This window comes from Melanostigma gelatinosum (assembly GCF_949748355.1).
Source record: "Melanostigma gelatinosum genome assembly, chromosome: 1".
NCBI lineage: Eukaryota > Metazoa > Chordata > Actinopteri > Perciformes > Zoarcidae > Melanostigma > Melanostigma gelatinosum.
Genome location: NC_136634.1, coordinates 17,059,014 through 17,347,371, shown reverse-complemented (window position 1 = coordinate 17,347,371; position 288,358 = coordinate 17,059,014). Strand labels below are relative to the sequence as shown.

Here is a 288,358-nt window from a genome sequence, read left to right as displayed (position 1 = left end):
CCTCAGTCAGGTTTAAACTATGTGAAACCTGATGAAGTCCGTGTCAGTGATTCAAGATGTAGCGCTGGTGAGAAACGTTTTAGATGCTCTGAGTGTGAGAAAACATTTGGCAAGAGACAAAATCTGAAGAGACACATGATAACCCACACAGGAGAAAAACCTTTCAGCTGCTCAGTCTGTAAGAAATCATTTAACAATCGTTCACATTTACAGAGCCACATGAGAACCCACACAGGAGAAAAACCTTTCAGCTGCTCAGTCTGTAAGAAATCTTTTAACATTCGTTCAACTTTACAGATACACATGAGAACCCACACAGGAGAAAAACCTTTCAGCTGCTCAGTCTGTCAGAAATCTTTTAACAATTGTTCAACTTTACAGATACACATGAGAACCCACACAGGAGAAAAACCTTTCAGCTGCTCAGTCTGTAAGAAATCTTTTAACGTTCGTTCAAATTCACAGAAACACATGAGAACCCACACAGGAGAAAAACCTTTCAGCTGCTCAGTCTGTAAGAAATCTTTTAACAATCGTTCACATTTACAGAGACACATGAGAACCCACACAGGAGAAAAACCTTTCAGCTGCTCAGTCTGATGTAATAGATTTGTACGCAACAGATATCTAAAGGTCCACAAGAAAACCCACACAGGAAACGATCCCCTTTAGCTGTTCTGGTTGCAGTAAAGTTTCCGTTTGTGATAAAAGCTTTCAGCACGAGTCACCTCTGAAGTTACACATGATTAACCGCGGTTCAACGCCACTGATTTCAATTCAAAAAGTTATTCACTGAATGAGCGCCAACTGTACAGTTTGAAATAGTTTTGATGATTATATTGATGATTGATTTGATGGTAATGTAAGTTTAAGACGATGGTTTTACCTGCATCTGTGCACAGTATATTGTATTTAAATGATTTCATCAATAAAAAGAAAAAGGTTTGTGTATTTCACTGGTTCATAGTTGTACATAGCACACTTTGTTCGTCAGGATTAAATCCATCAGTGACTGGAGTGTGACTCAATAGTTCTTTAACTTACTTGGCAGTTTGCACTCTTTGCTGCTGCCATTACTGGTATACAATTGTCATCTTGTCTGACACAAACTCATAAAAAGGTCCTTATAAAAAGCAATCTACACATTCTTTGGAGTCACAAACCAACAACATCCTGATCTCGATCTATAGTTCCTTCCAGTTGATTAACAGGCCGACACATTCCTGAATGTGTTCACAACTTGTCGATACTTTTTTAGATTCCCGGTGGCTTTTCTTGATCGTACCGTCATCTTATCCTAATCATTGTGCTCCCCAGGCCTCTTGTTCATGTGTATGAGCACTTTTACCAGCTCAACTTTAGGTAACCATGAAACAGGCCCCACCTTTGACTTCATCACACAGCTCCAACACAATATATCAGGATTGGTGCGGCAGCAAAGGGATTGGACCTGATCACACCCGGCCCTCATACATTGTGTTACATAATGCTGTTTGGAAAATACTAAATGCTAAAAATAGTGCGGAATGAAAGAAATCCATCGAGATTAAAACAATAAATAAAATGTCAGTGAATCAAAAGACATCAAGCTAAGTGATGCAGATCAATCAAAGAAAAACTCACTTTGTTACGAGGGAAAAGACAATAGCTCAATCATAGTTTTATTTTATGTCACTCTCACACGGCGCCATCTAAAAAATACATATTACAGGGAGGAACTGAGACAGACATTTAGAAAATGCAAAAGACTACATTCAGGAAAATATAACACTCTCAGCTGGTCTGGCTGTGGGATCCACTGTCATTCCTTAATGACACACCACGACCCAAAGAGATTATCATTGGATTTTACTTTCACAACGTGAACGCTGAATGTACTGCTCTGCAATGTCTTTCCTCGGCTCAGCACTCTATCATGGTGCAGCTCACTCAGTCAGAATGCATTTTGATTGGCTGAGCTGCATCACATGATGTGATTCACTACCCATCAGCCTCTGCTGGTGGGTAGTCACGATAGTCACATGCTCGCCCACTGACCAATCACAGCACACTCTGCACCTCGCGGGAAAGCTACAGATGAACACTGAGAGGCATGTAACGCTGACGTCATTATAGGCCGGCTAGCAGGCGCTGGCACGTCAAAGAATACGCCCAACATGTCAAACTAAAGATCTGATTGGTTGAACACGATGACAATCAACAATATCGTCCCCATTCACTTTAATCTGCACTGGCTGCAGGTGAGAGTCTGCAGGCCTCTGCCTCTGTTCTTACCTAGAGACACAGAGGTGAGATCTGATTGGATAAAAGCTCTACTTAAAACGAAAGTTACGAATGTAACTACGGTTCTATGAATCCTGGATGACCGCCAGAGGCAGTGCTTCACACTGGATATCTTCCGTCTCGCGCATGCGCAGGTCGAATATTTATATCAACAAAGTCACGCGTGACCTCGGATGACCCCCGTCGTCTATAAGTTCCGGTGTCATCCTGAGCTCAGTCCTATGGAATCTTCTCGCGAGTTCACGGGATTCCGAGTGACCAAGAACTCTGGCGGTCATCCAGGATTCATAGAACCGTAGTTACATTCGTAACTTTCGTTCTATTTCATCCTTACTGACCGCCAGAGGCAGTGCTTCACACTGGATGACTTATACCAAAAGAGTCACGAGGAAGCACAGTAACTACCTCTTATAGCTCCGGCAGAGAAAATTGGCCAAAGACCCCTCCCCAGTGGGTGAGGGTTGGCAACGTTAACTCTGTAGTGTTTGGTGAATGTGCTCGGTGATGCCCATGAGGCCGCCGCACATATATCCCCCACAGGCACACCACTCAGGCTTGCCCTCGGTGTGGAGACACTCTTGGTAGTGACCCTTCACCCCAGATGGCCGAGCGCAGCCGCTCGCCTTATATGTATAGGCAATGGCCTCCACTATCCAGTGGGACAGGTGCTGTTTTTTTTTCTTCTTTTTTTAAAAAGGAGCACAGCCCTTCTTAGGCTCACCATAACTGACTATGCAGGCGGTGGCTTCCACATAAGCTCTGAGGGCCCACACTGGGCACAGCAGCCTTGACCTCTCCTCTCCCGATGGGGGAGGGAGGGGGGGGGGGTCAACTTTGCCAGCTGGATAGGCCGGTTTATATGTGAACGTATCCACCCCCTTGGGAGAAACACTGCATTAGGCCAGTGTTTCCCATAGTTGAAGGCGGCAGGGATTAGAATGCCAAATCCGACCCTCTAGTTGCAACAGGAGATCCATCCTGTCGGGGAAGAACTCTTGACAAGCTTATAGCAAAATCAGAGGGAATGGTGGAAAGGCATAAAGAAGATCCTCTGGCCACGTGTGAGCCAGGGCATCTTAACCCAGAGGGCTGGTCCTCTCCGTCAGGGAGACCCAGTGGAGGCAGTGGGTCGACACGTCTGGATGCAGCCGCCACTCTCACGGTGGAGGCTTGTGACGGAACAGGAAAACCACAACCTGGTTCCGTTCTCCTGGTGGGTACATTGCCCACAGGCTGGTCAGGCGAGGGGCCTCCCAAGTCAGAAGGCCACGGTGATCCCCGTAGCAACTTCTGCAGATCCGGTGCCCCATTGATAGTTCATGGGAAATCATAACAGAGGTGCTGTCCACCGGACAAGCACATGCTTTCCCTTCAAACATGGAAGGAAGTGCTCGAGCGCTAGCTCTAGAACCTGGACCTGCGGTCTTTCAGCAGACAACTGCCCCCAGGCTGTCCTGTTCTGTCACACTGCACCCCGCCTTGAGAGGCAGGTATCTGTTGTGACAATCTCCTGGTGGAATGGAACAGAGCCCCTGGGGCTCGGTTCCTGGGACACTGTTCGCCAGATATGCACTCCCTCCATGGGGATAGTGAATAGGCACTGTTTCGATAATATTATTGCCCTGTATCTGTGCCACTTGGCATCCAAGTGAAGGCTGTTCAGCCATCCGCAAACCCAAGGGAACGACAGTTGAGGCAGCTGTCAGTTTACCCAATAGTCGGAGAAAAGGATGTAGGGCAACCGTCTGCCCCCTCGGAAGAGGGAGAGGTTGTGGGGGCTGTTGGCCACATGCTGGGGCGACAGACAGGCCCTCATAGGGCCACACTAATGAAGGTTATGCTCTGAGAAGGGCTCAGGTAGCTCCTCTCCATGTTCACCTTGAGGCCCACCGGGCCACGTGAGAGAAGGCGAGCAGTGTCCTGTGGCGCCTGAAGCCGGGATGGCGCCTAGGTCAGCCAGTCGTCTAAGTACGGCAGTATGTTCACGCCCTGCGATTGCAGGGGGAAAGGACAGCAGTAACACACTGTGAACACCCATGGGGAGATGGGAGAGTCTGAATGGAAGCACCCAGGACTGAAAGTTGTGGTGATGCACCATGGGAACAGGCGTCGATAGACGTGAACCACTCTCCCTTGGAAATCCGCTGATGGGAGAAGAACCCCGACAGCCGGCCTGGAGACATCTCCTGGCACCCCTGCCGGGGGGACGGGGACGTAAGTAGGGTTGTATAGGTCGCGGTCCGGCCTCTCAGCAGGACGCCGAGGCCTGTTGCGGCTACTAAGGTAAGCTGGAGGCTGAGAAAACGGCCTTTTGGGGCCAAAGTGGGACCCCTAGGTCTGGGGGTGCAGGCATGTCCCTGCAAAGACCAGAGAACTGCTGCCTGGTCTGGCTAGCTCTAACAGACCGCTGAAGCGCCTGTATAGCAGCTGACTCGAACAGCTCACCAGGTTCCACTGTAACAGTACGGAGGGTCCTCCTACATGTCTCAGATAGGGGTGACTGCGCCAGCCAAACCTGCCGGCGAGTCTGAACCAGGGTGGACATCATACATCCACGTTCCCTCGATATGAGCGCAAACGCCTGCAATGAAGCATCACTGAGCGGAAGCGTCGAAGTAGCCCGCTACAGAGAATCTGCGAGGGAAAGCATGAGGTGGGAGAGGGAGTTGTCGATACGGTGCACAGTGCTGCTGTGTCATAAGCCCTGGATAGCAGGTCATCTTTGACCCGACATTGGGTCGAGGGCACCTGGCATCGGGCCTCAGAGTCTCCTCAGGGAAAACTGATGGACGCAATAGTCGTCTAACTGGCTGGCATACGTGCAAGGCCAGATTTGCCACCTCCTGCATGGTCTGATTTAAGGCAGGAGAGAGCCCTGGTGTCTCCACCATGCACGCAACTCCCTCAGATATTCCTCGGAAGGAGGAACAGAAAAGGTGGTGAGGGCGGGAAGGCGCCAGAAGAAGGCACTCACAGGTGGATGTTCCAACTTCTGTGTATGCCAGGCGTGCAAGCGCCATACAAATGACCAGGGTAGGTTGGGCTGGATTCAGCTGCCCTGACAGGGGGAGGTAGACCTCACGCATCAGGTGTTCCACTTCGGCCAGCCTAGCAGACCTTACTGCTCAAGGCGTGATGCCGCAGGTCCTGCCTGGGTTCTCCGAGAGGCCCTGCCTCAGAAGCTCGAGGCTAGGGCAAGAGGTCAGGGCCGTCCTCAGGCTGAAGAGGAGCTATACAGGTCCTACAGCCGGGAGAGTTTAACATGGCCGCGATTCTGGTGGAACCCTTGTCCCACTAGTTGATGCGGAATTCCAAATCAGTCTGAGCGGGAGCGCTCTGCTGAATGTTGAGAGAACAGGCAGGGGGCAGTCAGTGGCGAGTGATCCTTCGGACACTCTTCACTTGGCCAGCCGCTGCGGATATTGGTGACCCACCAGTTAGCCTGAGCGAGAGCACTCTGCTACTGTGGAAACAGACCCAAAGAAAACAGTCCTTACAGTGAGAGGGGAGCGAGGACAATCGCTTCACTAAGATAGTTGCTGCAGATATTGGTGTCCCACCAGTTAGCCTGAGCGAGAGCACTCTGCCACTGTGGAAACAGGTCAGGCAAAGTCCCTATAGTGAGAGGGGAGCGAGGACACTCTTCACTAAGCTAGTTGCTGCAGATATTGGTGTCCCCCCAGTTAGCTTGAGCGAGAGCACTCTGCTACCGTAAAAAACGGACAAAAAAGAACACAGTCCGTACAGTGAGAGGGGAGCGTGGACACTCTCTTCACTAAGATAGTTGCTGCCGATATTGGTGTCCCACCAGTTAGCTTGAGCGAGATCACTCTGCCACTGTGGAAACAGGCCAGGCAAAGTCCTTATAGTGAGAGGGGCGAGGACACTCTTCACTAAACTAGTTGCTGCAGATATTGGTGTCCCACCAGTTAGCTAGAGCGAGTGCACTCTGCTACTGTGAAAAACGGACAAAAAAGAACACATTCCGTACAGTGAGAGGGGAGCGAGGACACTCTCTTCACTAAGATAGCTGCTGCAGATATTGGTGTCCCACCAGTTAGCTTGAGCGAGAGCACTCTGCCACTGTGGAAACAGGTCAGGAAAACAGTCCTCATAGTGAGAGGGGAGCGAGGACACTCTCTTCACTCGGATAGTTGCTGCAGATATTAGTGCCCCACCAGTTAGCTTGAACGAGAGCACTCTGCTACTGTGAAAACGGACAAAAAAGAACACAGTCCTTACCAATGTTCCCTCTAATTTTTCATGTGTCTGGGCATACACACAAGCTCCCTGAGCACACTGAGGACCACTGTGAGCAACATCAGATGTGCACGCTGTGGCCACACACCAGTATCACACCTGTTCAAAACCTTGGATCATAGCAAGTTACATGGCTTATTAAAATAATCAAATTACAGCAGCAATTTTCACTAGTTTACTTTTAATATAAGTGATTTGACAAACTTTAAAGGAAAAAGACAAAAATCTTGTTGTTCATGAGATGTGTAGTATGTTTTATGTGAGAGTCCTGCTTGGCCATGGGAAGAGTCTTGCTTTGGCCTGTGTGAGGTCCTGTTGTGGCCTGTGTGAGGGTCCTGTTCTGGAAGAAATGATACATATACACCTTTCAGACATAACATTTTGTTCACATTAAAACATTCACATTTTGCACAATGACGTGTGCTGTAGCTTGTGTGATACAGTGTAAATTCCTGTAACTCTGTCTGTAAAATATGTAATTACTCAGTTTTTTATTATCATTTCTACTCCCCATAAATTATCTAGTAGTAACATAATTTAATGATTAATATCCAGTGGTGTATAAAGTACTCAAAAGCTATACTTGAGTAAAAGTAAAGATACCTTACTGGAAAACTACTCAAGTAAAAGTAAAAAGTCACCTCTTAGAATACTACTTGAGTAAAAGTCTTAAAGTATCTGATATTTATTGTACTTAAGTACAAAAGTACTTAAGTATCAAAAGTAATTTTCTGATATTAAATGTACATCATAACCTGAACATTAAATGAACATCATAACCTGTTCATTGAAAGTAAAAGTACAAGTAAATGCTGTTAATAAAAAAGCAAAGGGTTAGAATTGTGAGAATTATGAAGTTTATTCTTTTAAGTGCTGTGGCACCATGACCAAGGACATGGAGCTGTGTTGAACATAATTGAGTTGGCTGTGATCCATCCAGGAGCAACAATGTTAAACATAATATATTGTACATAAGTATACTTTTGCATCTACTATGAACTTATCATCATAATTCTCCGTAAAGCAATATGACACTATGAAGGAGTTGTAACAGTGCGTTTATAAGTCTGCTCATTAGACTAGAGGATATAGAGGACAAATGCATAATATTATGTTCAGCAAAACATATCCACTTGATGCATCAGGTCAGTGGTTTGAGAAAGGACGCCTGCCTTGTAAACTCCTATGGGCCTGATTTGAATACAAAGGTTTTGCTCAAGCTGAATCTGCAATTGGGCGACTGCTACCATCATAACTCCATCTGATCATCCACAACATGACTCAAATATCAAAACATGATCAATACTAAAGTAACAACACAGTCATTACTTGAAACTGAAACATGTCCTGTTCATCTTCAAAAGAAGTTGGTTTTCAAAATTGCGAGAATTCCGTCTCGCTCTTCTTGGGCTGAAGACTAGTCCTGCGATGCTAAATATCCTTTCACAGGCCGCTGAGGCAGGTAGAGGTGTGTTCAGCGTCACAGACAGCTTGCACACAGCTGCGAAGAATTCCCCGAATGCTGCGCTCTCGCGGCTCCTGTCAATCCGTGTATATAGCTACAGCTAACGTTAGGCAACTAGTGCTGCACAACTGTCAACACTTCCTCAGCTCACTAACTCGCTAGCGATCCACTGGTGTTGGTCTTCGTCACCACCGTCGTTTGTTGCGGGAGTAGCAGGTGCTTCCATTTCTGCTTCCATCATGAAATCAGTCATCGTAGAGTGGAATTATACTCAGGTAGTCGCCCGCTAGCTATAGCATGTAGCATCCTGGGAATCACTGGGAATCAAACACCGCGGCTTTGAGAGCACTTGTTTGCAATTGTGCATTAACGTGACTGACCAATGATTTAACTTGCTGCTAGGACCACTGATTCAACAAACCTGCTTGCTTGCAGTCTGTGTTCCACCACAGTCCCCGACGCTGCTCTCATGATTCATTTTGTTTCTAAAGATAGATTTGATTTTGTAGCGAGTAACGAAGGTTTCAGGGGAAATGTATCGGAGTAAAAGTATCAGTTTTCTTTGCAAAATGTAGTGAAGTAAAAGTAAAAGTAAACATAAATATAAGTAGTAAAGTAAAGTACAGATACCCAAAAAAACTACTTAAGTACAGTAACGAAGTATTTCTACTTCGTTACTATACACCACTGTTAATATCCATAAGTAAAAAATCTTAATAAATGTCACTAGAATATGCACAAATCTGACTTAAATTTTACCTTATTTTTCACGTCTGTCCTTCTCACTTCTCCAATGGTTGTACACTTTGTCCAGGTTGATGGCTTCGTCTGCTTCTTGCTTTGACTTTATGTCGCTGCCCGTTCGTTTCGCCATGATAAGGGTTAGCATTTGCGTCTCGTAACTCCGCCGCCCTGTTGTTAGCTAGCTAACCTGCACGGCGCGAATGGGCAGGGCAATAGTGTCAATGCTATGATTGGCTGCGTAGCGTAAGTGAACCGAATCGTATCATTGGCTGGACACCTGTCACTCACTGAGTTACGTTGCAAAATAGTACAGAAAACAAAATTATTATTATTATTATTATTGGTTTAATTGATTAGATAAGATTAGGACTAATATTAGATATTAATTAATACGTTTATGTTGAATTTTATTTTATGCGCTGCATAGATTTTCTTGTGCGCTGAGAATGTGCGAGCAGTGCGCGATTGCTCAAGCGCGCAGCTTAGAGGGAACATTGGTCCTTACAGTGAGAGGGGAGCGAGGACACTCTCTTCACTTGGACAGTTGCTGTAACTCTTTGTGTGCTACCAGTTAGCCTGAGCGAGGGCACTCTGCTAACTGATATCCGCTACTGATATGGCCATAATGTTTACAACAATCAATGGACACAATCAGAGTATTAGCTTAGTCTAGTTAGCCGGAGCGAAACGCTCTGCTAACTGATATGGCGTAATGTTTACAGCAATCAATGGACACAATCCAGCATTAACTTAGTCTCGACAGCCGTAATGCGTAAAAACATCAATGGGCACAACCTCAATGTTGATTTAGTATAACTAGCATTCACAGAGTTAGCCTGAGCGAGCACACTCTGCTAACTGTGATAGTTGTAATGCTACAAAGTTGATGGCCACAGCCCCAGTATCAGCTCTGTTTAGCTAGCTTCCCACTGAGTTAACCTGAGCGGGGACGCATCTCACCAAGTTAGCCTGAGTGAAGACACTGCTAACTGCGAATTACGTCAGATGTAAAGATTAAATCTCAATGGACACAACGCCAATGCCGATCTAGTGTCTCACCAAGTTTGCCTGAGCAGGAACACTCTGCTAACTGTGATAGCCGTAACACTGTGAAGGGCGGGCCGACAGCGTAATTCTACGCTCTCGTTAGCGCGCCACTCGATTAACTAGAGTGGCAGCGCTCTGCCAACCGTGGAACAAACAACTGTTATAGAAAACAATGTTAATCGATCTTACCGATTGCTGTCATCACGACTTAGCTGGCCCTTATCAGACTGGTGACGACCGATGATAGGGCCGTCCACCAGTCCGGGGCTCGATGTCCGAACGGCGAACACACCGTTCCCTCCGAAGAGGGACAGCTCGTCGCAGCCTTTGGAGGGCGAGAGAACCGCAACTCCGACCGGTGGTCACAAGGCTGCAGCGACGAGCTCTTGATCGTCTTGATCGTAGACACATCCTTGTTTATGCTACCATGGTAGCTAACCTGCGTCGCGAGAAGATGAAAAAGGACTGAGCTCAGGATGACACCGGAACTTATAGACGACGGGGGTCATCCGAGGTCACACGTGACTTTGTTGATATAAATATTCGACCTGCGCATGCGCGAGACGGAAGATATCCAGTGTGAAGCACTGCCTCTGGCGGTCAGTAAGGATGAAATAGAATAAGCTGCACTGGAAGCAGAGCAACTCAGGAAGACAGTAGCTGTGCAGTGAGAAAATAAGATAATGGGAAAAATATTTTTATAAATTGTAATACATGTAGTGTATTTCAGAATTTTTTTTAAATTATAAAATCGATTTGTTTTATTTTTTTAAATATAGCTTTGTGATTCTGTTTAGGCCAGCAGAGAAGGCCTTGCAGGCCCTGACGGCCCGCCACTGGTTGACAGCGACCTTGACCATCATGAACTTGTTTTCTCACACTGTTCCCATGAAGATTGAAACAAACACACGGCTGCAGGTGTTGCTGGACGAGGTGACGGGATAAGAAAGCATCGGTCTTTCAGCACTTGGTGGAAAACTTGGGTTGCTTGGACTCGGTGTCACCATCCTCCTCCAGAAACTTCAGAGCACTCGACCATTATCTCCCACAATGCATTACAAGGGTCTCTCAGAGGAGTGTGCATGCTTTCTCTATCTGCAAGACGGAATGCCAGACGTTCTGGTTGTCTTGGCCTGATGTTGGGCAGACCGTAAGCAAATTCCTCCGGCCTGGTTACAACTCTGCTACGTCACCGTGTTGTTTAAGGAAGAGACGGGTCGGTGCCTGCGCTCTAAGCCCAGCATGTTGAGGCTGTGACTGCATGTTGAGGCTGTGACTGTATGCTGTTCTAAACTCCTGCTAATAATTTGCAAGCCCTCAACTGACGCCTAGTAGCGAAGTCACTGAGTGTGGCTATTCAGTGCCCAGTCACATTATGCTATGAGCAGCATGTGCATTGACCCGGGAAAACTTACCTGAGCACACAATCTATGAGCAAGAGAGCTGCAGTGAGCTGGCCAGTGAGGCTGTGACGACGGGTTGCAAGGGGTCAAAAGAAGTTTGGGAACTGCTATACACTACTGCTAAAGCAACAAATGGTACACGTACACACACACACACACACACACAACAATTCATTTTCATGTCGCACAACTTTAATAGAATATTTTAACCAACTCTGTACAAATTGAAAAGAAATATTGCGCAAGTAACAAATTGTGAATAAGAACCAGTTAAGGCCATTGCTGGCACACGGTCCAATGTGGTAGATTTGAAGATGTCAACCGTGGCTCTGAAAGATCTGTTCAACAAGATCTACAATCGTTCTTTTTTTTTAAAAGAGAGAAGGGGTGGGTAGTATTTTCACTGAAACTGCTTTCGCTGACCAGGCAAAGGTGTCCCAATCAAACTGCCAAAATCCAAGTGCAGTATATAAAATACATTGGCAAACCTCTTCCATTTGTTTTCCACAGACATTCTACTGACTCATTAGACAATAACGGAAATATTTATATATTCTTAAACAACTTTAAATGCTGAATTAGATTACACTTTGTTAATGACAATGGGCAAACAATTGAATAAGAGAGGACGGTGTGTTTTGTCTTTCATTTTGGCTTCTTGGCAACGGAAATTACATTTGATTCCAACATCCTGCACCATCACTGACTGTCAGTTACATTTGTTAAGACCTAGATACATACCAGGAGTGATGACAACCAAAAAAAGGTTTCAGGTCAACCGATGCGTCTGCTTAAATGCGTCATATTTTAAGGAGATATTCACCAGAATGAATGTAATGCATACTTTTCAAATGTCTTGTTTTCTTAAAATGTTCTTATTATCCTTGATGACAAACTCAAAAGAGCATCCAGGGGTGATGACGCAACCAGGGAAGAGCTATACATGACAGTTTTGAGGTAAACCACATGCTTGCCACATGTTAATTAATGTTGGTCTACTCAAGTGCTCAGTTTTAAATGCTTGTTAAGCCAAACAACAAAAAATAACTTGGCAGTATTCAAGTTGTTGACCTGCTATCCCCAAATACAATTTGAGCCAATGAGAATGAGCCTCAAGAGCTCCCGAAATGCACCACTGACACCAGAATAAATAGTCCAATGACAATAGTTTTCACTGTCACATCCTTCCCCTTGTGCCAGTCTATCTGACAGCTAAAAAGAGAGAGAAAGAGAGATGTACAAAACAGTGAGAGGCGGCAGAAAACAAAGACCCAAAAAAGGTAAAAGTTGGTAGAAGTGCCAAGAGGAGGCTGATATGTGGGATGCCACATATGCAGCTTGAGGCAAGTTAGATTTAAGACTTTTTAAAGCCACTTGGAATGAAACTTGAGACCAACTCTCCAGCCCAAATTAAAAGGGAAAACAGTTTTGTGTTTCTTAGGATTAGTGTCCATATACCAATTTGCACTGTGTACACTCAGCCTCACTTGCATGTGTGATTCCCCTGCATTCATTCTCAGTACGAGTTTGAAACACGTACTGCAGAAAATACAACGTGCCGCTTATTCATTGACTGGTACCAGTTGCAGCCATGCTGCGCAACCGTGGTTGAATGGCCGATTGTCATTGAATTTGAACTTCCCCATGTCGTCGCGAGCTTGCAGACAGTGTATCTGCTCTGAGCATCCCGGCCTCGAACAAAATACCAGAGTTGTTGTTTCCGCTATCCTGATCTGATCTCTAATGAAAGAGACATTCGTCAATTATCTAAAAGAATTGTCGCAATTATTTTTGAAATTTTCAATTGCAATGTGAGAAAAAAACTCCATCTTCCTATGTCTGAGCATTTTAAAGATTGTTTTCACCGATTAAGGCCACTTTTTAGATGAATGAATTCAACAGCTTTTAGGACTTTTTAAGGATCAGCAGACACGCTGATAGAAGTCTCATTGAGACCAAAGTCTTTCACTATTCAGCCATCACAGTTTGTTAGCCCGAGTGATTCTCATTAAAACCACATTTCCCACAATCCTGTTTCCTGTTGGACAATTTCAGGAGACTTTTGGTGACATTGATGAGATTAAGTGACCTGTGTGTGATTGTAAGGAAACCATTTTCCTTTAGTGGGAAACTGTGTGGAAAACCAGAAGAAGTAGGATTGGTCAAAGTGATCAGGCTTTTAAGAGAAACAAAATCAAATCTGTACTTACAGCTAGCTCCTCCTCTTCCTCTCTGTCACTGTGCCACACACACTCTTCATCTGTGGGTTCCACTGTTCCTGTGACAAAATCTCTTCTCTGTGACACACATTCATCACAGCAAAGTTAATCATTTTAGAGAGGCATTTGGGAATATTAGCATGAAATGCATATATACACACGCATTCATTCGATAAGGCTGAATTATTCATACATACATGCATACACACACAGATCGACACACACGTGCGCGCGCAGACAGGTGCAGCAGCATTACAGCTGACAGTCTTCAGTGCAACTAGGAATGGCTGAGTTCTTGTCACTAGCTCTGGAAATAGCCTTGACTGACAAAAGTACAGACGACTACTCGTTATAGCAGTTTTCAATTTAGCACCAAGGATGCATCCTCACTGACATATCAGACCAGAGAGACACACTTAACCACCCACTAGTGCAGGGAATTCAAGTGATTATTAGATATTTGGTCTCTTAACAAATAACAGACATTGTAAGTTGTCTTTTTTCCACTAGCTTTTACTCTGTTTTCATGAACATTAAATTAGCAAAGGAAATGTGAGACATCTGGTGTTAGTCAAATGAAGTAAAGATAAAAAGTGAGTGTACCTTGTCAAACAGTGGCTGATAGAGGGCCGCGTACTGTCGCTCTCACTCGTGGACCGCCTCGTAGAATTTGGCCTCTATGTTGGCACACTGCACCTGTAGCCTTTTCAAGGCATGCACTCGCCTCTTCACTACTTTGGGAAGCATGCTACGAGAGAAGAGAAACATGAGAATGATTTTAGAAATTATTCTATCATCAATGATTGAAATTGACAATCATTAATCCGGTAAAGTGGCGAGTCCTCCACCGAGGTGGTTGGGAACCACCAGATGATCTCAAGATGTTTCAGATCTATCCTGCTCTAAATGAAGCAGTGATGTCATGAATCAGTTCATTTACTATTTCACACATGCAGTCTGAGATTTATTGCCAGCTGTCTTTTTTTTGCATTTGTGTTTAAACTGTGTGATTATGTAATATTCATTAACGGTCCACGTACCGAGCTCTGATTGGTCAGTGTGTATTTGAAGAAAAGGAATTAAATCACACGTTGCTGAGGGAGCAGAGGGGCAGAAAACGATCAGAAGGCATTTCATTGGTGATATTTTGTCTTCAACAAATAAATGTTGGAAAACAATCACTTGAGTCGTCTCGTTCCATGACCCACAACTGTTCCATATGGACCAGATGGAAGGTAACTGAAGATGGAGTAATGATACACTATTTTATTAGTTTAAGGGCTTTTGTTACCCACCAAGTTGCAGCGAAACCGGATGTTCCTCGTAGAACCTGTCTGAATGGACTTTTATCTGTTCACCTTTTTTTCTGGATGGTTCTCCTCTGACTCATCTCCCGAGTCAAAACCACACCCACTAATGCATTGCTGGTGAAATCCAGGGAACTGCCATTACATGTGAGGAGAACTGAGTTAACACTATCACACTGGATTAGTATTCAGGGTGGACTTAACGGAAATATAGCATCGACTGTCCTGTGCAATGGTTGGGAGTACTCGACATTCTCTGGTAAAAGCTTTGGATGGGACATCTTGGCAGGAAATTTGGAATAATGACAATGAGGGTAGAAATTACAACAAAATTCAGACATCAGTCAGAGTGAGAAGTGATGGAAGTAAAAGTAGAAAAGAAGATGTTACTTTCAGATTAAGGTTCGGACATACAGGACTCAATGACACGTTATACACATCATGAAAAAGACAGAGTGGGATAAATGTGAGATATGCAACTGTAAAGAAACTGTTGAACATGTGCTGATGGAATGGAAGAAGTTCAGGGTGGAAAGAGAAAGACTGAAGAACAGAGTGGTAGATACAGGAAGGGAGTGGAGCATCAAAGGACTGTTAGAGACAGGGGACAAACAAGTTCAGTTTAAAAGGGCTTTATTTAATATGTGAATGGAACGGGTTTAATATCCAGAATATAACTTCAATATGAAGTTTATTTCTAATTTTTTCATTTTATTTATAAATAACATTGTGTTTAAATGATAACTATCATAAAGTCATGATGTTACACACTCCGGTCCAGTAGGTGGCGCCTTAAACATTGGTTTGTAGTCCGCCATTAAACTGAAAGAAGAAGAAGGAGACGGAAGAAGAAGGACGAAGAAGAAGAAGAAAGAGGAGAGGAAGAAGAAGAGGACTCATCTCCTGGCAGCCTATAAAGCTATTGAAGTTAGCTTAGCATGCTACCTGGAAACAGACGGACGGGGACGGAAGTGACCAACACAGCGCTAGTCAGAGCTTAATGAGAGTAAACCGTGTTTTTAACGGAGTTCGTCTGGAGGAAAGCTTTCTGTGTTTTAGTGAAAATGTCTAAACTAGAAATGCTGAGATCTTTACTCAACCAGCGACTAACTGCGGCTGGTGAAGAGATAGTTAGTCTGTTTGAAAGAACGATAGCAGAGTACGAGGAGGAACTCGCTCGTTCAAAAGAGGAGAATAAGCGACAACGGGAACTTCTGGACGCTGTTTTCAACCCGGAAGTCCGGATACAAAGAGCACGTGGGTTCACTTTATTTCTTCTCAGTTCTCAAACACTGTTCATGCTCCGGCTGATAACTTCTAATGTAGTTTGGAGTGAGACTCTGTTGCAATTCGTCGTTTTCGTCTTCTCCTGATTTAATACCTGCAAACGTGTCGCTTTTCTGCGAAATAAGCCGTTTTGAATCAAAATATATCATCCACGTGAGTCGTCTAGATCCGTAGAGTTTTTATTTTTTTGGGGGGGGGGGGTCTACTGGCCAGCCAGCGTTTCTCAGATTGGAGTGAGACGAGGAGAAAATGTGATGTCGTGATCTTCGCAATAAAACATATTTGATGCGACGTGTCGCGTCTTGGCCAATCAGCGTTAAAATGTCTACACAGTCTTCATTTCCCTCCGTTGAAGTTCCGTTACCGTTCAGACTTGCTGTGTTACGTTAACGTCCACTGCATGCGGAACTTTGTCAACGGATAACGCTCATCATTATCAAGATTTAGGAGGAAAAAGCGTAACGTGACGAAACATGAAGCCCCCTCCGTGTTCTGGTTCAGTCCACGCGGTCACTCATTAACATTCAATTTAATTAACTTTTTTTAAACTCAAAGTAGAATGAGGCGATTTCGTGGAGATAATAACTTGAAACATGAGGCCCAGATACTGATGAGATGATGTCAAAGAGCTTCGTGTGTGCGTGTGCGTGCGTGTGTGTGTGTGTGTAGCGCAGCTTGACGCTGGGATGTGAGTGGAGCTGGGCCTGGATTAAGGTGGAGGTCTAAACAGACTTGAAGAGAGAGCAGTACAGCTTCCTAAATTAGGAAATTAAATTCCTTTTGATTTAAACTTCAACCAGCTGATTCACCCTGCTTAATGATGGAAGAAAGAGAGCAGGGCCTCTTCTCCTCTGCATGCTTCTTCTCCTCTGGAACAAGGAGGGGGGCTTTTTCCTTTACCTTTTGTTTAAGAAATTTTGAACATAACAGTATTATGTGTGTGTGCTCTTATAACTTATAACTAGTTGAATCGGGTTAGTCGTGGGATGTTGTGTAGCAACCTGCAGGAACAGCACCTTCCCCATCCCTGAGACTCCAGGACTCCCACACACAATGTGGCCCAACCCTGGCTTGTGTGTGGGAGAAGATGATGCGTCCTTGTGCTGGACAAGTTCAAATAAAGTGTAAAGATACAGGGCTCACAAAACACTGAGAGGAGAGATGCATATACGGAGCCCTGACTTTGTCTGTTGCTCGGGATACTTAATCAATTCTTGTGTTTTGTGAAACCATAGATCTTTCACCTCTTATGAGTTTGCATGTATGCTGATTTGTTCTCTCAGGTTCTAGATGACAGGAAATATTTCAACTTAAAGTACAAGTGTGTTTTCTTTGATAACACCACATGGATTTGGCAGCTTAAAATGGTTCATATGTTCATGTGCACATAAGTTGATTACATTATTGTATTATCTGGTTCTAGTGATACTCTGGAAGTGTATGTCTCCTCAATTCTAGAATGTCTTTGTAACACCTCTGTGTGTGTGTGTGTGTGTTTACTGTTTTCCTGCAGACGTCCAGCAGCTGTTGTTGGTTAAAGAAGAGGTTCCCTCTGAGCAGCAGGAGTGGAGCTCCAGTCTGGACCAGGAGGACCCAGAGCCCTCACATATTAAAGAAGAACAGGAGGACCCAGAGCCCCCACACATTAAAGAAGAACAGGAGGACCCAGAGCCCCCACATATTAAAGAAGAACAGGAGGACCCAGAGCCCCCACACATTAAAGAAGAACAGGAGGACCCAGCGCCCTCACACATTAAAGAAGAACAGGAGGAACTCTGCATCAGTCAGGAAGGAGAGCAGCTTCAAGGTCTGGAGGAGGCTGATGTCAAGTTCTCATTCACTCCTGTGAAGAGTGAAGATGAAGAAGAGGAAGCTCAGTCCTCACAGCTTCATCAAAGACAAACTGAACAGATGGAAACAGAAGCTGATGGAGAGGACTGTGGAGGACCAGAACCAGACAGGAACTTGGATCCAGATAGATATCCAGAACCAGATACTGATGAGAAGACTGGAGAATCTTCTGACACTGATGAGGGTGGTGAATGCAAGAAGACCAGAGAACCTCAGTCAGGTTTAAACTATGTGAGACCTGATGAAGTCCGTGTCAGTGATTCAAGATGTAGCGCTGGTGAGAAACGTTTTAGATGCTCTGAGTGTGAGAAAACATTTGGCAAGAGACAACATCTGAAGATACACATGAGAATCCACACAGGAGAAAAACCTTTCAGCTGCTCAGTCTGTAAGAAATCATTTAACATTCGTTCAACTTTACAGATACACATGAGAACCCACACAGGAGAAAAACCTTTCAGCTGCTCAGTCTGTAAGAAATCATTTAACCAGCGTTCACATTTACAGATACACATGAGAACCCACACAGGAGAAAAACCTTTCAGCTGCTCAGTCTGTAAGAAATCTTTTAACGTTCGTTCAAATTTACAGATACACATGATAACCCACACAGGAGAAAAACCTTTCAGCTGCTCAGTCTGTAAGAAATCATTTAACCGACATTCAAATTTACAGATACACATGATAACCCACACAGGAGAAAAACCTTTCAGCTGCTCAGTCTGTAAGAAATCTTTTAACCAGCGTTCACAATTACAGATGCACATGAGAACCCACACAGGAGAAAAACCTTTCAGCTGCTCAGTCTGTAAGAAATCTTTTAACGTTCGTTCAACTTTACAGATACACATGAGAACCCACACAGGAGAAAAACCTTTCAGCTGCTCAGTCTGTAAGAAATCTTTTAACGTTCGTTCAACTTTACAGATACACATGAGAACCCACACAGGAGAAAAACCTTTCAGCTGCTCAGTCTGTAAGAAATCTTTTAACCAGCGTTCACATTTACAGACACACATGAGAACCCACACAGGAGAAAAACCTTTCAGCTGCTCAGTCTGTAAGACATCTTTTAACGTTCGTTCAACTTTACAGAGCCACATGAGAACCCACACAGGAGAAAAACCTTTCAGCTGCTCAGTCTGTAAGAAATCTTTTAACCAGCGTTCAACTTTACAGACACACATGAGAACCCACACAGGAGAAAACCCTTTCAGCTGCTCAGTCTGATGTAATAGATTTGTGCGCAACAGATATCTAAAGGTCCACATGAAAACACACACAGGAAACGATCCCCTTTAGCTGTTCTGGTTGCAGTAAAGTTTCCGTTTGTGATAAAAGCTTTCAGCACGAGTCACCTCTGAAGTTACACATGATTAACCGCGGTTCAACGCCACTGATTTCAATTCAAAAAGTTATTCACTGAATGAGCGCCAACTGTACAGTTTGAAATAGTTTTGATGATTATATTGATGATTGATTTGATGGTAATGTAAGTTTAAGACGATGGTTTTACCTGCATCTGTGCACAGTATATTGTATTCAAATGATTTCATCAATAAAAAGAAAAAGGTTTGTGTATTTCACTGGTTCATAGTTGTACATAGCACACTTTGTTCCTCAGGATTAAATCCATCAGTGACTGGAGTGTGACTCAATAGTTCTTTATCTTACTTGGCAGTTTGCACTCTTTGCTGCTGCCATTACTGGTATACAATTGTCATCTTGTCTGACACAAACTCATAAAAAGGTCCTTAGAAAAAGCAATCTACACATTCTTTGGAGTCACAAACCAACAACATCCTGATCTCGATCTATAGTTCCTTCCAGTTGATTAACAGGCCGACACATTCCTGAATGTGTTCACAACTTGTCGATACTTTTTTAGATTGCCGGTGGCTTTTCTTGATTGTACCGTCATCTTATCCTCATCATTGTGCTCCCCAGGCCTCTTGTTCATGTGTATGAGCACTTTTACCAGCTCAACTTTAGGTAACCATGAAACAGGCCCCACCTTTGACTTCATCACACAGCTCCAACACAATATATCAGGATTGGTGCGGCAGCAAAGGGGTTGGACCTGATCACACCCGGCCCTCATACATTGTGTTACATAATTCTGTTTGGAAAATACTAAAAATAGTGCGGAATGAAAAATCCATAGAGATTAAAACAATAAATAAAATGTCAGTGAATCAAAAGACATCAAGCTAAGTGATGCAGATCAATCAAAGAAAAACACACTTTGTTACGAGGGAAAAGTCAATAGCTCAATCATAGTTTTATTTTATGTCACTCTCACACGGAGCCATCTAAAAGATACATGTTACAGGGAGGAACGGAGACAGAGCTCCAGTATTTATCCCACTATGACTACGTCCTCAGTGAACTCATATAAGGGAACCTCCAGGTTTAGAGGAGCAGGTCCCTTTCTTATCCTTCCTGAAGCATCGTAGTGGGAGCCATGGCACGGACAGTAGTAGCCTCCGAAGTCTCCGGCGTTGGCGATGGGCACACAACCCAGGTGGGTGCACACACCGAGGACGATGACCCAGCGGGGGTTAATCACTGTCCTTGTCATGCTGGGGGTCACGGAGCTCCGCCAGATTCACACCCTCCTCTGCTGCGATTTCCTTCTCTGTGCGGTGACGGACAAACGGGCTTTCCTCTCCACTTGAAGGTCATGTTTTTGCCTTCAGGGATGTCAGCGAGCTTGATCTCAATCTGCGATAAGGCCAGGACATCTGCTGATGCGCTCATTGAGGAGACAAACTGGGTGACCACCGTCTTGGCGGCATACACACCAACCACAGCGGTCGCTCCAGTGACGAGGTAAGAGAAGGACCTTCTCGCCTCGCTGCTCTCCTGGGAGGACTTGTTGGGGTCCGTAACCTCGGGGCGACGGTTGTCTGTAAAGTCAGGAATCTTGATATCTGTGTGGGCAAGGCGGATCCCCCCAGGAGCTGGAGAAGAAACACAAGATACAGTTTTTAAAAGGCACGAGCAGTTAATGGGCAAACTAAAATATTTGGTATCTTACAAAAACAACATTTAAAGTAATGCTTCCCTGTCAGTGTCCTCCTACTTTAGGCTCAATTACTAGTAGATATAATAATGACTAGATGAATTGATCATGATTTGAATGGTAAGGACATTTATAAAGAAACATTTGGGATTAAATGTACACTGATTAATATCGTGTGTCCCTAAGCATTAGTCGTTATAGAAATGAAACCAGAGTGACTTTTTTTTTTTTAATTGTCTCATCAATCGTGATTGCTTCCCCCAAGTACAATACAGCACATCAGATCTGATCAGGTCTAGATCTACAAATCATGATACTGTCAGTATAGCTGATACTAACAATTGCTTATTTCAGTCCAACCTGGAGATATTCAGGTTGCCATCACTGAAAACCAGCACATATTCACATCTGATGAGCTGGAACAGTGACATTTTTCTTTCTTTCTGTCGATCACGTGACAATGTTTCTATCAGTCGGTTAACCGACTAATAGAAAAAAATGTTAAATTGGAGGCAATAAAACCCGAACTGAATAATAATAACTATCTGTAGATGAGTTTTTTTCTTCTGCACAATAACCAGTAATATACGTATTATGTAACACAAGAAGACCTCTCACCTGTATTGGCGTGTGAAAGCTCAACACAAGTACAGTACAGGGTCACATGTCAAGATCGATGTCATCGCTGTAACTGGTGTAAAGTAACGTTCGTGTTTCTGAGCTGTTAAGTCTCCTTGGTCTATATTTATACACTTAAGACTTTTTAACCATATTGACCTTCTGTCAGGTTACAGATGTCAGTTACAACACAGCTATTTACAGCTGGTCAGAGCAAGTTATTAGTACTAGCGTTAGTCTGGAGACATAAACGGTAATAAAATAGAGAAGCATAAAATGTACACGCTGTTAAAATGAACATGTTAATTCATCAGTATGAAGTCAGTCTATTACGTTGCATCGTCACATCAGTACCACCGCAAACTCCGCCCGCAACGTTATAAAGCCACAAGTCGGCCTTACCAGCAGAAGGCACCAAGTCCTTGGCAGCAGAGGACCGCAGGCTTTTAAATGTCTGTTTTGTTGCCTGCAGGCAGTGGTGTATAAAGTACCCAAAAGCCATACTTGAGTAAAAGTAAAGATACCTTACTGGAAAATGACTCCAGTAAAACTAAAAGTCACCGATTAGAACACTACTTGAGTAAAAGTCTTAAAGTATCTGATATTTATTGTACTTAAGTATCAAAAGTAATTTTCTGACATTAAATGTACTTAAGTATTGAAAGTAAAAGTACAAGTAAATGCTGTTAATAAAAAAGCAAAGGGTCAGAATTTTGGTCAGTGGGCGAGCACGTGACTATCATCGTGACTATCATAACATTTAAATATATAACGGACAGAAATACCGTCGGTTTGTGTTCTCTCCGTCTCCTCGCCGTTGGCTTTAAAATGGATTTTTCGGGGGCGTGGCTATATTGATCCCTCACAAAACGCTGTATCGTTGGCCTTTCCCTCTGCTACTTTTCAAACGTTTACTCCAGAGACGAAGGACATGGTGTCACTTCCTGTCATTGATCATGTGATCTACCCTAACCCCCACAAGCCTTCTCTGACCGCATACTTGCTGCCCAGCAGTGCGGTGTTCTCAGGGGGGTTTAGGATAAACACTCAGCTCAAGGAGCTACATGATTAGCACCACTATCACTGACACAAAAGTAATAACAAGAGTAACAAAAACACTTTTATTAAAAAAGTAAATTATCCATACTGACCTTGGTGTCAAAGTCTCCCTCATCATCATCATCATCATCTTGCTCCTGAGACACAAAGACAAGATTTAAAGGAACCCCTGGTTAACAAAAAATATAGCAGGACTGCTGCTATTATTATTATTATTATGATTATTATATACTGTGTAAACAGTGATGCCCAGCTGTCTGGCACAGCCGATCAAACTCAGTGTCTTTACTAACCTCTTCGTCTCCCTCCTCCAGCTCCTCTTCAAACTGCATGAAGAACACAGACGAGGTTAAACAGTGATGACCAGTTTAGCTTATATGTCCTCAAAACATCCCATGTTGTGGCTTTTTCAGTGCTCAAGAGCAACGTCGGCGTGTTAGAGGAAAAACACTCACGCTCTCGTCATCTTCCAGGGCCTCTCCGGTGAAATACAGCACTGCTCTGGGAACTATTCTCTCACGGAAGAAATGCCCAATCTCAAAGTCTGTGGCTAGGGTGAACTCAGAGTCCTCGTCCTATAACATGAACACATAAAGACCTGTTCAACACCGCTACAAATCCCATGGATTTATGGGAACAGAAGAAGACATAAAATGGGGTGCTAAAAGCGCTATATAAATAAAATGTATAATTATTATTATTATTATTGTGCTAGCAGCAACTGGCCAAGCCAGTTAGCCGTGAATGCTATTCAGAGCTATGAGCAGAGAAGATCAGCTTTTTCTGAAGTCTGCCAGTGGATCCGAACAGCGCAGAACAGTGTGAAAGAATCCATCATCACCAACTGGTTCTGAAAGGCTGGGATACTATGAGATTAAGGGGACAGCGCAATGAGGAGGACAACGCAAACTCATGGGCGGATTTGCCCCGGTTCATGATGTGGTGTGTCCAAGGACCCAAATGCAGACTCGTTTTTCCCAGTTTTTTTCCCAGTTTTTTCCCCAGTTTTTTTCCCCAGTTCTACAAAACTTGTTCTACAAAACTTGTTCAAGAGTTTTTTTGTGTGCGTGTTTTTGAGTGACAGAAATAAATGTTTTGTAGAACAAGTTTTGTAGAACTGTAAAAAAAACAACAAAGAAAAACGAGTCTGCATTTGGGTCCTTGAGCACACCACATATATGATGTAAAACGTTCCAGTGAGTGCAACTTCCTGGACACAACCCAACATCTGCCAGCATACTGGCTGCCTACACGCAGCAGAGGAACTGCTGAATCTGACACAGTTTTGGAGTCTGCCGCCACCTGCTGTTGAATTCAATGACCGTTGGTAAAACCACATGACATGCACGCCAACTTGTTGCCACAGCGCCTGCAGATGAACTCAGCCATGTTGACTGTCAAGCAATTATCTCTGTGTGTGTTTCAGTGATTCGGGGTTTGCTTAAGGAGTTTATTTAGAGAGTTACCGCTATGAGAGACGAGTTTAAGTTTGACTAAAAGCTTTGAATGTTAAATTTAGAGCCCAAAGAAATTCAGTACATTTTGTGTGCATCTATTTCTGTGTGTTCTCACCTTTGACCGGGTTAAAGAAGTTGAAGAAAGAGTCGTTGGGGACCTGTTTGGTAACCGTGCGGACAGTGCCACGGCCTTTATCCTTCTGCTTCTTCTTAATAGTTTTCACTGTCACATCCTTCCCCTTGTGCCAGTCTATCTGACAGCTAGAAAGAGAGAGAAAGAGAGATGTACAAAACAGTGAGAGGCGGCAGAAAGCAAAGACCCAAAAAAGGTAAAAGTTGGTAGAAGTGCCAAGAGGAGGCTGATATGTGGGATGCCAAGTCAAGAGATGAATATAGAAAGAGTGAAAATAAATGTCTTACGCAGCACACCATCTCTACTTTATCCTAAACCTCAACATCATTTGCGTAGAAGCCAGTTCAACCATCATGACCGTGTTTCTCTCACCCTTCACAGTCAATGATCTCTGGCCCCTCGAATGAGAACGGCTCCGCGTCATCGGGTTCTGACTTCATCCTGTAGACTTTAGTGAGGACTGCATTGTTGAAGTAACCATTGGACTCAAAGTGGAACTCTAATGTGAAACTCTGAGGGGGAGACCAAGATAGACAATTTTAACTCTCTCGAGTTTATCAACTTGGAATGATATCAAGTCGTTGTTATAACATTATGAAACTGACCATTGGGTGTCCTGGCTCAGAAAACTTGACTTGAATATCTTTCAGGTGCTTTAGGATGGGCTCGTTGTGTTCCTGGTGGAAGATAAACAATCAGATCAGAGACGCATGAAACGCATTCAGAACAGTGACATGTGTATCAATCATTTAAACCACATCAATTACTTTGTGTGTTGTTTGACTCGACAGTTTTGTGTTTCTTAGGATTAGTGTCCATATACCAATTTGCACTGTGTACACTCAGCCTCACTTGCATGTGTGATTCCCCTGCATTCATTCTCAGTACGAGTTTGAAACACGTACTGCACAAAATACAACGTGCCGCTTATTCATTGACTGGTACCAGTTGCAGCCATGCTGCGCAACCGTGGTTGAATGGCCGATTGTCATTGAATTTGAACTTCCCCATGTCGTCGCGAGCTTGCAGACAGTGTATCTGCTCTGAGCATCCCGGCCTCGAACAAAATACCAGAGTTGTTGTTTCCGCTATCCTGAACTGATCTCTAATGAAAGAGACATTCGTCAATTATCTAAAAGAATTGTCTCAATTATTTCTGAAATTTTCAATTGCAATGTGAGAAAAAACTCCATCTTCCTATGTCTGAGCATTTTAAAGATTGTTTTCACTGATTAAGGCCACTTTTTAGATGAATGAATTCAACAGCTTTTAGGACTTTTTAAGGATCAGCAGACACGCTGATAGAAGTCTCATTGAGACCAAAGTCTTTCACAATTCAGCCATCACAGTTTGTTAGCCCGAGTGATTCTCATTAAAACCACATTTCCCACAATCCTGTTTCCTGTTGGACAATTTCAGGAGACTTTTGGTGACATTGATTAGATTAAGTGACCTGTGTGTGATTGTAAGGAAACCATTTTCCTTTAGTGGGAAACTGTGTGGAAAACCAGAAGAAGTAGGATTGGTCAAAGTGATCAGGCTTTTAAGAGAAACAAAATCAAATCTGTACTTACAGCTAGCTCCTCCTCTTCCTCTCTGTCACTGTGCCACACACACTCTTCATCTGTGGGTTCCACTGTTCCTGTGACAAAATCTCTTCTCTGTGACACACATTCATCACAGCAAAGTTAATCATTTTAGAGAGGCATTTGGGAATATTAGCATGAAATGCATATATACACACGCATTCATTCGATAAGGCTGAATTATTCATACATACATGCATACACACACAGATCGACACACACGTGCGCGCGCAGACAGGTGCAGCAGCATTACAGCTGACAGTCTTCAGTGCAACTAGGAATGGCTGAGTTCTTGTCACTAGCTCTGGAAATAGCCTTGACTGACAAAAGTACAGACGACTACTCGTTATAGCAGTTTTCAATTTAGCACCAAGGATGCATCCTCACTGACATATCAGACCAGAGAGACACACTTAACCACCCACTAGTGCAGGGAATTCAAGTGATTATTAGATATTTGGTCTCTTAACAAATAACAGACATTGTAAGTTGTCTTTTTTCCACTAGCTTTTACTCTGTTTTCATGAACATAAAATTAGCAAAGGAAATTTTTTTGTTCAGAACTTAAAAGCAAAATGAATACAACAGTCTCAAGTGAACTTATAGAAAGGAAAAAGTATATGGTCCTGGCCAAGGGGACAGCAGAACGTAATATAAATCAAAAACAGCTGATAAATGCATTTTACAGGACAGGTGGCAACATTAAGGCCCATCATGATGATTTAGTCTGAATCTACTGCATGTTGATCATATGGCCGACATAACCTCACTGATAATTATATCATTGTTTATAGTAACTGAGGTTAGCTTTAGTTTAGAGCAGTGGTCCCCAACCACCGGTACCGGGCCGCACAGGAAGAATAAATATTATATTATTTCCGTTTTATTGATTATCAGAGTCTGAAGGAAGTTTTATTTTGAAAAATGACCGGATTCTCTCGCAATTTCATCCGCCTGTGCCTCTTGACATGTCAAGACGCTTTGTCTCGGTCACAACTCTGCTGGTGTTTTGGATTCAAATCGAGGCTGAATATCCTGAGATCGCCACTAAAGCACTGAAAACCCTGCTTCCATTTCCAACATCCTCTTTGTGAAGCGGGATGTTCTGCAGTGACAGCAATCAAAACAAAATGGCGGAGTAGAGTGGACATCAAGAACAGACTTCGGGTGTCATTGTCTCCCATTACCCCCAGATGGGGTAATGGGAGACTAATGGGAGGGCTGCCACCGATTCAGCAATGTTAAAAGGATAATTTGTGGAGTTACTTGCAACAGCTTAAACTTTTGTTGTGACTTGTTGCATGTATGATTTTAAATATCTGCAAAGCAACAGACAAAATAATTTTTTTTAATATACAGTGTTGTATCATTACTGCTAATGGGTCATAATGTGTGGAGTTTTGTGAAAACTGCCATGGAAAACATGCTGAACACTGGACTAGCAAATAGTGAATTCATAGAATAGAACAGAATAGAATAGAATGCTGGATGGAACTGGAACACAGCTGAGTTCTGGGATTAGAATGTTGAGGTGTCATCTTGTGGATGAAGCCCAGTGCTCCACAGAGGACAGCTGGACAGCTCTGAGGGAAGCCACAGGCAAAACCACTCCTCAAAATTTCTTGTAAAGTATTTTATTTTATTTTATATGACTGGTCAGACTCCCTGTTGAGGTGAAGGTCTGTCATCTGGCAAATTGGCAGATGAACTTGCAAGCTTTTCAACCTCACTTCAGGCTTCCGGTGTGTCCGATGTCGGCTGCTGGGGTCAGATACCCTCACCAAACTCCTGTCGTGTAAACCAGGAGCATATCTGACCTGTAACTTTGGATTCAGAATAGACTTTGACTGCTACCACTTTTCATAATTTGGCTCACGATGTTTGGTGCCACTATTATAATTGAAGGATTACCAAATCCCTCCTTGAATATCAAATTGTTAGCATTGATTATTTACTGAGAGTAAAGTACAGTAAAACTTAGAGAGCTTTGCTTAGAGGAGGGATATTTTGAAATATAGTATTTATAATCATACAGTTGTAAAATAATGAACTAACTGTGTAAAATGTTGGCATTTACTCTAACCTCCTACATTAGGACAGTGTTTTCATGCTGTCATTCACTCACTCTCTGTGCTTTCTCTCCTCACAAGTTTCTATGGATCATTGTTATATCTGGACACTGGTCTTGCCTCTAACGTAGTTGTGACACATGCAAGAGTAACTTCCCTGGTTGCCCTGATCGTGACAGTGAGCGTGTACTGTCGGGGAGAGGCAGTCACGTATCTCCTGAGTGAGAGTCCTGAACGGTGACATGTCGCCGTGTTGGGCTGCTGTTTCAGTAGTATCAAACAAGGGGATGGCCAGTCTTCAAATCATGTGCCAACATGCGTTTGGGTACTTCCGGTGTCCGATGTACAATGATGGGGTAATATACTCTCACCAAACTCCTGTCGTGTGAACCAGCAGCATATCTGACCTGTAGCATTGGATTCAGAATAGACTTTGTCCGTCAGCACTTTTCGTAATTTGGCTTAGTATGTTTGGTGCCACTATAATAATTTAAGGATTACCAAATCCCTCCTTGAATATCAAATTGTTAGCATTGATTATTTACTGAGGGTCAAGTACAGTAAAACGTATAGAGCTTTGCTCAGAGGAGTGATATTTTGAAATAATTAATTTACAACTGTATGACTATAAATACTATAACTACCGGTATGTAAAGTTTGAGGATTTACTCTGACTTCCTACATTAGGACAGTCTTTGTATGCTCTTATTCACTCCCTCATCTCTCTGACTCTCGCTCTCTGGCTCCTACTCTATCAGCTGACAGTGGGCGATTTCGCCACGGCCTCCCTCAGCCAATCATATATTTCCTGTCAAACTTTAAAGACCTGTTCTCTTCTGTGCAGTCAGCTGTCATTTCAGTACGAACCGATGTGACCCTCCTCCCCATTCATCATTACATCTGGTGTTCAAGGTTTCTTCCACTGAGGGCAGTCCCACTCCACATGCCATCATCTATCTTCAACCTGCCCCTACTGTCTTCAACAACTCTACCAGTGTCGACTCTCCAAAATTTTAACTTTACTTTGCACAATTTAATAAATGTATTTGTTCACTGTAAATTAAGTTTCTCCTGATTTAACAAGCTGTGTCTCCCTGTATAAGTGTGTCAATGATCTCCCGGTGGCTTCAGTTCTATTTGTTTTGTTTTTTGTGATGTATGTTATTTTATTTCAAACTAATTTGCAATCATAAGAAGCGTGGTCTTTGTTGGTGAAATGTTTCTCACATACAAACAATTACTTATCGTAAAAAATCTTCAAATATATAGTAGAGTAAAATGTTTTCGGTGCGTTTTCTAGAAACTACAGGTCTGATGAGGAAAGTGGGAACAGGTGTGTAGGTGGGAGGGGCTGTCATGTGACCAGGACTGGCAGGTCTGGGGAGTGAGCAGGGGCTGGAGAGAAGGACAGAGAGCCAGGACGGGCAAAACCACCAACCCACTAGAAAGTCTCTGACCTCCCTCGAACTTCTCAGACAGTTTAAGTCAGGGGTGCCGCCACGTCATTTTATGTGGCCCACGAATCCGCCAGAATTTATTTTCTTTTGATTTAAAAAAAATAAAATAAAAAGTTAGATTTGATAATAAAAATATCCCCATCGTCGAAATCATGAGATCGAAAGTCGAAGTTATGAGATAGAAAGGCATAATGATGAGCTACTTAAACACACAGTCACAGAAGCAGCTCTTTGGCTGCTTACTGCAAATATTATTGTGAGTATATTGATGACTACTTTAAACGTGGCTTTACAACACATGAAACACTTCACGTGGGATTGTGCAAACGCACCCTTGAAAGGATTTTAAGCTTTGAACAAAGTTATTATAATTACTTGTGTTTGCTATTTTCTTTAATAGTTTGATCTTTGATAGAGTAATCTGGGTTTCTTAACCCTAAATTAAAAGGATTTAAGTTATAATAACAGAAATGTGCTGAAATATAGTTTTACATTTATATAACTGCATGTACAATATTTTAACATTTGAATAAACAATCAAATGCAGAGACAGTTATTTACCAATCTGTTGGGAGTAGTTACATTTACACCGTCTTACATTTACAACCGGCCCTTTGAGGCCGACCGTGATGCTGATGTGGCCCGGAGTGAAGATGAGCTTGACACCCCTGCTCTAAGTGCATGTTTAATTTTTTCAAGACTTAAAAAAAACATCACATCCTTAAGCCAGGCATATATGGCTCTTTTCTTATTAAATGGCTCACTTCTCCCTTTGGTCGTATCTTGAATGCCCAAACTATTAGGCGTAGTTATCACTTATATTAACATAATCACAACCAAAAGAAAAATAATAATCACAAAACAGTTGATGTGCTTTACTGTAACGTCCAGTCGTAATAAATACTTCTCAGTCTCAACTATTATCCAAATAACTATGATAAAGCCACATTTTTTGCTGACAGTATAGCTTTCCCATCATGATCTGCTTCACTGAATATCTAACAACATACAGAGATATATATTCTAGATCATGTATCAACTGCTGACAAACCCCTTGAATGAATAAGAGCGGATGTTTACTTTTGCAGTGGTGGAATCTAACTAATTAATTAACTATATTTCAAAGCTTTAGTTATAGTTACTTTGCAAAGTTAGATTGTTGATAACAACATAAGGTAGGTTAGAATATATTATTACAGATAGTAAATATAGTAGCGGTGTATTAGATCTGGATTATTCTTCCACCCCTGGACTTCAGTAAGTTAAGTAACACAATGTCACACTTTTAATGGAATATCTAACGTGTGACTTATTATCTCCAACTAATGGCCTATAGTGCCAGTAAGCTGTTGTGCTGAAACATGTTGGTTAAACCACATCAATTACTTTGTGTGTTGTTTGACTCGACAGTTTTGTGTTTCTTAGGATTAGTGTCCATATACCAATTTGCACTGTGTACACTCAGCCTCACTTGCATGTGTGATTCCCCTGCATTCATTCTCAGTACCAGTTTGAAACACGTACTGCAGAAAATACAACGTGCCGCTTATTCATTGACTGGTACCAGTTGCAGCCATGCTGCGCAACCGTGGTTGAATGGCCGATTGTCATTGAATTTGAACTTCCCCATGTCGTCGCGAGCTTGCAGACAGTGTATCTGCTCTGAGCATCCCGGCCCCTAACAAAATACCAGAGTTGTTGTTTCCGCTATCCTGATCTGATCTCTAATGAAAGAGACATTCGTCAATTATCTAAAAGAATTGTCGCAATTATTTCTGAAATTTTCAATTGCAATGTGAGAAAAAAACTCCATCTTCCTATGTCTGAGCATTTTAAAGATTGTTTTCACTGATTAAGGCCACATTTTAGATGAATGAATTCAACAGCTTTTAGGACTTTTTAAGGATCAGCAGACACGCTGATAGAAGTCTCATTGAGACCAAAGTCTTTCACAATTCAGCCATCACAGTTTGTTAGCCCGAGTGATTCTCATTAAAACCACATTTCCCACAATCCTGTTTCCTGTTGGACAATTTCAGGAGACTTTTGGTGACATTGATGAGATTAAGTGACCTGTGTGTGATTGTAAGGAAACCATTTTCCTTTAGTGGGAAACTGTATGGAAAACCAGAAGAAGTAGGATTGGTCAAAGTGATCAGGCTTTTAAGAGAAACAAAATCAAATCTGTACTTACAGCTAGCTCCTCCTCTTCCTCTCTGTCACTGTGCCACACACACTCTTCATCTGTGGGTTCCACTGTTCCTGTGACAAAATCTCTTCTCTGTGACACACATTCATCACAGCAAAGTTAATCATTTTAGAGAGGCATTTGGGAATATTAGCATGAAATGCATATACACACACGCATTCATTCGATAAGGCTGAATTATTCATACATACATGCATACACACACAGATCGACACACACGTGCGTGTGCAGACAGGTGCAGCAGCATTATAGCTGACAGTCTTCAGTGCAACTAGGAATGGCTGAGTTCTTGTCACTAGCTCTGGAAATAGCCTTGACTGACAAAAGTACAGACGACTACTCGTTACAGCAGTTTTCAATTTAGCACCACGGATGCATCCTCACTGACATATCAGACCAGAGAGACACACTTAACCACCCACTAGTGCAGGGAATTCAAGTGATTATTAGATATTTGGTCTCTTAACAAATAACAGACATTGTAAGTTGTCTTTTTTCCACTAGCTTTTACTCTGTTTTCATGAACATTAAATTAGCAAAGGAAATGTGAGACATCTGGTGTTAGTCAAATGAAGTAAAGATAAAAAGTGAGTGTACCTTGTCAAACAGTGGCTGATAGAGGGCCGCGTACTGTCGCTCTCACTCGTGGACCGCCTCGTAGAATTTGGCCTCTGTTGGCACACTGCACCTGTAGCCTTTTCAAGGCATGCACTCGCCTCTTCACTACTTTGGGAAGCATGCTACGAGAGAAGAGAAACATGAGAATGATTTTAGAAATTATTCTATCATCAATGATTGAAATTGACAATCATTAATCCGGTAAAGTGGCGAGTCCTCCACCGAGGTGGTTGGGAACCACCAGATGATCTCAAGATGTTTCAGATCTATCCTGCTCTAAATGAAGCAGTGATGTCATGAATCAGTTAATTTACTATTTCACACATGCAGTCTGAGATTTATTGCCAGCTGTCTTTTTTTTGCATTTGTGTTTAAACTGTGTGATTATGTAATATTCATTGACGGTCCACGTACCGAGCTCTGATTGGTCAGTGTGTATTTGAAGAAAAGGAATTAAATCACACGTTGCTGAGGGAGCAGAGGGGCAGAAAACGATCAGAAGGCATTTCATTGGTGATATTTTGTCTTCAACAAATAAATGTTGGAAAACAATCGCTTGAGTCGTCTCGTTCCATGACCCACAACTGTTCCATATGGACCAGATGGAAGGTAACTGAAGATGGAGTAATGATACACTATTTTATTAGTTTAAGGGCTTTTGTTACCCACCAAGTTGCAGCAAAACCGGATGTTCCTCGTAGAACCTGTCTGAATGGACTTTTATCTGTTCACCTCTTTTTCTGGATGGTTCTCCTCTGACTCATCTCCCGAGTCAAAACCACACCCACTAATGCATTGCTGGTGAAATCCAGGGAACTGCCATTACATGTGAGGAGAACTGAGTTAACACTATCACACTGGATTAGTATTCAGGGTGGACTTAACGGAAATATAGCATCGACTGTCCTGTGCAATGGTTGGGAGTACTCGACATTCTCTGGTAAAAGCTTTGGATGGGACATCTTGGCAGGAAATTTGGAATAATGACAATAAGGGTAGAAATTACAACAAAATTCAGACATCAGTCAGAGTGAGAAGTGATGGAAGTAAAAGTAGAAAAGAAGATGTTACTTTCAGATTAAGGTTCGGACATACAGGACTCAATGACACGTTATACACATCATGAAAAAGACAGAGTGGGATAAATGTGAGATATGCAACTATAAAGAAACTGTTGAACATGTGCTGATAGAGTGGAAGAAGTTCAGGGTGGAAAGAGAGACTGAAGAACAGAGTGGTAGATACAGGAAGGGAGTGGAGCATCAAAGGACTGTTAGAGACAGGGGTGTATTGACTGGGAAAGGACTGTATATTGTTACTGTGGTTCATTAAACGTTGTGGCCACCAGGGGGCATCGATCAGAATGCACTCCAGACAAGATGTTCCTTTTGAGAGGTTTACTGACAATAGTCAAACAAGCAATTGTGTGTGGTTCTGAAACAGACGTACATGAAATAATAATTAGTAAATACCTCTATACAACATTGGTTTCTAATTAGGACATACAAGGACAGAATACAGGCAGTGATAAACAGGTCCGGGACTCCTACAGCCACCAATTAGCAAACAAGGAACGAGCTACTAACTATCAGAATAGCTTGCCGTGCAAATTACACAATATAACACTTATAACTACATTAGCCTAACACCAAACTTTACCTCTACTTACTGGTTGTTTGCACGCACACAGTCTTGAGAGTCAAACTCCGAACAGCAACTTAAACTAATCTATTTACAGACACGGCCGTCATTTCGCGCCGCCTAGCTCGTTCAAGCCTTTTCACTTCCTTCACGCCGTTAATATTAGTCCGCGAGCAGCTGACTGCCGTCCTCTTCCGCAACGGGCGTAGTGCGGTTCCTGCTCCGCTGCTTCTCCGAAACCCGTCTGAGGTCGTCCTTCGTCACAGCCGCCCCCAAATTTGTCTCAACTAATTTGCAACTCAAAGAAGGACTAACCGGATCAGTGTCTGGGATGGTAGGCAGGGTGACAAGGCGAGCGACTGGTCTGGTATAGGTCTTGCCCTTGATCTGAACAACTGCCGTCCGGACTCTCCCGTCTGTTCCTGGGATGACTTCAGTTACGTGACCTAATGGCCAGTGAGCTCTTGGCAACTGGTGATCCACCACCATGACTATGGTTCCCAGTTGCAGCTGTACAGGGTCCTTATGCCACTTAGACCGGGTCTGAAGAGTCGGAAGGTAGCGTCGGATGAAATGTGTCCAAAACTGATCAGCTAACACCTGAGTGTGTCTCCAATGTCGGCGACTGAGGAGCTCTGACTCAGCATACACAGCCTGTGGTAGTGAGGGGTCAAGCCGCCCCATGACAAGCAAATTGGGGGTGACTGGGTCAACATCCGCCACATCTGTTGACACGTAACCTAGTGGTTTGGAGTTTAAAATCCCCTCTACTTCAATCAGTACTGTCCGTAGGACCTCTTCTGGGACAGTTTGGGTCTGAATGGTGGCGTAGAGCGCAGCTTTCACTGATCTCACTTCTCTCTCCCAGACACCTCCAAAGTGTGGTGCACCTGGGGGGGGTTGAACTGAAACTTGATCTGGTGTTTAGCCAGATGAGCTTGGAGTGTGGGGTGCATGGTTTTGAATGCCTCATCTAGTTCTCTCTCTCCTCCTTTGAAATTAGTGCCCTCGTCAGAGCGAAGCTCTGCTGGTTTGCCTCTTCGTGCAATAAAGCGGCGGCGAGCCATCAAAAAGGAGTCAGTGTCCATGCTAGACAAAACATCTAGGTGCACAGCCCGTGTTGTCAGGCACTTAAACAGTATGCCCCATCTCTTCTCGTGGCGACGGCCAACCTTCACTGTGAAGGGCCCAAAACAGTCTGTGCCTGTGGAGTAAAATGGGGGCTTCAGTAGCCTCAGTCTAGACTGAGGGAGGTCTGCCATCTTGGGCACCACTGGAGTGGCTCTCCACCTCTGGCAATCCGGGCAGGAGTACTGATGGCGTCTCACAGCTTCACGGCCATGCAGAATCCAGTATTTGCGGCGCAGCTCTGCAAAGAGGCGCTCTGATCCAGGATGATGGAGGTCCTTGTCTAAGTCCTGAATGATGAGCTGGGTCACTTTATGCCGAGAGTCCAGTACCACTGGGTGGATGGCATCTGGCTCTAACTGGTCGCTGCGGCGGAGCCGTCCTCCAACGCGGATGAGACCCACAGTCTCATCATACTCCGGGGCTAGGGAGAGCAGCCTACTGTTGGCAGATACTGGCTTACCGGCACACAAGAGGTTGAACTCCTCAGGAAAACTGTCCTGCTGGGCTTGTCTCAAAACTTCTCTTTCTGCTTTCTGGTAATCTTCTGCAGGAAGACTGTCTTGGTCTACTGCCGCCCCAGGGCAGGACTGTGCAAATGCCTCCGTCAGTGCTCTGAAGGAGGTGAACTGGTTGGCATCTGGTAGCAGAGGATTATGAGCAGTCATGGTGAAGCAGCTGATGGTAGGTTTTCGCAGTTCAACAGAATTCACTGTCTCTCCTGAGGCTGGCTGTGTGGGCCAGAATTCAGGTGACTGCTGCAAGAAATCAGGGCCCTGGCTCCACCTACTTTTACCGGCCAGTTCCAACAGTATCTTCCCTCGCGTGAGGTCATCAGCTGGGTTGTGGACAGAGTCCACGTACCTCCAGGCCCGGACATCCGTCAGCTCCTGGATCTCAGCCACTCTTGTTCCTACGAACACTTTGTATCTGCAGGAGTCTGACTGGAGCCAAGTGAGGACTGTTGTGGAATCTGTCCAGAAGACGACATCGCGGATGTTCACAGTCAGCTCTCTTTGCAGTAGTGTGGCCAATTGGGCACCTGTCAGTGCAGCACAGAGCTCTAATCTCGGCACTGATTGCTGTTTCTTTGGAGACACCCTGGATCTGGCAGTTAGGAAAGACACTTCTACACGGCCATGTGCGTTCTCTGCACGCATGAGCCATAAGCTCTCTCTGAAGCATCAGCAAAGATGTGCAGGTCTCGCTGGAGGTTTGGAGTGTCCATCTCAGGGCCCAGATAGCAGCGAGACAGTGAAATCTGAGACAGATGCTGCAACTCCTCCTCCCATGTCAGCCATGGCTTCAGCACATCATCAGGCAGTGACGGGTCGTCCCAATCTCTTTGCTTTCCCCATAGTTGCTGCACAAGGATCTTAGCCCGCGTCGTGAAGGGGACAATAAAGCCCAGTGGGTCGTACAGGCGTGCCAGAACCCGGTACATATTTCTCATGGTGGGTTTGGGTCTATCCAGCATCCGATATTTATATCTCAAGGTGTCTGAATTGCAGAGCCAGCGGAGTCCCAGGGCGAGCTCTTGTGGGTCCGTGCCTGACTCGTTGAGCCACAACTCACTGTTTTCGGATCTGGCTTCTCTGGGCAGGTGGCTAATGACCTCAGGGGTGTTACTGGCCCACTGGCGTAGTTCAAATCCACCTGTAGCCAGCAATGATGTCAGTTTGTCAACTAGGCGTCGGGCTTCTTCAACAGAGGAGAGACTCTGCAGGAGGTTGTCTACATAGAAGGACCTTTCTATGGAGATACGGACATCCTCCCCTGGCTGACTGTGGTCAAATACATGTTTCTGCAATGCGAAAGTGGCACAGCAGGGACTGCAGGTGGTGCCAAACGGAAGGACTTGCCATGTGTAGATGCTTGGTGGTTCCTCTGTCTTCAGGTCGCGCCACAAGAAGCATAGCAAATGCTTGTCCTCAGGGAGCAGCCTCACCTGGTGAAACATGCCTTTGATATCACTACTGACGGCAATGGTGTGCTCTCTGAATCGCAGCAGTACCCCTAGCAGACTGGAACTTAAAGTGGGGCCAGGCAGCAGCAGCTCATTGAGGTTGTCTCCCTTATACGCAAAAGAGCAATTGAAAACAATCCTGTTTTTTTCGTTGTGGCTTACCATGTGATGTGGTATGAACCAGGACTCGTCTGCTTCGCTAAGCTCCTTCTCTGGCACTTTCACTGCATAGCCTGCTTTTTCCAGCTTTCTGATCTCTGTGCAGTAAGCGGCTGCTCTTTGCGGGTCTCGTAACAAGCGTCTCTCCGTGCTGCGGAGGTTGGCTAACACAGCCCCCTTACATACCTGGAGCTGTGGCATGTTCTTCACCCTGAGGAGGGGAGTGGCGTAGCGCTGGATCCCATCGACGTCTACTCGTATGGTCTTTGCCTCCAACAGTTGGACTGCTTCCTGATCCTGCCTGGATCTTGTGGAAAGCTTCTCACTCCTGTAGGGAAGGACATCTAGCTGCCACAATCTCTCTACACTCTGCAGAAGCTCAGACTCAGGTGAGAGGGTGGATATGTTTAGACATTGTTGTGCTGTTGACTGCTGCTTGATGTGCTTGGTTGGTCCCTGAAGCGTCCAGCCCAACCTTGTCTTCACTGCCGCTGGCCCGCCTGGAGGTCCTAGACGCACCGGCTCTACTGGAGTGATGAGGTGGGGGTAGTCTGACCCTATTAACAACAGAGGTTGCACTCTGTCTAGTGCCTGGAGAGGAAGGCCTCTCAGGTGTTTGTGTTTCTTCAAAAGCGCATTTATTGGGTATGTGTGCTCAGCCAGACCCAGTTGATCAGCAGTAAATGCTCTGTGTATCTTGAAGGACTTCTGTGGCTGGTCGGCTGGGGAGATGGAGAAAGACACAGCAGCACCCTGCAGAAGCCTGACATCCTGCCGAACAGTTCTGAGAACCAAATCCTCTGGCTCACCAGATAGCTTAAGTCTCTGCGCGGCTGCTGGAAGGAGAATGGTCCGCTCCGACCCATCATCCAGGATGGCATGTGTCTCTAAGGTGTGCTCACCATTGCGCAGCAACACCTTACTTACTTTGAGTAGGACTTGGCTGCACCCGGACCGTCTGTCCAAGTACAGTACGTCATTGGTTGTGCTGACAAGGCAGGACGTATTCTCAGCTGCAGGTTTTATATTCACATCGTGCAGAACTTGCAGATGCTTCCCCTTACACTTCTGACACGTAAATTTCAGGCGGCACTGTGCAGCCTGGTGCGAGCGGCCGCATCTCCAGCATCTTTTGTTGATCTTGATCCAGGCTGTTTTTTGTTCCACTGTCAGCTGTGCAAAGCTTACACACTGGTCGAGAAAGTGCTGCGTGTTTAAGCAGTAGTGGCAGTATGGCGTCCTATCTGGCTGCTTGGCACTTAGGGGTGGCTTCACTGCTGCTGGTGAGCTCTCAGGCTGGTCTGTAGTGTGCAGGATGCTGGTGCTCCTGCCACTCTTGCTCCTGTCGCAGTAATTCTCTGGCCGTGGTCCTGATTTGCTCTTATCCTCTCTGTACAGTGAATCGTACACAGTCTCTTGAATCTTCAGCTCATAGTCGAGCCAGTCTGAAAAGTGGAAGAGGTTGGGGATGGTAACACGCATCGGGTACAGGAACCTCTTGAACTCAGCACGCATATCCTGAGGCAGCTTGGACAACAGCCGTGTCACATGTGACCCACAGTGAAGCTCAGTATGTCCACTGTCCCCAAGCTGATCTAACATACCAACTAGTGCTCTCAATCGCAGTGCAAACTGCTTGAACCCACAGGTGTCTCCACGTGCGATGTTCGGGGCATCCATCAGGTCAGCGATTTTTCTGAGAGCTAACTAGTGCGGCTGGCCATAGTTTTCAATGAGGCTAGCCATCGTGTCAGTGTAGGGCTGCAACGAGTTGGTGTAGGAGTCCGCTATGAGCAGTGCCTCCTCATACTTCCTATTTCAAACATGCCACTATCCAGCCCATATTAAAGAAACCTAACTTAGATCCAGCTTTGCCCATGAACTACAGGCCCATATCAAAACTGCCTTTCCTGTCCAAACTTTTAGAGAAAGTGGTGGCCAAACAACTTACTGCTGCACTGGAGAGGCACAACATGTACGACAAGTTCCAGTCTGGGTTTCGTAAGCAACACTCTACTGAAACCGCTCTCCTGAGGGTTTCAAATGACATTCTCATGTGTGCTGATGCAGGTGACTGCTCTGTGTTAGTTCTTCTGGACCTAAGTTCTGCATTTGACACTGTAGACCATGACATCCTGATTAAGAGGCTACGTGATTGGGTGGGCATAACTGGCATAGCGTTAGACTGGTTTACATCTTACCTCAGTGACAGAAGTTTCAATGTCTCTGTGGGTGCTTTTGTGTCTGTTACCTCTCCACTGTCTTGTGGTGTACCGCAGGGCTCGGTTCTGGGGCCTCTGTTATTTTCCCTTTATCTGTTACCTTTGGGACCGATCATAAAAAGCTATAATGTGTCCTATCACTTATATGCAGACGACATCCAACTTAATCTGTCATTCAAACCCAGCGAGGCATTCACATTAACTAGGCTCCTGGACTGTGTCAATGCCATCAGAGACTGGACGGCAGAAAACTGCCTGCAACTCAACGACTCTAAGACGGAGGTCCTAGTTATTGCTCCAGAGGAGTTTGTCCCCATGATCAGGCAGATTATTAGTCCTCTCTCCTCTGCTTCCCATTGCAACCTGCGCAATCTTGGGATTTTCTTTGATCGCTCCATGTCATTTGACCCTCATGTTAAGCAGCTGTCCAGGTCATGTTTCTTCCATCTAAGAAATATCAGTAAACTGAGATCTGTATTATCAACGCCTGAATTAGAAATGATCATACACACATTTATCTCCTCTCGCATTGACTACTGCAACTCACTTTTCACATCACTCAGTGTATCTGCTCTTAACCGTCTGCAGGTCATCCAAAATGCTGCCGCCAGATTACTCACCAGGACAAACCGACGGTCTCACATCACCCCCGTACTCCGATCTCTCCACTGGCTTCCTGTAGCATCTCGGATACACTTCAAAATTCTCACCATCACTTACAGAGCACTTCACGGTCAGGCTCCGACTTATGTAGCTGATCTACTTCGCCCCTATTCACCCGCCCGCACTCTCAGGTCAAATGCTCTAGGTCTTCTGTCAGTCCCACGCACACGATTTAAGACCCGTGGTGACCGAGCCTTTGAGGCAGTGGCCCCGAGGCTCTGGAATGCTCTGCCTGCAACTCTACGCCTCGCAGATACTGTGGATACTTTTAAAAGCCAGCTAAAAACCCACCTGTTTAGGCTGGCGTTTGTGTAAAAGTAAACCCATGTCCTAGACCTGCTCTTAACATTTGTTTTACATTTTTATTTTATTTTTATTTTATTCTTTAACATTTTTTATTCACTCTGTATGTAATTTATTGACCCTAGGGTCACATTGTGTTTTTTATGCTTTTAAATGTCTGCTCTGTTAAGCACTTTGTGATAGTACTGTCTGTGAAAAGCGCTATATAAATAAAATTCATTCATTCATTCATTCATTCATTCATACTTCAGGTGGTCCACCAGGATCTGATATTTAAAGTGCTCTGTAGCATCCTCAGGCAGCAGGTTCTCCAGGGCAACCTTAAGCCGAGCAAACTCCCTAGGATCTCCTTTAGTGAATACAGGGATTTTGGGCGTAGGACCACGGTACACAGTCTCCTTGTGGTGGGAGGGTAACGGCTTGCTGGGCAGTGACTCCCTCCTTGGTGGGGTATAAGGTTCACAATACTCTGGTGTATGCATCCGTGAAACAGGATAAACTGGCTCTGGGCCACAGAAAGACTGCACCTGACGTCTCGTCCACATGTCTCTCAGCGGCATTGTGAGCTCTGACACAAGGTCCTGTGGTGGTGGTTGTGGCTGGTAAACAACATCTTCTGTTACAGGGGGTGGTGGCAGTGGCCAGTCATCATTATCCACTGGAGGCAGAGTGTGACTGCTAGCTTGCACAGGTGAGGAGAATGAGAGAGGGCGGTACGTGTTATCAGCCTGCACGACGTGCTGCTGAGGGGGCTCAGACGTCTGTGAAAGAGAGGGGGCTCTCTGTGGCGGCAGTGGTGGGTCAGGGAGTCGCCTGTGTATGTCCGACATCTGTTGCTGCAACCTGTGATTGTCTTCCATCAGCCTGTGGAGGGCTTCAAGGATCTCTGGCGCCGTTTCTACTGCAGTCCTCCGTCGATGAGAGGCAGGCGTACTCTGGAAACGTGTGTCTGTATGCTAAAGCTGGAAGGGATATTGAGCCGCCGCTCCCTGCGCAGCACTCCAGTCCTCATCTAGCCGGGGAGATGTGAGAGGCGTCATCCTGGCGTTTCTCTCCGGAAGATTCTCCTCGCTGTAGTAAGGCCGCTGCTGTGCTGGCATGGAGACAGCGTAATCTTCCATCCAGGCTGGTGGCCGTGTCTCTCGGCGGGGACGGGCGTCTGTAGGACGTGAAGTCCTCTGCTGATATGGAAACATCTTTAATCAATCCCACGGTGACCACTCTGATCCGGCTCGAAGGACCATTTATTGTATTGACTGGGAAAGGACTGTATATTGTTACTGTGATTCATTAAACATTGTGGCCACCAGGGGGCATCGATCAGAATGCACTCCAGACAAGATGTTCCTTTTGAGAGGTTTACTGACAATAGTCAAACAAGCAATTGTGTGTGGTTCTGAAACAGACGTACATGAAATAATAATTAGTAAATACCTCTATACAACATTGGTTTCTAATTAGGACATACAAGGACAGAATACAGGCAGTGATAAACAGGTCCGGGACTCCTACAGCCACCAATTAGCAAACAAGGAACGAGCTACTAACTATCAGAATAGCTTGCCGTGCAAATTACACAATATAACACTTATAACTACATTAGCCTAACACCAAACTTTACCTCTACTTACTGGTTGTTTGCACGCACACAGTCTTGAGAGTCAAACTCCGAACAGCAACTTAAACTAATCTATTTACAGACACGGACGTCATTTCGCGCCGCCTAGCTCGTTCAAGCCTTTTCACTTCCTTCACGCCGTTAATATTAGTCCGCGAGCAGCTGACTGCCGTCCTCTTCCGCAACGGGCGTAGTGCGGTTCCTGCTCCGCTGCTTCTCCGAAACCCGTCTGAGGTCGTCCTTCGTCACAAGGGGACAAACAAGTTCAGTTTAAAAGGGCTTTATTTAATATATGAATGGAACGGATTCAAAATCCAGAATATAACTTCTATATGAAGTTTATTTCTCATTTTTTCATTTTATTTATAAATAACATTGTGTTTAAATGATAACTGTCATCAAGTCATGCTGTTACACACTCCGGTCCAGTAGGTGGCGCCTTAAACATTGGTTTGTAGTCCGCCATTTAACTGAAAGAAGAAGAAGAAGAAGAAGAAGGAGACGGAAGAAGAAGAAGAAAGAGGAGAGGAAGAAGAAGAGGACTCATCTCCTGGCAGCCTATAAAGCTATTGAAGTTAGCTTAGCATGCTACCTGGAAACAGACGGACGGGGACGGAAGTGACCAACACAGCGCTAGTCAGAGCTTAATGAGAGTAAACGGTGTTTTTAACGGAGTTCGTCTGGAGGAAAGCTTTCTGTGTTTTAGTGAAAATGTCTAAACTAGAAATGCTGAGATCTTTACTCAACCAGCGACTAACTGCGGCTGATGAAGAGATATTTCGTCTGTTTGAAAGAACGATAGCAGAGTACGAGGAGGAACTCGCTCGTTCAAAAGAGGAGAATAAGCGACAACGGGAACTTCTGGACGCTGTTCTCAACCCGGAAGTCCGGATACAAAGAGCACGTGAGTTCACTTTATTTCTTCTCGGTTCTCAAACACTGTTCATGCTCCGGCCGATAACTTCTAATGTAGTTTGGAGTGAGACTCTGTTGCAATTCGTCGTTTTCGTCTTCTCCTGATTTAATACCTGCAAACGTGTCGCTTTTCTGCGAAATAAGCCGTTTTGAATCAAAATATATCATCCACGTGAGTCGTCTAGATCCGTACAGTTTTTATTTTTTCGGGGGGGGGGGGGTGTCTACTGGCCAGCCAGCCAGCGTTTCTCAGATTGGAGTGAGACGAGGAGAAAATGTGATGTCGTGATCTTCGCAATAAAACATATTTGATGCGACGTGTCGAGTCTTGGCCAATCAGCGTTAAGATGTCTACACAGTCTTCATTTCCCTCCGTTGAAGTTCCGTTACCGTTCAGACTTGCTGTGTTACGTTAACGTCCACTGCATGCGGAACTTTGTCAACGGATAACGCTCATCATTATCAAGATTTAGGAGGAAAAAGCGTAACGTGACGAAACATGAAGCCCCCTCCGTGTTCTGGTTCAGCCCACGCGGTCACTCATTAACATTAAATTTAATTCACTTTTTTTTTTTAACTCAAAGTAGAATGAGGCGATTGCGTGGTGATAATAACTTGAAACATGAGGCCCAGATACTGATGAGATGATGAGGTCAAAGAGCTTCAGGAAGAGGATGTTGTGTGTAGCGCAGCTTGATGCAGGGCTGAGATGTGAGTGGAGCTGGGCCTGGATAAAGGTGGAGGTCTAAACAGACGTGAAGAGAGAGCAGTACAGCTTCCTGCTGTCACAGTATTTTAAATACATTGATAAGGCAGGGTATGCTAACTGCAGCCTCTGCTCCAATGAGATGACGTACAGCAACAAGGGCTCACATGCTCTCATCACACTGCCAGACTCTGTTCACTGTAATGACCACAGCAAGTGAACTTCCGGTCCCAACAGTCCCACGTGCAGTTGCTCCCAAAGGCCCTGAAGTAATGAGAGAGCGTTAAGGAGCCTGAACCTTCATGATTTCAATAATTGAACCGGATTGAATGCATATTAATTGTAAATAGAAGATAGGCCACAATTCTAACTGCTTTACAGTAACAGTGGAAGTTAATATTGAGCCATACAGTAACTGGGTTAAATGAAAATTAATCACTTTATTTTGCATAGGCGATGGTTCTCGCTACTGTAGAAATATGCTAACGGTATTTACATGCATTAAACGTGTAAGTATTGTGAGGAATTTAAGTTTTAAAGCGCTCCTAGCGATGGATATTATGTGTCACAATATGTTTACTTGTAGAAAGTTTAAACTAAAGGGAGAGTTACTGAATTTGTTGTGCACTGTGAGAGACACCAGAGAATTTATGACGCCACCATAAAGTCAGAGAGAGGGATGTTGCTGGAGTTTCTGAGCACAGCCTTCAAGAAGGGGGTTGAATTGGTCAAGGAAGTGGCCGACTGAAGTCCGACGGGTTCAGCCAATCACTGAGCTGATCGATGGGCTAAGGAATGTGTAATATGAGACATTTCAGAGACTTTGGAGAGACAAAGAAACTGAATCCCCGGAGAAAATCAGACCTCATCTGGACCATGAGGCGGAAACACCAGTCTGTCATGTGGTTCGGATGGGGCCTCTATTTCATGAAATATTACTATTGATGGTGTAATTCAGTTTGTAACTGCATTTGCATTTGTTCGTATATTAAATTCCTTTTGATTTAAACTTCAACCAGCTGATTCGCCCTGCTTAATGATGGAAGAAAGAGAGCAGGGGGGGGGGGGTCTGCCTCTACTCCTCTGCATGCTTCTTCTCCTCTGGAACAAGGAGGGGGGCTGTTTCCTTTACCTTTTGTTTGGGACATTTTGAACATAACAGTATTGTGTGTGTGTGCTCATTTAGTGTTGCGTGTGTCATAGAGCAAAGGTTTGAATCTCCGGGTGAGGCGCTCCCCGTACAAAGAGGGAGCTCTGACACACAGGTGGTAGCTTAAAACTTATAACTAGTTGAATCGGGTTAGTCTGTGGGATGTTGCGTAGCAACCTGCAGGAACAGCACCTTCCCCATCCCTGAGACTCCAGGACTCCCACACACAATGTGGCCCAACCCTGGCTTGTGTGTGGGAGAAGATGATGCGTCCTTGTGCTGGACAAGTTCAAATAAAGTGTAAAGATACAGGGCTCACAAAACACTGAGAGGAGAGATGCGTATACGGAGCCCTGACTTTGTCTGTTGCTCGGGATACTTGATCAATTCTTGTGTTTTGTGAAACCATAGATCTTTCACCTCTTATGAGTTTGCATGTATGCTGATTTGTTCTCTCAGGTTCTAGATGACAGGAAATATTTCAACTTAAAGTACAAGTGTGTTCTCTTTGATAACACCACATGGATTTGGCAGCTTAAAATGGTTCATATGTTCATGTGCACATAAGTTGATTACATTATTGTATTATCTGGTTCTATTGATACTATTTGCTCAATTCTAGAATGTCTTTGTAACACCTCTGTGTCTGTTTACTGTTTTCCTGCAGACGGTTAAAGAAGAGGTTCCCTCCCTCTGAGCAGCAGGAGTGGAGCTCCAGTCTGGACCAGGAGGACCCAGAGCCCCCACATATTAAAGAAGAACAGGAGGAACTCTGCATCAGTCAGGAAGGAGAGCAGCTTCAATTTCTGGAGGAGGCTGATGTCAAGTTCTCATTCACTCCTGTAAACTAAAATCAGGCCAAATTATTCTAAAATGTAACAATACACAGGCTCTTTTTTTTAGCCAAACCTTGGTATTCCATCCGCTGCTGTAAATGCATTTACAAAACTGATTTGTTGACATTTATTTATTAGTTTGAAGCTCTTTGAGATGCCAACTCTTGAGCTTGCACGATATATAAACTCAACACGTACAGATGTTCTTAATCGCTCATCAGATATTTTAAGAACATATTTAGGTAGTTAGACTGTTGTCTTATTCGTGCTCTTGCCATTTTGCCTCAAAGTTTGAGTCAGTCTGACTGTTTAACAACAAAAGCTCCTCAACTCTCCAAGCTAGAGAAAATAATTATCTAAAAGAATTGTCGCAATTATTTTAGAAATTTTCAATTGCAATGTGAGAAAAAACTCCATCTTCCTATGTCTGAGCATTTTAAAGATTGTTTTCACCGATTAAGGCCACTTTTTAGATGAATGAATTCAACAGCTTTTAGGACTTTTTAAGGATCAGCAGACACGCTGATAGAAGTCTCATTGAGACCAAAGTCTTTCACAATTCAGCCATCACAGTTTGTTAGCCCGAGTGATTCTCATTAAAACCACATTTCCCACAATCCTGTTTCCTGTTGGACAATTTCAGGAGACTTTTGGTGACATTGATGAGATTAAGTGACCTGTGTGTGATTGTAAGGAAACCATTTTCCTTTAGTGGGAAACTGTGTGGAAAACCAGAAGAAGTAGGATTGGTCAATGTGATCAGGCTTTTAAGAGAAACAAAATCAAATCTGTACTTACAGCTAGCTCATCCTCTTCCTCTCTGTCACTGTGCCACACACACTCTTCATCTGTGGGTTCCACTGTTCCTGTGACAAAATCTCTTCTCTGTGACACACATTCATCACAGCAAAGTTAATCATTTTAGAGAGGCATTTGGGAATATTAGCATGAAATGCATATACACACACGCATTCATTCGATAAGGCTGAATTATTCATACATGCATGCATACACACACAGATCGACACACACGTGCGCGCGCAGACAGGTGCAGCAGCATTACAGCTGACAGTCTTCAGTGCAACTAGGAATGGCTGAGTTCTTGTCACTAGCTCTGGAAATAGCCTTGACTGACAAAAGTACAGACGACTACTCGTTACAGCAGTTTTCAATTTAGCACCAAGGATGCATCCTCACTGACATATCAGACCAGAGAGACACACTTAACCACCCACTAGTGCAGGGAATTCAAGTGATTATTAGATATTTGGTCTCTTAACAAATAACAGACATTGTAAGTTGTCTTTTTTCCACTAGCTTTTACTCTGTTTTCATGAACATAAAATTAGCAAAGGAAATGTGAGACATCTGGTGTTAGTCAAATGAAGTAAAGATAAAAAGTGAGTGTACCTTGTCAAACAGTGGCTGATAGAGGGCAGCGTACTGTCGCTCTCACTCGTGGACCGCCTCGTAGAATTTGGCCTCTATGTTGGCACACTGCACCTGTAGCCTTTTCAAGGCATGCACTCGCCTCTTCACTACTTTGGGAAGCATGCTACGAGAGAAGAGAAACATGAGAATGATTTTAGAAATTATTCTATCATCAATGATTGAAATTGACAATCATTAATCCGGTAAAGTGGCGAGTCCTCCACCGAGGTGGTTGGGAACCACCAGATGATCTCAAGATGTTTCAGATCTATCCTGCTCTAAATGAAGCAGTGATGTCATGAATCAGTTCATTTACTATTTCACACATGCAGTCTGAGATTTATTGCCAGCTGTCTCTTTTTTGCATTTGTGTTTAAACTGTGTGATTATGTAATATTCATTAACGGTCCACGTACCGAGCTCTGATTGGTCAGTGTGTATTTGAAGAAAAGGAATTAAATCACACGTTGCTGAGGGAGCAGAGGGGCAGAAAACGATCAGAAGGCATTTCATTGGTGATATTTTGTCTTCAACAAATAAATGTTGGAAAACAATCACTTGAGTCGTCTCGTTCCATGACCCACAACTGTTCCATATGGACCAGATGGAAGGTAACTGAAGATGGAGTAATGATACACTATTTTATTAGTTTAAGGGCTTTTGTTACCCACCAAGTTGCAGCAAAACCGGATGTTCCTCGTAGAACCTGTCTGAATGGACTTTTATCTGTTCACCTTTTTTTCTGGATGGTTCTCCTCTGACTCATCTCCCGAGTCAAAACCACACCCACTAATGCATTGCTGGTGAAATCCAGGGAACTGCCATTACATGTGAGGAGAACTGAGTTAACACTATCACACTGGATTAGTATTCAGGGTGGACTTAACGGAAATATAGCATCGACTGTCCTGTGCAATGGTTGGGAGTACTCGACATTCTCTGGTAAAAGCTTTGGATGGGACATCTTGGCAGGAAATTTGGAATAATGACAATAAGGGTAGAAATTACAACAAAATTCAGACATCAGTCAGAGTGAGAAGTGATGGAAGTAAAAGTAGAAAAGAAGATGTTACTTTCAGATTAAGGTTCGGACATACAGGACTCAATGACACGTTATACACATCATGAAAAAGACAGAGTGGGATAAATGTGAGATATGCAACTGTAAAGAAACTGTTGAACATGTGCTGATAGAGTGGAGGAAGTTCAGGGTGGAAAGAGAGACTGAAGAACAGAGTGGTAGATACAGGAAGGGAGTGGAGCATCAAAGGACTGTTAGAGACAGGGGACAAACAAGTTCAGTTTAAAAGGGCTTTATTTAATATGTGAATGGAACGGGTTTAATATCCAGAATATAACTTCAATATGAAGTTTATTTCTAATTTTTTCATTTTATTTATAAATAACATTGTGTTTAAATGATAACTATCATAAAGTCATGATGTTACACACTCCGGTCCAGTAGGTGGCGCCTTAAACATTGGTTTGTAGTCCGCCATTAAACTGAAAGAAGAAGAAGGAGACGGAAGAAGAAGGACGAAGAAGAAGAAGAACGAGGAGAGGAAGAAGAAGAGGACTCATCTCCTGGCAGCCTATAATGCTATTGAAGTTAGCTTAGCATGCTACCTGGAAACAGACGGACGGGGACGGAAGTGACCAACACAGCGCTAGTCAGAGCTTAATGAGAGTAAACCGTGTTTTTAACGGAGTTCGTCTGGAGGAAAGCTTTCTGTGTTTTAGTGAAAATGTCTAAACTAGAAATGCTGAGATCTTTACTCAACCAGCGACGAACTGCGGCTGGTGAAGAGATAGTTAGTCTGTTTGAAAGAACGATAGCAGAGTACGAGGAGGAACTCGCTCGTTCAAAAGAGGAGAATAAGCGACAACGGGAACTTCTGGATGCTGTTTTCAACCCGGAAGTCCGGATACAAAGAGCACGTGGGTTCACTTTATTTCTTCTCAGTTCTCAAACACTGTTCATGCTCCGGCTGATAACTTCTAATGTAGTTTGGAGTGAGACTCTGTTGCAATTCGTCGTTTTCGTCTTCTCTTGATTTAATACCTGCAAACGTGTCGCTTTTCTGCGAAATAAGCCGTTTTGAATCAAAATATATCATCCACGTGAGTCGTCTAGATCCGTACAGTTTTGTTTTTTTCGGGGGGGGGGGGGGTCTACTGGCCAGCCAGCGTTTCTCAGATTGGAGTGAGACGAGGAGAAAATGTGATGTCGTGATCTTCGCAATAAAACATATTTGATGTGACGTGTCGAGTCTTGGCCAATCAGCGTTAAGATGTCTACACCGTCTTCATTTCCCTCCGTTGAAGTTCCGTTACCGTTCAGACTTGCTGTGTTACGTTAACGTCCACTGCATGCGGAACTTTGTCAACGGATAACGCTCATCATTATCAAGATTTAGGAGGAAAAAGCGTAACGTGACGAAACATGAAGCCCCCTCCGTGTTCTGTTCAGTCCACGCGGTCACTCATTAACATTCAATTTAATTCACTTTTTTTAAACTCAAAGTAGAATGAGGCGATTTCGTGGAGATAATAACTTGAAACATGAGGCCCAGATACTGATGAGATGATGTCAAAGAGCTTCGTGTGTGCGTGTGCGTGCGTGTGTGTGTGTGTGTAGCGCAGCTTGACGCTGGGATGTGAGTGGAGCTGGGCCTGGATTAAGGTGGAGGTCTAAACAGACTTGAAGAGAGAGCAGTACAGCTTCCTAAATTAGGAAATTAAATTCCTTTTGATTTAAACTTCAACCAGCTGATTCACCCTGCTTAATGATGGAAGAAAGAGAGCAGGGCCTCTTCTCCTCTGCATGCTTCTTCTCCTCTGGAACAAGGAGGGGGGCTTTTTCCTTTACCTTTTGTTTGAGAAATTTTGAACATAACAGTATTATGTGTGTGTGCTCTTATAACTTATAACTAGTTGAATCGGGTTAGTCGTGGGATGTTGTGTAGCAACCTGCAGGAACAGCACCTTCCCCATCCCTGAGACTCCAGGACTCCCACACACAATGTGGCCCAACCCTGGCTTGTGTGTGGGAGAAGATGATGCGTCCTTGTGCTGGACAAGTTCAAATAAAGTGTAAAGATACAGGGCTCACAAAACACTGAGAGGAGAGATGCATATACGGAGCCCTGACTTTGTCTGTTGCTCGGGATACTTAATCAATTCTTGTGTTTTGTGAAACCATAGATCTTTCACCTCTTATGAGTTTGCATGTATGCTGATTTGTTCTCTCAGGTTCTAGATGACAGGAAATATTTCAACTTAAAGTACAAGTGTGTTTTCTTTGATAACACCACATGGATTTGGCAGCTTAAAATGGTTCATATGTTCATGTGCACATAAGTTGATTACATTATTGTATTATCTGGTTCTAGTGATACTCTGGAAGTGTTTGTCTCCTCAATTCTAGAATGTCTTTGTAACACCTCTGTGTGTGTGTGTTTACTGTTTTCCTGCAGACGTCCAGCAGCTGTTGTTGGTTAAAGAAGAGGTTCCCTCTGAGCAGCAGGAGTGGAGCTCCAGTCTGGACCAGGAGGACCCAGAGCCCTCACATATTAAAGAAGAACAGGAGGACCCAGTGCCCTCACACATTAAAGAAGAACAGGAGGACCCAGAGCCCCCACATATTAAAGAAGAACAGGAGGACCCAGTGCCCTCACACATTAAAGAAGAACAGGAGGACCCAGAGCCCTCACATATTAAAGAAGAACAGGAGGACCCAGAGCCCTCACACATTAAAGAAGAACAGGAGGAACTCTGCATCAGTCAGGAAGGAGAGCAGCTTCAAAGTCTGGAGGAGGCTGATGTCAAGTTCTCATTCACTCCTGTGAAGAGTGAAGAGGAAGCTCAGTCCTCACAGCTTCATCAAAGACAAACTGAACAGATGGAAACAGAAGCTGATGGAGAGGACTGTGGAGGACCAGAACCAGACAGGAACTTGGATCCAGATAGATATCCAGAACCAGATACTGATGAGAAGACTGGAGACTCTTCTGGCACTGATGAGGGTGGTGATGGGAAGAAGACCAGAGAACCTCAGTCAGGTTTAAACTATGTGAAACCTGATGAAGTCCGTGTCAGTGATTCAAGATGTAGCGCTGGTGAGAAACGTTTTAGATGCTCTGAGTGTGAGAAAACATTTGGCAGGAGACAACATCTGAAGATACACATGAGAACCCACACAGGAGAAAAACCTTTCAGCTGCTCAGTCTGTAAGAAATCATTTAACGTTCGTTCAAATTTACAGAGCCACATGAGAACCCACACAGGAGAAAAACCTTTCAGGTGCTCAGTCTGTAAGAAATCTTGTAACCAGCGTTCACATTTACAGAGACACATGAGAACCCACACAGGAGAAAAACCTTTCAGCTGCTCAGTCTGTAAGAAATCTTTTAACGTTCGTTTAACTTTACAGACACACATGAGAACCCACACAGGAGAAAAACCTTTCATCTGCTCAGTCTGTAAGAAATCTTTTAACCAGCGTTCACATTTACAGATACACATGAGAACCCACACAGGAGAAAAACCTTTCAGCTGCTCAGTCTGTAAGAAATCTTTTAACAATCGTTCACATTTACAGAGACACATGAGAACCCACACAGGAGAAAAACCTTTCAGCTGCTCAGTCTGTAAGAAATCTTTTAACCAGCGTTCAACTTTACAGATACACATGAGAACCCACACAGGAGAAAAACCTTTCAGCTGCTCAGTCTGTAAGAAATCTTTTAACATTCGTTCAAATTTACAGAGCCACATGAGAACCCACACAGGAGAAAAACCTTTCAGCTGCTCAGTCTGTAAGAAATCTTTTAACGTTCGTTCAAATTTACAGAGCCACATGAGAACCCACACAGGAGAAAAACCTTTCAGCTGCTCAGTCTGATGTAATAGATTTGTGCGCAACAGATATCTAAAGGTCCACATGAAAACCCACATAGGAAACGATCCCCTTTAGCTGTTCTGGTTGCAGTAAAGTTTCCGTTTGTGATAAAAGCTTTCAGCACGAGTCACCTCTGAAGTTACACATGATTAACCGCGGTTCAACGCCACTGATTTCAATTCAAAAAGTTATTCACTGAATGAGCGCCAACTGTACAGTTTGAAATAGTTTTGATGATTATATTGATGATTGATTTGATGGTAATGTAAGTTTAAGACGATGGTTTTACCTGCATCTGTGCACAGTATATTGTATTTAAATGATTTCATCAATAAAAAGAAAAAGGTTTGTGTATTTCACTGGTTCATAGTTGTACATAGCACACTTTGTTCCTCAGGATTAAATCCATCAGTGACTGGAGTGTGACTCAATAGTTCTTTATCTTACTTGGCAGTTTGCACTCTTTGCTGCTGCCATTACTGGTATACAATTGTCTTCTTGTCTGACACAAACTCATAAAAAGGTCCTTAGAAAAAGCAATCTACACATTCTTTGGAGTCACAAACCAACAACATCCTGATCTCGATCTATAGTTCCTTCCAGTTGATTAACAGGCCGACACATTCCTGAATGTGTTCACAACTTGTCGATACTTTTTTAGATTGCCGGTGGCTTTTCTTGATTGTACCGTCATCTTATCCTCATCATTGTGCTCCCCAGGCCTCTTGTTCATGTGTATGAGCACTTTTACCAGCTCAACTTTAGGTAACCATGAAACAGGCCCCACCTTTGACTTCATCACACAGCTCCAACACAATATATCAGGATTGGTGCGGCAGCAAAGGGGTTGGACCTGATCACACCCGGCCCTCATACATTGTGTTACATAATGCTGTTTGGAAAATACTAAAAATAGTGCGGAATGAAAAATCCATAGAGATTAAAACAATAAATAAAATGTCAGTGAATCAAAAGACATCAAGCTAAGTGATGCAGATCAATCAAAGAAAAACACACTTTTTACGAGGGAAAAGTCAATAGCTCAATCATAGTTTTATTTTATGTCACTCTCACACGGAGCCATCTAAAAGATACATGTTACAGGGAGGAACGGAGACAGAGCTCCAGTATTTATCCCACTATGACTACGTCCTCAGTGAACTCATAGAAGGGAACCTCCAGCTTTAGAGGAGCAGGTCCCTTTCTTATCCTTCCTGAAGCATCGTAGTGGGAGCCATGGCACGGACAGTCGTAGCCTCCGAAGTCTCCGGCGTTGGCGATGGGCACACAACCCAGATGGGTGCACACACCGAGGACGATGACCCAGCAGGGGTTAATCACTGTCCTTGTCATGCTGGGGGTCACGGAGCTCCGCCAGATTCACACCCTCCTCTGCTGCGATTTCCTTCTCTGTGCGGTGACGGACAAACGGGCTTTCCTCTCCACTTGAAGGTCATGTTTTTGCCTTCAGGGATGTCAGCGAGCTTGATCTCAATCTGCGATAAGGCCAGGACATCTGCTGATGCGCTCATTGAGGAGACAAACTGGGTAACCACCGTCTTGGCGGCATACACACCAACCACAGCGGTCGCTCCAGTGACGAGGTAAGAGAAGGACCTTCTCGCCTCGCTGCTCTCCTGGGAGGACTTGTTGGGGTCCGTAACCTCGGGGCGACGGTTGTCTGTAAAGTCAGGAATCTTGATATCTGTGTGGGCAAGGCGGATCCCCCCAGGAGCTGGAGAAGAAACACAAGATACAGTTTTTAAAAGGCACGAGCAGTTAATGGGCAAACTAAAATATTTGGTATCTTACAAAAACAACATTTAAAGTCATGCTTCCCTGTCAGTGTCCTCCTACTTTAGGCTCAATTACTAGTAGATATAATAATGACTAGATGAATTGATCATGATTTGAATAATAAGGACATTTATAAAGAAACATTTGGGATTAAATGTACACTGATTAATATCTTGTATCCCTAAGCATTAGTCGTTATAGAAATGAAACCAGAGTGACTTTTTTTTTTTTAATTGTCTCATCAATCGTGATTGCTTCCCCCAAGTACAATACAGCACATCAGATCTGATCAGGTCTAGATCTACAAATCATGATACTGTCAGTATAGCTGATACTAACAATTGCTTATTTCAGTCCAACCTGGAGATATTCAGGTTGCCATCACTGAAAACCAGCACATATTCACATCTGATGAGCTGGAACAGTGACATTTTTCTTTCTTTCTGTCGATCATGTGACAATGTTTCTATCAGTCGGTTAACCGACTAATAGAAAAAAATGTTAAATTGGAGGCAATAAAACCCGAACTGAATAATAATAACTATCTGTAGATGAGTTTTTTTCTTCTGCACAATAACCAGTAATATACGTATTATGTAACACAAGAAAACCTCTCACCTGTATTGGCGTGTGAAAGCTCAACACAAGTACAGTACAGGGTCACATGTCAAGATCGATGTCATCGCTGTAACTGGTGTAAAGTAACGTTCGTGTTTCTGAGCTGTTAAGTCTCCTTGGTCTATATTTATACACTTAAGACTTTTGAACCATATTGACCTTCTGTCAGGTTACAGATGTCAGTTACAACACAGCTATTTACAGCTGGTCAGAGCAAGTTATTAGTACTAGCGTTAGTCTGGAGACATAAACGGTAATAAAATAGAGAAGCATAAAATGTACACGCTGTTAAAATGAACATGTTAATTCATCAGTATGAAGTCAGTCTATTACATTGCATCGTCACATCAGTACCACCGCAAACTCCGCCCGCAACGTTATAAAGCCACAAGTCGGCCTTACCAGCAGAAGGCACCAAGTCCTTGGCAGCAGAGGACCGCAGGCTTTTAAATGTCTGTTTTGTTGCCTGCAGGCAGTGGTGTATAAAGTACCCAAAAGCCATACTTGAGTAAAAGTAAAGATACCTTACTGGAAAATGACTCCAGTAAAACTAAAAGTCACCGATTAGAACACTACTTGAGTAAAAGTCTTAAAGTATCTGATATTTATTGTACTTAAGTATCAAAAGTAATTTTCTGACATTAAATGTACTTAAGTATTGAAAGTAAAAGTACAAGTAAATGCTGTTAAAAAAAAAGCAAAGGGTCAGAATTTTGGTCAGTGGGAGAGCACGTGACTATCATCGTGACTATCATAACATTTAAATATATAACGGACAGAAATACCGTCGGTTTGTGTTCTCTCCGTCTCCTCGCCGTTGGCTTTAAAATGGATTGTTCGGGGGCGTGGCTATATTGATCCCTCACAAAACGCTGTATCGTTGGCCTCTCCCTCTGCTACTTTTCAAACGTTTACTCCAGAGACGAAGGACATGGTGTCACTTCCTGTCATTGATCATGTGATCTACCCTAACCCCCACAAGCCTTCTCTGACCGCATACTTGCTGCCCAGCAGTGCGGTGTTCTCAGGGGGGTTTAGGATAAACACTCAGCTCAAGGAGCTAACAAAGTAAGAGGAACAAAAACACTTGTATTAAAAAAGTAAATTATCCATACTGACCTTGGTGTCAAAGTCTCCCTCATCATCATCATCATCATCTTGCTCCTGAGACACAAAGACAAGATTTAAAGGAACCCCTGGTTAACAAAAAATATACCAGGACTGCTGCTATTATTATTATTATTATGATTATTATATACTGTGTAAACAGTGATGCCCAGCTGTCTGGCACAGCCGATCAAACTCAGTGTCTTTACTAACCTCTTCATCTCCCTCCTCCAGCTCCTCTTCAAACTGCATGAAGAACACAGACGAGGTTAAACAGTGATGACCAGTTTAGCTTATATGTCCTCAAAACATCCCATGTTGTGGCTTTTTCAGTGCTCAAGAGCAACGTCGGCGTGTTAGAGGAAAAACACTCACGCTCTCGTCATCTTCCAGGGCCTCTCCGGTGAAATACAGCACTGCTCTGGGAACTATTCTCTCACGGAAGAAATGCCCAATCTCAAAGTCTGTGGCTAGGGTGAACTCAGAGTCCTCGTCCTATAACATGAACACATAAAGACCTGTTCAACACCGCTACAAATCCCATGGATTTATGGTAACAGAAGAAGACATAAAATGGGGTGCTAAAAGCGCTATATAAATAAAATGTATAATTATTATTATTATTATTGTGCTAGCAGCAACTGGCCAAGCCAGTTAGCCGTGAATGCTATTCAGAGCTATGAGCAGAGAAGATCAGCTTTTTCTGAAGTCTGCCAGTGGATCCGAACAGCGCAGAACAGTGTGAAAGAATCCATCATCACCAATGGGTTCTGAAAGGCTGGGATACTATGAGATTAAGGGGACAGCGCAATGAGGAGGACAACGCAAACTCAAGGGCGGATTTGCCCCGGTTCATGATGTGGTGTGTTCAAGGACCCAAATGCAGACTCGTTTTTTCCAATTTTTTTCCCAGTTTTTTTCCCCAGTTCTACAAAACTTGTTCTACAAAACTTGTTCAAGAGTTTTTTTGTGTGCGTGTTTTTGAGTGACAGAAATAAATGTTTTGTAGAACAAGTTTTGTAGAACTGTAAAAAAAACAACAAAGAAAAACGAGTCTGCATTTGGGTCCTTGAACACACCACATATATGATGTAAAACGTTCCAGTGAGTGCAACTTCCTGGACACAACCCAACATCTGCCAGCATACTGGCTGCCTACACGCAGCAGAGGAACTGCTGAATCTGACACAGTTTTGGAGTCTGCCGCCACCTGCTGTTGAATTCAGTGACCGTTGGTAAAACCACATGACATGCACGCCAACTTGTTGCCACAGCGTCTGCAGATGAACTCAGCCATGTTGACTGTCAAGCAATTATCTCTGTGTGTGTTTCAGTGATTCGGGGTTTGCTTAAGGAGTTTATTTAGAGAGTTACCGCTATGAGAGACGAGTTTAAGTTTGACTAAAAGCTTTGAATATTAAATTTAGAGCCCAAAGAAATTCTGTACATTTTGTGTGCATCTATTTCTGTGTGTTCTCACCTTTGACCGGGTTAAAGAAGTTGAAGAAAGAGTCGTTGGGGACCTGTTTGGTAACCGTGCGGACAGTGCCACGACCTTTATGCTTCTGCTTCTTCTTAATAGTTTTCACTGTCACATCCTTCCCCTTGTGCCAGTCTATCTGACAGCTAATAAGAGAGAGAAAGAGAGATGTACAAAACAGTGAGAGGCGGCAGAAAGCAAAGACCCAAAAAAGGTAAAAGTTGGTAGAAGTGCCAAGAGGAGGCTGATATGTGGGATGCCAAGTCAAGAGATGAATATAGAAAGAGTGAAAATAAATGTCTTACGCAGCACACCATCTCTACTTTATCCTAAACCTCAACATCATTTGCGTAGAAGCCAGTTCAACCATCATGACCGTGTTTCTCTCACCCTTCACAGTCAATGATCTCTGGCCCCTCGAATGAGAACGGCTCCGCGTCATCGGGTTCTGACTTCATCCTGTAGACTTTAGTGAGGACTGCATTGTTGAAGTAACCATTGGACTCAAAGTGGAACTCTAATGTGAAACTCTGAGGGGGAGACCAAGATAGACAATTTTAACTCTCTCGAGTTTATCAACTTGGAATGATATCAAGTCGTTGTTATAACATTATGAAACTGACCATTGGTTGTCCTGGCTCAGAAAACTTGACTTGAATATCTTTCAGGTGCTTTAGGATGGGCTCGTCGTGTTCCTGGTGGAAGATAAACAATCAGATCAGAGACGCATGAAACGCATTCAGAACAGTGACATGTGTATCAATCATTTAAACCACATCAATTACTTTGTGTGTTGTTTGACTCGACAGTTTTGTGTTTCTTAGGATTAGTGTCCATATACCAATTTGCACTGTGTACACTCAGCCTCACTTGCATGTGTGATTCCCCTGCATTCATTCTCAGTACGAGTTTGAAACACGTACTGCACAAAATACAACGTGCCTCTTATTCATTGACTGGTACCAGTTGCAGCCATGCTGCGCAACCGTGGTTGAATGGCCGATTGTCATTGAATTTGAACTTCCCCATGTCGTCGCCAGCTTGCAGACAGTGTATCTGCTCTGAGCATCCCGGCCTCGAACAAAATACCAGAGTTGTTGTTTCCGCTATCCTGATCTGATCTCTAATGAAAGAGACATTCGTCAATTATCTAAAAGAATTGTCGCAATTATTTCTGAAATTTTCAATTGCAATGTGAGAAAAAACTCCATCTTCCTATGTCTGAGCATTTTAAAGATTGTTTTCACAGATTAAGGCCACTTTTTAGATGAATGAATTCAACAGCTTTTAGGACTTTTTAAGGATCAGCAGACACGCTGATAGAAGTCTCATTGAGACCAAAGTCTTTCACAATTCAGCCATCACAGTTTGTTAGCCCGAGTGATTCTCATTAAAACCACATTTCCCACAATCCTGTTTCCTGTTGGACAATTTCAGGAGACTTTTGGTGACATTGATGAGATTAAGTGACCTGTGTGTGATTGTAAGGAAACCATTTTCCTTTAGTGGGAAACTGTGTGGAAAACCAGAAGAAGTAGGATTGGTCAAAGTGATCAGGCTTTTAAGAGAAACAAAATCAAATCTGTACTTACAGCTAGCTCCTCCTCTTCCTCTCTGTCACTGTGCCACACACACTCTTCATCTGTGGGTTCCACTGTTCCTGTGACAAAATCTCTTCTCTGTGACACACATTCATCACAGCAAAGTTAATCATTTTAGAGAGGCATTTGGGAATATTAGCATGAAATGCATATATACACACGCATTCATTCGATAAGGCTGAATTATTCATACATACATGCATACACACACAGATCGACACACACGTGCGCGCGCAGACAGGTGCAGCAGCATTACAGCTGACAGTCTTCAGTGCAACTAGGAATGGCTGAGCTCTTGTCACTAGCTCTGGAAATAGCCTTGACTGACAAAAGTACAGACGACTACTCGTTATAGCAGTTTTCAATTTAGCACCAAGGATGCATCCTCACTGACATATCAGACCAGAGAGAGACACTTAACCACCCACTAGTGCAGGGAATTCAAGTGATTATTAGATATTTGGTCTCTTAACAAATAACAGATATTGTAAGTTGTCTTTTTTCCACTAGCTTTTACTCTGTTTTCATGAACATAAAATGAGCAAAGGAAATTTTTTTGTTCAGAACTTAAAAGCAAAATGAATACAACAGTCTCAAGTGAACTTATAGAAAGGAAAAAGTATATGGTCCTGGCCAAGGGGACAGCAGAACGTAATATAAATCAAAAACAGCTGATAAATGCATTTTACAGGACAGGTGGCAACATTAAGGCCCATCATGATGATTTAGTCTGAATCTACTGCATGTTGATCATATGGCCGACATAACCTCACTGATAATTATATCATTGTTTATAGTAACTGAGGTTAGCTTTAGTTTAGAGCAGTGGTCCCCAACCACCGGTACCGGGCCGCACAGGAAGAATAAATATTATATTATTTCCGTTTTATTGATTATCAGAGTCTGAAGGAAGTTTTATTTTGAAAAATGACCGGATTCTCTCGCAATTTCATCCGCCTGTGCCTCTTGACATGTCAAGACGCTTTGTCTCGGTCACAACTCTGCTGGTGTTTTGGATTCAAATCGAGGCTGAATATCCTGAGATCGCCACTAAAGCACTGAAAACCCTGCTTCCATTTCCAACATCCTCTTTGTGAAGCGGGATGTTCTGCAGTGACAGCAATCAAAACAAAATGGCGGAGTAGAGTGGACATCAAGAACAGACTTCGGGTGTCATTGTCTCCCATTACCCCCAGATGGGGTAATGGGAGACTAATGGGAGGGCTGCCACCGATTCAGCAATGTTAAAAGGATCATTTGTGGAGTTACTTGCAACAGCTTAAACTTTTGTTGTGACTTGTTGCATGTATGATTTTAAATATCTGCAAAGCAACAGACAAAATAATTTTTTTTAATATACAGTGTTGTATCATTACTGCTAATGGGTCATAATGTGTGGAGTTTTGTGAAAACTGCCATGGAAAACATGCTGAACACTGGACTAGCAAATAGTGAATTCATAGAATAGAACAGAATAGAATAGAATGCTGGATGGAACTGGAACACAGCTGAGTTCTGGGATTAGAATGTTGAGGTGTCATCTTGTGGATGAAGCCCAGTGCTCCACAGAGGACAGCTGGACAGCTCTGAGGGAAGCCACAGGCAAAACCACTCCTCAAAATTTCTTGTAAAGTATTTTATTTTATTTTATATGACTGGTCAGACTCCCTGTTGAGGTGAAGGTCTGTCATCTGGCAAATTGGCAGATGAACTTGCAAGCTTTTCAACCTCACTTCAGGCTTCCGGTGTGTCCGATGTCGGCTGCTGGGGTCAGATACCCTCACCAAACTCCTGTCGTGTAAACCAGGAGCATATCTGACCTGTAACTTTGGATTCAGAATAGACTTTGACTGCTACCACTTTTCATAATTTGGCTCACGATGTTTGGTGCCACTATTATAATTGAAGGATTACCAAATCCCTCCTTGAATATCAAATTGTTAGCATTGATTATTTACTGAGAGTAAAGTACAGTAAAACTTAGAGAGCTTTGCTTAGAGGAGGGATATTTTGAAATATAGTATGTATAATCATACAGTTGTAAAATAATGAACTAACTGTGTAAAATGTTGGCATTTACTCTAACCTCCTACATTAGGACAGTGTTTTCATGCTGTCATTCACTCACTCTCTGTGCTTTCTCTCCTCACAAGTTTCTATGGATCATTGTTATATCTGGACACTGGTCTTGCCTCTAACGTAGTTGTGACACATGCAAGAGTAACTTCCCTGGTTGCCCTGATCGTGACAGTGAGCGTGTACTGTCGGGGAGAGGCAGTCACGTATCTCCTGAGTGAGAGTCCTGAACGGTGACATGTCGCCGTGTTGGGCTGCTGTTTCAGTAGTATCAAACAAGGGGATGGCCAGTCTTCAAATCATGTGCCAACATGCGTTTGGGTACTTCCGGTGTCCGATGTACAATGATGGGGTAATATACTCTCACCAAACTCCTGTCGTGTGAACCAGCAGCATATCTGACCTGTAGCATTGGATTCAGAATAGACTTTGTCCGTCAGCACTTTTCGTAATTTGGCTTAGTATGTTTGGTGCCACTATAATAATTTAAGGATTACCAAATCCCTCCTTGAATATCAAATTGTTAGCATTGATTATTTACTGAGGGTCAAGTACAGTAAAACGTATAGAGCTTTGCTCAGAGGAGTGATATTTTGAAATAATTAATTTACAACTGTATGACTATAAATACTATAACTACCGGTATGTAAAGTTTGAGGATTTACTCTGACTTCCTACATTAGGACAGTCTTTGTATGCTCTCATTCACTCCCTCATCTCTCTGACTCTCGCTCTCTGGCTCCTACTCTATCAGCTGACAGTGGGCGATTTCGCCACGGCCTCCCTCAGCCAATCATATATTTCCTGTCAAACTTTAAAGACCTGTTCTCTTCTGTGCAGTCAGCTGTCATTTCAGTACGAACCGATGTGACCCTCCTCCCCATTCATCATTACATCTGGTGTTCAAGGTTTCTTCCACTGAGGGCAGTCCCACTCCACATGCCATCATCTATCTTCAACCTGCCCCTACTGTCTTCAACAACTCTACCAGTGTCGACTCTCCAAAATTTTAACTTTACTTTGCACAATTTAATAAATGTATTTGTTCACTGTAAATTAAGTTTCTCCTGATTTAACAAGCTGTGTCTCCCTGTATAAGTGTGTCAATGATCTCCCGGTGGCTTCAGTTCTATTTGTTTTGTTTTTTGTGATGTATGTTATTTTATTTCAAACTAATTTGCAATCATAAGAAGCGTGGTCTTTGTTGGTGAAATGTTTCTCACATACAAACAATTACTTATCGTAAAAAATCTTCAAATATATAGTAGAGTAAAATGTTTTCGGTGCGTTTTCTAGAAACTACAGGTCTGATGAGGAAAGTGGGAACAGGTGTGTAGGTGGGAGGGGCTGTCATGTGACCAGGACTGGCAGGTCTGGGGAGTGAGCAGGGGCTGGAGAGAAGGACAGAGAGCCAGGACGGGCAAAACCACCAACCCACTAGAAAGTCTCTGACCTCCCTCGAACTTCTCAGACAGTTTAAGTCAGGGGTGCCGCCACGTCATTTTATGTGGCCCACGAATCCGCCAGAATTTATTTTCTTTTGATTTAAAAAAAATAAAATAAAAAGTTAGATTTGATAATAAAAATATCCCCATCGTCGAAATTATGAGATCGAAAGTCGAAGTTATGAGATAGAAAGGCATAATGATGAGCTACTTAAACACACAGTCACAGAAGCAGCTCTTTGGCTGCTTACTGTACACTTGCAAATATTATTGTGAGTATATTGATGACTACTTTAAACGTGGCTTTACAACACATGAAACACTTCACGTGGGATTGTGCAAACGCACCCTTGAAAGGATTTTAAGCTTTGAACAAAGTTATTATAATTACTTGTGTTTGCTATTTTCTTTAATAGTTTGATCTTTGATAGAGTAATCTGGGTTTCTTAACCCTAAATTAAAAGGATTTAAGTTATAATAACAGAAATGTGCTGAAATATAGTTTTACATTTATATAACTGCATGTACAATATTTTAACATTTGAATAAACAATCAAATGCAGAGACAGTTATTTACCAATCTGTTGGGAGTAGTTACATTTACACCGTCTTACATTTACAACCGGCCCTTTGAGGCCGACCGTGATGCTGATGTGGCCCGGAGTGAAGATGAGCTTGACACCCCTGCTCTAAGTGCATGTTTAATTTTTTCAAGACTTAAAAAAAACATCACATCCTTAAGCCAGGCATATATGGCTCTTTTCTTATTAAATGGCTCACTTCTCCCTTTGGTCGTATCTTGAATGCCCAAACTATTAGGCGTAGTTATCACTTATATTAACATAATCACAACCAAAAGAAAAATAATAATCACAAAACAGTTGATGTGCTTTACTGTAACGTCCAGTCGTAATAAATACTTCTCAGTCTCAACTATTATCCAAATAACTATGATAAAGCCACATTTTTCGCTGACAGTATAGCTTTCCCATCATGATCTGCTTCACTGAATATCTAACAACATACAGAGATATATATTCTAGATCATGTATCAACTGCTGACAAACCCCTTGAATGAATAAGAGCGGATGTTTACTTTTGCAGTGGTGGAATCTAACTAATTAATTAACTATATTTCAAAGCTTTAGTTATAGTTACTTTGCAAAGTTAGATTGTTGATAACAACATAAGGTAGGTTAGAATATATTATTACAGATAGTAAATATAGTAGCGGTGTATTAGATCTGGATTATTCTTCCACCCCTGGACTTCAGTAAGTTAAGTGACACAATGTCACACTTTTAATGGAATATCTAACGTGTGACTTATTATCTCCAACTAATGGCCTATAGTGCCAGTAAGCTGTTGTGCTGAAACATGTTGGTTAAACCACATCAATTACTTTGTGTGTTGTTTGACTCGACAGTTTTGTGTTTCTTAGGATTAGTGTCCATATACCAATTTGCACTGTGTACACTCAGCCTCACTTGCATGTGTGATTCCCCTGCATTCATTCTCAGTACGAGTGTGTGAAACACGTACTGCACAAAATACAACGTGCCTCTTATTCATTGACTGGTACCAGTTGCAGCCATGCTGCGCAACCGTGGTTGAATGGCCGATTGTCATTGAATTTGAACTTCCCCATGTCGTCGCGAGCTTGCAGACAGTGTATCTGCTCTGAGCATCCCGGCCTCGAACAAAATACCAGAGTTGTTGTTTCCGCTATCCTGATCTGATCTCTAATGAAAGAGACATTCGTCAATTATCTAAAAGAATTGTCTCAATTATTTCTGAAATTTTCAATTGCAATGTGAGAAAAAACTCCATCTTCCTATGTCTGAGCATTTTAAAGATTGTTTTCACCGATTAAGGCCACTTTTTAGATGAATGAATTCAACAGCTTTTAGGACTTTTTAAGGATCAGCAGACATGCTGATAGAAGTCTCATTGAGACCAAAGTCTTTCACAATTCAGCCATCACAGTTTGTTAGCCCGAGTGATTCTCATTAAAACCACATTTCCCACAATCCTGTTTCCTGTTGGACAATTTCAGGAGACTTTTGGTGACATTGATGAGATTAAGTGACCTGTGTGTGATTGTAAGGAAACCATTTTCCTTTAGTGGGAAACTGTGTGGAAAACCAGAAGAAGTAGGATTGGTCAAAGTGATCAGGCTTTTAAGAGAAACAAAATCAAATCTGTACTTACAGCTAGCTCCTCCTCTTCCTCTCTGTCACTGTGCCACACACACTCTTCATCTGTGGGTTCCACTGTTCCTGTGACAAAATCTCTTCTCTGTGACACACATTCATCACAGCAAAGTTAATCATTTTAGAGAGGCATTTGGGAATATTAGCATGAAATGCATATATACACACGCATTCATTCGATAAGGCTGAATTATTCATACATACATGCATACACACACAGATCGACACACACGTGCGCGCGCAGACAGGTGCAGCAGCATTACAGCTGACAGTCTTCAGTGCAACTAGGAATGGCTGAGTTCTTGTCACTAGCTCTGGAAATAGCCTTGACTGACAAAAGTACAGACGACTACTCGTTATAGCAGTTTTCAATTTAGCACCAAGGATGCATCCTCACTGACATATCAGACCAGAGAGACACACTTAACCACCCACTAGTGCAGGGAATTCAAGTGATTATTAGATATTTGGTCTCTTAACAAATAACAGACATTGTAAGTTGTCTTTTTTCCACTAGCTTTTACTCTGTTTTCATGAACATAAAATTAGCAAAGGAAATGTGAGACATCTGGTGTTAGTCAAATGAAGTAAAGATAAAAAGTGAGTGTACCTTGTCAAACAGTGGCTGATAGAGGGCCGCGTACTGTCGCTCTCACTCGTGGACCGCCTCGTAGAATTTGGCCTCTATGTTGGCACACTGCACCTGTAGCCTTTTCAAGGCATGCACTCGCCTCTTCACTACTTTGGGAAGCATGCTACGAGAGAAGAGAAACATGAGAATGATTTTAGAAATTATTATATCATCAATGATTGAAATTGACAATCATTAATCCGGTAAAGTGGCGAGTCCTCCACCGAGGTGGTTGGGAACCACCAGATGATCTCAAGATGTTTCAGATCTATCCTGCTCTAAATGAAGCAGTGATGTCATGAATCAGTTAATTTACTATTTCACACATGCAGTCTGAGATTTATTGCCAGCTGTCTTTTTTTTGCATTTGTGTTTAAACTGTGTGATTATGTAATATTCATTGACGGTACACGTACCGAGCTCTGATTGGTCAGTGTGTATTTGAAGAAAAGGAATTAAATCACACGTTGCTGAGGGAGCAGAGGGGCAGAAAACGACCAGAAGGCATTTCATTGGTGATATTTTGTCTTCAATAAATAAATGTTGGAAAACAATCACTTGAGTCGTCTCGTTCCATGACCCACAACTGTTCCATATGGACCAGATGGAAGGTAACTGAAGATGGAGTAATGATATACTATTTTATTAGTTTAAGGGCTTTTGTTACCCACCAAGTTGCAGCGAAACCGGATGTTCCTCGTAGAACCTGTCTGAATGGACTTTTATCTGTTCACCTTTTTTTCTGGATGGTTCTCCTCTGACTCATCTCCCGAGTCAAAACCACACCCACTAATGCATTGCTGGTGAAATCCAGGGAACTGCCATTACATGTGAGGAGAACTGAGTTAACACTATCACACTGGATTAGTATTCAGGGTGGACTTAACAGAAATATAGCATCGACTGTCCTGTGCAATGGTTGGGAGTACTCGACATTCTCTGGTAAAAGCTTTGGATGGGACATCTTGGCAGGAAATTTGGAATAATGACAATGAGGGTAGAAATTACAACAAAATTCAGACATCAGTCAGAGTGAGAAGTGATGGAAGTAAAAGTAGAAAAGAAGATGTTACTTTCAGATTAAGGTTCGGACATACAGGACTCAATGACACGTTATACACATCATGAAAAAGACAGAGTGGGATAAATGTGAGATATGCAACTGTAAAGAAACTGTTGAACATGTGCTGATAGAGTGGAGGAAGTTCAGGGTGGAAAGAGAAAGACTGAAGAACAGAGTGGTAGATACAGGAAGGGAGTGGAGCATCAAAGGACTGTTAGAGACAGGGGACAAACAAGTTCAGTTTAAAAGGGCTTTATTTAATATGTGAATGGAACGGGTTTAATATCCAGAATATAACTTCAATATGAAGTTTATTTCTAATTTTTTCATTTTATTTATAAATAGCATTGTGTTTAAATGATAACTATCATAAAGTCATGATGTTACACACTCCGGTCCAGTAGGTGGCGCCTTAAACATTGGTTTGTAGTCCGCCATTAAACTGAAAGAAGAAGAAGGAGACGGAAGAAGAAGGACGAAGAAGAAGAAGAAAGAGGAGAGGAAGAAGAAGAGGACTCATCTCCTGGTAGTCTATAAAGCTATTGAAGTTAGCTTAGCATGCTACCTGGAAACAGACGGACGGGGACGGAAGTGACCAACACAGCGCTAGTCAGAGCTTAATGAGAGTAAACCGTGTTTTTAACGGAGTTCGTCTGGAGGAAAGCTTTCTGTGTTTTAGTGAAAATGTCTAAACTAGAAATGCTGAGATCTTTACTCAACCAGCGACTAACTGCGGCTGGTGAAGAGATATTTGGTCTGTTTGAAAGAACGATAGCAGAGTACGAGGAGGAACTCGCTCGTTCAAAAGAGGAGAATAAGCGACAACGGGAACTTCTGGACGCTGTTTTCAACCCGGAAGTCCGGATACAAAGAGCACGTGGGTTCACTTTATTTCTTCTCAGTTCTCAAACACTGTTCATGCTCCGGCTGATAACTTCTAATGTAGTTTGGAGTGAGACTCTGTTGCAATTCGTCGTTTTCGTCTTCTCCTGATTTAATACCTGCAAACGTGTCGCTTTTCTGCGAAATAAGCCGTTTTGAATCAAAATATATCATCCACGTGAGTCGTCTAGATCCGTAGAGTTTTTATTTTTTTTGGGGGGGGGGGGTCTACTGGCCAGCCAGCGTTTCTCAGATTGGAGTGAGACGAGGAGAAAATGTGATGTCGTGATCTTCGCAATAAAACATATTTGATGCGACGTGTCGCGTCTTGGCCAATCAGCGTTAAAATGTCTACACAGTCTTCATTTCCCTCCGTTGAAGTTCCGTTACCGTTCAGACTTGCTGTGTTACGTTAACGTCCACTGCATGCGGAACTTTGTCAACGGATAACGCTCATCATTATCAAGATTTAGGAGGAAAAAGCGTAACGTGACGAAACATGAAGCCTCCTCCGTGTTCTGGTTCAGTCCACGCGGTCACTCATTAACATTCAAGTTAATTCACTTTTTTTAAACTCAAAGTAGAATGAGGCGATTTCGTGGAGATAATAACTTGAAACATGAGGCCCAGATACTGATGAGATGATGTCAAAGAGCTTCGTGTGTGCGTGTGCGTGCGTGTGTGTGTGTGTGTGTGTAGCGCAGCTTGACGCTGGGATGTGAGTGGAGCTGGGCCTGGATTAAGGTGGAGGTCTAAACAGACTTGAAGAGAGAGCAGTACAGCTTCCTAAATTAGGAAATTAAATTCCTTTTGATTTAAACTTCAACCAGCTGATTCACCCTGCTTAATGATGGAAGAAAGAGAGCAGGGCCTCTTCTCCTCTGCATGCTTCTTCTCCTCTGGAACAAGGAGGGGGGCTTTTTCCTTTACCTTTTGTTTGAGAAATTTTGAACATAACAGTATTATGTGTGTGTGCTCTTATAACTTATAACTAGTTGAATCGGGTTAGTCGGTGGGATGTTGTGTAGCAACCTGCAGGAACAGCACCTTCCCCATCCCTGAGACTCCAGGACTCCCACACACAATGTGGCCCAACCCTGGCTTGTGTGTGGGAGAAGATGATGCGTCCTTGTGCTGGACAAGTTCAAATAAAGTGTAAAGATACAGGGCTCACAAAACACTGAGAGGAGAGATGCATATACGGAGCCCTGACTTTGTCTGTTGCTCGGGATACTTAATCAATTCTTGTGTTTTGTGAAACCATAGATCTTTCACCTCTTATGAGTTTGCATGTATGCTGATTTGTTCTCTCAGGTTCTAGATGACAGGAAATATTTCAACTTAAAGTACAAGTGTGTTTTCTTTGATAACACCACATGGATTTGGCAGCTTAAAATGGTTCATATGTTCATGTGCACATAAGTTGATTACATTATTGTATTATCTGGTTCTAGTGATACTCTGGAAGTGTATGTCTCCTCAATTCTAGAATGTCTTTGTAACACCTCTGTGTGTGTGTGTGTTTACTGTTTTCCTGCAGACGTCCAGCAGCTGTTGTTGGTTAAAGAAGAGGTTCCCTCTGAGCAGCAGGAGTGGAGCTCCAGTCTGGACCAGGAGGACCCAGAGCCCTCACACATTAAAGAAGAACAGGAGGACCCAGAGCCCCCACACATTAAAGAAGAACAGGAGGAACTCTGCATCAGTCAGGAAGGAGAGCAGCTTCAAGGTCTGGAGGAGGCTGATGTCAAGTTCTCATTCACTCCTGTGAAGAGTGAAGATGAAGAAGAGGAAGCTCAGTCCTCACAGCTTCATCAAAGACAAACTGAACAGATGGGAACAGAAGCTGATGGAGAGGACTGTGGAGGACCAGAACCAGACAGGAACTTGGATCCAGATAGATATCCAGAACCAGATACTGATGAGAAGACTGGAGACTCTTCTGACACTGATGAGGGTGGTGAATGCAAGAAGACCAGAGAACCTCAGTCAGGTTTAAACTATGTGAGACCTGATGAAGTCCGTGTCAGTGATTCAAGATGTAGCGCTGGTGAGAAACGTTTTAGATGCTCTGAGTGTGAGAAAACATTTGGCAAGAGACAACATCTGAAGATACACATGATAACCCACACAGGAGAAAAACCTTTCAGCTGCTCAGTCTGTAAGAAATCATTTAACCAGCGTTCACATTTACAGAGCCACATGAGAACCCACACAGGAGAAAAACCTTTCAGCTGCTCAGTCTGTAAGAAATCTTTTAACGTTCGTTCAAATTTACAGAGCCACATGAGAACCCACACAGGAGAAAAACCTTTTAGCTGCTCAGTCTGTAAGAAATCTTTTAACGTTCGTTCAACTTTACAGAGCCACATGAGAACCCACACAGGAGAAAAACCTTTCAGCTGCTCAGTCTGTAAGAAATCTTTTAACGTTCGTTCAACTTTACAGAGCCACATGAGAACCCACACAGGAGAAAAACCTTTCAGCTGCTCAGTCTGTAAGAAATCTTTTAACAATCGTTCACATTTACAGAGACACATGAGAACCCACACAGGAGAAAAACCTTTCAGCTGCTCAGTTTGCTGTAATAGATTTGTGCGCAACAGATATCTAAAGGTCCACATGAAAACACACACAGGAAACAATCCCCTTTAGCTGTTCTGGTTGCAGTAAAGTTTCCGTTTGTGATAAAAGCTTTCAGCACGAGTCACCTCTGAATTTACACATGATTAACCGCGGTTCAACTCCACTGATTTCAATTCAAAAAGTTATTCACTGAATGAGCGCCAACTGTACAGTTTGAAATAGTTTTGATGATTATATTGATGATTGATTTGATGGTAATGTAAGTTTAAGACGATGGTTTTACCTGCATCTGTGCACAGTATATTGTATTCAAATGATTTCATCAATAAAAAGAAAAAGGTTTGTGTATTTCACTGGTTCATAGTTGTACATAGCACACTTTGTTCCTCAGGATTAAATCCATCAGTGACTGGAGTGTGACTCAATAGTTCTTTATCTTACTTGGCAGTTTTCACTCTTTGCTGCTGCCATTACTGGTATACAATTGTCATCTTGTCTGACACAAACTCATAAAAAGGTCCTTAGAAAAAGCAATCTACACATTCTTTGGAGTCACAAACCAACAACATCCTGATCTCGATCTATAGCTCCTTCCAGTTGATTAACAGGCCGACACATTCCTGAATGTGTTCACAACTTGTCGATACTTTTTTAGATTGCCGGTGGCTTTTCTTGATTGTACCGTCATCTTATCCTCATCATTGTGCTCCCCAGGCCTCTTGTTCATGTGTATGAGCACTTTTACCAGCTCAACTTTAGGTAACCATGAAACAGGCCCCACCTTTGACTTCATCACACAGCTCCAACACAATATATCAGGATTGGTGCGGCAGCAAAGGGGTTGGACCTGATCACACCCGGCCCTCATACATTGTGTTACATAATTCTGTTTGGAAAATACTAAAAATAGTGCGGAATGAAAAATCCATAGAGATTAAAACAATAAATAAAATGTCAGTGAATCAAAAGACATCAAGCTAAGTGATGCAGATCAATCAAAGAAAAACACACTTTGTTACGAGGGAAAAGTCAATAGCTCAATCATAGTTTTATTTTATGTCACTCTCACACGGAGCCATCTAAAAGATACATGTTACAGGGAGGAACGGAGACAGAGCTCCAGTATTTATCCCACTATGACTACGTCCTCAGTGAACTCATATAAGGGAACCTCCAGGTTTAGAGGAGCAGGTCCCTTTCTTATCCTTCCTGAAGCATCGTAGTGGGAGCCATGGCACGGACAGTCGTAGCCTCCGAAGTCTCCGGCGTTGGCGATGGGCACACAACCCAGATGGGTGCACACACCGAGGACGATGACCCAGCGGGGGTTAATCACTGTCCTTGTCATGCTGGGGGTCACGGAGCTCCGCCAGATTCACACCCTCCTCTGCTGCGATTTCCTTCTCTGTGCGGTGACGGACAAACGGGCTTTCCTCTCCACTTGAAGGTCATGTTTTTGCCTTCAGGGATGTCAGCGAGCTTGATCTCAATCTGCGATAAGGCCAGGACATCTGCTGATGCGCTCATTGAGGAGACAAACTGGGTGACCACCGTCTTGGCGGCATACACACCAACCACAGCGGTCGCTCCAGTGACGAGGTAAGAGAAGGACCTTCTCGCCTCGCTGCTCTCCTGGGAGGACTTGTTGGGGTCCGTAACCTCGGGGCGACGGTTGTCTGTAAAGTCAGGAATCTTGATATCTGTGTGGGCAAGGCGGATCCCCCCAGGAGCTGGAGAAGAAACACAAGATACAGTTTTTAAAAGGCACGAGCAGTTAATGGGCAAACTAAAATATTTGGTATCTTACAAAAACAACATTTAAAGTAATGCTTCCCTGTCAGTGTCCTCCTACTTTAGGCTCAATTACTAGTAGATATAATAATGACTAGATGAATTGATCATGATTTGAATGATAAGGACATTTATAAAGAAACATTTGGGATTAAATGTACACTGATTAATATATTGTATCCCTAAGCATTAGTCGTTATAGAAATGAAACCAGAGTGACTTTTTTTTTTTTTATTGTCTCATCAATCGTGATTGCTTCCCCCAAGTACAATACAGCACATCAGATCTGATCAGGTCTAGATCTACAAATCATGATACTGTCAGTATAGCTGATACTAACAATTGCTTATTTCAGTCCAACCTGGAGATATTCAGGTTGCCATCACTGAAAACCAGCACATATTCACATCTGATGAGCTGGAACAGTGACATTTTTCTTTCTTTCTGTCGATCACGTGACAATGTTTCTATCAGTCGGTTAACCGACTAATAGAAAAAAATGTTAAATTGGAGGCAATAAAACCCGAACTGAATAATAATAACTATCTGTAGATGAGTTTTTTTTTACTTCTGCACAATAACCAGTAATATACGTATTATGTAACACAAGAAGACCTCTCACCTGTATTGGCGTGTGAAAGCTCAACACAAGTACAGTACAGGGTCACATGTCAAGATCGATGTCATCGCTGTAACTGGTGTAAAGTAACGTTTGTGTTTCTGAGCTGTTAAGTCTCCTTGGTCTATATTTATACACTTAAGACTTTTGAACCATATTGACCTTCTGTCAGGTTACAGATGTCAGTTACAACACAGCTATTTACAGCTGGTCAGAGCAAGTTATTAGTACTAGCGTTAGTCTGGAGACATGAACGGCAATAAAATAGAGAAGCATAAAATGTACACGCTGTTAAAATGAACATGTTAATTCATCAGTATGAAGTCAGTCTATTACGTTGCATCGTCACATCAGTACCACCGCAAACTCCGCCCGCAACGTTATAAAGCCACAAGTCGGCCTTACCAGCAGAAGGCACCAAGTCCTTGGCAGCAGAGGACCGCAGGCTTTTAAATGTCTGTTTTGTTGCCTGCAGGCAGTGGTGTATAAAGTACCCAAAAGCCATACTTGAGTAAAAGTAAAGATACCTTACTGGAAAATTACTCCAGTAAAACTAAAAGTCACCGATTAGAACACTACTTGAGTAAAAGTCTTAAAGTATCTGATATTTATTGTACTTAAGTATCAAAAGTAATTTTCTGACATTAAATGTACTTAAGTATTGAAAGTAAAAGTACAAGTAAATGCTGTTAATAAAAAAGCAAAGGGTCAGAATTTTGGTCAGTGGGCGAGCACGTGACTATCATCGTGACTATCATAACATTTAAATATATAACGGACAGAAATACCGTCGGTTTGTGTTCTCTCCGTCTCCTCGCCGTTGGCTTTAAAATGGATTTTTCGGGGGCGTGGCTATATTGATCCCTCACAAAACGCTGTATCGTTGGCCTCTCCCTCTGCTACTTTTCAAACGTTTACTCCAGAGACAAAGGACATGGTGTCACTTCCTGTCATTGATCATGTGATCTACCCTAACCCCCACAAGCCTTCTCTGACCGCATACTTGCTGCCCAGCAGTGCGGTGTTCTCAGGGGGGTTTAGGATAAACACTCAGCTCAAGGAGCTAACAAAGTAAGAGGAACAAAAACACTTGTATTAAAAAAGTAAATTATCCATACTGACCTTGGTGTCAAAGTCTCCCTCATCATCATCTTGCTCCTGAGACACAAAGACAAGATTTAAAGGAACCCCTGGTTAACAAAAAATATAGCAGGACTGCTGCTATTATTATTATTATTATGATTATTATATACTGTGTAAACAGTGATGCCCAGCTGTCTGGCACAGCCGATCAAACTCAGTGTCTTTACTAACCTCTTCGTCTCCCTCCTCCAGCTCCTCTTCAAACTGCATGAAGAACACAGACGAGGTTAAACAGTGATGACCAGTTTAGCTTATATGTCCTCAAAACATCCCATGTTGTGGCTTTTTCAGTGCTCAAGAGCAACGTCGGCGTGTTAGAGGAAAAACACTCACGCTCTCGTCATCTTCCAGGGCCTCTCCGGTGAAATACAGCACTGCTCTGGGAACTATTCTCTCACGGAATAAATGCCCAATCTCAAAGTCTGTGGCTAGGGTGAACTCAGAGTCCTCGTCCTATAACATGAACACATAAAGACCTGTTCAACACTGCTACAAATCCCATGGATTTATGGGAACAGAAGAAGACATAAAATGGGGTGCTAAAAGCGCTATATAAATAAAATGTATAATTATTATTATTATTATTGTGCTAGCAGCAACTGGCCAAGCCAGTTAGCCGTGAATGCTATTCAGAGCTATGAGCAGAGAAGATCAGCTTTTTCTGAAGTCTGCCAGTGGATCCGAACAGCGCAGAACAGTGTGAAAGAATCCATCATCACCAACTGGTTCTGAAAGGCTGGGATACTATGAGATTAAGGGGACAGCGCAAGGAGGAGGACAACGCAAACTCAAGGGCGGATTTGCCCCGGTTCATGATGTGGTGTGTTCAACGACCCAAATGCAGACTCGTTTTTTATTCCTCTCACTCAAAAACACGCACACAAAAAAACTCTTGAACAAGTTTTGTAGAACAAGTTTTGTAGAACTGTAAAAAAAACAACAAATAAAAACGAGTCTGCATTTGGGTCCTTGAACACACCACATATATGATGTAAAACGTTCCAGTGAGTGCAACTTCCTGGACACAACCCAACATCTGCCAGCATACTGGCTGCCTACACGCAGCAGAGGAACTGCTGAATCTGACACAGTTTTGGAGTCTGCCGCCACCTGCTGTTGAATTCAGTGACCGTTGGTAAAACCACATGACATGCACGCCAACTTGTTGCCACAGCGTCTGCAGATGAACTCAGCCATGTTGACTGTCAAGCAATTATCTCTGTGTGTGTTTCAGTGATTCGGGGTTTGCTTAAGGAGTTTATTTAGAGAGTTACCGCTATGAGAGACGAGTTTAAGTTTGACTAAAAGCTTTGAATATTAAATTTAGAGCCCAAAGAAATTCTGTACATTTTGTGTGCATCTATTTCTGTGTGTTCTCACCTTTGACCGGGTTAAAGAAGTTGAAGAAAGAGTCGTTGGGGACCTGTTTGGTAACCGTGCGGACAGTGCCACGACCTTTATGCTTCTGCTTCTTCTTAATAGTTTTCACTGTCACATCCTTCCCCTTGTGCCAGTCTATCTGACAGCTAGAAAGAGAGAGAAAGAGAGATGTACAAAACAGTGAGAGGCGGCAGAAAGCAAAGACCCAAAAAAGGTAAAAGTTGGTAGAAGTGCCAAGAGGAGGCTGATATGTGGGATGCCAAGTCAAGAGATGAATATAGAAAGAGTGAAAATAAATGTCTTACGCAGCACACCATCTCTACTTTATCCTAAACCTCAACATCATTTGCGTAGCCAGTTCAACCATCATGACCGTGTTTCTCTCACCCTTCACAGTCAATGATCTCTGGCCCCTCGAATGAGAACGGCTCCGCGTCATCGGGTTCTGACTTCATCCTGTAGACTTTAGTGAGGACTGCATTGTTGAAGTAACCATTGGACTCAAAGTGGAACTCTAATGTGAAACTCTGAGGGGGAGACCAAGATAGACAATTTTAACTCTCTCGAGTTTATCAACTTGGAATGATATCAAGTTGTTGTTATAACATTATGAAACTGACCATTGGGTGTCCTGGCTCAGAAAACTTGACTTGAATATCTTTCAGGTGCTTTAGGATGGGCTCGTCGTGTTCCTGGTGGAAGATAAACAATCAGATCAGAGACGAATGAAACGCATTCAGAACAGTGACATGTGTATCAATCATTTAAACCAGTGATTCTTAACCATAGGGTTAATGATTGGGCCGCGAGCGCCACCTAGAGGGCCGCGAAAAACGTTCAGTTTTGCACCTGTGGGCCGCGAGGGCCGCGGGACTGCATAGGTTATCAATTGAAGACACCAGAGATATCACTGTTATCCATGAGACACTCAGTTACGATACAGCTTCCCACCACCAGGTGGCGGTAATGCGTCAGTCAGTTGTTTAACAAGCTGCACTAAGCAGAAGAAGACACTCAGCTAGCCGCTAGCCTGTAGCGAAAGTTATGGATAAGTTATTAAAAAGAAAAAATGAAGACGACAGTAGTGCCATACCCCCCAAAAGTCTAAATGTGTGCGCAAGTACAACCCTGACTTTCTTAAGTTTCTTAAGCTTTGTGAACGGAGGCAACGAGGCAGAGCCGAGTGCTCAGTGTGTGGAATGTGGGCTAATGCTATCAAACGAAGCACTGGAGCCTTCAAAAATAAAGCGACACGTAGCGACGAAACATCCAACGCTCGTGGGAAAGTCTGTTGGGCTTCTTGTTGTGTATGCAGGTTTACATACACATGATAATAAATGTCTTTGTGATCATCACATTGTATCATCTCATTTATTTAACAAGGGTTTTGCCTGTTCAACACCGGCGTCCTCCATCCCCTCCCCTTCCGTTCCTACGGCTTGTTTGCGCAAATACGTCACAAAACATGTCCGTGTTTGGTATCCCAGCATGCCCAAAATCCTCATCTTTGCAAAGAAATCATCGATTTTCTTTCATTTCTTATGGTTTCTCCACAAAAGGAGCCCACACACACTGTCCAAAGTCGCCATAACCGCTGCAAGTCGTATCTTGCAGCATTTCGACGGAAAAAGACACATTACAGACCCGACAACGTGCTAGCGGATGTTACCATGGAGCTACTGCCTTCAGAAAACGCTAGTACTTATAGTACAAACTTTATCCTCCTCTTCCATAAGCCGTCAACCAACGTTTGCGTAACTGAGCTATTCTCATTCTCGTTCGTGCGCTCGGTCGCAGCCATTAAGCACAGCAAGTCCGCTACTCACACACCATGTCTTCGACCATATATACATCGTTTTTGCAATTTGTAAAGGCTAAAAATAAAAGGAAAATAATATAATATCACAATATAAAGGGAGAAACACCTTTAGTGTGTCAGAATATCATGTGGTTACCATGTGTCCATTTGGGTCTCCAAATGTCCTTTTAGAGCTCCGCCTGGATCTCTTCATGGAAGAAACTCTGTAGAATGGTCATACTTTGTCCAATCTTCTTCAAATTTGAGGCAGTTGTTCACTGATAGTGTAGTTGCAGCCCTATACTGTCCTTTACCTGTACAGATACAGCCACCGGCAGTTATTTATACTGAAAGATACTTTTTTATTTTATGCGGACAAAAATCTTAAATTTGTACTGACTCCAAAGGCCCACTGCTCTGTTTCTGTATGACCTACAGGTTGTCTGACACTTTTGATGCATATAGTCAGAGTGGGCCCCGGGACACTTTGTACTTGAAAAGTTGGGCCCGAGGTCAAAAAGGTTAAGAACCCCTGCTCTAAGACACTGACCGCTCCACTTTCTGTCCGTTATTTGGTGCCGAGCAGGCAGCGCTCAGTGGATTTGTATTGGTGTGTCAGCTCAAAACAGCTGCTTGTTGACGAGAGTGGGGACACCGAACCAAACCCTAAATGTGTCCTAAACCAAAACAATGAGCTTAAAGAGGCTTAAACGTTCTGCAGAGCTGCAAAGTAAAGTGATGAATCTTTGTATCCGCCTCTCTGGAGGATTAATTCTCACAATGAGGAACAAACATCTGTAGTCCTCTCATTCAATATAAATATAAAAGAAACATTCCTACACTACAATTTCTCTGTCAAATAACAGTAAAGTGCTGGCAGCAGAGACGCCAGCAATGTACTGTAATTCTACAGTATTCATACCGTGAAATGACTTAACAGCATATTACTGTAAAATTATAATGCAGTGTATTTCTGTATTTTTTTCAATTTCTGTATTTTTTTCTGTATTTTTTACGTCATTTTGAGACATAAATAACCTTATTATGAAATGACCACATGGTCAAGTATATTTTTGTATACTGCTGTGACTTCAATAAATGAAAAGTACTGAGTGTTTTCTCTTTTTTTGTTCAGAACTTAAAAGCAAAATGAATACAACAGTCTCAAGTGAACTTATAGAAAGGAAAAAGTATATGGTCCTGGCCAAGGGGACAGCAGAACGTAATATAAATCAAAAACAGCTGATAAATGCATTTTACAGGACAGGTGGCAACATTAAGGCCCATCATGATGATTTAGTCTGAATCTACTGCATGTTGATCATATGGCCGACATAACCTCACTGATAATTATATCATTGTTTATAGTAACTGAGGTTAGCTTTAGTTTAGAGCAGTGGTCCCCAACCACCGGTACCGGGCCGCACAGGAAGAATAAATATTATATTATTTCCGTTTTATTGATTATCAGAGTCTGAAGGAAGTTTTATTTTGAAAAATGACCGGATTCTCTCGCAATTTCATCCGCCTGTGCCTCTTGACATGTCAAGACGCTTTGTCTCGGTCACAACTCTGCTGGTGTTTTGGATTAAAATCGAGGCTGAATATCCTGAGATCGCCACTAAAGCACTGAAAACCCAGCTTCCATTTCCAACATCCTCTTTGTGAAGCGGGATGTTCTGCAGTGACAGCAATCAAAACAAAATGGCGGAGTAGAGTGGACATCAAGAACAGACTTCGGGTGTCATTGTCTCCCATTACCCCCAGATGGGGTAATGGGAGACTAATGGGAGGGCTGCCACCGATTCAGCAATGTTAAAAGGATCATTTGTGGAGTTACTTGCAACAGCTTAAACTTTTGTTGTGACTTGTTGCATGTATGATTTTAAATATCTGCAAAGCAACAGACAAAATAATTTTTTTTAATATACAGTGTTGTATCATTACTGCTAATGGGTCATAATGTGTGGAGTTTTGTGAAAACTGCCATGGAAAACATGCTGAACACTGGACTAGCAAATAGTGAATTCATAGAATAGAACAGAATAGAATAGAATGCTGGATGGAACTGGAACACAGCTGAGTTCTGGGATTAGAATGTTGAGGTGTCATCTTGTGGATGAAGCCCAGTGCTCCACAGAGGACAGCTGGACAGCTCTGAGGGAAGCCACAGGCAAAACCACTCCTCAAAATTTCTTGTAAAGTATTTTATTTTATTTTATATGACTGGTCAGACTCCCTGTTGAGGTGAAGGTCTGTCATCTGGCAAATTGGCAGATGAACTTGCAAGCTTTTCAACCTCACTTCAGGCTTCCGGTGTGTCCGATGTCGGCTGCTGGGGTCAGATACCCTCACCAAACTCCTGTCGTGTAAACCAGGAGCATATCTGACCTGTAACTTTGGATTCAGAATAGACTTTGACTGCTACCACTTTTCATAATTTGGCTCACGATGTTTGGTGCCACTATTATAATTGAAGGATTACCAAATCCCTCCTTGAATATCAAATTGTTAGCATTGATTATTTACTGAGAGTAAAGTACAGTAAAACTTAGAGAGCTTTGCTTAGAGGAGGGATATTTTGAAATATAGTATGTATAATCATACAGTTGTAAAATAATGAACTAACTGTGTAAAATGTTGGCATTTACTCTAACCTCCTACATTAGGACAGTGTTTTCATGCTGTCATTCACTCACTCTCTGTGCTTTCTCTCCTCACAAGTTTCTATGGATCATTGTTATATCTGGACACTGGTCTTGCCTCTAACGTAGTTGTGACACATGCAAGAGTAACTTCCCTGGTTGCCCTGATCGTGACAGTGAGCGTGTACTGTCGGGGAGAGGCAGTCACGTATCTCCTGAGTGAGAGTCCTGAACGGTGACATGTCGCTGTGTTGGGCTGCTGTTTCAGTAGTATCAAACAAGGGGATGGCCAGTCTTCAAATCATGTGCCAACATGCGTTTGGGTACTTCCGGTGTCCGATGTACAATGATGGGGTAATATACTCTCACCAAACTCCTGTCGTGTGAACCAGCAGCATATCTGACCTGTAGCATTGGATTCAGAATAGACTTTGTCCGTCAGCACTTTTCGTAATTTGGCTTAGTATGTTTGGTGCCACTATAATAATTTAAGGATTACCAAATCCCTCCTTGAATATCAAATTGTTAGCATTGATTATTTACTGAGGGTCAAGTACAGTAAAACGTATAGAGCTTTGCTCAGAGGAGTGATATTTTGAAATAATTAATTTACAACTGTATGACTATAAATACTATAACTACCGGTATGTAAAGTTTGAGGATTTACTCTGACTTCCTACATTAGGACAGTCTTTGTATGCTCTTATTCACTCCCTCATCTCTCTGACTCTCGCTCTCTGGCTCCTACTCTATCAGCTGACAGTGGGCGATTTCGCCACGGCCTCCCTCAGCCAATCATATATTTCCTGTCAAACTTTAAAGACCTGTTCTCTTCTGTGCAGTCAGCTGTCATTTCAGTACGAACCGATGTGACCCTCCTCCCCATTCATCATTACATCTGGTGTTCAAGGTTTCTTCCACTGAGGGCAGTCCCACTCCACATGCCATCATCTATCTTCAACCTGCCCCTACTGTCTTCAACAACTCTACCAGTGTCGACTCTCCAAAATTTTAACTTTACTTTGCACAATTTAATAAATGTATTTGTTCACTGTAAATTAAGTTTCTCCTGATTTAACAAGCTGTGTCTCCCTGTATAAGTGTGTCAATGATCTCCCGGTGGCTTCAGTTCTATTTGTTTTGTTTTTTGTGATGTATGTTATTTTATTTCAAACTAATTTGCAATCATAAGAAGCGTGGTCTTTGTTGGTGAAATGTTTCTCACATACAAACAATTACTTATCGTAAAAAATCTTCAAATATATAGTAGAGTAAAATGTTTTCGGTGGGTTTTCTAGAAACTACAGGTCTGATGAGGAAAGTGGGAACAGGTGTGTAGGTGGGAGGGGCTGTCATGTGACCAGGACTGGCAGGTCTGGGGAGTGAGCAGGGGCTGGAGAGAAGGACAGAGAGCCAGGACGGGCAAAACCACCAACCCACTAGAAAGTCTCTGACCTCCCTCGAACTTCTCAGACAGTTTAAGTCAGGGGTGCCGCCACGTCATTTTATGTGGCCCACGAATCCGCCAGAATTTATTTTCTTTTGATTTAAAAAAAATAAAATAAAAAGTTAGATTTGATAATAAAAATATCCCCATCGTCGAAATCATGAGATCGAAAGTCGAAGTTATGAGATAGAAAGGCATAATGATGAGCTACTTAAACACACAGTCACAGAAGCAGCTCTTTGGCTGCTTACTGTACACTTGCAAATATTATTGTGAGTATATTGATGACTACTTTAAACGTGGCTTTACAACACATGAAACACTTCACGTGGGATTGTGCAAACGCACCCTTGAAAGGATTTTAAGCTTTGAACAAAGTTATTATAATTACTTGTGTTTGCTATTTTCTTTAATAGTTTGATCTTTGATAGAGTAATCTGGGTTTCTTAACCCTAAATTAAAAGGATTTAAGTTATAATAACAGAAATGTGCTGAAATATAGTTTTACATTTATATAACTGCATGTACAATATTTTAACATTTGAATAAACAATCAAATGCAGAGACAGTTATTTACCAATCTGTTGGGAGTAGTTACATTTACACCGTCTTACATTTACAACCGGCCCTTTGAGGCCGACCGTGATGCTGATGTGGCCCGGAGTGAAGATGAGCTTGACACCCCTGCTCTAAGTGCATGTTTAATTTTTTCAAGACTTAAAAAAAACATCACATCCTTAAGCCAGGCATATATGGCTCTTTTCTTATTAAATGGCTCACTTCTCCCTTTGGTCGTATCTTGAATGCCCAAACTATTAGGCGTAGTTATCACTTATATTAACATAATCACAACCAAAAGAAAAATAATAATCACAAAACAGTTGATGTGCTTTACTGTAACGTCCAGTCGTAATAAATACTTCTCAGTCTCAACTATTATCCAAATAACTATGATAAAGCCACATTTTTTGCTGACAGTATAGCTTTCCCATCATGATCTGCTTCACTGAATATCTAACAACATACAGAGATATATATTCTAGATCATGTATCAACTGCTGACAAACCCCTTGAATGAATAAGAGCGGATGTTTACTTTTGCAGTGGTGGAATCTAACTAATTAATTAACTATATTTCAAAGCTTTAGTTATAGTTACTTTGCAAAGTTAGATTGTTGATAACAACATAAGGTAGGTTAGAATATATTATTACAGATAGTAAATATAGTAGCGGTGTATTAGATCTGGATTATTCTTCCACCCCTGGACTTCAGTAAGTTAAGTGACACAATGTCACACTTTTAATGGAATATCTAACGTGTGACTTATTATCTCCAACTAATGGCCTATAGTGCCAGTAAGCTGTTGTGCTGAAACATGTTGGGTAGGAGACTCTAGGTTCAGTGGGTTATGGAAGTCTGTAATTATTTTCTTCCTGATTTCAGTAGTTTCCCTCTTAGTATGTGGAATTAACCACAGACAGGAACCAGATCACATGCATGACTACATCAGGATTCGACATTTAGCCTCAGTAGCTAATCAAACCGATCTCAGACCACGTAGAGAGGCTTCTCTGACGACACTCACCTATGAAAATGTAACTCTCACTCTTATGTTCAAAGAAGGTACAACATCAACGGTCCAGTTCGACTTCTGTGAAGTAGTTTCCTGTCCCAAGTATGAACACACCTACGGGTGGATGACCAAAACCTTGTGCATCATAACTGACCAGTGTGGGCCCGCCACACATAAGTATGGGAAGCTGTTATCGTATTATAACTGTGATTGTGAAGATTGGGGATGGGCAACGATGAACACAGGGGGCGAGGGTTTAGGAAAAGACCCCAACCCAGGTCTTAAAGACCGACTGAAGATGTTAAATGCCCCAGCTTCTTATCTGATGTGTACAAAGGGGGTGGGTAGATGTAATCCTCTAAGACTTACCTTAACAGACCCAAAATAGACTGACTGAGGACTTTACGTAGTACAGGGAAAGGCAACTACTGATAGTCCTGCCCCACAAGGGCTCATTAGGATTATTGTTAAGCCTGTAAAAAAGACCAGGTTCGACATACGACTGACGCAGAGAATGAGGTAAGGGGTGGAAACTGGAATGGCAGATGGGAATTTATGGTGGGTACAATATACGGCTTCAAGTCAGTAGTACAGATTGTATTGTGTGTTTAGGATCTAGACCCCTAGCAACACCAGTTCCTTCAAGATTCAGACTCCTAAGTCCTGAATTTAGTTGTATTTTAACTCTGTTTACTGATGACACTTTGCCCCTCCATCACACTTGTCAGAGGCTACACTGGGATTACCCACCTGTAGAATATAATACCCCACCTCTGTTCAAGGTTACAGAGGGTCCATTTGATTGTATAGTCTCAGATACAGCTAAGGGGCCCAATGTAGGTAGTATTATTGCAAATTGTAGCCACAGTCACAATGCTAGCGACTATCTATATAACAGTGTGTTAAGACAGACAGCACCTAGAGCTGATTTATGGTGGTGGTGTGGAGGAAGAACCATATATCCAATCCTGCCTAAAGATTGGACAGGTAGATGTGCGTTGGTGCAACTTATATTGTCATTCTATATCTTGCCTGTCACTGATGCAACTTATAGAGAACTCATCTCTCCACGCCCACATGCTAACAGAAGATCCAAAAGAGATGCCGGTGGCCCGAAGGGAGCCTTTGATGACCAAGTGTACATAAGATGTCATAAGACTGCCAAGGGGGGTGTCTAATGACTTTCAAGCCAGAAATCAAATAGCAGCAGATTTAGAATCTGTTTTCTCTCAGAGGGTGATGATTAATAAAAATGTCGATTGGATCAACTACATTTACTATAACCAACAGCGTTTTGTAAACTTCACCAGTGACGCCATATCAGGACTGCATGCACAGCTGGCGAAGACTAGTTTTATGACCTTGCAGAACAGAATGGCATTAGATATGATTTAGCAGAGAAAAGTGGCGTGTGCCAGATGTTTGGGTCTGCGTGCTGTACTTTCATTCCAAATAACACAGCTCCTGATGGATCGGTGACCAGGGCTCTGGAGGGACTGACAGCACTCAGCCAAGAGCTAGCGGACAACTCTGGTGTCACGAATCCATTCACCGACTGGTTGGGAAGTATGTTTGGCCAGTGGAAACATACATTTTTGGCAATCGTAATTACTCTGTGTGCTGTCGTCGTAGGCCTCCTAGTTGTCTGTGGATGGGGGTTCCCTTGCATCCGTGGACTTCTACAGGGTTTTATTGCTTCACCGATGAGCCAGACACCAGTCCAGGCAACCAGTTATGTGACGAGGATGAGGACGAATTGGAGCTTCTGATGGCCACAGTCTAGATGAGGCCACCAGCGGTGCCATAGCAGAACTTCACAAGCGGTTCCTGACCATCCTCTCGGAGATCCTGAAGGACCTGATAAGGCCCAGATGGACTTCTAAAACATCTGTATCATGATCCTGCCAGCCCCAAGTCATGGAAGGCAGTGATTTTCAACGCACTCGATTTTGAAACGAACTGAACAGGAATACTTGAAATGATATCTGTATGCATGAATTGTTTGCCTCTGTTTAAATAGATAGGGAGCCTCTCCCTGGATTGAGTAGGGGGGAGGTCTCCAGGGACATTGAGTAACTAACTACATTTGAGTAACTAACTACATTTGAATAACTAACTACATTTGAGTAGCTAACTCACAGTGAACTGTGAGTTAGGGGGGAATTGTAAGAAATTTGAGCAAAAAACTGTAGTTAGTAGATATAATAAAAGTGTTTAATAATTCATAATTAATAATTCATAATTAGTCATAATCATAAGGGTTTTGGGAATGCATAATTAAGATAAACATAAAGTGATATAGGATTAAGTAGCTAAAAGTGCATAGGGGAATTTGGCCAATAGAAATTGAGATAGACGGAAGGGGAGGAGTCGTGAATTAATATGTGGGCGGGTTAGAAGTGTTTTTCTGCCTCTTTTAGCGTGTGGATCTGCAGGACGGCTGTGTCCTGGGACCAGAGGTAGTTTTTTCCAAAGTGGGTTAATATTGTAATATTTCATAGGAGTATGTACTCCAATGTGTAACTGTGATCGTGCTTGCATCAGTGGAATTAAATTCCTTATAACTGTAAATCAGTTTCGGTAACGTTTTTAGCGCCGTGTGTCTGAAAAGCTATCATTCCACGTGTGCTGGCCTCAACAGTTTCTTAGGATTAGTGTCCATATACCAATTTGCACTGTGTACACTCAGCCTCACTTGCATGTGTGATTCCCCTGCATTCATTCTCAGTACGAGTTTGAAACACGTACTGCACAAAATACAACGTGCCTCTTATTCATTGACTGGTACCAGTTGCAGCCATGCTGCGCAACCGTGGTTGAATGGCCGATTGTCATTGAATTTGAACTTCCCCATGTCGTCGCGAGCTTGCAGACAGTGTATCTGCTCTGAGCATCCCGGCCCCTAACAAAATACCAGAGTTGTTGTTTCCGCTATCCTGATCTGATCTCTAATGAAAGAGACATTCGTCAATTATCTAAAAGAATTGTCTCAATTATTTCTGAAATTTTCAATTGCAATGTGAGAAAAAACTCCATCTTCCTATGTCTGAGCATTTTAAAGATTGTTTTCACCGATTAAGGCCACTTTTTAGATGAATGAATTCAACAGCTTTTAGGACTTTTTAAGGATCAGCAGACACGCTGATAGAAGTCTCATTGAGACCAAAGTCTTTCACAATTCAGCCATCACAGTTTGTTAGCCCGAGTGATTCTCATTAAAACCACATTTCCCACAATCCTGTTTCCTGTTGGACAATTTCAGGAGACTTTTGGTGACATTGATGAGATTAAGTGACCTGTGTGTGATTGTAAGGAAACCATTTTCCTTTAGTGGGAAACTGTGTGGAAAACTAGAAGAAGTAGGATTGGTCAAAGTGATCAGGCTTTTAAGAGAAACAAAATCAAATCTGTACTTACAGCTAGCTCCTCCTCTTCCTCTCTGTCACTGTGCCACACACACTCTTCATCTGTGGGTTCCACTGTTCCTGTGACAAAATCTCTTCTCTGTGACACACATTCATCACAGCAAAGTTAATCATTTTAGAGAGGCATTTGGGAATATTAGCATGAAATGCATATATACACACGCATTCATTCGATAAGGCTGAATTATTCATACATACATGCATACACACACAGATCGACACACACGTGCGCGCGCAGACAGGTGCAGCAGCATTACAGCTGACAGTCTTCAGTGCAACTAGGAATGGCTGAGTTCTTGTCACTAGCTCTGGAAATAGCCTTGACTGACAAAAGTACAGACGACTACTCGTTATAGCAGTTTTCAATTTAGCACCACGGATGCATCCTCACTGACATATCAGACCAGAGAGACACACTTAACCACCCACTAGTGCAGGGAATTCAAGTGATTATTAGATATTTGGTCTCTTAACAAATAACAGACATTGTAAGTTGTCTTTTTTCCACTAGCTTTTACTCTGTTTTCATGAACATTAAATTAGCAAAGGAAATGTGAGACATCTGGTGTTAGTCAAATGAAGTAAAGATAAAAAGTGAGTGTACCTTGTCAAACAGTGGCTGATAGAGGGCAGCGTACTGTCGCTCTCACTCGTGGACCGCCTCGTAGAATTTGGCCTCTATGTTGGCACACTGCACCTGTAGCCTTTTCAAGGCATGCACTCGCCTCTTCACTACTTTGGGAAGCATGCTACGAGAGAAGAGAAACATGAGAATGATTTTAGAAATTATTCTATCATCAATGATTGAAATTGACAATCATTAATCCGGTAAAGTGGCGAGTCCTCCACCGAGGTGGTTGGGAACCACCAGATGATCTCAAGATGTTTCAGATCTATCCTGCTCTAAATGAAGCAGTGATGTCATGAATCAGTTAATTTACTATTTCACACATGCAGTCTGAGATTTATTGCCAGCTGTCTTTTTTTTGCATTTGTGTTTAAACTGTGTGATTATGTAATATTCATTGACGGTCCACGTACCGAGCTCTGATTGGTCAGTGTGTATTTGAAGAAAAGGAATTAAATCACACGTTGCTGAGGGAGCAGAGGGGCAGAAAACGATCAGAAGGCATTTCATTGGTGATATTTTGTCTTAAACAAATAAATGTTGGAAAACAATCACTTGAGTCGTCTCGTTCCATGACCCACAACTGTTCCATATGGACCAGATGGAAGGTAACTGAAGATGGAGTAATGATATACTATTTTATTAGTTTAAGGGCTTTTGTTACCCACCAAGTTGCAGCGAAACCGGATGTTCCTCGTAGAACCTGTCTGAATGGACTTTTATCTGTTCACCTCTTTTTCTGGATGGTTCTCCTCTGACTCATCTCCCGAGTCAAAACCACACCCACTAATGCATTGCTGGTGAAATCCAGGGAACTGCCATTACATGTGAGGAGAACTGAGTTAACACTATCACACTGGATTAGTATTCAGGGTGGACTTAACGGAAGCGTCGACTGTCCTGTGCAATGGTTGGGAGTACTCGACATTCTCTGGTAAAAGCTTTGGATGGGACATCTTGGCAGGAAATTTGGAATAATGACAATAAGGGTAGAAATTACAACAAAATTCATACATTAGTCAGAGTGAGAAGTGATGGAAGTAAAAGTAGAAAAGAAGATGTTACTTTCAGATTAAGGTTCGGACATACAGGACTCAATGACACGTTATACACATCATGAAAAAGACAGAGTGGGATAAATGTGAGATATGCAACTGTAAAGAAACTGTTGAACATGTGCTGATAGAGTGGAAGAAGTTCAGGGTGGAAAGAGAGACTGAAGAACAGAGTGGTAGATACAGGAAGGGAGTGGAGCATCAAATGACTGTTAGAGACAGGGGACAAACAAGTTCAGTTTAAAAGGGCTTTATTTAATATGTGAATGGAACGGATTTAATATCCAGAATATAACTTCAATATGAAGTTTATTTCTAATTTTTTCATTTTATTTATAAATAACGTGTTTAAATGATAACTATCATAAAGTCATGATGTTACACACTCCGGTCCAGTAGGTGGCGCCTTAAACATTGGTTTGTAGTCCGCCATTTAACTGAAAGAAGAAGAAGAAGGAGACGGAAGAAGAAGGACGAAGAAGAAGAAGAAAGAGGAGAGGAAGAAGAAGAGGACTCATCTCCTGGCAGCCTATAAAGCTATTGAAGTTAGCTTAGCATGCTACCTGGAAACAGACGGACGGGGACAGAAGTGACCAACACAGCGCTAGTCAGAGCTTAATGAGAGTAAACGGTGTTTTTAACGGAGTTCGTCTGGAGGAAAGCTTTCTGTGTTTTAGTGAAAATGTCTAAACTAGAAATGCTGAGATCTTTACTCAACCAGCGACTAACTGCGGTTGATGAAGAGATATTTGGTCTGTTTGAAAGAACGATAGCAGAGTACGAGGAGGAACTCGCTCGTTCAAAAGAGGAGAATAAGCGACAACGGGAACTTCTGGACGCTGTTCTCAACCCGGAAGTCCGGATACAAAGAGCACGTGAGTTCACTTTATTTCTTCTCTCAGTTCTCAAACACTGTTCATGCTCCGGCTGATAACTTCTAATGTAGTTTGGAGTGAGACTCTGTTGCAATTCGTCGTTTTCGTCTTCTCCTGATTTAATACCTGCAAACGTGTCGCTTTTCTGCGAAATAAGCCGTTTTGAATCAAAATATATCATCCACGTGAGTCGTCTAGATCCGTACAGTTTTTATTTTTTCGGGGGGGGGGGGGTCTACTGGCCAGCCAGCGTTTCTCTGTTGTGAACACTCTATGTCTCCTCAATTCTAGAATGTCTTTGTAACACCTCTGTGTGTGTGTGTGTTTACTGTTTTCCTGCAGACGTCCAGCAGCTGTTGTTGGTTAAAGAAGAGGTTCCCTCTGAGCAGCAGGAGTGGAGCTCCAGTCTGGACCAGGAGGACCCAGAGCCCTCACACATTAAAGAAGAACAGGAGGACCCAGAGCCCTCACACATTAAAGAAGAACAGGAGGACCCAGAGCCCCCACATATTAAAGAAGAACAGGAGGACCCAGAGCCCTCACACATTAAAGAAGAACAGGAGGACCCAGAGCCCCCACATGTTAAAGAAGAACAGGAGGACCCAGAGCCCTCACACATTAAAGAAGAACAGGAGGACCCAGAGCCCCCACATATTAAAGAAGAACAGGAGGACCCAGAGCCCTCACACATTAAAGAAGAACAGGAGGACCCAGCGCCCCCACATATTAAAGAAGAACAGGAGGACCCAGAGCCCTCACATATTAAAGAAGAACAGGAGGACCCAGAGCCCTCACACATTAAAGAAGAACAGGAGGAACTCTGCATCAGTCAGGAAGGAGAGCAGCTTCAAGGTCTGGAGGAGGCTGATGTCAAGTTCTCATTCACTCCTGTGAAGAGTGAAGATGAAGAAGAGGAAGCTCAGTCCTCACAGCTTCATCAAAGACAAACTGAACAGATGGGAACAGAAGCTGATGGAGAGGACTGTGGAGGACCAGAACCAGACAGGAACTTGGATCCAGATAGATATCCAGAACCAGATACTGATGAGAAGACTGGAGACTCTTCTGACACTGATGAGGGTGGTGAATGCAAGAAGACCAGAGAACCTCAGTCAGGTTTAAACTATGTGAGACCTGATGAAGTCCGTGTCAGTGATTCAAGATGTAGCGCTGGTGAGAAACGTTTTAGATGCTCTGAGTGTGAGAAAACATTTGGCAAGAGACAGACTCTGAAGATACACATGATAACCCACACAGGAGAAAAACCTTTCAGCTGCTCAGTCTGTAAGAAATCTTTTAACGATCGTTCAAATTTACAGAGCCACATGAGAACCCACACAGGAGAAAAACCTTTCATCTGCTCAGTCTGTAAGAAATCTTTTAACAATCGTTCACATTTACAGAGACACATGAGAACCCACACAGGAGAAAAACCTTTCAGCTGCTCAGTCTGTAAGAAATCTTTTAACGATCGTTCACAATTACAGATACACATGAGAACCCACACAGGAGAAAAACCTTTCAGCTGCTCAGTCTGTAAGAAATCTTTTAACGATCGTTCAAATTCACAGAAACACATGAGAACCCACACAGGAGAAAAACCTTTCATCTGCTCAGTCTGTAAGAAATCTTTTAACAATCGTTCACATTTACAGAGACACATGAGAACCCACACAGGAGAAAAACCTTTCAGCTGCTCAGTCTGATGTAATAGATTTGTGCGCAACAAATATCTAAAGGTCCACATGAAAACCCACACAGGAAACGATCCCCTTTAGCTGTTCTGGTTGCAGTAAAGATTCCGTTTGTGATAAAAGCTTTCAGCACGAGTCACCTCTGAAGTTACACATGATTAACCGCGGTTCAACGCCACTGATTTCAATTCAAAAGTTATTCACTGAATGAGCGCCAACTGTACAGTTTAAAATAGTTTTGATGATTATATTGATGATTGATTTGATGGTAATGTAAGTTTAAGACAATGGTTTTACCTGCATCTGTGCACAGTATATTGTATTCAAATGATTTCATCAATAAAAAGGTTTGTGTATTTCACTGGTTCATAGTTGTACATAGCACACTTTGTTCCTCAGGATTAAATCCATCAGTGACTGGAGTGTGACTCAATAGTTCTTTATCTTACTTGGCAGTTTTCACTCTTTGCTGCTGCCATTACTGGTATACAATTGTCATCTTGTCTGACACAAACTCATAAAAAGGTCCTTAGAAAAAGCAATCTACACATTCTTTGGAGTCACAAACCAACAACATCCTGATCTCGATCTATAGTTCCTTCCAGTTGATTAACAGGCCGACACATTCCTGAATGTGTTCACAACTTGTCGATACTTTTTTAGATTGCCGGTGGCTTTTCTTGATCGTACCGTCATCTTATCCTCATCATTGTGCTCCCCAGGCCTCTTGTTCATGTGTATGAGCACTTTTACCAGCTCAACTTTAGGTAACCATGAAACAGGCCCCACCTTTGACTTCATCACACAGCTCCAACACAATATATCAGGATTGGTGCGGCAGCAAAGGGGTTGGACCTGATCACACCCGGCCCTCATACATTGTGTTACATAATTCTGTTTGGAAAATACTAAAAATAGTGCGGAATGAAAAATCCATAGAGATTAAAACAATAAATAAAATGTCAGTGAATCAAAAGACATCAAGCTAAGTGATGCAGATCAATCAAAGAAAAACACACTTTGTTACGAGGGAAAAGTCAATAGCTCAATCATAGTTTTATTTTATGTCACTCTCACACGGAGCCATCTAAAAGATACATGTTACAGGGAGGAACGGAGACAGAGCTCCAGTATTTATCCCACTATGACTACGTCCTCAGTGAACTCATAGAAGGGAACCTCCAGCTTTAGAGGAGCAGGTCCCTTTCTTATCCTTCCTGAAGCATCGTAGTGGGAGCCATGGCACGGACAGTAGTAGCCTCCGAAGTCTCCGGCGTTGGCGATGGGCACACAACCCAGATGGGTGCACACACCGAGGACGATGACCCAGCGGGGGTTAATCACTGTCCTTGTCATGCTGGGGGTCACGGAGCTCCGCCAGATTCACACCCTCCTCTGCTGCGATTTCCTTCTCTGTGCGGTGACGGACAAACGGGCTTTCCTCTCCACTTGAAGGTCATGTTTTTGCCTTCAGGGATGTCAGCGAGCTTGATCTCAATCTGCGATAAGGCCAGGACATCTGCTGATGCGCTCATTGAGGAGACAAACTGGGTGACCACCGTCTTGGCGGCATACACACCAACCACAGCGGTCGCTCCAGTGACGAGGTAAGAGAAGGACCTTCTCGCCTCGCTGCTCTCCTGGGAGGACTTGTTGGGGTCCGTAACCTCGGGGCGACGGTTGTCTGTAAAGTCAGGAATCTTGATATCTGTGTGGGCAAGGCGGATCCCCCCAGGAGCTGGAGAAGAAACACAAGATACAGTTTTTAAAAGGCACGAGCAGTTAATGGGCAAACTGTAAAATATTTGGTATCTTACAAAAAACATTTAAAGTAATGCTTCCCTGTCAGTGTCCTCCTACTTTAGGCTCAATTACTAGTAGATATAATAATGACTAGATGAATTGATCATGATTTGAAAGATAAGGACATTTATAAAGAAACATTTGGGATTAAATGTACACTGATTAATATATTGTATCCCTAAGCATTAGTCGTTATAGAAATGAAACCAGAGTGACTTTTTTTTTTTTAATTGTCTCATCAATCGTGATTGCTTCCCCCAAGTACAATACAGCACATCAGATCTGATCAGGTCTAGATCTACAAATCATGATACTGTCAGTATAGCTGATACTAACAATTGCTTATTTCAGTCCAACCTGGAGATATTCAGGTTGCCATCACTGAAAACCAGCACATATTCACATCTGATGAGCTGGAACAGTGACATTTTTCTTTCTTTCTGTCGATCACGTGACAAAGATGAGTTTTTTTCTTCTGCACAATAACCAGTAATATACGTATTATGTAACACAAGAAGACCTCTCACCTGTATTGGCGTGTGAAAGCTCAACATAAGTACAGGGTCACATGTCAAGATCGATGTCATCGCTGTAACTGGTGTAAAGTAACGTTCGTGTTTCTGAGCTGTTAAGTCTCCTTGGTCTATATTTATACACTTAAGACTTTTTAACCATATTGACCTTCTGTCAGGTTACAGATGTCAGTTACAACACAGCTATTTACAGCTGGTCAGAGCAAGTTATTAGTACTAGCGTTAGTCTGGAGACATAAACGGTAATAAAATAGAGAAGCATAAAATGTACACGCTGTTAAAATGAACATGTTAATTCATCAGTATGAAGTCAGTCTATTACGTTGCATCGTCACATCAGTACCACCGCAAACTCCGCCCGCAACGTTATAAAGCCACAAGTCGGCCTTACCAGCAGAAGGCACCAAGTCCTTGGCAGCAGAGGACCGCAGGCTTTTAAATGTCTGTTTTGTTGCCTGCAGGCAGTGGTGTATAAAGTACCCAAAAGCCATACTTGAGTAAAAGTAAAGATACCTTACTGGAAAATGACTCCAGTAAAACTAAAAGTCACCGATTAGAACACTACTTGAGTAAAAGTCTTAAAGTATCTGATATTTATTGTACTTAAGTATCAAAAGTAATTTTCTGACATTAAATGTACTTAAGTATTGAAAGTAAAAGTACAAGTAAATGCTGTTAATAAAAAAGCAAAGGGTCAGAATTTTGGTCAGTGGGAGAGCACGTGACTATCATCGTGACTATCATAACATTTAAATATATAACGGACAGAAATACCGTCGGTTTGTGTTCTCTCCGTCTCCTCGCCGTTGGCTTTAAAATTGATTTTTCGGGGGCGTGGCTATATTGATCCCTCACAAAACGCTGTATCGTTGGCCTCTCCCTCTGCTACTTTTCAAACGTTTACTCCAGAGACGAAGGACATGGTGTCACTTCCTGTCATTGATCATGTGATCTACCCTAACCCCCACAAGCCTTCTCTGACCGCATACTTGCTGCCCAGCAGTGCGGTGTTCTCAGGGGGGTTTAGGATAAACACTCAGCTCAAGGAGCTAACAAAGTAAGAGGAACAAAAACACTTGTATTAAAAAAGTAAATTATCCATACTGACCTTGGTGTCAAAGTCTCCCTCATCATCATCATCATCATCTTGCTCCTGAGACACAAAGACAAGATTTAAAGGAACCCCTGGTTAACAAAAAATATAGCAGGACTGCTGCTATTATTATTATTATTATTATGATTATTATATACTGTGTAAACAGTGATGCCCAGCTGTCTGGCACAGCCGATCAAACTCAGTGTCTTTACTAACCTCTTCGTCTCCCTCCTCCAGCTCCTCTTCAAACTGCATGAAGAACACAGACGAGGTTAAACAGTGATGACCAGTTTAGCTTATATGTCCTCAAAACATCCCATGTTGTGGCTTTTTCAGTGCTCAAGAGCAACGTCGGCGTGTTAGAGGAAAAACACTCACGCTCTCGTCATCTTCCAGGGCCTCTCCGGTGAAATACAGCACTGCTCTGGGAACTATTCTCTCACGGAAGAAATGCCCAATCTCAAAGTCTGTGGCTAGGGTGAACTCAGAGTCCTCGTCCTATAACATGAACACATAAAGACCTGTTCAACACCGCTACAAATCCCATGGATTTATGGTAACAGAAGAAGACATAAAATGGGGTGCTAAAAGCGCTATATAAATAAAATGTATAATTATTATTATTATTATTGTGCTAGCAGCAACTGGCCAAGCCAGTTAGCCGTGAATGCTATTCAGAGCTATGAGCAGAGAAGATCAGCTTTTTCTGAAGTCTGCCAGTGGATCCGAACAGCGCAGAACAGTGTGAAAGAATCCACCTTCACCAACTGGTTCTGAAAGGCTGGGATACTATGAGATTAAGGGGACAGCGCAATGAGGAGGACAACGCAAGCTCAAGGGCGGATTTGCCCCGGTTCATGATGTGGTGTGTCAAGGACCCAAATGCAGACTCGTTTTTTCCAGTTTTTTCCCAGTTTTTTTCCCCAGTTCTACAAAACTTGTTCTACAAAACTTGTTCTACAAAACTTGTTCTACAAAACTTGTTCAAGAGTTTTTTTGTGTGCGTGTTTTTGAGTGAGAGAAATAAATGTTTTGTAGAACAAGTTTTGTAGAACTGTAAAAAAAACAACAAAGAAAAACGAGTCTGCATTTGGGTCCTTGAACACACCACATATATGATGTAAAACGTTCCAGTGAGTGCAACTTCCTGGACACAACCCAACATCTGCCAGCATACTGGCTGCCTACATGCAGCAGAGGAACTGCTGAATCTGACACAGTTTTGGAGTCTGCCGCCACCTGCTGTTGAATTCAGTGACCGTTGGTAAAACCACATGACATGCACGCCAACTTGTTGCCACAGCGTCTGCAGATGAACTCAGCCATGTTGACTGTCAAGCAATTATCTCTGTGTGTGTTTCAGTGATTCTGGGTTTGCTTAAGGAGTTTATTTAGAGAGTTACCGCTATGAGAGACGAGTTTAAGTTTGACTAAAAGCTTTGAATGTTAAATTTAGAGCCCAAAGAAATTCTGTACATTTTGTGTGCATCTATTTCTGTGTGTTCTCACCTTTGACCGGGTTAAAGAAATTGAAGAAAGAGTCGTTGGGGACCTGTTTGGTAACCGTGCGGACAGTGCCACAACCTTTATGCTTCTGCTTCTTCTTAATCAGGGGTCTCAAACTCAACTTACCTGGGGGCCGCTGGAGGTAGAGTCTGGGTGAGGCTGGGCCGCATCAAGTATTCCAAAAAGAAGTACAACTGATCCAATCTTCATTAACAACAGTTCAGAACATGAACGGGTTCTTCAGAGTGTGAACGTGTTCTTCAGAGCATGAACGTGTTCTTCAGAGCGTGAACGGGTTCTTCAGAACATGAACGGGTTCTTCAGAGGACCTGTACTTTGGACCTGTACTTTGACTTATTAAAGTGCATGGTTGAGAAGAGCTTTTCACACAGATATGTGCTCCCAAAAAGGCACATGGTCCGCTTGAACATCCTGGAAAGCTCAGGGAAGGTGGGGGGCAATTCTCTCAAAAGTTGTCCAAGTTTGTCTGCTATTCCACTCACCTCCCTGAACTTGGCTTTGAGTTCAGAATTGCACTGCAGGTCAATGAGCTCCATTTGAAGCACAGGAGGGGCATCTTGCACATCAAAGGAGAAGGGGTCAGCAGAGATTTGAAAAGTGGCTCTGTGTGTCTTGAAGTCTGTGCTCTCATCAAGAGCAACTGAGAATGCACAGAATGTTTGGCTTTCTCCCGCAGTTGATCATATCTGTCACCTGACAGGTCAGAATGCGCTCTGCCCCTGTGTTGGCTGAAAGGCTGATGTTGCTAAACTGACTGTTTTTCAGACTGTACTTGCAGCCTGTAACATGCACATTTTTATGAACTCGCCTTCTTTGAATGACTTTCCCGCCTTGGCGATCCTCTCACTCACCACGTAGCTCGCTTCGACTGCCGCGTCACTCGCTTTGCTCGCTTTCTTAAAAAAATCGTGTCGCCTCAGTAAACATGTTTTAAGATCGCCGGCCCGGGCCTCGCGCTCATTTCCTGGTATTTTGTAGACTCCTCGGCATGTCTCTTTGAGTAATGCCGTTTGAGGTTGTACTCCTTATGTACCGCGACTTTCTCTGTGCATATAAGACACGTCGGAGTGCCCCGGTGCTCAACAAAAAAATATTCCGTCTCCCACTTTTCCTGGAATTGTCTGTGCTCTTCGCCAACTTTTCTCTTCACGGCAGGTTTTGAGAAAGACATGACTGGGGCTGGGTGAGATATATTATATTTCCCTTCCACTTGGTGTCACTCCTGAATCACGTTTCAAGTGACAGTTTCGTTAATTCACGTTGTAAATATAAAACGCCCACAATGACTCGCGCAACAACTCGGCAAAAAGGTGCGCGTGAGAAAAAGGTGCGCGTGAGAAAAACGCGGGGGCCGCATTAACGTTACACTTTTATGTTAGGTAGGGGGCCGCAGAATATCGGCTCGTGGGCCGCAATTGGCCCGCGGGCCGCGAGTCTGAGACCCCTGCTCTTAATAGTTTTCACTGTCACATCCTTCCCCTTGTGCCAGTCTATCTGACAGCTAATAAGAGAGAGAAAGAGAGATGTACAAAACAGTGAGAGGCGGCAGAAAGCAAAGACCCAAAAAAGGTAAAAGTTGGTAGAAGTGCCAAGAGGAGGCTGATATGTGGGATGCCAAGTCAAGAGATGAATATAGAAAGAGTGAAAATAAATGTCTTACGCAGCACACCATCTCTACTTTATCCTAAACCTCAACATCATTTGCGTAGAAGCCAGTTCAACCATCATGACCGTGTTTCTCTCACCCTTCACAGTCAATGATCTCTGGCCCCTCGAATGAGAACGGCTCCGCGTCATCGGGTTCTGACTTCATCCTGTAGACTTTAGTGAGGACTGCATTGTTGAAGTAACCATTGGACTCAAAGTGGAACTCTAATGTGAAACTCTGAGGGGGAGACCAAGATAGACAATTTTAACTCTCTCGAGTTTATCAACTTGGAATGATATCAAGTCGTTGTTATAACATTATGAAACTGACCATTGGGTGTCCTGGCTCAGAAAACTTGACTTGAATATCTTTCAGGTGCTTTAGGATGGGCTCGTTGTGTTCCTGGTGGAAGATAAACAATCAGATCAGAGACGCATGAAACGCATTCAGAACAGTGACATGTGTATCAATCATTTAAACCACATCAATTACTTTGTGTGTTGTTTGACTCGACAGTTTTGTGTTTCTTAGGATTAGTGTCCATATACCAATTTGCACTGTGTACACTCAGCCTCACTTGCATGTGTGATTCCCCTGCATTCATTCTCAGTACGAGTTTGAAACACGTACTGCACAAAATACAACGTGCCTCTTATTCATTGACTGGTACCAGTTGCAGCCATGCTGCGCAACCGTGGTTGAATGGCCGATTGTCATTGAATTTGAACTTCCCCATGTCGTCGCGAGCTTGCAGACAGTGTATCTGCTCTGAGCATCGAGCCTCGAACAAAATACCAGAGTTGTTGTTTCCGCTATCCTGAACTGATCTCTAATGAAAGAGACATTCGTCAATTATCTAAAAGAATTGTCTCAATTATTTCTGAAATTTTCAATTGCAATGTGAGAAAAAACTCCATCTTCCTATGTCTGAGCATTTTAAAGATTGTTTTCACCGATTAAGGCCACTTTTTAGATGAATGAATTCAACAGCTTTTAGGACTTTTTAAGGATCAGCAGACACGCTGATAGAAGTCTCATTGAGACCAAAGTCTTTCACAATTCAGCCATCACAGTTTGTTAGCCCGAGTGATTCTCATTAAAACCACATTTCCCACAATCCTGTTTCCTGTTGGACAATTTCAGGAGACTTTTGGTGACATTGATGAGATTAAGTGACCTGTGTGTGATTGTAAGGAAACCATTTTCCTTTAGTGGGAAACTGTGTGGAAAACCAGAAGAAGTAGGATTGGTCAAAGTGATCAGGCTTTTAAGAGAAACAAAATCAAATCTGTACTTACAGCTAGCTCCTCCTCTTCCTCTCTGTCACTGTGCCACACACACTCTTCATCTGTGGGTTCCACTGTTCCTGTGACAAAATCTCTTCTCTGTGACACACATTCATTACAGCAAAGTTAATCATTTTAGAGAGGCATTTGGGAATATTAGCATGAAATGCATATATACACACGCATTCATTCGATAAGGCTGAATTATTCATACATACATGCATACACACACAGATCGACACACACGTGCGCGCGCAGACAGGTGCAGCAGCATTACAGCTGACAGTCTTCAGTGCAACTAGGAATGGCTGAGTTCTTGTCACTAGCTCTGGAAATAGCCTTGACTGACAAAAGTACAGACGACTACTCGTTATAGCAGTTTTCAATTTAGCACCAAGGATGCATCCTCACTGACATATCAGACCAGAGAGACACACTTAACCACCCACTAGTGCAGGGAATTCAAGTGATTATTAGATATTTGGTCTCTTAACAAATAACAGACATTGTAAGTTGTCTTTTTTCCACTAGCTTTTACTCTGTTTTCATGAACATAAAATGAGCAAAGGAAATGTGAGACATCTGGTGTTAGTCAAATGAAGTAAAGATAAAAAGTGAGTGTCCCTTGTCAAACAGTGGCTGATAGAGGGCAGCGTACTGTCGCTCTCACTCGTGGACCTCCTCGTAGAATTTGGCCTCTATGTTGGCACACTGCACCTGTAGCCTTTTCAAGGCATGCACTCGCCTCTTCACTACTTTGGGAAGCATGCTACGAGAGAAGAGAAACATGAGAATGATTTTAGAAATTATTATATCATCAATGATTGAAATTGACAATCATTAATCCGGTAAAGTGGCGAGTCCTCCACCGAGGTGGTTGGGAACCACCAGATGATCTCAAGATGTTTCAGATCTATCGTGCTCTAAATGAAGCAGTGATGTCATGAATCAGTTCATTTACTATTTCACACATGCAGTCTGAGATTTATTGCCAGCTGTCTTTTTTTTGCATTTGTGTTTAAACTGTGTGATTATGTAACATTCATTAACGGTCCACGTACCGAGCTCTGATTGGTCAGTGTGTATTTGAAGAAAAGGAATTAAATCACACGTTGCTGAGGGAGCAGAGGGGCAGAAAACGACCAGAAGGCATTTCATTGGTGATATTTTGTCTTCAATAAATAAATGTTGGAAAACAATCACTTGAGTTGTCTCGTTCCATGACCCACAACTGTTCCATATGGACCAGATGGAAGGTAACTGAAGATGGAGTAATGATACACTATTTTATTAGTTTAAGGGCTTTTGTTACCCACCAAGTTGCAGCGAAACCGGATGTTCCTCGTAGAACCTGTCTGAATGGACTTTTATCTGTTCACCTCTTTTTCTGGATGGTTCTCCTCTGACTCATCTCCCGAGTCAAAACCACACCCACTAATGCATTGCTGGTGAAATCCAGGGAACTGCCATTACATGTGAGGAGAACTGAGTTAACACTATCACACTGGATTAGTATTCAGGGTGGACTTAACGGAAGCGTCGACTGTCCTGTGCAATGGTTGGGAGTACTCGACATTCTCTGGTAAAAGCTTTGGATGGGACATCTTGGCAGGAAATTTGGAATAATGACAATAAGGGTAGAAATTACAACAAAATTCATACATTAGTCAGAGTGAGAAGTGATGGAAGTAAAAGTAGAAAAGAAGATGTTACTTTCAGATTAAGGTTCGGACATACAGGACTCAATGACACGTTATACACATCATGAAAAAGACAGAGTGGGATAAATGTGAGATATGCAACTGTAAAGAAACTGTTGAACATGTGCTGATAGAGTGGAAGAAGTTCAGGGTGGAAAGAGAGACTGAAGAACAGAGTGGTAGATACAGGAAGGGAGTGGAGCATCAAATGACTGTTAGAGACAGGGGACAAACAAGTTCAGTTTAAAAGGGCTTTATTTAATATGTGAATGGAACGGATTTAATATCCAGAATATAACTTCAATATGAAGTTTATTTCTAATTTTTTCATTTTATTTATAAATAACGTGTTTAAATGATAACTATCATAAAGTCATGATGTTACACACTCCGGTCCAGTAGGTGGCGCCTTAAACATTGGTTTGTAGTCCGCCATTTAACTGAAAGAAGAAGAAGAAGGAGACGGAAGAAGAAGGACGAAGAAGAAGAAGAAAGAGGAGAGGAAGAAGAAGAGGACTCATCTCCTGGCAGCCTATAAAGCTATTGAAGTTAGCTTAGCATGCTACCTGGAAACAGACGGACGGGGACAGAAGTGACCAACACAGCGCTAGTCAGAGCTTAATGAGAGTAAACGGTGTTTTTAACGGAGTTCGTCTGGAGGAAAGCTTTCTGTGTTTTAGTGAAAATGTCTAAACTAGAAATGCTGAGATCTTTACTCAACCAGCGACTAACTGCGGTTGATGAAGAGATATTTGGTCTGTTTGAAAGAACGATAGCAGAGTACGAGGAGGAACTCGCTCGTTCAAAAGAGGAGAATAAGCGACAACGGGAACTTCTGGACGCTGTTCTCAACCCGGAAGTCCGGATACAAAGAGCACGTGAGTTCACTTTATTTCTTCTCTCAGTTCTCAAACACTGTTCATGCTCCGGCTGATAACTTCTAATGTAGTTTGGAGTGAGACTCTGTTGCAATTCGTCGTTTTCGTCTTCTCCTGATTTAATACCTGCAAACGTGTCGCTTTTCTGCGAAATAAGCCGTTTTGAATCAAAATATATCATCCACGTGAGTCGTCTAGATCCGTACAGTTTTTATTTTTTCGGGGGGGGGGGGGGTCTACTGGCCAGCCAGCGTTTCTCTGTTGTGAACACTCTATGTCTCCTCAATTCTAGAATGTCTTTGTAACACCTCTGTGTGTGTGTGTGTTTACTGTTTTCCTGCAGACGTCCAGCAGCTGTTGTTGGTTAAAGAAGAGGTTCCCTCTGAGCAGCAGGAGTGGAGCTCCAGTCTGGACCAGGAGGACCCAGAGCCCTCACACATTAAAGAAGAACAGGAGGACCCAGAGCCCTCACACATTAAAGAAGAACAGGAGGACCCAGAGCCCCCACATATTAAAGAAGAACAGGAGGACCCAGAGCCCTCACACATTAAAGAAGAACAGGAGGACCCAGAGCCCCCACATGTTAAAGAAGAACAGGAGGACCCAGAGCCCTCACACATTAAAGAAGAACAGGAGGACCCAGAGCCCCCACATATTAAAGAAGAACAGGAGGACCCAGAGCCCTCACACATTAAAGAAGAACAGGAGGACCCAGCGCCCCCACATATTAAAGAAGAACAGGAGGACCCAGAGCCCTCACATATTAAAGAAGAACAGGAGGACCCAGAGCCCTCACACATTAAAGAAGAACAGGAGGAACTCTGCATCAGTCAGGAAGGAGAGCAGCTTCAAGGTCTGGAGGAGGCTGATGTCAAGTTCTCATTCACTCCTGTGAAGAGTGAAGATGAAGAAGAGGAAGCTCAGTCCTCACAGCTTCATCAAAGACAAACTGAACAGATGGGAACAGAAGCTGATGGAGAGGACTGTGGAGGACCAGAACCAGACAGGAACTTGGATCCAGATAGATATCCAGAACCAGATACTGATGAGAAGACTGGAGACTCTTCTGACACTGATGAGGGTGGTGAATGCAAGAAGACCAGAGAACCTCAGTCAGGTTTAAACTATGTGAGACCTGATGAAGTCCGTGTCAGTGATTCAAGATGTAGCGCTGGTGAGAAACGTTTTAGATGCTCTGAGTGTGAGAAAACATTTGGCAAGAGACAGACTCTGAAGATACACATGATAACCCACACAGGAGAAAAACCTTTCAGCTGCTCAGTCTGTAAGAAATCATTTAACCGGCATTCAACTTTACAGAGACACATGATAACCCACACAGGAGAAAAACCTTTCAGCTGCTCAGTCTGTAAGAAATCTTTTAACGATCGTTCAAATTTACAGAGCCACATGAGAACCCACACAGGAGAAAAACCTTTTAGCTGCTCAGTCTGTAAGAAATCTTTTAACGATCGTTCACAATTACAGATACACATGAGAACCCACACAGGAGAAAAACCTTTCAGCTGCTCAGTCTGTAAGAAATCTTTTAACGATCGTTCAAATTCACAGAAACACATGAGAACCCACACAGGAGAAAAACCTTTCATCTGCTCAGTCTGTAAGAAATCTTTTAACAATCGTTCACATTTACAGAGACACATGAGAACCCACACAGGAGAAAAACCTTTCAGCTGCTCAGTCTGATGTAATAGATTTGTGCGCAACAAATATCTAAAGGTCCACATGAAAACCCACACAGGAAACGATCCCCTTTAGCTGTTCTGGTTGCAGTAAAGATTCCGTTTGTGATAAAAGCTTTCAGCACGAGTCACCTCTGAAGTTACACATGATTAACCGCGGTTCAACGCCACTGATTTCAATTCAAAAGTTATTCACTGAATGAGCGCCAACTGTACAGTTTAAAATAGTTTTGATGATTATATTGATGATTGATTTGATGGTAATGTAAGTTTAAGACAATGGTTTTACCTGCATCTGTGCACAGTATATTGTATTCAAATGATTTCATCAATAAAAAGGTTTGTGTATTTCACTGGTTCATAGTTGTACATAGCACACTTTGTTCCTCAGGATTAAATCCATCAGTGACTGGAGTGTGACTCAATAGTTCTTTATCTTACTTGGCAGTTTGCACTCTTTGCTGCTGCCATTACTGGTATACAATTGTCATCTTGTCTGACACAAACTCATAAAAAGGTCCTTAGAAAAAGCAATCTACACATTCTTTGGAGTCACAAACCAACAACATCCTGATCTCGATCTATAGTTCCTTCCAGTTGATTAACAGGCCGACACATTCCTGAATGTGTTCACAACTTGTCGATACTTTTTTAGATTGCCGGTGGCTTTTCTTGATCGTACCGTCATCTTATCCTCATCATTGTGCTCCCCAGGCCTCTTGTTCATGTGTATGAGCACTTTTACCAGCTCAACTTTAGGTAACCATGAAACAGGCCCCACCTTTGACTTCATCACACAGCTCCAACACAATATGTCAGGATTGGTGCGGCAGCAAAGGGGTTGGACCTGATCACACCCGGCCCTCATACATTGTGTTACATAATTCTGTTTGGAAAATACTAAAAATAGTGCGGAATGAAAAATCCATAGAGATTAAAACAATAAATAAAATGTCAGTGAATCAAAAGACATCAAGCTAAGTGATGCAGATCAATCAAAGAAAAACACACTTTGTTACGAGGGAAAAGTCAATAGCTCAATCATAGTTTTATTTTATGTCACTCTCACACGGAGCCATCTAAAAGATACATGTTACAGGGAGGAACGGAGACAGAGCTCCAGTATTTATCCCACTATGACTACGTCCTCAGTGAACTCATAGAAGGGAACCTCCAGGTTTAGAGGAGCAGGTCCCTTTCTTATCCTTCCTGAAGCATCGTAGTGGGAGCCATGGCACGGACAGTCGTAGCCTCCGAAGTCTCCGGCGTTGGCGATGGGCACACAACCCAGATGGGTGCACACACCGAGGACGATGACCCAGCGGGGGTTAATCACTGTCCTTGTCATGCTGGGGGTCACGGAGCTCCGCCAGATTCACACCCTCCTCTGCTGCGATTTCCTTCTCTGTGCGGTGACGGACAAACGGGCTTTCCTCTCCACTTGAAGGTCATGTTTTTGCCTTCAGGGATGTCAGCGAGCTTGATCTCAATCTGCGATAAGGCCAGGACATCTGCTGATGCGCTCATTGAGGAGACAAACTGGGTGACCACCGTCTTGGCGGCATACACACCAACCACAGCGGTCGCTCCAGTGACGAGGTAAGAGAAGGACCTTCTCGCCTCGCTGCTCTCCTGGGAGGACTTGTTGGGGTCCGTAACCTCGGGGCGACGGTTGTCTGTAAAGTCAGGAATCTTGATATCTGTGTGGGCAAGGCGGATCCCCCCAGGAGCTGGAGAAGAAACACAAGATACAGTTTTTAAAAGGCACGAGCAGTTAATGGGCAAACTGTAAAATATTTGGTATCTTACAAAAAACATTTAAAGTAATGCTTCCCTGTCAGTGTCCTCCTACTTTAGGCTCAATTACTAGTAGATATAATAATGACTAGATGAATTGATCATGATTTGAAAGATAAGGACATTTATAAAGAAACATTTGGGATTAAATGTACACTGATTAATATATTGTATCCCTAAGCATTAGTCGTTATAGAAATGAAACCAGAGTGACTTTTTTTTTTTTAATTGTCTCATCAATCGTGATTGCTTCCCCCAAGTACAATACAGCACATCAGATCTGATCAGGTCTAGATCTACAAATCATGATACTGTCAGTATAGCTGATACTAACAATTGCTTATTTCAGTCCAACCTGGAGATATTCAGGTTGCCATCACTGAAAACCAGCACATATTCACATCTGATGAGCTGGAACAGTGACATTTTTCTTTCTTTCTGTCGATCACGTGACAAAGATGAGTTTTTTTCTTCTGCACAATAACCAGTAATATACGTATTATGTAACACAAGAAGACCTCTCACCTGTATTGGCGTGTGAAAGCTCAACATAAGTACAGGGTCACATGTCAAGATCGATGTCATCGCTGTAACTGGTGTAAAGTAACGTTCGTGTTTCTGAGCTGTTAAGTCTCCTTGGTCTATATTTATACACTTAAGACTTTTTAACCATATTGACCTTCTGTCAGGTTACAGATGTCAGTTACAACACAGCTATTTACAGCTGGTCAGAGCAAGTTATTAGTACTAGCGTTAGTCTGGAGACATAAACGGTAATAAAATAGAGAAGCATAAAATGTACACGCTGTTAAAATGAACATGTTAATTCATCAGTATGAAGTCAGTCTATTACGTTGCATCGTCACATCAGTACCACCGCAAACTCCGCCCGCAACGTTATAAAGCCACAAGTCGGCCTTACCAGCAGAAGGCACCAAGTCCTTGGCAGCAGAGGACCGCAGGCTTTTAAATGTCTGTTTTGTTGCCTGCAGGCAGTGGTGTATAAAGTACCCAAAAGCCATACTTGAGTAAAAGTAAAGATACCTTACTGGAAAATGACTCCAGTAAAACTAAAAGTCACCGATTAGAACACTACTTGAGTAAAAGTCTTAAAGTATCTGATATTTATTGTACTTAAGTATCAAAAGTAATTTTCTGACATTAAATGTACTTAAGTATTGAAAGTAAAAGTACAAGTAAATGCTGTTAATAAAAAAGCAAAGGGTCAGAATTTTGGTCAGTGGGAGAGCACGTGACTATCATCGTGACTATCATAACATTTAAATATATAACGGACAGAAATACCGTCGGTTTGTGTTCTCTCCGTCTCCTCGCCGTTGGCTTTAAAATTGATTTTTCGGGGGCGTGGCTATATTGATCCCTCACAAAACGCTGTATCGTTGGCCTCTCCCTCTGCTACTTTTCAAACGTTTACTCCAGAGACGAAGGACATGGTGTCACTTCCTGTCATTGATCATGTGATCTACCCTAACCCCCACAAGCCTTCTCTGACCGCATACTTGCTGCCCAGCAGTGCGGTGTTCTCAGGGGGGTTTAGGATAAACACTCAGCTCAAGGAGCTAACAAAGTAAGAGGAACAAAAACACTTGTATTAAAAAAGTAAATTATCCATACTGACCTTGGTGTCAAAGTCTCCCTCATCATCATCATCATCATCTTGCTCCTGAGACACAAAGACAAGATTTAAAGGAACCCCTGGTTAACAAAAAATATAGCAGGACTGCTGCTATTATTATTATTATTATTATGATTATTATATACTGTGTAAACAGTGATGCCCAGCTGTCTGGCACAGCCGATCAAACTCAGTGTCTTTACTAACCTCTTCGTCTCCCTCCTCCAGCTCCTCTTCAAACTGCATGAAGAACACAGACGAGGTTAAACAGTGATGACCAGTTTAGCTTATATGTCCTCAAAACATCCCATGTTGTGGCTTTTTCAGTGCTCAAGAGCAACGTCGGCGTGTTAGAGGAAAAACACTCACGCTCTCGTCATCTTCCAGGGCCTCTCCGGTGAAATACAGCACTGCTCTGGGAACTATTCTCTCACGGAAGAAATGCCCAATCTCAAAGTCTGTGGCTAGGGTGAACTCAGAGTCCTCGTCCTATAACATGAACACATAAAGACCTGTTCAACACCGCTACAAATCCCATGGATTTATGGTAACAGAAGAAGACATAAAATGGGGTGCTAAAAGCGCTATATAAATAAAATGTATAATTATTATTATTATTATTGTGCTAGCAGCAACTGGCCAAGCCAGTTAGCCGTGAATGCTATTCAGAGCTATGAGCAGAGAAGATCAGCTTTTTCTGAAGTCTGCCAGTGGATCCGAACAGCGCAGAACAGTGTGAAAGAATCCACCTTCACCAACTGGTTCTGAAAGGCTGGGATACTATGAGATTAAGGGGACAGCGCAATGAGGAGGACAACGCAAGCTCAAGGGCGGATTTGCCCCGGTTCATGATGTGGTGTGTCAAGGACCCAAATGCAGACTCGTTTTTTCCAGTTTTTTCCCAGTTTTTTTCCCCAGTTCTACAAAACTTGTTCTACAAAACTTGTTCTACAAAACTTGTTCAAGAGTTTTTTTGTGTGCGTGTTTTTGAGTGAGAGAAATAAATGTTTTGTAGAACAAGTTTTGTAGAACTGTAAAAAAAACAACAAAGAAAAACGAGTCTGCATTTGGGTCCTTGAACACACCACATATATGATGTAAAACGTTCCAGTGAGTGCAACTTCCTGGACACAACCCAACATCTGCCAGCATACTGGCTGCCTACATGCAGCAGAGGAACTGCTGAATCTGACACAGTTTTGGAGTCTGCCGCCACCTGCTGTTGAATTCAGTGACCGTTGGTAAAACCACATGACATGCACGCCAACTTGTTGCCACAGCGTCTGCAGATGAACTCAGCCATGTTGACTGTCAAGCAATTATCTCTGTGTGTGTTTCAGTGATTCTGGGTTTGCTTAAGGAGTTTATTTAGAGAGTTACCGCTATGAGAGACGAGTTTAAGTTTGACTAAAAGCTTTGAATGTTAAATTTAGAGCCCAAAGAAATTCTGTACATTTTGTGTGCATCTATTTCTGTGTGTTCTCACCTTTGACCGGGTTAAAGAAATTGAAGAAAGAGTCGTTGGGGACCTGTTTGGTAACCGTGCGGACAGTGCCACAACCTTTATGCTTCTGCTTCTTCTTAATCAGGGGTCTCAAACTCAACTTACCTGGGGGCCGCTGGAGGTAGAGTCTGGGTGAGGCTGGGCCGCATCAAGTATTCCAAAAAGAAGTACAACTGATCCAATCTTCATTAACAACAGTTCAGAACATGAACGGGTTCTTCAGAGTGTGAACGTGTTCTTCAGAGCATGAACGTGTTCTTCAGAGCGTGAACGGGTTCTTCAGAACATGAACGGGTTCTTCAGAGGACCTGTACTTTGGACCTGTACTTTGACTTATTAAAGTTCATGGTTGAGAAGAGCTTTTCACACAGATATGTGCTCCCAAAAAGGCACATGGTCCGCTTGAACATCCTGGAAAGCTCAGGGAAGGTGGGGGGCAATTCTCTCAAAAGTTGTCCAAGTTTGTCTGCTATTCCACTCACCTCCCTGAACTTGGCTTTGAGTTCAGAATTGCACTGCAGGTCAATGAGCTCCATTTGAAGCACAGGAGGGGCATCTTGCACATCAAAGGAGAAGGGGTCAGCAGAGATTTGAAAAGTGGCTCTGTGTGTCTTGAAGTCTGTGCTCTCATCAAGAGCAACTGAGAATGCACAGAATGTTTGGCTTTCTCCCGCAGTTGATCATATCTGTCACCTGACAGGTCAGAATGCGCTCTGCCCCTGTGTTGGCTGAAAGGCTGATGTTGCTAAACTGACTGTTTTTCAGACTGTACTTGCAGCCTGTAACATGCACATTTTTATGAACTCGCCTTCTTTGAATGACTTTCCCGCCTTGGCGATCCTCTCACTCACCACGTAGCTCGCTTCGACTGCCGCGTCACTCGCTTTGCTCGCTTTCTTAAAAAAATCGTGTCGCCTCAGTAAACATGTTTTAAGATCGCCGGCCCGGGCCTCGCGCTCATTTCCTGGTATTTTGTAGACTCCTCGGCATGTCTCTTTGAGTAATGCCGTTTGAGGTTGTACTCCTTATGTACCGCGACTTTCTCTGTGCATATAAGACACGTCGGAGTGCCCCGGTGCTCAACAAAAAAATATTCCGTCTCCCACTTTTCCTGGAATTGTCTGTGCTCTTCGCCAACTTTTCTCTTCACGGCAGGTTTTGAGAAAGACATGACTGGGGCTGGGTGAGATATATTATATTTCCCTTCCACTTGGTGTCACTCCTGAATCACGTTTCAAGTGACAGTTTCGTTAATTCACGTTGTAAATATAAAACGCCCACAATGACTCGCGCAACAACTCGGCAAAAAGGTGCGCGTGAGAAAAAGGTGCGCGTGAGAAAAACGCGGGGGCCGCATTAACGTTACACTTTTATGTTAGGTAGGGGGCCGCAGAATATCGGCTCGTGGGCCGCAATTGGCCCGCGGGCCGCGAGTCTGAGACCCCTGCTCTTAATAGTTTTCACTGTCACATCCTTCCCCTTGTGCCAGTCTATCTGACAGCTAATAAGAGAGAGAAAGAGAGATGTACAAAACAGTGAGAGGCGGCAGAAAGCAAAGACCCAAAAAAGGTAAAAGTTGGTAGAAGTGCCAAGAGGAGGCTGATATGTGGGATGCCAAGTCAAGAGATGAATATAGAAAGAGTGAAAATAAATGTCTTACGCAGCACACCATCTCTACTTTATCCTAAACCTCAACATCATTTGCGTAGAAGCCAGTTCAACCATCATGACCGTGTTTCTCTCACCCTTCACAGTCAATGATCTCTGGCCCCTCGAATGAGAACGGCTCCGCGTCATCGGGTTCTGACTTCATCCTGTAGACTTTAGTGAGGACTGCATTGTTGAAGTAACCATTGGACTCAAAGTGGAACTCTAATGTGAAACTCTGAGGGGGAGACCAAGATAGACAATTTTAACTCTCTCGAGTTTATCAACTTGGAATGATATCAAGTCGTTGTTATAACATTATGAAACTGACCATTGGGTGTCCTGGCTCAGAAAACTTGACTTGAATATCTTTCAGGTGCTTTAGGATGGGCTCGTTGTGTTCCTGGTGGAAGATAAACAATCAGATCAGAGACGCATGAAACGCATTCAGAACAGTGACATGTGTATCAATCATTTAAACCACATCAATTACTTTGTGTGTTGTTTGACTCGACAGTTTTGTGTTTCTTAGGATTAGTGTCCATATACCAATTTGCACTGTGTACACTCAGCCTCACTTGCATGTGTGATTCCCCTGCATTCATTCTCAGTACGAGTTTGAAACACGTACTGCACAAAATACAACGTGCCTCTTATTCATTGACTGGTACCAGTTGCAGCCATGCTGCGCAACCGTGGTTGAATGGCCGATTGTCATTGAATTTGAACTTCCCCATGTCGTCGCGAGCTTGCAGACAGTGTATCTGCTCTGAGCATCGAGCCTCGAACAAAATACCAGAGTTGTTGTTTCCGCTATCCTGAACTGATCTCTAATGAAAGAGACATTCGTCAATTATCTAAAAGAATTGTCTCAATTATTTCTGAAATTTTCAATTGCAATGTGAGAAAAAACTCCATCTTCCTATGTCTGAGCATTTTAAAGATTGTTTTCACCGATTAAGGCCACTTTTTAGATGAATGAATTCAACAGCTTTTAGGACTTTTTAAGGATCAGCAGACACGCTGATAGAAGTCTCATTGAGACCAAAGTCTTTCACAATTCAGCCATCACAGTTTGTTAGCCCGAGTGATTCTCATTAAAACCACATTTCCCACAATCCTGTTTCCTGTTGGACAATTTCAGGAGACTTTTGGTGACATTGATGAGATTAAGTGACCTGTGTGTGATTGTAAGGAAACCATTTTCCTTTAGTGGGAAACTGTGTGGAAAACCAGAAGAAGTAGGATTGGTCAAAGTGATCAGGCTTTTAAGAGAAACAAAATCAAATCTGTACTTACAGCTAGCTCCTCCTCTTCCTCTCTGTCACTGTGCCACACACACTCTTCATCTGTGGGTTCCACTGTTCCTGTGACAAAATCTCTTCTCTGTGACACACATTCATTACAGCAAAGTTAATCATTTTAGAGAGGCATTTGGGAATATTAGCATGAAATGCATATATACACACGCATTCATTCGATAAGGCTGAATTATTCATACATACATGCATACACACACAGATCGACACACACGTGCGCGCGCAGACAGGTGCAGCAGCATTACAGCTGACAGTCTTCAGTGCAACTAGGAATGGCTGAGTTCTTGTCACTAGCTCTGGAAATAGCCTTGACTGACAAAAGTACAGACGACTACTCGTTATAGCAGTTTTCAATTTAGCACCAAGGATGCATCCTCACTGACATATCAGACCAGAGAGACACACTTAACCACCCACTAGTGCAGGGAATTCAAGTGATTATTAGATATTTGGTCTCTTAACAAATAACAGACATTGTAAGTTGTCTTTTTTCCACTAGCTTTTACTCTGTTTTCATGAACATAAAATGAGCAAAGGAAATGTGAGACATCTGGTGTTAGTCAAATGAAGTAAAGATAAAAAGTGAGTGTCCCTTGTCAAACAGTGGCTGATAGAGGGCAGCGTACTGTCGCTCTCACTCGTGGACCTCCTCGTAGAATTTGGCCTCTATGTTGGCACACTGCACCTGTAGCCTTTTCAAGGCATGCACTCGCCTCTTCACTACTTTGGGAAGCATGCTACGAGAGAAGAGAAACATGAGAATGATTTTAGAAATTATTATATCATCAATGATTGAAATTGACAATCATTAATCCGGTAAAGTGGCGAGTCCTCCACCGAGGTGGTTGGGAACCACCAGATGATCTCAAGATGTTTCAGATCTATCGTGCTCTAAATGAAGCAGTGATGTCATGAATCAGTTCATTTACTATTTCACACATGCAGTCTGAGATTTATTGCCAGCTGTCTTTTTTTTGCATTTGTGTTTAAACTGTGTGATTATGTAACATTCATTAACGGTCCACGTACCGAGCTCTGATTGGTCAGTGTGTATTTGAAGAAAAGGAATTAAATCACACGTTGCTGAGGGAGCAGAGGGGCAGAAAACGACCAGAAGGCATTTCATTGGTGATATTTTGTCTTCAATAAATAAATGTTGGAAAACAATCACTTGAGTTGTCTCGTTCCATGACCCACAACTGTTCCATATGGACCAGATGGAAGGTAACTGAAGATGGAGTAATGATACACTATTTTATTAGTTTAAGGGCTTTTGTTACCCACCAAGTTGCAGCGAAACCGGATGTTCCTCGTAGAACCTGTCTGAATGGACTTTTATCTGTTCACCTCTTTTTCTGGATGGTTCTCCTCTGACTCATCTCCCGAGTCAAAACCACACCCACTAATGCATTGCTGGTGAAATCCAGGGAACTGCCATTACATGTGAGGAGAACTGAGTTAACACTATCACACTGGATTAGTATTCAGGGTGGACTTAACGGAAATATAGCATCGACTGTCCTGTGCAATGGTTGGGAGTACTCGACATTCTCTGGTAAAAGCTTTGGATGGGACATCTTGGCAGGAAATTTGGAATAATGACAATAAGGGTAGAAATTACAACAAAATTCAGACATCAGTCAGAGTGAGAAGTGATGGAAGTAAAAGTAGAAAAGAAGATGTTACTTTCAGATTAAGGTTCGGACATACAGGACTCAATGACACGTTATACACATCATGAAAAGACAGAGTGGGATAAATGTGAGATATGCAACTATAAAGAAACTGTTGAACATGTGCTGATAGAGTGGAAGAAGTTCAGGGTGGAAAGAGAGACTGAAGAACAGAGTGGTAGATACAGGAAGGGAGTGGAGCATCAAAGGACTGTTAGAGACAGGGGTGTATTGACTGGGAAAGGACTGTATATTGTTACTGTGGTTCATTAAACGTTGTGGCCACCAGGGGGCATCGATCAGAATGCACTCCAGACAAGATGTTCCTTTTGAGAGGTTTACTGACAATAGTCAAACAAGCAATTGTGTGTGGTTCTGAAACAGACGTACATGAAATAATAATTAGTAAATACCTCTATACAACATTGGTTTCTAATTAGGACATACAAGGACAGAATACAGGCAGTGATAAACAGGTCCGGGACTCCTACAGCCACCAATTAGCAAACAAGGAACGAGCTACTAACTATCAGAATAGCTTGCCGTGCAAATTACACAATATAACACTTATAACTACATTAGCCTAACACTAGTGATGTTACGAGATGTGCCGACGCTTCGAAGCGTGTGTCGAGTAATGGAGGGGGCGTTTCCTCGAAGCGCGTATCGAGGCTTGCTTCATTTAGGGGAGGAGCCAAAAATGATGACGTCCGAAGCCTCGCTGCCCGGCTGTACCACGTGACTGCTTCGGGAAGTGGTTCAGATTTTGCCGGGAGGTTTGACAGCAATATAAACCCCTCAGGCTCCATTCAAAATGTGGGTTGTTGGTGGAGAGTTGCGGTCAGTTGAGAGTTTGGATCGTTTGGATAGCGTTTATATAGTTTGGAGAGTTTAGAGAGAGAGATAGTTTGGAGAGTGAGGAGAGAAGGATAGGTGATAAGATGGAGCCAGCTAGGAAGAGGAGGATTTCCCCTGTGTGGGAACACTTTGATTTGATAACTCCTAATAAGGTAAGCTAAATCTAACTATATTTCAGACACATTAGGTTTGCTTATCAAGAACTGTATTTTTCACAGTTTCTTATTTTATTCAAAGGTGAGGTGTTTATTGTGCTCCAAGGAGTTTGGGTACAATAACAACACCTCATCGATGCTAAGGCATTACCGTGCCTTGCATGAGAATAAGGAGGAAACTGGAGCTTCACCCAGCCATTGTAAGTCATTACAATATTACAAATGCACCATCACAATTTTTCCCTGTTCACTTTTGTTTATTGTGCAAATAAAGACAGGTAACAGACACTGTATTTATTCTCTTTTAACCAGCCACCAGAAGACAAGAGCTGGATGAAGCCCTCGTCTCCATGATAGTGAAGGACACACAGCCCTTCAGTATTGTGGATGATGTTGGATTCAGGGCGTTTGTGTCCAAACTGGATCCTAATTATGTTATCCCTACAAGGCAGGTATGTATGGGTGCATGCATGAAATTGAGAAACTGTTATTTCTGAATAAAAATTAATAAAATGTCCCCTGTCCTGTACATCACTGTCCAGGTTTCACAAGCATATTCAGTCCCCTCTTCCTAGTTCCACAAGCACTTTCACTGTCCTCTGCCTGCTTAAGCCCATGCCATTTTCCTAAAGTGACATAATAACATTATTACACAACCTGCCATATCATATGATACTCCCATTTTGGGAAAATTTACACACAGAATACATTCAAAAAATATTTTATTATGCACATGTGTGATAATTTATGTACAGAAATTATTTGGTCATACATTTTTGTAATTCATAGTCATTCCCAACAGCCATAACCGACACAAAAATTCAATGCATCACATTATGTGGTTCAGATACAGCTGCCTGTGATTATACACTTGGCCAGTAGGTGGTATCGTGTGCACATGAAGCTTCGAGTAATGAACCCTTTCTCGAACCAATTGGCTGAAGTGTTGCGATGCCTCATGAGGCTTCATCTCGCCATCACTACCTAACACCAAACTTTACCTCTACTTACTGGTTGTTTGCACGCACACAGTCTTGAGAGTCAAACTCCGAACAGCAACTTAAACTAATCTATTTACAGACACGGCCGTCATTTCGCGCCGCCTAGCTCGTTCAAGCCTTTTCACTTCCTTCACGCCGTTAATATTAGTCCGCGAGCAGCTGACTGCCGTCCTCTTCCGCAACGGGCGTAGTGCGGTTCCTGCTCCGCTGCTTCTCCGAAACCCGTCTGAGGTCGTCCTTCGTCACAAGGGGACAAACAAGTTCAGTTTAAAAGGGCTTTATTTAATATACGAATGGAACGGATTCAAAATCCAGAATATAACTTCTATATGAAGTTTATTTCTCATTTTTTCATTTTATTTATAAATAACATTGTGCTTAAATGATAACTGTCATCAAGTCATGCTGTTACACACTCCGGTCCAGTAGGTGGCGCCTTAAACATTGGTTTGTACTCCGCCATTTAACTGAGAGAAGAAGAAGAAGAAGAAGAAGGAGAAGAAGGAGACGGAAGAAGAAGAAGAAAAAGGAGAGGAAAAAGGAGAGGACTCATCTCCTGGCAGCCTATAAAGCTATTGAAGTTAGCTTAGCATGCTACCTGGAAACAGACGGACGGGGACGGAAGTGACCAACACAGCGCTAGTCAGAGCTTAATGAGAGTAAACGGTGTTTTTAACGGAGTTCGTCTGGAGGAAAGCTTTCTGTGTTTTAGTGAAAATGTCTAAACTAGAAATGCTGAGATCTTTACTCAACCAGCGACTAACTGCGGCTGATGAAGAGATATTTCGTCTGTTTGAAAGAACGATCGCAGAATACGAGGAGGAACTCGCTCGTTCAAAAGAGGAGAATAAGCGACAACGGGAACTTCTGGACGCTGTTCTCAACCCGGAAGTCCGGATACAAAGAGCACGTGAGTTCACTTTATTTCTTCTCGGTTCTCAAACACTGTTCATGCTCCGGCCGATAACTTCTAATGTAGTTTGGAGTGAGACTCTGTTGCAATTCGTCGTTTTCGTCTTCTCCTGATTTAATACCTGCAAACGTGTCGCTTTTCTGCGAAATAAGCCGTTTTGAATCAAAATATATCATCCACGTGAGTCGTCTAGATCCGTACAGTTTTTATTTTTTCGGGGGGGGGGGGGGGGGGTCTACTGGCCAGCCAGCCAGCGTTTCTCAGATTGGAGTGAGACGAGGAGAAAATGTGATGTCGTGATCTTCGCAATAAAACATATTTGATGCGACGTGTCGAGTCTTGGCCAATCAGCGTTAAGATGTCTACACCGTCTTCATTTCCCTCCGTTGAAGTTCCGTTACCGTTCAGACTTGCTGTGTTACGTTAACGGCCCCCTCCGTGTTCTGGTTCAGTCCACGCGGTCACTCATTAACATTCAATTTAATTCACTTTTTTTTTTTAACTCAAAGTAGAATGAGGCGATTGCGTGGTGATAATAACTTGAAACATGAGGCCCAGATACTGATGAGATGATGAGGTCAAAGAGCTTCAGGAAGAGGATGTTGTGTGTAGCGCAGCTTGACGCAGGGCTGAGATGTGAGTGGAGCTGGGCCTGGATAAAGGTGGAGGTCTAAACAGACGTGAAGAGAGAGCAGTACAGCTTCCTGCTGTCACAGTATTTTGAATACATTGATAAGGCAGGGTATGCTAACTGCAGCCTCTGCTCCAATGAGATGACGTACAGCAACAAGGGCTCACGTGCTCTCATCACACTGCCAGACTCTGTTCACTGTAATGACCACAGCAAGTGAACTTCCGGTCCCAACAGTCCCACGTGCAGTTGCTCCCAAAGGCCCTGAAGTAATGAGAGAGCGTTAAGGAGCCTGAACCTTCATGATTTCAATAATTGAACCGGATTGAATGCATATTAATTGTAAATAGAAGATGGGCCACAATTCTAACTGCTTTACAGTAACAGTGGAAGTTAATATTGAGCCATACAGTAACTGGGTTAAATGAAAATTAATCACTTTATTTTGCATAGGCGATGGTTCTCGCTACTGTAGAAATATGCTAACGGTATTTACATGCATTAAACGTGTAAGTATTGTGAGGAATTTGTTTTAAAGCGCTCCTAGCGATGGATATTATGTGTCACAATATGTTTACTTGTAGAAGGTTTAAACTAAAGGGAGAGTTACTGAATTTGTTGTGCACTGTGAGAGACACCAGAGAATTTATGACGCCACCATAAAGTCAGAGAGAGGGATATTGCTGGAGTTTCTGAGCACAGCCTTCAAGAAGGGGGTTGAATTGGTCAAGGAAGTGGCCGACTGAAGTCCGACGGGTTCAGCCAATCACTGAGCTGATCGATGGGCTGAGGAATGTGTAATATGAGACATTTCAGAGACTTTGGAGAGACAAAGAAACTGAATCCCCGGAGAAAATCAGACCTCATCTGGACCATGAGGCGGAAACACCAGTCTGTCATGTGGTTCGGATGGGGCCTCTATTTCATGAAATATTACTATTGATGGTGTAATTCAGTTTGTAACTGCATTTGCATTTGTTCGTATATTAAATTCCTTTTGATTTAAACTTCAACCAGCTGATTCGCCCTGCTTAATGATGGAAGAAAGAGAGCAGGGGGGGGGGGGGTCTGCCTCTACTCCTCTGCATGCTTCGTCTCCTCTGGAACAAGGAGGGGGGCTGTTTCCTTTACCTTTTGTTTGGGAAATTTTGAACATAACAGTATTGTGTGTGTGTGTGTGCTCATTTAGTGTTGCGTGTGTCATAGAGCAAAGGTTTGAATCTCCGGGTGAGGCGCTCCCCGTACAAAGAGGGAGCTCTGACACGCAGGTGGTAGCTTAAAACTTATAACTAGTTGAATCGGGTTAGTCTGTGGGATGTTGCGTAGCAACCTGCAGGAACAGCACCTTCCCCATCCCTGAGACTCCAGGACTCCCACACACAATGTGGCCCAACCCTGGCTTGTGTGTGGGAGAAGATGATGCGTCCTTGTGCTGGACAAGTTCAAATAAAGTGTAAAGATACAGGGCTCACAAAACACTGAGAGGAGAGATGCGTATACGGAGCCCTGACTTTGTCTGTTGCTCGGGATACTTGATCAATTCTTGTGTTTTGTGAAACCATAGATCTTTCACCTCTTATGAGTTTGCATGTATGCTGATTTGTTCTCTCAGGTTCTAGATGACAGGAAATATTTCAACTTAAAGTACAAGTGTGTTCTCTTTGATAACACCACATGGATTTGGCAGCTTAAAATGGTTCATATGTTCATGTGCACATAAGTTGATTACATTATTGTATTATCTGGTTCTATTGATACTATTTGCTCAATTCTAGAATGTCTTTGTAACACCTCTGTCTGTTTACTGTTTTCCTGCAGACGGTTAAAGAAGAGGTTCCCTCCCTCTGAGCAGCAGGAGTGGAGCTCCAGTCTGGACCAGGAGGACCCAGAGCCCCCACATATTAAAGAAGAACAGGAGGACCCAGAGCCCTCACACATTAAAGAAGAACAGGAGGAACTCTGCATCAGTCAGGAAGGAGAGCAGCTTCAATTTCTGGAGGAGGCTGATGTCAAGTTCTCATTCACTCCTGTAAACTAAAATCAGGCCAAATTATTCTAAAATGTAACAATACAAAGGCTCTTTTTTTAGCCAAACCTTGGTATTCCATCCGCTGCTGTAAATGCATTTACAAAACTGATTTGTTGACATTTATTTATTAGTTTGAAGCTCTTTGAGATGCCAACTCTTGAGCTTGCACGATATATAAACTCAACGCGTACAGATGTTCTTAATCGCTCATCAGATATTTTAAGAACATATTTAGGTAGTTAGACTGTTGTCTTATTCGTGCTCTTGCCATTTTGCCTCAAAGTTTGAGTCAGTCTGACTGTTTAACAACAAAAGCTCCTCAACTCTCCAAGCTAGAGAAAATAATTATCTAAAAGAATTGTCGCAATTATTTTAGAAATTTTCAATTGCAATGTGAGAAAAAACTCCATCTTCCTATGTCTGAGCATTTTAAAGATTGTTTTCACCGATTAAGGCCACTTTTTAGATGAATGAATTCAATAGCTTTTAGGACTTTTTAAGGATCAGCAGACACGCTGGTAGAAGTCTCATTGAGACCAAAGTCTTTCACAATTCAGCCATCACAGTTTGTTAGCCCGAGTGATTCTCATTAAAACCACATTTCCCACAATCCTGTTTCCTGTTGGACAATTTCAGGAGACTTTTGGTGACATTGATGAGATTAAGTGACCTGTGTGTGATTGTATGGAAACCATTTTCCTTTAGTGGGAAACTGTGTGGAAAACCAGAAGAAGTAGGATTGGTCAAAGTGATCAGGCTTTTAAGAGAAACAAAATCAAATCTGTACTTACAGCTAGCTCCTCCTCTTCCTCTCTGTCACTGTGCCACACACACTCTTCATCTGTGGGTTCCACTGTTCCTGTGACAAAATCTCTTCTCTGTGACACACATTCATTACAGCAAAGTTAATCATTTTAGAGAGGCATTTGGGAATATTAGCATGAAATGCATATACACACTCGCATTCATTCGATAAGGCTGAATTATTCATACATACATGCATACACACACAGATCGACACACACGTGCGTGTGCAGACAGGTGCAGCAGCATTATAGCTGACAGTCTTCAGTGCAACTAGGAATGGCTGAGTTCTTGTCACTAGCTCTGGAAATAGCCTTGACTGACAAAAGTACAGACGACTACTCGTTATAGCAGTTTTCAATTTAGCACCACGGATGCATCCTCACTGATATATCAGACCAGAGAGACACACTTAACCACCCACTAGTGCAGGGAATTCAAGTGATTATTAGATATTTGGTCTCTTAACAAATAACAGATATTGTAAGTTGTCTTTTTTCCACTAGCTTTTACTCTGTTTTCATGAACATTAAATTAGCAAAGGAAATGTGAGACATCTGGTGTTAGTCAAATGAAGTAAAGATAAAAAGTGAGTGTACCTTGTCAAACAGTGGCTGATAGAGGGCCGCGTACTGTCGCTCTCACTCGTGGACCGCCTCGTAGAATTTGGCCTCTATGTTGGCACACTGCACCTGTAGCCTTTTCAAGGCATGCACTCGCCTCTTCACTACTTTGGGAAGCATGCTACGAGAGAAGAGAAACATGAGAATGATTTTAGAAATTATTCTATCAATTATTGAAATTGACAATCATTAATCCGGTAAAGTGGCGAGTCCTCCACCGAGGTGGTTGGGAACCACCAGATGATCTCAAGATGTTTCAGATCTATCCTGCTCTAAATGAAGCAGTGATGTCATGAATCAGTTCATTTACTATTTCACACATGCAGTCTGAGATTTATTGCCAGCTGTCTTTTTTTTGCATTTGTGTTTAAACTGTGTGATTATGTAATATTCATTAACGGTCCACGTACCGAGCTCTGATTGGTCAGTGTGTATTTGAAGAAAAGGAATTAAATCACACGTTGCTGAGGGAGCAGAGGGGCAGAAAACGATCAGAAGGCATTTCATTGGTGATATTTTGTCTTCAACAAATAAATGTTGGAAAACAATCACTTGAGTCGTCTCGTTCCATGACCCACAACTGTTCCATATGGACCAGATGGAAGGTAACTGAAGATGGAGTAATGATGCACTATTTTATTAGTTTAAGGGCTTTTGTTACCCACCAAGTTGCAGCAAAACCGGATGTTCCTCGTAGAACCTGTCTGAATGGACTTTTATCTGTTCACCTTTTTTTCTGGATGGTTCTCCTCTGACTCATCTCCCGAGTCAAAACCACACCCACTAATGCATTGCTGGTGAAATCCAGGGAACTGCCATTACATGTGAGGAGAACTGAGTTAACACTATCACACTGGATTAGTATTCAGGGTGGACTTAACGGAAATATAGCATCGACTGTCCTGTGCAATGGTTGGGAGTACTCGACATTCTCTGGTAAAAGCTTTGGATGGGACATCTTGGCAGGAAATTTGGAATAATGACAATAAGGGTAGAAATTACAACAAAATTCAGACATCAGTCAGAGTGAGAAGTGATGGAAGTAAAAGTAGAAAAGAAGATGTTACTTTCAGATTAAGGTTCGGACATACAGGACTCAATGACACGTTATACACATCATGAAAAAGACAGAGTGGGATAAATGTGAGATATGCAACTGTAAAGAAACTGTTGAACATGTGCTGATAGAGTGGAAGAAGTTCAGGGTGGAAAGAGAGACTGAAGAACAGAGTGGTAGATACAGGAAGGGAGTGGAGCATCAAAGGACTGTTAGAGACAGGGGACAAACAAGTTCAGTTTAAAAGGGCTTTATTTAATATGTGAATGGAACGGGTTTAATATCCAGAATATAACTTCAATATGAAGTTTATTTCTAATTTTTTCATTTTATTTATAAATAACATTGTGTTTAAATGATAACTATCATAAAGTCATGATGTTACACACTCCGGTCCAGTAGGTGGCGCCTTAAACATTGGTTTGTAGTCCGCCATTAAACTGAAAGAAGAAGAAGGAGACGGAAGAAGAAGGACGAAGAAGAAGAAGAAAGAGGAGAGGAAGAAGAAGAGGACTCATCTCCTGGCAGCCTATAAAGCTATTGAAGTTAGCTTAGCATGCTACCTGGAAACAGACGGACTGGGACGGAAGTGACCAACACAGCGCTAGTCAGAGCTTAATGAGAGTAAACCGTGTTTTTAACGGAGTTCGTCTGGAGGAAAGCTTTCTGTGTTTTAGTGAAAATGTCTAAACTAGAAATGCTGAGATCTTTACTCAACCAGCGACTAACTGCGGCTGGTGAAGAGATAGTTAGTCTGTTTGAAAGAACGATAGCAGAGTACGAGGAGGAACTCGCTCGTTCAAAAGAGGAGAATAAGCGACAACGGGAACTTCTGGACGCTGTTTTCAACCCGGAAGTCCGGATACAAAGAGCACGTGAGTTCACTTTATTTCTTCTCGGTTCTCAAACACTGTTCATGCTCCGGCTGATAACTTCTAATGTAGTTTGGAGTGAGACTCTGTTGCAAGTCGTCGTTTTCGTCTTCTCCTGATTTAATACCTGCAAACGTGTCGCTTTTCTGCGAAATAAGCCGTTTTGAATCAAAATATATCATCCACGTCAGTAGTCTAGATCCGTAGAGTTTTTATTTTTTTGGGGGGGGGGGGGTCAACTGGCCAGCCAGCGTTTCTCAGATTGGAGTGAGACGAGGAGAAAATGTGATGTCGTGATCTTCGCAATAAAACATATTTGATGAGACGTGTCGAGTCTTGGCCAATCAGCGTTAAAATGTCTACACAGTCTTTATTTCCCTCCGTTGAAGTTCCGTTACCGTTCAGACTTGCTGTGTTACGTTAACGTCCACTGCATGCGGAACTTTGTCAACGGATAACGCTCATCATTATCAAGATTTAGGAGGAAAAAGCGTAACGTGACGAAACATGAAGCCTCCTCCGTGTTCTGGTTCAGTCCACGCGGTCACTCATTAACATTCAATTTAATTCACTTTTTTTAAACTCAAAGTAGAATGAGGCGATTTCGTGGAGATAATAACTTGAAACATGAGGCCCAGATACTGATGAGATGATGTCAAAGAGCTTCGTGTGTGCGTGTGCGTGTGCGTGCGTGTGTGTGTGTGTGTAGCGCAGCTTGACGCTGGGATATGAGTGGAGCTGGGCCTGGATTAAGGTGGAGGTCTAAACAGACTTGAAGAGAGAGCAGTACAGCTTCCTAAATTAGGAAATTAAATTCCTTTTGATTTAAACTTCAACCATCTGATTCATCCTGCTTAATGATGGAAGAAGGAGAGCAGGGCCTCTTCTCCTCTGCATGCTTCTTCTGCTCTGGAACAAGGAGGGGGGCTTTTTCCTTTACCTTTTGTTTAAGAAATTTAGAACATAACAGTATTACGTGTGTGTGCTCTTATAACTTATAACTAGTTGAATCGGGTTAGTCGTGGGATGTTGTGTAGCAACCTGCAGGAACAGCACCTTCCCCATCCCTGAGACTCCAGGACTCCCACACACAATGTGGCCCAACCCTGGCTTGTGTGTGGGAGAAGATGATGCGTCCTTGTGCTGGACAAGTTCAAATAAAGTGTAAAGATACAGGGCTCACAAAACACTGAGAGGAGAGATGCATATACGGAGCCCTGACTTTGTCTGTTGCTCGGGATACTTAATCAATTCTTGTGTTTTGTGAAACCATAGATCTTTCACCTCTTATGAGTTTGCATGTATGCTGATTTGTTCTCTCAGGTTCTAGATGACAGGAAATATTTCAACTTAAAGTACAAGTGTGTTTTCTTTGATAACACCACATGGATTTGGCAGCTTAAAATGGTTCATATGTTCATGTGCACATAAGTTGATTACATTATTGTATTATCTGGTTCTAGTGATACTCTGGAAGTGTATGTCTCCTCAATTCTAGAATGTCTTTGTAACACCTCTGTGTGTGTGTGTTTACTGTTTTCCTGCAGACGTCCAGCAGCTGTTGTTGGTTAAAGAAGAGGTTCCCTCTGAGCAGCAGGAGTGGAGCTCCAGTCTGGACCAGGAGGACCCAGAGCCCTCACACATTAAAGAAGAACAGGAGGACCCAGAGCCCCCACATATTAAAGAAGAACAGGAGGAACTCGGCATCAGTCAGGAAGGAGAGCAGCTTCAAGGTCTGGAGGAGGCTGATGTCAAGTTCTCATTCACTCCTGTGAAGAGTGAAGATGAAGAAGAGGAAGCTCAGTCCTCACAGCTTCATCAAAGACAAACTGAACAGATGGGAACAGAAGCTGATGGAGAGGACTGTGGAGGACCAGAACCAGACAGGAACTTGGATCCAGATAGATATCCAGAACCAGATACTGATGAGAAGACTGGAGACTCTTCTGGCACTGATGAGGGTGGTGAATGCAAGAAGACCAGAGAACCTCAGTCAGGTTTAAACTATGTGAGACCTGATGAAGTCCGTGTCAGTGATTCAAGATGTAGCGCTGGTGAGAAACGTTTTAGATGCTCTGAGTGTGAGAAAACATTTGGCAAGAGACAAAATCTGAAGAGACACATGATAACCCACACAGGAGAAAAACCTTTCAGCTGCTCAGTCTGTAAGAAATCTTTTAACGTTCGTTCAACTTTACAGATACACATGAGAACCCACACAGGAGAAAAACCTTTCAGCTGCTCAGTCTGTCAGAAATCTTTTAACAATCGTTCACATTTACAGAGACACATGAGAACCCACACAGGAGAAAAACCTTTCAGCTGCTCAGTCTGTAAGAAATCTTTTAACCAGCGTTCAACTTTACAGGGCCACATGGGAACCCACACAGGAGAAAAACCGTTCAGCTGCTCAGTCTGTAAGAAATCTTTTAACCGGCATTCAACTTTACAGAGCCACATGAGAACCCACACAGGAGAAAAACCTTTCAGCTGCTCAGTCTGTAAGAAATCTTTTAACAATCGTTCACATTTACAGAGCCACATGAGAACCCACACAGGAGAAAAACCTTTCAGCTGCTCAGTCTGATGTAATAGATTTGTGCGCAACAGATGTCTAAAGGTCCACATGAAAACACACACAGGAAACGATCCCCTTTAGCTGTTCTGGTTGCAGTAAAGTTTCCGTTTGTGATAAAAGCTTTCAGCACGAGTCACCTCTGAAGTTACACATGATTAACCGCGGTTCAACTCCACTGATTTCAATTCAAAAAGTTATTCACTGAATGAGCGCCAACTGTACAGTTTGAAATAGTTTTGATGATTATATTGATGATTGATTTGATGGTAATGTAAGTTTAAGACAATGGTTTTACCTGCATCTGTGCACAGTATATTGTATTTAAATGATTTCATCAATAAAAAGGTTTGTGTATTTCACTGGTTCATAGTTGTACATAGCACACTTTGTTCCTCAGGATTAAATCCATCAGTGACTGGAGTGTGACTCAATAGTTCTTTATCTTACTTGGCAGTTTGCACTCTTTGCTGCTGCCATTACTGGTATACAATTGTCATCTTGTCTGACACAAACTCATAAAAAGGTCCTTAGAAAAAGCAATCTACACATTCTTTGGAGTCACAAACCAACAACATCCTGATCTCGATCTATAGTTCCTTCCAGTTGATTAACAGGCCGACACATTCCTGAATGTGTTCACAACTTGTCGATACTTTTTTAGATTGCCGGTGGCTTTTCTTGATCGTACCGTCATCTTATCCTCATCATTGTGCTCCCCAGGCCTCTTGTTCATGTGTATGAGCACTTTTACCAGCTCAACTTTAGGTAACCATGAAACAGGCCCCACCTTTGACTTCATCACACAGCTCCAACACAATATATCAGGATTGGTGCGGCAGCAAAGGGATTGGACCTGATCACACCCGGCCCTCATACATTGTGTTACATAATGCTGTTTGGAAAATACTAAATGCTAAAAAATTGTGCGGAATGAAAGAAATCCATAGAGATTAAAACAAATAAAATGTCTGCGAATCAAAAGACATCAAGCTAAGTGATGCAGATCAATCAAAGAAAAACACACTTTGTTACGAGGGAAAAGTCAATAGCTCAATCATAGTTTTATTTTATGTCACTCTCACACGGAGCCATCTAAAAGATACATGTTACAGGGAGGAACGGAGACAGAGCTCCAGTATTTATCCCACTATGACTACGTCCTCAGTGAACTCATAGAAGGGAACCTCCAGCTTTAGAGGAGCAGGTCCCTTTCTTATCCTTCCTGAAGCATCGTAGTGGGAGCCATGGCACGGACAGTAGTAGCCTCCGAAGTCTCCGGCGTTGGCGATGGGCACACAACCCAGATGGGTGCACACACCGAGGACGATGACCCAGCGGGGGTTAATCACTGTCCTTGTCATGCTGGGGGTCACGGAGCTCCGCCAGATTCACACCCTCCTCTGCTGCGATTTCCTTCTCTGTGCGGTGACGGACAAACGGGCTTTCCTCTCCACTTGAAGGTCATGTTTTTGCCTTCAGGGATGTCAGCGAGCTTGATCTCAATCTGCGATAAGGCCAGGACATCTGCTGATGCGCTCATTGAGGAGACAAACTGGGTGACCACCGTCTTGGCGGCATACACACCAACCACAGCGGTCGCTCCAGTGACGAGGTAAGAGAAGGACCTTCTCGCCTCGCTGCTCTCCTGGGAGGACTTGTTGGGGTCCGTAACCTCGGGGCGACGGCAGTCTGTAAAGTCAGGAATCTTGATATCTGTGTGGGCAAGGCGGATCCCCCCAGGAGCTGGAGAAGAAACACAAGATATAGTTTTTAAAAGGCACGAGCAGTTAATGGGCAAACTGTAAAATATTTGGTATCTTACAAAAAACATTTAAAGTAATGCTTCCCTGTCAGTGTCCTCCTACTTTAGGCTCAATTACTAGTAGATATAATAATGACTAGATGAATTGATCATGATTTGAAAGATAAGGACATTTATAAAGAAACATTTGGGATTAAATGTACACTGATTAATATCGTGTGTCCCTAAGCATTAGTCGTTATAGAAATGAAACCAGAGTGACTTTTTTTTTTTAAATTGTCTCATCAATCGTGATTGCTTCCCCCAAGTACAATACAGCACATCAGATCTGATCAGGTCTAGATCTACAAATCATGATACTGTCAGTATAGCTGATACTAACAATTGCTTATTTCAGTCCAACCTGGAGATATTCAGGTTGCCATCACTGAAAACCAGCACATATTCACATCTGATGAGCTGGAACAGTGACATTTTTCTTTCTTTCTGTCGATCATGTGACAATGTTTCTATCAGTCGGTTAACCGACTAATAGAAAAAAATGTTAAATTGGAGGCAATAAAACCCGAACTGAATAATAATAACTATCTGTAGATGAGTTTTTTTCTTCTGCACAATAACCAGTAATATACGTATTATGTAACACAAGAAGACCTCTCACCTGTATTGGCGTGTGAAAGCTCAACACAAGTACAGTACAGGGTCACATGTCAAGATCGATGTCATCGCTGTAACTGGTGTAAAGTAACGTTCGTGTTTCTGAGCTGTTAAGTCTCCTTGGTCTATATTTATACACTTAAGACTTTTTAACCATATTGACCTTCTGTCAGGTTACAGATGTCAGTTACAACACAGCTATTTACAGCTGGTCAGAGCAAGTTATTAGTACTAGCGTTAGTCTGGAGACATAAACGGTAATAAAATAGAGAAGCATAAAATGTACACGCTGTTAAAATGAACATGTTAATTCATCAGTATGAAGTCAGTCTATTACGTTGCATCGTCACATCAGTACCACCGCAAACTCCGCCCGCAACGTTATAAAGCCACAAGTCGGCCTTACCAGCAGAAGGCACCAAGTCCTTGGCAGCAGAGGACCGCAGGCTTTTAAATGTCTGTTTTGTTGCCTGCAGGCAGTGGTGTATAAAGTACCCAAAAGCCATACTTGAGTAAAAGTAAAGATACCTTACTGGAAAATGACTCCAGTAAAACTAAAAGTCACCGATTAGAACACTACTTGAGTAAAAGTCTTAAAGTATCTGATATTTATTGTACTTAAGTATCAAAAGTAATTTTCTGACATTAAATGTATTGAATGTATTGAAAGTAAAAGTACAAGTAAATGCTGTTAATAAAAAAGCAAAGGGTCAGAATTTTGGTCAGTGGGCGAGCACGTGACTATCATCGTGACTATCATAACATTTAAATATATAACGGACAGAAATACCGTCGGTTTGTGTTCTCTCCGTCTCCTCGCCGTTGGCTTTAAAATGGATTTTTCGGGGGCGTGGCTATATTGATCCCTCACAAAACGCTGTATCGTTGGCCTCTCCCTCTGCTACTTTTCAAACGTTTACTCCAGAGACGAAGGACATGGTGTCACTTCCTGTCATTGATCATGTGATCTACCCTAACCCCCACAAGCCTTCTCTGACCGCATACTTGCTGCCCAGCAGTGCGGTGTTCTCAGGGGGGTTTAGGATAAACACTCAGCTCAAGGAGCTACATGATTAGCACCACTATCACTGACACAAAAGTAATAACAAGAGTAACAAAAACACTTTTATTAAAAAAGTAAATTATCCATACTGACCTTGGTGTAAAAGTCTCCCTCATCATCATCATCATCATCTTGCTCCTGAGACACAAAGACAAGATTTAAAGGAACCCCTGGTTAACAAAAAATATAGCAGGACTGCTGCTATTATTATTATTATTATGATTATTATATACTGTGTAAACAGTGATGCCCAGCTGTCTGGCACAGCCGATCAAACTCAGTGTCTTTACTAACCTCTTCGTCTCCCTCCTCCAGCTCCTCTTCAAACTGCATGAAGAACACAGACGAGGTTAAACAGTGATGACCAGTTTAGCTTATATGTCCTCAAAACATCCCATGTTGTGGCTTTTTCAGTGCTCAAGAGCAACGTCGGCGTGTTAGAGGAAAAACACTCACGCTCTCGTCATCTTCCAGGGCCTCTCCGGTGAAATACAGCACTGCTCTGGGAACTATTCTCTCACGGAAGAAATGCCCAATCTCAAAGTCTGTGGCTAGGGTGAACTCAGAGTCCTCGTCCTATAACATGAACACATAAAGACCTGTTCAACACCGCTACAAATCCCATGGATTTATGGTAACAGAAGAAGACATAAAATGGGGTGCTAAAAGCGCTATATAAATAAAATGTATAATTATTATTATTATTATTGTGCTAGCAGCAACTGGCCAAGCCAGTTAGCCGTGAATGCTATTCAGAGCTATGAGCAGAGAAGATCAGCTTTTTCTGAAGTCTGCCAGTGGATCCGAACAGCGCAGAACAGTGTGAAAGAATCCATCATCACCAACTGGTTCTGAAAGGCTGGGATACTATGAGATTAAGGGGACAGCGCAATGAGGAGGACAACGCAAGCTCAAGGGCGGATTTGCCCCGGTTCATGATGTGGTGTGTCAAGGACCCAAATGCAGACTCGTTTTTTCCAGTTTTTTCCCAGTTTTTTTCCCCAGTTCTACAAAACTTGTTCTACAAAACTTGTTCTACAAAACTTGTTCTACAAAACTTGTTCAAGAGTTTTTTTGTGTGCGTGTTTTTGAGTGAGAGAAATAAATGTTTTGTAGAACAAGTTTTGTAGAACTGTAAAAAAAACAACAAAGAAAAACGAGTCTGCATTTGGGTCCTTGAACACACCACATATATGATGTAAAACGTTCCAGTGAGTGCAACTTCCTGGACACAACCCAACATCTGCCAGCATACTGGCTGCCTACACGCAGCAGAGGAACTGCTGAATCTGACACAGTTTTGGAGTCTGCCGCCACCTGCTGTTGAATTCAGTGACCGTTGGTAAAACCACATGACATGCACGCCAACTTGTTGCCACAGCGTCTGCAGATGAACTCAGCCATGTTGACTGTCAAGCAATTATCTCTGTGTGTTTCAGTGATTCGGGGTTTGCTTAAGGAGTTTATTTAGAGAGTTACCGCTATGAGAGACGAGTTTAAGTTTGACTAAAAGCTTTGAATGTTAAATTTAGAGCCCAAAGAAATTCAGTACATTTTGTGTGCATCTATTTCTGTGTGTTCTCACCTTTGACCGGGTTAAAGAAGTTGAAGAAAGAGTCGTTGGGGACCTGTTTGGTAACCGTGTGGACAGTGCCACGACCTTTATGCTTCTGCTTCTTCTTAATAGTTTTCACTGTCACATCCTTCCCCTTGTGCCAGTCTATCTGACAGCTAGAAGAGAGAGAAAGAGAGATGTACAAAACAGTGACCAGCACACAAAATACCAGAGTTGTTGTTTCCGCTATCCTGATCTGATCTCTAATGAAAGAGACATTCGTCAATTATCTAAAAGAATTGTCGCAATTATTTTAGAAATTTTCAATTGCAATGTGAGAAAAAACTCCATCTTCCTATGTCTGAGCATTTTAAAGATTGTTTTCACTGATTAAGGCCACTTTTTAGATAAATGAATTCAACAGCTTTTAGGACTTTTTAAGGATCAGCAGACACGCTGGTAGAAGTCTCATTGAGACCAAAGTCTTTCACAATTCAGCCATCACAGTTTGTTAGCCCGAGTGATTCTCATTAAAACCACATTTCCCACAATCCTGTTTCCTGTTGGACAATTTCAGGAGACTTTTGGTGACATTGATGAGATTAAGTGACCTGTGTGTGATTGTAAGGAAACCATTTTCCTTTAGTGGGAAACTGTGTGGAAAACCAGAAGAAGTAGGATTGGTCAAAGTGATCAGGCTTTTAAGAGAAACAAAATCAAATCTGTATTTACAGCTAGCTCCTCCTCTTCCTCTCTGTCACTGTGCCACACACACTCTTCATCTGTGGGTTCCACTGTTCCTGTGACAAAATCTCTTCTCTGTGACACACATTCATTACAGCAAAGTTAATCATTTTAGAGAGGCATTTGGGAATATTAGCAAGAAATGCATATACACACACGCATTCATTCGATAAGGCTGAATTATTCATACATACATGCATACACACACAGATCGACACACACGTGCGCGCGCAGACAGGTGCAGCAGCATTACAGCTGACAGTCTTCAGTGCAACTAGGAATGGCTGAGTTCTTGTCACTAGCTCTGGAAATAGCCTTGACTGACAAAAGTACAGACGACTACTCGTTACAGCAGTTTTCAATTTAGCACCAAGGATGTATCCTCACTGACATATCAGACCAGAGAGACACACTTAACCACCCACTAGTGCAGGGAATTCAAGTGATTATTAGATATTTGGTCTCTTAACAAATAACAGACATTGTAAGTTGTCTTTTTTCCACTAGCTTTTACTCTGTTTTCATGAACATTAAATGAGCAAAGGAAATGTGAGACATCTGGTGTTAGTCAAATGAAGTAAAGATAAAAAGTGAGTGTACCTTGTCAAACAGTGGCTGATAGAGGGCAGCGTACTGTCGCTCTCACTCGTGGACCGCCTCGTAGAATTTGGCCTCTATGTTGGCACACTGCACCTGTAGCCTTTTCAAGGCATGCACTCGCCTCTTCACTACTTTGGGAAGCATGCTACGAGAGAAGAGAAACATGAGAATGATTTTAGAAATTATTATATCATCAATGATTGAAATTGACAATCATTAATCCGGTAAAGTGGCGAGTCCTCCACCGAGGTGGTTGGGAACCACCAGATCAGGGGTGCCCAATACGTCGATCGCGATCGACCGGTCGATCGCGGAGGTAGTGCGAGTAGATCGCATGCCATTCAAAAAAAGTTAGACGTCCTCATGGCATTTGCCACTTGATTTTCGAACACACGGGTCACCACGTATGCGCGGTCAACCGCGCGAGCTACTGCAAAACTCCGGCGAGCTAATTAGTCAGCCTTCCAATTTATTTCCACTAAAGAAGCTACATCTGCAGCGCCATGATTTGGGAAACGTCCAAAACCTTGCGTCAGAACTGGAGACGCAACGGAAGGCGTGTGCGTAACTTGACAGTGCGCGCTACACAGAGCAGATTGACAAGTGTCTGTCAGGGTTTGACAAACGCTTTCCAGACTTTGCTTTACTCGAGCCAGTTGCTACACTTATGTGCTGCACATTTCGGGAAGATATTGAGGTTGATTCACTCGCATCAAAAATTGCAACATTGTTTCACCTGAACTCGTCTGGAGTGGAGGATGAGATTTTGACACTGCAGCTGAAGTCCAGGGCTCATGGACAGTTTCCTCACAGAGGAAAAGTACCCAAACATGAGGAAATGTGATCCCTTTTTGACTGAATTATTCGGCTCTACTCATTTATGTGAGTCAGCCTTTTCATACATGGAGAACATTAAGTCCATACACCGTTCCACCATGACTGATGATCATTTGAAGTCTGCTTGAGGCGGATACCAGCAGCTACTGTCCGGACTATGCAACTCTGGCCAATCCCATTCAGTGCAAGTCATCAGAGTAAGGGAACGACCAAAAATATACAGAATATATGTATATATATATATAAATAGATATTCAGCATTTTTAATGTAGGTAGATCATTTTGACTTGGTCATTTTAAAAGTAGCTCGCAAGCCGAAAAAGTGTGGGCACCCCTGCACCAGATGATCTCAAGATGTTTCAGATCTATCCTGCTCTAAATGAAGCAGTGATGTCATGAATCAGTTAATTTACTATTTCACACATGCAGTCTGAGATCTATTGCCAGCTGTCTTTTTTTTGCATTTGTGGTTAAACTGTGTGATTATGTAATATTCATTGACGGTCCACGTACCGAGCTCTGATTGGTCAGTGTGTATTTGAAGAAAAGGAATTAAATCACACGTTGCTGAGGGAGCAGAGGGGCAGAAAACGATCAGAAGGCATTTCATTGGTGATATTTTGTCTTCAACAAATAAATGTTGGAAAACAATCGCTTGAGTCGTATAAATAACATTGTGTTTAAATGATAACTGTCATAAAGTCATGATGTTACACACTCCGGTCCAGTAGGTGGCGCCTTAAACATTGGTTTGTAGTCCGCCATTTAACTGAAAGAAGAAGAAGAAGAAGAAGAAGAAGGAGACGGAAGAAGAAGAAGAAAGAGGAGAGGAAGAAGAAGAGGACGCATCTCCTGGCAGCCTATAAAGCTATTGAAGTTAGCTTAGCATGCTACCTGGAAACAGACGGACGGGGACGGAAGTGACCAACACAGCGCTAGTCAGAGCTTAATGAGAGTAAACGGTGTTTTTAACGGAGTTCGTCTGGAGGAAAGCTTTCTGTGTTTTAGTGAAAATGTCTAAACTAGAAATGCTGAGATCTTTACTCAACCAGCGACTAACTGCGGCTGATGAAGAGATAGTTAGTCTGTTTGAAAGAACGATAGCAGAGTACGAGGAGGAACTCGCTCGTTCAAAAGAGGAGAATAAGCGACAACGGGAACTTCTGGACGCTGTTCTCAACCCGGAAGTCCGGATACAAAGAGCACGTGAGTTCACTTTATTTCTTCTCAGTTCTCAAACACTGTTCATGCTCCGGCTGATAACTTCTAATGTAGTTTGGAGTGAGACTCTGTTGCAATTCGTCGTTTTCGTCTTCTCCTGATTTAATACCTGCAAACGTGTCGCTTTTCTGCGAAATAAGCCGTTTTGAATCAAAATATATCATCCACGTGAGTAGTCTAGATCCGTACAGTTTTGTTTTTTTCGGGGGGGGGGGGGGGGTCTACTGGCCAGGCAGCGTTTCTCAGATTGGAGTGAGACGAGGAGAAAATGTGATGTCGTGATCTTCGCAATAAAACATATTTGATGCGACGTGTCGAGTCTTGGCCAATCAGCGTTAAGATGTCTACACCGTCTTCATTTCCCTCCTTTGAAGTTCCGTTACCGTTCAGACTTGTTGGGTTACGTTAACGTCCACTGCATGCGGAACTTTGTCAACGGATAACGCTCATCATTATCAAGATTTAGGAGGAAAAAGCGTAACGTGACGAAACATGAAGCCCCCTCCGTGTTCTGGTTCAGTCCACGCGGTCACTCATTAACATTAAATTTAATTCACTTTTTTTTTTTTAACTCAAAGTAGAATGAGGCGATTGCGTGGTGATAATAACTTGAAACATGAGGCCCAGATACTGATGAGATGATGAGGTCAAAGAGCTTCAGGAAGAGGATGTTGTGTGTAGCGCAGCTTGACGCAGGGCTGAGATGTGAGTGGAGCTGGGCCTGGATAAAGGTGGAGGTCTAAACAGACGTGAAGAGAGAGCAGTACAGCTTCCTGCTGTCACAGTATTTTAAATGCATTGATAAGGCAGGGTATGCTAACTGCAGCCTCTGCTCCAATGAGATGACGTACAGCAACAAGGGCTCACGTGCTCTCATCACACTGCCAGACTCTGTTCACTGTAATGACCACAACAAGTGAACTTCCGGTCCCAACAGTCCCACGTGCAGTTGCTCCCAAAGGCCCTGAAGTAATGAGAGAGCGTTAAGGAGCCTGAACCGTCATGATTTCAATAATTGAACCGGATTGAATGCATATTAATTGTAAATAGAAGATAGGCCACAATTCTAACTGCTTTACAGTAACAGTGGAAGTTAATATTGAGCCATACAGTAACTGGGTTAAATGAAAATGAATCACTTTATTTTGCATAGGCGATGGTTCTCGCTACTGTAGAAATATGCTAACGGTATTTACATGCATTAAACGTGTAAGTATTGTGAGGAATTTAAGTTTTAAAGCGCTCCTAGCGATGGATATTATGTGTCACAATATGTTTACTTGTAGAAGGTTTAAACTAAAGGGAGAGTTACTGAATTTGTTGTGCACTGTGAGAGAAACCAGAGAATTTATGACACCACCATAAAGTCAGAGAGAGGGATGTTGCTGGAGTTTCTGAGCACAGCCTTCAAGAAGGGGGGTGAATTGGTCAAGGAAGTGGCCGACTGAAGTCCGACGGGTTCAGCCAATCACTGAGCTGATCGATGGGCTGAGGAATGTGTAATATGAGACATTTCAGAGACTTTGGAGAGACAAAGAAACTGAATCCCCGGAGAAAATCAGACCTCATCTGGACATGAGGCGGAAACACCAGTCTGTCATGTGGTTCGGATGGGGCCTCTATTTCATGAAATATTACTATTGATGGTGTAATTCAGTTTGTAACTGCATTTGCATTTGTCAGTATATTAAATTCCTTTTGATTTAAACTTCAACCAGCTGATTCGCCCTGCTTAATGATGGAAGAAAGAGAGCAGGGGGGGGGAGATCTGCCTCTTCTCCTCTGCATGCTTCTTCTCCTCTGGAACAAGGAGGGGGGCTTTTTCCTTTACCTTTTGTTTGAGAAATTTTGAACATAACAGTATTGTGTGTGTGTGCTCATTTAGTGTTGCGTGTGTCACAGAGCAAAGGTTTGAATCTCCGGGTGAGGCGCTCCCCGTACAAAGAGGGAGCTCTGACACGCAGGTGGTAGCTTAAAACTTATAACTAGTTGAATCGGGTTAGTCTGTGGGATGTTGTGTAGCAACCTGCAGGAACAGCACCTTCCCCATCCCTGAGACTCCAGGACTCCCACACACAATGTGGCCCAACCCTGGCTTGTGTGTGGGAGAAGATGATGCGTCCTTGTGCTGGACAAGTTCAAATAAAGTGTAAAGATACAGGGCTCACAAAACACTGAGAGGAGAGATGCGTATACGGAGCCCTGACTTTGTCTGTTGCTCGGGATACTTGATCAATTCTTGTGTTTTGTGAAACCATAGATCTTTCACCTCTTATGAGTTTGCATGTATGCTGATTTGTTCTCTCAGGTTCTAGATGACAGGAAATATTTCAACTTAAAGTACAAGTGTGTTCTCTTTGATAACACCACATGGATTTGGCAGCTTAAAATGGTTCATATGTTCATGTGCACATAAGTTGATTACATTATTGTATTATCTGGTTCTATTGATACTATTTGCTCAATTCTAGAATGTCTTTGTAACACCTCTGTGTCTGTTTACTGTTTTCCTGCAGACGGTTAAAGAAGAGGTTCCCTCCCTCTGAGCAGCAGGAGTGGAGCTCCAGTCTGGACCAGGAGGACCCAGAGCCCCCACATATTAAAGAAGAACAGGAGGACCCAGAGCCCTCACACATTAAAGAAGAACAGGAGGACCCAGAGCCCTCACACATTAAAGAAGAACAGGAGGAACTCTGCATCAGTCAGGAAGGAGAGCAGCTTCAATTTCTGGAGGAGGCTGATGTCAAGTTCTCATTCACTCCTGTAAACTAAAATCAGGCCAAATTATTCTAAAATGTAACAATACAAAGGCTCTTTTTTTAGCCAAACCTTGGTATTCCATCCGCTGCTGTAAATGCATTTACAAAACTGATTTGTTGACATTTATTTATTAGTTTGAAGCTCTTTGAGATGCCAACTCTTGAGCTTGCACGATATATAAACTCAACACGTACAGATGTTCTTAATCGCTCATCAGATATTTTAAGAACATATTTAGGTAGTTAGACTGTTGTCTTATTCGTGCTCTTGCCATTTTGCCTCAAAGTTTGAGTCAGTCTGACTGTTTAACAACAAAAGCTCCTCAACTCTCCAAGCTAGAGAAAAGAATTATCTAAAAGAATTGTCGCAATTATTTTAGAAATTTTCAATTGCAATTTGAGAAAAAACTCCATCTTCCTATGTCTGAGCATTTTAAAGATTGTTTTCACAGATTAAGGCCACTTTTTAGATGAATGAATTCAACAGCTTTTAGGACTTTTTAAGGATCAGCGGACACGCTGATAGAAGTCTCATTGAGACCAAAGTCTTTCACAATTCAGCCATCACAGTTTGTTAGCCCGAGTGATTCTCATTAAAACCACATTTCCCACAATCCTGTTTCCTGTTGGACGATTTCAGGAGACTTTTGGTGACATTGATGAGATTAAGTGACCTGTGTGTGATTGTAAGGAAACCATTTTCCTTTAGTGGGAAACCGTGTGGAAAACCAGAAGAAGTAGGATTGGTCAAAGTGATCAGGCTTTTAAGAGAAACAAAATCAAATCTGTACTTACAGCTAGCTCCTCCTCTTCCTCTCTGTCACTGTGCCACACACACTCTTCATCTGTGGGTTCCACTGTTCCTGTGACAAAATCTCTTCTCTGTGACACACATTCATCACAGCAAAGTTAATCATTTTAGAGAGGCATTTGGGAATATTAGCATGAAATGCATATATACACACGCATTCATTCGATAAGGCTGAATTATTCATACATACATGCATACACACACAGATCGACACACACGTGCGCGCGCAGACAGGTGCAGCAGCATTACAGCTGACAGTCTTCAGTGCAACTAGGAATGGCTGAGTTCTTGTCACTAGCTCTGGAAATAGCCTTGACTGACAAAAGTACAGACGACTACTCGTTATAGCAGTTTTCAATTTAGCACCAAGGATGCATCCTCACTGACATATCAGACCAGAGAGACACACTTAACCACCCACTAGTGCAGGGAATTCAAGTGATTATTAGATATTTGGTCTCTTAACAAATAACAGACATTGTAAGTTGTCTTTTTTCCACTAGCTTTTACTCTGTTTTCATGAACATAAAATGAGCAAAGGAAATGTGAGACATCTGGTGTTAGTCAAATGAAGTAAAGATAAAAAGTGAGTGTACCTTGTCAAACAGTGGCTGATAGAGGGCAGCGTACTGTCGCTCTCACTCGTGGACCGCCTCGTAGAATTTGGCCTCTATGTTGGCACACTGCACCTGTAGCCTTTTCAAGGCATGCACTCGCCTCTTCACTACTTTGGGAAGCATGCTACGAGAGAAGAGAAACATGAGAATGATTTTAGAAATTATTCTATCATCAATTATTGAAATTGACAATCATTAATCCGGTAAAGTGGCGAGTCCTCCACCGAGGTGGTTGGGAACCACCAGATGATCTCAAGATGTTTCAGATCTATCCTGCTCTAAATGAAGCAGTGATGTCATGAATCAGTTCATTTACTATTTCACACATGCAGTCTGAGATCTATTGCCAGCTGTCTTTTTTTTGCATTTGTGTTTAAACTGTGTGATTATGTAATATTCATTGACGGTCCACGTACCGAGCTCTGATTGGTCAGTGTGTATTTGAAGAAAATGAATTAAATCACACGTTGCTGAGGGAGCAGAGGGGCAGAAAACGATCAGAAGGCATTTCATTGGTGATATTTTGTCTTCAATAAATAAATGTTGGAAAACAATCACTTGAGTCGTCTCGTTCCATGACCCACAACTGTTCCATATGGACCAGATGGAAGGTAACTGAAGATGGAGTAATGATACACTATTTTATTAGTTTAAGGGCTTTTGTTACCCACCAAGTTGCAGCAAAACCGGATGTTCCTCGTAGAACCTGTCTGAATGGACTTTTATCTGTTCACCTCTTTTTCTGGATGGTTCTCCTCTGACTCATCTCCCGAGTCAAAACCACACCCACTAATGCATTGCTGGTGAAATCCAGGGAACTGCCATTACATGTGAGGAGAACTGAGTTAACACTATCACACTGGATTAGTATTCAGGGTGGACTTAACGGAAATATAGCATCGACTGTCCTGTGCAATGGTTGGGAGTACTCGACATTCTCTGGTAAAAGCTTTGGATGGGACATCTTGGCAGGAAATTTGGAATAATGACAATAAGGGTAGAAATTACAACAAAATTCAGACATCAGTCAGAGTGAGAAGTGATGGAAGTAAAAGTAGAAAAGAAGATGTTACTTTCAGATTAAGGTTCGGACATACAGGACTCAATGACACGTTATACACATCATGAAAAAGACAGAGTGGGATAAATGTGAGATATGCAACTGTAAAGAAACTGTTAAACATGTGCTGATAGAGTGGAAGAAGTTCAGGGTGGAAAGAGAAAGACTGAAGAACAGAGTGGTAGATACAGGAAGGGAGTGGAGCATCAAAGGACTGTTAGAGACAGGGGACAAACAAGTTCAGTTTAAAAGGGCTTTATTTAATATGTGAATGGAACGGGTTTAATATCCAGAATATAACTTCAATATGAAGTTTATTTCTAATTTTTTCATTTTATTTATAAATAACATTGTGTTTAAATGATAACTATCATAAAGTCATGATGTTACACACTCCGGTCCAGTAGGTGGCGCCTTAAACATTGGTTTGTAGTCCGCCATTAAACTGAAAGAAGAAGAAGGAGACGGAAGAAGAAGGACGAAGAAGAAGAAGAAAGAGGAGAGGAAGAAGAAGAGGACTCATCTCCTGGCAGCCTATAAAGCTATTGAAGTTAGCTTAGCATGCTACCTGGAAACAGACGGACTGGGACGGAAGTGACCAACACAGCGCTAGTCAGAGCTTAATGAGAGTAAACCGTGTTTTTAACGGAGTTCGTCTGGAGGAAAGCTTTCTGTGTTTTAGTGAAAATGTCTAAACTAGAAATGCTGAGATCTTTACTCAACCAGCGACTAACTGCGGCTGGTGAAGAGATAGTTAGTCTGTTTGAAAGAACGATAGCAGAGTACGAGGAGGAACTCGCTCGTTCAAAAGAGGAGAATATGCGACAACGGGAACTTCTGGACGCTGTTTTCAACCCGGAAGTCCGGATACAAAGAGCACGTGGGTTCACTTTATTTCTTCTCAGTTCTCAAACACTGTTCATGCTCCGGCTGATAACTTCTAATGTAGTTTCGAGTGAGACTCTGTTGCAATTCGTCGTTTTCGTCTTCTCCTGATTTAATACCTGCAAACGTGTCGCTTTTCTGCGAAATAAGCCGTTTTGAATCAAAATATATCATCCACGTGAGTCGTCTAGATCCGTAGAGTTTTTATTTTTTTTGGGGGGGGGGGGTCTACTGGCCAGCCAGCGTTTCTCAGATTGGAGTGAGACGAGGAGAAAATGTGATGTCGTGATCTTCGCAATAAAACATATTTGATGCGACGTGTCGCGTCTTGGCCAATCAGCGTTAAAATGTCTACACAGTCTTCATTTCCCTCCGTTGAAGTTACGTTACCGTTCAGACTTGCTGTGTTACGTTAACGTCCACTGCATGCGGAACTTTGTCAACGGATAACGCTCATCATTATCAAGATTTAGGAGGAAAAAGCGTAACGTGACGAAACATGAAGCCCCCTCCGTGTTCTGGTTCAGTCCACGCGGTCACTCATTAACATTCAATTTAATTCACTTTTTTTAAACTCAAAGTAGAATGAGGCGATTTCGTGGAGATAATAACTTGAAACATGAGGCCCAGATACTGATGAGATGATGTCAAAGAGCTTCGTGTGTGCGTGTGTGTGTGTATGTGTGTAGCGCAGTTTGACGCTGGGATGTGAGTGGAGCTGGGCCTGGATTAAGGTGGAGGTCTAAACAGACTTGAAGAGAGCGCAGTACAGCTTCCTAAATTAGGAAATTAAATTCCTTTTGATTTAAACTTCAACCAGCTGATTCACCCTGCTTAATGATGGAAGAAAGAGAGCAGGGCCTCTTCTCCTCTGGAACAAGGAGGGGGGCTTTTTCCTTTACCTTTTGTTTAAGAAATTTTGAACATAACAGTATTATGTGTGTGTGCTCTTATAACTTATAACTAGTTGAATCGGGTTAGTCGTGGGATGTTGTGTAGCAACCTGCAGGAACAGCACCTTCCCCATCCCTGAGACTCCAGGACTCCCACACACAATGTGGCCCAACCCTGGCTTGTGTGTGGGAGAAGATGATGCGTCCTTGTGCTGGACAAGTTCAAATAAAGTGTAAAGATACAGGGCTCACAAAACACTGAGAGGAGAGATGCATATACGGAGCCCTGACTTTGTCTGTTGCTCGGGATACTTAATCAATTCTTGTGTTTTGTGAAACCATAGAATAGATCTTTCACCTCTTATGAGTTTGCATGTATGCTGATTTGTTCTCTCAGGTTCTAGATGACAGGAAATATTTCAACTTAAAGTACAAGTGTGTTCTCTTTGATAACACCACATGGATTTGGCAGCTTAAAATGGTTCATATGTTCATGTGCACATAAGTTGATTACATTATTGTATTATCTGGTTCTAGTGATACTCTGGAAGTGTATGTCTCCTCAATTCTAGAATGTCTTTGTAACACCTCTGTGTGTGTGTGTGTTTACTGTTTTCCTGCAGACGTCCAGCAGCTGTTGTTGGTTAAAGAAGAGGTTCCCTCTGAGCAGCAGGAGTGGAGCTCCAGTCTGGACCAGGAGGACCCAGAGCCCTCACACATTAAAGAAGAACAGGAGGACCCAGAGCCCTCACACATTAAAGAAGAACAGGAGGACCCAGAGCCCTCACATATTAAAGAAGAACAGGAGGACCCAGTGCCCCCACATATTAAAGAAGAACAGGAGGACCCAGAGCCCTCACATATTAAAGAAGAACAGGAGGACCCAGAGCCCCCACACATTAAAGAAGAACAGGAGGAACTCTGCATCAGTCAGGAAGGAGAGCAGCTTCAAGGTCTGGAGGAGGCTGATGTCAAGTTCTCATTCACTCCTGTGAAGAGTGAAGAAGAGGAAGCTCAGTCCTCACAGCTTCATCAAAGACAAACTGAACAGATGGGAACAGAAGCTGATGGAGAGGACTGTGGAGGACCAGAACCAGACAGGAACTTGGATCCAGATAGATATCCAGAACCAGATACTGATGAGAAGACTGGAGAATCTTCTGACACTGATGAGGGTGGTGAATGCAAGAAGACCAGAGAACCTCAGTCAGGTTTAAACTATGTGAAACCTGATGAAGTCCGTGTCAGTGATTCAAGATGTAGCGCTGGTGAGAAACGTTTTAGATGCTCTAAGTGTGACAAAACATTTGGCAAGAGACAGACTCTGAAGATACACATGATAACCCACACAGGAGAAAAACCTTTCAGCTGCTCAGTCTGTAAGAAATCATTTAACCGACATTCAACTTTACAGAGACACATGATAACCCACACAGGAGAAAAACCTTTCAGCTGCTCAGTCTGTAAGAAATCATTTAACCAGCATTCACATTTACAGAGCCACATGATAACCCACACAGGAGAAAAACCTTTCAGCTGCTCAGTCTGTAAGAAATCTTTTAACGTTCGTTCAAATTTTCAGAGCCACATGAGAACCCACACAGGAGAAAAAGCTTTCAGCTGCTCAGTCTGTAAGAAATCTTTTAACGTTCGTTCAACTTTACAGATACACATGAGAACCCACACAGGAGAAAAACCTTTCAGCTGCTCAGTCTGTAAGAAATCTTTTAACCAGCGTTCACAATTACAGATACACATGAGAACCCACACAGGAGAAAAACCTTTCAGCTGCTCAGTCTGTAAGACATCTTTTAACGTTCGTTCAACTTTACAGAGACACATGATAACCCACACAGGAGAAAAACCTTTCAGCTGCTCAGTCTGTAAGAAATCTTTTAACGTTCGTTCAAATTTACAGAGCCACATGATAACCCACACAGGAGAAAAACCTTTCAGCTGCTCAGTCTGTAAGAAATCTTTTAACGTTCGTTCAACTTTACAGATACACATGAGAACCCACACAGGAGAAAAACCTTTCAGCTGCTCAGTCTGTAAGAAATCTTTTAACCAGCGTTCACAATTACAGATACACATGAGAACCCACACAGGAGAAAAACCTTTCAGCTGCTCAGTCTGTAAGACATCTTTTAACGTTCGTTCAACTTTACAGAGCCACATGAGAACCCACACACGAGAAAAACCTTTCAGCTGCTCAGTCTGATGTAATAGATTTGTGCGCAACAGATATCTAAAGGGCCACATGAAAACCCACACAGGAAACGATCCCCTTTAGCTGTTCTGGTTGCAGTAAAGTTTCCGTTTGTGATAAAAGCTTTCAGCACGAGTCACCTCTGAAGTTACACATGATTAACCGCGGTTCAACGCCACTGATTTCAATTCATAAAGTTATTCACTGAATGAGCGCCAACTGTACAGTTTGAAATAGTTTTGATGATTATATTGATGATTGATTTGATGGTAATGTAAGTTTAAGACGATGGTTTTACCTGCATCTGTGCACAGTATATTGTATTCAAATGATTTCATCAATAAAAAGAAAAAGGTTTGTGTATTTCACTGGTTCATAGTTGTACATGGCACACTTTGTTCCTCAGGATTAAATCCATCAGTGACTGGAGTGTGACTCAATAGTTCTTTATCTTACTTGGCAGTTTGCACTCTTTGCTGCTGCCATTACTGGTATACAATTGTCATCTTGTCTGACACAAACTCATAAAAAGGTCCTTAGAAAAAGCAATCTACACATTCTTTGGAGTCACAAACCAACAACATCCTGATCTCGATCTATAGTTCCTTCCAGTTGATTAACAGGCCGACACATTCCTGAATGTGTTCACAACTTGTCGATACTTTTTTAGATTGCCGGTGGCTTTTCTTGATCGTACCGTCATCTTATCCTCATCATTGTGCTCCCCAGGCCTCTTGTTCATGTGTATGAGCACTTTTACCAGCTCAACTTTAGGTAACCATGAAACAGGCCCCACCTTTGACTTCATCACACAGCTCCAACACAATATATCAGGATTGGTGCGGCAGCAAAGGGATTGGACCTGATCACACCCGGCCCTCATACATTGTGTTACATAATTCTGTTTGGAAAATACTAAAAATAGTGCGGAATGAAAAATCCATAGAGATTAAAACAATAAATAAAATGTCAGTGAATCAAAAGACATCAAGCTAAGTGATGCAGATCAATCAAAGAAAAACACACTTTGTTACGAGGGAAAAGTCAATAGCTCAATCATAGTTTTATTTTATGTCACTCTCACACGGAGCCATCTAAAAGATACATGTTACAGGGAGGAACGGAGACAGAGCTCCAGTATTTATCCCACTATGACTACGTCCTCAGTGAACTCATAGAAGGGAACCTCCAGCTTTAGAGGAGCAGGTCCCTTTCTTATCCTTCCTGAAGCATCGTAGTGGGAGCCATGGCACGGACAGTAGTAGCCTCCGAAGTCTCCGGCGTTGGCGATGGGCACACAACCCAGATGGGTGCACACACCGAGGACGATGACCCAGCGGGGGTTAATCACTGTCCTTGTCATGCTGGGGGTCACGGAGCTCCGCCAGATTCACACCCTCCTCTGCTGCGATTTCCTTCTCTGTGCGGTGACGGACAAACGGGCTTTCCTCTCCACTTGAAGGTCATGTTTTTGCCTTCAGGGATGTCAGCGAGCTTGATCTCAATCTGCGATAAGGCCAGGACATCTGCTGATGCGCTCATTGAGGAGACAAACTGGGTGACCACCGTCTTGGCGGCATACACACCAACCACAGCGGTCGCTCCAGTGACGAGGTAAGAGAAGGACCTTCTCGCCTCGCTGCTCTCCTGGGAGGACTTGTTGGGGTCCGTAACCTCGGGGCGACGGTTGTCTGTAAAGTCAGGAATCTTGATATCTGTGTGGGCAAGGCGGATCCCCCCAGGAGCTGGAGAAGAAACACAAGATACAGTTTTTAAAAGGCACGAGCAGTTAATGGGCAAACTGTAAAATATTTGGTATCTTACAAAAACAACATTTAAAGTAATGCTTCCCTGTCAGTGTCCTCCTACTTTAGGCTCAATTACTAGTAGATATAATAATGACTAGATGAATTGATCATGATTTGAATGGTGTAGTGGCCATTTGTCGGCTAAATCAAACTTAAACAAATAATAATCAAACGCCACTGATGCACCGTGGTCGGTATCTTTACGCAGCCAGAAGAGAGTCAAATGTCCAAGCAGGATTCAATTTTGGTGTGTTTATTAAATAAATCAAATAAAACAAGCAAACAAACTAATTAACAAACTCCTGTCGTGCTGTCTCTCCTGTCCTGTGTAGCTGGTAAAAACTATACGCCCACCCCGGTGCATGCTGGTCCTACCTTTCTACTTGTTTAAATAGCAACAGGTGCCCACAGTAATTACCCAAAAAATAATAGAAACAAACAAATTACTATTAAAGAGAAAAATAATCTTAACATATGAAACATCTACAATAATTAAACAATACTACTTATAAATGAAATAACAAAATACAATATCAAATAAATAGCTCCAACATTCCGGCCCCTAATTGTGCATAATATCACAATTATTATTCTCAAACGAGCTATTCCTACAATAAACATGACCTAAAGCTAATCTTCTTCTTGACACCTACAACAAAAAGAAAGATTAGAGAGAGAGAGAGAAAGTAGAGGTCGAGAAAACATCAGTCCATGATGTTTTAGTCTGCTGCTTCCAAAAGCAGACAGAGCTTCATCACCGGCCTCTCCAGAATGCTGGTCCTGGTTTGAAGTCGCACAGACCGCACCAGCCCCTTTGTATCTGGTCTTGCCTCCAAAACTTTTCCCATCATCCAAGATCCTCTTGGAGCTGTAGAGTCCGCAACAAGGACAATGTCTCCAGTAGTGAGGCTTCTTCTTGGCCTTGTCCACTTTTGTCTCTCTTGCATCATAGGCAGGTACTCAGAGATCCATCTCTTCCAGAAGAGTTCAGCCATGTACTGTACTTGCTTCCACCTTTTCTTGATGTATAGATCACTTTGAATGAATAGTCCTGGTGGCATGATTGGTTTGCCCTTTAACATTAGAATGTGGTTTGGTGTGAGAGCTTCAAGGTCATCTGGGTCATCTGAGACTTTTGTGATAGGTCTGTCATTTAGAATTGCTTCAACCTCACAGAAAATAGTCTGGAGCCCTTCATCGTCCAGAATTTGCTGTTGCAGAACTGAGGTGAGAACACCTTTCACTGAACGAATCAGGCGCTCCCAGATGCCGCCTTGATGGGAAGCTGCTGGGGTGTTAAAGTTCCATTTTATGCCATCCTGGACCAAAGCCCTTTGAATTTTGTCATGATTCAGAACAGCCAGACTTTCCTTCAGCTCCCGGTTGGCTCCAACAAAGTTTGTGCCATTATCCGACCTGATAGTGGAGACTGCACCTCGTCTACAGATGAACCTTCGTACTGCATTTATACAGGAGTCTGTGTCTAGTGTATATGCCACTTCCAAATGCACAGCACGACTGGTTAGACAGGTGAAAAGCACTCCATATCTCTTCAGAAGACTTCTTCCTCTTTTAACATTGATGGGCCCAAAATAGTCAACTCCAACATTTGTAAAAGGAGCTTTATCAGGCAACACTCTCTCCTCCGGCAAGTCTGCCATCTTCTGTTCACCAAGCTTTCCTCTGTTGCGTCTACAAACAACACAGTCAGATATGACTTTCCTGGCAGCGGAGTTTGCATTGATGATCCAGTACTTTTGCCGTGACCTTGACAGCATGTGATTTCTTCCAGCATGTCCCAGCTGATGATGGATATGGCGCAAAATCAGCGTGGATACATGCAGGTCTTTGGACAAAATAACTGGATGTTTGGATTCTGCTGGCAGTGCTGCTTTACTCAGCCGACCACCAACTCTGAGAATTTCATCATCCATTACTGGGTCTAGTTTGTACAGCGGACTTTCTTTGTGGATGGTTTTAAAACATCCTTTCAGTGAGGCAATTTCAGCTTTGAACTTGTGTCGTTGTACATATTGAATGATTGACTGCTCTGCCTTAGCAAGATCTTCAGGTGTTATTCTTTGTCCTTTGAGTGTGGCTTTAAAGCTTTGAACTTTTCTTTCCACTTCATGCTCCTGATTCTTCAGATCGTCCTTTCTGAGGCCTGCAGAAGCACAAAACTCCTTTCTCTTCTGTCCCAATAACAAGAGACGTTCCTTGACCTTCAGAAACCAAGCCACAGATGTTTTTAGTCTAGTCCAAGATGAAAAATAGTAGATCAGGTGGTTGGTGGCATTTTCCAAATCCTTGATGATAGCATTTACCATTAAGTCCCTTTTGACCTCTGGGTCATCTGCAGAAATCACATCAAGATTCCCATCAAGTTTAGGCCACTCCTTCTTTGACTGATAGAGAAACTCAGGTCCACTTATCCATCTCCTGCCTTTCAGGAAATCCTCAGCTCTCATTCCTCTTGATGCTTCATCTGCTGGATTATCCTTGGAACCCACATATCTCCACTGATCTACATCTGCTGCTTCTCTGATGAAAGAGGTTCTGTTTGCCACAAAAGTGTGGAATCGTCTGGTTTCACTAGAGATATACTTAAGGACTGTTGTGCTGTCCGTCCAGAAGACTGACTTCTCCAGCTTGAGTTGCAACTCCTTCCGAAGCATTTTATCCACACGAACTGCAAGAACTGCGGCTGTGAGTTCCAGTCGAGGAATTGTGGTCTGCTTTAGTGGGGCAACTCTGGCCTTTCCCAAGAGAAATGCAACATGTACTTTATCATCAGTTTCCAATCTCACGTAAGACACAGTTCCATAGCCAACTTGACTGGCATCAGAAAAGTGGTGAAGTTGTGCTGTAGCAGGTTCTCCAAAGTCTCTGGGCTTAATACAGCGGTCCACTTTGAACTCAGACATCCTTTGCAGGTCCTCAAGCCAATTAGACCATTGTTCAGCGAAAGAGTGGGAAATAGTGTCATCCCAACCCAAGTTTCTCCTCCAAAGCTCCTGCAGTAACAGCTTGGCTGGCATGCTGAATGGGGCTAGAAATCCCAAAGGGTCATAAAGTGAGCTGACCACTGACAAAATGCCTCTTCTGGTGTTTGGCTCTTGTTGTAATGATGTCCTGAACTTGAACTTGTCAGTTTCAATGCACCACTCTAGTCCTAGTGCTCGCTCCATTGGAAGTTGGTCTGTATCCAAATCCAGTTCCACCATTTCTTTTGGTCTTTTGTCCTCAGCGATTGACAGCAGCACTGTGCGGCTGTTGCTGATCCATCTTGAAAGATTGAATCCTCCTTTATGACAGAGCGCATTCAAATCTTTGATCATTTGCAGTGCCCCCTCCTCTGACGCCATGGATTTCAGGCAGTCATCCACATAAAAGTTATGTTTGACTGTATTTGTCACTTCTGGAGGGAAATGTTGGACATTATCATCTGCAGTTCTCCTCAAAGCATAATTTGCACAACTTGGTGAGGATACAGCTCCAAATAGATGTACTTTCATCCGATACTCCAGTGGAGACTGCGCAGTGTCACCATCAGACCACCAGAGGAAGCGGATAAAGTTGATGTGCTTTTCTGAGACACGAACTTGATGAAACATGGCTTGGATGTCTGCCATCACTGCAACGGGCTCTTGCCTAAATCGGACGAGGACTCCAATAAGAGTGTTAGTGAGATCAGGTCCCTGCAAGAGCTGGCAGTTCAGTGATGTCCCTTTAAAAGTTGCTCCACAATCAAAAACAACTCTTAGTTTGCCTTTTCTGGGATGATAGACTCCATGATGAGGGATATACCACACCTTTCCATCACTTTGTTCGAGTTGATCAGCAGGTACCATCTCAGCATATCCTTGAGTTATCATGTTGTTTAGGAATGCGGTATATTCCTCCTTAAATGGAACATTCTTGACAAATTTTCTTTTCAGGCTTCGGAGGCGCTGTTCTGCAACACAGCGATTGTTAGGCAAGACAGAATTTTCCTGTCTGAAAGGTAAGTCAATACAGTAATGGTCTCCAGTTAATACTGTTGTGTTGCTCATAACATTCATGAACTTGATGTCTTCTCTGGACATTTCAATCTGCTCCTCTGATGATCTCTCATTAAAGTCATGGTTATACTGTTTAACCAGCATTCCTTGCAGATGTTCCACAGAGATTCGGTTGGCTGTTACAGCAGGGCAGCCACTCTTACTCCTACTGCCGCGAAGTGGACCATTAATGACCCAACCAACTCTGGTTCTGACCGCATAAGGCCCTTCATCCTGGCTGTTTATCAGCTCCCAAGGCTCCATCACTTTGGGAGCATCAGTTCCAATTAGTAGCTCAACACCTGCGTCAATGTCGTGGAGCTTAACATCCTTGAGGTAAGACCATTGATCAAGATCCTCCTCTCGTGGGACGTTGAGTGCAGAAACAGGCATGCTTCTTTGAGTTAAAACATCAGGTAACTCAATGAAATCGTTTGTGCTCATACCAGACACTTCAAGGCCTGACAGAATATGTGCATTTACGATCTTCTTTTGATTCATTGTTCTCAGCAGAATACTAGTCCTTTTACCCTTCAAGTTCAGTTTTCTTGCCAAGTCCTCTGTACAGAATGTGCCGGAACTCCCTGGATCCAAGAAGGCATATGTCTGCACCGTTTTGTTACCTCTCTGGCTCTTGACTTTGACTGCGACAATAGAAAAGATGGAATTATCTTCATAACCAGCCCCGATATGGCCGCAGGTTTGAGACATGGTGGTTGAGACACTTGGAGGGCTCACAGACTGTTGGGCTTGTTGAAAGGTTGTTCTTTTGTCTTGCCACTCTATGTGAAGGACTCCTGGGTGCTTTTGGTGACACACATTGCAATCCAAGCGACTCCTGCAGTCTTTGCTTGTGTGGCCTACTTTCAGGCAACCAAAACAAATACCCTGTTCTTTGATAAAGTTAATTTTATCACGATGTCCTTTAACTTTAAACTGTGAGCATTTATCCAATGAGTGACGACTTTGTTTACAAAACAGACAGTTGTGAAGAGAGGAAGACGTCTTGTTTCCTGTGTACTGAGTGATGACTCCTTCTTTCACTGCAGTAACGTTGGTGGCAAAGCTGCTTCCTTTTTTCCTTTGCTTCAAGTAACTAACGTTGGAGACCTTCAAGTTGGTAGGTTGTGAGTCCTGAATGTTGCCAAAAAGTGGATCTGAGGCAATTCTGACTTGTTTTTCAATGAAAGCAACAAGATCCTCAAACAGTGCTCTCTGGCCACGTCGCTCTTGCAGATCACAAGCAACATTTCTCCACCGTTCCCTTAACTTATAAGGAAGTTTCAAGATGATGCTCCTCATATTAGATGGTAGGTCCAGTTCCTTCATATGCATCATTTGCTCTGTTAGATTTGAGCATCCTCGAAGAAACAGGGAAAATGATTGCAATGCTTTAAGATCTTCACTTTTAACAGGCGTCCAGCTATAAAGCTTTTCCATATACGTAGATGCAATTTTGTATTCGTTTCCAAAGTGCTCTGCGAGAAGACTTTTGGCTCTGTGGTATCCCTGATCTGAAGGTAGATGTTGACAACTGCACACCAAGTCTCTTGGCTGCCCCCTGGTGTATTGTTCGAGAAAGTGCAAACAGTCACTCCAATTAGTTGTCTTCTCCTCCACTCCATTTTCAAAAGCTCTGATAAAAGACCTGTACTGAAGAGGGTCTCCATCAAACACAGGAATGTTTCTTACAGGCAGGACAGCGCACAGATTTTGCTGGACCAGCAGAGCAGCGATGTCATTTTGTCTTTGCATCACATTTACAATGTCATTCTGATGGGGTTGAGGTTGCACAAGTCCTGCTAGACTTTCATTCACAGTTTGTGTCGTTTGACCTGGAGAATCAGTCTTTAAGAGCATCTCATCAATTTGTGTGTTTGACCTTTGTTTAGGCCTAACAACCTGTGGTTGCATTATGGGATCAGACACAGAAATAACATCCTTTTCAACAGGAACAAAGGTGTAGGCATGGGGATTTAATAGCCTTGCTTCTTTGAACTTGTTCCTTTCAACATAAGAGTTCATTCCGTCTGAACATTTTGAGCCACGCTGGGATGAATTTATTTCCAAGACATGAAGCTTTGCACTTGTAGCTGCCAATTCCGTTTCAAGTTCCAATTGTTCCTTTTCTTTCTTCAACTTTTCCTCCTGAGCTTCGATTAGATGTTTCCTTTTTAGAGCAGCAACGCGCTCCATCAGAGCTGCCTTGTCAGCCTCAGCTCTGATGCATGCAGATGATGTTGATGAAATCCGTGATAGCTGGGAATGTGTCTTTACAGAGTTCATTTTTACACTTAACACATTAGAAGCACCATCTTCAGGGTTTATTTCATCTGCAACACTTTGGTGGTCGAGAGAATCTTTATATGGCTGCACATATAGGTAACCCATTTCAGACAGCCAGCCTTTTACCTTTTCAGTGAAGTCATAGAACATTGTCATTTTTTCTTTGAAGTACAGATTTTGCCTTGTAACTTCATCTTGAGGTAAAGGTAAGCTCACAAAAGATGTATGCATGTCATTTGCATCTTGGTAACACTTGATGAATGTAAAAAGCTCAGCATTCACTGAATTTACATTTTTATTGGAAGTCATTAAATCACTTATGTTTCTCAAACACTTTTTGGCTTGTTTGCATTTTGCGGTCCTCTTTTGCTGGTACATTTCCGTGTAGAACTCCAAGCCTTTAGAAGTCATTTTAATGTCTCTTCTTGCTGACGGCCTTTCAACATCCGTCGCCTGAACGTCAGACATTTTGAACACTTCTTCCAAACGGCTTGTCACACATCAATCAAATCCGTCGGACGTGAATGCAGGTAAAGTGCAGCAAAAAACAGCAAAGGTGCTTACAGGCCGCTCCTCCAGTTCGCCACACACACACACACTGAAGTCGGGCTGTTTAATGAATGAAAGCCGCCTGGTGGTGCGCGGGTGTTGCGCAATGTCCTTTGTAGCGATTCAACGCAGTCAGGCTTAAACATCCAGAAGCACGTACGTCACTGTGAATACAGACTTTTAAACTCCACTCGTTTCACCGTCTTCCTATACGGCAGTCGTATCACGTACCCGTTTCTTCTGAGATGTTTCAGCGCTGTGTTGATCCGGTCCAAAGCAGTTGTCCCGCTGATATTGAATCCAAGAGTGATGAATGAAACAATCCTCTTTGATCATCCATACAAAATCCAAAAACGATCCAACCAGTTGTGGCTGTGGTGGGATCGGTCCTTTGAGTCCAAGAGCTAAGCTTTTACTTTAGTCCAAGGGCGTAGTTTTTACTTTAGTCCTAGGGCGTAGTTTTTACTTTATGTAGTGGCCATTTGTCGGCTAAATCAAACTTAAACAAATAATAATCAAACGCCACTGATGCACCGTGGTCGGTATCTTTACGCAGCCAGAAGAGAGTCAAATGTCCAAGCAGGATTCAATTTTGGTGTGTTTATTAAATAAATCAAATAAAACAAGCAAACAAACTAATTAACTAACTCCTGTCGTGCTGTCTCTCCTGTCCTGTGTAGCTGGTAAAAACTATACGCCCACCCCGGTGCATGCTGGTCCTACCTTTCTACTTGTTTAAATAGCAACAGGTGCCCACAGTAATTACCCAAAAAATAATAGAAACAAACAAATTACTATTAAAGAGAAAAATAATCTTAACATATGAAACATCTACAATAATTAAACAATACTACTTATAAATGAAATAACAAAATACAATATCAAATAAATAGCTCCAACAAATGGTAAGGAGATTTATAAAGAAAAATTTGGGATTAAATGTACACTGATTAATATCGTGTGTCCCTAAGCATTAGTCGTTATAGAAATGAAACCAGAGTGACTTTTTTTTTTTAATTGTCTCATCAATCGTGATTGCTTCCCCCAAGTACAATACAGCACATCAGATCTGATCAGGTCTAGATCTACAAATCATGATACTGTCAGTATAGCTGATACTAACAATTGCTTATTTCAGTCCAACCTGGAGATATTCAGGTTGCCATCACTGAAAACCAGCACATATTCACATCTGATGAGCTGGAACAGTGACATTTTTCTTTCTTTCTGTCGATCACGTGACAATGTTTCTATCAGTCGGTTAACCGACTAATAGAAAAAAATGTTAAATTGGAGGCAATAAAACCCGAACTGAATAATAATAACTATCTGTAGATGAGTTTTTTTTTACTTCTGCACAATAACCAGTAATATACGTATTATGTAACACAAGAAGACCTCTCACCTGTATTGGCGTGTGAAAGCTCAACACAAGTACAGTACAGGGTCACATGTCAAGATCGATGTCATCGCTGTAACTGGTGTAAAGTAACGTTCGTGTTTCTGAGCTGTTAAGTCTCCTTGGTCTATATTTATACACTTAAGACTTTTGAACCATATTGACCTTCTGTCAGGTTACAGATGTCAGTTACAACACAGCTATTTACAGCTGGTCAGAGCAAGTTATTAGTACTAGCGTTAGTCTGGAGACATGAACGGTAATAAAATAGAGAAGCATCAAATGTACACGCTGTTAAAATGAACATGTTAATTCATCAGTATGAAGTCAGTCTATTACGTTGCATCGTCACATCAGTACCACCGCAAACTCCGCCCGCAACGTTATAAAGCCACAAGTCGGCCTTACCAGCAGAAGGCACCAAGTCCTTGGCAGCAGAGGACCGCAGGCTTTTAAATGTCTGTTTTGTTGCCTGCAGGCAGTGGTGTATAAAGTACCCAAAAGCCATACTTGAGTAAAAGTAAAGATACCTTACTGGAAAATGACTCCAGTAAAACTAAAAGTCACCGATTAGAACACTACTTGAGTAAAAGTCTTAAAGTATCTGATATTTATTGTACTTAAGTATCAAAAGTAATTTTCTGACATTAAATGTATTGAATGTATTGAAAGTAAAAGTACAAGTAAATGCTGTTAATAAAAAAGCAAAGGGTCAGAATTTTGGTCAGTGGGCGAGCACGTGACTATCATCGTGACTATCATAACATTTAAATATATAACGGACAGAAATACCGTCGGTTTGTGTTCTCTCCGTCTCCTCGCCGTTGGCTTTAAAATGGATTTTTCGGGGGCGTGGCTATATTGATCCCTCACAAAACGCTGTATCGTTGGCCTCTCCCTCTGCTACTTTTCAAACGTTTACTCCAGAGACGAAGGACATGGTGTCACTTCCTGTCATTGATCATGTGATCTACCCTAACCCCCACAAGCCTTCTCTGACCGCATACTTGCTGCCCAGCAGTGCGGTGTTCTCAGGGGGGTTTAGGATAAACACTCAGCTCAAGGAGCTACATGATTAGCACCACTATCACTGACACAAAAGTAATAACAAGAGTAACAAAAACACTTGTATTAAAAAAGTAAATTATCCATACTGACCTTGGTGTCAAAGTCTCCCTCATCATCATCATCATCATCTTGCTCCTGAGACACAAAGACAAGATTTAAAGGAACCCCTGGTTAACAAAAAATATAGCAGGACTGCTGCTATTATTATTATTATTATGATTATTATATACTGTGTAAACAGTGATGCCCAGCTGTCTGGCACAGCCGATCAAACTCAGTGTCTTTACTAACCTCTTCGTCTCCCTCCTCCAGCTCCTCTTCAAACTGCATGAAGAACACAGATGAGGTTAAACAGTGATGACCAGTTTAGCTTATATGTCCTCAAAACATCCCATGTTGTGGCTTTTTCAGTGCTCAAGAGCAACGTCGGCGTGTTAGAGGAAAAACACTCACGCTCTCATCATCTTCCAGGGCCTCTCCGGTGAAATACAGCACTGCTCTGGGAACTATTCTCTCACGGAAGAAATGCCCAATCTCAAAGTCTGTGGCTAGGGTGAACTCAGAGTCCTCGTCCTATAACATGAACACATAAAGACCTGTTCAACACCGCTACAAATCCCATGGATTTATGGGAACAGAAGAAGACATAAAATGGGGTGCTAAAAGCGCTATATAAATAAAATGTATAATTATTATTATTATTATTGTGCTAGCAGCAACTGGCCAAGCCAGTTAGCCGTGAATGCTATTCAGAGCTATGAGCAGAGAAGATCAGCTTTTTCTGAAGTCTGCCAGTGGATCCGAACAGCGCAGAACAGTGTGAAAGAATCCATCATCACCAACTGGTTCTGAAAGGCTGGGATACTATGAGATTAAGGGGACAGCGCAATGAGGAGGACAACGCAAGTTCAAGGGCGGATTTGCCCAGGTTCATGATGTGGTGTGTTCAAGGACCCAAATGCAGACTCGTTTTTTCCAATTTTTTTCCCAGTTTTTTTCCCCAGTTCTACAAAACTTGTTCTACAAAACTTGTTCAAGAGTTTTTTTGTGTGCGTGTTTTTGAGTGAGAGAAATAAATGTTTTGTCGAACAACTTTTGTAGAACTGTAAAAACAACAACAAAGAAAAACGAGTCTGCATTTGGGTCCTTGAACACACCACATATATGATGTAAAACGTTCCAGTGAGTGCAACTTCCTGGACACAACCCAACATCTGCCAGCATACTGGCTGCCTACATGCAGCAGAGGAACTGCTGAATCTGACACAGTTTTGGAGTCTGCCGCCACCTGCTGTTGAATTCAGTGACTGTTGGTAAAACCACATGACATGCACGCCAACTTGTTGCCACAGCGTCTGCAGATGAACTCAGCCATGTTGACTGTCAAGCAATTATCTCTGTGTGTGTTTCAGTGATTCGGGGTTTGCTTAAGGAGTTTATTTAGAGAGTTACCGCTATGAGAGACGAGTTTAAGTTTGACTAAAAGCTTTGAATATTAAATTTAGAGCCCAAAGAAATTCTGTACATTTTGTGTGCATCTATTTCTGTGTGTTCTCACCTTTGACCGGGTTAAAGAAGTTGAAGAAAGAGTCGTTGGGGACCTGTTTGGTAACCGTGCGGACAGTGCCACGACCTTTATGCTTCTGCTTCTTCTTAATAGTTTTCACTGTCACATCCTTCCCCTTGTGCCAGTCTATCTGACAGCTAGAAAGAGAGAAAAAGAGAGATGTACAAAACAGTGAGAGGCGGCAGAAAGCAAAGACCCAAAAAAGGTAAAAGTTGGTAGAAGTGCCAAGAGGAGGCTGATATGTGGGATGCCAAGTCAAGAGATGAATATAGAAAGAGTGAAAATAAATGTCTTACGCAGCACACCATCTCTACTTTATCCTAAACCTCAACATCATTTGCGTAGAAGCCAGTTCAACCATCATGACCGTGTTTCTCTCACCCTTCACAGTCAATGATCTCTGGCCCCTCGAATGAGAACGGCTCCGCGTCATCGGGTTCTGACTTCATCCTGTAGACTTTAGTGAGGACTGCATTGTTGAAGTAACCATTGGACTCAAAGTGGAACTCTAATGTGAAACTCTGAGGGGGAGACCAAGATAGACAATTTTAACTCTCTCGAGTTTATCAACTTGGAATGATATCAAGTTGTTGTTATAACATTATGAAACTGACCATTGGGTGTCCTGGCTCAGAAAACTTGACTTGAATATCTTTCAGGTGCTTTAGGATGGGCTCGTCGTGTTCCTGGTGGAAGATAAACAATCAGATCAGAGACGCATGAAACGCATTCAGAACAGTGACATGTGTATCAATCATTTAAACCACATCAATTACTTTGTGTGTTGTTTGACTCGACAGTTTTGTGTTTCTTAGGATTAGTGTCCATATACCAATTTGCACTGTGTACACTCAGCCTCACTTGCATGTGTGATTCCCCTGCATTCATTCTCAGTACGAGTTTGAAACACGTACTGCACAAAATACAACGTGCCTCTTATTCATTGACTGGTACCAGTTGCAGCCATGCTGCGCAACCGTGGTTGAATGGCCGATTGTCATTGAATTTGAACTTCCCCATGTCGTCGCGAGCTTGCAGACAGTGTATCTGCTCTGAGCATCCCGGCCCCTAACAAAATACCAGAGTTGTTGTTTCCGCTATCCTGATCTGATCTCTAATGAAAGAGACATTTGTCAATTATCTAAAAGAATTGTCTCAATTATTTCTGAAATTTTCAATTGCAATGTGAGAAAAAACTCCATCTTCCTATGTCTGAGCATTTTAAAGATTGTTTTAACCGATTAAGGCCACTTTTTAGATGAATGAATTCAACAGCTTTTAGGACTTTTTAAGGATCAGCAGACACGCTGATAGAAGTCTCATTGAGACCAAAGTCTTTCACAATTCAGCCATCACAGTTTGTTAGCCCGAGTGATTCTCATTAAAACCACATTTCCCACAATCCTGTTTCCTGTTGGACAATTTCAGGAGACTTTTGGTGACATTGATGAGATTAAGTGACCTGTGTGTGATTGTAAGGAAACCATTTTCCTTTAGTGGGAAACTGTGTGGAAAACCAGAAGAAGTAGGATTGGTCAAAGTGATCAGGCTTTTAAGAGAAACAAAATCAAATCTGTACTTACAGCTAGCTCCTCCTCTTCCTCTCTGTCACTGTGCCACACACACTCTTCATCTGTGGGTTCCACTGTTCCTGTGACAAAATCTCTTCTCTGTGACACACATTCATCACAGCAAAGTTAATCATTTTAGAGAGGCATTTGGGAATATTAGCATGAAATGCATATATACACACGCATTCATTCGATAAGGCTGAATTATTCATACATACATGCATACACACACAGATCGACACACACGTGCGCGCGCAGACAGGTGCAGCAGCATTACAGCTGACAGTCTTCAGTGCAACTAGGAATGGCTGAGTTCTTGTCACTAGCTCTGGAAATAGCCTTGACTGACAAAAGTACAGACGACTACTCGTTATAGCAGTTTTCAATTTAGCACCAAGGATGCATCCTCACTGACATATCAGACCAGAGAGACACACTTAACCACCCACTAGTGCAGGGAATTCAAGTGATTATTAGATATTTGGTCTCTTAACAAATAACAGACATTGTAAGTTGTCTTTTTTCCACTAGCTTTTACTCTGTTTTCATGAACATTAAATGAGCAAAGGAAATTTTTTTGTTCAGAACTTAAAAGCAAAATGAATACAACAGTCTCAAGTGAACTTATAGAAAGGAAAAAGTATATGGTCCTGGCCAAGGGGACAGCAGAACGTAATATAAATCAAAAACAGCTGATAAATGCATTTTACAGGACAGGTGGCAACATTAAGGCCCATCATGATGATTTAGTCTGAATCTACTGCATGTTGATCATATGGCCGACATAACCTCACTGATAATTATATCATTGTTTATAGTAACTGAGGTTAGCTTTAGTTTAGAGCAGTGGTCCCCAACCACCGGTACCGGGCCGCACAGGAAGAATAAATATTATATTATTTCCGTTTTATTGATTATCAGTCTGAAGGAAGTTTTATTTTGAAAAATGACCGGATTCTCTCGCAATTTCATCCGCCTGTGCCTCTTGACATGTCAAGACGCTTTGTCTCGGTCACAACTCTGCTGGTGTTTTGGATTAAAATCGAGGCTGAATATCCTGAGATCGCCACTAAAGCACTGAAAACCCTGCTTCCATTTCCAACATCCTCTTTGTGAAGCGGGATGTTCTGCAGTGACAGCAATCAAAACAAAATGGCGGAGTAGAGTGGACGTCAAGAACAGACTTCGGGTGTCATTGTCTCCCATTACCCCCAGATGGGGTAATGGGAGACTAATGGGAGGGCTGCCACCGATTCAGAAATGTTAAAAGGATCATTTGTGGAGTTACTTGCAACAGCTTAAACTTTTGTTGTGACTTGTTGCATGTATGATTTTAAATATCTGCAAAGCAACAGACAAAATAATTTTTTTTAATATACAGTGTTGTATCATTACTGCTAATGGGTCATAATGTGTGGAGTTTTGTGAAAACTGCCATGGAAAACATGCTGAACACTGGACTAGCAAATAGTGAATTCATAGAATAGAACAGAATAGAATAGAATGCTGGATGGAACTGGAACACAGCTGAGTTCTGGGATTAGAATGTTGAGGTGTCATCTTGTGGATGAAGCCCAGTGCTCCACAGAGGACAGCTGGACAGCTCTGAGGGAAGCCACAGGCAAAACCACTCCTCAAAATTTCTTGTAAAGTATTTTATTTTATTTTATATGACTGGTCAGACTCCCTGTTGAGGTGAAGGTCTGTCATCTGGCAAATTGGCAGATGAACTTGCAAGCTTTTCAACCTCACTTCAGGCTTCCGGTGTGTCCGATGTCGGCTGCTGGGGTCAGATACCCTCACCAAACTCCTGTCGTGTAAACCAGGAGCATATCTGACCTGTAACTTTGGATTCAGAATAGACTTTGACTGCTACCACTTTTCATAATTTGGCTCACGATGTTTGGTGCCACTATTATAATTGAAGGATTACCAAATCCCTCCTTGAATATCAAATTGTTAGCATTGATTATTTACTGAGAGTAAAGTACAGTAAAACTTAGAGAGCTTTGCTTAGAGGAGGGATATTTTGAAATATAGTATTTATAATCATACAGTTGTAAAATAATGAACTAACTGTGTAAAATGTTGGCATTTACTCTAACCTCCTACATTAGGACAGTGTTTTCATGCTGTCATTCACTCACTCTCTGTGCTTTCTCTCCTCACAAGTTTCTATGGATCATTGTTATATCTGGACACTGGTCTTGCCTCTAACGTAGTTGTGACACATGCAAGAGTAACTTCCCTGGTTGCCCTGATCGTGACAGTGAGCGTGTACTGTCGGGGAGAGGCAGTCACGTATCTCCTGAGTGAGAGTCCTGAACGGTGACATGTCGCTGTGTTGGGCTGCTGTTTCAGTAGTATCAAACAAGGGGATGGCCAGTCTTCAAATCATGTGCCAACATGCGTTTGGGTACTTCCGGTGTCCGATGTACAATGATGGGGTAATATACTCTCACCAAACTCCTGTCGTGTGAACCAGCAGCATATCTGACCTGTAGCATTGGATTCAGAATAGACTTTGTCCGTCAGCACTTTTCGTAATTTGGCTTAGTATGTTTGGTGCCACTATAATAATTTAAGGATTACCAAATCCCTCCTTGAATATCAAATTGTTAGCATTGATTATTTACTGAGGGTCAAGTACAGTAAAACGTATAGAGCTTTGCTCAGAGGAGTGATATTTTGAAATAATTAATTTACAACTGTATGACTATAAATACTATAACTACCGGTATGTAAAGTTTGAGGATTTACTCTGACTTCCTACATTAGGACAGTCTTTGTATGCTCTTATTCACTCCCTCATCTCTCTGACTCTCGCTCTCTGGCTCCTACTCTATCAGCTGACAGTGGGCGATTTCGCCACGGCCTCCCTCAGCCAATCATATATTTCCTGTCAAACTTTAAAGACCTGTTCTCTTCTGTGCAGTCAGCTGTCATTTCAGTACGAACCGATGTGACCCTCCTCCCCATTCATCATTACATCTGGTGTTCAAGGTTTCTTCCACTGAGGGCAGTCCCACTCCACATGCCATCATCTATCTTCAACCTGCCCCTACTGTCTTCAACAACTCTACCAGTGTCGACTCTCCAAAATTTTAACTTTACTTTGCACAATTTAATAAATGTATTTGTTCACTGTAAATTAAGTTTCTCCTGATTTAACAAGCTGTGTCTCCCTGTATAAGTGTGTCAATGATCTCCCGGTGGCTTCAGTTCTATTTGTTTTGTTTTTTGTGATGTATGTTATTTTATTTCAAACTAATTTGCAATCATAAGAAGCGTGGTCTTTGTTGGTGAAATGTTTCTCACATACAAACAATTACTTATCGTAAAAAATCTTCAAATATATAGTAGAGTAAAATGTTTTCGGTGCGTTTTCTAGAAACTACAGGTCTGATGAGGAAAGTGGGAACAGGTGTGTAGGTGGGAGGGGCTGTCATGTGACCAGGACTGGCAGGTCTGGGGAGTGAGCAGGGGCTGGAGAGAAGGACAGAGAGCCAGGACGGGCAAAACCACCAACCCACTAGAAAGTCTCTGACCTCCCTCGAACTTCTCAGACAGTTTAAGTCAGGGGTGCCGCCACGTCATTTTATGTGGCCCACGAATCCGCCAGAATTTATTTTCTTTTGATTTAAAAAAAATAAAATAAAAAGTTAGATTTGATAATAAAAATATCCCCATCGTCGAAATCATGAGATCGAAAGTCGAAGTTATGAGATAGAAAGGCATAATGATGAGCTACTTAAACACACAGTCACAGAAGCAGCTCTTTGGCTGCTTACTGTACACTTGCAAATATTATTGTGAGTATATTGATGACTACTTTAAACGTGGCTTTACAACACATGAAACACTTCACGTGGGATTGTGCAAACGCACCCTTGAAAGGATTTTAAGCTTTGAACAAAGTTATTATAATTACTTGTGTTTGCTATTTTCTTTAATAGTTTGATCTTTGATAGAGTAATCTGGGTTTCTTAACCCTAAATTAAAAGGATTTAAGTTATAATAACAGAAATGTGCTGAAATATAGTTTTACATTTATATAACTGCATGTACAATATTTTAACATTTGAATAAACAATCAAATGCAGAGACAGTTATTTACCAATCTGTTGGGAGTAGTTACATTTACACCGTCTTACATTTACAACCGGCCCTTTGAGGCCGACCGTGATTGTTGTGAAAATAAAGCTATCTTTCACACTTAGAGCGGATTTAAGAATGAAACAGAAGCTCTCAGAGGCGTATAGTTATATTAAAGCAATAGATTTATTTATCAACAGAGTTATTCAGCCCAGCAATCAAACATGCTTGGGTGCTAATGGTTGAACTTCGCAGAGATTCACCATGAGTCACACTTGGACACAGCAGTGTGAAACTTAATATAGGGTTCCACCCCTTGATGTCCATTTGTCAAAATCAAAGATGCAGGCGTGGCACATTTGTATGTGTATGACACCTGGGTGGAAGCCGTAAACGTCCGTTTACCTTGGCCCCTCCCAGAAGGCGTCTTCTTCTATCAGTGTGCGTGAAATGTTGCATGAAAGCGGACCTGAGAAAGAGTGTGTGAAGAAGTTGGGCTCTGCTGGGGCGTTGTCCCTCTCTTGAATCTCACTGTCCATTGTTCCTTTCTTATCTATCTGAAGATGGCGGCCTGTTCCTTGTGACGCAGTTAAATCAGTAATCTTCCTCGTGGTTCTCCCTTGCCCTAGTGTATAAAGTGTGTAATGCGTGAGTGGTTAATAAAGCCTCATAAGGTAATGATTATTAAAACTACTAATATACTAGTGATTAATTAAAGCTGTATATAAGCTCATTTCTGATTAAAGCTGTATATAAGCTAATTGCTGATTAAAGCTGCATATAAGCTAGCTGCTGATTAAAGCTGTATATAAGCTAATTGCTGATTAAAGCTGTATATAAGCTAATTTTATCAACAAATCCCTCTCTTGACGTCTGAAGGACGTCACTTTCTTAACCTTCCTACCCTGTTCACACGCTTGTGTCTGCCTCTGCCTCTCCTGACCCTACCAGGCTGTTCTGCTCTTCCCATACTGGGTAAGCTCCATAAGGAGGGGGTGGTGGTGGTTCCTTGGAGAGGGCAGTGGTGATAAGACGGCCAACCAAAGAACGAATACAGGGTATTATACAACATCCACATGACACCAGTATTGCAATGAACACACCCGCTGACACTGCTATTGACAAGATCAGGTGCTTCCATTTTCCAAACATGTTTTCCATCCAATTTCCAAATGGATTGTTTACACCTGATGCTTCCTGCATTTCTTTTGACAGTGCCTTCAGACTATTCAGTGCTTTTGTGACTGAACCGTCCGGCGCAGTGTTGTTGGGGATGATAGTGCAACACAGGTCTCCAAACATTGAGCAAAAGCTCCAAAGCCATTCTGTTTTGCATAGAAATCAAAGAAGTTGGGGCCAGCTGCTCAGCCAGACCCTCTATTGCATCCCTAGTATGATTAGCCAAACGAAGAACATTGTAATGCACATAATTGATACGATCAACATTTTTATTCACTGTTATCCATGGAATTATACTCACGATACTCTCAAAACCTGCTGCAATTTGGTCTACCAATTTGTATTCATTAGGCACTCCTCTGGGCACTCCGATTGCATCTATGTAGGTTGGACCTTTGTCCAGACTGAACTCAGTTCCAGCTGCTCTTTTTGCTAAGATATGTCTGCGTCTGCGTTGGGTCAGGTTTTGTACTTTGTTTTGCTCCTGTAGTATTTTGTCTCCCACTAAGGTAAGTGGCATTGCTAGCCTCACCATAGCACACACTCCCATTGTAGATGCTGGTATGTTAGAGAATAAGCACAGACCCCCACAGTAGTAGAATAGTCCTCCCTTAGCCCAAGAACCTATCTCTGAGCCTGGTCGTGTCATATTGCACCAGTCTTCTGGCACTCTGCCTAGGTTGGTTTGAGCTCTATCGTTGGTGAAATGGTAACAGACATATCTGGATCCTAGTCCTTTGTAAGCTTTGAAATAACCTACTGTAGTTTGGTTGTCAATTGGTGGAAATATGGATGCCAGAGTCGTGCAATTTGGTGGAGTAGCCATTTTAGTCATATTTGTCATGCATGCGTATCCTGTTGGGTCAGATTCAGGATATAGTGGTGCTGGTTCGGTGAACATAGCTGGTCTAGCTGCAGCACAAGCTACACAGCCACTCATTTTGTTTTTTATAGCATTATCAACAATCCAATTTAACCAAACATTGTCGCTTCCATGTCCTGTAGCTAATTGGATCACCTGTTGGTGGTTGCTGAAAAGTCAAATTACAAATTACAAAACAAATTATGCATTTTGCGTCAGATTACCTCGGACCTCTGCTAGAGGTCTGGACGGCTCAGGTGCTGGGGCACAGTGTGACAGGTGGTGCCAAGGTGCTCCTGCTTTACCTATGACTTGGACCGAGTGTGAAGTAACCTCCTTCACCTCGTACGGCCCTGTCCACCTGGGGTCAGTCCACTTTCTCTTATGAACTTTGACCCTGACCCAGTCACCCACTCGGATGAGATTTTTTACTTCCTCCTGGTCAGCTGCACTGGTCCGCTGGACCTGTTTGGAGAGAGCCTCCGTGAGAGTGATTAAAGCAGTCATATATGCCTTCATTTCAACTTGCTGCACATCTAAGGCAGGAATATGACTACCGTCTCTTGGAGGACCTGGCATTTGCCTCCCTGTCATTAACTCATGTGGTGAAAGATGCGTCTCATTTCCTTTTGCGCTCCTCATTGCCATTAGAGCTAGTGGTAAAGTTTCAACCCATGTCAGCTTTGATGCTACACATGTCTTTGCTATTTTTGATTTTAGCGTCTGATTTGCCCTCTCTACCAGTCCTTGTGACTGTGGATGATACACTGATCCATACCTATGTCTAATTCCTAGTCTGGCTTCCACTTCCTGCAAATGCTTATTACTGAAATGTGAACCATTGTCGGACCTTATGCATCTAGGAACACCATAGCGAAGTATCAGTTCTGTTTGCAGCCACTTTATTACTGTCTGTGCGTCTTCTCTTTTAGTTGGGATTGCCTCCACCCACTTTGAGAATCTGTCCACCATTACCAAGATGTACCTTTTTCCTTGTACTCTGTTTTCATGTCCCATGTCAGTGAAGTCTATGCTGATGTCTTGGAAGCAGGCTGATGGTACAGGATAAGAGCCCATAGGTGTTTTGTACGGTTTCTTCACATTGTGATCCCCACAGGTGGTGCATTCGTCGCAGAAGAGGGACACCATACTTTCCATGTGTGGATGCCACCACAATACTTGCATTCTTTGCAATGTTCTTTTCTTTCCTTCATGCGTGCCTCTGGTATCAGTGAGACACACAATTCTGCTGGTGCTACCACTCTGCCATCATGGGATCTCCAAAGTCCACTTTCTCCTCTTGTTGCTCCTCTTCTTTGCCATTCGGACCATTCGTATGGTCCAGCCTTCTTCTGTATCTCAATCAGTGTTTCTTCAGTGATTTCTGGTTCTTGTATGGCTATTTTCAGAACCATCTGTTTTCGTCTGTATCCTCTTCTTCGCCACATGGGCCCATCAACGTGAGCTGCTCCATGTGCGTAAGCAGAATCTGTGAAGATGTTTACTGATTTTCCTTCTGCTATTTTCAAGGCTTGTATGAGCGCTTCGACTTCTGCTAGCTGCGCAGATGCTGGTTGAGGTAGGATACCTGATGCTACTATTGAGTGTTCTAGATCTTCGGATTGTCTCACCACAGCATAGGATGCTGTGTTTCCTTCATCTCCTTTGTAGCAACATTCTTCCTGTTTCATAGACAATGTGTGATCTTGTGCATTCTTTTTGAATTTTCCGATTTTCTTGCAGCTCCGAATGTGAATTTTTTGCTTAGGAGGATTCTTTGATGAGTCTCTTTCTCCCCCTTTTTTCTGATACAAAACTGCATTTACCATCCCTCCTTTTTGTTCAGAAACATCTAGGTGGAAAGGGAGTGAATAGTCTGGAGCTTGAAGTGCCGATGCATGTGACAGAGTCTGCGTGAGAATGGTGAACACATCTTCTGCTTCTTGTGTTCAAACTAGTGGGGCTGAGGTGTTTCATGATGGAGGATGCTTTCTCTGTGGGCTGTGGGCTGTGGGCTGTGGGCTGTGGGCCGCTTGATGAGAGAGTGCGACCCAGGAAAGTGACTTGTCTCCTACATGTCATGTTTGGACCTTGGTTTTCTTTTGAGGCTAATAGTTGCAGCAGTGTCTCTGTTGCTGCCAGGCATGTGGTGAAAGATATTGCTGTTCAGCTTGATTCTGGCTTCTTGGATGCTGATTGCCTGTCCCTCTCTGGTAATTTCCTCTTCTTCCACGTGGTGAGCCTTGTTGTTGTTGCTGACCCCGCGAGCGGCAGTTTCGTGCATAGTGGCCTGGTTTTCCACAGTTGTAGCAGTAGAAAGTTCCTCCTTGCTGCTTCTTTTTGTCTTTAGCAGTCTTTTGAGCCACAAGCTCTGCCAGCTGTCTCATTAGTGACACTTGTAGTGCTTCGAGCTCCACATCTGATCCTTCCACTGCTGCTCGGTGTTTATCATAAGTGTGTTCTTTGCCTGCCATGTCTGCAGTGTCTTCACTAATATGCAATATAAAACGTTTGGATTCAGTATTCCCAAATGTCCACCAGATGGAGCCAAAGCTCCTGTCCACTGTTCTTGTAGCAGTTCCTGAAGTGGCCACAGAAAGAGCCAAAACTCCTTCAAATGTTCTTTTTTTTTTTTTTTTTTTCTCAGTTCGTGAAGTGCCAACAGAGGGAGCCAAAACTTCTCCCAAGTTTTCTTGTGCAGTTCAATTCAAATGGCCTGATGGACAGCTTCATCCACACTGGCTCACGTCCAAAACCCTGCCTTCTCTGGAACGTCAGTGTGTGTGAAATGCTGATCCATTTTATTATTAACACTTATGGTGAAGAGAACGAAATGAATACAGTTCTAAACTTGTTTCGAAGTCTCTGTGTGAATAGATAAAAAGAACTCTTGTCCTCTATACTAAGATGGCAATTTTCAGCCCTAATCTGATGGTTTAAGCAAGCCGTTACTTTCAGGGTCACTGTTATCTGTTCCTATCGTGCGAACGGGTGACGGAATGCCCCATTCTGCGTTTTTGACCTACGTACAGTGACCTCACAACTCCGCAATATAAGCTTTACAAGTATAACGCATATTATTTAACAGTGAATGAATATATTTTATTTACAAATCCCCCTTTTCACCCCTGCTAGGTGTGAACTTCTATGTTTTTTTGGAATTACTCATTCAATGGCTGTAACTCTATGTTTTAGATCATCTATCATCTGAATCGTCTGGATCAGAAGTTGGTGGGGGTGCTTTGTCTAGTACGGGTGTGTGTGTCTGATGCGGGGATGGAGAGGGAAGAGGGGCAGTTGAATTAGATAGGTGCTGGTGTGTGTGTTACGTGGTTTCGAATTTCTCAGATTAGTATGGCAACAAATATGCCCATAACCCCCCTTTTTAGTTTTCTTCAGCTCTCTGTCCTTGGAGCCGATACACTCCCTACGGCCGCACCTGTTTTGTTATTAGGAAAGCTCACCTCCCTTTTTTCTCAGCGTCTGTCTGACTGAATGGATCCCTGCTTTTTTCCGCTATAAACTTTGCTCACGGTCCCTAGGGAACACAATTTTCCAATAAATCAGTAGTTTTTTAACTACGCCAGTAAAACTGACACTTATATTAACCCTCAGCTGTCTCTCAGTCTATTCTAGTGTTTTTTATGTTTGTGTGTGATTGCAACGCCTGTGTGTAATGCGTGTTTTTTTCTGCTCAACTGACCATCAACTTTGAAATCACACACGAACATTCGCATCAACTCAGCTTCAGCTCTCAGCTCTCTCATATGCTCCACACATTAACTCTCATTCATACCAAATAATCGAAATCACACGCTGCCGTCTCTGAACACTCGACAGTTAATCCACTTTCTCCAAACTCAGCAAACCGACTGCTGTGCTGACTGACCTCTTGGCCACCGCACAAATGACAAACTGCTTCTCAGCAAACAAACACAGTCAAATGATAAACACAAATTAAAATACACTGCCGTCTCTGAAATGCGCACAATTCACAAGCACGGTCCCCGAAGGAAATGAATATCTTTACAAATACAGTCAATTAATAAACAATTCTTTCCCTAACCAACACACAAAACAAAACAGCGCTATTTTAATACATCACAACGGCCGCTGCGTTTTGTAAAATACATGTTAGAGCCGGGGATCAAACCCGGGCCTACCGAGTGGAAGACCGTTATGGTAACCACTTCGCCATGAGCGCAGTATATCAATAACACAATTTTAATACTCTTTAAGTAACTCAGGACTCTGCTGGTCCTTTTCGCTTCTGGTTATGTTCTTTAACTCCGTCCGTTATCAACGATACATCGGTTAACTCAAGCCTTGTGCTCTCATGCAGAAACTACGTCTAGGATACTCTAAGCAGAGATATCATGTTTTTACACTGCACGCTACCCCACAAGCCTGGTGTCCTGAGACTTGATGTCGTCTTGATAAGGTAATTTTCTCTTCGCCCGCTATCAACGATTCATCGGTTAACTTAAAACCTGTGCTCCCGTGCAGAAACTATCTAAAGGTTACTCTTCGCAGAGATAACTTGGTTTTACACCACACGTAACACACGGGTTTAGTGTCCTGAGACTTGATGTCGTCTTGATACGGTAATACTTCACGGTCAATTCTCTCAATACAGTTTATAATACAGTGACATCAATGACATATATCCCCGTCATGTTATACAATTTCTTCGTAGCCCAAAACGTCTTAAAATTACGTTAAAGATCACGCTATTTGTGGCATGGATTCGAGTGCTTCGTGATCCACGCGTGTGTGCGTTTCACCCTACTTCACATCTACAAGGCCACAGGTGCGTTATCTTTCGCCTTTTATCTAACGTTTTCTGCTGGACTCATTCACTCATGTGTACAGACCCCCCAAATGGCTGGGCTGAATAACTCCGCAGCAGTGTGATTATTCTTTACCAGTACTCTATGACTATGCCATACTCACAGTTCGGTCAGTCGGATAAAATTTGGATCATGTCTATAAATACAATATGCAGAATTCAGTTAAATAGGTTTCTGCCTACCTTTTGATGTGCCGGCACTATCAGACTGTTCCCGAACTGCAGGCACGACCTGGTGGCAAATACCAGGGCTCCCAGCCTCCGGGGAGACTCGCATTTTGTTTCTGAAATCACAGATAGAGAGGTCGGTTAACATTCCAATCCGATTGCTCTGTATCAAACTTGCCCGCGCATCCTCCACCAATTTGTTGTGAAAATAAAGCTATCTTTCACACTTAGAGCGGATTTAAGAATGAAACAGAAGCTCTCAGAGGCGTATAGTTATATTAAAGCAATAGATTTATTTATCAACAGAGTTATTCAGCCCAGCAATCAAACATGCTTGGGTGCTAATGGTTGAACTTCGCAGAGATTCACCATGAGTCACACTTGGACACAGCAGTGTGAAACTTAATATAGGGTTCCACCCCTTGATGTCCATTTGTCAAAATCAAAGATGCAGGCGTGGCACATTTGTATGTGTATGACACCTGGGTGGAAGCCGTAAACGTCCGTTTACCTTGGCCCCTCCCAGAAGGCGTCTTCTTCTATCAGTGTGCGTGAAATGTTGCATGAAAGCGGACCTGAGAAAGAGTGTGTGAAGAAGTTGGGCTCTGCTGGGGCGTTGTCCCTCTCTTGAATCTCACTGTCCATTGTTCCTTTCTTATCTATCTGAAGATGGCGGCCTGTTCCTTGTGACGCAGTTAAATCAGTAATCTTCCTCGTGCCCTAGTGTATAAAGTGTGTAATGCGTGAGTGGTTAATAAAGCCTCATAAGGTAATGATTATTAAAACTACTAATATACTAGTGATTAATTAAAGCTGTATATAAGCTAATTGCTGATTAAAGCTGTATATAAGCTAATTGCTGATTAAAGCTGCATATAAGCTAGCTGCTGATTAAAGCTGTATATAAGCTAATTGCTGATTAAAGCTGTATATAAGCTAATTTTATCAACATGATGCTGATGTGGCCCGGAGTGAAGATGAGCTTGACACCCCTGCTCTAAGTGCATGTTTAATTTTTTCAAGACTTAAAAAAAACATCACATCCTTAAGCCAGGCATATATGGCTCTTTTCTTATTAAATGGCTCACTTCTCCCTTTGGTCGTATCTTGAATGCCCAAACTATTAGGCGTAGTTATCACTTATATTAACATAATCACAACCAAAAGAAAAATAATAATCACAAAACAGTTGATGTGCTTTACTGTAACGTCCAGTCGTAATAAATACTTCTCAGTCTCAACTATTATCCAAATAACTATGATAAAGCCACATTTTTTGCTGACAGTATAGCTTTCCCATCATGATCTGCTTCACTGAATATCTAACAACATACAGAGATATATATTCTAGATCATGTATCAACTGCTGACAAACCCCATGAATGAATAAGAGCGGATGTTTACTTTTGCAGTGGTGGAATCTAACTAATTAATTAACTATATTTCAAAGCTTTAGTTATAGTTACTTTGCAAAGTTAGATTGTTGATAACAACATAAGGTAGGTTAGAATATATTATTACAGATAGTAAATATAGTAGCGGTGTATTAGATCTGGATTATTCTTCCACCCCTGGACTTCAGTAAGTTAAGTGACACAATGTCACACTTTTAATGGAATATCTAACGTGTGACTTATTATCTCCAACTAATGGCCTATAGTGCCAGTAAGCTGTTGTGCTGAAACATGTTGGTTTTAAACCACATCAATTACTTTGTGTGTTGTTTGACTCGACAGTTTTGTGTTTCTTAGGATTAGTGTCCATATACCAATTTGCACTGTGTACACTCAGCCTCACTTGCATGTGTGATTCCCCTGCATTCATTCTCAGTACGAGTTTGAAACACGTACTGCACAAAATACAACGTGCCTCTTATTCATTGACTGGTACCAGTTGCAGCCATGCTGCGCAACCGTGGTTGAATGGCCGATTGTCATTGAATTTGAACTTCCCCATGTCGTCGCGAGCTTGCAGACAGTGTATCTGCTCTGAGCATCCCGGCCCCTAACAAAATACCAGAGTTGTTGTTTCCGCTATCCTGATCTGATCTCTAATGAAAGAGACATTCGTCAATTATCTAAAAGAATTGTCTCAATTATTTCTGAAATTTTCAATTGCAATGTGAGAAAAAACTCCATCTTCCTATGTCTGAGCATTTTAAAGATTGTTTTCACCGATTAAGGCCACTTTTTAGGTGAATGAATTCAACAGCTTTTAGGACTTTTTAAGGATCAGCAGACACGCTGATAGAAGTCTCATTGAGACCAAAGTCTTTCACAATTCAGCCATCACAGTTTGTTAGCCCGAGTGATTCTCATTAAAACCACATTTCCCACAATCCTGTTTCCTGTTGGACAATTTCAGGAGACTTTTGGTGACATTGATGAGATTAAGTGACCTGTGTGTGATTGTAAAGAAACCATTTTCCTTCAGTGGGAAACTGTGTGGAAAACCAGAAGAAGTAGGATTGGTCAAAGTGATCAGGCTTTTAAGAGAAACAAAATCAAATTTGTACTTACAGCTAGCTCCTCCTCTTCCTCTCTGTCACTGTGCCACACACACTCTTCATCTGTGGGTTCCACTGTTCCTGTGACAAAATCTCTTCTCTGTGACACACATTCATCACAGCAAAGTTAATCATTTTAGAGAGGCATTTGGGAATATTAGCATGAAATGCATATACACACGCATTCATTCGATAAGGCTGAATTATTCATACATACATGCATACACACACAGATCGACACACACGTGCGCGCGCAGACAGGTGCAGCAGCATTACAGCTGACAGTCTTCAGTGCAACTAGGAATGGCTGAGTTCTTGTCACTAGCTCTGGAAATAGCCTTGACTGACAAAAGTACAGACGACTACTCGTTATAGCAGTTTTCAATTTAGCACCAAGGAAGCATCCTCACTGACATATCAGACCAGAGAGACACACTTAACCACCCACTAGTGCAGGGAATTCAAGTGATTATTAGATATTTGGTCTCTTAACAAATAACAGACATTGTAAGTTGTCTTTTTTCCACTAGCTTTTACTCTGTTTTCATGAACATAAAATGAGCAAAGGAAATGTGAGACATCTGGTGTTAGTCAAATGAAGTAAAGATAAAAAGTGAGTGTCCCTTGTCAAACAGTGGCTGATAGAGGGCCGCGTACTGTCGCTCTCACTCGTGGACCGCCTCGTAGAATTTGGCCTCTATGTTGGCACACTGCACCTGTAGCCTTTTCAAGGCATGCACTCGCCTCTTCACTACTTTGGGAAGCATGCTACGAGAGAAGAGAAACATGAGAATGATTTTAGAAATTATTCTATCATCAATGATTGAAATTGACAATCATTAATCCGGTAAAGTGGCGAGTCCTCCACCGAGGTGGTTGGGAACCACCAGATGATCTCAAGATGTTTCAGATCTATCCTGCTCTAAATGAAGCAGTGATGTCATGAATCAGTTAATTTACTATTTCACACATGCAGTCTGAGATTTATTGCCAGCTGTCTTTTTTTTGCATTTGTGTTTAAACTGTGTGATTATGTAATATTCATTGACGGTCCACGTACCGAGCTCTGATTGGTCAGTGTGTATTTGAAGAAAAGGAATTAAATCACACGTTGCTGAGGGAGCAGAGGGGCAGAAAACGACCAGAAGGCATTTCATTGGTGATATTTTGTCTTCAATAAATAAATGTTGGAAAACAATCACTTGAGTCGTCTCGTTCCATGACCCACAACTGTTCCATATGGACCAGATGGAAGGTAACTGAAGATGGAGTAATGATATACTATTTTATTAGTTTAAGGGCTTTTGTTACCCACCAAGTTGCAGCGGAACCGGATGTTCCTCGTAGAACCTGTCTGAATGGACTTTTATCTGTTCACCTCTTTTTCTGGATGGTTCTCCTCTGACTCATCTCCCGAGTCAAAACCACACCCACTAATGCATTGCTGGTGAAATCCAGGGAACTGCCATTACATGTGAGGAGAACTGAGTTAACACTATCACACTGGATTAGTATTCAGGGTGGAGTTAACGGAAATATAGCATCGACTGTCCTGTGCAATGGTTGGGAGTACTCGACATTCTCTGGTAAAAGCTTTGGATGGGACATCTTGGCAGGAAATTTGGAATAATGACAATAAGGGTAGAAATTACAACAAAATTCAGACATCAGTCAGAGTGAGAAGTGATGGAAGTAAAAGTAGAAAAGAAGATGTTACTTTCAGATTAAGGTTCGGACATACAGGACTCAATGACACGTTATACACATCATGAAAAAGACAGAGTGGGATAAATGTGAGATATGCAACTGTGAAGAAACTGTTGAACATGTGCTGATAGAGTGGAAGAAGTTCAGGGTGGAAAGAGAGACTGAAGAACAGAGTGGTAGATACAGGAAGGGAGTGGAGCATCAAAGGACTGTTAGAGACAGGGGACAAACAAGTTCAGTTTAAAAGGGCTTTATTTAAAATGTGAATGGAACGGGTTTAATATCCAGAATATAACTTTAATATAAAGTTTATTTCTAATTTTTTCATTTTATTTATAAATAACATTGTGTTTAAATGAGAACTATCATAAAGTCATGATGTTACACACTCCGGTCCAGTAGGTGGCGCCTTAAACATTGGTTTGTAGTCCGCCATTAAACTGAAAGAAGAAGAAGAAGGAGACGGAAGAAGAAGGACGAAGAAGAAGAAGAAAGAGGAGAGGAAGAAGAAGAGGACTCATCTCCTAGCAGCCTATAAATCTATTGAAGTTAGCTTAGCATGCTACCTGGAAACAGACGGATGGGGACAGAAGTGACCAACACAGCGCTAGTCAGAGCTTAATGAGAATAAACGGTGTTTTTAACGGAGTTCGTCTGGAGGAAAACTTTCTGTGTTTTAGTGAAAATGTCTAAACTAGAAATGCTGAGATCTTTACTCAACCAGCGACTAACTGCGGCTGGTGAAGAGATAGTTAGTCTGTTTGAAAGAACGATAGCAGAGTACGAGGAGGAACTCGCTCGTTCAAAAGAGGAGAATAAGCTACAACGGGAACTTCTGGACGCTGTTCTCAACCCGGAAGTCCGGATACAAAGAGCACGTGGGTTCACTTTATTTCTTCTCAGTTCTCAAACACTGTTCGTGCTCCGGCTGATAACTTCGAATGTAGTTTGGAGTGAGACTCTGTTGCAATTCGTCGTTTTCGTCTTCTCCTGATTTAATACCTGCAAACGTGTCGCTTTTCTGCGAAATAAGCCGTTTTGAATCAAAATATATCATCCACGTGAGTCGTCTAGATCCGTAGAGTTTTTATTTTTTTTGGGGGGGGGGTCTACTGGCCAGCCAGCGTTTCTCAGATTGGAGTGAGACGAGGAGAAAATGTGATGTCGTGATCTTCGCAATAAAACATATTTGATGCGACGTGTCGAGTCTTGGCCAATCAGCGTTAAGATGTCTACACCGTCTTCATTTCCCTCCGTTAAAGTTCCGTTACCGTTCAGACTTGCTGTGTTACGTTAACGTCCACTGCATGCGGAACTTTGTCAACGGATAACGCTCATCATTATCAAGATTTAGGAGGAAAAAGCGTAACGTGACGAAACATGAAGCCCCCTCCGTGTTCTGGTTCAGTCCACGCGGTCACTCATTAACATTAAATTTAATTCACTTTTTTTAAACTCAAAGTAGAATGAGGCGATTTCGTGGTGATAATAACTTGAAACATGAGGCCCAGATACGTGTGTGTGTGTGTGTGTGTGTGTGTGTGTGTGTGTGTGTGTGTGTGTGTGTGTGTGTGTGTGTGTGTGTGTGTGTGTGTGTGGCACGGCGCAGCTTGACGCTGCGATGTGAGTGGAGCTGGGCCTGGATTAAGGTGGAGGTCTAAACAGACTTGAAGAGAGCGCAGTACAGCTTCCTAAATTAGGAAATTAAATTCCTTTTGATTTAAACTTCAACCATCTGATTCACCCTGCTTAATGATGGAAGAAAGAGAGCAGGGCCTCTTCTCCTCTGCATGCTTCTTCTCCTCTGGAACAAGGAGGGGGGCTTTTTCCTTTACCTTTTGTTTGAGAAATTTTGAACATAACAGTATTATGTGTGTGTGCTCTTATAACTTATAACTAGTTGAATCGGGTTAGTCGTGGGATGTTGTGTAGCAACCTGCAGGAACAGCACCGTCCCCATCCCTCAGACTCCAGGACTCCCACACACAATGTGGCCCAACCCTGGCTTGTGTGTGGGAGAAGATGATGCGTCCTTGTGCTGGACAAGTTCAAATAAAGTGTAAAGATACAGGGCTCACAAAACACTGAGAGGAGAGATGCATATACGGAGCCCTGCCTTTGTCTGTTGCTCGGGATACTTAATCAATTCTTGTGTTTTGTGAAACCATAGATCTTTCACCTCTTATGAGTTTGCATGTATGCTGATTTGTTCTCTCAGGTTCTAGATGACAGGAAATATTTCAACTTAAAGTACAAGTGTGTTCTCTTTGATAACACCACATGGATTTGGCAGCTTAAAATGGTTCATATGTTCATGTGCACATAAGTTGATTACATTATTGTATTATCTGGTTCTAGTGATACTCTGGAAGTGTATGTCTCCTCAATTCTAGAATGTCTTTGTAACACCTCTGTGTGTGTGTGTGTGTGTGTGTGTGTGTGTGTGTGTGTGTGTGTGTGCGTGTGTGCGTGTGCGTGTGTGTGTGTTTACTGTTTTCCTGCAGACGTCCAGCAGCTGTTGTTGGTTAAAGAAGAGGTTCCCTCTGAGCAGCAGGAGTGGAGCTCCAGTCTGGACCAGGAGGACCCAGAGCCCCCACATATTAAAGAAGAACAGGAGGAACTCTGCATCAGTCAGGAAGGAGAGCAGCTTCAAGGTCTGGAGGAGGCTGATGTCAAGTTCTCATTCACTCCTGTGAAGAGTGACGATGAAGAAGAGGAAGCTCAGTCCTCACAGCTTCATCAAAGACAAACTGAACAGATGGGAACAGAAGCTGATGGAGAGGACTGTGGAGGACCAGAACCAGACAGGAACTTGGATCCAGATAGATATCCAGAACCAGATACTGATGAGAAGACTGGAGACTCTTCTGACACTGATGAGGGTGGTGAATGCAAGAAGACCAGAGAACCTCAGTCAGGTTTAAACTATGTGAGACCTGATGAAGTCCGTGTCAGTGATTCAAGATGTAGCGCTGGTGAGAAACGTTGTAGATGCTCTGAGTGTGAGAAAACATTTGGCAAGAGACAAAATCTGAAGAGACACATGAGAACCCACACAGGAGAAAAACCTTTCAGCTGCTCAGTCTGTAAGAAATCTTTTAACCGGCATTCAACTTTACAGAGACACATGAGAACCCACACAGGAGAAAAACCTTTCAGCTGCTCAGTCTGTAAGAAATCTTTTAACCGGCATTCAACTTTACAGAGACACATGAGAACCCACACAGGCGAAAAACCTTTCAGCTGCTCAGTCTGTAAGAAATCATTTAACGACCGTTCAAATTTACAGAGCCACATGAGAACCCACACAGGAGAAAAGCCTTTCAGCTGCTCAGTTTGCTGTAATAGATTTGTGCGCAACAGATATCTAAAGGTCCACATGAAAACACACACAGGAAACGATCCCCTTTAGCTGTTCTGGTTGCAGTAAAGTTTCCGTTTGTGATAAAAGCTTTCAGCACGAGTCACCTCTGAAGTTACACATGATTAACCGCGGTTCAACTCCACTGATTTCAATTCAAAAAGTTATTCACTGAATGAGCGCCAACTGTACAGTTTGAAATAGTTTTGATGATTATATTGATGATTGATTTGATGGTAATGTAAGTTTAAGACGATGGTTTTACCTGCATCTGTGCACAGTATATTGTATTTAAATGATTTCATCAATAAAAAGAAAAAGGTTTGTATTTCACTGGTTCATAGTTGTACATAGCACACTTTGTTCCTCAGGATTAAATCCATCAGTGACTGGAGTGTGACTCAATAGTTCTTTATCTTACTTGGCAGTTTGCACTCTTTGCTGCTGCCATTACTGGTATACAATTGTCATCTTGTCTGACACAAACTCATAAAAATGTCCTTACAAAAAGCAATCTACACATTCTTTGGAGTCACAAACCAACAACATCCTGATCTCGATCTATAGTTCCTTCCAGTTGATTAACAGGCCGACACATTCCTGAATGTGTTCACAACTTGTCGATACTTTTTTAGATTGCCGGTGGCTTTTCTTGATCGTACCGTCATCTTATCCTCATCATTGTGCTCCCCAGGCCTCTTGTTCATGTGTATGAGCACTTTTACCAGCTCAACTTTAGGTAACCATGAAACAGGCCCCACCTTTGACTTCATCACACAGCTCCAACACAATATATCAGGATTGGTGCGGCAGCAAAGGGGTTGGACCTGATCACACCCGGCCCTCATACATTGTTACATAATGCTGTTTGGAAAATACTAAAAATAGTGCGGAATGAAAAATCCATAGAGATTAAAACAATAAATAAAATGTCAGTGAATCAAAAGACATCAAGCTAAGTGATGCAGATCAATCAAAGAAAAACACACTTTGTTACGAGGGAAAAGTCAATAGCTCAATCATAGTTTTATTTTATGTCACTCTCACACGGAGCCATCTAAAAGATACATGTTACAGGGAGGAACGGAGACAGAGCTCCAGTATTTATCCCACTATGACTACGTCCTCAGTGAACTCATAGAAGGGAACCTCCAGGTTTAGAGGAGCAGGTCCCTTTCTTATCCTTCCTGAAGCATCGTAGTGGGAGCCATGGCACGGACAGTCGTAGCCTCCGAAGTCTCCGGCGTTGGCGATGGGCACACAACCCAGATGGGTGCACACACCGAGGACGATGACCCAGCGGGGGTTAATCACTGTCCTTGTCATGCTGGGGGTCACGGAGCTCCGCCAGATTCACACCCTCCTCTGCTGCGATTTCCTTCTCTGTGCGGTGACGGACAAACGGGCTTTCCTCTCCACTTGAAGGTCATGTTTTTGCCTTCAGGGATGTCAGCGAGCTTGATCTCAATCTGCGATAAGGCCAGGACATCTGCTGATGCGCTCATTGAGGAGACAAACTGGGTGACCACCGTCTTGGCGGCATACACACCAACCACAGCGGTCGCTCCAGTGACGAGGTAAGAGAAGGACCTTCTCGCCTCGCTGCTCTCCTGGGAGGACTTGTTGGGGTCCGTAACCTCGGGGCGACGGTTGTCTGTAAAGTCAGGAATCTTGATATCTGTGTGGGCAAGGCGGATCCCCCCAGGAGCTGGAGAAGAAACACAAGATATAGTTTTTAAAAGGCACGAGCAGTTAATGGGCAAACTGTAAAATATTTGGTATCTTACAAAAAACATTTAAAGTCATGCTTCCCTGTCAGTGTCCTCCTACTTTAGGCTCAATTACTAGTAGATATAATAATGACTAGATGAATTGATCATGATTTGAATAATAAGGACATTTATAAAGAAACATTTGGGATTAAATGTACACTGATTAATATATTGTATCCCTAAGCATTAGTCGTTATAGAAATGAAACCAGAGTGACTTTTTTTTTTTAATTGTCTCATCAATCGTGATTGCTTCCCCCAAGTACAATACAGCACATCAGATCTGATCAGGTCTAGATCTACAAATCATGATACTGTCAGTATAGCTGATACTAACAATTGCTTATTTCAGTCCAACCTGGAGATATTCAGGTTGCCATCACTGAAAACCAGCACATATTCACATCTGATGAGCTGGAACAGTGACATTTTTCTTTCTTTCTGTCGATCACGTGACAAAGATGAGTTTTTTTCTTCTGCACAATAACCAGTAATATACGTATTATGTAACACAAGAAGACCTCTCACCTGTATTGGCGTGTGAAAGCTCAACATAAGTACAGGGTCACATGTCAAGATCGATGTCATCGCTGTAACTGGTGTAAAGTAACGTTCGTGTTTCTGAGCTGTTAAGTCTCCTTGGTCTATATTTATACACTTAAGACTTTTGAACCATATTGACCTTCTGTCAGGTTACAGATGTCAGTTACAACACAGCTATTTACAGCTGGTCAGAGCAAGTTATTAGTACTAGCGTTAGTCTGGAGACATGAACGGTAATAAAATAGAGAAGCATAAAATGTACACGCTGTTAAAATGAACATGTTAATTCATCAGTATGAAGTCAGTCTATTACGTTGCATCGTCACATCAGTACCACCGCAAACTCCGCCCGCAACGTTATAAAGCCACAAGTCGGCCTTACCAGCAGAAGGCACCAAGTCCTTGGCAGCAGAGGACCGCAGGCTTTTAAATGTCTGTTTTGTTGCCTGCAGGCAGTGGTGTATAAAGTACCCAAAAGCCATACTTGAGTAAAAGTAAAGATACCTTACTGGAAAATGACTCCAGTAAAACTAAAAGTCACCGATTAGAACACTACTTGAGTAAAAGTCTTAAAGTATCTGATATTTATTGTACTTAAGTATCAAAAGTAATTTTCTGACATTAAATGTACTTAAGTATTGAAAGTAAAAGTACAAGTAAATGCTGTTAATAAAAAAGCAAAGGGTCAGAATTTTGGTCAGTGGGAGAGCACGTGACTATCATCGTGACTATCATAACATTTAAATATATAACGGACAGAAATACCGTCGGTTTGTGTTCTCTCCGTCTCCTCGCCGTTGGCTTTAAAATGGATTTTTCGGGGGCGTGGCTATATTGATCCCTCACAAAACGCTGTATCGTTGGCCTCTCCCTCTGCTACTTTTCAAACGTTTACTCCAGAGACGAAGGACATGGTGTCACTTCCTGTCATTGATCATGTGATCTACCCTAACCCCCACAAGCCTTCTCTGACCGCATACTTGCTGCCCAGCAGTGCGGTGTTCTCAGGGGGGTTTAGGATAAACACTCAGCTCAAGGAGCTAACAAAGTAAGAGGAACAAAAACACTTGTATTAAAAAAGTAAATTATCCATACTGACCTTGGTGTCAAAGTCTCCCTCATCATCATCATCATCATCTTGCTCCTGAGACACAAAGACAAGATTTAAAGGAACCCCTGGTTAACAAAAAATATACCAGGACTGCTGCTATTATTATTATTATTATGATTATTATATACTGTGTAAACAGTGATGCCCAGCTGTCTGGCACAGCCGATCAAACTCAGTGTCTTTACTAACCTCTTCGTCTCCCTCCTCCAGCTCCTCTTCAAACTGCATGAAGAACACAGACGAGGTTAAACAGTGATGACCAGTTTAGCTTATATGTCCTCAAAACATCCCATGTTGTGGCTTTTTCAGTGCTCAAGAGCAACGTCGGCGTGTTAGAGGAAAAACACTCACGCTCTCGTCATCTTCCAGGGCCTCTCCGGTGAAATACAGCACTGCTCTGGGAACTATTCTCTCACGGAAGAAATGCCCAATCTCAAAGTCTGTGGCTAGGGTGAACTCAGAGTCCTCGTCCTATAACATGAACACATAAAGACCTGTTCAACACCGCTACAAATCCCATGGATTTATGGTAACAGAAGAAGACATAAAATGGGGTGCTAAAAGCTCTATATAAATAAAATGTATAATTATTATTATTATTATTGTGCTAGCAGCAACTGGCCAAGCCAGTTAGCCGTGAATGCTATTCAGAGCTATGAGCAGAGAAGATCAGCTTTTTCTCAAGTCTGCCAGTGGATCCGAACAGCGCAGAACAGTGTGAAAGAATCCATCATCACCAACTGGTTCTGAAAGGCTGGGATACTATGAGATTAAGGGGACAGCGCAATGAGGAGGACAACGCAAGTTCAAGGGCGGATTTGCTGCTCTGAGCATCCCGGCCTCGAACAAAATACCAGAGTTGTTGTTTCCGCTATCCTGATCTGATCTCTAATGAAAGAGACTAAAAGAATTGTCGCAATTATTTTAGAAATTTTCAATTGCAATGTGAGAAAAAACTCCATCTTCCTATGTCTGAGCATTTTAAAGATTGTTTTCACCGATTAAGGCCACTTTTTAGATGAATGAATTCAACAGCTTTTAGGACTTTTTAAGGATCAGCAGACACGCTGATAGAAGTCTCATTGAGACCAAAGTCTTTCACAATTCAGCCATCACAGTTTGTTAGCCCGAGTGATTCTCATTAAAACCACATTTCCCACAATCCTGTTTCCTGTTGGACAATTTCAGGAGACTTTTGATGACATTGATGAGATTAAGTGACCTGTGTGTGATTGTAAGGAAACCATTTTCCTTTAGTGGGAAACTGTGTGGAAAACCAGAAGAAGTAGGATTGGTCAAAGTGATCAGGCTTTTAAGAGAAACAAAATCAAATCTGTACTTACAGCTAGCTCCTCCTCTTCCTCTCTGTCACTGTGCCACACACACTCTTCATCTGTGGGTTCCACTGTTCCTGTGACAAAATCTCTTCTCTGTGACACACATTCATTACAGCAAAGTTAATCATTTTAGAGAGGCATTTGGGAATATTAGCATGAAATGCATATATACACACGCATTCATTCGATAAGGCTGAATTATTCATACATACATGCATACACACACAGATCGACACACACGTGCGTGTGCAGACAGGTGCAGCAGCATTACAGCTGACAGTCTTCAGTGCAACTAGGAATGGCTGAGTTCTTGTCACTAGCTCTGGAAATAGCCTTGACTGACAAAAGTACAGACGACTACTCGTTACAGCAGTTTTCAATTTAGCACCAAGGATGCATCCTCACTGACATATCAGACCAGAGAGACACACTTAACCACCCACTAGTGCAGGGAATTCAAGTGATTATTAGATATTTGGTCTCTTAACAAATAACAGACATTGTAAGTTGTCTTTTTTCCACTAGCTTTTACTCTGTTTTCATGAACATTAAATGAGCAAAGGAAATTTTTTTGTTCAGAACTTAAAAGCAAAATGAATACAACAGTCTCAAGTGAACTTATAGAAAGGAAAAAGTATATGGTCCTGGCCAAGGGGACAGCAGAACGTAATATAAATCAAAAACAGCTGATAAATGCATTTTACAGGACAGGTGGCAACATTAAGGCCCATCATGATGATTTAGTCTGAATCTACTGCATGTTGATCATATGGCCGACATAACCTCACTGATAATTATATCATTGTTTATAGTAACTGAGGTTAGCTTTAGTTTAGAGCAGTGGTCCCCAACCACCGGTACCGGGCCGCACAGGAAGAATAAATATTATATTATTTCCGTTTTATTGATTATCAGAGTCTGAAGGAAGTTTTATTTTGAAAAATGACCGGATTCTCTCGCAATTTCATCCGCCTGTGCCTCTTGACATGTCAAGACGCTTTGTCTCGGTCACAACTCTGCTGGTGTTTTGGATTCAAATCGAGGCTGAATATCCTGAGATCGCCACTAAAGCACTGAAAACCCTGCTTCCATTTCCAACATCCTCTTTGTGAAGCGGGATGTTCTGCAGTGACAGCAATCAAAACAAAATGGCGGAGTAGAGTGGACATCAAGAACAGACTTCGGGTGTCATTGTCTCCCATTACCCCCAGATGGGGTAATGGGAGACTAATGGGAGGGCTGCCACCGATTCAGCAATGTTAAAAGGATCATTTGTGGAGTTACTTGCAACAGCTTAAACTTTTGTTGTGACTTGTTGCATGTATGATTTTAAATATCTGCAAAGCAACAGACAAAATATATTTTTTTAATATACAGTGTTGTATCATTACTGCTAATGGGTCATAATGTGTGGAGTTTTGTGAAAACTGCCATGGAAAACATGCTGAACACTGGACTAGCAAATAGTGAATTCATAGAATAGAACAGAATAGAATAGAATGCTGGATGGAACTGGAACACAGCTGAGTTCTGGGATTAGAATGTTGAGGTGTCATCTTGTGGATGAAGCCCAGTGCTCCACAGAGGACAGCTCTGAGGGAAGCCACAGGCAAAACCACTCCTCAAAATTTCTTGTAAAGTATTTTATTTTATTTTATATGACTGGTCAGACTCCCTGTTGAGGTGAAGGTCTGTCATCTGGCAAATTGGCAGATGAACTTGCAAGCTTTTCAACCTCACTTCAGGCTTCCGGTGTGTCCGATGTCGGCTGCTGGGGTCAGATACCCTCACCAAACTCCTGTCGTGTAAACCAGGAGCATATCTGACCTGTAACTTTGGATTCAGAATAGACTTTGACTGCTACCACTTTTCATAATTTGGCTCACGATGTTTGGTGCCACTATTATAATTGAAGGATTACCAAATCCCTCCTTGAATATCAAATTGTTAGCATTGATTATTTACTGAGAGTAAAGTACAGTAAAACTTAGAGAGCTTTGCTTAGAGGAGGGATATTTTGAAATATAGTATTTATAATCATACAGTTGTAAAATAATGAACTAACTGTGTAAAATGTTGGCATTTACTCTAAGCTCCTACATTAGGACAGTGTTTTCATGCTGTCATTCACTCACTCTCTGTGCTTTCTCTCCTCACAAGTTTCTATGGATCATTGTTATATCTGGACACTGGTCTTGCCTCTAACGTAGTTGTGACACATGCAAGAGTAACTTCCCTGGTTGCCCTGATCGTGACAGTGAGCGTGTACTGTCGGGGAGAGGCAGTCACGTATCTCCTGAGTGAGAGTCCTGAACGGTGACATGTCGCTGTGTTGGGCTGCTGTTTCAGTAGTATCAAACAAGGGGATGGCCAGTCTTCAAATCATGTGCCAACATGCGTTTGGGTACTTCCGGTGTCCGATGTACAATGATGGGGTAATATACTCTCACCAAACTCCTGTCGTGTGAACCAGCAGCATATCTGACCTGTAGCATTGGATTCAGAATAGACTTTGTCCGTCAGCACTTTTCGTAATTTGGCTTAGTATGTTTGGTGCCACTATAATAATTTAAGGATTACCAAATCCCTCCTTGAATATCAAATTGTTAGCATTGATTATTTACTGAGGGTCAAGTACAGTAAAACGTATAGAGCTTTGCTCAGAGGAGTGATATTTTGAAATAATTAATTTACAACTGTATGACTATAAATACTATAACTACCGGTATGTAAAGTTTGAGGATTTACTCTGACTTCCTACATTAGGACAGTCTTTGTATGCTCTTATTCACTCCCTCATCTCTCTGACTCTCGCTCTCTGGCTCCTACTCTATCAGGTGACAGTGGGCGATTTTGCCACGGCCTCCCTCAGCCAATCATATATTTCCTGTCAAACTTTAAAGACCTGTTCTCTTCTGTGCAGTCAGCTGTCATTTCAGTACGAACCGATGTGACCCTCCTCCCCATTCATCATTACATCTGGTGTTCAAGGTTTCTTCCACTGAGGGCAGTCCCACTCCACATGCCATCATCTATCTTCAACCTGCCCCTACTGTCTTCAACAACTCTACCAGTGTCGACTCTCCAAAATTTTAACTTTACTTTGCACAATTTAATAAATGTATTTGTTCACTGTAAATTAAGTTTCTCCTGATTTAACAAGCTGTGTCTCCCTGTATAAGTGTGTCAATGATCTCCCGGTGGCTTCAGTTCTATTTGTTTTGTTTTTTGTGATGTATGTTATTTTATTTCAAACTAATTTGCAATCATAAGAAGCGTGGTCTTTGTTGGTGAAATGTTTCTCACATACAAACAATTACTTATCGTAAAAAATCTTCAAATATATAGTAGAGTAAAATGTTTTCGGTGCGTTTTCTAGAAACTACAGGTCTGATGAGGAAAGTGGGAACAGGTGTGTAGGTGGGAGGGGCTGTCATGTGACCAGGACTGGCAGGTCTGGGGAGTGAGCAGGGGCTGGAGAGAAGGACAGAGAGCCAGGACGGGCAAAACCACCAACCCACTAGAAAGTCTCTGACCTCCCTCGAACTTCGCAGACAGTTTAAGTCAGGGGTGCCGCCACGTCATTTTATGTGGCCCACGAATCCGCCAGAATTTATTTTCTTTTGATTTAAAAAAAATAAAATAAAAAGTTAGATTTGATAATAAAAATATCCCCATCGTCGAAATCATGAGATCGAAAGTCGAAGTTATGAGATAGAAAGGCATAATGATGAGCTACTTAAACACACAGTCACAGAAGCAGCTCTTTGGCTGCTTACTGTACACTTGCAAATATTATTGTGAGTATATTGATGACTACTTTAAACGTGGCTTTACAACACATGAAACACTTCACGTGGGATTGTGCAAACGCACCCTTGAAAGGATTTTAAGCTTTGAACAAAGTTATTATAATTACTTGTGTTTGCTATTTTCTTTAATAGTTTGATCTTTGATAGAGTAATCTGGGTTTCTTAACCCTAAATTAAAAGGATTTAAGTTATAATAACAGAAATGTGCTGAAATATAGTTTTACATTTATATAACTGCATGTACAATATTTTAACATTTGAATAAACAATCAAATGCAGAGACAGTTATTTACCAATCTGTTGGGAGTAGTTACATTTACACCGTCTTACATTTACAACCGGCCCTTTGAGGCCGACCGTGATGCTGATGTGGCCCGGAGTGAAGATGAGCTTGACACCCCTGCTCTAAGTGCATGTTTAATTTTTTCAAGACTTAAAAAAAACATCACATCCTTAAGCCAGGCATATATGGCTCTTTTCTTATTAAATGGCTCACTTCTCCCTTTGGTCGTATCTTGAATGCCCAAACTATTAGGCGTAGTTATCACTTATATTAACATAATCACAACCAAAAGAAAAATAATAATCACAAAACAGTTGATGTGCTTTACTGTAACGTCCAGTCGTAATAAATACTTCTCAGTCTCAACTATTATCCAAATAACTATGATAAAGCCACATTTTTTGCTGACAGTATAGCTTTCCCATCATGATCTGCTTCACTGAATATCTAACAACATACAGAGATATATATTCTAGATCATGTATCAACTGCTGACAAACCCCTTGAATGAATAAGAGCGGATGTTTACTTTTGCAGTGGTGGAATCTAACTAATTAATTAACTATATTTCAAAGCTTTAGTTATAGTTACTTTGCAAAGTTAGATTGTTGATAACAACATAAGGTAGGTTAGAATATATTATTACAGATAGTAAATATAGTAGCGGTGTATTAGATCTGGATTATTCTTCCACCCCTGGACTTCAGTAAGTTAAGTGACACAATGTCACACTTTTAATGGAATATCTAACGTGTGACTTATTATCTCCAACTAATGGCCTATAGTGCCAGTAAGCTGTTGTGCTGAAACATGTTGGTTTTAAACCACATCAATTACTTTGTGTGTTGTTTGACTCGACAGTTTTGTGTTTCTTAGGATTAGTGTCCATATACCAATTTGCACTGTGTACACTCAGCCTCACTTGCATGTGTGATTCCCCTGCATTCATTCTCAGTACGAGTTTGAAACACGTACTGCACAAAATACAACGTGCCTCTTATTCATTGACTGGTACCAGTTGCAGCCATGCTGCGCAACCGTGGTTGAATGGCCGATTGTCATTGAATTTGAACTTCCCCATGTCGTCGCGAGCTTGCAGACAGTGTATCTGCTCTGAGAATCCCGGCCCCTAACAAAATACCAGAGTTGTTGTTTCCGCTATCCTGATCTGATCTCTAATGAAAGAGACATTCGTCAATTATCTAAAAGAATTGTCTCAATTATTTCTGAAATTTTCAATTGCAATGTGAGAAAAAACTCCATCTTCCTATGTCTGAGCATTTTAAAGATTGTTTTCACCGATTAAGGCCACTTTTTAGATGAATGAATTCAACAGCTTTTAGGAAATATAGCATCGACTGTCCTGTGCAATGGTTGGGAGTACCCGACATTCTCTGGTAAAAGCTTTGGATGGGACATCTTGGCAGGAAATTTGGAATAATGACAATAAGGGTAGAAATTACAACAAAATTCAGACATCAGTCAGAGTGAGAAGTGATGGAAGTAAAAGTAGAAAAGAAGATGTTACTTTCAGATTAAGGTTCGGACATACAGGACTCAATGACACGTTATACACATCATGAAAAAGACAGAGTGGGATAAATGTGAGATATGCAACTATAAAGAAACTGTTGAACATGTGCTGATAGAGTGGAAGAAGTTCAGGGTGGAAAGAGAAAGACTGAAGAACAGAGTGGTAGATACAGGAAGGGAGTGGAGCATCAAAGGACTGTTAGAGACAGGGGACAAACAAGTTCAGTTTAAAAGGGCTTTATTTAATATATGAATGGAACGGATTCAAAATCCAGAATATAACTTCTATATGAAGTTTATTTCTCATTTTTTCATTTTATTTATAAATAACATTGTGTTTAAATGATAACTGTCATCAAGTCATGCTGTTACACACTCCGGTCCAGTAGGTGGCGCCTTAAACATTGGTTTGTAGTCCGCCATTTAACTGAAAGAAGAAGAAGAAGAAGAAGAAGAAGAAGGAGACGGAAGAAGAAGAAGAAAAAGGAGAGGAAGAAGAAGAGGACTCATCTCCTGGCAGCCTATAAAGCTATTGAAGTTAGCTTAGCATGCTACCTGGAAACAGACGGACGGGGACGGAAGTGACCAACACAGCGCTAGTCAGAGCTTAATGAGAGTAAACGGTGTTTTTAACGGAGTTCGTCTGGAGGAAAGCTTTCTGTGTTTTAGTGAAAATGTCTAAACTAGAAATGCTGAGATCTTTACTCAACCAGCGACTAACTGCGGCTGATGAAGAGATATTTCGTCTGTTTGAAAGAACGATCGCAGAGTACGAGGAGGAACTCGCTCGTTCAAAAGAGGAGAATAAGCGACAACGGGAACTTCTGGACGCTGTTCTCAACCCGGAAGTCCGGATACAAAGAGCACGTGAGTTCACTTTATTTCTTCTCGGTTCTCAAACACTGTTCATGCTCCGGCCGATAACTTCTAATGTAGTTTGGAGTGAGACTCTGTTGCAATTCGTCGTTTTCGTCTTCTCCTGATTTAATACCTGCAAACGTGTCGCTTTTCTGCGAAATAAGCCGTTTTGAATCAAAATATATCATCCACGTGAGTCGTCTAGATCCGTAGAGTTTTTATTTTTTCGGGGGGGGGGGGTCTACTGGCCAGCCAGCATTTCTCAGATTGGAGTGAGACGAGGAGAAAATGTGATGTCGTGATCTTCGCAATAAAACATATTTGATGCGACGTGTCGAGTCTTGGCCAATCAGCGTTAAGATGTCTACACAGTCTTCATTTCCCTCCGTTGAAGTTCCGTTACCGTTCAGACTTGCTGTGTTACGTTAACGTCCACTGCATGCGGAACTTTGTCAACGGATAACGCTCATCATTATCAAGATTTAGGAGGAAAAAGCGTAACGTGACGAAACATGAAGCCTCCTCCGTGTTCTGGTTCAGTCCACGCGGTCACTCATTAACATTCAATTTAATTCACTTTTTTTTTAAACTCAAAGTAGAATGAGGCGATTGCGTGGTGATAATAACTTGAAACATGAGGCCCAGATACTGATGAGATGATGAGGTCAAAGAGCTTCAGGAAGAGGATGTTGTGTGTAGCGCAGCTTGACGCAGGGCTGAGATGTGAGTGGAGCTGGGCCTGGATAAAGGTGGAGGTCTAAACAGACGTGAAGAGAGAGCAGTACAGCTTCCTGCTGTCACAGTATTTTAAATACATTGATAAGGCAGGGTATGCTAACTGCAGCCTCTGCTCCAATGAGATGACGTACAGCAACAAGGGCTCATGTGCTCTCATCACACTGCCAGACTCTGTTCACTGTAATGACCACAGCAAGTGAACTTCCGGTCCCAACAGTCCCACGTGCAGTTGCTCCCAAAGGCCCTGAAGTAATGAGAGCGTTAAGGAGCCTGAACCTTCATGATTTCAATAATTGAACCGGATTGAATGCATATTAATTGTAAATAGAAGATAGGCCACAATTCTAACTGCTTTACAGTAACAGTGGAAGTTAATATTGAGCCATACAGTAACTGGGTTAAATGAAAATGAATCACTTTATTTTGCATAGGCGATGGTTCTCGCTACTGTAGAAATATGCTAACGGTATTTACATGCATTAAACGTGTAAGTATAGTGAGGAATTTAAGTTTTAAAGCGCTCCTAGCGATGGATATTATGTGTCACAATATGTTTACTTGTAGAAGGTTTAAACTAAAGGGAGAGTTACTGAATTTGTTGTGCACTGTGAGAGAAACCAGAGAATTTATGACGCCACCATAAAGTCAGAGAGAGGGATGTTGCTGGAGTTTCTGAGCACAGCCTTCAAGAAGGGGGGTGAATTGGTCAAGGAAGTGGCTGACTGAAGTCCGACGGGTTCAGCCAATCACTGAGCTGATCGATGGGCTGAGGAATGTGTAATATGAGACATTTCAGAGACTTTGGAGAGACAAAGAAACTGAATCCCCGGAGAAAATCAGACCTCATCTGGACCATGAGGCGGAAACACCAGTCTGTCATGTGGTTCGGATGGGGCCTCTATTTCATGAAATATTACTATTGATGGTGTAATTCAGTTTGTAACTGCATTTGCATTTGTTCGTATATTAAATTCCTTTTGATTTAAACTTCAACCAGCTGATTCGCCCTGCTTAATGATGGAAGAAAGAGAGCAGGGGGGGGGGGGTCTGCCTCTACTCCTCTGCATGCTTCTTCTCCTCTGGAACAAGGAGGGGGGCTGTTTCCTTTACCTTTTGTTTGAGAAATTTTGAACATAACAGTATTGTGTGTGTGTGCTCATTTAGTGTTGCGTGTGTCACAGAGCAAAGGTTTGAATCTCCGGGTGAGGCGCTCCCCGTACAAAGAGGGAGCTCTGACACGCAGGTGGTAGCTTAAAACGTATAACTAGTTGAATCGGGTTAGTCTGTGGGATGTTGCGTAGCAACCTGCAGGAACAGCACCTTCCCCATCCCTGAGACTCCAGGACTCCCACACACAATGTGGCCCAACCCTGGCTTGTGTGTGGGAGAAGATGATGCGTCCTTGTGCTGGACAAGTTCAAATAAAGTGTAAAGATACAGGGCTCACAAAACACTGAGAGGAGAGATGCATATACGGAGCCCTGACTTTGTCTGTTGCTCGGGATACTTAATCAATTCTTGTGTTTTGTGAAACCATAGATCTTTCACCTCTTATGAGTTTGCATGTATGCTGATTTGTTCTCTCAGCTTCTAGATGACAGGAAATATTTCAACTTAAAGTACAAGTGTGTTCTCTTTGATAACACCACATGGATTTGGCAGCTTAAAATGGTTCATATGTTCATGTGCACATAAGTTGATTACATTATTGTATTATCTGGTTCTATTGATACTATTTGCTCAATTCTAGAATGTCTTTGTAACACCTCTGTGTCTGTTTACTGTTTTCCTGCAGATGGTTAAAGAAGAGGTGCCCTCTGAGCAGCAGGAGTGGAGCTCCAGTCTGGACCAGGAGGACCCAGAGACCTCACATATTAAAGAAGAACAGGAGGACCCAGAGCCCCCACATATTAAAGAAGAACAGGAGGACCCAGAGCCCCCACATATTAAAGAACAGGAGGACCCAGAGCCCCCACATATTAAAGAAGAACAGGAGGAACTCTGCATCAGTCAGGAAGGAGAGCAGCTTCAATTTCTGGAGGAGGCTGATGTCAAGTTCTCATTCACTCCTGTAAACTAAAATCAGGCCAAATTATTCTAAAATGTAACAATACAAAGGCTCTTTTTTTAGCCAAACCTTGGTATTCCATCCGCTGCTGTAAATGCATTTACAAAACTGATTTGTTGACATTTATTTATTAGTTTGAAGCTCTTTGAGATGCCAACTCTTGAGCTTGCACGATATATAAACTCAACGCGTACAGATGTTCTTCATCGCTCATCAGATATTTTAAGAACATATTTAGGTAGTTAGACTGTTGTCTTATTCGTGCTCTTGCCATTTGGCCTCAAAGTTTGAGTCAGTCTGACTGTTTAACAACAAAAGCTCCTCAACTCTCCAAGCTAGAGAAAAGAATTATCTAAAAGAATTGTCTCAATTATTTCTGAAATTTTCAATTGGAATGTGAGAAAAAACTCCATCTTCCTATGTCTGAGCATTTTAAAGATTGTTTTCACCGATTAAGGCCACTTTTTAGATGAATGAATTAAATAGCTTTTAGGACTTTTTAAGGATCAGCAGACACACTGATAGAAGTCTCATTGAGACCAAAGTCTTTCACAATTCAGCCATCACAGTTTGTTAGCCCGAGTGATTCTTATTAAAACCACATTTCCCACAATCCTGTTTCCTGTTGGACAATTTCAGGAGACTTTTGGTGACATTGATGAGATTAAGTGACCTGTGTGTGATTGTAAGGAAACCATTTTCCTTTAGTGGGAAACTGTGTGGAAAACCAGAAGAAGTAGGATTGGTCAAAGTGATCAGGCTTTTAAGAGAAACAAAATCAAATCTGTACTTACAGCTAGCTCCTCCTCTTCCTCTCTGTCACTGTGCCACACACACTCTTCATCTGTGGGTTCCACTGTTCCTGTGACAAAATCTCTTCTCTGTGACACACATTCATCACAGCAAAGTTAATCATTTTAGAGAGGCATTTGGGAATATTAGCATGAAATGCATATATACACACGCATTCATTCGATAAGGCTGAATTATTCATACATACATGCATACACACACAGATCGACACACACGTGCGCGCGCAGACAGGTGCAGCAGCATTACAGCTGACAGTCTTCAGTGCAACTAGGAATGGCTGAGTTCTTGTCACTAGCTCTGGAAATAGCCTTGACTGACAAAAGTACAGACGACTACTCGTTATAGCAGTTTTCAATTTAGCACCAAGGATGCATCCTCACTGACATATCAGACCAGAGAGACACACTTAACCACCCACTAGTGCAGGGAATTCAAGTGATTATTAGATATTTGGTCTCTTAACAAATAACAGACATTGTAAGTTGTCTTTTTTCCACTAGCTTTTACTCTGTTTTCATGAACATTAAATTAGCAAAGGAAATGTGAGACATCTGGTGTTAGTCAAATGAAGTAAAGATAAAAAGTGAGTGTACCTTGTCAAACAGTGGCTGATAGAGGGCCGCGTACTGTCGCTCTCACTCGTGGACCGCCTCGTAGAATTTGGCCTCTATGTTGGCACACTGCAGCTGTAGCCTTTTCAAGGCATGCACTCGCCTCTTCACTACTTTGGGAAGCATGCTACGAGAGAAGAGAAACATGAGAATGATTTTAGAAATTATTCTATCATCAATGATTGAAATTGACAATCATTAATCCGGTAAAGTGGCGAGTCCTCCACCGAGGTGGTTGGGAACCACCAGATGATCTCAAGATGTTTCAGATCTATCGTGCTCTAAATGAAGCAGTGATGTCATGAATCAGTTAATTTACTATTTCACACATGCAGTCTGAGATTTATTGCCAGCTGTCTTTTTTTGCATTTGTGTTTAAACTGTGTGATTATGTAATATTCATTGACGGTCCACGTACCGAGCTCTGATTGGTCAGTGTGTATTTGAAGAAAAGGAATTAAATCACACGTTGCTGAGGGAGCAGAGGGGCAGAAAACGACCAGAAGGCATTTCATTGGTGATATTTTGTCTTCAATAAATAAATGTTGGAAAACAATCACTTGAGTCTTCTCGTTCCATGACCCACAACTGTTCCATATGGACCAGATGGAAGGTAACTGAAGATGGAGTAATGATATACTATTTTATTAGTTTAAGGGCTTTTGTTACCCACCAAGTTGCAGCGAAACCGGATGTTCCTCGTAGAACCTGTCTGAATGGACTTTTATCTGTTCACCTTTTTTTCTGGATGGTTCTCCTCTGACTCATCTCCCGAGTCAAAACCACACCCACTAATGCATTGCTGGTGAAATCCAGGGAACTGCCATTACATGTGAGGAGAACTGAGTTAACACTATCACACTGGATTAGTATTCAGGGTGGACTTAACGGAAATATAGCATCGACTGTCCTGTGCAATGGTTGGGAGTACTCGACATTCTCTGGTAAAAGCTTTGGATGGGACATCTTGGCAGGAAATTTGGAATAATGACAATAAGGGTAGAAATTACAACAAAATTCAGACATCAGTCAGAGTGAGAAGTGATGGAAGTAAAAGTAGAAAAGAAGATGTTACTTTCAGATTAAGGTTCGGACATACAGGACTCAATGACACGTTATACACATCATGAAAAAGACAGAGTGGGATAAATGTGAGATATGCAACTGTAAAGAAACTGTTGAACATGTGCTGATAGAGTGGAGGAAGTTCAGGGTGGAAAGAGAAAGACTGAAGAACAGAGTGGTAGATACAGGAAGGGAGTGGAGCATCAAAGGACTGTTAGAGACAGGGGACAAACAAGTTCAGTTTAAAAGGGCTTTATTTAATATATGAATGGAACGGGTTTAATATCCAGAATATAACTTCAATATGAAGTTTATTTCTAATTTTTTCATTTTATTTATAAATAACATTGTGTTTAAATGATAACTATCATAAAGTCATGATGTTACACACTCCGGTCCAGTAGGTGGCGCCTTAAACATTGGTTTGTAGTCCGCCATTCAACTGAAAGAAGAGGAAGAAGGAGACGGAAGAAGAAGGACGAAGAAGAAGAAGAAAGAGGAGAGGAAGAAGAGGAGGACTCATCTCCTGGCAGCCTATAAAGCTATTGAAGTTAGCTTAGCATGCTACCTGGAAACAGACGGACGGGGACAGAAGTGACCAACACAGCGCTAGTCAGAGCTTAATGAGAGTAAACCGTGTTTTTAACGGAGTTCGTCTGGAGGAAAGCTTTCTGTGTTTTAGTGAAAATGTCTAAACTAGAAATGCTGAGATATTTACTCAACCAGCGACTAACTGCGGTTGATGAAGAGATATTTGGTCTGTTTGAAAGAACGATAGCAGAGTACGAGGAGGAACTCGCTCGTTCAAAAGAGGAGAATAAGCTACAACGGGAACTTCTGGACGCTGTTCTCAACCCGGAAGTCCGGATACAAAGAGCACGTGGGTTCACTTTATTTCTTCTCTCAGTTCTCAAACACTGTTCATGCTCCGGCTGATAACTTCTAATGTAGTTTGGAGTGAGACTCAGTTGCAATTCCTCGTTTTCGTCTTCTCCTGATTTAATACCTGCAAACGTGTCGCTTTTCGGCGAAATAAGCCGTTTTGAATCAAAATATATCATCCACGTGAGTCGTCTAGATCCGTACAGTTTTTATTTTTTCGGGGGGGGTGTCTACTGGCCAGCCAGCGTTTCTCTGTTGTGAACACTCTATGTCTCCTCAATTCTAGAATGTCTTTGTAACACCTCTGTGTGTGTTTACTGTTTTCCTGCAGATGTCCAGCAGCTGTTGTTGGTTAAAGAAGAGGTTCCCTCTGAGCAGCAGGAGTGGAGCTCCAGTCTGGACCAGGAGGACCCAGAGCCCTCACATATTAAAGAAGAACAGGAGGACCCAGAGCCCTCACACATTAAAGAAGAACAGGAGGACCCAGAGCCCCCACATATTAAAGAAGAACAGGAGGACCCAGAGCCCTCACACATTAAAGAAGAACAGGAGGACCCAGCGCCCTCACACATTAAAGAAGAACAGGAGGACCCAGAGCCCTCACACATTAAAGAAGAACAGGAGGACCCAGAGCCCTCACACATTAAAGAAGAACAGGAGGACCCAGAGCCCTCACATATTAAAGAAGAACAGGAGGAACTCTGCATCAGTCAGGAAGGAGAGCAGCTTCAAGGTCTGGAGGAGGCTGATGTCAAGTTCTCATTCACTCCTGTGAAGAGTGAAGATGAAGAAGAGGAAGCTCAGTCCTCACAGCTTCATCAAAGACAAACTGAACAGATGGGAACAGAAGCTGATGGAGAGGACTGTGGAGGACCAGAACCAGACAGGAACTTGGATCCAGATAGATATCCAGAACCAGATACTGATGAGAAGACTGGAGACTCTTCTGACACTGATGAGGGTGGTGAATGCAAGAAGACCAGAGAACCTCAGTCAGGTTTAAACTATGTGAAACCTGATGAAGTCCGTGTCAGTGATTCAAGATGTAGCGCTGGTGAGAAATGTTTTAGATGCTCTGAGTGTGAGAAAACATTTGGCAAGAGACAGACTCTGAAGATACACATGATAACCCACACAGGAGAAAAACCTTTCAGCTGCTCAGTCTGTAAGAAATCATTTAACCGGCATTCAACTTTACAGAGACACATGATAACCCACACAGGAGAAAAACCTTTCAGCTGCTCAGTCTGTAAGAAATCTTTTAACGATCGTTCAAATTTACAGAGCCACATGAGAACCCACACAGGAGAAAAGCCTTTCAGCTGCTCAGTCTGTAAGAAATCTTTTAACGATCGTTCACAATTACAGATACACATGAGAACCCACACAGGAGAAAAACCTTTCAGCTGCTCAGTCTGTAAGAAATCTTTTAACAGTCGTTCACATTTACAGAGCCACATGAGAACCCACACAGGAGAAAAACCTTTCAGCTGCTCAGTTTGCTGTAATAGATTTGTGCGCAACAGATATCTAAAGGTCCACATGAAAACCCACACAGGAAACGATCCCCTTTAGCTGTTCTGGTTGCAGTAAAGATTCCGTTTGTGATAAAAGCTTTCAGCACGAGTCACCTCTGAAGTTACACATGATTAACCGCGGTTCAACTCCACTGATTTCAATTCAAAAGTTATTCACTGAATGAGCGCCAACTGTACAGTTTGAAATAGTTTTGATGATTATATTGATGATTGATTTGATGGTAATGTAAGTTTAAGACAATGGTTTTACCTGCATCTGTGCACAGTATATTGTATTTAAATGATTTCATCAATAAAAAGGTTTGTGTATTTCACTGGTTCATAGTTGTACATAGCACACTTTGTTCCTCAGGATTAAATCCATCAGTGACTGGAGTGTGACTCAATAGTTCTTTATCTTACTTGGCAGTTTTCACTCTTTGCTGCTGCCATTACTGGTATACAATTGTCTTCTTGTCTGACACAAACTCATAAAAAGGTCCTTAGAAAAAGCAATCTACACATTCTTTGGAGTCACAAACCAACAACATCCTGATCTCGATCTATAGTTCCTTCCAGTTGATTAACCGGCCGACACATTCCTGAATGTGTTCACAACTTGTCGATACTTTTTTAGATTGCCGGTGGCTTTTCTTGATCGTACCGTCATCTTATCCTCATCATTGTGCTCCCCAGGCCTCTTGTTCATGTGTATGAGCACTTTTACCAGCTCAACTTTAGGTAACCATGAAACAGGCCCCACCTTTGACTTCATCACACAGCTCCAACACAATATATCAGGATTGGTGTGGCAGCAAAGGGGTTGGACCTGATCACACCCGGCCCTCATACATTGTGTTACATAATGCTGTTTGGAAAATACTAAATGCTAAAAAATAGTGCGGAATGAAAAATCCATAGAGATTAAAACAAATAAAATGTCTGCGAATCAAAAGACATCAAGCTAAGTGATGCAGATCAATCAAAGAAAAACAACTCACTTTGTTACGAGGGAAAAGTCAATAGCTCAATCATAGTTTTATTTTATGTCACTCTCACACGGAGCCATCTAAAAGATACATGTTACAGGGAGGAACGGAGACAGAGCTCCAGTATTTATCCCACTATGACTACGTCCTCAGTGAACTCATAGAAGGGAACCTCCAGGTTTAGAGGAGCAGGTCCCTTTCTTATCCTTCCTGAAGCATCGTAGTGGGAGCCATGGCACGGACAGTAGTAGCCTCCGAAGTCTCCGGCGTTGGCGATGGGCACACAACCCAGATGGGTGCACACACCGAGGACGATGACCCAGCGGGGGTTAATCACTGTCCTTGTCATGCTGGGGGTCACGGAGCTCCGCCAGATTCACACCCTCCTCTGCTGCGATTTCCTTCTCTGTGCGGTGACGGACAAACGGGCTTTCCTCTCCACTTGAAGGTCATGTTTTTGCCTTCAGGGATGTCAGCGAGCTTGATCTCAATCTGCGATAAGGCCAGGACATCTGCTGATGCGCTCATTGAGGAGACAAACTGGGTGACCACCGTCTTGGCGGCATACACACCAACCACAGCGGTCGCTCCAGTGACGAGGTAAGAGAAGGACCTTCTCGCCTCGCTGCTCTCCTGGGAGGACTTGTTGGGGTCCGTAACCTCGGGGCGACGGTTGTCTGTAAAGTCAGGAATCTTGATATCTGTGTGGGCAAGGCGGATCCCCCCAGGAGCTGGAGAAGAAACACAAGATATAGTTTTTAAAAGGCACGAGCAGTTAATGGGCAAACTGTAAAATATTTGGTATCTTACAAAAAACATTTAAAGTAATGCTTCCCTGTCAGTGTCCTCCTACTTTAGGCTCAATTACTAGTAGATATAATAATGACAAGATGAATTGATCATGATTTGAAAGATAAGGACATTTATAAAGAAACATTTGGGATTAAATGTACACTGATTAATATATTGTATCCCTAAGCATTAGTCGTTATAGAAATGAAACCAGAGTGACTTTTTTTTTTTAATTGTCTCATCAATCGTGATTGCTTCCCCCAAGTACAATACAGCACATCAGATCTGATCAGGTCTAGATCTACAAATCATGATACTGTCAGTATAGCTGATACTAACAATTGCTTATTTCAGTCCAACCTGGAGATATTCAGGTTGCCATCACTGAAAACCAGCACATATTCACATCTGATGAGCTGGAACAGTGACATTTTTCTTTCTTTCTGTCGATCACGTGACAAAGATGAGTTTTTTTCTTCTGCACAATAACCAGTAATATACGTATTATGTAACACAAGAAGACCTCTCACCTGTATTGGCGTGTGAAAGCTCAACATAAGTACAGGGTCACATGTCAAGATCGATGTCATCGCTGTAACTGGTGTAAAGTAACGTTCGTGTTTCTGAGCTGTTAAGTCTCCTTGGTCTATATTTATACACTTAAGACTTTTTAACCATATTGACCTTCTGTCAGGTTACAGATGTCAGTTACAACACAGCTATTTACAGCTGGTCAGAGCAAGTTATTAGTACTAGCGTTAGTCTGGAGACATGAACGGCAATAAAATAGAGAAGCATAAAATGTACACGCTGTTAAAATGAACATGTTAATTCATCAGTATGAAGTCAGTCTATTACGTTGCATCGTCACATCAGTACCACCGCAAACTCCGCCCGCAACGTTATAAAGCCACAAGTCGGCCTTACCAGCAGAAGGCACCAAGTCCTTGGCAGCAGAGGACCGCAGGCTTTTAAATGTCTGTTTTGTTGCCTGCAGGCAGTGGTGTATAAAGTACCCAAAAGCCATACTTGAGTAAAAGTAAAGATACCTTACTGGAAAATGACTCCAGTAAAACTAAAAGTCACCGATTAGAACACTACTTGAGTAAAAGTCTTAAAGTATCTGATATTTATTGTACTTAAGTATCAAAAGTAATTTTCTGACATTAAATGTACTTAAGTATTGAAAGTAAAAGTACAAGTAAATGCTGTTAAAAAAAAAGCAAAGGGTCAGAATTTTGGTCAGTGGGAGAGCACGTGACTATCATCGTGACTATCATAACATTTAAATATATAACGGACAGAAATACCGTCGGTTTGTGTTCTCTCCGTCTCCTCGCCGTTGGCTTTAAAATGGATTGTTCGGGGGCGTGGCTATATTGATCCCTCACAAAACGCTGTATCGTTGGCCTCTCCCTCTGCTACTTTTCAAACGTTTACTCCAGAGACGAAGGACATGGTGTCACTTCCTGTCATTGATCATGTGATCTACCCTAACCCCCACAAGCCTTCTCTGACCGCATACTTGCTGCCCAGCAGTGCGGTGTTCTCAGGGGGGTTTAGGATAAACACTCAGCTCAAGGAGCTAACAAAGTAAGAGGAACAAAAACACTTGTATTAAAAAAGTAAATTATCCATACTGACCTTGGTGTCAAAGTCTCCCTCATCATCATCATCATCATCTTGCTCCTGAGACACAAAGACAAGATTTAAAGGAACCCCTGGTTAACAAAAAATATACCAGGACTGCTGCTATTATTATTATTATTATGATTATTATATACTGTGTAAACAGTGATGCCCAGCTGTCTGGCACAGCCGATCAAACTCAGTGTCTTTACTAACCTCTTCATCTCCCTCCTCCAGCTCCTCTTCAAACTGCATGAAGAACACAGACGAGGTTAAACAGTGATGACCAGTTTAGCTTATATGTCCTCAAAACATCCCATGTTGTGGCTTTTTCAGTGCTCAAGAGCAACGTCGGCGTGTTAGAGGAAAAACACTCACGCTCTCGTCATCTTCCAGGGCCTCTCCGCCGGTGAAATACAGCACTGCTCTGGGAACTATTCTCTCACGGAAGAAATGCCCAATCTCAAAGTCTGTGGCTAGGGTGAACTCAGAGTCCTCGTCCTATAACATGAACACATAAAGACCTGTTCAACACCGCTACAAATCCCATGGATTTATGGTAACAGAAGAAGACATAAAATGGGGTGCTAAAAGCGCTATATAAATAAAATGTATAATTATTATTATTATTATTGTGCTAGCAGCAACTGGCCAAGCCAGTTAGCCGTGAATGCTATTCAGAGCTATGAGCAGAGAAGATCAGCTTTTTCTCAAGTCTGCCAGTGGATCCGAACAGCGCAGAACAGTGTGAAAGAATCCATCATCACCAATGGGTTCTGAAAGGCTGGGATACTATGAGATTAAGGGGACAGCGCAATGAGGAGGACAACGCAAACTCAAGGGCGGATTTGCCCCGGTTCATGATGTGGTGTGTTCAAGGACCCAAATGCAGACTCGTTTTTTCCAATTTTTTTCCCAGTTTTTTTCCCCAGTTCTACAAAACTTGTTCTACAAAACTTGTTCAAGAGTTTTTTTGTGTGCGTGTTTTTGAGTGACAGAAATAAATGTTTTGTAGAACAAGTTTTGTAGAACTGTAAAAAAAACAACAAAGAAAAACGAGTCTGCATTTGGGTCCTTGAACACACCACATATATGATGTAAAACGTTCCAGTGAGTGCAACTTCCTGGACACAACCCAACATCTGCCAGCATACTGGCTGCCTACACGCAGCAGAGGAACTGCTGAATCTGACACAGTTTTGGAGTCTGCCGCCACCTGCTGTTGAATTCAGTGACCGTTGGTAAAACCACATGACATGCACGCCAACTTGTTGCCACAGCGTCTGCAGATGAACTCAGCCATGTTGACTGTCAAGCAATTATCTCTGTGTGTGTTTCAGTGATTCGGGGTTTGCTTAAGGAGTTTATTTAGAGAGTTACCGCTATGAGAGACGAGTTTAAGTTTGACTAAAAGCTTTGAATATTAAATTTAGAGCCCAAAGAAATTCTGTACATTTTGTGTGCATCTATTTCTGTGTGTTCTCACCTTTGACCGGGTTAAAGAAGTTGAAGAAAGAGTCGTTGGGGACCTGTTTGGTAACCGTGCGGACAGTGCCACGACCTTTATGCTTCTGCTTCTTCTTAATAGTTTTCACTGTCACATCCTTCCCCTTGTGCCAGTCTATCTGACAGCTAATAAGAGAGAGAAAGAGAGATGTACAAAACAGTGAGAGGCGGCAGAAAGCAAAGACCCAAAAAAGGTAAAAGTTGGTAGAAGTGCCAAGAGGAGGCTGATATGTGGGATGCCAAGTCAAGAGATGAATATAGAAAGAGTGAAAATAAATGTCTTACGCAGCACACCATCTCTACTTTATCCTAAACCTCAACATCATTTGCGTAGAAGCCAGTTCAACCATCATGACCGTGTTTCTCTCACCCTTCACAGTCAATGATCTCTGGCCCCTCGAATGAGAACGGCTCCGCGTCATCGGGTTCTGACTTCATCCTGTAGACTTTAGTGAGGACTGCATTGTTGAAGTAACCATTGGACTCAAAGTGGAACTCTAATGTGAAACTCTGAGGGGGAGACCAAGATAGACAATTTTAACTCTCTCGAGTTTATCAACTTGGAATGATATCAAGTCGTTGTTATAACATTATGAAACTGACCATTGGTTGTCCTGGCTCAGAAAACTTGACTTGAATATCTTTCAGGTGCTTTAGGATGGGCTCGTCGTGTTCCTGGTGGAAGATAAACAATCAGATCAGAGACGCATGAAACGCATTCAGAACAGTGACATGTGTATCAATCATTTAAACCACATCAATTACTTTGTGTGTTGTTTGACTCGACAGTTTTGTGTTTCTTAGGATTAGTGTCCATATACCAATTTGCACTGTGTACACTCAGCCTCACTTGCATGTGTGATTCCCCTGCATTCATTCTCAGTACGAGTTTGAAACACGTACTGCACAAAATACAACGTGCCTCTTATTCATTGACTGGTACCAGTTGCAGCCATGCTGCGCAACCGTGGTTGAATGGCCGATTGTCATTGAATTTGAACTTCCCCATGTCGTCGCCAGCTTGCAGACAGTGTATCTGCTCTGAGCATCCCGGCCTCGAACAAAATACCAGAGTTGTTGTTTCCGCTATCCTGAACTGATCTCTAATGAAAGAGACATTCGTCAATTATCTAAAAGAATTGTCGCAATTATTTCTGAAATTTTCAATTGCAATGTGAGAAAAAACTCCATCTTCCTATGTCTGAGCATTTTAAAGATTGTTTTAACCGATTAAGGCCACTTTTTAGATGAATGAATTCAACAGCTTTTAGGACTTTTTAAGGATCAGCAGACACGCTGATAGAAGTCTCATTGAGACCAAAGTCTTTCACAATTCAGCCATCACAGTTTGTTAGCCCGAGTGATTCTCATTAAAACCACATTTCCCACAATCCTGTTTCCTGTTGGACAATTTCAGGAGACTTTTGGTGACATTGATGAGATTAAGTGACCTGTGTGTGATTGTAAGGAAACCATTTTCCTTTAGTGGGAAACTGTGTGGAAAACCAGAAGAAGTAGGATTGGTCAAAGTGATCAGGCTTTTAAGAGAAACAAAATCAAATCTGTACTTACAGCTAGCTCCTCCTCTTCCTCTCTGTCACTGTGCCACACACACTCTTCATCTGTGGGTTCCACTGTTCCTGTGACAAAATCTCTTCTCTGTGACACACATTCATCACAGCAAAGTTAATCATTTTAGAGAGGCATTTGGGAATATTAGCATGAAATGCATATATACACACGCATTCATTCGATAAGGCTGAATTATTCATACATACATGCATACACACACAGATCGACACACACGTGCGCGCGCAGACAGGTGCAGCAGCATTACAGCTGACAGTCTTCAGTGCAACTAGGAATGGCTGAGTTCTTGTCACTAGCTCTGGAAATAGCCTTGACTGACAAAAGTACAGACGACTACTCGTTATAGCAGTTTTCAATTTAGCACCAAGGATGCATCCTCACTGACATATCAGACCAGAGAGACACACTTAACCACCCACTAGTGCAGGGAATTCAAGTGATTATTAGATATTTGGTCTCTTAACAAATAACAGACATTGTAAGTTGTCTTTTTTCCACTAGCTTTTACTCTGTTTTCATGAACATAAAATGAGCAAAGGAAATTTTTTTGTTCAGAACTTAAAAGCAAAATGAATACAACAGTCTCAAGTGAACTTATAGAAAGGAAAAAGTATATGGTCCTGGCCAAGGGGACAGCAGAACGTAATATAAATCAAAAACAGCTGATAAATGCATTTTACAGGACAGGTGGCAACATTAAGGCCCATCATGATGATTTAGTCTGAATCTACTGCATGTTGATCATATGGCCGACATAACCTCACTGATAATTATATCATTGTTTATAGTAACTGAGGTTAGCTTTAGTTTAGAGCAGTGGTCCCCAACCACCGGTACCGGGCCGCACAGGAAGAATAAATATTATATTATTTCCGTTTTATTGATTATCAGTCTGAAGGAAGTTTTATTTTGAAAAATGACCGGATTCTCTCGCAATTTCATCCGCCTGTGCCTCTTGACATGTCAAGACGCTTTGTCTCGGTCACAACTCTGCTGGTGTTTTGGATTCAAATCGAGGCTGAATATCCTGAGATCGCCACTAAAGCACTGAAAACCCTGCTTCCATTTCCAACATCCTCTTTGTGAAGCGGGATGTTCTGCAGTGACAGCAATCAAAACAAAATGGCGGAGTAGAGTGGACATCAAGAACAGACTTCGGGTGTCATTGTCTCCCATTACCCCCAGATGGGGTAATGGGAGACTAATGGGAGGGCTGCCACCGATTCAGCAATGTTAAAAGGATCATTTGTGGAGTTACTTGCAACAGCTTAAACTTTTGTTGTGACTTGTTGCATGTATGATTTTAAATATCTGCAAAGCAACAGACAACATAATTTTTTTTAATATACAGTGTTGTATCATTACTGCTAATGGGTCATAATGTGTGGAGTTTTGTGAAAACTGCCATGGAAAACATGCTGAACACTGGACTAGCAAATAGTGAATTCATAGAATAGAACAGAATAGAATAGAATGCTGGATGGAACTGGAACACAGCTGAGTTCTGGGATTAGAATGTTGAGGTGTCATCTTGTGGATGAAGCCCAGTGCTCCACAGAGGACAGCTTGACAGCTCTGAGGGAAGCCACAGGCAAAACCACTCCTCAAAATTTCTTGTAAAGTATTTTATTTTATTTTATATGACTGGTCAGACTCCCTGTTGAGGTGAAGGTCTGTCATCTGGCAAATTGGCAGATGAACTTGCAAGCTTTTCAACCTCACTTCAGGCTTCCGGTGTGTCCGATGTCGGCTGCTGGGGTCAGATACCCTCACCAAACTCCTGTCGTGTAAACCAGGAGCATATCTGACCTGTAACTTTGGATTCAGAATAGACTTTGACTGCTACCACTTTTCATAATTTGGCTCACGATGTTTGGTGCCACTATTATAATTGAAGGATTACCAAATCCCTCCTTGAATATCAAATTGTTAGCATTGATTATTTACTGAGAGTAAAGTACAGTAAAACTTAGAGAGCTTTGCTTAGAGGAGGGATATTTTGAAATATAGTATTTATAATCATACAGTTGTAAAATAATGAACTAACTGTGTAAAATGTTGGCATTTACTCTAACCTCCTACATTAGGACAGTGTTTTCATGCTGTCATTCACTCACTCTCTGTGCTTTCTCTCCTCACAAGTTTCTATGGATCATTGTTATATCTGGACACTGGTCTTGCCTCTAACGTAGTTGTGACACATGCAAGAGTAACTTCCCTGGTTGCCCTGATCGTGACAGTGAGCGTGTACTGTCGGGGAGAGGCAGTCACGTATCTCCTGAGTGAGAGTCCTGAACGGTGACATGTCGCTGTGTTGGGCTGCTGTTTCAGTAGTATCAAACAAGGGGATGGCCAGTCTTCAAATCATGTGCCAACATGCGTTTGGGTACTTCCGGTGTCCGATGTACAATGATGGGGTAATATACTCTCACCAAACTCCTGTCGTGTGAACCAGCAGCATATCTGACCTGTAGCATTGGATTCAGAATAGACTTTGTCCGTCAGCACTTTTCGTAATTTGGCTTAGTATGTTTGGTGCCACTATAATAATTTAAGGATTACCAAATCCCTCCTTGAATATCAAATTGTTAGCATTGATTATTTACTGAGGGTCAAGTACAGTAAAACGTATAGAGCTTTGCTCAGAGGAGTGATATTTTGAAATAATTAATTTACAACTGTATGACTATAAATACTATAACTACCGGTATGTAAAGTTTGAGGATTTACTCTGACTTCCTACATTAGGACAGTCTTTGTATGCTCTTATTCACTCCCTCATCTCTCTGACTCTCGCTCTCTGGCTCCTACTCTATCAGCTGACAGTGGGCGATTTCGCCACGGCCTCCCTCAGCCAATCATATATTTCCTGTCAAACTTTAAAGACCTGTTCTCTTCTGTGCAGTCAGCTGTCATTTCAGTACGAACCGATGTGACCCTCCTCCCCATTCATCATTACATCTGGTGTTCAAGGTTTCTTCCACTGAGGGCAGTCCCACTCCACATGCCATCATCTATCTTCAACCTGCCCCTACTGTCTTCAACAACTCTACCAGTGTCGACTCTCCAAAATTTTAACTTTACTTTGCACAATTTAATAAATGTATTTGTTCACTGTAAATTAAGTTTCTCCTGATTTAACAAGCTGTGTCTCCCTGTATAAGTGTGTCAATGATCTCCCGGTGGCTTCAGTTCTATTTGTTTTGTTTTTTGTGATGTATGTTATTTTATTTCAAACTAATTTGCAATCATAAGAAGCGTGGTCTTTGTTGGTGAAATGTTTCTCACATACAAACAATTACTTATCGTAAAAAATCTTCAAATATATAGTAGAGTAAAATGTTTTCGGTGCGTTTTCTAGAAACTACAGGTCTGATGAGGAAAGTGGGAACAGGTGTGTAGGTGGGAGGGTCTGTCATGTGACCAGGACTGGCAGGTCTGGGGAGTGAGCAGGGGCTGGAGAGAAGGACAGAGAGCCAGGACGGGCAAAACCACCAACCCACTAGAAAGTCTCTGACCTCCCTCGAACTTCTCAGACAGTTTAAGTCAGGGGTGCCGCCACGTCATTTTATGTGGCCCACGAATCCGCCAGAATTTATTTTCTTTTGATTTAAAAAAAATAAAATAAAAAGTTAGATTTGATAATAAAAATATCCCCATCGTCGAAATCATGAGATCGAAAGTCGAAGTTATGAGATAGAAAGGCATAATGATGAGCTACTTAAACACACAGTCACAGAAGCAGCTCTTTGGCTGCTTACTGTACACTTGCAAATATTATTGTGAGTATATTGATGACTACTTTAAACGTGGCTTTACAACACATGAAACACTTCACGTGGGATTGTGCAAACGCACCCTTGAAAGGATTTTAAGCTTTGAACAAAGTTATTATAATTACTTGTGTTTGCTATTTTCTTTAATAGTTTGATCTTTGATAGAGTAATCTGGGTTTCTTAACCCTAAATTAAAAGGATTTAAGTTATAATAACAGAAATGTGCTGAAATATAGTTTTACATTTATATAACTGCATGTACAATATTTTAACATTTGAATAAACAATCAAATGCAGAGACAGTTATTTACCAATCTGTTGGGAGTAGTTACATTTACACCGTCTTACATTTACAACCGGCCCTTTGAGGCCGACCGTGATGCTGATGTGGCCCGGAGTGAAGATGAGCTTGACACCCCTGCTCTAAGTGCATGTTTAATTTTTTCAAGACTTAAAAAAAACATCACATCCTTAAGCCAGGCATATATGGCTCTTTTCTTATTAAATGGCTCACTTCTCCCTTTGGTCGTATCTTGAATGCCCAAACTATTAGGCGTAGTTATCACTTATATTAACATAATCACAACCAAAAGAAAAATAATAATCACAAAACAGTTGATGTGCTTTACTGTAACGTCCAGTCGTAATAAATACTTCTCAGTCTCAACTATTATCCAAATAACTATGATAAAGCCACATTTTTTGCTGACAGTATAGCTTTCCCATCATGATCTGCTTCACTGAATATCTAACAACATACAGAGATATATATTCTAGATCATGTATCAACTGCTGACAAACCCCTTGAATGAATAAGAGCGGATGTTTACTTTTGCAGTGGTGGAATCTAACTAATTAATTAACTATATTTCAAAGCTTTAGTTATAGTTACTTTGCAAAGTTAGATTGTTGATAACAACATAAGGTAGGTTAGAATATATTATTACAGATAGTAAATATAGTAGCGGTGTATTAGATCTGGATTATTCTTCCACCCCTGGACTTCAGTAAGTTAAGTGACACAATGTCACACTTTTAATGGAATATCTAACGTGTGACTTATTATCTCCAACTAATGGCCTATAGTGCCAGTAAGCTGTTGTGCTGAAACATGTTGGTTTTAAACCACATCAATTACTTTGTGTGTTGTTTGACTCGACAGTTTTGTGTTTCTTAGGATTAGTGTCCATATACCAATTTGCACTGTGTACACTCAGCCTCACTTGCATGTGTGATTCCCCTGCATTCATTCTCAGTACGAGTTTGAAACACGTACTGCACAAAATACAACGTGCCTCTTATTCATTGACTGGTACCAGTTGCAGCCATGCTGCGCAACCGTGGTTGAATGGCCGATTGTCATTGAATTTGAACTTCCCCATGTCGTCGCGAGCTTGCAGACAGTGTATCTGCTCTGAGCATCCCGGCCCCTAACAAAATACCAGAGTTGTTGTTTCCGCTATCCTGATCTGATCTCTAATGAAAGAGACATTCGTCAATTATCTAAAAGAATTGTCTCAATTATTTCTGAAATTTTCAATTGCAATGTGAGAAAAAACTCCATCTTCCTATGTCTGAGCATTTTAAAGATTGTTTTCACCGATTAAGGCCACTTTTTAGATGAATGAATTCAACAGCTTTTAGGAAATATAGCATCGACTGTCCTGTGCAATGGTTGGGAGTACCCGACATTCTCTGGTAAAAGCTTTGGATGGGACATCTTGGCAGGAAATTTGGAATAATGACAATAAGGGTAGAAATTACAACAAAATTCAGACATCAGTCAGAGTGCGAAGTGATGGAAGTAAAAGTAGAAAAGAAGATGTTACTTTCAGATTAAGGTTTTTGATTTTTGATTTGATTTATTTGTATAAAACAATGTAAATACATGTATAAATATAAAAATACAAATAATACACATAAATACATTAAAAAATACAGGGTGACACAAAAAAGCGAAAAACACTTGTTTCCATTGTGGCCCACAGAAGGGAAAAAACACAGACAAACATGACGACTTTTTAAATTAAAAAGAAATTTAAAAAATGATACTAATAATAAATAAATTGGTTGTTATCTTGACGGGCCATTTCATGGTAAAAAAATTGCTTAACCCTGATTTTAAAAACCGGTTTAGAATCGCTGGCCTTGATGTGACTAGGGAGGCTGTTCCACAGCTTTGCACCCGTGAACTCAAAAGAAGTAGATCCGAAGGTCTTTACATGTGGAATGACGAAGGACAAGGTGCTGGACCTAGTATTGTGGTAGGAAGAATTTAGTTTAAATGAACCTGATAAATATTCAGGGGCCTGGTTATTGACAATATTGAACATATGGTTGAGTTTGAGTTGTTGAACTCTAAGATTCATGGGCAGCATATTGACCTGTCTGAATTGAGTAGGACCTATGTGTGTCCTAGGATGAGCATTAAGGAGGAAACGTATGATTTTGTTCTGCATAATCTGTAACCTCGCCTGATTTGTCTTGGTCAGGCCAGAGTACCAAGAAGAGCTGGCATAGTCCATATGACACTGGATTAAAGCTGATGTGAGTAGCCTTTTTGTTTGAAGATCTAAATGTTTGGCCTGCCTATATAGGAATTTCAATTTTGCACTAGATTTGCTGATAACTTTATCCGCTATGTGATCACCCGATAAGGTCTGATCTAGCTCCAGACCAATGTATTTAACACAGGATTTACTGCTGATAACAGTACCAGCACAGGCTACATCGATAGTGTCATTAACCAGGAGTCGTCTTTTGGATCCGAACAAGATCGATTCAGTCTTTCCTAAGTGGAGAGACAGTTTGTTGTCTATCAACCATTCTCTCACCGACTCAAGTTGAGAGGACAGGGTTTGCTGTATTTCTGCTACATTTTTGCCAGCTACCAACAAAGCAGAATCATCAGCATACAACAGCAGCTTGCAGTTAACTGCTGAGGGCATATCATTGACATATATGAGAAATAGAAGGGGACCCAGGATTGACCCCTGGGGAACCCCGCATGTAACTATAGCTGGAGTAGACAGGGTGCCCCCTACATCTACTACCTGCAGCCTTCCATCAAGGTAGGATTTGAACCAGGCTATGGTTGGTTCATTAAATCCTAAGGCTTCTAATTTGAGTAGGAGAATTTTGTGATCCACAGTATCAAAGGCTTTTTGTAGATCTAGAAGAGTCATACCTGTGTAGTTGCCTTTGTCTTGCTCATGTTTGACATAGTCCAATAAGTGGATCAAGCAAGTATCTGTGGAGTATTGTGATCTAAATCCAGATTGGAACTCATATAAGAGTTTACTATCACTTAAATAGTGATTGACTTGTTCGTATACTATTTTCTCTATAATCTTTGATACAATGCTCAAAACTGAGACAGGTCGATAGTTGCCCACTTCTGTCCTAGAGCTCTTTTTGTGGATGGGAGTTATTCTAGCAGCTTTTAATTCCGCAGGAATTTTGCCGCTAGAAATGGATAAATTTGCAATATACGTTACCGGACTAGTAATGAAATTGGCACCATCTTTAAGAAATCTAGAGGGTAGGTTGTCGAGACCGGTAGCCTTGTTCGAATTTAGAGAAGTTAAGTGGCCCAGCACTTCATCCTCCGTCACCCCACGTAAGCTAAAACCATTTGGCTGAACACCCTTTTCTGTATAGAATTGTTTTACATGTTCTGGACCATATTTACCCAGACTGGAAGGCAACACTTTGACTAGATTGGAGGCAATTGTAGAAAAATAATCATTAAAAGTGTTTGCCACTTCCAGTGTGTCGAACAAGACACTACCATTTTTATCTAGACCTATATTCTGGGGTTTAGGTTTAGTTGAGTCAGAGGACCCCATACTACCTAGAAGCTTCCACAGTTTTTTAGGTTGAGTTTTAAATTCATCCACCTTTTCCTTATAGTAGTCCGATTTAGCCTTGTTTTTTTTGTATTGGACTTGGTTTCTAAGGTAAATAAACTTCTCATGCCAGACAGGGTCTTTTGTTTTGACAAATTTACGTGAAGCTTTATTTTTTTCGTTGACCAGATGAATAATTTCCCCAGAGATCCAAGGATCAGAATTGTTTTTGATACGAACTGTTTTATTTGGGGCCACTTGGTCCAGGACTGACACAAATTTAGTTTTGAAGGTTTCCCATGCTTCGTCGACATACAGGACTCAATGACACGTTATACACATCATGAAAAAGACAGAGTGGGATAAATGTGAGATATGCAACTGTAAAGAAACTGTTGAACATGTGCTGATAGAGTGGAAGAAGTTCAGGGTGGAAAGAGAAAGACTGAAGAACAGAGTGGTAGATACAGGAAGAGAGTGGAGCATCAAAGGACTGTTAGAGACAGGGGACAAACAAGTTCAGTTTAAAAGGGCTTTATTTAATATATGAATGGAACGGATTCAAAATCCAGAATATAACTTCTATATGAAGTTTATTTCTCATTTTTTCATTTTATTTATAAATAACATTGTGTTTAAATGATAACTGTCATCAAGTCATGCTGTTACACACTCCGGTCCAGTAGGTGGCGCCTTAAACATTGGTTTGTAGTCCGCCATTTAACTGAAAGAAGAAGAAGAAGAAGGACGAAGAAGAAGAAGAAAGAGGAGAGGAAGAAGAAGAGGACTCATCTCCTGGCAGCCTATAAAGCTATTGAAGTTAGCTTAGCATGCTACCTGGAAACAGACGGACGGGGACGGAAGTGACCAACACAGCGCTAGTCAGAGCTTAATGAGAGTAAACGGTGTTTTTAACGGAGTTCGTCTGGAGGAAAGCTTTCTGTGTTTTAGTGAAAATGTCTAAACTAGAAATGCTGAGATCTTTACTCAACCAGCGACTAACTGCGGCTGATGAAGAGATATTTCGTCTGTTTGAAAGAACGATCGCAGAGTACGAGGAGGAACTCGCTCGTTCAAAAGAGGAGAATAAGCGACAACGGGAACTTCTGGACGCTGTTCTCAACCCGGAAGTCCGGATACAAAGAGCACGTGAGTTCACTTTATTTCTTCTCGGTTCTCAAACACTGTTCATGCTCCGGCCGATAACTTCTAATGTAGTTTGGAGTGAGACTCTGTTGCAATTCGTCGTTTTCGTCTTCTCCTGATTTAATACCTGCAAACGTGTCGCTTTTCTGCGAAATAAGCCGTTTTGAATCAAAATATATCATCCACGTGAGTCGTCTAGATCCGTACAGTTTTTATTTTTTCGGGGGGGGGGGTCTACTGGCCAGCCAGCCAGCGTTTCTCAGATTGGAGTGAGACGAGGAGAAAATGTGATGTCGTGATCTTCGCAATAAAACATATTTGATGCGACGTGTCGAGTCTTGGCCAATCAGCGTTAAGATGTCTACACAGTCTTCATTTCCCTCCGTTGAAGTTCCGTTACCGTTCAGACTTGCTGTGTTACGTTAACGTCCACTGCATGCGGAACTTTGTCAACGGATAACGCTCATCATTATCAAGATTTAGGAGGAAAAAGCGTAACGTGACGAAACATGAAGCCCCCTCCGTGTTCTGGTTCAGTCCACGCGGTCACTCATTAACATTAAATTTAATTCACTTTTTTTTTTAAACTCAAAGTAGAATGAGGCGATTGCGTGGTGATAATAACTTGAAACATGAGGCCCAGATACTGATGAGATGATGAGGTCAAAGAGCTTCAGGAAGAGGATGTTGTGTGTAGCGCAGCTTGACGCAGGGCTGAGATGTGAGTGGAGCTGGGCCTGGATAAAGGTGGAGGTCTAAACAGACGTGAAGAGAGAGCAGTACAGCTTCCTGCTGTCACAGTATTTTAAATACATTGATAAGGCAGGGTATGCTAACTGCAGCCTCTGCTCCAATGAGATGACGTACAGCAACAAGGGCTCACGTGCTCTCATCACACTGCCAGACTCTGTTCACTGTAATGACCACAGCAAGTGAACTTCCGGTCCCAACAGTCCCACGTGCAGTTGCTCCCAAAGGCCCTGAAGTAATGAGAGAGCGTTAAGGAGCCTGAACCTTCATGATTTCAATAATTGAACCGGATTGAATGCATATTAATTGTAAATAGAAGATAGGCCACAATTCTAACTGCTTTACAGTAACAGTGGAAGTTAATATTGAGCCATACAGTAACTGGGTTAAATGAAAATGAATCACTTTATTTTGCATAGGCGATGGTTCTCGCTACTGTAGAAATATGCTAACGGTATTTACATGCATTAAACGTGTAAGTATTGTGAGGAATTTAAGTTTTAAAGCGCTCCTAGCAATGGATATTATGTGTCACAATATGTTTACTTGTAGAAGGTTTAAACTAAAGGGAGAGTTACTGAATTTGTTGTGCACTGTGAGAGAAACCAGAGAATTTATGACGCCACCATAAAGTCAGAGAGAGGGATGTTGCTGGAGTTTCTGAGCACAGCCTTCAAGAAGGGGGGTGAATTGGTCAAGGAAGTGGCCGACTGAAGTCCGACGGGTTCAGCCAATCACTGAGCTGATCGATGGGCTGAGGAATGTGTAATATGAGACATTTCAGAGACTTTGGAGAGACAAAGAAACTGAATCCCCGGAGAAAATCAGACCTCATCTGGACCATGAGGCGGAAACACCAGTCTGTCATGTGGTTCGGATGGGGCCTCTATTTCATGAAATATTACTATTGATGGTGTAATTCAGTTTGTAACTGCATTTGCATTTGTTCGTATATTAAATTCCTTTTGATTTAAACTTCAACCAGCTGATTCGCCCTGCTTAATGATGGAAGAAAGAGAGCAGGGGGGGGGGTCTGCCTCTACTCCTCTGCATGCTTCTTCTCCTCTGGAACAAGGAGGGGGGCTGTTTCCTTTACCTTTTGTTTGAGAAATTTTGAACATAACAGTATTGTGTGTGTGTGCTCATTTAGTGTTGCGTGTGTCACAGAGCAAAGGTTTGAATCTCCGGGTGAGGCGCTCCCCGTACAAAGAGGGAGCTCTGACACGCAGGTGGTAGCTTAAAACTTATAACTAGTTGAATCGGGTTAGTCTGTGGGATGTTGCGTAGCAACCTGCAGGAACAGCACCTTCCCCATCCCTCAGACTCCAGGACTCCCACACACAATGTGGCCCAACCCTGGCTTGTGTGTGGGAGAAGATGATGCGTCCTTGTGCTGGACAAGTTCAAATAAAGTGTAAAGATACAGGGCTCACAAAACACTGAGAGGAGAGATGCGTATACGGAGCCCTGACTTTGTCTGTTGCTCGGGATACTTGATCAATTCTTGTGTTTTGTGAAACCATAGATCTTTCACCTCTTATGAGTTTGCATGTATGCTGATTTGTTCTCTCAGCTTCTAGATGACAGGAAATATTTCAACTTAAAGTACAATTGTGTTCTCTTTGATAACACCACATGGATTTGGCAGCTTAAAATGGTTCATATGTTCATGTGCACATAAGTTGATTACATTATTGTATTATCTGGTTCTATTGATACTATTTGCTCAATTCTAGAATGTCTTTGTAACACCTCTGTGTCTGTTTACTGTTTTCCTGCAGATGGTTAAAGAAGAGGTTCCCTCTGAGCAGCAGGAGTGGAGCTCCAGTCTGGACCAGGAGGACCCAGAGCCCCCACATATTAAAGAAGAACAGGAGGAACTCTGCATCAGTCAGGAAGGAGAGCAGCTTCAATTTCTGGAGGAGGCTGATGTCAAGTTCTCATTCACTCCTGTAAACTAAAATCAGGCCAAATTATTCTAAAATGTAACAATACAAAGGCTCTTTTTTTAGCCAAACCTTGGTATTCCATCCGCTGCTGTAAATGCATTTACAAAACTGATTTGTTGACATTTATTTATTAGTTTGAAGCTCTTTGAGATGCCAACTCTTGAGCTTGCACGATATATAAACTCAACGCGTACAGATGTTCTTAATCGCTCATCAGATATTTTAAGAACATATTTAGGTAGTTAGACTGTTGTCTTATTCGTGCTCTTGCCATTTTGCCTCAAAGTTTGAGTCAGTCTGACTGTTTAACAACAAAAGCTCCTCAACTCTCCAAGCTAGAGAAAATAATTATCTAAAAGAATTGTCGCAATTATTTTAGAAATTTTCAATTGCAATGTGAGAAAAAACTCCATCTTCCTATGTCTGAGCATTTTAAAGATTGTTTTCACCGATTAAGGCCACTTTTTAGATGAATGAATTCAACAGCTTTTAGGACTTTTTAAGGATCAGCAGACACGCTGATAGAAGTCTCATTGAGACCAAAGTCTTTCACAATTCAGCCATCACAGTTTGTTAGCCCGAGTGATTCTCATTAAAACCACATTTCCCACAATCCTGTTTCCTGTTGGACAATTTCAGGAGACTTTTGGTGACATTGATGAGATTAAGTGACCTGTGTGTGATTGTAAGGAAACCATTTTCCTTTAGTGGGAAACTGTGTGGAAAACCAGAAGAAGTAGGATTGGTCAAAGTGATCAGGCTTTTAAGAGAAACAAAATCAAATCTGTACTTACAGCTAGCTCCTCCTCTTCCTCTCTGTCACTGTGCCACACACACTCTTCATCTGTGGGTTCCACTGTTCCTGTGACAAAATCTCTTCTCTGTGACACACATTCATCACAGCAAAGTTAATCATTTTAGAGAGGCATTTGGGAATATTAGCATGAAATGCATATATACACACGCATTCATTCGATAAGGCTGAATTATTCATACATACATGCATACATACATACACATATACAGATACACACGTGCGCGCGCAGACAGGTGCAGCAGCATTACAGCTGACAGTCTTCAGTGCAACTAGGAATGGCTGAGTTCTTGTCACTAGCTCTGGAAATAGCCTTGACTGACAAAAGTACAGACGACTACTCGTTACAGCAGTTTCCAATTTAGCACCACGGATGCATCCTCACTGACATATCAGACCAGAGAGACACACTTAACCACCCACTAGTGCAGGGAATTCAAGTGATTATTAGATATTTGGTCTCTTAACAAATAACAGACATTGTAAGTTGTCTTTTTTCCACTAGCTTTTACTCTGTTTTCATGAACATAAAATGAGCAAAGGAAATGTGAGACATCTGGTGTTAGTCAAATGAAGTAAAGATAAAAAGTGAGTGTACCTTGTCAAACAGTGGCTGATAGAGGGCCGCGTACTGTCGCTCTCACTCGTGGACCGCCTCGTAGAATTTGGCCTCTATGTTGGCACACTGCACCTGTAGCCTTTTCAAGGCATGCACTCGCCTCTTCACTACTTTGGGAAGCATGCTACGAGAGAAGAGAAACATGAGAATCATTTTAGAAATTATTATATCATCAATGATTGAAATTGACAATCATTAATCCGGTAAAGTGGCGAGTCCTCCACCGAGGTGGTTGGGAACCACCAGATGATCTCAAGATGTTTCAGATCTATCCTGCTCTAAATGAAGCAGTGATGTCATGAATCAGTTCATTTACTATTTCACACATGCAGTCTGAGATTTATTGCCAGCTGTCTTTTTTTTGCATTTGTGTTTAAACTGTGTGATTATGTAATATTCATTGACGGTCCACGTACCGAGCTCTGATTGGTCAGTGTGTATTTGAAGAAAAGGAATTAAATCACACGTTGCTGAGGGAGCAGAGGGGCAGAAAACGATCAGAAGGCATTTCATTGGTGATATTTTGTCTTCAATAAATAAATGTTGGAAAACAATCACTTGAGTCGTCTCGTTCCATGACCCACAACTGTTCCATATGGACCAGATGGAAGGTAACTGAAGATGGAGTAATGATGCACTATTTTATTAGTTTAAGGGCTTTTGTTACCCACCAAGTTGCAGCGGAACCGGATGTTCCTCGTAGAACCTGTCTGAATGGACTTTTATCTGTTCACCTTTTTTTCTGGATGGTTCTCCTCTGACTCATCTCCCGAGTCAAAACCACACCCACTAATGCATTGCTGGTGAAATCCAGGGAACTGCCATTACATGTGAGGAGAACTGAGTTAACACTATCACACTGGATTAGTATTCAGGGTGGACTTAACGGAAGCATCGACTGTCCTGTGCAATGGTTGGGAGTACTCGACATTCTCTAGTAAAAGCTTTGGATGGGACATCTTGGCAGGAAATTTGGAATAATGACAATAAGGGTAGAAATTACAACAAAATTCAGACATTAGTCAGAGTGAGAAGTGATGGAAGTAAAAGTAGAAAAGAAGATGTTACTTTCAGATTAAGGTTCGGACATACAGGACTCAATGACACGTTATACACATCATGAAAAAGACAGAGTGGGATAAATGTGAGATATGCAACTATAAAGAAACTGTTAAACATGTGCTGATAGAGTGGAAGAAGTTCAGGGTGGAAAGAGAGACTGAAGAACAGAGTGGTAGATACAGGAAGGGAGTGGAGCATCAAAGGACTGTTAGAGACAGGGGACAAACAAGTTCAGTTTAAAAGGGCTTTATTTAATATATGAATGGAACGGGTTTAATATCCAGAATATAACTTCAATATGAAGTTTATTTCTAATTTTTTCATTTTATTTATAAATAACATTGTGTTTAAATGATAACTGTCAAGTCATGATGTTACACACTCCGGTCCAGTAGGTGGCGCCTTAAACATTGGTTTGTAGTCCGCCATTTAACTGAAAGAAGAAGAAGAAGAAGAAGAAGAAGGAGACGGAAGAAGAAGAAGAAAAAGGAGAGGAAGAAGAAGAGGACTCATCTCCTGGCAGCCTATAAAGCTGTTGAAGTTAGCTTAGCATGCTACCTGGAAACAGACGGACGGGGACGGAAGTGACCAACACAGCGCTAGTCAGAGCTTAATGAGAGTAAACGGTGTTTTTAACGGAGTTCGTCTGGAGGAAAGCTTTCTGTGGTTTAGTGAAAATGTCTAAACTAGAAATGCTGAGATCTTTACTCAACCAGCGACTAACTGCGGTTGATGAAGAGATATTTAGTCTGTTTGAAAGAACGATCGCAGAGTACGAGGAGGAACTCGCTCGTTCAGAGGAGGAACTCTCTCGTTCAAAAGAGGAGAATAAGCGACAACGGGAACTTCTGGACGCTGTTCTCAACCCGGAAGTCCGGATACAAAGAGCACGTGGGTTCACTTTATTTCTTCTCAGTTCTCAAACACTGTTCATGCTCCGGCTGATAACTTCTAATGTAGTTTGGAGTGAGACTATGTTGCAATTCGTCGTTTTCGTCTTCTCCTGATTTAATACCTGCAAACGTGTCGCTTTTCTGCGAAATAAGCCGTTTTGAATCAAAATATATCATCCACGTGAGTCGTCTAGATCCGTAGAGTTTTTATTTTTCGGGGGGGGGGGGGGGTGTCTACTGGCCAGCCAGCGTTTCTCAGATTGGAGTGAGACGAGGAGAAAATGTGATGTCGTGATCTTCACAATAAAACATATTTGATGCGACGTGTCGAGTCTTGGCCAATCAGCGTTAAGATGTCTACACCGTCTTCATTACCCTCCGTTAAAGTTCCGTTACCGTTCAGACTTGCTGTGTTACGTTAACGTCCACTGCATGCGGAACTTTGTCAACGGATAACGCTCATCATTATCAAGATTTAGGAGGAAAAAGCGTAACGTGACGAAACATGAAGCCTCCTCCGTGTTCTGGTTCAGTCCACGCGGTCACTCATTAACATTCAAGTTAATTCACTTTTTTTAAACTCAAAGTAGAATGAGGCGATTGCGTGGTGATAATAACTTGAAACATGAGGCCCAGATACTGATGAGATGATGTCAAAGAGCTTCAGGAGTGTGTGTGTGTGTGTGTGTGTGTGTGTGTGTGTGTGTGTGTGTGTGTGTGTGTGTGTGTGTGTGTGTGTGTGTGTGTGTGTGTGTGTGTGTGTGTGTGTGTGTGTGTGTGTGTGTGTGTGTGTGTGTGTGTGTGTGTGTGTGTGGCGCAGCTTGACGCTGGGATGTGAGTGGAGCTGGGCCTGGATTAAGGTGGAGGTCTAAACAGACGTGAAGAGAGAGCAGTACAGCTTCCTAAATTAGGAAATGAAATTCCTTTTGATTTAAACTTCAACCAGCTGATTCACCCTGCTTAATGATGGAAGAAAGAGAGCAGGGGGGGGGCTGCCTCTTCTCCTCTGCATGCTTCTTCTCCTCTGGAACAAGGAGGGGGGCTTTTTCCTTTACCTTTTGTTTGAGAAATTTTGAACATAACAGTATTATGTGTGTGTGCTCATTTAGTGTTATAAATTGTTCATACTTGTAGATCGTCAACCGTCTTCTGTTCATCGAATATAATTCTCCTGGGCAACACCCCATTGGTTTACAATTAAAAGTATTTTAATCCCACGATTCAGTATGATTACAATGAAGTACACTACATCTATTAAATATTACAATATTAACCCACATTGGAAAAAACTCCTTTGTTCCCATGAGACACGGCCGTCCCTGGGAACCACATGCTAAAAGAGGCCGAGAAAAACTCTTCCTATCCCCGCCCTCATATCCGTTCCAAACTCCTCCCCTTCCGTTTATCCCAATTCCTATTGGCTAACTTCCAGGAGAGTATTCTCCTGTCTGTCTCTCTGTTCCTGAGTTCAGGAACACATTCAATGACTGTCAGTTATTGTTCCCTCTATGATAAACATTCCATATAATAGATAAGACTTTGCAACTTTGACAAAAGTTTCATGTTTTTAGTTCTACTGTTAGCGACTAATCCTAAAACACTTTATGCTTATCTTAATTATGCATTTCCAAAACACTTATGATTATGACAAATTATGAATTCTTAAATATGCATCATTAAACACTTTTATTATAACTTCTAAACCCCCCCCCCCCCCCTCCACAGGGTTCTTTCATGTCTTATGAGTTTGCATGTATGCTGATTTCTCTCAGCTTCCAGATGACAGGAAATATTTCAACTTAAAGTACAAGTGTGTTCTCTTTGATAACACCACATGGATTTGGCAGCTTAAAATGGTTCATATGTTCATGTGCACATAAGTTGATTACATTATTGTATTATCTGGTTCTAGTGATACTCTGGAAGTGTATGTCTCCTCAATTCTAGAATGTCTTTGTAACACCTCTGTGTGTGTTTACTGTTTTCCTGCAGACGTCCAGCAGCTGTTGTTGGTTAAAGAAGAGGTTCCCTCTGAGCAGCAGGAGTGGAGCTCCAGTCTGGACCAGGAGGACCCAGAGCCCTCACATATTAAAGAAGAACAGGAGGACCCAGAGCCCTCACATATTAAAGAAGAACAGGAGGACCCAGAGCCCCCACACATTAAAGAAGAACAGGAGGACCCAGAGCCCTCACACATTAAAGAAGAACAGGAGGACCCAGAGCCCTCACACATTAAAGAAGAACAGGAGGACCCAGAGCCCTCACACATTAAAGAAGAACAGGAGGACCCAGAGCCCTCACACATTAAAGAAGAACAGGAGGAACTCTGCACCAGTCAGGAAGGAGAGCAGCTTCAAGGTCTGGAGGAGGCTGATGTCAAGTTCTCATTCACTCCTGTGAAGAGTGAAGATGAAGAAGAGGAAGCTCAGTCCTCACAGCTTCATCAAAGACAAACTAAACAGATGGGAACAGAAGCTGATGGAGAGGACTGTGGAGGACCAGAACCAGACAGGAACTTGGACACAGGAGAAAAACCTTTCAGCTGCTCAGTCTGTAAGAAATCTTTTAACAATCGTTCACATTTACAGAGACACATGAGAACCCACACAGGAGAAAAACCTTTCAGCTGCTCAGTCTGTAAGAAATCTTTTAACCAGGGTTCACATTTACAGAGCCACATGAGAACCCACACAGGAGAAAAACCTTTCAGCTGCTCAGTCTGTAAGACATCTTTTAACAATTGTTCAACTTTACAGACACACATGAGAACCCACACAGGAGAAAAACCTTTCACCTGCTTAGTCTGTAAGAAATATTTTAACAATTGTTCAACTTTACAGATACACATGAGAACCCACACAGGAGAAAAACCTTTCAGCTGCTCAGTCTGTAAGAAATCTTTTAACGTTCGTTCAAATTTACAGAAACACATGAGAACCCACACAGGAGAAAAACCTTTCAGCTGCTCAGTCTGTAAGAAATCTTTTAACAATCGTTCAACTTTACAGACACACATGAGAACCCACACAGGAGAAAAACCTTTCAGCTGCTCAGTCTGTAAGAAATCATTTAACGTTCGTTCAACTTTACAGACACACATGAGAACCCACACAGGAGAAAAACCTTTCAGCTGCTCAGTCTGTAAGAAATCTTTTAACAATCGTTCACATTTACAGAGACACATGAGAACCCACACAGGAGAAAAACCTTTCAGCTGCTCAGTTTGCTGTAATAGATTTGTGCGCAACAGATATCTAAAGGTCCACATGAAAACACACACAGGAAACAATCCCCTTTAGCTGTTCTGGTTGCAGTAAAGTTTCCGTTTGTGATAAAAGCTTTCAGCACGAGTCACCTCTGAATTTACACATGATTAACCGCGGTTCAACTCCACTGATTTCAATTCAAAAAGTTATTCACTGAATGAGCGCCAACTGTACAGTTTGAAATAGTTTTGATGATTGATTTGATGGTAATGTAAGTTTAAGACGATGTTTTTACCTGCATCTGTGCACAGTATATTGTATTTAAATGATTTCATCAATAAAAAGAAAAAGGTTTGTGTATTTCACTGGTTCATACAGTTGTACATAGCACACTTTGTTCGTCAGGATTAAATCCATCAGTGCATTCAGGAAAATATAATACTCTCAGCTGGTCTGGCTGTGGGATCCACTGTCATTCCTTAACGACACGCCACGACCCAAAGAGATTATCATTGGATTTTACTTTCACAACGTGAACGCTGAATGTACTGCTCTGCAATGTCGTTCCTCGGCTCAGCACTCTCTCTCAATCAGAATGCATTTTGATTGGCTGAGCTGCATCACATGATGTGATTCACTACCCATCAGCCTCTGCTGGCTGTGAAGTTCCGTTTCACGATAGTCACGTGCTCGCCCACTGACCAATCACAGCACACTCTGCACCTCGCGGGAAAGCTACAGATGAACACTGAGCGGCATGCAATGCTGACGTCATTATAGGCCGGCTAGCAGGCGCTGGCACGTCAAAGAATACGCCCAACATGTCAAACTAAAGATCTGATTGGTTGAACACGATGACAATCAACAATATCGTCCCCATTCACTTTAATCTGCACTGGCTGCAGGTGAGAGTCTGCAGGCCTCTGCCTCTGTTCTTATCTAGAGACACAGAGGTGAGATCTGATTTAAAACAAGCTCTACTTAAGCTCTACTTAAAACAAGCTGCACTGGAAGCAGAGCAACTCAGGAAGACAGTGAGAAAATAAGATAATGGGAAAAATATTTGTATAAATTGTAATACATGTAGTGTATTTCAGAATTTTTTTTAAATTCGATTTGTTTTATTTTTTAAATATAGCTTTGTGATTCTGTTTAGGCCAGCAGAGAAGGCCTTGCAGGCCCTGATGGCCCACCACTGGTTGACAGCGACCTTGACCATCATGAACTTGTTTTCTCACACTGTTCCCATGAAGATTGAAACAAACACCGCTGCAGGTGTTGCTGGACGAGGTGACGGGATAAGAAAGCATCGGTCTTTCAGCACTTGGTGGAAAACTTGGGTTGCTTGGACACGGTGTCACCATCCTCCTCCAGAAACTTCAGAGCACTCGACCATTATCTCCCACAATGCATTACAAGGGTCTCTCAGAGGAGTGTGCATGCTTTCTCTATCTGCAAGACGGAATGCCAGACGTTCTGGTTGTCTTGGCCTGATGTTGGGCAGACCGTAAGCAAATTCCTCCGGCCTGGTTACAACTCTGCTACGTCACCGTGTTGTTTAAGGAAGAGACGTGTCGGTGCCTGCGCTCTAAGCCCAGCATGTTGAGGCTGTGACTGCATGCTGTTCTAAACTCCTGCTAATAATTTGCAAGCCCTCACCTGACGCCTAGTAGCGAAGTCACTGAGTGTGGCTATTCAGTGCCCAGTCACATTATGCTATGAGCAGCATGTGCATTGACCCGGGAAAACTTACCTGAGCACACAATCTATGAGCAAGAGAGCTGCAGTGAGCTGGCCAGTGAGGCTGTGACGACGGGTTGCAAGGGGTCAAAAGAAGTTTGGGAACTGCTATACACTACTGCTCAAGCAACAAATGGTACACGCACACAAAGGACACAAAAATCCATTTCCATGTCGCACAACTTTAATAGAATATTAACTAACTCTGTACAAATTGAAAAGAAATATTGCGCAAGTAACAAATTGTGAATAAGAACCAGTTAAGGCCATTGCTGGCACACGGTCCAATGTGGTAGATTTGAAGATGTCAACCGTGGCTCTGAAAGATCTGTTCAACAAGATCTACAATCGTTCTTTTTTTTAAAAAAGAGAGAAGGGGTGGGTAGTATTTTCACTGAAACTGCTTTCGCTGACCAGGCAAAGGTGTCCCAATCAAACTGCCAAAATCCAAGTGCAGTATATAAAATACATTGGCAAACCTCTTCCATTTGTTTTCCACAGACATTCTACTGACTCATTGGACAATAACTGAAATATTTATATATTCTTAAACAACTTTAAATGCTGAATTAGATTACACTTTGTTAATGACAATTGGCAAACAATTGAATAAGAGAGGACGGTGTGTTTTGTCTTTCATTTTGGCTTCTTGGCAACGGAAATTACATTTGATTCGAACATCCTGCACCATCACCGACTGTCAGTTACATTTGTTAAGACCTAGATACATACCAGGAGTGATGACAACCAAAACAAGGTTGCAGGTCAACCGATGAGTCTGCTTAAATGAGTCATATTTTAAGGAGATGTTCACCAGAATGAATGTAATGCATACTTTTCAAATGTCTTGTTTTCTTAAAATGTTCTTATTATCCTTGATGACAAACTCAAAAGAGCATCCAGGGGTGATGACGCAACCAGGGAAGAGCTATACATGACAGTTTTGAGGTAAACCACATGCTTGCCACATGTTAATTAATGTTGGTCTACTCAAGTGCTGAGTTTTAAATGCTTGTTAAGCCAAACAACAAAAAACAACTTGGCAGTATTCAAGTTGTTGACCTGCTATGCCCAAATACAATTTGAGCCAATGAGAATGAGCCTCAAGAGCTCCCGAAATGCACCACTGACACCAGAATAAATAGTCCAATGACAATGTGACAAAGAACATAAAAAGAAAATGAAATTCAAACGATACATTGAATGTCTCTTAAAAAACACCACAACAAAAGAAAAACACCACCCCAGTGAAAGATTAAGTCAGACTCGAACTTCTCTTGTTGGCATTAAAAAACCCTGAGTAACCAATTTATTTCCATGAAAACTTAAGTTGGGATACATTTCTTTCCTATCTTTTTTTTCTCCATACGATTATGTTCTGATGTTCTTGGCAGTAGGAACCTCCCCCACCGTACCAAAGAAGACTGCCCCTATGTGACGCTACGGCCGTTCAATTAAATAGGGGGTGAGATGGGCGCAAGACAAAAGAAACAGAAGTCATGCACATTGTAAAAACACAGTTTGGTTTGCGTTCTATTGCGTTCAGATGAGTTCACAATGGGGCGAGGCCTGCAAGAGTAGGAGGACTTGCTGATTGGATAGGAACTGATTTTGATTTGACGGACAGCAGGTGACCACCTCCCCCTGATCATCACGGTTACTGCTGTTTGCATTCGGCGGGCTGGGGCTGTTCTTTCTGTTGGGAGCAGACAGAGAGAGAGAGCAGGTTAGAAAACAAGACGGCAGAGAGCTAACGAGGCCACCGGGCATTAACCAGCAGCTAGAAGAGGCTAACGAGAAAGCAGGTGCTAGAGAAGACAAGCGCCTGCTCGCTACAGCAAATGGCACAATGTTAGAAACCTGGGAAGGGACGACAGGAGGAAAAACAAAAAGGAGGTAGAGAGCAAAGACAGGACAGGGAGAAATCTACCCAAGATGTGAGTTGAGGGTCCTAAAGACTTCGGACTGCTGGAAGTATCCAGGATGTAGTGAAAGAGAGAGAGGCAGCCAGAATAATAGACCAGAGCCAACGGACTACACAGAGCATAATGTGGGACGCCATCCTTATTTCTCCCTTACCTAGAAATTGCATTGGGTGAGAATGATTGATTATGCCTGTAATGGAGGGGAATCCAGGGGAGGGAGAGACAACAATATGCACAAGTTTAATCATCACAGTCAGAAATGACATGGTGAAACATTGCTGAATGAGCACATGATGAGCTGACAGGAGGTACCGCGACAGAAAAGCTCTACTCATTCACAGACAAAGCAGCCTTTTTGGTGCCTCCTGATGAAACTGCTTACAGGCCACGTTATGCACTTACTTAGTATCAGACTGGATTCGATTATAATGGATTATAGTCATCTCGTTATGTTACTCGCATGCAGAGTTGAACTATTCTACACATTGGCAGCTGTGTTGTAATCTTGATTGAACATCGGGCTCTCTTAATCACATTCACTCTCCTTCTAAACTGCTGTGTGGACGTTTGTCTCCGACCTAATTTCAGCCAACTAACTAAATCTGGCATCTCCGTCTCGTGTCCATTACGACAGACAAACGCACAATCACAGGTTCATTTAAATATATAACGGACAGAAATACCGTCGGTTTGTGTTCTCTCCGTCTCCTCGCCGTTGGCTTTAAAATGGATTTTTCGGGGGCGTGGCTATATTGATCCCTCACAAAACGCTGTATCGTTGGCCTCTCCCTCTGCTACTTTTCAAACGTTTACTCCAGAGACGAAGGACATGGTGTCACTTCCTGTCATTGATCATGTGATCTACCCTAACCCCCACAAGCCTTCTCTGACCGCATACTTGCTGCCCAGCAGTGCGGTGTTCTCAGGGGGGTTTAGGATAAACACTCAGCTCAAGGAGCTAACAAAGTAAGAGGAACAAAAACACTTGTATTAAAAAAGTAAATTATCCATACTGACCTTGGTGTCAAAGTCTCCCTCATCTTCATCATCATCATCTTGCTCCTGAGACACAAAGACAAGATTTAAAGGAACCCCTGGTTAACAAAAAATATAGCAGGACTGCTGCTATTATTATTATTATTATGATTATTATATACTGTGTAAACAGTGATGCCCAGCTGTCTGGCACAGCCGATCAAACTCAGTGTCTTTACTAACCTCTTCGTCTCCCTCCTCCAGCTCCTCTTCAAACTGCATGAAGAACACAGACGAGGTTAAACAGTGATGACCAGTTTAGCTTATATGTCCTCAAAACATCCCATGTTGTGGCTTTTTCAGTGCTCAAGAGCAACGTCGGCGTGTTAGAGGAAAAACACTCACGCTCTCGTCATCTTCCAGGGCCTCTCCGGTGAAATACAGCACTGCTCTGGGAACTATTCTCTCACGGAAGAAATGCCCAATCTCAAAGTCTGTGGCTAGGGTGAACTCAGAGTCCTCGTCCTATAACATGAACACATAAAGACCTGTTCAACACCGCTACAAATCCCATGGATTTATGGGAACAGAAGAAGACATAAAATGGGGTGGGGATTTTATGAAGGACAAGCTACATTTACTCACCATTTCTCCATCTGGTGAAGCTGTAAGGGAAAGGACATTGCAGTTAAGCAATACGCACCTCAACACACTGCTCTACATTAAAGGCTGTAATTCAACCAACATCTGGAAGCCCATTTAAGGCAACAACCATGCTTATTATCAATGACATCACAACACATCATCCACATAAAGTGACTGTTAGCAAACTTCTTTCAACAGTACTGTAATGGAGGAAATGGCTTTGCTACTCTTAAGAGCATCAGTGTTTTAAAATGTACTTATTGATCTAAACGGCACAAAAAGACTACATTTTAAACCAATCAAATAAAAAACAATGAATCTTGTTCACACAGCCATGACGCATGCACTCTTTGTTCCACATGACCGGTGAGTGACGGCTTCTTCACTAATGGACATCCAAACCCCAGAAGTGCACACCTGAACACACTTGAAGAAGAGCCATTTATATCCACCAGTCATACAGCGAGGCCGTGACAGAACCGGTAAGACAAACATCAGCTGAGACAATGAGTGATCAGGTTGACTTCTCTAAGTCAGAAAAGGTCCAGGCATGTCTGACGGGTAGGTAGACTAGACAGGAAGGAGGATACTGTCATTAAATAAAGGTGTGTTCTGCCTAAATTACTGATCCTTTGAGAGAGAGAATGACTCATTTCAAGATATTTTAAACCTGAAGTCAAACTGAAAAGATAAAGGATTATCTTATCGTCTGACCTCCCTTATCTTTCAACCAGTAAGGTTACCTAATGAATCAAATGTTTGCCATTATCATTTAAATAAACTAAAATCAGGCCAAATTATTCTAAAATGTAACAATACAAAGGCTCTCTTTTTAGCCAAACCTTGGTATTACATCCGCTGCTATAAATGCGTTTACAAAACTCATTTGACATTTATTTATTAGTTTGAAGCTATTTGAGATGCCAACTCTTGAGCTTGCACTGTATATAAACTCAACGCGTACAGATGTTCTTCATCGCTCATCAGATATTTTAAGAACATATTTAGGTAGTTAGACTGTTGTCTTATTCGTGCTCTTGCCATTTGGCCTCAAAGTTTGAGTCAGTCTGACTGTTTAACAACAAAAGCTCCTCAACTCTCCAAGCTAGAGAATATGATGTAAAACGTTCCAGTGAGTACAACTTCCTGGACACAACCAAACATCTGCCAGCATACTGGCTGCCTACATGCAGCAGAGGAACTGCTGAATCTGACACAGTTTTGGAGTCTGCCGCCACCTGCTGTTGAATTCAGTGACCGTTGGTAAAACCACATGACATGCACGCCAACTTGTTGCCACAGCGTCTGCAGATGAACTCAGCCATGTTGACTGTCAAGCAATTATCTCTGTGATTCGGGGTTTGCTTAAGGAGTTTATTTAGAGAGTTACCGCTATGAGAGACGAGTTTAAGTTTGACTAAAAGCTTTGAATGTTAAATTTAGAGCCCAAAGAAATTCAGTACATTTTGTGTGCATCTATTTCTGTGTGTTCTCACCTTTGACCGGGTTAAAGAAGTTGAAGAAAGAGTCGTTGGGGACCTGTTTGGTAACCGTGCGGACAGTGCCACGGCCTTTATGCTTCTGCTTCTTCTTAATAGTTTTCACTGTCACATCCTTCCCCTTGTGCCAGTCTATCTGACAGCTAATAAGAGAGAGAAAGAGAGATGTACAAAACAGTGAGAGGCGGCAGAAAGCAAAGACCCAAAAAAGGTAAAAGTTGGTAGAAGTGCCAAGAGGAGGCTGATATGTGGGATGCCAAGTCAAGAGATGAATATAGAAAGAGTGAAAATAAATGTCTTACGAAGCACACCATCTCTACTTTATCCTAAACCTCAACATCATTTGCGTAGAAGCCAGTTCAACCATCATGACCGTGTTTCTCTCACCCTTCACAGTCAATGATCTCTGGCCCCTCGAATGAGAACGGCTCCGCGTCATCGGGTTCTGACTTCATCCTGTAGACTTTAGTGAGGACTGCATTGTTGAAGTAACCATTGGACTCAAAGTGGAACTCTAATGTGAAACTCTGAGGGGGAGACCAAGATAGACAATTTTAACTCTCTCGAGTTTATCAACTTGGAATGATATCAAGTTGTTGTTATAACATTATGAAACTGACCATTGGTTGTCCTGGCTCAGAAAACTTGACTTGAATATCTTTCAGGTGCTTTAGGATGGGCTCGTCGTGTTCCTGGTGGAAGATAAACAATCAGATCAGAGACGCATGAAACGCATTCAGAACAGTGACATGTGTATCAATCATTTAAATGTACCTGCAGCATGTCACTGAGCATGTCCACACTCTTGAAAATGGTGAGCCAGAACTCGGGGATGCCTTTTGGATCTTCCCTTGGCGCGGCTTCCTCTTTCTTTGCATCCTCAATAGCAGCTTTTTCCTTTACCTCCTCCTACAGGAAGTGGGCAGAGCACTTATCAAAATTCAATGTTCACCAAAATCTAAACAACTTGGCGAGTTAAGCTTTACAGGTTCCTACAGCTTGAGGCAAGTTAGATTTAAGACTTTTTAAAGCCACTTGGAATGAAACTTGAGACCAACTCCCCAGCCCAAATTAAAAGGGAAAAAACCACATCAATTACTTTGTGTGTTGTTTGACTCGACAGTTTTGTGTTTCTTAGGATTAGTGTCCATATACCAATTTGCACTGTGTACACTCAGCCTCACTTGCATGTGTGATTCCCCTGCATTCATTCTCAGTACGAGTTTGAAACACGTACTGCACAAAATACAACGTGCCTCTTATTCATTGACTGGTACCAGTTGCAGCCATGCTGCGCAACCGTGGTTGAATGGCCGATTGTCATTGAATTTGAACTTCCCCATGTCGTCGCGAGCTTGCAGACAGTGTATCTGCTCTGAGCATCCCGGCCCCTAACAAAATACCAGAGTTGCTGTTTCCGCTATCCTGATCTGTTTTCTAAGGAAAGAGACATTCGTCAATTATCTAAAAGAATTGTCGCAATTATTTCTGAAATTTTCAATTGCAATGTGAGAAAAAAACTCCATCTTCCTATGTCTGAGCATTTTAAAGATTGTTTTCACTGATTAATGCCACTTTTTAGATGAATGAATTCAATAGCTTTTAGGACTTTTTAAGGATCAGCAGACACGCTGGTAGAAGTCTCATTGAGACCAAAGTCTTTCACAATTCAGCCATCACAGTTTGTTAGCCCGAGTGATTCTCATTAAAACCACATTTCCCACAATCCTGTTTCCTGTTGGACAATTTCAGGAGACTTTTGGTGACATTGATGAGATTAAGTGACCTGTGTGTGATTGTAAGGAAACCATTTTCCTTTAGTGGGAAACTGTGTGGAAAACCAGAAGAAGTAGGATTGGTCAAAGTGATCAGGCTTTTAAGAGAAACAAAATCAAATCTGTACTTACAGCTAGCTCCTCCTCTTCCTCTCTGTCACTGTGCCACACACACTCTTCATCCGTGGGTTCCACTGTTCCTGTGACAAAATCTCTTCTCTGTGACACACATTCATCACAACAAAGTTAATCATTTTAGAGAGGCATTTGGGAATATTAGCATGAAATGCATATATACACACGCATTCATTCGATAAGGCTGAATTATTCATACATACATGCATACACACACAGATCGACACACACGTGCGCGCGCAGACAGGTGCAGCAGCATTACAGCTGACAGTCTTCAGTGCAACTAGGAATGGCTGAGTTCTTGTCACTAGCTCTGGAAATAGCCTTGACTGACAAAAGTACAGACGACTACTCGTTACAGAAGTTTTCAATTTAGCACCAAGGATGCATCCTCACTGACATATCAGACCAGAGAGACACACTTAACCACCCACTAGTGCAGGGAATTCAAGTGATTATTAGATATTTGGTCTTTTAACAAATAACAGACATTGTAAGTTGTCTTTTTTCCACTAGCTTTTACTCTGTTTTCATGAACATTAAATGAGCAAAGGAAATGTGAGACATCTGGTGTTAGTCAAATGAAGTAAAGATAAAAAGTGAGTGTACCTTGTCAAACAGTGGCTGATAGAGGGCAGCGTACTTTCGCTCTAACTCGTGGACCTCCTCGTAGAATTTGGCCTCTATGTTGGCACACTGCACCTGTAGCCTTTTCAAGGCATGCACTCGCCTCTTCACTACTTTGGGAAGCATGCTACGAGAGAAGAGAAACATGAGAATGATTTTAGAAATTATTATATCATCAATGATTGAAATTGACAATCATTAATCCGGTAAAGTGGCGAGTCCTCCACCGAGGTGGTTGGGAACCACCAGATGATCTCAAGATGTTTCATGAGATTGAAAGAAGACTTTGTTGGTGTTTGGTATAAGCGTTACAGCGATACTGTATCTTTTAGCAATAATATATCTGTAGTCTCAGTCAACAACTTTATAAGAAAGTAATAGTTAATAATCTGTGTGAAAAGTGTGAAAAGTTTTGTTTAATGACAGAAGAATAGTTTAATGTATTGAATCTCGATTGGATAATGTGTGGTTTGGCATCCATCTGATTTTTCGGGTATTAAATTTAGCATTGAGTATCTGATGACATCAAGGTCACAAACCTGAATGATAACATTTACCATCAGATCCCAAGTGAACCTCACATTGGGTAATACAACATGTTTAAGTCATGAGGAAGTTACCGTTACTGGCATCTTTTGACTGCTGTGTGCCAATCACATCAACATGCAACTGGCAATTGTGACCAAAACTTTTGCTTTAAAAAAAAAAAGAAGCTGCACAGGGAGTAAATAATGTCAAAGAGTCCACGGAACATACAGACATGAATGTTTTATGTTAATAATCGCTGTTTAGATCAGTTTTATATAGGGTACGTTTTGGGTTCCTAAATACAGTTACACTGTTTGCTGAATTGTATCAGAAGCAGTTACCATTTTGCACTATTGCCATCCGGGCAACTGCTGTGAACAATAGCATGTTACGTTATGAGAACCTTTCAATTTTTTTCCTTTTAGCTCACATTACATAAACAGAGCATAAAACATCTGCACTGACCTTTCCATGAAGTGGCTACCGACAGGTTTTTCAATCTGCCCACCTGGATTTTGCATCCCTTGATCCTCTTTACCTGCCAAGACTAACAATGAACATTGTTGCAGGTTAATCATCACACAAATTGCTATTTTTATTGACAATAATTCATTAATAATGTTTGACTGTGGATCACCATACACTTTACAATATTACACACTTCAATTCATTAGTACTCAAACAAATACTTTGTGGAAATTGTTACGTTGTCTTTTTAGACTTTTAGATGTTGATTCAACTTTTTTTTGGGGGGGGGGGGGTCAGTTGTTCACTCGCGAGCACATTCTTTTCAGTGCGAGACGTTGAGCAAGCGCTGGCCAATGATGACGCATTGACATGCTAATGGCAGCTGGGCTAGGATACGACAACCAAAGTTAGCATCTCTCCTTTTACGATGAACAAAATGCTTATCGCGGACTCTGACAGTTACGGAAGAAGAACGATAAAGCAATATCAAATGAGTCTACGCACTTACATGGGAAGACTAACAACCACATACTAATAACTACCTTGTATGGGCGGTGAAAAAAAATCTGACAGCAGCTGACCGGGCTACCTAGCTAGCAAGAAGCTACTAGCCAACGTGCTGTGAACAATGCTTAAGCTAACACAACAAGTGCGAAGGTTACCACGTTTAGGTTCCAATGACATTTTATCCGCTATTCGCACAAAACAATTAGGATGGTGCGTGCTAATGACTTGCTGTGGCAACAATGCTATGGCTTCCCTGTATGTAGAGAAAACTGCCCGTCAATACCAGTTAGTTACGGCTACTAGCATACTGCTAGCTGCATTGACAAGCTAATATCAGCTAACGTTAGCTCTCGGGTTAATAAAAGCACAAGTGTCAGAGCAAAGTGTGTCTTTTGGACAGTTCACCGGCGGCCTGTCACACTAGTGAGATAACTCGATACGTTACTGATTAATATCCTAACGTAGTCGCAAACGCTTGTATTCAGGAAACGTCTGTGTTTACTTGCTGTTTTAGCAATCTTACCTCTAGCTGAGCGGAATTCTAGCTGGTCGCCTCGCTCACGCGTCTTCGCTTCAACCCCCACGCACGAGGAACACACACGTGCCCCAGCATCCTGGATTCTCATTGGACAGCTGGTGAAGGAGGCGATTCATTCAAGTGCTTCGTTGCGAAAATCTCAATCCTGTGTATGGCATACAAGTATTACTCACTCATCTGTGTGATCTGTGTGAATGAACAGAGAAATAAAGGTTAAACAACAAGTGTTTACAAAAATATAATTCTCATCTCAAACCCTTTGCAGCAATCATATAAAATAACAGACAGACAAATTACAGCATTATTATTGAATACATCTCAATAATATGACTCTTTTACAATTTATTTATGTCTCTGTTTTCAACAATAACATGTTTTATGGTTTCTGTTCTGTTCATTTTGCTCTGATTGTCAAAGTTCCCTTCATAGAGAGATCACACAGAAAACACAAAGTGCTTTGATTAAATGTGTGAACTACAAAAGTACAAATGAGGTGCGTCTGTAAGCAAATCAGAGATGAATGTAATGCTCATTTGTGTGAGCATGTGCATGTGAAATTAAAGTGCAGTAAAAAAGCAAACTGTGTAAATGACATGCAGGCCAGGGGGAAAGGGTGAGATGATTGATGTAGTCTACACTCCTGAGCCATGCCTGTATAGCCTATCACTGACAAGATCCCCGCTTTACCCTCTGACTTTATTTCAAAGCTGCAGATCAACAAACTCAATGAATTCAGAGGAAGTAAAATGATGATAACAATTCCATCTTACATCATCTTAAAGCTTTGTGAGATGTAAGATGACTCTTCAAACAACACAAAGACATGCAGCATTTTATATGAGATTCAAACTGCAAACATCTTAACCTTCTGTGTTTATCCAGATTAATTACACTTACATTTATACATTTTGCATGTATGCTTTTATCCAAAGCCTTGAGAATCACACGTTTAGACCACAAGAGGGCTTTGTATTACCATGCTTCATAGGAGATGTCTCTATGTGTCAAACATAGAAATATATGTGAGTGTGGTGGTGAGTGTGTGTACTTTTGTGTCTTTTGTGAATTGTATTCCCAACAGCACCTGTGCTTGTTTTCACTCTGACAGACACATTTGACAAACCCTGAGTTTTTTTTTTTTCAAAGTGTGCAAGATTTTGCACACAAAAACATATTGAACAGGAAACAAATAAAATGTATACATTTAGTTGAGCTGCCCTAGCTCTTTGTGTATTGACTCGGTTGTAAGACATGGTCAGAGGGGCTGGTTGATGATTGGAATGAGTGAAGTTAAAATCTTAACAATTTTTTAAAAAGTAAGGTTAATGCAAAATATTCTCCCTGGCCTTCTATAGAAGTGATACACATGACCCCAACAACATCTTAAAGCACTACAGTAACAATGGAAATGCACGTTTTCCTTTCTTTTCTCGTCATTAGAAATTACATCTCAAATTAGAAAATCCATCTATTTGGAAATATGGTGTTTATTTGAAAATGGTGAAACATGTGCTCATCTGTCCGTATTCCAGCGTATTCTTTTGGAAATATGCTTTTTTTTGCTGAAAAGCCGACTGGGTTACAGACATAAATCACTAAAATCCAGCCTTATTTCTGTTTGCTATCAACTACTGGGTAGTCTACACACTTGAGAAGAAGTGACAGCACCAAGGTCCCTCAGGGTACGATTGTGGTGACCAGGCTTTGTGCCTGTCACACTGTGACATTTACCAGCAGGGTCTGTACTCATAGAAAAAACTCAAATGTGATCGAGGAGCATTTGGGCCGAGCCTGGGATCAAGAAACAAGTGTACAGTAATCGCTATTTTTGGAAATGTGGGGTGATTGTAGTGTTTTTTAAAATGGAAAGTGGTTAAATGTACAGGGGAGCTCAGTGTGCCTCATTGTAAGGTGGATATTTGAGTTGCCGCTAATAAATCAAAGAACAAGAATTACTTTTAAAGCAGTTATTTGAAAGCCTTTGATCGTTTTGCTACCCTCTGCAGATGTTAAAATGACTGTGATATTAAGACAATAGTGACACCTGCAGCTCTCGCACAAAACTGTAGACCCCCATCTTTTGTACTTTTCCCGACAGAGTGGGCAGAAGCACACACCTGGCTGTTTACATCATACGTATGCCGATGCATCTTCTCATCTCAGCTTTGCATAGCTGTGCGTACACACTTTTTATTGTGTAATAGCAAGTGTTTGCACTGCACATATAGAGAGGATGCTCAATAAACTCTCATCACTTGTGTGCATTCTGTCAGATTGTCTATATCAAGCACTGTATATAATTGATATCATGTCAGGAGAGAAAAGCTACAGAATGGATGTTAAAACGTGAAATGCAAATATCCATGCTCTCATCATACACCGCTCTTTGTCTTGAATAGCCGAGTCTATGAGGCTGGATCGCAGAAAACCTCACGGCGGAAGTTGCAATTTACAAGATCCACTTACTTGATGATGTAATACTAAGCGTAGCCCAAAGGTAAATGTGACTTCTCCCTGACCTGTGTGGGTCAAATGCATGTTATCTGTCAATAAGTGTAGCATTGACTCTCTTAGTCTTTCTTTGTTGTTGTCTCTTACCCATCCAACGCTGAAACAACATGTGTACAAGTTGTCTCTACTAGCTTAGATTTGGCTGCTCTTTAATATTTTCTCAATGTTCTATGTTTTATACGTCTGTCTCATCTGTACATGTGCCACCTGCACGTCTTGGAAAAGTCCTTGATGTTACTCACTGTTTTTCCTTTGACAGGGTTTCTTGTGAAGTTTGATAGATTTTATTGAATTGGTAACATTTTCTGGGAAGAATTTGTAATTTTGGGCTATACAGACCGAACTGACTTGACTTGAATAGATGGCCTGCCTGCAGGTTTTAAATCCGTTCTTGATTTGTTCTTGGTAATCCGTTTTAACTCTGACTTCTTTCTCTCAGTCTCCATTGCAGGCTGTATCCAAAAACAATCATACACATAGTACATTTGATCAATGTTTAGCCCGGACAGTCTTGAATCCTGATTATTTCTGAGTTTGCCTGTTCTTCCCATCATTTATTTGGTTGCTCTGGTTTGTTTCAAAACATGTATTAACTGAACAGATTCTCAAAATGATCAACAGGTGTACATGTGTTTGTCAGTGTTCATGTAACCAACTGGTGACATGATGACATGATCTCCTTGACCTCTGCCACATGCATGCTTAGATTGGCTCCAGTTCTTGTGACCATGAATAGAAATGAGTGAGTACAAACAGCAAATTAATGATTGATCCTTTGTATGTCATTGTCTTCACATTTTCAGACATTGATTGGGCAATTTCTCAGCATTGATTAGGTGAATGTGGAAATGTATGGCGCAGACGGACCTAGAGAATGATCTGTTCATCATTTAGAAGCTTTCGAAACAATATTTTTACATTTGAAAAGAAGGTACACATTCTGTTGCCTATATTGGCCATTGTCTGGAATAAGAGTGGTCTGGATGTGAAGGTGGTCCAGTCAATGCACCTATTGTAATCTATTGTTCTCTGTCTTTCTTTTGTGTCCTTGTTTCACACTTGTCTTGCCTGCCCACACAAAAAAGAGAAGAACAGAATGGACATCTTCCTGTAAGTGGATGTCATGATAGCCCTCGTCTTTTCCCTTTGATTGAACACGTAGCAACAGCGTCTACGTCCATCTCATCCCACTGGGTTATTGGTTTTGTGAATGAAGTGGACAAACTCCCAGATGGCACTATTGATATGGCCGGGAGGACAGGGCAGCATTTACGAGCCATCCTGCCCCTGCATCCTCTGTCGTCCATTAAGCCCCTCTCCTTCTAACGCATGGGTAATGGCCTATCTGTGCACCATAATCAGACAGACACACACATACACACTGACTGTAGAAAAACATCAAAATAAGACACACAAACAAGCGCGCACACAGCGGTCAGCCGCATTGACACAGCTGCAGTCATTATTCACAGGAGGTGTTCTTGGGTGAGGGGGTAGGGATGAAAAATGGCAAGCGGAACTACTACATCTCCTCTGAGGTGGCTGCGTCAGGAGGCCCTGCATGTGTAACAAATTCATCGGAGCCATCCATCCAACTTATGGCAGGCTGAGTTCTCTGCTCACGCTTTACGCGATTTGAGTGCAATTTACTTTCATCTGCACCGATAAGCAATTTCAATCATGACATCTTGTTGTTTTTTCTGTTCGTTGTCCTCTGCGCTCTCCATCTTTCTGATTCTGCAACGACAACTAAACCTTTTAGCCATTGAAAATACAACAACCCACAACACTTATTGCACGAGCAGACACACACAGAGACAGTTTGTGTGTTGATAAAATGCAATTGACTATTTTTTTCCACTATTATTTCAGCATCAACCTTTTGGACAACAAAACAGGTTTTATTCAAATTCTGACAGTTAAGGATTTTCTGTCAAGGGCACACATGCTTTCATTGCTTTCATTATTGATTAAATTAGTCTAGAATTGTCTTTTTTTAATAGAATTAGTTTAATTGGGTTTTGTGTAAAAACTTCAAGCCGAATTAGTGGGATTTAAAAATAATTAAAATAAAATTGTGTAGATTCATACAAATGTAGTTCCTCTAAATTTTCACTTATGACCTGAAAATGTGTGGCAGTGTCTGTATCTGTAGAGATTCTGCCCTCTAGCCTGTATTCTCTTATTTTGCTGTATTAGAGTAGTTTAGGGGCGTCAACCTCTATAAAAAAACGCAGAGACCAGGTGCCAGATCATAAGCACACATCCAAGAGGAAGCTACGAAAATGGCGGACACACACACATTGTTGTCTGTGGCAGAAAACAATGCAATCAATGAAAACAATCGCTACCCCCTTATAGGGCCTCTCATTTAGTGACAGCATGAAGACAATCTTTTGCAACGCTATAGGACATATGATGCAATTGTCAGTTTTTGCACACATGTAAGTGCTTTTAATAAAGCACAATACAGTTATATGGCAGAACCAGCAGCAGCAACACTACAGGTGGGGTTTATCTGTGACTCCAGCTGCTTGATTTTCATCATGAGCTGCAGTAGCTTGGCCCTCCAGGCTGCTGGATGACAGGGGCCCATTAAGGAAAGGTTAATCTAATTACCAGTCTCTTCAGCCACAGAGCTCTGTGCCACTGCTTGAGGGGGAATGGCCGATGTTACAACGTCATAATGCTACTTCTGTGACCCCGGCACTGGGCAAATGGTTGAATAGACCTAAATACAAGCAGGTTTATGTTTCTGGACACTCAGGCAGGTCAGATATGAGAAGTGCTGAGTTGTAAGAGTGGGCCGTGTAACAAATCGTGTGTGCACACGTGTGTATGTATGTGGCTGGTGATGGACAATGTTCTCAAAGAAAACATACAAATAATTTCCAATTCTGAAATTAAATCAGATTCTTCTCCATCATTCCTTCCAGCCTGTAAGCCAGAAATAAACATATTTGTGCTATTTGTGCTAGTAAGTTCTCAGACCACTTATGGTGATTGATGGAAATTGTTGAATTACTTTTAACTCCTGAAGTGAATTTCTATCCTGCAGGGCATATCCGACATGACACACACAGTAGATATGTGGATGCATCCGGACCACAGTCAGACTTATCAGATATGACATTTAGAAAAGCACAGGCTGCTCGAGAAACAAAGAGCAAGAGGGAGGCGCAACACATGTAGCCTTAAGCACTTGATACGGTCGGGAAGCATCAAATCGCATAAAATGGTAAAGCTGCTTCCCTTTAAATGTGCTTGTAACAGACTGCTGTTTCTAAATAGGCCAAATTGCAGCAATTGACAGGAATAATTTGTTTTTCTCAAGAGGAAAAAAAGGATCAGTTTCGTAGCCCTCAATTTAGAAATCTTCAATCAACCTGCATTCTGAAGTCATAATGTGAAATTGCGCTTGCACACGGTGTGACTGTTGTACACCTCTGTGTGTGAGGCTACACTCACATCCGAGCCCAGATGATTGAAAACCAGGTTGATTTAAAGTATGAATGGAAAGATTCTATTTTGGGTCCTAGCATTGACGGTCTGAACAGTGATGGGGTCACAGCAGCCTGCTGGTAATGTTGATAATGTGTTGCTTGCTGTCGAGTTACGGCCACAGCTGTTGTTACCGGCCACCGTGGCACCAGCGTGATGACGGCAGTCAACACGGACCATTGAGCATCAGTTCCTCAACCACTCGCCCACCCCAGGACCACTTTACACGAAAGCTGTCAAATTGCACATGCAGCCAGAGGCATTGGAGGAGCACTCTGTGTGATTAGTCATTCCACTTGGCAGCTGTATTTTGACACATGCAAAAACAATCACTGTCGCCAGTTGCAGATGCTCAGATGCTCTGTCAAAGAGAGAGAGAGAGAGGGCGGGAGGAAGATTTCTGTGGAATAAAAATACCTGAAACAATCTTACTGTGTTTGAGCACTTTAAGATTCAAATCATCACAGAATAATATTGCTTTGGCCAGGACTTCTTATACTTTCCCATCCTCAAAATGAGATCCCATTTAATTATGCTCTTCCATTCATAAATACAGCACCGACCAGATGGGTGATAAAATAAAATGAAAACAACATTAATGGTCTTAATAAGGTGTGGGTTCATCCGCTTCAGTGCTTATTGTTCGCCAAGTTTTACAACTACTGGAGGGATGAACACCATTCTTCAAAGGGTATTCTCTCTTTTGTGAGTGCATGTGCTGATGATGCTGTTGGAGAACATTGTCAGTCCAAAATCTCCGAATGATATTGACCTGGGTTGGGTTCTGTTGACGTAGAGCATGTTTATTGTTGTGCTCCAAAATACCTAGACAAATTCCTTGTATATCAAAACCTACTTGGAAAAAACCCTGTTTCAGATTCTGATTGATGTTCAGTGGCCCTTATTGATGGAGGCATGTGCATCAATTCTGTCACCCGTTTATATTGCACGTAGCATATACAGCATTTAAAGGTAGCATTGAAAAGTTGGAATGGTTGAAAGCACGATTGAACACATCTTTGGGTCCCTAGTCTGTTCATCCCGTGCACATATAGTAGATCCTTGTACATTTGAAGGCTACACAATACAAACCTGCCAATGGTTTAAACACCCCTCCACTGATCAACAAGCTGCTGAAATGCACTAAGAAATGCAGCAAAGCGTCAGCAAAGGCAGGGAAGAAGAAGGCTGCGGGCATGTAAACATGGATGTAAACAATGCAGGTGTCATAATGTTAAAAATTTGTATATGTTTTATGAGAATGGAAATTAATTCAACAGATTAGAAAGGCCTCACATCAAGTGTTTTGTCTTAGTGTCTTTATTTTAATATTATTAAGCTGAAATCATAGATATTATTTTCAAACTGGGCAAATAAACCTGCAATCATATTTCTGACTTGCAAAGCAAACAAGAAATTTCTCAGTCTCACTCTACATGTGTGTAGATCTAAGAGCGCAGTATGGTTTGATCTTCATCACAAGTGACAATCAATCACAATTAATCAGACATCTTATGGATAGGTCAAGCATCACCGAAGTTCACTTTTCTTTAATATTTAAAATTTACAATTGGAACGGACATATACCCCACACACACACACACACACACACACACACACACACACACACACACACACACACACACACACACACACACACACACACACACACACACACACACACACACACACACACACACACACAAAGTTCATAAGGGTATACGAGTCATGTACAAATCACTACAAGCTGATATGCTCATTTTGAGGCTGTTTATCCAACATCATTGTGATTAATAGCACATTTATTTTCTGTTTCCTCTTCTCTTCATCAACTGGATGAGTCTAATGCCCCTCACAAAGGTGACCAGCATTGTTTAGCAGCGGGAGAGAGAAAAGAAATGTGCAGGATGATGAATAATAGCCCAGCTGGGTGCTTTAGCTGCAATTAGCCCTTCTGAAGTCCCACAATTATCCAGGGAAATGCTGACACTCACAATGCCACAATGCTACCGCTGAATCAATACATAATTGTAATAATTATCGTCCTGGTGTCATTTGTGGACACGTCCGACACTTGCAGAAAATAAGATTGAATTGGAAAAACACAGAGGGATGAATGGCAGAGAGATATTGCCTCTTCAACTGCATCATTGCTAACAAAAGGTAGCCTCGATACCTCGTATAAGCAATGATGGGGGTCAACTCAGTGACGATGAGTCAGCCTGACTATGTGGCCAGAAAAGACTTCAAAGCCCCTCTACAGCCCAGCTGAACACACCAAGAGTCCAGTAGAAGAGGGTGCGTGTCACATTCTGCTAAACCTTGAAGTCAAAGCATTTATGAAGGTAACAATTTCAAGTCTCACCAAGAGGTAGGGTCTCATGATTTTATCTATGTACATGGCCAATAGGAAATCGAACATTATAATTGTTAGAAAAATGTACTCGACACCGATGTAAAAATCATTAAACAGGACATTTATTCTTGCAAGAAGGAGACAGGATTGAAACACAAACAGGTGCTTCAAGTTGCTGCTTAAAGGTTTGTCTCTGAGTATCTGATATATATATATATATAGATCTATATATATATATATATATATATATATATATACTGAGGATAACACACAAGTGCGTTGGAACAGAATGATTTGCATAAAGTCTGGACATCGTTTGGACCCGTTTCTTTGATAATTCGTTCTGTCAAGGGTCATCTTATCCTGATCTCGGAAGATGCCATGGTTGCAAATCAGCCTATATATACTGACGTGGACACAACAGATTCACAAGTAAACAAACAGATGCCATTAAGAAAGACAACTAAGACACAACACAGCTGAGAAAGCTTGTGTGAAGATTGCTTCACACAAGGACTTTATGGAATCAACTAGATTACAGTGGCTAAACAAAAACATTATTTAAGTTTTTCCAACAATAATTCGGAAAAATATAACATTTCAAATGTAGGGTAATAGTAGAAATTGCTCGTAGCAAGGCTGAGGCAGCTCAGAAGTTTCCTCATCAGTCCTTACATCTGTACTTGGACAGTATCTTAAACATTGTCCTATTCAAAGCTCATGTCGTCTGAGCTAGTTTTTGTCATTCTCATGTTGATCTCATTTGTCATCAAAACCCCAATATCAAAGGAAGTTAATGGTAGCAACATGAACTGATAATCAAAAAACAAACCTCAAGTCAATTGTCGTGCATAAAGTTCAGGGATTGTTACACCCCTAATGAATCTTACTGTGGAGAGTAAGCTAATTCAAACACACTTTTACATCATTGTGTTTTTATTTATTCAACAGTGAGACAGAGATCTTTAGCGATAACCTTGTAGAGGAAAACATTAGAAAACAATGATTTTTAGCATTTTGGAGACCAGATCATAGTTAGAAAGAAATAGTTTGAAGAGTAGCAGGGAGTTGAGAGTTTAATTGAATGAAATGAAATCATTAGAGAGTGAAATATCAAGTAGAATTTGGTTTGACTTTTAAGCATGCTTATAGCTTTTACAATTTAAAGGTCCTTATTCCTTATGGAATAGTTATGATTCACGAGCGTGGGACACAAGTCTGGGCTTGATTACAGCCAGCTGGGTCGTCTGGGTGACGGTGTCTGATGTTAAGTACACTGAAACACCTGATGACCCTCAATCCATCACTGACAATGAGTCCAGGTTGAACCTCAAGGTGTACCAAAGAACTAATATTTAGAATTGTCACCTGGACATGCACTGACTCACTTGTGTACAATCTATAAGTCTCTTGTGTGATGTATTCTTTTTTCCTGGACTCACTTAGTAGATATTCAATTTCGTAACAAATACGTTGTTTGTTTGTTTTAGTTACGAATGCATTTGAAATGGATCGTGTTTTCTGGCTGTTTTAGCATGTCTTATTTCAATAATTCTTAAATTATTATGGCAGGAAATTCAACAACTCCATCAACCAGAGGAGTCATTTGTAAAAATATGAATTGCTTTAAAAATATATTAAACCGCTTGAAAGACATAGATGGAACAAACCATACAATTGATAATTATTCTTCTAAATACATGTAAATCTTCTGCCTGATGTTCTTTTATGTCACACCACTTTCATAAAAAGGGTAAGATAAAAAAACATGCTTCATTTCTAAAGATATACCCATTTACCCTGTTTCCATGCAGAAAACAGGCTTAAACAAGGTGGAAAGGTGGTTTCTATCTCATTGCCTGTTTGGATTATCATTCTTTCTATACTCACTCCGTCGTCCCCGTGCCCGGGGCTACGTCAGTGCTCTTTAGCATTTTCAGCCTCTGTGTTCCTGCATGGGGGAAGAGTCTCGGGCCCATTTGCCTTCTCTGAACCCATCAAGATTGGTGCTGTGGCAGCATAATCTCAATGTCGCAGCATGGGACCAGAAATCAACAGATAATTATTTTATCTGGGCACTGTAGATCAAGTCCTCAGACAAACAACAAATGCACTTGATGTGGTTGTTGCTGAAGAAGGACACAGAGTGGCCCAAACAACAAAACAATGTCGAGCTCTCTTGTCCCTTTCAAATCTAATTTGTGAAGTGCTGTGGAGATTGGATTGAGCTGATAAAGTGACTTAATTTTCCACAGCTGACTTTTCTCTGGTCTAACCTTTATGTAAAGCCCTGAGGTCAAAGCTGTAACTATTGTCTGAAGATGACTGTGTATCCAACTTCACTTTATGTTAATCATATACACATACAATAACATGAATTAAGAAAAATAACGAATTGTTATTTAATCTATACTAAACAGTATCAATAACTTACGCAGGTTAACTTATTAATTTAATTTAAAAAATAATAAAAATCATAATGTACTTGACTTGAGGTTGTTAATTACAAATATTGTAAATTCAACACCACTAACTGTGACTAACAAGAGGAAAATGCTTCAACTTAAATGTGTGTGTGTGAAGGCTTTCCATAAGGTTTACTGTGTGGCTCCAGGCTGAGATGTGTCTGATTGATTAGGCTACAGCGGGATTTGCGTGTTTGACGTCAGAAACGGCAAACAAATGACCCCATAAAAAGAGGCACCCTGCCTGAAAAAAACGGAAAAGCTCTGAGCGCACAGCTGAGCCTGAGAGGTAGTGATCGCCACAACTATACACCGCCACTTCAGTCGCACTTCGACACCCGCACAAAGACGATATAGAAGACTTCTGCGCCTGAAGATGCCCCTTTCAAGCAGCTCCACATCCTCCACAAAGAGCATCCGCAGAGCAGCATCCGAGTTGGAGAGGTCTGACTCCATCACGGTAAGAAATAAAAGTAAACTTGAAATTATAGGTATAAATCCGACGTATTTTTAGATTAAGTTATAATGAACAATCTGCAATTGTGTCTAAATTATATCCAGAGAACCACCAACATCTGTCATATTGCGCGCGGAGCGCTTGTTGAGATGACCATTACGCAACGGTGGCCTGATTCACAAAATTCAAAAAGAAAAAAAAAACATGTTACAATTAAGAGCTTGAATCAGCTAAAATGTGTGATGTGGCAGCTCCTCAGTCTTAGCTGTGTCGTAGGTTTACCTTGACTGCATTGCTGTTCTAATGCGCATTTGGAGATGTAAGGCACTCCCATCAAATATCCAAAGAGAAAGCCAAAAGGTAAGAACATCTAAAAGCCGTTTTCCCGCTTTGCTGTTGTGTCTGCGTGCTCTGACAGTTAAATTAAAACACATGCAGTACACGCAAGACTTTGGTTTCTCTTTTGGAACAGTCTCCAAGATTCCTCGGTCGACGGCAAAGCTTGATTGAGGACGCGCGCAAAGAGAGGGAAGCCGCCGCTGCAGCGGCAGATGCTGCAGAGGCCAGTGAGCAGATAGTGTTTGAGGAGGACAACGGAAAAGCGCTGCTCAACCTTTTCTTCATTTTGAGAAACTCCAAGACACCTGCACTGTCGCGGACACTCAAGGTTTTTGAGGTATTGTAATTCTACTTGTTAAGTTACAATAATGTATTTGTTTATTCGAAAGCAACACTTTTGGCAGAAAGGGGTGTAGAGGGTATAACTCTCCAAGCATGCTCTATTAAGAATTGATACGGTCTAACTCATAATTGAATAAATGCTTAAAAATAATTCACTAATGCTCTAAATGTCAGGTAATGAGATCATCCATGAGTCCTATTTTTTGAGTTGCTGTACATTGTGAAAATAATCTAAATGGGTGGTGATTCTTGTCTTCTTGGAGAAAATGCAGTTACAAATTCACAAGTTAATCTGCATTTGGGTTTCTTACTCTCTGAAAAGCCATCAAGTCTGTAGTCACAAATGTTAATAAATGAAGATGTTCAGATGTTCTGTAGTCCTTTTTCCATGAGGTAAGTACTCAATTCGATTTAAGGCTAATGGTATTGTAGTCTGTTTATACAGAATATAAAAAAGTAATATAACCTATTTTGGGGGCGGTGACTATTAGGAAGCACAACCAAATTGAAAAATGTTATTTTCAAATCCTCTCAATTTTATGTTAGATATTTCAGTACTAGTATTGCATGTGTTAAAACAATATTGTTTGATTTTGTTTAGCTTACCATTCTAGAAAATGTTGCATATTTTTACTTTGTCACGCAGTTCATAACCATGTCAGAGGTGCCTCCATGCACATTTCCCAAAGACTTATGTATGTAATATGGACATGCTTGTCTGAAATACTGTGCCGCATAATTCTCATCCAGCACCGCAGCAGGAGTTACATTTCAGTGTGTTAACTGTCTTTCAGACATTTGAAGCTAAGATTCAACATTTGGAGACGCGACCATACCGTAAGCTCAAGGACAGCCTGGAGTACTTTGTTCGCTGTGAGGTGCACCTCTCAGATGTTAGTACGCTCATCAGCTCCATCAAGAGGAATGCGGAGGATGTTAAAACCACCAGAGAAGTCAAATGTAACAGCCTTTTGCTGCTTTTAGAAAACAACATTTTAAACATATTCAATATTTTTTAGAAGCAATCAAGAAAAAAGAAACGGCACTGAAGTGAACTTGGCCGTCTGTTTCCTTTCCCCTGTAGTTCATTGGTTCCCAAAGAAAATAGCAGATTTGGACAAATGTCATCATCTGGTCACGAAATTTGATCCAGACTTGGACCAAGACCATCCTGTAAGTCATTACTTTCCCAGCAGCGTGTTTAAGGGGAATTGTCAATATTAGGCTGGTTATGTTGTTGGACCAATATTTAATGGCACAGAAAATGTGATCAGTGTTTGATATATTTGATTTGAAAAGGGCTTCACAGACCCTGCTTACAGACAGAGGAGGAACATGATTGGAGACATCGCCTTCAGATACAGACAGTGAGATACAGTCTTTTACCCTAATGGAGCACAGACCATCCATAATAAAAATGAATAAACAGTAACAGTTGATTATTCCTGATACATGTGTACATGTTTGTCCACAGTGGGCAGTTGATTCCCAGAGTGGAATACACAGAGGAGGAGATCGGCACATGGTAAGGGCATGCTCATTTAAAACAGTTAGAATGTGAAACTTAGACCTTGGCACAAAAAGTCAAACCAAAGTGCTTTACGTAACTTAAAAAAACATTACAAAATAATACAACCAAATATAAAATAAAAATAATGGCTACATTTAACTATCCAATTAAAGAGGACAATATAATTACTGTACTTTAAGATCGTTAAACTAGATTATTTTTAGGGTATTCCATACTGTTTTATGTTTGAGAAGCCTTTGCTTGAAGAAAATTAATCTGAATTATGTTAAATAAATCTGAATTATGTTATTATATCCCTAATTAGGAGGGAAGTCTACTCAACTCTGAGAGACCTGTATATCACCCATGCCTGCAGTGAATACCTCAAGTCCCTCCATCTGCTGGAAAGGTATTGTGGGTATAGTCCAGACAACATTCCCCAGCTGGAAGACGTGTCATGCTTCATCAAAGGTAAAAATGGGATACCAAACGATGAAGAAATGATTCGTCAATACACCCTCCGTCAACTCAGGGTTTGATTCTCTCTTTGTGTCTCTTTATCTCCCACCTCCTGAACACACACACACACTCACACACACAGAGCGTACAGGGTTCTTGCTGCGTCCAGTGGCAGGTCTGCTCTCAGCCAGAGATTTCCTGGCCAGTTTGGCATTCCGGGTGTTCCAGTGCACCCAGTACATCCGTCACGCTTCCTCCCCCATGCACTCCCCAGAACCGTGAGTATGACCGCGGCTCCTCTCCTCCTGCTCATCGCATCACATCCCATCACACATTTTGGCATTTTGCCATATATGTGCTATCGATGGACCTCCATAAGCCTCCCATCCTTCAATCACTGCTGTTTCTTGGCTTTTTCCTCACTCTGTCTCTTAATTCAGCTGAATGGAACTGTATTGGAATGGCATTCTGATCAAAAGTATGTTGTCAAAGTGCGCACAAACAAACTGACAGCACAAAGCTAACATACACAAACAACTTGTGAATAAAAAAGCAAAACAGCAAAGAGCATATGAAACAACCAGAAATGTAGATCAAGTTAGAACTAACCTTTGATTTAGAAAAAGAATGACAGCAAAAATCAATTCATTTTTATATGTATGAATTTAAATGAAAAACCTATCCTATGTAGAAGTAGGTGTACTTATCTTCTGGTTATTTGTTTTCAGTTTAAATAAGCTCACATTTTGAGGGAAAACAGTAAAGTCTGGATGTTTATTGCTATTCAGTTTCTGTTCAGTCCGAAGAAAACTAAATTCTGTCTTCCCTTTTCTTGCTTGCACATAATTGTGTTTCACTCTGTAACCATTGTTTTGTGATGGAACCAGATTCAATCGCCAGTCTGGGATCTCAAAGTATATTTATTTCATTAAATTGATCAGGATAGAGTTTTTTTTCCCGATGTGGAACAAATATGGTCCCAGTTGAATCTGTCTTTCTCTTTCTCTCAGTGACTGTGTGCATGAACTGCTGGGCCACGTCCCCATGCTGGCCGACCGCACTTTTGCCCAGTTTTCACAGGTAAATGGGAGGAGGGCCTAGCAGACTTATTTCCCATGCTGTGTGTGTATGTTGTGGTAACAACGTATTGATTATTTGCTGCAGAACCTTGGTCTGGCATCACTTGGGGCTTCGGATGAAGATATTGAGAAACTATCCACAGTAAGACACTCGTCCTCCAACACTGACAGAACTTAGGAACTGTACTAAAATGGTTGAGGGGGAAACAAAAACACTTTTGTACAGTCCCTTATCCCTTATCTAAATAACATCCAAATATTATAAATAATGAATTGATTGTCCACCCTAATATCCTCCTTTTTCTCTGTCACTCTCTTTCTGTTTTTCCCATCAGTTGTACTGGTTCACTGTCGAGTATGGCTTATGTAAACAGAATGGGGAGGTGAGGGCTTACGGAGCTGGACTGCTCTCCTCTTATGGAGAGCTTGTGGTGCGTTCCCCCATGTTTTCTCTGCTTGAAAATTAAATCTTTCCCTGATTGAAAAAAATGCAACAATCACAAAGTCAGCTAAGTCTCCATCTTTTTCCTGTAACTTTTTAATCCAGCACTCACTGTCCGATGAACCAGAGACAAGGCAGTTCGAACCAGAGGCTGCAGCAGTGCAGCCTTATCAAGACCAGACGTACCAGCCTGTCTACTTTGTCTCTGAGAGTTTTTCAGATGCCAAGGAGAAATTCAGGTATTGAACCACACCATGTGTTCTTGTTTGGACTCGCATGCAAACACACAACAACACGCATAGACAAAGAGAAGAAGAAAAACAGCAAAAAAGAGAGAGGGGGTTATGGAAGGACAAGGCCAGAGAACAGCCAGTCAACCCCTGAGGACAGAGTGTTGTAGGTCAGCCATAGCAGCCAGGAAACAGCTGTTACTAATGTAGTGTTTCTTACCGAGGCAAAATGCTGGAGTTTTAGTTGGCAAACAGATCAAATGTTGCCTTGCAAAACAAGTAGCGTATAAGTGAGTGTTTTGGCAGCATTTGGTCTCTAGTAGAGTACAGCACATGACATCCCTGCCACGCTATAAACTATCAACATGGTAATGATTATAAAAGCCTGTTAAATATGAAACAGAGCATATTATAAATCGGTGGGTAGTGAACGTCTTAATGTTGTGCTGATACAAGCAGGATATGCGAGGATTACGCGTATACATAAACAACAGGACACACTACAACTGGGTGAATGTTTTCTGTTCAATAAAAAGGTTGGTTTCCACTAGACGAGTGATATATTTGGGTTTTCAATGCTCAGGCGGGCCAGCTGTAATGTATTCGCTCATGAAGAGCTTAAAGATGACTTTGACTTGTTTAGGTCTCACTTTGCTGTTTTAAAATCTTTGACAAGGGGGTACGTGGCCGGTATCAAGCGTCCCTTCTCTGTGAAGTTTGACCCGTACACCAGCAGCGTTGAGGTGCTGGACAACCCGCTGAAGATCCAAGGAGGCCTGGAGGGTGTAAAGGACGACCTTAAGATACTGACGGATGCCCTCAGTGTTTTGTCATGATGACGCCTCTGTCTGCGACCGCCCTGCTGTTGTCCGCTTCCTCTCCGCTGAGACGTCTGACGTGTGATCAAGACCAACATGTTCATATTTCTGTGCTGTACCTCCAGTATGATGCTGTTTCTCATGAGTTGTTGTTTGCTGTCGCTGGCTAGTTGGCCGACAAGGTTGCAACCATTAAAACCTAAATACGCAGTGCAGGCAACCTTTCCAAAGATGTTAAACGTCTCGCTGGGTGAAATTATTGGGTTTTACAGGCTGGGCCATTCATGCTTTTAAAGCAACATGTGATATAATGAATGTATTTAAAGAAAACTAAATGAAAAAAAGAAAGAAACACAATGGTAAAATATAGATTAAAATGTATATTTAGATTATATTTATTTTATTTAGAAAGAGCTGTTGTGTTGAAGGCTTTATTTTCCATATATGCGATATCAGTATTTGAGTATTGGTCTACTTCTAAATGTGTTGATTTGTCTGGTTTTATGCTGTTGTTGTCTTGTACGTTATATGCATACTAAAATAAATATCAAAACATACTTTCCATTTAATGTACTGTTGATTACTGCTCGAGTAAAAATATTCGATCAAACAAATTAACATTTTGCTGTCATATTTACATATTTTATAAAGGTTATAGTCCTTCAACGTTGTATGTTTACACATATTCCGTGATGATCTGTTCATCTCTCGTGCTTCAGACGAACATTTAATAGTGCTGGGCTACATAATAGTTGACGTTTGACTGCCACAAGAGGGGGCAGTCCAGCAGGGTGTACCTGCCTGCAGAGATGCCCTCTAAACTGCTGGAAGCTACAAGACAAACAAACAGATGTTCACTACGCGAACCACTAGGTGTCAGTCTAAGGCTGAAGACATGTCCAGCGCCTTACCTTCTGCAGAAGCCACACTTATATAAGGGAACCCTCAAACTGTTTTAAAAAGAAGGAAACTTTCTCATACGTAAAATTACAATGCTGTAGCTCGATGAGGGCTATGCAGCCACTCTGTCTTGGAGCATCTGTGCAACATCTGGATGGACGTTTAACATGGGAGTGATGCATTGATTGACATTTGTTTTCTTAATACTATGTTTTTGTTTGTGAAGCATCAAATGTTTTCTTCAGAATTCACAGTGACCAAAGACTTTGACACGACTGCATCAGTCAGTGTCACAGCTGCTGCATCCTCCTCCTGCCTTCAGGTAGGATCAACTGACGAATCAACCTTCACTCAAACACATTGGACCCCGGTGAATAAAGTCGACATTTGCACCTGAGTCAGAGGAAAGCCGCAGACCCTGGCCACAAGGCTTCAACTCTGAATGTTAATCTTAATTACAGCAGGGTGGAGGCATTGACTTTTTCCTTGGAGTCTGAGGATCTACGTCTATTCTTGTTCAGTCTGCGTCCTGTGTGTAAACATTGTGATTGTAGGTTACAGTGCGTAAACGTGGAAAATGCCTCTGGAATTGTTCCATATTTTGTAACTCTCACTCTCTCCCTCTCTTTCTGCTTTTGCTTTTTCTCCCTTTAAGCACTTTTCCATAAAACGTCTCTGGACCATTTTTTTGTTACCAGTGGTGAAGAGGAGGAGCAAGGGGTGGGGTGGGTGTAAGGGGCGTGTTTTGGTATATAATACTTCTCCCTGAGAAGTTTTGCCTGTCGCCTGGTCTTTGGGACAGCCTCTCACACATCATCTCTGTTGCCGCAGCAAATGGGAAACTAACTCACCTGCAATCTCATCATCCAAATAACCCACAACGTTTTGACTACTGCCAACTGACATGGAGACCCAGAAAAGACACGGACACCACTCACTTTACCACACCTGCCGGAGAACGGAGATCAGCCGAATGAAGGTAACCATAGGGGACAAATAGTTTTATACTCTCCGGCTGTTCTGCCCGGGTATTGAAAAACGTCAGCCAAGGTTATAACCGTGTTTTGTTGGCTTAATTAAGAAAAGCGCCTCGGGTTGATCAGATGCATTGATCACATCATGTTTTGTGCAATATGAGCAACCGGACATCTCTTAATTTGCATGCAACAAAGAAAGTTCAAAAATGCAAGAATGACATGGAGTGCCCCTAAAGCTTTGAAGCATTTGAGCAACTGGTTGCCTGCCAGGATAGAAGAAAAAATGAGTTGAGAGATATTATTCTTCTCTCGTCTGGATGGTACGCCGTTCGCTGGACTCGGAGCAAACAGCTGGTCTTTTTGTCGGTAGATAGGGGGCGGTAGTTCTGAGGGTCACTGAGCTCACCAAAGGGTGAGCAAGGGGAAAATATATGCTGAGTCTGGCTTTTCAGATAGTTAACTATTGAGCAGCCGGTCTTGCAACTTCTGGGGACTTGTGTAAGAGTGTGAACGACAGAGATACTGTCTACTTTTTTCTCCAAAATAAGCAATTCTCTCAGGTGCAACACAGTAACAGTGGCTGGTAATAGTTCCAGGGGGAGGGGGATACACATTTTTCATAATTTGTCGCACGCAATGGGCTTTCTCTGAGTTAGTAGGTCAATACATAGGGGGGGAAGCATTCAACACTGGAAGTCTTAAATCTTTTACACGCATCCAAATGTGAACGCGTGAAGAGTAGATCCTCTTAAATAACACCGAAAGGCAACATCTGGCTGTCAGCTGAGATTTAGTTTGGTATGTCATCACTTCTTAAATGTGGGGTCGCATTTGTTGGTCCAGTGATTTATTCTGCAATGCGTGTGTGTGTGTTTTTTTTTTCTGCAGGTCAAGAAGATGTCTTCGTCCAGTCGCGCGCTGCTGTTTGCACTGGCCCTCGCGCTCTACGTTGTGGAAATAGCCTCGGCAGAGACGCTGTGTGGGGGAGAGCTGGTGGACGCGCTGCAGTTTGTCTGTGAAGACAGAGGCTTCTATTTCAGTAGGTTTCAAACCAGCACAAGTTTGCACAATGGGCTGCACAGATGCAGTTTCGCTTTTTAATGTCCCTCTGTTGAGTCTCCCTGTTGTTCGTTCGCACACATCTGTTTGGATAGCTGAGGCTATCGCTCTGTCTGTGGCTGTGTGGTGTGTGGTGCATGTTTGGTATTTTTCCTTCTCATGCACTCAGCACACGCACACACACACACACTCACTGACTGAGAGCCAGAAAGAGAGAGAGAGAAACAGTGTGTGTTATGGCCAGCTGAGTGTCTCAAGACCTCGTCCGGGCTGCTCTGCTGAGTGTGTGCATTCTGCCGACAGCGCTTACCTCTCATTGCATATAGAAGGAACGGCACGGCGAGCTGTGAATGCACACACGACGCAGCGCGACACAATGGGCCGCTTGTTTACCAGTAAAGTAATGGCACCCCCAAGAGGCATACCAGTCACCTCAGCACCAGTGTTCCCAGGCCAGGCAAACACACTGATGATTGGGGGGGGGGGGGGGGGGGGGGGGGTCAGGTCTTAACCTGACAATCTTAACCTGACAACTGTCAGGTTAAGATTATTGCTTCCACTGTAGTGATGGTGGGGATAGATGAAGGTTAAGAAGACAGATCATTAACGTAAATTCTGATTATTGCTTCCATTGTAGTGATGGTGGTTTAGATGAAAAGCCTTATGCGACTGCATTGTGGTGGTTGTTAATCCTCAACTGGATAAGCTTCTGACTGCACAGTGTTTGTGACATACATGAGTTCACCTTCCTCTGGTATGTCTCCAGCAGAGAACCCCCCCCCATCCACCCCCCCATCCACCCCCCATGATGATATTGTCCCACCCCCTGCTTTTCACCTTTGACAGACAGGCAGCTTCTTTGTGTGCTGGCTGCCACAGAAGCTTCTCCCCAATCAGAAAGATCATTATCCAGTTTAGGCCACATAGATGTGCTCCCTCCTTCTCCTCCCCCTGGATCACCCTCTCTTTCTCTCTTGTGTTCCTCTTCCTGCAATCAAATCTAGCCTTCCCTCTCGTGAGATTTGGGCACAGGGCTTCAAACAAGGCCTTTATTGGTCGCGGATAGTGTTCCCCTGTGCAACATGCTAACCCTCCACCCCCCTCACCTTATTCTTATATACCTTTTCTCCCACGTCTTCACTCTCTCACACTTTTGTTTTTCATTCTTTCCTTCTGTTTTGACCCTCACACACCCTCTCACTCTCTGCAATGATCTCCTTTCTCCCATTTGCTCCCCTCCTCTGCCCCTCCTCTCTCCCTTCTCATCCTCTTTATCTACGCTGACTTGACAAAGGACAAGGTCACACAAGAGTTTCCATTTTATGTATTTGCTCAGTCAAAGGTCTGTCTGAGAGCTTAGTTGTCTGTCTCCACCACTCTCTTTTGGTGTCTACAGCAGTCTACTTGTGTATTCACTCATTAAAGGACTTCCACATAGCCCTAATCAGATTAACATACAAACAACAAGATTTGTTGCAGTTGGTCATAGACTACCTTTTATCCTCTTTGCTTAATGGACCGCTATGATTGTCCAAGTAATCTTGCGAAAACAACCCACATTCATTACTGATGCCAGGCCTGAACCCTACCCTCCTCACGGCCTTTCCTCATCCCTTGTTGTGTCTTTCCTCAGGTAGGCCAACCAGCAGGGGCAGCAACCGGCGCAACCAGAACCGTGGGATCGTAGAGGAGTGTTGTTTCCGTAGCTGTGACCTCAACCTGCTGGAGCAGTACTGTGCCAAACCCGCCAAGTCCGAAAGGGACGTGTCGGCCACCTCTCTGCAGGTCATACCCATGATGCCCGCACTAAAACAGGTACGTTTCGAGAGCAACAACAACAGGCCAGTATGGGAAACAATTCCAATCCTGGTCTCTATCTTTTCTCCATTCACCTCTGAGCCTCACCCCTATGTCCCTGACAGACAGAAACCCACACAGACAGGTTTATCTTGTTAAAATGGTCATTGGTAAGCAGTTAACCTCCATGCAAAGTGCTGAGCTTCGCGGAAAACATCAAGACAGTCACGGCACATCATATTACGAAAAAAGGTAGTCATACTCACAGACTTGTGTGTTTGAGAAAGTGCGTGTTTGTGTTAGAGAGAGAGAGGGAGAGAGTCGATGAGACGTTAGAGACATCTATCCCGTAACAAAACAGTGTGTGATTATTAGTCACGGAACAGCAAGCTTTCCGAAACTGGCATGCGTTTTGATCTAGTCAAAAACACCTGACCTGGCAGGCAGAGCCTCTCTGAAATATGTCACAGACATGCAGGGAATCATCAAAGAGTTTCAGGTCTTTTCACTGCGATCACAAGACTGAGCGATGGCTGCTTTCCAGGTCTCTTCAAATCCCTTCCGACGAGGCTGGAAAGATTTTTATAATGTTTCTGCTTTGACTTGTTAGAAAATCAGTATCAGTAACATGGGATTGCTCGTGACGTAAACAAACAAAAAGTAATAAATACTGCAAATATCCAGAGGAAAGAAATGTACCCTTCTTCTGAATTGCAAAACAAAAGAGGCTGCAAGGGAATTGGTTAGGACATGTCCCTCGTTTGTGTGGGCAGGGAGAGTTGATGGGTACAGCCTGCTCTGAGGGCCAGCTGTTCTTTGGCTATTGAACAGGCCTGGAGTGAATGAAGGGGGATAAACACTCCTCAAGTGGCAGGACCAAAACAAGCCATTCATATGGGGCACTGGCTACTCACGCATAAATTCTAGCCTCCCTGCTACCACTCCCACTTTGTCTCAATCTGTGGTGCTCAGCACAACACTTAACTCTATTTAAAAGAGTTTGCTGTGTAAGAATAGAGGTTTTGATATGACAATGTGTTTATGTGGCGTTTCATTTGGTCTGTGGAGGTTAGACAGTTCAGCGGGTCTTTGGGTGAACGACGTGCTCCTCATATGTATATGAGGCGGGTGGCCGCCCTTCCCTTTGACAGTATGTTAAAGAGGCTGAACTTAGAGCTTGTTGACGGCTTCTTTCAGTCTCGGGAGCCAAAACAAGGGCAAAAAGTTGAAGGCAATGCAAGTCTGTTATGACGCTCTGCGCTATAAGAATGACATTTCATTTCCATTTGACTAGCCCAACAATGACAGATTGTTTTCCAAAAATAAACAAGGCTTTCCTCCATTGTAATGAGCACTTTCACTGCATGTTATCACAACTAATGAACTGACTCCCTCTTTTCCCATTTTCCTCTATTTTATGCCTGCCCGCCACAATAGGAAGTCCCAAGGAAGCAGCATGTGACCGTGAAGTATTCCAAATACGAGGCGTGGCAGAGGAAGGCGGCCCAGCGGCTCCGGAGGGGTGTTCCCGCCATCCTGAGGGCCAAAAAGTTTCGGAGGCAGGCGGAGAAGATCAAAGCCCAGGAGCAGGCAGTCTTCCACAGGCCCCTCATCAGCCTGCCCAGCAAACTGCCTCCTGTCTTGCTCGCCACGGACAACTATGTCAACCACAAATGAGCCCGCTGCCAGCCCTTTGCACAGACAAGAGTTTGGAGGGAGAAAAAAAAGACTATAGCTTTGTCTCTGACGTCATTTCTGTGGCAGCCCTCTTTGACCTCCCCTGCCCTGTCCGAGCCCACCAATCCCTCCCCCTGCTCTCATCCACTACTTCTTGACCCCGTGGCCCTTCTCTAATGCCCCCCTTAACCCAACCTACCCACCCTCCTCAGGCACACAAACATGCCTTCACATTCTTCCTGTCTGAACTCTTTCGCTCCCTCTCTCTTTCAGTCACTGACACAAAAGGCACAAACACAAACGATGAACAAAAAGTTAACAATTCGGCTGAATGCAATTCAGGTGGATCCTTAAGCAACAGAGAAAAGGGAAGGGAGAAAAGAAGATGAAAGAGATCTGTGGTTTGCAAGTGTCAAGAGGACACCCAGCGGAATGTTTTTTTGTCCTTGTTGAAGACAACTGAAAGTGAAGAGCAGCTTGCATGAAAGAATCCATTCCACATCATTTTTCCTGAGGCAAAAAGAAAATCTCTGTTAGTTCTTTTTCTTATTAGTTTGCACCTTTACCTATAAAGGGACTTCCACACTGTAAGGAATTATTTTGTAAAATTAGATTCCTGTTCCAGCACCTTTTGATCACAAACAAAAAGCAGAAAAGAGTCTGCAAAATTGCACATTGCCACGGATTACGTCAAAGTAAAGAAAAAAAAATGGCACTATTTTTTTATGAACAATGAACGTGTAGCTTAAAAAAAATGTCATGGTGCTAGCTTTGGAAATGGACTCAAAGAAGAGGTTGAAAGGCACGTTTTTTTTCTTTGAATGAATATTAAAACTTTCCGTTTTAAGGAAAGTGTGACTTTTGAAAAAAGGAAGATAAAGGATATGGGTGCGCTCCTGGCAGTGGCAATGTCAAGGGGGAAGTGTCACTGAGAGAAGACATGGGCTGTGTCGGCTTCTAGGCTCACAGCGAGTGCGAGCGGATGCTCGTCAATAGCTTGCCAGCATAGAGTGGCAAGGGGGACCGGAGACCCAGTCCCTGTTCCGCCTGTCCCTGCCAGACACAGGGAGCAGTGTGAGGACACATATGGACCGTGGACAGTGGACCGCCTGGATTGAGACAGTACTACAGTTCTGGGACAGTACTTCCTGTTTGCCATGGCTTTGCAGACTGCTCTGACAGGAAGTAACATGGCATGGACAAAGAGCAAGTGGGATAATGATTATATTTTATTTTGTCTGTTTTCTTTTCATATCAATGTTTTAATGAAAAAAAGGAAAACCCCGTCAGTTTCTGGTACCGTGACATTCCTGTTTTTCCAAGTTAGGCTTTTATTTTTGTTTCCATGGTTTTGATGTTATTTTACAGTTCTAAAGAAAGGCACACAATTTAAATTCAAAGGGAAAAAAACAGCAATAATGTCAACTAACATTTTATTTTTATTGTATATCAGTAGTATTCACATGCTTTTGCCTGAAAACAAATACTTGAATATATATATACATCCATATATATATATATATATGTGTATGTATGTATATATATATATATATATATATATATATATATATATATATATATATATATATATATATATATAGATATATATATATATATATATACATATATATAGATATATATATATATAGATATATATATATATATATATATATATATATATATATATACATACATATATATATATATATATACATATATATATATATCTATATATATGTATATATACATATATATATATATATATATGTGTATATATATACACGTTTCCAGGGACGTTGTGTTATTTTCCTTTAGTCTGAGCTGTATCTTGCGTAATGAGCCGCCAAGCTTTTTTGTTTGTTTGTTGAAATACAAATAAGGGCACTGTATAAAGGCATTATTTATTTTGTTATAAAATATATTTGAAAAATTGGTCCAAATAATATACGTAGCACTGATGCTCAAATGACGGATTTATTTTTTATGATCTCTGTTTTCCAATTGGAGTTGTAAGGCTTTTTTGTAGATGCTTTGTACCAAAAAGAATGTCTTTTTTTTTCCTTTTTTGTTTGCCATAGTTACTTTAAATTAATATTTTAACAGCAGCATAGCCTGGATTGCTTAGGCGTGTTATATCACAGAAATAGGCACATACTCTGAATACGTTGGTCTGCATGGATTTCCAGAAACCTGTCAGGGGTTTCTGTGAAAAGGATAGCATCAATGAGTGACTTTATTATTGGAAAAATAACTGTTCAACATTGATTGTACTCAAACCCACTATGTTTTGAAGCCACTTTAGTATTGATGGCAGGGGAATGATCAGTCCTTCATTAAATCATGTCTTTGTAATTGTGCATGGTGTCCTATATGATCTTCTATGGAGCATCTTGCCTATGTGCCAGTGCCACTGATGTTGCGTGTTAGTTTGGGTCATGAGGCCATAAATGTGCGGTCAGTTGTAGATTTAAGGGTTTAGCTTACACGTGACTTACATGAGTCATCGTGTTGAGGCCTTAATTGGAGGTAATGATGTTGCTATGATGCTAGTAACCATCAACGGTCACCTAAAGGCCGTTGTCTATGAAGGAGAGAGCCAATCATCGCTCCACACCTCACTGTCTGTCCATCTATCTGTCCTGTCTTCTCTGTAGACAATACCCTCTGATCATGTGCATCAACAGTATGTATCTGTATTCGCATGGGGGGAGGGGGGTTGTTAGTTGGCCATTCAGCCCTCAACAATCTTCCAGTCATCTAACCATTATGCATTCGATGAAGGGCTATCACGCTGAACCATTTCTGAAGCACTCAGGAAAAACAACAACAGTCTATGCTCTCCGAGGGAGAAGTGCAGTAGTTGCTGAGTGTCAGTGATAATCTTGTTGTGGGAGGGCGGCTGAGGTTGATGCCCATACCTGGCCACAATGATACAGCTCTCTGTGACAAACCACTGAAGCCCATGTCAGAAACAAGGTCATTCTGTGCCACATTATAGTTTCCTCCTCTATTGTGTCATGCATCACCCATGAAATGGAGACTTAATGGATACTCGCCGTACTGTGGTGAAGAGTCAAGCCAATACTTTATATCTTCTTTCTTTCAGAGAGATCTCAATTATCACGGCTGCGTCCTGTCTGTAATTATATTCTACTTCAGTTGTGCAACAAAGCAGGAAGTGCAATTGTTATTATTATTATTAGTAGTATTATTGATAATATTATTATTATATTTTCTATTTTATTCTATATTTTCCTGCTAGGACTGCATTCATTCACTATTGTAATGTTCAAACAGGCTACTCTAGTGTTCTGATGAATGGCGTGAAAGACAACCACTTCTTTTCGCTGAATATGAAAAGATACCTTGCCGAGCAATGGCAACGTTTTCTGTGTCAGTAGCTCACTCAGCCTGTGTATATTTTATTGATTTAACCTCTGCACGCTAGAACGTCCGAAATGCACAATTCATGTACTTTCATTTTTAATATCAATAAAAAACATTTTATCAAACATACAATGTCTAAAATATGTACTGCTTTTTTTCAGTGTACTTGCCTGTCTCAGGCGTGTGTTTACACTTTTCAGTGTGTTGGGCTTGAGAGGCATTTTGAATCAATTAAACCGTATGTACCTTGTAAATGATGTATTACATCTTAAAGCCTTGCAGAGAATATCCAGCTGCTTTTGGCACCCTCTCTCTTCCTCTCACCCACCCTCCCCTTTCCCCTCTCTTTTCTCTCCCTCTCGCCATTTCGGAGTCCATGACGGTCCGTCCCTGTCTGTCAGTCGGTGTCCTGGGTAGGGCAAAGTGTGCCAGAGTGGAATTCAGCACTCACAGAGGGCCAAACAGGCTGGCCACAACTCCTCAGTCCTTCCTCTGCTGCATGCCACACTAAACCTGACCTGTGTTCACTGCCTCTGACACACCCATCTGTACATCCATCCCTCAAACCTCCATTCTCCAACGGCTTGCTAACTACTGGAGCAAGCTCCACAGTGGCTAAGTTTAGTAACCGACATGTCTCAAATGATCACATGCATATTTTCAAAATGGCACGACCTTTCATTGTTGACATGCATGCACATACCCGCCATGGGATGTCTGTTACTGGGCAGATTTACTGTACAGTATCTTTGCTCCCAGAATGTAACAGTTTCGGGGGGGACTCTTGGTGCAGCAGAGTTGCTACTGTAGCTCTCTGTTCTGCTTTAGGTTGGCATCAAAGAGTTTGAACGTTACAACCAGGACAGGCAGAAATCTCTTACAGTTCTGCATTACAGTGGTGAGATGCACATGTGTTACTTCTGGGAAAGTGGAGAAGCTGGTTGGCTGTCATAGAAAAGGAGCTTGCGTTCTGTGTTTTATGGTTATAAATCGCTCAATAAAATCCCCTTTGAACGTCTCATGAAACCTTATTGCCCTACAAAGAAGTCCATACCCCTGCAAAATGAGGGAAAAACACAGTGCATGCAATCAAAAAATAGTTCATTTCTGAAGGATGGCCGGAGGCTGCACAAGTTCACACACACTCATGCACATACCGAAATTGCATACAAACACACCTCTTTCCGCAAGTGAATTCCGCAACATTAGTCCGTCCCTTTATTGATAAATGCATTATTAGCACAGTGTTTTTAAAATGTCATTCCCAATAAAACACTTTACTATCACTGACTTTTATAACCTACTGGCAGGTGTGTGTGTGTGTGTGTGTGTGTGTGTTCTCCAGCAGCCGTGTTGGGACTTAACCTGTTCCCTGCCGGTGTTCATACAAAGTATGACTCTCTAGCGCTTGGTAATGAGATCAGGGACTCTCTGGTCCTCAGGGCTTGTCACGTCACCTCTGTGCCTGATGGGGCAATGTCTGGCACAACATAAGTCAACCAAAACAAGCCAAACCGGGCCACACTGCACAAAGACATATATCTGTTTTCCCGATTGTTGAGTTTGAAGTTTAGAGCTGTCAAGATCATTAAAGCCACAGTGGTTGGACATAGTCTTAAGAAAAGATTAATGGAGTTAGACATTCTCATTTGTTGTCTGGATTACAGCGTATTAATGACTTAGGTATGCAAAAACCCTGACAGGACTGAACAATGTGGAAGGTTGAAAAGTTTTTGTTTTTTTATGTCCATGGTATAGTTTGGACAGGCGCATTTTTAACTTGTCAAATTTAAATTTAAGTCAGCATCTAAATCTGGAACCTAGGCATAAAATCACTGTAACATTATCCTAAATAAGGTAAGGTACAGGTAAGGTATAGAAGAAGCACAGAAATGCCACCTCAACCTAAACTGGTAGAGTCAAATAAACCATAAACCCAAACCCACGCATCCATCCCCATGAGAGAGGCCTCCTGAACTGTGGAGCGGAGTGTAGATGTGGGTGGCACAACTCTCCCAGGCCTGACATTGGAAACTGCCAAAGAGCACACTAGAGTTAGTTGTGGTTGGCCGGATGCACGGGATGCATGTAAGGCCAGGCCAACTATTGAGGCACAGGGTTTGGCAAGCCCAGCCCATCACAGCCCAGCGTGGCCACACAGGCCAATTAAGACAGGCCCTCTCCTCTCCTTTCTTCTCCTCCCCTCCTCTGTGTCTCTCTCATCTCTCCCTCTCTCTTTATCTCTCACTTTCTCTCTTGTACTCCCTCTCTCTTTCTCCCAATCCTCACAAAGCGTGCTTACACATTCCTCTTTTCCCACTTTGCCTCTCTAATTGCTGTGGACTGAAAAGAGGGATGAGAGAGGGGAATGAGATTGAGAGAAAGAGACAAAGAGAGGGAGAATCTGAGGGAAAGGGGGTCATACCACATAATCTCTATGGCCAGGACAAACTGTACTGGGCCCCTGGAATAGTCAAAACTCCTGTGTGTGTATGGGCTCGACCATCTCTCTCTCTCTCTCTCTCTCTCTCTCTCTCTCTCTCTCTCTCTCTCTCTCTGTCTCTCTCTGTCTCTCTCTGTCTCTCTCTCTCTCTCTCTCTCTCATTAATTACAACGAAACTTAACCGTTTGGCTAATTTACTCCAAAGAGCTTAATTTCACAATATAAACATATAATTGAATCTACATCCTTGCATTGGCTCTGAGGTGGTTACAGCAAAGCCAGGGTATAAAGAGGGGATTGTGCTTCTTCAGCGCCCCACAGAACTATCTAATTGTTGATTCCTAATCAACCAGGAGCTGTGAGGAGGCTTTCCTATTATGTAACCGTAGGTTCTGACACATTACTGTAACAATGAAAGGGAAGTTTTATTGGATTTTGCTGAGATGAAAACTGTGTGACGTGAAGAGATCAAATCTATGGTTATTTATGCTGTTGTTACATCTTTTGTTTCACTGTTTATAATGTGTAAAATATAAGATCTGACTTCAAGAGCATGAGGATGAGACAAAAACGAACTACTTGGGCACAGAAAAACCACTGCACAATGTCGGTGTTTGTCTTTGGTCTATATCTGATCGACTTCTGAAAAGCACGAGAAGGATCCATCACACCCACTCGCATGCTAAACATGGAGCGCTGTGGATGCCATATTTGTTAAGTTTTGCAATTTTGAGGCTTATGGTGTCTTTGTCACACACCACTGAAAGGTCAGTGCAACACATTCAGAGCAATGTGGATGAAACAAAATGTGTGGGGTAGACTGTATTCTGGAAGGCCAGAACATGGGAAATGAAGTGGTTAAGCCATAGAAAATCATAACAAAGGGGGAAGTGGTTTCCAATGTGGTCACTGGGTCATTGCATGACAATTTCCGCTTACTGGAAAACAAGGGTGTCACAGCTTTACACTGAAATATACTCAGTGTGTGGTGCAGAGACCGCCTATTCACAGGGGTCAAATGCTACACTCTGTGGCAACTCATTTTCAAGATTTAAAACTGTTCATGTTTTCGTCCAAAAGACGATTTTAAATATCAGCCCACAGTAGATGCACTTTCCAACAATGGTACTTTTATCACTTTTTCCTTTCTGAAATATTCATGCATTTGTTAAAGGGTAAATTGAATTGAAGGTGTTGCAGGAAGAGTGAAGTGGGTGGCAGTAAATGTTTTAAAGCAGAACGCTGCACTTAATTAAACAAGGAGGTCAACATCTTGTAACGTTTAAGGTTTCTGAGTTTTTCACTTTAACATTATCCAGGTGTGTCCTTATACTTCACTTTATCAGGGCATTCATCATTGTTGCACGTCAGTGTCACTATGCGGAGGTCACCGGGGCACTACCTGGGACAACACACACACGCACACACGCACACACGCACACACGCACACACGCACACACGCACACACACACACACACACACACACACACACACACACACACACACACACACACACACACACACACACACACACACACACACACACACACACACACACACACACACACACACACATGCACTGCCTACCTGTCATGATCCATTCGGGACATTAGAGGCAAGACAGTGAAGGCTGTGCAGATAAGTGAATCTGCTGGATATGCACACGTTGTTGTAAATGAAAAACTAAAAAAGAATTGAAACTTTAAAACCAAAGGCAGACAATCAGCGATCCTGGCACTTGTTGTGGTGGTAAAGCAGGCTGCACAATAACCAGGGACACGCCCCTCTATTTTTGAACAACATATAATTACAGATCAGGATAGGAGAGCCCATTCTGAGGGGAAAATAGCAATCTCTCTTAATTACAAGGCAGGCCATGATCCATACCTATCCGTAAATTCAAATAACTCTGTTGGATTACTCTCTGTTTGAGTGGCTGGCAATATTATTTCTGTTCAGGTAGAGATAAACAACACAAGCAGTGCCTTCAGCTAAACTCAAATCTGTAGACCAACAACCGTCAACAGGAAATTCAGCAGGAAAAATTGTATTCACAAACAGATTAAAGTTGCTTAATCGTAAACTATGAAAAAAATTGTAATTCTTGATTGTTCTAAACGAAAAGAAAACAATATGGGAGAAACCACAAACTCAACTTTTTATAACCCATACACGGATCCCTGTGGATGTTATTACGTGCTTTTGAATGACAAGTGTTGAGTTGGACTTTTGTGCAACAGTTAAGCAAGGGCCACACACACACACACACACACACACACACACACACACACACACACACACACACACACACACACACACACACACACACACACACACACACACACACACACACACACACACACACACACACACACACACACACACACACACACACACACACACACACACACCAGTGAGCAGTGTCAGCATCCAGCTATGGTGGAGGTTCCTCTCTCTCCGGCCAGATGAGCATTCTAGTTATCTTCCCTACATAAACAAGATAAGCTCCATTTCTTTGGCCCTCGCCAGGGTCTAGGGGTTACTGAGTTCTTTCCTTCTACGCTCTCGTTCTCTTCCTCTTCCTCTCCTTGACCCTTTTCCTTCGTCTTTTTCCGCAACTTCTGTTTTCTGTGTAAGGATTTCTGCAGGACGGGAGAGTGCACAAAATCTCCTGGCTCACAATAAAACTATCATCCGGAATTTCATTTACACAACTCCCATGACACGTTAGAGAGAAAAATTGTCATAATTACGTTTCATTTTAATCATGAAAACATCTACCCTTTCTAAGAATGATAGATATTTCAGAGATTGTCGTAAGCCCACGCACCCACACACACACTGAGAAAAAAACAAGGCAGAAGAGTGCAAATATTTGTGAGGAAATTGCTCTAGAAGGACATTGCAAATGTGCCATTTGGCTGCCACAAACCATTGTCCGTTGAGACCTGCCATGGAAGCTGGCAGCAGTTGTCTGTGTCTGCTGTGCCATCCTTCAGCCCAAGACTGTCAATTTCATTCTCATGCTTCAGTAATGCGGATGGGAACTTATCCAGAAATGCCACAACTGAAAGACTATGTGTGTGTGTGTGTGTGTGCACTTAAATATAATGGCATGTGTACCAGTCTGGCACGCAAGTAATGACAAAGGTTTCTCTGTGAAAACCCACACGTATACTCACATGTACACAAACATAAACAAACAGCCATGTATACACAAATATACATGAAAGCATACATGCATACATTAACATGTACATGCACATTTACAAACATTCAAATGCAAACATGCACACACACACACACTTGTGTTCACGGAGCCCTGCTAATGATGGGTGGCAGTATGATGTTTGTGTGTGTTCCAAAATAATTGGCATTACTACTTGGGCGAAATCAGCGGCCAACAGCACCGGGCTATGAACAAAACTGTTTCTTTGTTTGCTTCTTTTCGGGGTTTTCTTTTCTTGAGAGGCGCCAAGCAATTAATGGTCTGCCTATGGGAGACCAGTAAACTGTGCCACAGTGGCGAACATATGCACAATGATGCAAATGAATAGAGGATATTATGACCGGCCAACACTCATCATTCTGATCTTTACTGCAGGATGGCTCAAAGAGGCCAGCTGACATTCAGAAGGGCTAGTCACACTTTTGACCATCCTGGCCAGTGTGCAAGTTCAAAGCCTCCAAGCACGTATACAAGGACGTATACAAGGATGAGAAATTGTGGTGGGATGTAGGACTACCATGGTAAATTAATCTCCTTCAGCACATTCAAAAATTTGACAAATTGGATCAGTTTGTAGCTTCTTTCTCAAGAAAATTAGTTATTATCTTAGTAGTGTGTTTTCATGAAGGTGAAATTCAATAGGTAAAAATGACAGAAAGGAGGAAAACGTGGTTCGTCCACAAACGTGAGGTCGTAAAACCTCAGCATTACATTGTAAACTGCTGTCAAGCTGCTGTTACCAAAGCAGATAAGCAATATGGATACAAACACCAGGAAGAAATGAGCATTTGTACCCATCCTATTAACCACTAGTCAATTTTGAAATTGATTGCTATTCTCAATTTGAACAAATCTTTCCCATGGCAAGGACATTAACTTAATGTAAATTATTATTGTATTATTTGGGGGAGCTGCATTAAATCTCAGTTACTCTGAAGACGAGTCCAAGTTCACTAGTGTTGTATTTTATTTAAAACAAGCAAGTTAAGCTTTGGTCAAAAGGAGAGAGAGAGATTGTAGTTCCTAAATAATCTATATTTCTTTATTACTTTATTTTGAGCATTAGAAAATAAAATTAGAAATATTGATTGAAATAACCAACCTGAGATCACAGTTTTGTTTTCTAAATAGCATTGGTGTAGGTTTTCTTTTCTTTTCTTTTTTAGTTTCCCATGTGAATGTGTGCAGTGAGTCTGTCACGGTGCTCAGGAACAGCAAAGACTCAAGCACAGCCATAGACACATGGAACGAGGTGGAAGGCAGGTTCTTTACTTGGCACCAAGCAGTCAGGAACTCAAAACGACTCCAACAGGGAGCGAGCAAAAAATCCCAAAACTGGAAAAATGCAAAGTGACAAACCGGAGAGACAAACACAAGGAAAAACTCTGGAATCATGATGCAGGAACGAGGGATTGGCACTGAAACACGACGAGCACACGGGGAGGAACAAAAGACCATCTGACAACCAGAACAGGGAAAGCAGGGGAGTATATATGTGTGGGGTGATCAGGCAGGTGAGCAGAATGAGTGCAGTGTGGGGTTGGCAGAGGGAAAGCAGGGGCAGGTGATTGGGAACAGGTGAAGTGAATGAGCCCAATCAGAAAACACACTCAGGCACAGAGACACAGGAGGGAGCCGGGAGGAGACCAGGGGCAGAGACACACAGAGACAAGGGAACACAGGGGGCACAGCCTAAATGTGACAGCGGCTGGTGCTTCTGTGTGCAGCTTGCCCTCTCTGGATCTGCCCACATTGCGTTGGTAAGCGACTGAGCGCTGAGGGTTAACGGCATGTGGCCAGCCACCCCAATAGTACAAATATCACTTCCACTGGCTGTCGTTTGGAGAAAAGCAAAGAGATGGTCTGAGATAAATGGGACAAGTCTGCAATGAGGATAGGCCTGATTAATGTTCAGCCAGATAAAGCTAAATTAGCGGATATGACTGAGCCATAAAAGTGACAAAGAGTGAGATAATGATGTGGATTTACAGCTCTTTGGTTGCACAAGCTCAGGTGATTACGAGATATGTTTTAGTGTTTTGACACCGACACTTCAGAGTTATCTGTGTGGAGTGCACGCACGTGCAGAATGTTTCCATAAAGAATAAAATAAATATCAACTCAAGCCACATACTATTAGTGTCCTGTGAAAACCACAATATCTACAAAAAGTCAACTTTTCATCAATTAAGAAAAACTGTTTAAAACTTGATAACAGTGCGTGTTCTAGATTACTTAACTGGCTTTTCAAGGGTTTCAGTGGAATAAAAAAAAAAATGAAACTTCAACATATAGGTTCTTAACGAAAGAGTGATGAACCTGATATTCAGTCACTTCTGAAAGCAACAATCAACTACTAGCCCACTGAGCTCTGGATGTGGGAGAGCCAGGGCTTTACTGGTCACAGTCAGCGCCCTCTATTAAATATTACAAGGGAGTAACAATGCTAAAAACACAAATGCGACAGAAACACCCCAAATTGCCTTATTTTTTATTTTCAATTAGCATAGAACATCAACAGTAATTTCCTGTTACTCACTCAAGCAGATACCCTCTGGGGTTTTCAGTGACCGCTTGAGATGAGGTAGCAGCAGTGGTTCCACCTTAACCAGACATTTCTGGGCAGGAAAATTAGCTGAAAATCCACGTTTGGCTCCCTGTACGTGTCGGGGTAATTTCTATGTACGTGTTCCTCAACGCATGTGTGTTCATAACCAATTGTTTCCCCCTGGTCTGTGCATGTTAAGTGTGTTTGTGAGAAGTGCCTGTGACAGGTAACCTGGAATTATCCAGTGGCTTGCTCCCCAGACAGACTGAGTGCGTAGCAGTGTGACAGGCTAGTAATTGAGGGCTCGGAGGGAGAGAGGTTATACCATGTTAGCCTTATTATTATCATTAAAGCGAGAGTTAGCACACCGTCTGAGGCCAGGTCAAGCAGAGAGCTGTTCCTCCAGACAAACTGATGCTTACAAGCCTTCTGTTTGTCCCACGTGTGCTCAGTGAATCAACTGCTGCCTCGTAGCAATTACTGCCCGGCCATCACTGCAAATAACAATTTGTCTTTATTTGAGCTCCATGCTGAAACTAAATTTTTTAAATTAGAAAATAAAGAGGTTTCTCTCAGACATCTCTCTCCTGCAGCACTGTGCTGTGTGTTTTTAATAATGTCAGTTATTAGCCCAGCAGGTTGGGCAACCTGCAGCCTCTCAGTCTGATAAACAATGAGAGCTGCTCAGCTCCCAGCTCTGAGAGCCATCTGTGACTTTCTGTGTGTGACAAACTGTTCCTGTGCATCAGCTGTGGACTCTTTTATCAACTTATAAGAAGTTGCTCTGTACGATGACTGCACCGAGAGCCTGAGGGAGGGAGAAGAAGGTGCTGGTGGGTTATTCCAAGATACAGTTCTTCAATACATTTTCTTACTTTACCTTTTTAAAAACTTGGAACGTCCCAATGAGACCTGAAAACCTCTTTTGCAAAGGAGAACTGGGCAAGATGGCAGCATAAAATGTTGCAAATAAAACGATACAAAAGCAGATACACAAACAATACTAAAACTGATGATAGTAAAATAAGGCAAGTCGACTACGAAAATACACAATTAAATTGAATTCTGCCAGATATATCAGATGCATCTATTTGAATTCCTTTTGTAGGTCGTTTCAGGAAGCAGAAAACATTAATAAGGCTTTATTTCCCATTTATTTCCTGTATATTGTCATGACAAATATCAAATTAAAGAAAAGGGGCCAAATGAAGATCCTCCAAATATGTCCAAAATCATAATTTCAAAACAGAAACAGGGAACATCCTGTGGTATTTCATTTTTTGCTTTTTTTCTCAGTTCCAATAATTGCTTCTTTAAAAACAAATGCTCTTTTCTTCAAAAACAAAGATATCATTCTTAATATTCTGTATCTTTCACAAGTCAAGAGGGAGACAGAGTTCTCGCCGCAGACTGGCAAACCAAACAAAACAGCAAGCAAAACAGCCCCGGACAACAGACAAAGTTTTATCAATAAAGATGTTCTTTCTCTGAAAATAATCACTGCGGCCAAACAAAACACGACACAGGATCCAGAGTTGTTGTCGGAGGTTTGCCAGCAGACGCTTATGAAGGAAACTGTGCAGCAGAGGGGACAAGGATGACGCCACAGGGCCCTTTTCCCCCTCAATGTCCCCCTCCACCTGTCCCAGTCCACATTCTTGCAGAATGACCTGCTCATCTGTGTCCCCTACAGGGAGAGTCCAGAGGGTCTGTCTGATAATAAGGGATGATGTGTCTGCCAGCTCAGCTCCCATGTGTCATCAGTGCCGGGTTTTGTCAAGTGGGGGAGGGGTGAGGGGGACAACAGCAGAAAAACAGGGAGATTAAAGCGCACAATAACACTTTTTTTCATAATTTACTATGTCCATTCTGTGCGTGAAAATGAGCCAAGCAAGACCCCCACGAAAACAACTTTGGAGGAAAAAAACACCCTTTGTTCCCTTGTCGTCCTTTAAACAAGAAGTTCACATGAGAAATGTCAAGAAACATGTGCTACTTCCCTTTCAGCACGGCATCTTCATTATTTGTGAGTATTTTGAGTGAATTGGCAGTGTTTTAGGTAGTTTTAGGTACTATATAGTGACGTCAGGAGCTAACAAGTGGCAAAAATTCGAATCATGGAAGAATGTGGTGAAACATAACCTGAGGAATGGACATAAACGACAAAGAACTTATGTCCAAAAACTGACGGCGGTCTTTAAAACAGGAATGGAAAGAATTTTGATTTCTTACATTTATTAATAGCACATGGCAAAGAAGTAGTGTGTGGGGCTGTGTGTGAGAGCAATGTGTGTGTGCGTGCATTTTGAGCACGCAACAAGTGCCAAGCATAACAGAGAAGATGAGAAAAACATGGTGGGGTTAGCTCACAGCCGGGCTTCCCGCTAACACGGTGTCACAAACAAAAAATGGGATGGTGCGTAAGTTGAGCGAGCCTGTGCGATTTTGTGACTACGTGTGATGTTATGCACTGTGCATCTGATAGCGTGTCTGAGAGGATGCACATGTGTGTATGTGTGCGTGCGTGTGTGTGAGTGTTGAAGTGTCTGCAGCTGTACGTGTGCAATGAGCAAAAACAGTACGGGGAAATGAATGAGGTATGTGTAATGGCTTGCGCTCTGCTATGTTCATTAGGCTACAACGCATGTGACCGTGTGTCTGTGTGCCGGAGCGTGTTTGCTTTGCTTTAACACAAATTCCTGGGAAACAGTAGGAGGTATGGAAAGTGTTCCCCGCACAGCTTTTGAGGTTCGGTTGTCAACATTGTCGGTATAACATCACTGAGAGTAACACATGAGACCGATGCTGACACTGTTGCGAATTAGTTCGACTCGATGGACCGATAGATCGTATATCTCGTTTCCCTGCAGCCTCTGTGGAGTGTGACATACATTTTGGGCCTTGCATGTTTTGTGGTGAAAATATGTTATTCAGAGGAGGAGTGAGAGCCAGCACGTCCTTTCAAAAATGTTCTCACTGTGGTGCAGTGGCGTGCTAGAACATCATATACTGTAAATACTGTGTGGGCCATTTTTTTCAAGTATCCAGGCAATATGCAGTGTGTTAGCTGCTGCCTATGTCTATCCAAGTAACTTTAGAAGGTACGCGACAGCTGTTTTGGTCCAGAAAGCTTTGCATGCACTTATTTTTTACCTCCTCGTATATCACTTCACTCCCATCATATTACCTGTTATTTCACACATAATCATAAAGCGATTGTATTTCCCTGGGTCACTGAGGTAATTGAGATATATTGTCCATATGTAACATATGTAACATATTGTTCAGGAGAGCAGGGAAACATTGAGGCGGAATAATACATAAAATATAATCCAAAACAGAGTGCGATTGCTCCCCAAAGGTTTTGTGGATATACAGTAAATAAGATCATAATGTGCTGTGACACATTTGGCAAGTCCTGTTACATATACAGGACATACTTATACGCTGAGACACACTCTTTATCATGCACCAGATCTTATAATAAACACCATCTTTACAGCCTCAAAGCCAGGTCGTCCCAACGTCATTAAATTCATGGTTCCTGCTAGAGAAGCAATTATGTCGACATTGTCAAAGTTGTTTTCCATACGAGGCTGTACGTTTCCTTACGTACCCCTGCCTGTCCTCATGTGGCTGGGCTGACCCCCGACACAGTTTGCTGAGAGTTTCACTTCCAATGCGGTTCCCAAAAAGCTTTCCGACACAGACAGCGGTACAGCTGGCCGCACTATAGCTGACATTTATAACTGCCTCTCATCTGACAGTGATTCACAGCACACACTAAAGATATATATTGCACCAGATGCAGCAGTTGAACAACAACCAAGACATCAATGATGAAATATGTCATAGTGAGCAGGTGAACAGGTCAAACAGCTTGAGGGTCGGTACGGGAATGTTTAATTTTGTTGCTGTGCTTTACATTTAGGCTAACAGTGTACTCAAAACAAAATCTAATTTTGAATACTTTGACATCTCAGACTGACACATCTATATGCAGCTTTGTTTTGGTCATGTGCAAACACATTTACTGCTTTTAGATTGAACTGCCAACCTCGAGCTGAAGTTTGCAACAGACATCACCGAGGCTTTTCAGCCTGTAGGCAATGCAATTAATGGAATCTGAAAAATTTGACATTTTTCACATTTTTTGGTGCGAAATGACCCTTGGCACCATCATTTGCATGAGAGAACTTGCGCTGCTTTATCTGATGGTGCGGCACCAGTGTGTATGATTGGTGGAGAAGTTGTTGTTGGCAGCAAATTCTTTTTAACCAGCCTTTGCATGTGAGCAAATACCTGAGCTACAGAAGATGTTTCCCTCCTCTGGCCGGCAGAAGATCAGTGATGTGTGTGTTTGGGCGAATAATGTAAGGTGGGACTACAAATAAAAGTGCTGACCCCGGGCTGTGGAATTCCAGGGGTCGGCATTCAAGGAGCATGCCCAGCCCTAAGAGAAGACGAGCCCAAATCCCCCTCTGGGCAACTTCAACCTTACACAACATGTCTGCAACACACACACACACACACACACACACACACACACACACACACACACACACACACACACACACACACACACACACACACACACAATAAGCAGACAGTCCCCTGCCCCCTTCCCTTTGTTGTTGTTGTTTTCTCTTCTACCCCTCTCACAATGGAAAGGCATCTCCACTCTCTAAGGGGCCACAGTGAGAGATCTGCTCAGTAGCGAAACAATAAACAGAATCTATACTGGCAACACTCTGCGTCTACCTTGGACTTTAGTCGGCTAATGATTCGATGAGGCACAGACATGCAAGCTAAAGCAGGAGTAGTGAAAACACACACAAACTCTCCATTTCTGTCAAATACAGTTGTTGATAAAGCCACTCGTAGGCTGCCTTGAAACAGCATAAACCTCTCGAGACAGGGGCCGTTTGTCGCTGAGGCCCCAGCAGCATGGAGGCGCTCGGTGAGTAGCTAATACAAAGCTCCTTTGAGCTTGAGCATTGTCTCCTACCCGGCTTGTTCTCTATGATTAGTCAGCAATCTGCTGTCTTACTAGGCCCTGGCCTACTTCTGCAGGAATTCGACCTATGACATCAGTTGGCTGCAAAGAGGCCAAAGTCTGTCCGGCATGGGCCTTATAGAGTTCAGGTGGAACAATTTGAACGGTTTGGCTGTTTTTGACCTTCTCTATTCGTGATAGGCCCCCTTTCTTTGTCTCACTCACTAACATACACTAACAACAATGAAAAGCCTTTCCTGAAAAGTTATCAAATGAGCAGAAAAGCGAGAGAAGTATCAACAGATGACATAACAGAGGCGTGACTAGAAACAGACACAAGTTGGATGCAAACATTTTGTTGTGGTAAATTATTCTTATTTAACCATGACCAAAGGCTTTCAAACCTAAACCACAACCATAAATAAACATAAGTATCTGACGCTAACCAAACCTTTGACTGCCTACACCTCACATTAAACTCAATTAGGTAACCATAAATGTGGTGAACACAAGATGTCATATTCTAATTTGTGTTTGAGAAATACACCGTCTGCAACACGTAATCTAGATTATAGACTTTGTGCAAATTTTCCGAAAGTTCTCGATGGTGCACACACACACACACACACACACACGCACGCACACACACACACACACACACACACACACACACACACACACACACACACACACACACACACACACACACACACACACATGCAGGGATGAAAAAGACACTGAAGAGGAGGGGTTAGAGGGAAGGAAAACAAAAAACGTGAGAACAGAAACGGGGGAGAAAGACTGATTAATCCTCCCTTTGGTGGCGTTCTCAAAACGTTTGATTCAACCGCGCACCCCCCCCCCTCCCCCAACCTGTCTAGTGCTCTGTGAGGTGGTTTGATGTTTCATTCTTGCTTATCAATAGCACCTTTGCATCAATTACCAAACAAAAACATCCTTCAGAGGGAAGAGGATGGGGGAGTGCTGGGGGGTTCTCCGAGGGCGTGTGGGAGACAACCTCCTTGTAGTGCATTCCAGGCTTTTGTCATCCCTGGGAATTTGTTTCCTGTCAACGTCTTAAAGCCGATAGATAATATGTTATCAGATGGATGAGAGCAGCGTCCACCCCACCTCACGATGAGAGAAGAAAATATATCTGAGGAAATACCTTTTAAGTGAGACGTCTGCTTTAGTGATGAATGGTTGCTGGTTTATGTGTGCGGCAGCAATCATTAAATCAGAATAAGGATCCTCAATTGGTGGTGTCGTGATCGAAAGCAAGGATCTTAAATAGCGCCTCTCGCTCACCTACAACATTTATCAAGCAAACTGATAAAGTGAAGAGGATGCCAGGTTCTTACTAGAAGTGACATAAAAGATGTTTACAGATTTCTCTTTAATATGGATGTTTTGGGGTATTATTTCACAGCTATTTGGCCTAATTTATGAGGTGCTGCACACATGAGCTCGTTTGGTTTTATGACCCTGTGTTTCCCAGTGTCTGCACAGAGATGTGTGTGCCCTCTAGACGGCCAGCCTGGGGCCAGTAAACCTCGCTCTGTACTGGCAACCGCAACCATTCTCTCTAAATTACATCACCTTTCCAGATCCCAGTGAAATTGACGCTCAGCTGCTGCTGAGTTAACCTCATTTTGTTTCCTTTTTTGTACTTCTCTCTCCATCTCCTTTTTCTTTACAGATGTCTTTGGTTCATTGTATACAATTTCATTGTTTTTTTGGACTTATGACCCTGGTAACACCCAAAGCAGTTTCTTAAATTGTAGCAATAACTAGAAACTTGAAACATTTCCTCCTTTGTTCCTTCTTGAGATTCACAGTTTTCGCCAGCGCAATCTGTGTCCAACACCATCTCCTCCTTTTACGTCACTTCTCCCTTTCATCCCTCTCCATCTCTGAGACCAACTTGGAAGGAAGTGACTGTGGGTCAGTGGTATGTCTACAAAGTAAACAGTGGCTAACAGAGCCCTGAGCCAGGCTTATCAGGCCGCGTCTGTCTGATTGACCCTCCACTCCCTCTTTGTTTAGACGTCCTGACAGGCGGGTCACCACTCCACATCCTCCTCCGCCTCTGTTCCATTATTCCCACAATTTCATGTTGTAAAAGTGAAATGCCATGTTTTACTTCTTTTCTTGAAGGGCAAACAAGCAGCCGGAGGTGCTTTTGGGGAAACCAAACACTGCTAAAAAGGGACTCGGGCTAACACCTGAGACACTGAAGGTCATGATGCTTAGACAAGCAACTCTTATATGTGGCTCATCCTACAGAAACAGCAGGGAAAGGCAAACCCTAGAGAAAGGTAAAGGCATGTTGTGGGCCGTTGGCAAATATTTACGGCTCACTCGGAGGAATGCAGAGGAACGTCTCCATCAGAGGTTACTCACCCCCCACCATCCTCTTTCCCCTCTGTGTGTGGCACCGCTGTGTTTTTCAGCTGTTTCCCAGGTCTGTCTGAGGCCACTGTGGCCTGTCAGCCTGTCAGATTAAAGCTTTGGTCTACCAGTCTTCCTTAAATGCCACACGCTTTGTTTTCATTGAGGGGGGGTGCAGAATGTGTGTGATCTCTTGTCGGCCTCCTTCTCATCCATCTCTGCCAGAAGCTGAGGGGGCACAGGGGGTAAATGGGAGTTCAGGCAGGGGCAAGGGGCAGGGTCACACAGGGGGAAGAGCAGGGTTAGAGGTTAAGCTAGGTTACTCCCAGCTTTTGCACTAGAGCAGCGAGGAAGAGGCCTACCAGACACACAAACACACACGTACACACACACACACACACGCGCACACACACACACACACATACACACACACACTTCTCTGCCCACCAGTAATAAATCCCTCCACTGACATTTTGCTCATGTCTGCAACACTGCCGTTATTCATGCAGAGTGTGGCTTGTTATTGAGTGCAGATGTGGGGCTGTAATGAGCAGTGGCTCTGGCACTGACTACCCGGTGATGAACAGAGGGCTGTGCTGTGCCCAGATATGGAAGAAGAGAGAAAGAGAGAGATGAAGAGTGAAATGTATGAACTGAATGAGATGAGTCTTTTGTTTATGGACTAGGGGAGATGAGGAGTTGAAGGGTCTTTCGCAGGTGCAGAACGTGTTGTTGACAGTCACCTGTGAGCTCTCAGTGGAGCCGTGTAACAGCATCTTCTGCTGTAATAACTGGGCATCCTAGTGAGTATGTGGATGAGCCAAACTTTATATATAAATGAATGGTCTGATGCAGTTTGAGATTGGCACATCAGACCCCTGAAAGCCTCGACAACAAAATTTTGGGGGACCTCTAAAATTACAAGACAATTATTTTTCACTTGCTGTTTTCACTAAAATGTCTTGCTTACTAATGCCCAGCAGTTTTCATTATTCAAACTGCAAAAAACAATTAATTACAAATATGAATAGTGAGTGCGTGAGAGGATTGTCTGCTGTAAATGTCAGCCAGAGCTGCAACAGGTTGCACGAAGTGTCTTTACGCCTGTTTGTGGGCCTAATTGGACTCCCTTTGGACAAATTATATCCAGCGCCTTTCAGGAGAACCTGGGTTAAATTAGGAAATGTGTCTCTCCTCTTCTTGGATACCAGGACGACAACTATAAAAGAAGCCGAGCCAAGGCCTGTCTGTCGGGTTTGATCATGTGCATGTGTGTCCTGTTAGAGAGAGAGAGTGAGAGGCAAGTGTGCAGTGTGTACGGTATTCTGTTGCAAGGCGTAGTTGCGTTGTGTAGTTGTGTAGTTGTCCATGATGTGACTTTTCATTTCCCCGGTAAGAGCAAGGGTAGGATTTGTAATAGCCAGCAGATGAATGAAACAGGCAAGAGTAGAAGTGAGGGGAAACAGAGAAAAGAAAGAGAGAGAAAATAGCTTAAGAAAAAGGAAATAAATCTTTTGAGAGTTTGTTGTGACTCTATACTCTTTCCTTATGGACGTGGTGATACAGTCCTCACGTGGACGTGGATTGAGGCCAACTGCTGTTGGATCTGTGTCTTACCCAATCAGCTGGTATCGAGCTCTTGGGTTCAAAGATCACTTTTGTTGAAGAGCTGAAAGTCATCATATTTTACTGGATGCACATGAGACATGACTTTGTTTTTCCAAGTAAATATATCCTCTTTTTAACTTTGCAACTGCACTTTTTAACTGTGAGATCAGCAAAATTCATGCAGGATTTCCTCAGGAAGGTGAAACTATTGAGTAACTATTGAGGGGGCCATTTGAAAATGTTTTCACTTCCCCAAAGGCTGTAAACTCATCGCCGCAATGGTGCAAGTGATCAAGCTAAAGATAGTGTCTGTCATCCAGTGATTCATCATGTGAGAGAATGAAATCATGCAGTCGATTCAGATTAAATCCTGTCCTGCTTGTTGCATAACAAGCCATTGCTGCTTTCGTAGGATTTTCCCAAAACTTTTTTGAATCTGATACAATCTGTGAAATCATGATTTTCTCAAATTTAGAAAATCAGGCAAACCACCAAAGTGTCTGAATGACAGCACAGAGCAAATATTTGGGGAACAAACCTTGACCTGGTGCAGAGCTTATCAAACAAAATGACGAGGCAGACCGGGGTTCAGAAATAATATCTTATCTTAGTCTGTTCCACTTTCAAACTGTCTGCCTGACTGTCTGGGAAAATGTGAACATTACTCTCCCTGGCGCCATGACATACACTAAATGTGAAGGCCAACATACAACATTGGAATCTGGTCAGATTCTGTACAATCACAAAATAAATTTGAGCCGATTTAGAGTCTCCTGTTATTGAATCTCATCACCTATTGTGACATTAGTGATGATGATGATGATGATGATAAGAGGAAGAGGGAGGCTCCAGCAGCAGAACATCCAATAACAGACTGTGCGCTTGTCTGGGTCTCTGTCCATGGTCCTGAACCACTCATCTACACCCGTAGACCTAGAGCAAGTAGAACAGCCTGACCAGACATTTTATCAACATGCCACCCAAACAGAGGTTAAGTGCAAGAAAGGAGCAGTTAGCAATCTGAAAAAATATGTATTTGGTTTCACCCAAAACAAATGGGTGAAATGGCATTATTTCCAAGTCTTGCAGATTTTATTAATGTCTTAAACACAGAATTATATTGCTGTATATAAATGTGTTACTTATTTACATCTGACACTTTTAAGTGAGGAAGAAATACTTGCTGTGACTTGGCTGTTGTACCTGAGAGCAGGGACGTGCATATTCATCTCAAATCTCGTGAAAATTGAAAAACTATTAAAAGTCAAAAGTGTAACGTAAACAGAGGTATCTGTTTAGGTCTTCTGTCATTTCCTCTCGCCTGAGCATGCCATCCTCCTTTGTTTTTACGGTCTCTTGAGCTCTCCTGAGATGTCAAAGAAATAAGTGTGCCGGGAAGAACAGAGCACTCACCTCAAATTGCATTCACTCACATAATGCATGAGGAGACATCCTCAGTAAACACCACAACAGGAAGGGTTTGAATCTACGAAACATCCTGCTTTCTGAAAGATAAATTATATGCTGTAAATAAGTCATCTTGCCAGTCGTGACTCATACAAATATGAGCTAACAGGGTACAGACTATGCTGCTAAAAAACGTTAAACTGGATCTGTTAATTAGACACATTTTTCAGGGTTTTAACAGAGTGCTGATGTTAACAGGGAGCATGTGACTTGCTGCGGATGTGCGTGTGTGTCTTACTCACTTCGAGCCACAGACCATAAACCCAGAAAGATCCTGCTGTGAGCTCCTGACCTTTGCCCCCTAATAAGGTCCACCTCACTCGAAGTCACTCCTCCTGTCTAACACAAACTCAATGACCTTTGTTCTACTTTACGCTATTCTAATACCTACTGTTGGCCAATATGTTGGAAGAAAAGAAAACCTACAGTTCTGAAATGAATTTGTTCAGCGAGCTAACTGAAGCAGCACAAAGCACACCCACTGAGACGAAAAAACTAAGACGAAAAAACCAAGCGCCAAAGGTACTTCTGTGATGGTTATTTTTCTTGTGTTTACATGATTGTGGAATGTTTAATTATTCATCTATTATTTTGCTAATCGCATAGGTGTAGATGTGTGTGAGAGTCGCTGGACATCTTCAGTCACTACAGCTTTCCTATTGGTGGTGCAAATGCAAACAGAAAAAGAAACTCTTCATTTGTAGTTCTCATGGGAGATCCCCAGTGACAGTTTGTCCTAAAATGCATCGAGTGTCTTTGAGAACGAGAACAAACGAGACCTCCCAAGTAAAGTGCAGAGCATCAGTCATTTCAGCAATTGCACAAAAACGACCTATGTTTACGTGACAGGAGTCGGAATTATGACTCTTGTCTGTTGGGAGCAAAGGAGGAAGTAGAGTTACATTGTTATAGAGTCACAAAGTCCCCAGAGGGAGGAGGTCCGGGTGAATGGATGGGTCAATAAACGTTTCCTACTGACATTTAACGTTTATTTGTTTAACCATGACCCCAGTCATTCCCTATTAATCTAAATAGGACCACAAAGGACCCTTAACCTCAACAAAGTAATCATTTTAATTCAAACCGGGTCCTTTCCCTAACCCTAACAAAGTTATTTTTGTGTCTAAACCCAAACAAACCTTAACCACTACAGAGTAAAATGAGGAAAGCGTTTTATTTTTGAAACGCCAATGTGCAGTCGATAGTGGCTTCAGGTTATTCGTACAGGAATAATCCTCCAATGGAGTCTCGACACTGGTGGTGGAGAAGGAGTGAAAAACAAGCCGAGCTGAAGATCCAGATGGATTTGATATGGAGCAAGATTCCAGATGAGCTCATTGGAAGGACAGCCCAGTGAAAGAAAAGAAAATGAATGGGGTGGAAGTGTTGATCACATTAATAAGACACTGACAGCAGCATAAAAATAATCTGATTAGATAATTGGTGAACAGAGGCTGTGGAAAAATCTGATTTGCCAAAGTGAAAAGTGTCAACACCCTCAGTCAGCTGATTGAGAAGCCTGACATGAATACAATCTCAAAAAGGTGCACTCAGTAGAGAGCAGATCTCTGCGATGTGTGTCTGCATCAACCACTGCTGTATTGTGTGATTGAATGAATACAACCCACCGTTGGGTCACCCCGTCTAGACCCCAATGGCCTGTCGTAAAACACACGTTATTCAAACTCAAAAACAAGCAGCGATGATTGCAAGCAATCGGCTTAAAGTTGTCATATAAGACACGTTATACAATCTTGCAAAAACTAAATTAAACTCACTAAGCCGCCTGCCTGTGTAGCAACGGCGGAGTTGTGGCGAGGTATAGCAGTGTGTCTACTGGTAGTTCTGTTAGCTGTCAGCCAAACACAATGCAAAATGTTATCCCCCACTGCGCAGAGTAGTGGATGGGGGGTCAGCGATGCTCTCAGCTGTGTTATCCCCAGTGGCCCCTACCAGCCGGAGGCCAGTTAAGAGTAGTTAGTGAGGAGTCAACAGGCAGTCAAGGGCAGTATAAAACAAGTGTGAGTCACTGCAACCACGAGAGGTTCTTGCAGCCATACCTGGCCTCGCTTTTCCCAAGCTGAACCTTCTCATCCATATACGGTTAATGTTGGCTCCAACAAAAGACTTGGAGCTTCAAAATGGTAGGCCACACGTCAATGTTTGACGTCACGTTGACATCTCCACTTCTTATATACAGTCTATCTCTGTAACTTTGCTTTTCTGATCCTCCTGACAATCACTAGAAATCGACTGTGTGATGATGTGAAGTTTGGAAGACAGGAAGCCACCGGGTGGCCCTAAAGTCTACTGTCAAGTGTTATCGCCACCATCCTCCATTTTTACATGTCCCCAACCTCCCCTTGTTCCTTCACTGCCAAACACATTTAAACACATGCACAGCCACACAATTTACACACTAGAGCAGAGGTCTTCAACAGGGGGTCCGCGGAGGTACTGCAGGGAGTCCGCGAAATGTTTGGTTGATTAGACAATTTAAAAAAAAAAGAATAATAATAAAAAGAAAAGATTCTAAACATGAATGTGTCCATTATTTGAATAGTTCAGTATTGTATGCAAGATAACAGGTATCTTTATGCATGGCAGTGGCACGAATAGGCCATCACTCATTTTTCGTTTCCACATTATGTTTAAAATGAAAACATCAATTTGAATAGCTTGTGTGCATGATTATCATGCATATTAACAGACAATGTTGATATTGGCATTGGTATCAGCTTACAAGGTATGTTTATAGATGGCAGTGGCACGGCCTCCCTACTCACTGTACCTTGCACCTTGCACCTTGTACCTTGCATGTTTAAAATAAAAACATGAGTATATGAACCTGTGTATTATTTGAATAGCTTAGTATTGAATGCACAATAAAGAGGTATACACGGTACTAGGCCCATTTAATATAAAACACAATTTTATACAATATATATAGTCGGGGGTCCCTGCTCCATCTCTCTATCAGTTTGGGGGTCCTTGGCCTGAAAAACATTGAAGACCCCTGCACTAGAGGAAACATGAGTCAGCAGAAGCTCAGTTTGTGTTTCGATCAATTAGCTCCATCTGAGCTGAGAACACAGCTCAGAAGGAGGCACATACTGTACACACGCTCAGATGGATTTTCTCAGGAAGAACCAAACACCTCCTCTAAACCTTAACCATTCAGAGCGCTCTCTGAATTTAGCTGATTTCCGGGGTTCTTCAAGAACCTCTTCAAGAAGAGAAGGAATAAAAATACTCAGCAGTGATATCGTCCGATATCACAAGCTCCAACTGGCTGATCACTGATTTACAGAGTCTTGATAAGATCTGTTGGCTGAGCTGATAAGGCCTCTTGTGCCAAACACAAGAGGAGATCATTGACAATCGCACACCATTATGAAACTCCAATGCTTCCTTTTCGCAGAAGTGGAAGGTTGATTGATTGATCCGGTTCTCTCTCGCTTTGTGAGATATGCTACCTGACCATCGCTCTCACCCAGTTATCTTTACCAGAAAACGAATAGTACCTGGTATCATAAGTCAATTCTGCAAAATCAGAAGATGCAAGTTGCACAGAAATAGAGATGGAGGCTTCTCTGTTCACTGGACAAAAGAGGTGTTGCCTGATCAAGATTAAGCATTTTACGTCATACTTCAAAATACTGGAGGTGATGGGATGCAGGATGAAAGCATAGATGGTAGAACAATAGTCAATTATAAACTGAATTCAACAACGTCATGTTTTTTATGTTTGCTTTTAACTAAAATAACTGTAAACAGCACCAAAAAAGAAAACATTTGCATAGTTTGTACATACTACGTTTATCTATCATAGTAGACGTGGTATCCATGTGGTTGCCAGAGTACTGTATAACGTTTTTAAATCAACAGCAATCACCACAGTGAGACCTTTTGTAAACTAAAGTCGTACCACAACTTCCATCTTTGTAATGAATGGGGAGAGGTTTGTAAAAAAAAGCTAAAAGGACAGGTTTATATTTTTTTCAGGTCTGTCTCTAAACAATATCCATATGTACACTGAAATAATTATCTTTTGCTGCAACTGTTTTTCCTGTCCATGCTGGCCATAATTCTTAACATGATTGCAATCTAACTCATGGCCAGGATGAACATTCGTGGCAATAACTCTGTACAAATGGGCATGTTGGGATGGGCAAAGTACAAATAGCTCCATGACATTACCAATAAATACTTCTCGTTTTCTGTAGGCAACCAAAAAAATGTATTAAACCAATCCACATCTTTGTGAAACTCTTTTGGAATTCAACAGAAAATCTTCAGCATGTCTAACAAGTTTAGACTTGATACATGTACCATTTCATCTCCATCTGCAACTTTCTTTGGGCCTGTGCTAAAACACTGAGTAGATCTGCCCTTGCAGGCCATGGCACACATTTCCAGGTCTGGATCCATGCCACTGAGGTCGACACCAGAAACCTGGCTGTTATTCCTGGGAAGAGGACGTGTGGTGGAACAGAACATGTGGCAGAGCAGTGCAAGCAGAGATGCTGTCAGTGGGGCTGATGATTAACAGAGAACCAACCAGAAGAGGGAGAAGCCAAATTCCACCCTAAATATGATTGGTGCAGAGAGTAGAGGACGCGGTCATAGACTCCATGAACCCCATACTCCACTCCACTTTCCCTCCCAATGGGCACGGACTTAGGTCTTTGATCAGATCTTCCAGAGCCTTCATTCATAAATTCAGTAAAAGTGCATTGTTAAAAATAAGCATAGCAATCTTATGAAGTAAGGTCTTTGTTATAAATGTATTAAATATCATTATTTAAAAAAAAAAATCGCTTTCAACACATGGAAACAAATTTGACCGCAAACGTTTCCCAAAACAAAAGCAGAAAACTGTGCATTTAGACAACATTTTGTAATAACAGTTACATTTTCTGCTATATTGAAAAGTACTATTGATTTAAGAGACAATATCAGTGCTGATTTGACAGTGAGCTAGTAACACAGACTGCCAGTGTTGTGCATCAACAAGCTAAAAGCAAGATAATTGAACATGCTCATGCTTTTGGTGAACTGAACGTTTCCATTTGCAACTGATGAACGTGAATGTGAGCGCACTGTCAGGAGTTGGGCAAGACAAGTGCAATCAAAGGAGTGGGGAACTCAGCGCTGTCTATTACATCCTCGCCCCAAAAGTGTCAAAAGTCAACTTGACAAGTGACTTTTATAGTTGCAAGTGCATCGGGAGGGTCGAGATCACCATCATTACAGCCCCGTGCTCGCATTTGTAGACACGCGTGAACTGAGCTTCGAGCTAGCTCTTGTAAAGTGTGAACTTGCACAACACTGTATAGCGCCTTACGTTTGGCTGAGACGTTGTGCGAATACATTTGTTTATTCGATGGTTTCCAAATATGAACTTTTGTTCGTGCACCTCAAACAAAGTTTATTTTCATTGGATTTGTCTGTCCTAAAATTGTTGTTTTAGTGCCAGAATGTTCGGAAGATATGTGGCTCATGGAAAATGGGTCCAATATTTAATCTAGTGACTATTGAGCAAAATAATCAGTCAATAATCTGGGTTCAATATTCCCTTCTCCCATTTGAATTAATCGATTCAGGACCGGCCGCTAGTCTGCAAAAGAGGCGGGGCAGTGGCGAAACCCGCTGAAAAAGGGAAACTGACTCAGTGGGGTGTCTGTTCTGAACTGTCTCTGCCTCCACCTGCCTCTCTCTAGCTCATCAATCTATGTATAATGCACAGAAAGTCCCTTACACTCATACATAAGCTCAGACAAAGACCCCTAGAATACCTGCACATGACACAGTCTCATACATTAGCACACCGTTCGTGCACACACTTTTCCACTGCAAACAGACACTTTCATGTGAATTTAAATTCCAGGCAGGGAGCAAAAAACTTTGCTTAGCACAGGTTGCCCTTGAGCAGATAACTCTGTTTGATTTGCTAGATTTTGGACCTTGGGTTCAGAGATGGCCTGGGAAAGAAATGTTCTTAGATCCACAGACTTTTTAATTATGATGTCACTTTACTGTCACTGTGCTTTTAATACAAAAACACCAATTAAAGAAGTTGTTGTGACTTCTATTTATTGTCGGGGTTTTTATGGTGATCCCTGCAGCAAATCAAATGAATTTCAAAGACTTTACAACCATACAATGGGAGGTCCTTTTTGGAAATGTTATATTTCAAATCAGATGACTGTTTTTTTTGGGAAGAATTCAAAGAAGTCAAATTTCTCTCAAATAAGAAGAATCGTCAACAGACCTCAGCTGCATGAAGAGAGTCACCTGTGGTTTTGTGTCATTCACAGGCCATCGATGCCCTCATTCTTTTACGGAGTGTATTACAACAATATTTAAAGATGAAGTCATCCTTTCCCCTAGTACTACTTGAAGATATTTGTTCAGCCAAAGGCTCATGATATCATGATGGCAGGATATGACCTCAACCGGCTCGGATGACATAATTACTATCACCTGCACGATGCCCAGACATTCCTGAGGCTGGTCGGCGTTGAGGGAATGATAATCAGAGAGGATTTCATCTTACTACGAAATATGACAGAATTTCCGACCACCAACACTGATGTTTCAACACTAGGGCAAGTGCCAAAGGATTTCCATGCAGACTGTGTCGTCTTTGGCAGTCTCTGGGGATTTTGTCTGGGTCATAGTGACCTGAAGTCTTGTGGGAGTTGTACGGGCAGCAGCAGCATTACAAGTTGTACAGTTACTTTGGATCAAATGAATTTCTAGAAGAGACAATATTATGTGTCAGACTGGAATATTAGGAATCCATTAATGGCATTCCTGTTGATGCATGACTGAAGACCTTTGGTGAAATGCCTCCTTGATTTCAAAGGCCATATTGGTATGCTGCCATCTACAGTTGTCTAGACGGGACAGAGCTCTCTCCCTCGCTCTCTCCCTCCCTCCCTCCCTCTCTCCTTCTCTTTCATTCTCTCCCTCTCTCCTTCTCTCCCTTTCTCCTTCTCTGTCCCTCTCAAACTGTACACTTGATACAATGTATGTCAAGCAAAGGTTGAATACATGATTCATCCGGTCTGGCTGCAGCGAAAGAATAGAACCTAACAAATATCTCAATGTCCCGACCACCGCCTATTTGTTCTTGTTGAAAGAAATTGGCATGTCGACGTGGTGAGGAGAGCAGCCTGGTCACAATCAGTCCAGCAGCTGCTTTTTCTACATTTTGAAGCTTTGATGACGCTATCACCCTAAAAAGATTATTGTGGCTACATAAATGGAATTCATGGTGCTGTTAGATTGCTGCTAGATTGTCTAGAAGTCTAAAAGCCAAAACATACGGATAGAAGCAGAATATTTTGTGTATTCGTTTGTACTATCTTTTTTCAGTAAGTTTGGACTAAGGACTAAAACAATTATAGAGACAAGACTGAGCGTCACGTCGCTCACTGTAGAAAACACCCACTCAGATGACATGTTGCCGGTATGCAGACATACTGGTATGCCAGCTTCGCCAGTCGGAGGAATCTCCCAACGATGACTGATACAGTCTGTTGCCATGTGAGCGTCTCTGACAGGTGCACAACCTTCAGCCTGTGGGTGGCCACCTCCAGTGCCTTTCCCAGCGCCCTCTGGTTACGAATGCGAGCCATTGAAACATACTGTTAAAATACACCATTCTACTAATATCTTGAATTTAATAGGACAATACACATTGTTTATATTTCAGATCTTTATTTGATAGTAGATTCATTCAATTTCACATGCTCGATCAAACTCTTCATGACCAATTCATAGATGGTTGATTAATTATTATCATCCCTATTATGTACTTGATGTAAGTTAAGTATGTTATGTAAGTTAACATATATATCGTAAAATAACACACTTCACATGGGACATGCACGGCAGTCTCCTGAGTGAAAGTCCTATATCTGTCGTTATACCTCAGCTGACTTCCTCCTTTACTCACGTCATAACTACAGCCACTAGAAGCAGCCTTGCATGTGCAAAACTAAACAAGTAAATATATGTAGTGGAGTAAACATATTTCTCTCTTTGTTGTGAATGAAGTGAAGAAGAAGTATGAAGAAGCATGAAATGAAAATACTGATGCAAAGTAGAAGAACCTCAAAAGTTGACTAAACTACAGTACTTAGTTACACTTTACCACTGAATTTTGTTTGCATGTCCCAGGAGGTTTCTGAAGTTTTGTCATGACTAATAAAATGGGCGTAGCTTATGGGAACCCACAACAGTTCAAAACTAAAAGTAAAGAAAATACTGAATAATTTTGATTCCACTTTGTGCAAACTGAGCTAAAGCATTTCTTCAATCATGTTTTATCTTTTTCTTAAACCCGTCTTCAGTCAAGTTGGTGAATTGTTGAAATCACTCTCAATGTTTCCACTCCCTTGGAAAATACGAAGACCCGGTAAAAAAACATGGGGTGAATTATGAACCCAAAAAGAGCAAACAGTAATCATGACTACATTTTTAACCAGCCTTTTCTTCTGTTATCACATGATTGATATAATGTATCTACATCTTGTTTTAAAAAACTACCACATGTAAATATGTGTAAGGTCAGAACAGAAGGATGTTTTGCAGATCTCATGCCTCTGTCACTAGTGCATGTTGAATGTTGAATGGTGAGTAGGGAGCCGTTGTCCAGCCTAATTGCCCACAGGCCACATCAAGCGTCTGTAGTTTGGAATGCATCTGCAATAGGTCAATATAATGATTCACAGTGAACTCTCCCTCTCTGATAAGTGGATGAAATGCATTCAGCCCTTATAAGAACCAGTTTTCATGAAATACTTTGAAGGCAAAACATTTCTCTCTTTCAGATGTAGACGTGCTTTGGAACAATGGGCACAAACGCACCCAGGAGTGGTCATGCATGCCTCCTCATGGCTGCCACGAGGGTCAAGTGTAGGCTACATGGAGCTGGATGACCTCAATGATAATGTTACCACACTCTGCCCCAGATTTATTAGGTCAGGGCAGAGTGCCGTAACGCACAAACAGTTAAGCAGCATTGGTGAGAACGCATGTAAGAAAATAGTTTTTGAAGATCTAATCGACTTAAATGTTTGCCCTGTATGCTCTCTTACAGATACGATGTTGAACTGGGCTTGTTTGAAACCACTCTCACTGTTGATGTTGGTAATGCTCTCTGAAGCACTAAGGCTGTTTTAACAAAAACTAGGTTTTAAAAAAAAAGGTAGAAGAGATTTTCCAGTTAAAAAATAAATAAGATGATACTCATTTGATTCATTGTTATATAAAAGTATTGAATGATGGAGCTTTAACATCTACAGCAGGAGTATTCAATTACAATTCAGTGAGGTCCATTTCGAGAGAATTTCCTCATGCAAAGGTCCGGAACATCACAATAACGTTTAATTTGCGCTGTGATTTAGTCCCATATACTGAATTAGCCAACAGTTGTATTAACGTCTGTTTGTAGTCAAAGTTCAATTGAATAATATCTGAACAATATTTATTGTTACGGATTTCAAATTGAACTGTATTAATTATCTTTTCCAGACGTGGTTTGTGTGCGAGTAATTGCAGAATTGCGGCAGTGTATGGTTGATTGCGTGCAGCGTAATGTCTCAGGGAGACATCGATTATTGTTTCAATGTATGTTTTAAATCTCCTTTACTTTTGCCTTTATGCTTTTAATGGTTTCATGTGAAGCACTTTGAATTACCTTGTTGTTGAAATGTGCTGTACAAATAAACTTGCCTTGCTTTGCCTTGCCTTGTAGTGGCGCTTCACGTTACCGCTTTTAATAATCGTCACAGTCGCTGAACATTTGAGACATACTGCTTTTGAACTGGTTGTGGGAATCATAAACATATAAGAGTCTGTCCATTCTTGGTTAAAGACCTGTCTCTGCCATGTGTGTGTAAATATCGCACTTGAGTCGAGGGCGACGCTTACCGGAATAGAAAAGCTGCGCCAGTTAAAATAGACGTGTGGGTCCGGACTCATGGGTATCACTATTAGTGACCCCTGATCTATAGTGTCCCTATAGCGTCACCTTGATGAGCATACTAATTCAACTTTGCAGTTTGAAAGTCAGACTAGACTGTCAATACCATAGTATGGGTAGACTGCAGCACAGAAACTGACAGTTGTACAATAGTCTAATACAATAGCTCAGTCCACACACTCATCATTAGACCTGTCTGAGCATGGGCAGTTGATCCACGCAACTCTGACAGTGAACTGGAGAGAGCACTCAGATGTTTTCATGGGGCTTGCAGCATTAGCATACTAAAGGCCATTTGCAGATGGAACAACTAAATTCTGTGCTGAAGTATTTCCTGAATGTCTCTATGAATACAATTGTCCGCCACATTACCATTGCAGCAGACTTGCAAGCAGTGGAATTCTGGCCACATATAAGTTACCATTATCGAGCTCAGGGCCGCTCTCATCTTAGCCGTAATGCCACAGCAGACAGGCTACTGTAAGCTCCGTATGTCCGTCTTTATTTTACAGAAGGAAGACTAAAGCCCTCTCTATCAGTCAATCTGGCAGTGAACACTAAAGCCTACCTGTAAAAATGATCCCTCAAAGAAATGGCAAAATCTCACTTTCTTTCTCAAAAAGTCACACACTGTATAAAGTACTTAAAGTCAAGTGTTGGACGGTGGCAACAAGTGGTGACCTAATGATGACATCATCTTATTTTGACAGTTGCCCCATTTAATGTGGAAACGATTAAAGGGGAAGACAAAGAGGGATTTCACCCATTACCCATTAAAGTTAACCACCAAATTACATGGGATTTTATAGGCCATGAATAGGAAAATGCTGCTGGATTTTGCCCTCCTCTAGCCACTGTTGAACCTCCCCTGTGAGTGTGTGTGTGTGTGTGTGTGTGTGTGTGTGTGTGTGTGTGTGTGTGTGTGTGTGTGTGTGTGTGTGTACGCTGCCAAGCTCAGGGGGAGAGACTGCGCCACGGGACTCACCCGACTCGCTGCGGTAGACACCCAGCGTACAGCACACAAGAATACAGTACACACAAAGTTAGTAGTGGTGACTTGGACACGCGATAAAACAAACACACACACATACACTAAATCGCTTTCAACATATTGAGCTCAATTCAAGCCTATCAAATGACTGTCCTTTCTTGGCCAGACTGTTGAATGCTCTAAATCCTGGAAAGCAATGGGCAAGCTTTTTACAGTTTATTGTCTCACGCAGCTCCCTCTCATCCATCCATGCAGGCAACACAGCAAAGGATCTCTCAGCACTTTCACCATTGCGCCACTCATTCTCAAACCATTTGGTTGTGATTTACTGCCAAAGAAGTTTACAGCAAATTATTCCTTCCTCTCCCTTTTTCTTCATCTCTCCTTCCCGTGTATTCCCTCCCCATTCTGATCTGTATTGTGGCAATTCATTGTGTTTTGTTTGTTTCCTGTGATTCCTTTCATCTCCCAGTCTGTCTGGCCTCATATCATTTTTAAAGTGGACCCAAATGCTTTCCCTGGCACTTGCCAGCATGCGCTTCCAGTAAGTCTGAGACATAAATCGAATTTTGAAAAAAGACAAATAAATACAAGTGTAAATAGCCTCTTGGAAATGGCCTCGGCAACTTCTGTGTATAATTAGGCTGATGTCTGTGAGCGTGTGCACATGTGTCTGTTTGTGTGTGTGCTTGTAAGTCTGTGTGTGTGTGTAAGGGAGGGCTGGGGGGAGTGAGATGCAAGATGTTAGCAATTGTGTTTGTGTGTCTCCATTAGTGTGCGAGTGACTTTGCCCTTTTAAACCTATGTGTGAAATGTTCCTAGTGGGGCTGGAAATGACTTAGAGCCCCCTCAGTGATGGTAACAGTCTTTTCCAAGTTGGCAGACATCAATGTGACGACACCCCAACCACCTAACACCCCCACCCATTCAGCAAGAGCAACATTTGACGAACAAAAACACCACTGTGGGTTGGAATTTATCTTATGGCTTTAGTGTCTCACTGATTCACTTCTGTCTGGCTGTGAGTCCAAATTAGCTTCCAGGAACACAAGAGAGGATAGAAAAAGACGGAAAGAAAGAATGACATAGTTGGCATTGTGTAAGATGATTCAGCGACACCAATACATGTCTGGTATCTACAAATGTCATAATCACGATGAGATGACGGGGCAACCCCTCTATTTTTCTCTCTGTTGTTTGTTTGTGTGTACATGGTGTGTGCGTTCGATCAGGCACCAGAGTGCCGCCAGTGACTTGGCGTATTTGCCATGTTTATGTGTGGGTATTGTGTCTGGACTGAGTGGTCATTGTATTCCAGACATGTGGTACATTCAGTGCTGAGTGATTCACTCCTACCAGCATCTGTTGTCTACCTCTGCAGCCTCCGAGAGGTCTGATTAACACCACGCAACTGACCGAGCCGGAACTGACCGGATCTGACCACACCTCCAGAAATAGACCAGAGACAACAGAATGTATCCAAGGCAGAGGAAAACAATCATCCCTGCTACAAATAACACATCATAACAAAGGCTAAACCAATTTTTGCTGGTGATTTCTGGAAAGAATCATTTTACGGACCTTACCAGTGGACCATTGTCTTTACATTCATGGCAGATATCCAAGGTCGCATCATTATGAACCTCAATCAACTGATGAGCAGACACATGCCCAGTCATTACACTCATCTCAATCAAAGTACACAAAGTATTTGACTTGATAAGCTACTGTTTGTCCTGCTCATTTTCATTTAAATTTAAAAAAAACATATTTCCTCTGCAATTCTCTGTTTAGTAATTGGAGATTAGTCCACATTGACACATTAGTCAAGTGTCTGAAATCCATTCTGACAATAGAATCGGTGGGTAGGTTAGACAATTGTGGTTTGTATTCATTCAATCAAACATTACAGCAGCGGTCGTTGCAGACACACCTGGCGGAGACTCTACTGAGTGCACCTTTCTAGTTCTAGATACAACAACAACTGACTTATCATGTCAAGACCACAAAGACATGCTAAAGACACAGAATGAGAGAGAGATCAGGGACGCAGTGGCATTCAGACAGGAGAAGGATATGGTTGCAGGCTTTTTGCACTGCCTTCAAGTACGTCCATTCATCACAGTCTGTGTCCTCCATCTAAAACAATGGCTTTGCTCTCTACATTGTTTGCACATTTTTAGGAATATTTCATAGTACTGCCTGTGCCATAAGAATACAGCACACATACAGTGATGCAGATTGTGTTGTGGTTTATTCCATCTATAAGTCTACTTTATCATGACACTCTGGTTTCAATCAAAGCATGATCTGCAGGCGAACACAAAGTGTTTGTGTCAGCCTTTTTGGGGAATTGACATGACGCTGTGAAAAAGGCAACGCTATTTATCCCACTTGTGGCTGTTTTCAGGACTGGGAACAATGCCGTGCTTAGGGTGTGGTTTTATCTCTCTCCGGCCACAGTCAAGAATGGTTGCTGTCTTGTGATGGCCACTGCACGAATCTGTTTTTCGGTGGTCTCACTTGGCAATGTTGCCGGGGCGAGAGTTAGATAAGAGGAGGACAAACAGGGAGAGGGAAGAGGCAGACTGGGGGAGGTCATAAAGACAGTCACAAGAGGTTTCATAAAATAATTGATGGAGGAGGAAAGGGGGGCTACAGAGAAGATGGGGAGGCCTGGCTATTAAACACCCAGTACAGTGTGTGCTTTTAAGAACAAGTCATCCCTTCAACCCCCTAAGCTCCCTTTGAATAACTTACCATAAATAGAGATTTCTAATAGACGTATTCATCAACCGGGGGGTTTCATTACATGGGCCTGTGAATGAGGCAGAATGAGGTGTTCCTCCAGATTACAACTCCTCAACTTGGTTTTTCAGGATTAGGGGGAGAACAGAGTACAATGGAGTCAGCCAGAGTGGGTGCTGCACAGATAAGCACTCATAGGAATCAGCAGAGGGGTCGATGAAAACAATATGTTTTCCTACCCATGTATTTCTAGAGAGCCTCTCTAAACCGAAGCTGAATATTATTGTCTGAATATGTGAACAGAGATATTTAACTTGGCTAAGAAGATTACTTTTCTAAACGACGTTTAGTGGCTCAGTCAACATTTAGACATTTTTTTTCCCTTCTCAGACAAACTGTACTGACTCAGATAATAGCCGTTGATTAACATCCAGGAACTGAACAAAGCGCATTCATCAGATTCATTCACAGAAATGCAGATCCGAACTTGTGAGCATGCTTGACTCTATTTGCGTGCATGTGAGTGCACACAAAAACACACACGCGGGCCTCCTTGATGCGCCAGTAACCCTTCATTAAGGCTAGAAAACACAGGCAAAGTGAGACAGGCTTTGTTAAGCTGTTGAGGGAGTTAAGTGATGCTGCCGAGCTTGTGTGCTCATTGGATTAGTCTTAACTGTCTTTGGCGTTGATGAGATTTATCATAAATGTCATAACCATATCATCAACAAAATGGCTCCTCAGCCACGATTACAGGAGATTTGGTGTGCCGAGATCTTTGAAGTCTCAGACGAGATACTCAAAGAGTGAAACATTATCCTGACGCGAGTGAGACAGACATGCACCGCTTCACAAGCTATGAAAGACAACAAGAGAAAGAGAGAAAGGTATGAATGGTGAATGGGGGAAGTGCATGGAGGTGCATTCCCATTCAACTTATTCCGTGTGTGCACGCAATCTTGTGTCTGTTTGATGTTATGTCAGAAGAAATGTGACATACACGGAGATGTATTGTTATTAACAGTGTTATTACTACTTGCTAAACTACACTTCAAGGAAACAACAGCTCCTTTGTGCACATGTGTGTTAATGCAAGGTAGAGAGAGAGAGAGCTTTTTGGCAGGCCTTATTACCATACAGCCCCTCTCTAATCCTTCCCTTCCTCTCTCCACCTATAATATGGCTGCATATCCGTTAGCAAGGGTACAGACTGAGATCTGCAGCGGAGGAGAGGGCGTTCAGAGGGCGCGTAATTGAAAACACCTTAGAGAGCACTGACTCAGAGAGCCCAGTTACCAAGGGAAGGTGCAGTGTGTGTGTGTGTGTGTGTGTGCCCATGTGCTTGTCTGTGTGTGTGTGTGTGTGTGTGCCCATGTGCTTGTCTGTGTGTGTGTGTGTGTGTGTGTGTGCGTCATGATGAACGAAAGTTTAAATTGCGAAAGAGACAAACTCACCCTGCGTGACATCTGACAAAATACTTTCATTGTTTCTCCTGG

At 42.2% G+C, this 288,358-nt stretch overlaps 11 protein-coding genes, 1 long non-coding RNA gene and 8 pseudogenes across 21 annotated transcripts; 8 read left to right on the top strand and 12 right to left on the bottom strand.

Annotated features, from left to right (window-relative positions):
- Nucleotides 1-14,649: 14,649 nt before the first annotated feature.
- On the top strand, nt 14,650-19,127 carry LOC306784952 (uncharacterized protein; the record flags this gene model as incomplete). Its single annotated transcript, XM_079279153.1, has 3 exons — nt 14,650-14,656; nt 17,529-18,758; nt 19,120-19,127. The coding sequence occupies 3 exons, from the start codon at nt 14,650-14,652 to the stop codon at nt 19,125-19,127; spliced, it is 1,245 nt and encodes a 414-aa protein (XP_079135279.1).
- A 1,098-nt stretch (nt 19,128-20,225) lies between these two features.
- Nucleotides 20,226-22,442, bottom strand: LOC306784942 (cytochrome b-c1 complex subunit Rieske, mitochondrial-like; annotated as a pseudogene). The gene is made up of 3 exons: nt 22,425-22,442; nt 22,295-22,358; nt 20,226-20,829 (listed from the first exon to the last, which is right to left on the bottom strand). The product of its transcript is annotated as a cytochrome b-c1 complex subunit Rieske, mitochondrial-like (transcript).
- Nucleotides 22,443-52,866: 30,424 nt separating this feature from the next.
- LOC306784932 (cytochrome b-c1 complex subunit Rieske, mitochondrial-like) lies at nt 52,867-54,652 on the bottom strand (annotated as a pseudogene). The gene is made up of 2 exons: nt 54,553-54,652; nt 52,867-53,470 (listed from the first exon to the last, which is right to left on the bottom strand). The product of its transcript is annotated as a cytochrome b-c1 complex subunit Rieske, mitochondrial-like (transcript).
- Nucleotides 54,653-55,174: 522 nt separating this feature from the next.
- LOC306784923 (nucleosome assembly protein 1-like 4) lies at nt 55,175-65,118 on the bottom strand (annotated as a pseudogene). Its single transcript has 9 exons — nt 64,683-65,118; nt 64,071-64,157; nt 57,361-57,432; nt 57,128-57,267; nt 56,705-56,883; nt 55,633-55,752; nt 55,471-55,503; nt 55,270-55,314; nt 55,175-55,210 (listed from the first exon to the last, which is right to left on the bottom strand). The product of its transcript is annotated as a nucleosome assembly protein 1-like 4 (transcript).
- A 5,239-nt stretch (nt 65,119-70,357) lies between these two features.
- Nucleotides 70,358-84,483, bottom strand: LOC306784915 (annotated as a pseudogene). Its single transcript has 9 exons — nt 84,418-84,483; nt 74,785-74,856; nt 74,552-74,691; nt 74,157-74,310; nt 73,118-73,237; nt 72,956-72,988; nt 72,764-72,799; nt 72,430-72,493; nt 70,358-70,961 (listed from the first exon to the last, which is right to left on the bottom strand). The product of its transcript is annotated as an uncharacterized misc_RNA (transcript).
- A 2,773-nt stretch (nt 84,484-87,256) lies between these two features.
- LOC306784891 (uncharacterized protein) lies at nt 87,257-90,814 on the top strand (the record flags this gene model as incomplete). Its single annotated transcript, XM_079279071.1, has 3 exons — nt 87,257-87,612; nt 87,955-88,509; nt 90,762-90,814. Exons 1-3 carry the CDS (start codon nt 87,420-87,422, stop codon nt 90,812-90,814), a joined length of 801 nt encoding a protein of 266 aa, XP_079135197.1. The 5' UTR covers nt 87,257-87,419.
- Nucleotides 90,497-96,649, bottom strand: LOC306784875 (nucleosome assembly protein 1-like 4; the record flags this gene model as incomplete). Its single annotated transcript, XM_079279047.1, has 9 exons — nt 90,497-91,044; nt 92,751-92,795; nt 92,955-92,987; nt 93,117-93,236; nt 94,240-94,365; nt 95,730-95,766; nt 96,011-96,150; nt 96,244-96,315; nt 96,584-96,649. 9 exons carry the CDS (start codon nt 96,647-96,649, stop codon nt 90,838-90,840), a joined length of 846 nt encoding a protein of 281 aa, XP_079135173.1. The 3' UTR covers nt 90,497-90,837.
- Nucleotides 96,650-99,421: 2,772 nt separating this feature from the next.
- On the top strand, nt 99,422-102,980 carry LOC306784864 (uncharacterized protein; the record flags this gene model as incomplete). Its single annotated transcript, XM_079279021.1, has 3 exons — nt 99,422-99,777; nt 100,121-100,277; nt 102,947-102,980. The coding sequence occupies exons 1-3, from the start codon at nt 99,585-99,587 to the stop codon at nt 102,978-102,980; spliced, it is 384 nt and encodes a 127-aa protein (XP_079135147.1). The 5' UTR covers nt 99,422-99,584.
- On the bottom strand, nt 102,749-108,801 carry LOC306784860 (nucleosome assembly protein 1-like 4; the record flags this gene model as incomplete). Its single annotated transcript, XM_079279013.1, has 9 exons — nt 102,749-103,210; nt 104,917-104,961; nt 105,121-105,153; nt 105,283-105,402; nt 106,392-106,517; nt 107,882-107,918; nt 108,163-108,302; nt 108,396-108,467; nt 108,736-108,801. The coding sequence occupies 9 exons, from the start codon at nt 108,799-108,801 to the stop codon at nt 103,004-103,006; spliced, it is 846 nt and encodes a 281-aa protein (XP_079135139.1). The 3' UTR covers nt 102,749-103,003.
- A 14,891-nt stretch (nt 108,802-123,692) lies between these two features.
- On the bottom strand, nt 123,693-125,502 carry LOC306784828 (cytochrome b-c1 complex subunit Rieske, mitochondrial-like; annotated as a pseudogene). The gene is made up of 2 exons: nt 125,403-125,502; nt 123,693-124,320 (listed from the first exon to the last, which is right to left on the bottom strand). The product of its transcript is annotated as a cytochrome b-c1 complex subunit Rieske, mitochondrial-like (transcript).
- Nucleotides 125,503-126,025: 523 nt separating this feature from the next.
- Nucleotides 126,026-129,112, bottom strand: LOC306784782 (nucleosome assembly protein 1-like 4; annotated as a pseudogene). The gene is made up of 7 exons: nt 128,959-129,112; nt 128,347-128,433; nt 127,637-127,783; nt 126,516-126,635; nt 126,354-126,386; nt 126,153-126,197; nt 126,026-126,061 (listed from the first exon to the last, which is right to left on the bottom strand). The product of its transcript is annotated as a nucleosome assembly protein 1-like 4 (transcript).
- Nucleotides 129,113-141,447: 12,335 nt separating this feature from the next.
- LOC306784768 (nucleosome assembly protein 1-like 4) lies at nt 141,448-189,237 on the bottom strand (annotated as a pseudogene). Its single transcript has 9 exons — nt 188,726-189,237; nt 154,551-154,637; nt 153,582-153,653; nt 153,349-153,488; nt 152,959-153,104; nt 151,854-151,996; nt 151,692-151,724; nt 151,491-151,535; nt 141,448-141,995 (listed from the first exon to the last, which is right to left on the bottom strand). The product of its transcript is annotated as a nucleosome assembly protein 1-like 4 (transcript).
- LOC306781486 (uncharacterized protein) lies at nt 170,454-173,275 on the top strand (the record flags this gene model as incomplete). The annotated part of the gene is made up of 3 exons (XM_079274361.1): nt 170,454-170,782; nt 172,409-172,822; nt 173,268-173,275. Exons 1-3 carry the CDS (start codon nt 170,590-170,592, stop codon nt 173,273-173,275), a joined length of 615 nt encoding a protein of 204 aa, XP_079130487.1. The 5' UTR covers nt 170,454-170,589.
- LOC306781476 (cytochrome b-c1 complex subunit Rieske, mitochondrial-like) lies at nt 174,370-176,492 on the bottom strand (annotated as a pseudogene). The gene is made up of 3 exons: nt 176,475-176,492; nt 176,345-176,408; nt 174,370-174,973 (listed from the first exon to the last, which is right to left on the bottom strand). The product of its transcript is annotated as a cytochrome b-c1 complex subunit Rieske, mitochondrial-like (transcript).
- Nucleotides 184,137-188,787, top strand: LOC306781773 (uncharacterized protein). Its single transcript, XM_079274790.1, has 2 exons — nt 184,137-184,522; nt 187,047-188,787. The coding sequence occupies exons 1-2, from the start codon at nt 184,385-184,387 to the stop codon at nt 187,329-187,331; spliced, it is 423 nt and encodes a 140-aa protein (XP_079130916.1). The 5' UTR covers nt 184,137-184,384; the 3' UTR covers nt 187,332-188,787.
- A 4,149-nt stretch (nt 189,238-193,386) lies between the features above and the next one.
- LOC306784730 (nucleosome assembly protein 1-like 4) lies at nt 193,387-198,132 on the bottom strand (the record flags this gene model as incomplete). The annotated part of the gene is made up of 8 exons (XM_079278833.1): nt 193,387-193,927; nt 195,633-195,677; nt 195,834-195,866; nt 195,996-196,118; nt 197,096-197,249; nt 197,494-197,633; nt 197,727-197,798; nt 198,067-198,132. 8 exons carry the CDS (start codon nt 198,130-198,132, stop codon nt 193,721-193,723), a joined length of 840 nt encoding a protein of 279 aa, XP_079134959.1. The 3' UTR covers nt 193,387-193,720.
- An 8,960-nt stretch (nt 198,133-207,092) lies between these two features.
- LOC306781783 lies at nt 207,093-212,169 on the top strand. Its single transcript, XR_013772232.1, has 2 exons — nt 207,093-207,486; nt 210,015-212,169. It is a non-coding gene; the product is annotated as an uncharacterized lncRNA (long non-coding RNA).
- A 6,519-nt stretch (nt 212,170-218,688) lies between these two features.
- Nucleotides 218,689-228,178, bottom strand: nap1l4a (nucleosome assembly protein 1-like 4a). 2 transcript variants are annotated; one of them, XM_079287897.1, is made up of 14 exons: nt 228,124-228,178; nt 227,091-227,172; nt 226,080-226,224; nt 225,468-225,554; nt 224,335-224,469; nt 224,181-224,252; nt 223,948-224,087; nt 223,558-223,703; nt 222,062-222,081; nt 221,822-221,941; nt 221,660-221,692; nt 221,459-221,503; nt 220,596-220,631; nt 218,689-220,212 (listed from the first exon to the last, which is right to left on the bottom strand). In XM_079287897.1, exons 2-13 carry the CDS (start codon nt 227,144-227,146, stop codon nt 220,626-220,628), a joined length of 1,005 nt encoding a protein of 334 aa, XP_079144023.1. In that variant the 5' UTR covers nt 227,147-227,172; nt 228,124-228,178; the 3' UTR covers nt 218,689-220,212; nt 220,596-220,625. The 2 variants fall into 2 exon arrangements, with proteins under 2 accessions (XP_079144023.1, XP_079144022.1); XM_079287896.1 differs by lacking the exon at nt 220,596-220,631.
- An 11,169-nt stretch (nt 228,179-239,347) lies between these two features.
- On the top strand, nt 239,348-244,858 carry th (tyrosine hydroxylase; the record flags this gene model as incomplete). The annotated part of the gene is made up of 14 exons (XM_079266920.1): nt 239,348-239,431; nt 239,705-239,788; nt 239,901-240,104; nt 240,904-241,069; nt 241,194-241,282; nt 241,409-241,476; nt 241,584-241,634; nt 241,945-242,090; nt 242,221-242,356; nt 243,089-243,158; nt 243,243-243,299; nt 243,493-243,588; nt 243,705-243,838; nt 244,506-244,858. The coding sequence occupies 14 exons, from the start codon at nt 239,348-239,350 to the stop codon at nt 244,663-244,665; spliced, it is 1,545 nt and encodes a 514-aa protein (XP_079123046.1). The 3' UTR covers nt 244,666-244,858.
- Nucleotides 244,859-246,352: 1,494 nt separating this feature from the next.
- igf2b (insulin-like growth factor 2b) lies at nt 246,353-252,541 on the top strand. Its single transcript, XM_079265531.1, has 4 exons — nt 246,353-246,526; nt 247,413-247,567; nt 249,221-249,398; nt 250,818-252,541. Exons 1-4 carry the CDS (start codon nt 246,452-246,454, stop codon nt 251,055-251,057), a joined length of 648 nt encoding a protein of 215 aa, XP_079121657.1. The 5' UTR covers nt 246,353-246,451; the 3' UTR covers nt 251,058-252,541.
- The last annotated feature ends 35,817 nt before the right edge of the window (nt 252,542-288,358 follow it).

Coding starts and splice junctions, on each gene's coding strand:
- LOC306781773 (XM_079274790.1), top strand. CDS start 184,385: ATGAAGAGATATTTCGTCTGTTTGAAAGAACGATCGCAGAGTACGAGG. Junction 184,523..187,046: donor AGTCCGGATACAAAGAGCAC/GTGAGTTCACTT, acceptor GTTTTCCTGCAG/ATGGTTAAAGAAGAGGTGCC.
- nap1l4a (XM_079287896.1), bottom strand. CDS start 227,146: ATGCAAAATCCAGGTGGGCAGATTGAAAAACCTGTCGGTAGCCACTTC. Junction 226,225..227,090: donor GGTAGCCACTTCATGGAAAG/GTCAGTGCAGAT, acceptor CTTCTCTCGTAG/CATGCTTCCCAAAGTAGTGA. Junction 221,693..221,821: donor CCCTGGAAGATGACGAGAGC/GTGAGTGTTTTT, acceptor TTCTTCATGCAG/TTTGAAGAGGAGCTGGAGGA.
- igf2b (XM_079265531.1), top strand. CDS start 246,452: ATGGAGACCCAGAAAAGACACGGACACCACTCACTTTACCACACCTGC. Junction 246,527..247,412: donor CGGAGATCAGCCGAATGAAG/GTAACCATAGGG, acceptor TTTTTTCTGCAG/GTCAAGAAGATGTCTTCGTC. Junction 247,568..249,220: donor AGAGGCTTCTATTTCAGTAG/GTTTCAAACCAG, acceptor TTCCTCAGGTAG/GCCAACCAGCAGGGGCAGCA.